At 39.7% G+C, this 236,239-nt stretch overlaps 8 protein-coding genes and 1 long non-coding RNA gene across 19 annotated transcripts; 2 read left to right on the forward strand and 7 right to left on the reverse strand.

Annotated features, from left to right (window-relative positions):
- Nucleotides 1–2,119: 2,119 nt before the first annotated feature.
- Nucleotides 2,120–3,657, reverse strand: ND-13B (NADH dehydrogenase (ubiquinone) subunit ND-13B). The gene is made up of 3 exons (XM_043421462.1): nt 3,495–3,657; nt 3,138–3,299; nt 2,120–2,410 (listed from the first exon to the last, which is right to left on the reverse strand). The coding sequence occupies exons 1-3, from the start codon at nt 3,513–3,515 to the stop codon at nt 2,237–2,239; spliced, it is 357 nt and encodes a 118-aa protein (XP_043277397.1). The 5' UTR covers nt 3,516–3,657; the 3' UTR covers nt 2,120–2,236.
- A 974-nt stretch (nt 3,658–4,631) lies between these two features.
- LOC122412136 (40S ribosomal protein S5) lies at nt 4,632–7,053 on the reverse strand. Its single transcript, XM_043421461.1, has 3 exons — nt 6,927–7,053; nt 6,038–6,407; nt 4,632–4,961 (listed from the first exon to the last, which is right to left on the reverse strand). The coding sequence occupies exons 2-3, from the start codon at nt 6,398–6,400 to the stop codon at nt 4,677–4,679; spliced, it is 648 nt and encodes a 215-aa protein (XP_043277396.1). The 5' UTR covers nt 6,401–6,407; nt 6,927–7,053; the 3' UTR covers nt 4,632–4,676.
- Nucleotides 7,054–48,542: 41,489 nt separating this feature from the next.
- Nucleotides 48,543–182,217, forward strand: sbb (scribbler). Of its 8 annotated transcripts, XM_043422264.1 has the most exons (6): nt 48,543–48,831; nt 49,900–50,655; nt 130,125–132,908; nt 163,756–163,879; nt 172,635–175,967; nt 178,575–182,217. In XM_043422264.1, exons 3-6 carry the CDS (start codon nt 130,893–130,895, stop codon nt 178,643–178,645), a joined length of 5,544 nt encoding a protein of 1,847 aa, XP_043278199.1. In that variant the 5' UTR covers nt 48,543–48,831; nt 49,900–50,655; nt 130,125–130,892; the 3' UTR covers nt 178,646–182,217. The 8 variants fall into 8 exon arrangements, with proteins under 8 accessions (XP_043278199.1, XP_043278205.1, XP_043278198.1 ...); XM_043422270.1 differs by lacking the exons at nt 48,543–48,831; nt 49,900–50,655 and adding an exon at nt 50,821–50,892; XM_043422263.1 differs by lacking the exons at nt 48,543–48,831; nt 49,900–50,655 and adding an exon at nt 89,815–90,863.
- Nucleotides 49,637–62,155, reverse strand: LOC122412600 (uncharacterized). Its single transcript, XR_006261396.1, has 3 exons — nt 61,746–62,155; nt 50,460–50,590; nt 49,637–49,986 (listed from the first exon to the last, which is right to left on the reverse strand). It is a non-coding gene; the product is annotated as an uncharacterized lncRNA (long non-coding RNA).
- Nucleotides 182,218–182,645: 428 nt separating the features above from the next.
- On the forward strand, nt 182,646–187,320 carry LOC122412597 (focadhesin). The gene is made up of 8 exons (XM_043422272.1): nt 182,646–182,843; nt 182,932–182,994; nt 183,089–183,243; nt 183,430–183,624; nt 183,709–184,157; nt 184,330–186,508; nt 186,676–186,997; nt 187,159–187,320. The coding sequence occupies exons 1-8, from the start codon at nt 182,790–182,792 to the stop codon at nt 187,309–187,311; spliced, it is 3,570 nt and encodes a 1,189-aa protein (XP_043278207.1). The 5' UTR covers nt 182,646–182,789; the 3' UTR covers nt 187,312–187,320.
- A 48-nt stretch (nt 187,321–187,368) lies between these two features.
- LOC122412599 (protein C1orf43 homolog) lies at nt 187,369–189,568 on the reverse strand. Its single transcript, XM_043422275.1, has 4 exons — nt 189,320–189,568; nt 189,064–189,220; nt 188,339–188,558; nt 187,369–188,166 (listed from the first exon to the last, which is right to left on the reverse strand). The coding sequence occupies exons 1-4, from the start codon at nt 189,476–189,478 to the stop codon at nt 187,974–187,976; spliced, it is 729 nt and encodes a 242-aa protein (XP_043278210.1). The 5' UTR covers nt 189,479–189,568; the 3' UTR covers nt 187,369–187,973.
- Nucleotides 189,569–189,969: 401 nt separating this feature from the next.
- nab (NGFI-A-binding protein homolog) lies at nt 189,970–216,974 on the reverse strand. 2 transcript variants are annotated; one of them, XM_043422273.1, is made up of 11 exons: nt 215,858–216,941; nt 196,949–197,050; nt 196,366–196,503; nt 194,815–195,152; nt 194,013–194,222; nt 192,602–192,852; nt 192,348–192,453; nt 191,388–191,458; nt 190,947–191,058; nt 190,807–190,863; nt 189,970–190,552 (listed from the first exon to the last, which is right to left on the reverse strand). In XM_043422273.1, exons 1-11 carry the CDS (start codon nt 216,177–216,179, stop codon nt 190,445–190,447), a joined length of 1,815 nt encoding a protein of 604 aa, XP_043278208.1. In that variant the 5' UTR covers nt 216,180–216,941; the 3' UTR covers nt 189,970–190,444. The 2 variants fall into 2 exon arrangements, with proteins under 2 accessions (XP_043278208.1, XP_043278209.1); XM_043422274.1 differs by lacking the exons at nt 189,970–190,552; nt 190,807–190,863 and having other exon boundaries at nt 191,007–191,053; nt 215,858–216,974.
- Nucleotides 216,975–219,860: 2,886 nt separating this feature from the next.
- Nucleotides 219,861–227,676, reverse strand: Girdin (protein girdin). 2 transcript variants are annotated; one of them, XM_043421139.1, is made up of 19 exons: nt 226,951–227,676; nt 226,769–226,857; nt 225,800–226,223; nt 225,519–225,697; nt 225,322–225,403; nt 224,972–225,150; nt 224,769–224,895; nt 224,498–224,624; nt 224,070–224,404; nt 223,665–223,946; nt 223,472–223,578; nt 223,147–223,338; nt 222,887–223,046; nt 222,616–222,798; nt 222,195–222,482; nt 221,726–222,072; nt 221,395–221,548; nt 221,059–221,283; nt 219,861–220,806 (listed from the first exon to the last, which is right to left on the reverse strand). In XM_043421139.1, exons 1-19 carry the CDS (start codon nt 226,999–227,001, stop codon nt 220,525–220,527), a joined length of 3,813 nt encoding a protein of 1,270 aa, XP_043277074.1. In that variant the 5' UTR covers nt 227,002–227,676; the 3' UTR covers nt 219,861–220,524. The 2 variants fall into 2 exon arrangements, with proteins under 2 accessions (XP_043277074.1, XP_043277073.1); XM_043421138.1 differs by having other exon boundaries at nt 219,861–220,809; nt 226,951–227,675.
- A 1,962-nt stretch (nt 227,677–229,638) lies between these two features.
- On the reverse strand, nt 229,639–234,802 carry Iru (E3 ubiquitin-protein ligase Iruka). Of its 2 annotated transcripts, none has more exons than XM_043421142.1 (8): nt 234,416–234,802; nt 233,403–233,561; nt 232,622–232,773; nt 232,418–232,516; nt 232,009–232,169; nt 231,826–231,941; nt 231,483–231,580; nt 229,639–231,300 (listed from the first exon to the last, which is right to left on the reverse strand). In XM_043421142.1, exons 1-8 carry the CDS (start codon nt 234,497–234,499, stop codon nt 231,234–231,236), a joined length of 936 nt encoding a protein of 311 aa, XP_043277077.1. In that variant the 5' UTR covers nt 234,500–234,802; the 3' UTR covers nt 229,639–231,233. The 2 variants fall into 2 exon arrangements, with proteins under 2 accessions (XP_043277077.1, XP_043277076.1); XM_043421141.1 differs by having other exon boundaries at nt 232,418–232,540; nt 234,416–234,800.
- Nucleotides 234,803–236,239: the final 1,437 nt, after the last annotated feature.

Here is a 236,239-nt window from a genome sequence, read left to right on the forward strand (position 1 = left end):
TTTTTTAAATCCAGAAACTCATTGTCGTGACTATTGTCACCGCTTCGTCGTTTTTCACATCTCCGCGTGATAATTCTTCTCTCATTCGTTTCTTACCTTTTCTTCGCGTAACTTTTATTTTCATTTTTTTTCCTTGTAATTTCTCCTCTTCCTCTTCTCTTTCGGTCTTCGCAGGGTGAACTCATCAACACGCCACGAGAATAACGACAAGAACGGAACGGATCGAGAGTTGATTGCACTCGTAGCTTCCGTTGTTTCGGCTACTCGGATGGAGCGGCCGAGAGAGATCACTTGACCGCGCTTCGTCGGTCGCACCTGTACAATCTCCTAACTGCCCTCCTCCCCTCCCTCTTCGCGCATCTCGACGGAGCCCAAGCGCATGAATAATTTTTTTTATCAACATTCTCCATGATAACCTTCGCGTTATTTACGATAATTTTTCAAACTCTCGTCAGTAATTTTCAATAAATAATCGGATTCAAAATTAAGAACGGGTTTTTTCCAATTTTCGAATGCTTTATTATCGCAACTGCGAAATAAAATTCGTCCTCTGAGGTAGCTGCTAAAAAAACGGTATAAAAAGAATATCTATAAAATCACAAAAACTCCAATAGTCTTTTTAAAAGCGTTTCGTTTTTTTATTCGATATTTTTTTGGCTCTGCTGTGAGTGAAAATCCGAATAAAAGTTCGGGAGGCAAAAAAAGGTTAATTTGTCCCCAATTAAATTTCCGGTGAAAACCTCCCACGTCGGTGTTGCAAATTGTGACAGATGGGGAAGGTAATTTCTGGATGAGTTCGATGCAATGCTTGGCGATTCGACGGTGGCTCAGCCACCCAAGCTACAAAAAGATATTTACAAGAAAGCAATAAAACGTACGACGAGCAAAAAACCAAATAGTTGCATCATTTTGTCGGGAAGAACGCAAATAATAATAACAATTAAATTGAGCAAAGATGGAGACAAAATGGGGTAGGAAAAAATAATGGAAAAAAGATCCCGAGCCAGATGCTTTTTAAATAGATCTTCTCCTTTCTCCCGATCATTGTGTGTACACGCGCGTAATAATGCAATCAGGATTGGCAATAAGGACGAGACGTTTGCCCAAGAAAATCTCCCGCTGTCTGAAATCCTTTGCGTTCGAAACGAATGAAACTCTTTTATAGATACACTCCTTGGAAATGTACTAATGCTCTTTCCTCCCTCCCCTCCTCCCCTCTACTCGTCTCATCCTTGATTCTTTGCAGTGCCCGCACTGCGGTGGAGAATAACATTGTTATTACAACTGACCCACCAGAACGAATCAGAGATAACTCAATCTCGCACACTTTCCATCCAGATGAGCTGCACGATCGTTTCTCTTTACATTCTCGATCCCCCTGTCTGATTACTAATTATCTTTGTCACTCAAGGAACGACATCATTTTTTCGTCCCAAATAATAAGATTTTCCATTTATTATGATTATTCTTTTTTTTCGTTGTTTGACGTTCTATTGTTGATAACTATCGATCATAAGTTTTTCTAGAAAATCACTTGATACTGTCAGTGCTGTCACTAATCATTTATCTTTTGTGATTCAAATATAACGAGAACATTTCAACAATTTGTTTAAAGAAGTTAGCTCCGGAGATTTTGAACTGCAGTTTTCGAGTAAGTAATCAACAGTAATAATTCTTATAACGAAGGTCCTGACTTGTGTCTCACCTTCAGAAGAAGAATCGTTTATTTCATTCTATATTTTCACCTTTGAAACTGATGTTTCCTTCTTCGATAAATAATCTGCGATGAAATGAGTTTTATAGAAAAAAATGTTGTTCCGAATGAACGTAAAATGACGTGAAAGTATCGATGTCTCGATCGTGTCGCTATATTAGCGTTAAACTTTCCAAAGTGTACGCGCAGGATTGAGGAACTGGTTGGGACGAAAAGCGTGAAGAAATTAACAACAAAAAAAAACAAATATTGCAAGCGAATCTCGTTCTCCGAGGCTTTCACAGAACTCTTCGAGTCAAACTCGTCATTATAATGATGTCCTTATTCGTAATGTTGGTTCGTAGAAATAGCGTCAAGGAGAAAAAATACTGGAAAGACGATATGGTACTATTGAGAAAGAAACAATTTTCCTATCTTGCTGCTTTTATGAGATCGTCGATTGACATTCATTCATATGGATTTTTATATTATAATTTTTTTGTGTCTCATTTATATACATGTGTCTACGAGACCTAAAAATTTTTATTTGTGGGGCGGCCAAGACCACTGATGAGGCGGCGCTGTCTCTTGCAATGGCTCCCAAGGCTTCCATACTGCCATATTTCGGACCAGAATCAGTTCATTCTCCGCTTGAACTATCAGCTCTTCGATCTGCCCGCACGCTATTTTTCTCTCCACTTCAGCAATGTTAGGAGTCTGAGGCAAATTCATAGATTTCAAACTCATAAATAATCTATTTTACTTGTTACTCTGCGTTCCAGCCTTTGAGAGCTGTTAAAATTATATTTATTATCGTTATGCATTAAATAGTTTTTCATTCTTTTGCACGTTGGTTTTCATACATAAAAAGTTATCGTAACACTTGGCTAAAAATTGGTTATTTTGAATATTTTAATTGGGAATTTAAAAAAATATCCAGGTGAACTCTGATTTAAATTGAGGAACTCGTGAGTAAAAAAAAAAAGTTGCTCTTTATTAGTAGTATGACATTTTGAAATGTGTATCAATTCCGATGACGAATAATCCTGGTACTTATTTTCAATGGAAGATGTCAAATATTATTATAAGTCAAATTTGAAATTCCCTTGGCAACAAATTCTTTTGCCTTCTTTTTAAAAAAGACAGTTTGGGTGCATTTTTATGAAGTTTCTGAGTAATCAAACCATGATAGATAATTTGTGACAGCCGACGGCATAGTAACTGCCCACCATAATATCCTTAAAGATGAATGCATGAATTTTGATTGCACACAGGTTTCTAAGTAGGTTCATTTTTTTATTCTTGATCTCATTCTTTGTGAGCTTTTTGAAAAACTCATTTTGGACACTATTAAAGGAGTATCAATTTTACTTATAAATAAATTTCTTTTGTCTCATTAATTTGAAACTTGAAATGTTAACGAAAAAAGCCTTCAGCTGCTTACCGTCTTTATAATGCTCTCCCGTTCTTTGATAAGTTTTTCAGTGTGAATTTTGTATGCGTAATCGTTAGGTAGTTTTTGAAGGGTTCGCAAAATTTTGTCGTAAAGAATTCCAAGATTGTAATGCGGATTCTTCGCTACGGCTAATCCCGTTAATCCAGTTGTCTAAAACACCGAAAAAATACGAAAAGTTGATGTCTCTTGAGTTGCTCCGGACAATATTTTCGTAAATGTCAAAAATGGATGTATTCGAGGTTATGTTTGATTGAGCAGAAAATTTTGTATTTTCATTACATAACCATTAGAAACGAGAGACCTCCGTAGATTTCATAAGACTTAGTCAAGGACTAGAATTCATACCTTTTTTAAAACGCCTGCCATTCTTGTTCTGTGGATCAAAAAGATCCTGCGAACTAAGCACGTAAAAATACGATCCTTTTCAATAAATAACTTGCGGAAAACTTGTATCGTCCAATAATGTGTTCTTCACTCCGTATTTTTGTTTTTATTGGCCAATGATAATTGGATAAACTTTTTACCACGGGAAATTATCGCGGATGGCGCCACCAGTTGAGCAACCATAGCGTCCCTAGCGTTAAACGCTAGAATTTATCTTTAAAATTACCGTTAAACAATAAAGTCCAAATTTCATCTCAACATTTGCAGTTTCTCTAGCCGAACGTTTTTCTTGGCGTAACTTCAAAAGACGATTAAGCTCATTAAATAATTGAAAATTTTCTAAGTAAAAAAAAAATATTCACCAAGATTGTAGGGAAACGAGAACGATAACTCATTATCTATTGTAAGTGATAAAAATATGTACAATGTTTCTATATAATAAGAATAACTGTACAATCTCGAACTTTTCTCATTCCCGTTCGATTGAAACTTTTAATTAAAAAAAATTGTGTTTTTGCTTAGAAAACGTTGAAAAAAATTCATTTTCAAAGATCTGATGATTCAAGATTTCCAAAATTAGAGCATTCACTTGCAGATAGCAAACGTTTTTTCAATCTTTAAGACAATCCTTAATGATGGTTCAGAGCGTCTTCTACCCTTGTGTTGTTATTATCGATGGTGATAACTGCGGAAGCCATACGTAAAAATATCGCTTGATATTATTAATACAACGTTTAGTCGAATTTCGAAAAGCATATGTTGCGAGTTGTCGCTAGTTGTTCAATGAATATTCATCATCGATACACAAAATCGTTTGTCTTTTTGTGAAGTAGGTCCACAAAAACCGATATATTTCAGCAATGATTCGCAATCCAGGACATCAAAGTTTCGTAACAATAAATGTGCGCGAAGTGATGGTGTTAATAAATATTTAGTGCATCAAAATATTTTTTCAAAATAAGTGATTATCTGGTTCTTCTTGGCATCGAAGGTGAAAAACTGTGAGTGAGTGTTAAAAATCGTTAAAATCACGCGCGGGAACTGTTTTTTAAGGTAGTGAAATTGATAAAAGAAAACCACATGTACGTCATAAAAGTATAATGTTTTTGTTGTTTTGTTTATTAATGCGAAGACGAGAAATGTTTATCGGTTGGATTTAGCGACACGCTCAAGTTCATCCTTCTTTTTGATCGCGTAAGAGTTCGATGAACCTTTGGCGGCATTGATGAGCTCGTCCGCAACACACTCGGCGATTGTTTTGATATTGCGGAAGGCGGCTTCGCGCGCACCCGTGCACAATAACCAAATTGCTTGGTTTACACGACGGAGCGGCGACACGTCGACCGCTTGACGACGAACGGTACCAGCACGTCCGATACGCGTCGAATCTTCACGGGGACCAGAGTTAATGATCGCTGTCACCAAAATCTGAGGTAAGAAAAAAATTTTTTACAATTATTCCCCGCCTCTAAATATTGATGAATATTGATGACACAATCACATGGAAAAAACTGGTCAAAATATGTGAAAATCAGTCAGTAAATCTTTATGAATAACAAAGCAGGTTCTGACATTTTTTTCATAAGTCAAAATGAATGAGAAATTCGATTTCCGCAGGAAATAGGAAATCGCAAAGCCAGAGAAATTCATCAGAAAACTTCAGCGCTCCCGTTTCATATTTCAACTACCCACCATTCAATAATGAAAAAAGATTCCGAAACATAGGAAACGACAGTCCTATTACATTTGAATGCGACTCGCTTTTCTTTCTTTGGTAAAGATTCAAATCTTTTAGAGTATTGAGTTACGGATATCAGCTGAACTCAATTGAAAATGGGATAACATGAATTACAAAAAAAGATATAGTCAAAAAGAGTAGGAGATTGACGAATGAAAAATAGCAGAATTTTACTTCATCACATATTATCTGGATTAAGAACGAATTCGTTGAAAAACATGACAAAGTAATTAACAAAACATGGACATTGCCTAAAAATCTGAATCTCAGAAACCATTAAGTATTTGTCACATTAAGAATTTGGTTGCTGCAGAAGCACATATCTGTAAAATATTGTATTTGCGTGAAAAGTTTGGAAGAGTCTTTAACTATATTTTGAATGACACTGAAGTTTGCAAAGTTGGAGTCCAACGAAATGGTCTGACAAAACTCTTTAACGATTCCAGTAATTCTTCAATTCTGTTACATGCCTAATTTACACTTCGTTGTTTTTCAGTTTACATCAGTGATTCGTGAAATAAAAAATTGGTGAATTACAAATGCTGTTCTCATTAATTTCATTGGACTCCATGTTGCGAACTTCAACGTCGTTATTTTGATTGATTAAAAGAGAAGTGTATATTCGTCTTTCAGGTACTTGGGGATTGAAACGAGATAAAACTTTTTTTCCCAATCAATAGTGTGATGAGCAAAATAATGAGAAATACTTGCACATTCAAAATTTAGTGACTATTAAAAATTGTGAAGTAATGAAAGGTGCGATTACCTGTAGAGGATTTTCGCCAGTAAGCAAATGAATGATTTCAAAAGCGTGTTTGACGATCCTGACAGCCATGAGTTTTTTGCCATTGTTACGTCCGTGCATCATGAGCGAATTGGTAAGACGCTCAACAATGGGACATTGGGCTTTACGGAAACGTTTAGCAGCGGAACGTCCGGCTGAATGAGGCAAATACTTGGCATTTTTCTCTTTGACAGCGATGTAATCCTGGAGGGACATGTCCCCGACTTGCACATCCTCGCAGTTCCAACGTCCGAACAATTTAATCTCCGGTAGCTCGGCAGACAGCGCGGCTGGCGCTGTGTCCATGTTGCTCATCACCACATCGTCAAATGTTTCTTCCGCCATGATTTACCTGTGCATGGAAGAAAAAAAGAAAAAGTTGCAATCTTAAAAGAATCGTTTTATTTATCAAACCCGTCAATTTTAAATTGTCGATAACTTCGATTCAGAAATCAATTGAATATTTCAATAATTGATCAGAGGTCCATCGTTAGTGGGAAATCACAAAGAGCAAAAATTGTGGTTAGTTTCCGTTTCAATCACTTCGAAATCACGAATTGTAATTAAAGATACGAATTATTAGCCGGTCTTCACTTCACTCAAAACTGCTTTTTAACCCGTGCTTCGGTTTAGAAAATGAGCAAAACTGGTTAATGGAGCATTATAAAATGAAATAACAACGAAAAAACATGTGGCCATGCGGGGAACACACATGTGTATTGCCAGAGTAACAACTCGAATAGCACGAACTAACCCGGAAATATCCTAAAATTGAGTCACTTTCGAATCGTTTTTATTAAACCAACACCTTAAAACACTAACCGACGCTCGAACGATGCTTTTTTGCAATCGAACGATCTTTATTTCTTACCCTATAACGTAAGCTCACGTCTTCGTCGGAACAAGCGTGAACAGGAAAAGGCCATGACAGTCCGACCAATCCGTCCTGTGATGACCGGAATTTCGAAATTTCCGAGTCAAATCAGCCACTATTTTAACGATATTTACCGCATCAAAACTTATTCGAATAAAGCGGCCTTTTTTTACGACTGGTAAAAAAATATGTTTCATCGAGATGTCGCATAGCTAATGTTTCTTTACTTTCAAATAGTTCAGTTGTTTTCTTGAACCGAGTCTTTGAAAATAATTTGGCGACGAGACGATTGGTCATTTCGGTTCGATTCTTCCTGCATCTGGTCCCGAACAATTTTTCACTTAAATGTTCAATTTTTTTTACTCACGATTATTGGAGATAACAATGGAAAAAGTCAAATTAACTTGTGACATAAAAATTTTTAACAAAAATACAATTCGTGAAATTCGGCAATGAAGGAAGCGATGATACCGACGGGAACTCTCCAAAAGTCGTAGACTCTAGAAATATTTCTGTAGATGGAGCAATGAGCGTGGAAAACTTGGCAAAAATATGGAACTCATTCGGAAAATAAAGAATAAAACGACTCTCAGTTCGGTCGAATGGAGACAGTAATAGGAGTGAAATGCAAATAGATTTTGATGGATATTTACAGTTTATGTGTAACGGGAAAAAACGTAATTTTTTTCGCCATCTTTCTTATCCGCGCTCGTCACTTCGCAGCTCGAAAAGTAACCCGGTAGTAAAATAAATTTGACGATATAACACAAACACGCGAGTGGGTCAAAATCGTAAAAGTTGTGTCCATGTAGAAAAAACAAGGAGTCAGGCGAGCGAGAAAGGGGGGAGGAAGTTGGAGGAGAGGAAGAAAATACGAGAAAAGGAAGGAAATAGCGTCAGTTCAGTACTATAGTATATCGTTCGCTGATTTTATCGTTCTCGTCGGAAACAGTTAATTTCTTAAACGCCCTCGTTAAATCGACCTTAAAAGCCACTATGACCATTATTTCACATCACCGCTAGTGAGTAAATCATTGAACCTCGAATTTTCTGAATTTCTAGAAATTACGAGAAAGAAAAATACGAAAATCCTCGATCGCGGATTCAGCAAAAACCGACCGGATTTCTCGTTGGTTGGGAAATTTTACAACGAGCTGTCGTTATGTTGCGCCCATAAATAGACTCAATTAACGCGATTTAGTTGCCCTCCGAACGTCGACGAGATTGACGAGCTAAAATTTCTGCTCGTTGAATCGTTCGTTTTTTATTTTACTCAATTGGAACTTCAAATTCATTGTACAAATATTTTCTACACCGGTTCGATATCTCTGATAATAAAAAAAAAAAACTAGTAAAGTCGTTTGAGTGATGTAAAATAACAAAACGAAAAGGAGGAATGAGAGAAAAAACATTCTCATCGATTTGACGTCTCGAAATATATTTCAGAATTTTGTATGGAAGTTTTGCTCAATTCTGTACGTTGTATAACATCATAAAATGGATATACACGGACATACACTTCTATTTCGTACTCTCTCAATTCCGTATAAAGCTAGGATATTTCAACCATTCGCAACCACAATTGCACAAGCCAACTCGTCGAGCATTAAATCAACGTGAAAATGTCCCATTTCCAATAAATATTCTCTGTACAGACATATGCGTATACACATATACATTTATAGGAACGACGAAACCGCGCTCTGGTTCGATTTTACGACGAAGGTAATCTGTTTCGACCCCAAAAGTGCCGCTATTTTATCAACAATTGACGTTCCGGTGAATTTCTTCGTTTTTCGTCGCAGCTTTCATTTTTTTATTTAAAAAAAAGAAATAGAGACATATGCAATTTTTTTTTCAGATTTACTAGGACCATTTATGCGCATTCGTTCAATTCACACTAACAAAAATTCTATTAGAGAGAAACGTCGATCATTGTTTCTATTCATAGATGATAAAACTATTGAATAAAATAGATTATTTAAAATCTCAATCAAACTTCCATGTGGTTGTAAAATTAATGTACATTATACAGTAAAACTCTGAAATGCGTCGACGAAAAAAATATTAACATCCCACGATTATGCGTTATTCCGATAATTTACCAAAAGCCACTGGAATTTTAAGGTATAACTGGTTTATATAAAGCTCGACCAAAAATTATATCTCATTGGAATTTCCGTACTTCGTGATTCAATAAAAATCTGAAAAAATTCAACAACATTTGGAAAGCTATGAACAACAATTATCAATAATAATATTGCCCAAAAGTAAATAAAAAATTGTTTAAACAATTAATTATTCAATAATTTTGCGGTGACCTATTGTTTTTTTTTTACGAATCAAATGTGTGTATTTTTCCGAATGCTCATGAATTTTTTCAGAATTTTCGTGGATTTTTGAAATTTCTTGAAAAAAATGTTGAAAAAATTTTTTTTTTCATTTGAATTTTGGATATGTTTTAGAAGACATATTTACCATCAGTTTTGAAAAGTCTCAAGATTACTGGATCAAAAATGTACAAATAAAGCCACTTGAAAAATTTAAAAAAGGGAATTTCAAAAATCCACGAAAATTCTGAAAAAAAATCATGAGCATTCAGAAAAATGCGCACATTCGATTCGTAAAAAAAAAAACAAGGGTTTACTGTAAAATTGTTAAAAAATTATTTACTCAAACAATTTATTAATAACTTTTGGGCAATATTATTATTGATAATTGTACTTCATAACTTTCCAAATGTTGCTGAATTTTTTCAGATCTTTATTGCATCACGAAGTACGGAAATTCCGATCACGTACAATTTATCGGCTGGGCTATCCATCCAGTAATACCTTAATTTCCTCCCGATATTTATTGCTTATCTTCTCACATTCGAATTCGCTTCCGACTGGTTATTAGAATTTACGAAACAATAACGTTTTGTGAAAAAAGGTATTCTGTATATTTATACTTATAAATATGACACGCGCATAAGCATTCGTCCCCCTTTCGCTTTGGCGTGGATTCGTAGAATAATCCATGTCATATTCGGTGGGTTTCTCGTCGACAGTTTGGAGAAGCTCGAAAGGGTGATCGGAGGGATTGAAGCGAGTTGAATAGACGCTTGGGCCAACGGAGAGCCATAAGGGGCTGGGGAGAGCGAGGAGACAGGCATTAGATGCTCCGTATATATAAATGGTTATATCCATGTGGGTAGGAAAGGGTGGTTTTGGTGGTTCTGCGAAGGGGATGAGCGAGGATAGAAGTAGAGGGACGAGGACGGAGAGCGTTGAATTTACGACCCTTTCGAATGGCCGAGCCATCTCGGATCTCCACTTTATTACTTGGAGCGAGATCGAAAGTGTGTGCGACCTTTCATCGACTTTTCCCTCCGCCCTCGTCGTCCCTGGGACTTGAACTTTTTGTTTCTTGAGCTGTTTTATGACGTTTAGGTTTTCGAGGTAAAATTCGTTGGATCAGATCGAATGAAAAAACAGTAGCAAAGTGTTTTGGCAAACGTTGGACGTTGCGCTTTACGATTTTCATTATCCAAGTCATTGATTCGCTTTGACTGTTTCGCGCCTCGAAATATTGGAAAAGGTGAAAAAATGCGCGAATATCCCGGCGAGAATGGAAGCCGTCAATGATTCTCTCGCGATGCTCCTCGTTATTGGCAATGGTCCACAAATTAACGAGGATCCCATCAATTTTACAGAGAGCCACGCACGAATTCCCAAGAGCGCGAGAATCACGATGCAGAAATTCACGTCCCGGCTAATTGCGTAATTATAGTCAACGATTTTACAATTCTTGTGTTTCTCGATTGTTTGCAATTAACGATCCCTCGAGATTGTCAAGCGTGGACGCGAACGAGCGAAGCTCAAACTCATTTTACAGCTCGACTCTGCCAGAAAAACATCATGAAAACGACCAGACGACCGTTTTTTCTTTTATTTTTTATTCGATTTTTATTACATCCTCGTAAAGGCAGCGTGACACCGAGGTCATTAGCGAGAGGACACGAAAAAAAGAAGCCACGCACGAAAGAATGGCTCGACGACCACGCGACAATGACACGATAAACTTGAGTGCTTGATTTTCTTGCCTCGTTGTTTCTCTTCATTTCTTTATTCTCATATTCCCGAACGCCATTTTTCCACATTTTCATTCTCTTTCCTATTTTCCTCATTATTAATCCATTACCAATTACATTCAGAGCTACAATTTTTACCTTCAATTTTCTTGATCCAAACAACTTTGAATAATCGTAATTTCCAAAGAACTTTCAATGAGGGCATATCCAATCTGATCGAAAATAACAATTACCACCAAAACAGACAACTATGTATTTCCGCATTTGTTGATAAACAACACTCAACAGAGCAGCAGCAGCAGCAGCAGCCAAAATTATTATGATTAACAACCATTTTCGTAGATGCAACGATGCTGAAATAATTTAAACTAATTCCAGACGTTCAAGTCTACGCATCGTCGGACTCTCGATTTCTGTTAAATCCTGCATCAGTTGCACCACGTCACGCATATTCTCGATGATTACTCGTGCTCCGCTGCATAAAGTAATTACGTGTACACTCGATAATTACCATCGGTGCGAGAATGAGTTGTATAATGGGCAAAACATATTCTCGAATATATGTGAATAGCGTCAAAGCTGTTCATCGCACGTGGTTCAATATCGTTCTGGCATTGGCAGTCCCAGGCCGTATAATTTGTGTTACCGTAACAACGATTACAATTGAAAATAAAAAGGCTTCGCATGAAATGAATGGAGTTAACTATAACAGGATTTTCCCGTCGCTCTGTCCCGATCGTCCCGATGAATCAATTGAATTGTACACGCCGTCGTCATTGACGTTGAAAAAATACATGCGCTGTCTCTCGAGAGGCTCGAGAGTCAAGAGGCGAGTGAAAAAGTTGACGAGTGGCGACCTCGCGTGGCCCTCTTAAAACTCACGAGTTCCCACCACGAAAAAGACAAAAGACAAAAGAACGTTGAAACATTTTGATTCAATATTGATCACCGTATTTTCGAGCTCGAGCTCTGCCATTCTCGTGACATTAATCTATCGCGTTTTCCCATATAAAAGTTATCGAGAAGATTGAAAGGTTCAATCGCGTAAAAGGAATGCGCCATTTTGTATTTTCTCGTTTCCTCAAGTTGTCATTTTTTTATCCCCGCGTGTCTTTATTCATTTATTTATTATTATTATGCCATACATATATATTGTTTCGTATAACGATTGAACGAAATTCCCCAGTACAGTCCGTTCGGGTCTTAAGCACGCTGGTGTCCCTCGCTCGAGACCGCAATCGACAACCCCAAGCCACAGTGTTTCTCTCTCTCTCTCTCTCTCTCTCTCTCTCTCTCTCTCTCTCTCTCTCTCTCTCCTCCTCGCCGCCGTGGCTCTCGTACATGTTCTCAGCTGCGTCGCTCGCTCTCCGTGAGGTAAAACTAGGACCGTCCTTCTTCAACACTGAGAATCCGTAGCTCGGAGCCTGGCTCTCTTTTCGTCTCACTCGCCGTCCGCGTTGGCTTTCTCACTCAGGCTTGTGTACGCTGCTCGGGAGAATTCCCCTCGTTCACATCGTCGTTGTCGTGGTTTCTCTCACTCCTGGCAGCACACTATATACGCAGTACCACTTCCCATTCTGCTGGCATGAACCCTGGTACACACACCGCTCTCCGTCTTCGTTCCACTCGAACCGTTGTGCACTTCTCTCTCTCTCTCTTGGTCTCTCACTCATCTCCGCGATACTACCGGCGCGCAGTTCGTTCTCTCTCCGCCAGAGTCAGAGCCAGAGTTGTCCTTCTTCGTCGCGTTTGCGCGTATATAACTTTGGCCTCTACCCTCCTTTGCTTCTCTCTCTCTCTCTCTCTCTCTCGCTTCGTCTCTCTTTGGCCAGAACAGCGCTCGAGCGCAGCAGCAGCAATCCGTTGATGGGGTGCTTGCCGGTGCTGCCTCTCGCGGAATAGTACATTCTCTGGCTGCCTCACGAGGAACGGTTAGAGGGAACACTGTCGGGGCAAGTTACACTATATTCTGTGGCTTGTAGACTCATATCGTATTATTGTCATGTTTCCCCGACACAGTGGAAGCCGAGGGAGAGAAGAGAGAGATCGAGTTCGGTAGGAATGGATATAGAATGAATAGAGAAAGGAGGAGCGTTGGAGAAATGGCTGCTGCTGTTGCTGCTGCTGTTCTGCTCCCTATATACGTACTATGTTGTGTATTCAGATCCATGTGTATCTGTATATGTCTATACGAGTCGGTTCTATGGCACCGAATTTGTTTTGTTCCAACTGTATACCGATTCTCTTTTCTTTCTGTTTGAAATTCTCTCGTGATGTCTTATACATATACATGTTTATTGTGTATACGTATTGGGCATAACTGAATGTAACAGTAAGCATCGCTTCGTTCACAATGCGACATTTCCGTTGAAATGAAAAATCCTGGATAAAATGTTGGGTGTATCCGAGCGTGTATGCTTGACGTTGTGCAATAAAAAAAAAGCATTTCTCAGACTTACGTACGTATTCTTCGGGTCTATAAAGCTACATGCTTCAGTCACACCGAAGCCAGCGATTATTAAAAGGAAAATAAGAGCAAACTCTCAACTTCCTCATGACGGGGCTGTTGTTTCTTTTTCTCGTTTTATTTCGAGGGTATTTATAATACCTAGGCTCTCAAAGGATTCCTCGGTAGTCGGGGAATTGGGATTTACGAAGAAAGTGCCTGCGTGTTGTAAGTAATCCGAAAAAGAGGGGTCGATAAAGGGAGGCTATTTTTCAGACGACAAACGTGAAGTTCGCATCTTATCAACCTATTAATGACTTAAAAACTCACTTTGAGATTGAAATGAAAGGTAACAGGATGAGAAAGATTGAGAAGTAATCTTCATGTTGAAGGGCCCTCCGTGGCCCTTCGTCGGAGGCTAATTTATGCGCATTTTGATGGGATTATTCTGCTTGAAAATGTGTATCCCCACTATTAATGCGGTCTGAGTAATCGGACCAAGTAATTACCATCGAAGGCACTCGAAATTCGTGATTTGTCACTTGATACACAAATATATATCGCCTATTCACTGCGTCGTGGATTAGCTAAGGTAATAGACGTCGCGAGCACGTAAACACCCGGAGACACAGAGTCCGACGTGGAGTAATCTCACTTGGTTATCCTGTTAGGCTAAACCAGAGAGTTAACTGCAGCAGCAACATGCGGCAAAGGACCGAATCGCCAACGGCGATAATTTTACTCAGGAAATCGCGTCGATCTAAACACACGTAGCCCAGTGTGTTGTGCCTAATTGGCTAATTACGTCGACGTTCCGACGTCGGGCTCTCGTCTCTCTCTCTCTTCCCCTCAACGCTCCTCTTTGCTCTCGCTCCCCCCACTCTCTCCCGCTCTGGGCTCGTCATGGGGGGTTAATTACGGGAAGGGAAGAATCATAGGCAAGCGAGCGACGATCCTCCAGACTATTATCGTTCAACTACCTCGTTCCTAGTCGATAAAATTTTGTTTAGGACTTTTATCCCATTACTGGCAAGAACGCTACCACAGGGCAATGTCAAAATCAATTTTGCACGTTGTAGCAAGCATTGCTTTGGTACTCTGATAAGGGAAAAAGTACTCTTTTTCACGGACATTTCGTCATCGACATTTCTGCTGCTTGTTAAGCCAGTTCGCGCTCTGGAAAATATAGTCGGGCAGTCTGGATTGTTCGCTAAATCAGTGATATTTATCGCCTAATTCGTTGGAAAGTTTGAGCCTCGTATGTGTGACCAGCCCTCACATTCATATCAGCAGGGGTGAATTTCTATGTCTCTCTTTTTTCCTCTGATCTTATATAGTTTTCCAAACTAGGCTCTCAAAGTAAGAACCCCTCGGCGAGCAAGCAGGGCAGCAGCCCTAAAATGTTCTCGACACGAACAAGCTACGAGGGACTTTTACCCTCTCGCGCGCGCACACACACACACACACACACATACACACACGCGCACGCACATCCGCATGGGCAGGGTGGCAAAACTTATTTCCATTAGCTCGGCAGGGAGCACGACGAAGGGGCGCGAACTCTGTTTCTCGTCTGACAGTTACTTCGCCTCGTAATTTTCAAGATACTTACAAATCCGTGAAAATCATGGAGTCACTTGCTAAACCGCGAAAAGCGGTTGAGAGTGGAACCGAAAATACGGTAGATCGATTAATTGAAACGTATCTTTGAAAATATAGTTTGTATCACAAAGAGAACAGAGTCGTCGAATATTTAAAAATTTTTATTCTGACTTTGAAGACGAGCTTCCATAAATGTATACTCTGAAATCCAGGTACGGTTTCATTAGGATCAACACTTTCCTAGAAGAGTACATGTTAAAATGGTTTTAGGAGGGTTAGCACCAGGCCAAGTCGACTGGAGCACTGAATTTGATCCTCCAACAGCTATTGGCAAACCTGCAGGGAATTGACTTCAAGAAGTATGCGTTGTTCGAGGGAAGAAAAAGAGGCAGAAGTCTGTCAACGACTGTTTATTTCGAATTCTCCTAGAGGGGACAACCACTGTATCGGTTATTTCTTTGCACATGGCGCATTAAGAAAGAGGAGAATTGAATGAAGTTCGCGGTAGAGTAGAAGAGACAGCATTCTCGTTTGGCTGAGCCGCACTACCTGAAGACTGGACGAGAATCCTTCCCTTTGTGCTTGACTGCCTCTATACTTGTCTTGTTCTCTCGCGCAGCTTATTTCACGTTTTCTCTCTTGTTTCTTATTTTTCTTTATGCACACCAAGGCGAACAACGTCGTTCTCTCACTTTCCGTCCTTCTTCTCCTTCTTATTTCCTCTCCTCCCTTTTTCCTTTCCTGTCCACGCTGCTCCCCGCCGTCACTTTTGTTTCTATCTTTTTCCCTCGTTTATTCCTCCTTCTCTCTCGCTCTCTCCCCCTCTTTATCTTGGTCGTTTTCTTGCCCGTGTTTATCCTCCTCGATCTTACGTTTGTGTGCGCGCGTGTGTGGAGTCATCTTGAACATTGCCATTCTTTCTGTCCTTCTTCCACTTGTTTTCCCGCTGGGTAATTCCGCCTCGGTTGCCTCGTCGGACACGTCCACACCGGGCCACCCAGCCAGGCTTCGTTTCACTCGAGAACACCGCCAAGAGTTAGGAGCAAAAGACCGAGAGAGAAAAAAGATAACGGTGTACGTGGAAGGGAGGAGGAGCGAGAGGACTTAACCCGTGTGGCTGAGAGCTGAGCATTGAGCAAATGAGCCGGAAGAAACGGCTGAGCTTGTAATACACGTAATATGTACGCTTGTATGTGTGCCTGTATACTTCAAGATCGAAATGCTGTCGCCTATGACCCCTTGACGGTCCGCCACACGACGAGGGACAAAAAAACTCTCGCATATCTCTTCTCGCTGTTTTCTCCGTCACGTCCCGTGATCCGAAACATCGGAAGAATCCTCGAGCAAAAAGTTACCGTATCGTATGGCCCATCAACATTGAAGAGTGACGTTTGGAGCACTGGCGCCATTTGCCTTGTATCAACGCCCGAAAAATACTTATCCATTAACCTGCCGCGTGTGACGGTCAAATTCGTTGAAGCGGTTGTCCATTTCGCTGGTTCAGTGCAGAGACCTTGTGCCGGGATCGAGTTGGAACGTTAGTCTTAACTACGTGACAATCAGTTATAGAAGTTGATACCGACCCAAACACGGTCGCGCAGGTAGCTCTCTTGAAGGTTCCTCCATAGGGAAGGTTATTTTGCTTAACAACAGCAAAATTAGTTGCAATGCCACGCAGCGAGTTTGACGCCGACAAATCGGAGCTCTTAGTCCTTCTGGTTCGAGATAAAAAGTCGTGGCATTACGCGGATCAAAGGGATCCCCAAGATTTCTGGGTAAGCTTCACGTCCGCTGGCGTGTTGACGTGGGAATTGTAGAAGAGTTAATCGTTTAAAACCGAATAAAGAGCCGTCGAGTCGTTCCCACTGCGCTTACCTCAAGTCACAGATCTCGTCGGGTATTACAGCTATTGGTATAAGGTGAAGATTCCGAGAGTGTGTATACGGTGCGTCATGCACACGGATCCATACCTTTTCTTCCCTTCTCCGACGCAGCAAATTGAGCCCGGGCCATGAATCATCGTGGCAAGTGTTTCTCGAGACGTCCACAAGAGCCAGAGAATGGGTAATCGTCTCGCGTGGGCTCACTTGTACTCTCCTTCTTCGTCTTTCCCCGACCTGTGTCCCTTGGCATCTAACTCGTTGTCAGCTTTTTTTCTCTATTGCATGACGCCATCCACTGCCCTGTATAGGCGCGTATAGGCGTCTTCAAAAGCCCTGTCCAAACTTATTGAAAGCATAGAGATAGACAATGGAATTCTGGGACGAAAGGTCCTCGGGTATTTTTCTTCTTAACTCTCCGTTCAAAAGATATCCGGTGAACTGCAGTGGGCGGAGCTCTCTCCCCCCCCCACTCCTGTTCGGGCTCTTTTCTTTACTGATTCGCTGTAGATTTATTGATTAATATCTCCTCAACGGTGCATCGGAGCGGAAAATTTATAAAGAGATTTCTTTTCAGAATTTCGCGATCCTATCATCGCTCCCTCCCCCCAATGGTTCAGTCCAAGTTTTGCGACTCTCTGTATAAATTGCTTGGCGACAAGCCACACTGCTTTAAACGCTGGTACTCTCTTAACGACGCGTCTCCTTTCTCGGCTAATTCGATCATACATATATACTCGAGAGAAACAGACATAGACCGTCACGGGCCCGACGAGCTCATTCCCTAGGAACTTGTCACTTCCTATCCAAGTTCGGCCAGCAGCAGGTGGACAGTAGAATGGGACTATCATGGGACAATCCTGCCCTCGGATGGAGAACACTTCTGTAAAAAGCCTCTCGAAACGAAAGATGAATTTGTCAATTAATGAACTTACTTGGAAAGTTCAAGACACGCGATACAAAGTTGCTACAGTAATGACACTTGATGAAAATATTCAAAGATAATGTAATTCTCGAAAAAGTGTTAGTAAAAATTGGATTTTCGACGGAACGGCTAACGTAGTAACGTCGATTTGCCCCCCAGCTCTGGACAAATTAATTGCAAGAAAAGGTATCCCTTTTCAAAGGACTCTCCTCTTCTCGGGGTTCTCTTTCCCTCTCGTACTTCCTGCTCTCTCGTTAGAGGCGGAGAAGAGATCCTTTGAAGTGCTGCACGGGCTCCCCGGACCGTTAATTAAGAGGGCATTTCACATGAGTATGTGAGCTATAGGGGTTGAAGAGCGAGAAGCAAGGCGAAATAGAGAGAGAGAGAGAGAGCACTGTGAGGAATGAGTGAGGAGGATGAAACGGAATCTGATGGTGTCAGGCCACGACGTATTTACTCACTGACTTTACTTATCGGTCTTCCGTTTATTTCCATAGGGTTTTAATCCCTCTGCTGGGAAATTCATTGAGCGTGAAATAAAAATGAAGTTAGTAATAACAAGGCTTGTTTCAATTTCTTTTGGGAGGAACAAAAAACTTCAAATTCCTGTAGCGTGATATTACGGCACAGATTCTCCGTGAGTTTAGGGAGAACGGTGAACGAAAAGAAAAGGAAATAAATAAGGTGCACTATTTTTTTATTGGAACTTGAAAACTAAAATGTTTCAGCTGACCCTCGAAGGGCAACGTCTCAATCGCGCCTGCTGGTAAATGTTATCGTTATTTTCCCATAGCAAATTTTCCATTCCTCGTACCTACTTAATTCCTTGTACAAAACTGCTAGATTCTCCTATACATCGGTTCTGCTAGCCACAGACATCTCGCTCACGTAATTTAATATTGTTTCAAACTCATAAAGACTAGCTTACTCTTCAGCCTCTTCGCCTGTTATGGAACTTTTCTCGCGTCTCCTTCCATTGTACACGACGACTGCAATAACAATAACACTACATGTACAACGAGTACTAATATATCGTTCTATGTACACTATCTAGCCGGTGTCCCAAAAGTAAATTTTCAATACTTGCAGGCCAAGTAGATCGGCGGATTTTCAAGAGGCAAGTTCTTTCTCATTTCTTTTTCTGAGCTACATTTGGTGAGACATCAATCGATCACTGACAGCTGATCCGGCTTGCCCCTCGGGAAAAGCCCGGAGTAGGGGAGCTCGGCCCCCTGAGCGCTACCGTTCCGCACATTCGCTACTCCCACTCTGCCTTTTCGACCCTCCGAATGGCTCCTCGCATTGATTAATTTGTATTTCATCAACGGTGCGCGCGGAAGACAAAAATATCAAAGTTATATTTGCTTCAGAATTTTGGGATCTTCCCGGAAATTTGAAGCGACTCTTGTCGCACCACGTACATATAATGCCATGGAATACTCGCTATAACCATAGAGATTACTCGCACGACGGGAGATTGCTTCGAGGAACAATACTTTGACGCTGAAACACACGCCCGAAGAAACGCAGGAAGCCAATCTCTCGAAAGCGATCGATGTATACATATATCTGGCATGCGGTTTATTAAGTCGTAACTCTCGTTTTGTTCAACCCGACCTCTCGAAGAGCTCGTTCGCGCGTCTTCAGGCAGTTTCTCTGTATATATATATATAGTATAGTCCACCCAACTTTTGCACACTCATATACGTATACATGAGTGTGTCGACGTCGGAGTTCAAACTGTGTGTACGAGGGGACAACTTTGTCAGTTTGGACTTTCTTAAGATCGAAGCTGTCGATAGAAAATCGCAAAAAATAGCAAAGTCGCTGTGAAAATGAGTTGAGACTGATACATTTTTTCCCCTCGAACCGTAGTCCAGGTTTCACAAATGCTCTTACAATAAATGCCCATTTCAGAAGCATCAACAGTCAAATACATTATAGCCCGTTATCGATATCTTTCAATTAATTCGCATCACAGGTGTTCTCCAGTACAATTGTTTTGTACAACAAGAAAAAAAAATGGTCGCAACAACTAAATGTCTTTAGCTGATTTTTTTGGTGCTTGATCTAACATCCGCTTGCGATAAATAAGGAATGGTTCATTTATCCGAATCACTAAATTTTTGTTTATGTTAATCAACTAAACGAGTCCAAATCTTTTGTTCGAATAAGAACTCGAAATATTTGTTTATTTCTACTTAATTCACATACACTTTTATGATATATATTGATTTGAATATCAAGTACTGAAGTATCTAAATTGTTTTGTTGAGAATAATAAATATTTTGTAAATCGAAAAGGTCAGTTGCTTATAACCCAAAATTTGTTGAAATGTATTATTATATTAGCCAACATGATTTGTGGAAAGTAACAAATAATTTTGATAGTCGGATTATTTCTTCGTGTAGCTTAACTACCTCGAACGAAAGTTCAGTATATTTTATATATTAATTAAATGGATTTGCTTATTTTTTAATTAACCAACTAAATTTTTGCCCGATCAAATAGTTGATTTTCTGTATTTCAATTGTTGGTAGAAAAAACGTTTTATTCTATTTTTTTTCCTAGTTTTCGGAGAAAAAAAATCGGACGGATGAATTGATGAATGAAGTGATAAGTATAATTAACAAAATTAAAGATTTTACAAAAATAAAAATATTTTTCAAAATTTTTTGTGTATTGGGATATTTATTTGTTCCGATTCTTGTTGTGCAAAACTATTTTGAATTATTATCCAATCAGTTTCGTCGAATATGAGCTTCTTCGCCATCCAAAATCATTATTTGGAGGGAGTGAATAATAAAGCTGTCTTAGCTTTTTTTTACAATATCTACGCTGTTTTTTATGACTTATTGAACAAATTTTTTTGAACATTGAACTGGATCTTTTGCGAGGATTGGATTGTCAAAATTTTGTAGGTTTGACTTCATTGAACTTCATTCTTTTGAATTATATAAGATCGATTTTTATGACGTTTTTCTAATGAGTTGCTTAATCGAAGAAATAATTGTGAGAACTAAGTTTGGTTGGTATATTTTCTTGAATATTACCACGAATTTTTACATGGACCAGTTGATTTAAGAGAGATTTTCATGGGCCTGCATTATTACTGAGCTTTGGTTTTTCGCGAAGGATTTTATGCAAGGATTTTTATTTAAATGAGACGACAGTCAAGGGAGTGTCTCGTTTTTTTTCATCGCACCGGTATGTTTGGAAGCATTTTAATCAATGCGATCACAAACTTCCAACATCCGATCTAAATCCCGAACGAATAATAATAGAAACATTCTACTTCGATTCTGCAGATATTTGCATTCGTGTAGTTGTTTTGAATGCTCAAAAGTTGAAAAATATTTGAGCACGTTTGATCCAGAAATCACGTATATTTGTCCGTCTCGCCTCGGCGATCTTCTCGACTCTCTTTCAATCTCACAAACTATCACGACTACATTTCAAAATATATCTCCCATCATTTTTCACACTCGCGATCTTTATAACTTATTTTTTTTTTCAACTTTACACTTATCATTGCAACAATAAATCCACATTTTAATATACTTGTCATTCTGAGCGGAGTAGGAAAAAAATGATTCGGAAAAATCAATCAAGAAAAATAAACAATGTGTGCGAAAAAAATCACAATTTTTTGATGCAGCATAAAAATAAAATAATAATATCTTTAATATGCGTTAGGTTACAAGGTTTCTAGTGGTCATGATCGAAGAGAAAGAAAAATTCGTGAACAAATAAATTTCTCTTTTGCTGAGAACCATTTCTTACCAAAAACATTATTTTAATAAGAGAATTTGAAACTACTTTTCCTAAAATAGTCAAACACGGACTTTATTCACGTACATTAAACTAAAAAATATGCTCGGAAAACAAACATATTGTCTCGCATCTCAAAAATATAAAATCTCGAGTTAAAAAGAGCTGGAAAAAAGTTTTTATTTCGACGCTGTGACGTTTTCTTAAAAGGCTCGAACCCATTGAATTCGAAACCGATGTGAGATTCTCTGAATTATAAAAATCACAAAAATTTGATAGATGTGCACCAAGAAAAGCGAGGGAAGAAGAATTTTATGATGTTCGAATTAAAAAATGGCTGACACGAATATAACTGGATATTTGTTCCAATTCCGAGTCTTTTAATCGTGAGATAACATTTTTTTCCATAAACATATAAATAAAGAGCCTCGCTACTTTCTCTCGTCCGAGATGCGCCGATAAAATATTCAACTTTATTATCGGATACTTGCGTTCACTCAATAATGATTTTCGCTTCGTTAGCTCGGCTGAAATAATTAAAACGCTTCCCTGGCCTGTCTCCCTCGACGTCTTTGTAATTGCTTCGAAAACTCTTCCTTCGCCAAAGTCTGACGTTCGTGTCCTTTGGTAGCGAGCAGAGGGCTACTCTTCTCTCTCACTTCTTCCTCGTAATTCGAGCATTCACGAAACCGCAGTAGTTCGGAATATATATGTATACATAAGTATACACTTGTGTGTGTGTGTGTGTGTGTGTGTGTGTGTGTGTGTGTGTGTGTGTGTGTGTGTGTGTGTGTGTGTGTGTGTGCGCGTGTGTGTGTGTGTGTGTGTGTGTGTGTGTGTGTGTGTGTGTGTGTGTGTGTGTGTGTGTGTGTGTGCGTGTGTGCACGAGTTCTTCTCCTTTTGAGGACGCAAGACGGCGATTTTCGTGACAACTTTTGACCGCGTTGCGTCGGAACTAGTTCCAAACTTTAAACTTTTCCTCGTTTCTTGCTACTCCTAAGAAAAGCAAAAAAATCGTTTTTGAATACTTTGAAGAAAACTAGGAAATCATGGACTCGAGAATCCGGTGAACTCAAATGTAGTTTTGAGTGCTCCGATTCCAATAAAAAATGAAATATATTTTTTTTACAAAATTACAGCACAAAAGAGTTCGCGGCTTTGCCATTGAATCGCGGATCGCTCGCGTAGCGAATTATCTTTGATCGAATTAATGTCGATTCAATTAGTAATCGCCGCTCAGGCAAAAGCAGACACACAACGAAATTCTGTTTCAAGTCGAATTTATTAACTTTCCGAGAAGTTGAAACGTACATAAGGCTTAATTGTTGGAGCGTACAACATGAAATTTCGTTCCGGCATATAGTGCAGGATAAACTCGGTACACGTTGAGCATTTAACCCTAGAATCGAATTGAAGGCGAGTCGATTCGTCGAGGGGTTTGTCGGCGAAGCGATTTGGGGCTTTTGTTCGGTTCTGGCACTTTCTATGGGGATTTCGTGCCCCGATTCTGTCGCCCTGATTCTCTGTCACTCTCTCATTCTCTCAATCTAGCTTTCTCCCCGTGTCAACGCGGTGACAAACAGAACTTTCCTGCGCATAAAACCGCCGGAGACAAACCAAAAACTGGAGTCTTCCGATCCACGATTAGGACGACAATACTCTTGCTACGATCGCTAGCACGCTCTGCTCGTATAATTGAATCTGTAATAGAATCAGCATTGTAATAGCGAAGAGTCTGGCACGCTTTGGTACAAGCATAAACCGAGAGTCCGAGAGGGTCGAGGACAGCCCATAATGATAATAATAATCGTAGTAATAATGTAACAGATAATGGGACATAACTGCACGCCCCATGCATCGGGAGCTGTTGGAGAAATCGTCATTTTCGGTTTTGTGGCCACCCTTCGTTCGGAAATCACAGAATTTTATACGCATATCATTTCTGTTTCAAGAGTTATTATTTTTAGATGAACCGCGGGGAGAATATAAACGCGAGAAGAAATCAATGTCTCGGTTTCAGAGCCAGATACAGGTATAATTGGACCTGTTTCTCCTTTTCTCATCTCCGCGAAATGGAATATGATATTTGGAGAGAAAAAAAAAAATGATCCAGCAGTCTAAATTTTCTGGTAAAAAAATGTTTCAGACATTTTTTATCAACCACTTTTCATACTTTGAGCGTGATCCTTATACTTGGGTCATTGTCCCGTGGCATCTCTCCCCAAGGGCGCGGCATCCGCGACCAACCCCCTCTTAAAATTCTTTGTCTATCTCGGTGCTGTGAGAAAGAGAAGGACAACGAAAGAAGCTTATAGCTCGGAAGGAAGGAGCAGCAGAGGGAAGACGTTCTCTTTTACGACGTATTTTGGCAGGTTTAGCGAAAGTGAGAGGAAACAAGAGAGTGGAAAGATGGAAAAAAAGGAAAAGGAGGAAAGAAACAATGTCGGGAAGAGGGAGGGAACGAGAGGAAAGTGACAGAGACAGTATAAAGCAGAGAGATATAAAGACAGAGAGTTCGGGAGTTGGAACGTACAGTCAAGAGAGGTTGGCCCTCGGCTGCGCTTAGGGTGTTTCCTAGCAACCCTCCAAACTGCTAGAGGGGTCGCTACGAGCATATATATACAGCTGGAGTTACGGAGGAGACTCCGTGTGCGAAGACACCGAGGCTAAAAAGGCCTCCCCTCTTCTTTTTTCGTCCTCCGCGTACAGGATGTCTCAAAAATCCAGAGCCACTTTGGACAGAAAGTTATTGCGTTACTTTTATATTACTGGATATTTCTTGATTAGTAGCGGCAAATTTGGTACGCCATTGAGGAAAAATGCGCGAGAGAGGGAGTGCTTTGTTTCTAAATTTGTTGTCGGCGTCACTATCATAAATCGACATCCCATAAATTCTGCATCGGACGACGGATCACGTTATTCGTACACTTTGCAATTAAGGCCTGAGCACGCGTTTTGAAAGAGCCTGTATGAGAGCGTGTACAAAGGGCAAAAGCCCCTCTTCGTTTTCCTTATCGTCCCAGAGAGGGCGACTCCGTGAGGGCGCGCACTCTCGTCTCTCCCACATTCGCTGACACCGTGCAAGAGACTATCATCACCATCGCGGAAAAGAAGAAAAAAGAAAACAGAGCGCGTACGGGAAAGCTGATGCTTTGTGACTCTTTTTAATTCAACCTTTCTTTGCTGCAACTCCTCCCTCGCTCTCTTTTGAGCGGGGAAAAGAGTTGAGATACAAACTGCGTAATAGGCAGACAAGAATGAGAGAAAATAAATGAGAGAGTATCTATATAAAAAGAAATAAGAAAGAAGACAGGATCCTTTGACTGGGGCGAGAACGAACGGGCTTAGCAGACAACGCGTCATTTATTATTCATGTGATTTTGAGACACCGAGGCAACTTTCTTTCACGTCATGTCGCAGCTCAACATGTATTTACAAGGTTTAAGTTTTCATTCGCCGTGACGAACTGTGGTTAGTAACACGACCATATAGAAAAGCTTCGTTTCCATGCTGAATGTCCGCTGAAATATTTATCGTGTTAGGGGTGCGAATCGACGGAGGAGGCAAAAATATGCGGGAAAATGTTGGAAAATGGCCGTATTCCGACACGCCAGGGTGAAACATCCCTGTTGGAGCTTGGAGCTTGGAATCCTCGTCCGAGTAACAGCTTTATTGAATTTCTGACCAGGCTAGAACGCCCCGATGCTTTTAGTGCCAGGAAATCTCTCCTCTCTTCCGTTCTTCGTATACACTTCCTACAAAAAGACAAATTACATCCGATCGACAAGTTTGTAAAACGTAACTTGAGTTTTGAAGAATCCTTCGTCGTCTCACCTGCCTACAAATTTTATTCGCTTTTGTACACTGCTTCATCTTCTGGAAAAGAGACAAATGCATGGAGCCGTAGCCCCATTAACTGTCGTCAACTAGAGTGGACAATGCCCACAGAAATGTCCTTTGTGTCCGTCATGAAAATGACACGCGAAGATGAAAGGAGATAAACACAAGTTCTGTTTTCACTGCGCCATTGCTGTACCGAGTTATAGCAATGTAGGTAAACCCACACACGTACACGAGAACGTCTGATGTTGAGCAACAGCTCTGTTCTCCATGAGGTGGCAACCCACCCTTCTGACAGGGACTTTACTCACTTTACTCATCCCCCATGCGGATCCATCGCCGAAGCCACTGCTAACTCCAACAGTCCTTCTGTCTCACCCTCTCATCTATCTTTATCCTTCTCTCTTGCTCTCTTCGCCTTCAGGAAACTGGCAAGTTTGCCAGCCCTTCTCTTCGTCTCTGCTGTTATATCCTCTTCCCATACTCTGCCTTCATTCTGTACTCCTCGCGTACAGATCGCCTCAAAAGTTGTGTTTTCAGTTTACACGGTAGAAAATCGAGGGAAAGCGCCAAGTCGTTCTCATTCCCGATTTATCTTTGTTGAATGTATCAGCAACGGAGTGCTTCCACTTTGGATAAGTCGAAGGGCCACCGTTCCACACTTGCCACGCCCATTTGTCGCACTAAACTCGCGCTTCTGTTAAATCGTTCGCGCTTTAACAGCCACACTCAAAGGGACGAATAATAAAGAAGACTTCTCCTAAAGGTTTGCTCAATCAATTAATCCGCCTATCGGCGAAAGCAGCTTTTGAAACTTCTTGTATCATATAACGCTTGGAATGGCATCCAGAGATGAGACTCGCTCCGATGTATAATAACGCACGGATATAGTCCTCCGGCCAACCTTCCACACGCTAATCGCAATAATTAAGTCTAAGCTACAGGACTTTGGGTATTCCTAGCAGCATCATTGCTGTTCTATCCCTCCCCTTTATATATATATATGCATGTATTTGTCTATCTCGTTTTCTCTCTGCAGTATGGAAATGAGGCATCTCTCTTTATTTCCAGGTCTGAAATATCGTCTCTCCCTCAATTTGCCATCTGTTTTCGATTTTACCATCTCACTTTCGTCACGTACACACACACACACACACACACAATCGTGCACATTCAATCACTTCTCTTCAATACATTCGCTCGAATACACATTTGGCTGGGGGCAAATATTGAGAGAGATTTCGATTCTCTCTCGATCCCGTTTTACCGGTCCTCGTCACTCTCATTCGACACCCATCAGAAACACCGATTGGCTATATTGGTGGAGCGAAGCGCGTGATTTACATCGAAATCTACTGCTCACCATTACGACCGGTTTACCGGTCGAGCGCAATACGGGGAGAGAGAACGAATGCTGAAGGAAGAAAAAGATGGAGGATTTTATCGATTTGTAACCTGAACATTTTTCTCAATGTCCCAATCGCTTTTTCTAATCAGTTTCTTTTCAATCGCGTGCCCAAACGTCACTTTGACAGCTGAATTTTATTTTTATTTTCTATATATACACCCAGACACGTGTCTACCGTATATACTTTTGCCGTAATAAAATAATGCACAGCTATATACGCTACGAGTGATACGAGCGTGGTGAAATCGTTTAGCGTGATTAACTTAATTAGCGGGGAAATTACACACCGACTGTTTCTACACGCCAGAAAAACGACCGGTTCCGAATCTCTCTATATATCTAGCGTTATGCTGTATCACTAATTTGCCACTCTGATACGTCCCTTTATCGCTCCGACAGTTGAGAAAAAATAAAAAATATCCTCAAATAGTCTCAATCGTTGATTCGAAGCTATTGATTTTTTTCTCATTCTCCTCATACACTGAGCATTGTTTCAACAACTTGTATTCTCGACAACGAGTATCGATTTCAAACGAAATTTTCACGATGGTTTTTAATATTAAATGAATAATTTGGAGATTGCACATTTTGGGTAATTGATTTTGAAAAATCTTGAAATTCGCTTGAGGCTGATTGAAACAATAATGGATAATTGTTGGCGAGTTGAAGTAACTCGAGTTACTAAACTTTCAATGAAAAAATATAATTTATTTTCACGCCGGACATATTTCGCCATTAACGACTCGGAGACATCATATCGAAGATGTCTCTACATCGCAGTGGAAAAATACTTGCTTGGTATAAAAAAGACTGCTGGATCGAAAAGGAAGAAATGGATGAAAGAGGGAGAGAGACAGGAAGAAGGGAGGAAAAGACATCATCCCCCTTGCTTTATGGGATCTCTAGAGTGTGCTCTCCCGACGTGTTTCGTTTTCACGAAACAAGTTTTTGCGCTCGATGTACTACGAGATTCAAAGTGGAAAAGAAACAGAAAATAAAGGAAAAGAGGGAGAAAGAAAACGAGATTCCTCTCTTTTGCAATAGCTTTGTAGGGTGGTATATAATGAGGGAGGGAAAAACGAGTGCTGGGTCGACAAGAGTCGTAAGAAGTAAAAAAAAACGCTGAGAAATATACATGAAGACAAAGAAAGAAGAGAAGAAAGAGGGGGATGAAAAGGGTGTGGATCTTATTCGAGAATCTCGTCACGTTTCGACGCCACTGGAGGCTGTTCTCGAGGCATGTGGTTGCGTCGACCTCTTCCCCCTCTCCCGATCTCTTTTCCATTTTCTTTCTCTCTCATTTCCACCCTTTATATTTCTAAATGTATCCTCTTTTTTCACCAAAGCTTTTAACCCTCGTATTCTTCATATCGAGGGTGACCACCCTTGTTATAAATACTAATTGCTCTACACAAGGGCCCCGAAATGTGTTTAACGTCACTTCAGCACGTGTTACCGTTCTCCTTTTTCCTAATTTTCGACATTACGATCTTCATCCCCTCTTACATTTATCATTGTAATATTTTTCAGCTTTCTTTCATTTTCTCCTTGCCTTCCAGCCTTCGCCTCCGCTTCATATAAATCTTCATTAGCACCATTGTCTCGAATCAAATGAATGGCCGATTATGATCGAAATTGAAAAACGAACGTGGAAATATTTTTTGTTCATTAATTTTACCAATTCTTAGGATTTGAAAAACCCATTCCAGTTGCCAGAGACTTCAATTTCCTTTGACATTGAATCTTAGAATGAGCATGTATATTAACTTTAGCCCCTCTCTACAGAATTTCTATTACAATTACAGAGTTGAAATAACTGTAACTTGTCAAACACAATAGTCTTGTGTGAATCTCTGAACCGAGAACGAATTGTCCCAGGAAATTCTATTCGGTACACAGTTTCGATTGAGTTGGATGTGCACACATTTAGAGTGTTTCGGTTGATGGTGTTTCTGGGCTGAAACTCGATCAATGTTTGGGATTAAATCTGGTTATTCGATCCGCATGGAAACGTTGTACATGGATATAAAAGCTAGTAAATTAATGATTATGGATGGAAAAGAAGCAGTGAAACAATTTATTGAATCTGAGAGCATGAGAATCTGCTGGTCTCTATACTTGCATGTGGTTGGTATTTTGGCCTTGTGACTTCCACCCTACCGAAAGTTATGCTCCGAAATTCCCTTGAGTCTTCGATTTATTTATCTCGAATATCCAACAAACTCTCTTCCAAGTCCGGGCTCGACCCGCATCGAAAAAGGCACAAACTTTGAGTGCTTACAATTAGGGTCTATCTCCACTGCCAGTCCGCTTTCGCTCCGGTAAAATCTCGTCGCGTCCACATACTACCGTGCTCGGTTCTGATCGGTCTGTTCGTGGCCCGGCCATATTTTGTGCATTTCTAATATTAAGCAGGGTTTCAGGTAGTTTTGTACGAATAGGTCCTCTACGCAGATAGAAAGTGGCGCTGTAATCGTGGCAACAATGGCATTCTCCAGCATTACTACAGCGTCGAGCGTCAAAATGTCAGTCTTTCCCGAAATCTTATTTATTCGTCACGAAAGAAGTTGAAAAGTGTTCAAATGGCAATTAAATCGAACATTTTAGAAAAAGCTTCCATATTGTTTTGTATTATTGCGCCTATATTAGTTCGCCGCACCGTACACTGTTGCCACGTCGTCACAGCTGGTCATTCCCCCAGTTCGGCGTCGTGTAAAATTAACACAGCTCATTAGTCGATATATCCGAAATTAGATGGTCAAAAATTCCCATTTTTTTTACATTTATTCCCACAATAGTACCGAATATACGACTGGTTTTATTTTTAAGTCGTAAGAGCCGTTTAGCGTCGGTAATAAAAAATGTAAACAAAGTGTGCTATCCGGTGACGTGTTCGGTATAGGCATCGCGTAAGAAATGAGCCATTTTTAATCGTGAATAAATGGTGAACCGATTTTTAATTTTGACAGTCGATCCATGAAGGCTCTATTATTACACCATATTTAAATTTCAGCCGGTTCTTAAGATTTCAACAAAAGTACAGAACTGCCTTAAACACGCATATCTGTGAATTGGGGTATTTCAAGGTACGTTAGCTTGGAGCGACTTATTACACGAACAACTGAGAAGCATGTGTTCCAAAGCGTTTGATACTTCTTGATTTTGACATACTCGATATTCTCGATTATCCTCCAACTTATAATTGTACTTCTTATATTCAATAACTCACTTTTTCAGTGTGGAAAATGAGCAATCATTTTCGACAGAGGGAATGGAAGCCTCAGTTTAAAGTATTCTTTCGTGTGGAGTTTATTTTATTCGTTTACACAGGGTGAGCGTAAAGCTTTGACCTGGAATTGTTTTCGGTGTTAGATTTCCCAAAAGTACTTTGGTACTATATCTTTGGGTTCCCAATGTTACCGGGATTTCTTCCAACTTCAAAATTTTTCATTATCGAAATGTTTAACCACTCAAGATTAAACAAAAACGAGATATCATAATAACATTGATAAAATTCGCATTTTGCAAAAATTTAAATTATAATTGACGAGTTAAAAAAAAACAATGCTTCAGTAATCTACGGGACAAAAAAAAACTACGGCGTCCAATGTATAAGCATAGGAAAATCTCTCCCACTCTGATTTATCCCTACCTTGCTTCTGAACAACCTTCACTGCTTGAGCCAGCAGTTGTTCGGATAATGCTGTTCAAAGATTTTCATTAGAAAATTTAAAGTTTATCCATACCGATAATATTTTTACCTGAAAGTCCGGAATAAAAATGTGTTTTCATCCTCAGAGTTTAATTACGTTTCTAAAGTATATTCAATTAACAAAATGTTGACACACGATGAAATTTACTTCTCAATGGACTAAATCTTCAACAAAACGTACGATTTATTGGATGATTTTAATAATGCTTCAAATGAATTTCGTAGCGATGATTACCTCCGTCAAAATTTAGCATCCTTTCACCGTCCATGATTTCCGCACGTGTTGTAAACTTTGATGCAAGTTGTGCAAAAAAAATATTGCGAATTTATCTACTTTCGTCAAAAATCAATGATTTTTTGGTTTTTTATTATGCTTGCATGTATTAATTATTGTGTTTTGTCCCATACATTTGTTACAACGAAACGAAGCTGGAGCGAACGAGTGTCCGCATTATTGGCTCTCCGAGATCAGGTTCCGTAACACGCGCGCGAATGTCAAGCAAAAATGAACCGCGAGCGGACCGACAGTAGGCTCCAGCCCTGACAAACTTACTTTCCACAGTATGAATAATCGGCTCCCTGTGAAAGGATTACCACTCAAAGAAAGTATAAATTTCAGAATTAAAAAATTTCAGACAAACCGTGTTTTTTTTTTGCCTCATATTGTAACAGAGGTTTCGAGTTTGAGAACGTTATATGAAAGAAGAAAATGCCATGCACTCGTGCTCGAACACTCGAGAACGTCACACATTTTTCTTTCAGTTTCTTCTTCTTCATTCTCTGAGTAGTTTTTAGCAGACAAGCCAAGAGAGAGTCTTTCGACGTGATGTCCTCAGTCTCGTCGCCCAAGTCGTTTATAACGACGTAGTAAATTCCTTCCGCATTCGGGTGGTCTCAACGCATTTTCTTCCCCAAATAACTCTCTTGCTCTCCCCCTATTTCTCCCTCCCTCCTTCTCTTCCCTGCTTATCACTCCACCCTTCTCTTTTTCTCGACTTTCATTCTAACCAATTCGACCTTTTCCTCATTAGTCTCATCTCTTTTTTGACTCTTTAAGAAAAAAAGATCTTGACGACATTGAACTCTGACCTGCTCATGATTGATATCCCCCATAAGCAGTAAACTGCGACAATAAAAAATCAAATCCACACGAGGAGCGTATTGAAGAATCGATACTTGTGTCGAAATCAATGAATTAAAAAAATATATTTTTGTAAACTAAAAGATATCGAATGAAATTTCGAAGATAAAGATTTTTTTTTCTCTCTGTCGAGTTGATAGAGAAAAGATGAGAGAAAATATACAAGTATGTGTGTATAGCCACCTGAACGAAGTGTTTTTCGTGTAACGATCGACGAGATTAGAGTTACGACCCTTATCGGTTTTTCTTTTGGCCCAAAGCTCCCGAGAGGAGACTTCCTCTAGAAGGTCTGCTCTTTCTTTCTCCGGATACTCCCTCGAGTTTACTCTCTATTTTTCTCTTCCTCTCTTTTTCCCTCATTCCTCATCTCTTGTTTCTCACACCCACCAATTTTGCCTCTATCTCATCCCTTCATCCCCGCAGATCCGAGAGAGACTACGGTCTTTTTCAATTTCTCTTATATCCTCATCCACGATTTCCCCGCCCCTCGGAACCATCAGTTTTCCTTAAACCGAAGAATTACTCGGAGCTTTGCCGGATCTTTTGATTACGATGAGACGGCGGAAAATCTTGCCGGAAATTTTCTCATCGACAGAAAAATATATCACGCATTCTCCTTCATTCTCGATATTAACCCTATTTTATGTTCATCTCGAGTTCATCCTGCGAGAAAAAAACTTATGAAAATTTAAAGCGTTTGAGATCGTTTTCTTCAAAAGTCATCCGCCACTCTTCTTCCCCACCGAGAATGCTTCTAACCCTCCAATTCCATATTCAAAAAATTTTCGCAGGAATGCCCGCATCGTTTACGAAATATTTCATTTAATCTCGGATAAGCCAATGAAATAAAGCAGTCACTGAAAAAATATCCCAATGAGGAATGATGGGCTAAAAAGAAATTGAAATAAAGAGAGTCCCAGACCGCATACGAACATTCATGTCAACAGACAGACAGAGAGCGAAGAGAGAGAGAGAGAGAGAGAGAAGCAAAATGCGATACTGAGCGATAAAGGCGGCAGTACTGTCGCTGTAATTGGCTACATTGTACCTATGAATTGATACGTCATTAATATTGATTGCCAGCGGCCCGGGTTCGACATCGACGAACGTGCACGACCCCCTGGAGCGGCCAACGGATGAGAACGGGGAAGGGGGAGGGGAGCCAGATGATACCATGTGGGACGATGAAACAATCTTCTCTTGATGTGTGTACGACCATCGGAGAAATGAAATACCTAAACTACGTACAAAGTCCAACAGAAGGGCGTAGCTCAGGCGGTTTTGTATTTTTAGTGATTCGAGTACTCTTCGTACGGCAGAGGCAAAAATAAAAAATCACTAAATTTCTGTGAGGGGAAATGAACGTAAACTCTCGTAACTTTATTTTTTCATCAAACTCGATCGATTCTGTTGGACCAACAATAGGGTATTTTACGCCATGTAAAAAAATATATAAAAATGCATGACTATGATAGATTTCGTAAAAAGTAAACGAGAAACGTCAATATTTATTCATAAAAATGCAATGTAAATTTTATAATTCAATTTTAAAAATCGTCTTTTTTCAACTGTTTTTCAAATGTCGAAAACGCCATCCGCCATATTGGATTCCAACGTGACGTCACTCCGATAGTAAACAATCTAGATTCTTATCGTGCGCTCTGTGTTATTTTGAAATTTTACAAGTTATTATGCACGTTTGTGGACTTTTATCATTAATTTGATTAAAATCGCATTATGGAAAATGGTTTTGTGAAAGCAGATAGTACAAATCTACCAATGATAAATATGTTGATGGTGGCGATGAATCCACAATTTTTGTAAAAACATGGCGGCTAGCGTTTCCGCGCGAAAATTGAAAATCATAAATAAAAAATAGTTTTCAAGACAGTTTTCGGTCTTATAAAATTGAAATAAAAATTCTACTGGTTTATTACGATCACAGGATTATTTTAAAACAGTTTTCAAAAAAAGGTGTAATACCCTATTGGTAAATCCAATCATTTTTTTCTTGAATAGTAGACGATTGTGAATGGTAATCTGAAACATGAAAATTTCGTGTAAACGAATCAACTAAATCTATTCCAATAACGAAAAATTCCAATTTACGAATTAGCTCGATTGCAGAACATTTTGTTTGGGTTTTATCAAAATGAAAGTCTGAAAATGGAGATTCCAAATTTAGAAATATAGGACAAAAAAATTGTAGCTCTTGGACAATTGTCATTTGAAAAGAAAGGATCGCGTTATGAGCGATATGAAAGGTTGTCAAGAAAGTTTGAAAAAGTGCTGCTCGGGCCTTTATAATTCGCTCATTTCGTTGGAAACTCCGCTACATTTTATAATATAATTTGGATGTGAGAGCTGGTGACACGCAGTGAGTAGCGTATAAAAGGTGAACGGCACACAAAAGCGAATGGCCGTTCGATATTGAACTTTAGTACGTGTATATAAACATAATCGTTGGACTTTCCATGAGGGGTGAAAGAGCTTTATAAACATAACGTTTCTTCTACAGCGAGACAAGAACGATTTCGCGGTCGATCGGCTTCCTGCCAAACGAGCCTTACTTCCGGACCAACAACGTTGCACTTATATTTATGTATATAAGAAACACTTTTAAGTACATATTTAGCCTAGTAGTTTAACGGCATCGTGGTAGAGAGAAAAAACGACTTCTCCTTCTCTCTCTTTCCTCTTGGATCGTCAAAGGAAATGCGAGTCGGGTTTACGCGAGCCCCCGATCACGCAAAGTCGCATGCAGAATGCGATATGAACTCCATAACTTTCTCATACCACTGGTATTTCTGTTACCTTTAGGACTCGCGTTTTGGCTGACGAAAAAATCATCTTGGATACAAGGATGTTAAAAAAAGTATTTTATATTCGAATCTCACTAATTTTGTCTCCGCTTTTATTTATTCTTTTCCGTCGCTTTCGTCTACGCGTGCATTGGAATATTTACGAAAGAAAAGATGATTCTTGCGTATATGAGAAAATAAGGATCGAATAATATATAAAAACACGAGGAAGTGAAACCGGTTTATCGCGTGTTGCACCGCTCCCCGAGACTCTCCCTGCTGTCCATCGAAAATACATGGAGTGTTACGCCCGCGCGTATTGCTCGCGGAGGACTGTAATTATAACGATAATTATTGCTATTCATCGCGCGCGCGCGCGCGCGAACGGAGCTGAGAAAAGAGAAACAGAAAGACACATGAGATCCCGAGCCTTCAGATTCATTGTTTGCTCTTTCGTTTGCCTCCAGCCATGGCACATTATAAATAAATATACATACACTAATTTATGTTCAGATCTATGTCTATATATTTACATCTCCAATAAATACACGCACGTGCCATTTCTGTATGGATATTTTGATGCATCTGTGTATATACACGTATACACACAGTTCCGAGGGATGCTGCCTAGAATGGAGTGAAAACACAGAGGCGGTAAAATCCTTTGTAGAAGGGGATGACACGAGAGGGTGAGTTGGAAGTGAGCAAGAAACTCGACGCGATCGCATGGTGGCGGTTGAGTTGGCGGAGGGCGGAGCCAAGTGCCGGTCGATATGAAACACCCCTCAATGAAACTACCCCTGTTTTCTATCGGTATATGTTTATATAGTGCTTCTTTGTTGATTCAAATATAATCATTACGAGGATGAAATATCGTTGCTTTTGTACTAACCGAGTTCGAATTCACGACTCGATGCTTCTTCTTCACATATTTTTATTCCTTTTGGACGCAAATATAAAGTACGAATTTTATTTTATTCAGAGAAATTAAGGTAGTTCATGCACGATATGATTTTATTAAGAAAGTCTTGAAATTTACAGAGCTTAAACGAGTAGTCGACTGACACGCATATTAAACTTTAAAGGGTTCCTCTTAATTTAGATAAACGTGTTTAAATATGTGAAGAAAAATACACGCAGGGATGTAAGGACGATATGCGTAAAAAATCGTTTACCACATAACGAATGAACGAGCTTCTTACGAAGTTTGTGAAAAATGTACACAGTAACAATGAAGGTCTGGGAAAAAATTCGAACGAAATTGGTAACGAGCACTGGTATAACCTCACATTTGCTTATCATTCGGCATTTCCTTTCTTCTTGGCTTGGCCCATTTCTGTCATAACGTTCTGTCTTTTTATTAATACTTTTTTCTTGATTCATTTCTCGTTGTGTCTTCCTTTTGCGCTCTCTAAAGCGATTTTTTACAGAAAAACTAAAGTATTTTAGCCAAGGACGAATGAAATTTCGGGTTCAGTGAGTGATGGATTCCCTGTTCAATTAACGGCTTGTAATTTCATTGGCCAAAAGATAAGTTGAACAAATTTATTTACAATTTTGAATTAATAACTCTGACATTTATTCAGAGTGATAATATCTTCAATTAGGAAGTAAAAATCGAGTCAATTTAGACACCCACAATAAAATACGATCCTACGGGCATGATCTATCTTCAAAGAAGAGAAAGAATTTTTTTGTTTCGGAATATTGAGGAAAGCGAGATTTGGAGTAGCAGCATTTTCTTTCGCACACTTTAAAACACGAGCTCCGCGTTCAATTTTTGGGGAAAGAGGCGCAAAAATGTTTATCGGCAAAGATCGGAGTTGTTTTTCGTGCATCGATTCACTCGTACGACGAACAACATCGCGCTCATTCCGGCGAACATTAATTATCAACTGGAAAAAAAAAATTCCATTTCGTTCGATTTGTTTTTTACCTTTTTCGAATAAAAAGAATGGTACGAAGGAGAAAAAGTGAACCGTGTTCTGTGCAATACGAGCAAACGTAATGAAAGAGAACCACGGAGTGTATCTTGTTACCGTTTGCTCTTTCTCGTCGTCGAGCCGACAACGCGTATATCCGCAAATACACATCGAAATCCGAGTTATTTAATTAAAAACGTATTTCTCTATAGTTTTTTGGCTTCTTTTTCACTGTCGGTAAAACGCGGTTATTTTTTTCAATTTTTTTCTTTTTTTCAGTATGCATCGCTCCAACGAAATATTTCTCCACTTTCCCGGTTCGAATTCGTGTTCGATATTCCTAAAAATCACGCACGCACCGGTCGTTTTGTGGAAAAATTCTACGGGCTGACCGCGTATGAATTCGTTTTCCTCAATTTATCCCGTTTCACGTAACATTCATATTCCGTGAAAATATTTTTTTTTTTCTTCCAATCTCTCGAACACGTTTTTATTTATTGCTTTGGAAATATACGTGACGAAAAAAAGATCGAACAATGCCGATGACTCGGAAATTAGCGCACAAATTCGTTGTTATTTTTGTGTTAAGGGACTCAATTTTATTGGCATTCGGGGCAGAATATTGGAGAAGGTGAAAAAACGTATTGACAGCGAGAAAATTGAAAAAGCTCGAAAAAATCGAAGCAATGATTTATCAAAGCTTTGTTGCAGCGACCGGCGAGGGAATTGAAGCGTCGTTGCTTTTTTTGACCCTTTTTTTGAAAATAATCCAAATCGTATATATTACTGAATAGAAATTTAACGTACGTATTGACATCTAGACTGCGAAAAAAAATATCAATTTTTATTATCAGCTTTGAAAATATGAACACCGTACCAGAATTGATCTATTCGTTTTACTACCTCAGTTTAATAACTGGTGCATTGAACGAGTGTATTTGATTTTCCAAACAAATTTCATTGTTCATTCACGTTGTTGTTTTATTCGCCGCATCAATTTTTATACACGTAATTTTTCAGTTCAATTTCTCGATTACTACTTCTATTTTATTCCACTAATATATGAAAATTCGTAAATTAAAAATGCCAGTCCGAAGATGACGGCCATGAATAAAAATAAAGGGATCGTTCGAAGGGCATAAAAACGTCACGATTTGAAAGAAACGAAAAATGTTCAGTACGCTGTTGACTATTGATGGAAAAAAATATTTCACTGGGTTCGAGCATATTTTTTTATTTCTTCCTTCACCGAAACACATTTTTCACGAATAAATAGAATCATATTTTACTCGATTATTGGGCCGTGCATGAGAATTTGGTTTATTTGTCAGATCGCGACCGGTACACGAGGGAGCGTTGGCGGAAAAAAGTATGAGTGACGAGAGACAGACAGGAAAAGTGACAGTCGTGAACGAAGCTTTTCGCTCTGCTTCGCTCCTCTTTCTCTGCTTTTCTCTCTCACGCTCTTGCTACGTAACACCAACAGAACAGAAATGTTCGATACATATACGACCGAGCATAGTCGGTAATGCTGTATAACCACAGCATCTCGTTTCATTCGTTTTCTCTCTTTCTCTCTTCCACTTTTACATCGTGCCGTCTTCGTATGCCGGATCCAGTCTATCCGAAACTCCATCCATGGGCTTTTTCGCGCCAGTTTCCACAATTTTCCTTCAAATTTCATAATTTTAAATACAATTTATAATCGTCGCTATTTCTTAGATCTTTTTCAACGATGATACAACGATACTTCATCGACCACTTTCGAACAAAGTTTTTTCGTTCCAAAGTAATAATTTTTTGATTCTTCGCTGTTGATCTACGTCATTTTGAACCTGTGCCAAAAATCATTATTAACCACGTCCTTCGGGGCCTCGTCAAGAGGCCCTCAAAACTGCCAGTCTTTACTGTTTTTCACGCACTTGGGAAAAGGGAGTTTTTTATTCGGGATACCCCATGGAGCGAGTTCACTGTAGTACATCACGAACGTAGGCAGCGGAACGATCGTCCCTTTAGGAAATACAGTAAAACAAGAAGCATCGAGAACTAGCCCGAGAGCGAGAGAGAGGGAGATTTGAGAGTGGAAATTTCGATTTTCCGCTGCAGAGGCGATTCGCTCTTGCTAGGAACGAGTGCGTCATATATTTGTGTGTAAATACAGCACTCCGAAACGTGACAATTAGTAATTGCAATAGGAGCTATGGAACAGGGAATGCAGTCAACAAACACAAAGTCGATTTGAAAATATGCTCTAATAAAATAACTGTAGTAACGAGACTCAATAATAGCGGTAGTAAAATTGTTTACTGTAATCACTTGATTTTATTTTCATTGGTAGTCGATTTCAATTTTGAATAAAAAATAGCTCCATTTTTTTAATCCTCAATAGAAAAAGATCCTTCATATTTCGTTGAATTCCGCCGGAAAATGAATATTCGAAAATTCTATAAGAAAATACCATTCGAAATTTGTTCTAATCGATTGTAATTCGAAATTGTGAAAAAACTTGAAGTTTGAAAGAAATCCAGATGAACATAACGGAGCCGACGAAAGCATATTGGCATAATTGGAGAGAATTTTGGAAGGACGCGTATTGTATGTACGCTATGCACGGATTGTTTGGCACGTATAAGCGTGATTTATCCACACGTACATATATCGAGTAAATAGTGTACACAAACGCAAATGTTCAAACGTTGGTAAGCGAGTGTGTTTGCGTTCGTATATGTGTGAGCAGTTGTGGGAGTCGAGTGCTTGGTAGCGTGTCAAAGGCGCTGTTGTAGCCACAGGGATTTAAACGATAGAGCCACGATAAAATGCGGACCACGGTAAAGCCTCACCTCTTCTCTTTTTCCTCTCTCGTCTCTCTGTGAGCGCGCCGGCGCTGAGAATGAGAGACTCTATCGCTGCCAATCTGCTAACTTCTGATCTTCTTCCACCTCTTCTCTCTCTGACTCGCACACATACGTGCACACACACGCGAAAACTGACCCACACAGAGGCACACACATACACACGCACACACTCTTACTCTTTTTTATACTTCAGGATTTAACTTCACTTCTTCTCATTCCTCCGAGGTAATGTTTCAAGCGTTTCAGCACAGTCTTCGTGTTCCTCCTCTTCGTTTTTTCCTCTTTATCCTCTCCTTCGCCTTTTTCGTCTTCCCTCTCTGATTCCTCAAGTTCATCGAGAAACTCGTTCTCGACGGTTTTCTCCTCGTCGTCCCTCTGTATACCTCGAGCACATTAAAGTCTTGTGGTTTGCGTAAACCAGCTGTAAGGGCTGTTCTACATGAACTCGAATGATTTTTGGTGCACAGCATTTTTCAACGCACCGCAAAGTACTTTTATTTCACCGCGCCCCGACTCCTCATATTCGCGTCTCGTTTTTTATCGTTCGCTCCATATCCCTGCGAAAATCGATTCAGCTCAGTTTCGAAAGGTCGTTCAGCCTCTCATTTTTCATCGTGCAATAATATCATCAAGATTGTCTTGTTATTTGGCATGCAGACATCGATTAAAATGCGCTATTTTTAATCGTCAAAAGCGGTTTCGCCCAATAAGGAAAAGAGCCTCGTCGACTTGGGCTCAAAAATTGTGTTACGAGTTGTAAAACTCGTGCAAATTATCTACGAGCATAATTTACCTGTAAATTTGCATCACCAGGTAATATCGCATGTTTCAGTGTAGCCTACCAATCATCACGAAGTTTGTCCTAAAAGGCTATTATATTTACGTGCCGAGGTAAGAGTCGAACAAGCCAGAAAGAGAGAGCGAGAGAGGAGGGGGGAGAAAAAGAAGGGAAGAAGAAAGGAGAAATGGAGGGAAAAAGAGAAAGAAGCAAAGAACGATAGAGATAAAGAAAAAAATGGAGAAAAGGAGAGGGAAAATTCGATGCAGACTCGTTCAGAGTGCAACGACTGATGCATCAGAGCCAATACACTCGCTCTTACGTCCATGTGAACACGAAAATCGCGTGCATTCTGCAACCCGCCAAGAGCACCAGTGTGGAATTCACCTCAACGAACCGCTCACGATACATCGCCCAGTTTGAATTCATAAGGGCGTATTTACTTGCCTCTCGACTCGTTAAATAATGTACCATGAGTTCCTTTGACTTTCAACCTATACTATATATTACACATATGGGTATATGTCGATGTGTAATCGTATATGTAGACGCTTGGAAACAAAAACAGCACGGTGTTCCAGAATGAAACACATTCAGATATTTCCGTCTCTCTCGTTCTTTGTGAACCGCCCACGAACTCTCGACTTTGTATACATATACAGATGGAAGATTCCACATTTAGTTTTTCTACTTTTATGTTGTGCTTTTTTTACGGCTCGAAAAAAATGTGGGAATTTTTGCCCCCACTCGCACCAATTAACACCTGGATTTACTTATTTTCTAATTATCCGCTGTACCCCGCGGTTAATTATTTTTTTTCGCGAAAAAATCACGAGAACCGCGACTCTCGAAACCTCGAACATTTCTAATTTATCTGGTATATGGACACCGGCAGTTTAATTACGAAAATGAATTTTCTGTGCTTTTGCTATTCAACAGTATTTTGAGACTGGAAACTTGAGCATGAATTTACACTTTGACGATCTGTCCTCGTTAATATCAACTCAATTCGGCCAATTAACTTGCAATTAACGAACAATGCAATTTAATATTCATGAATTTAGTTCAAAATCCACTTTATTTTTTCATTCATCATTAATGTTTCGTTGGAAAAGGCTTTGAAACAAATTATTGATTGCATAAAATTTCGACCTCAGATTAATTAGGGTCGATTATATTCGAGCAGCGTAAAAAAATACTTCCAAAAAAACCAATATTACAAAGCGCAATATTTTTTTCTCTGTTGTTTCATAACGAAAATACGCGCAGTGGGACAAAGGGCATATGCACAGGCAAGATGAAACGTCGACTGTTGAGTTACGCTCCCATCCCTCTCAGTCTTTGATACAGCGGGGAGAATCGAGAGTTTGCACCACCCACGCATTGGTGTGTGTTCAATGCAAGAGCAAATCGAGCATTTCACGCTTATTTGAGAAAATGATCGCGCGGCGATGCGTGAACGAAGCGTATCGAGATATGATAAGGGGATGCTGATAGAACGAGTGAAAATGGTCGGGATATATGTCCATATGTTTATGTTCGGATATTGAATGTGTGTTTTTCGAGAAGAAAAGTTTGTTGAAATTCTACTTATTCATACGTTAATAGGCGCAGCTTTGGACTTTTTATTCCAAACATTCGCGTTGTGCCTTCTCTTTTTGCTGTCGCTATTTTTTGGGGGTTTACCACACCGACCCTAAGATGTTAAGGAACAGGAGATTACGTTGTACGCAAAAAATGTAGCGTACACGAGGAAAGGCTCATCGAGGCCGGAGCAGTTAATTGTGGCTTCTGTTTGAGATTCCGACTGGGGAAATGCGAGAGTGCGGTAGAAAAAAAGATGGAAAAACATTTTTAGGGAGAGAGGGAGAGCGAGATGGGAGATAAATACACCGAAAGCCAGAACCGCCGCGCGTAAAAAGGGGTTGTAATTCTGTGCGAAGGGCGCACAAGAGAGCGAGACGGAGTGCGACTGTGCGGAATAAAAGGAGAAAAAAGGACGGAGAATTACATACAGGGGTGCATGAATTCTGCTACTTCAACCTCGTACATTATGCTTTTCGGTCGTCGAGATTTTCTCTCTCGCATTCCCATTCTCTCGCTCCCTTTTTCCTTCATAAAGCCTCCCTCCTCTATCTTTTATTTCTGTTTTTTCCTTTTTCGATATCTTTTTTTGCACTTTGTCCCCGCATGCATTTTTCTGTTTCTTTTCCTTTTCGGTGGTTCGTATACTTATTTGTATACGTATACATATATTTGTCTCTCCTCTTTCGTGTACATATTTTCGACTTTCTTCCTGTTTTCGACCCCTTCTCTCGTATACTTTCTATCTCTTGCTGTTTTTGCTCCTTTTTTTCGTCTTCTCCTTTCAGATGTTTTTTTCTCTTCCCCACAGTCTCCCTCCCTCTCTCTCTCTCTCTCTCGCTCTTTCTTTGTCTCTCTCACTCCTCCTATTCGTGCGTGCACAGAATCGACCATCGTTGGCATTGCCAACCACCCCATATATACGTTCGAGCATTGTTCCTCACACTTAATCGCCGATCTGTATCGCCTTAAGCCCTGATCCCCAACTTTTCTCTCCATCTATACATTGTTGTCCGCGGGGAGAGGAGGGAAAAGTATTTTATTTATGCCTACGCATTGTGAACGAAACACACAGTTGGCTGTATTTCTCATTTTCCTTCCCTCCCATTCCCCCCTGTCGCAGCCCCTCTTCTTTTTCTTTTCGTATCATTATTCTCTCAGTTAATGATGATCGAATTCGACGAATCGAGAAGATCCAAAATGAGAGTGCGAAATCGTTCTAGATAGCGTTTTTATATACCGAGCGAATATTATGAAAGATTATTCGTCGTTTTGACTTTTTTAATTGAACGCATTTTCGAGTCCATTGAAAAAGTTTTTTACATAATTGAAAATACGATTTGATATCTGATATTTCTTCAAATTTTAAATTGACGTTGTTTCGTTGAAATCGTTTCGTTGGCGAGGGAAACACGAAGGTGTTTTCGTTTACAGTTTTTGGGCAGCTGCCGCTGCTGGATATTTTTTGTCAAATGGTCACCCAACTTTTCGAACATTCGGAAAAAGGTTAATTTCGATTTGATAAAACGAAATTCCACTGTTTCGTATTTCCGTCGAGAATTCGATTTAGAATTGTTAGACTCCGGCGAGCAGAATGTTTTGCCGACTCTTTTGTACAGTTTGACTCTTTCCCAAAGTGTCTTCCGCAGTGAGAAAAACTTTTCAAATATATCCCTTGAAATACGATGCACTGGACAGTGGAAAGCGCTCGTTGCAGCTGGTGCAAACAATTCTGAGCACCGTACGCTGCTCAGGCTTTGCGGTGCCAAGGAAGAAGATGGAACTAGAGATAAAGAAGAAAAAAAATCGAACCGAAAAAGCCGAAACAAAGGAAAAAAAAGTGTGCGGAATTTCGTGAAAAATGAAAATATTTTAAAAAATACAGTCAGAAGAGAAATAATATTGTGCGTGAGAAATTTAGGAGTAAGACGAATAAAAACGTCAGGAGTCATTGAAAAGAATATTTTTTATTGAAAAATAACATCCTCAAGTGAGTTGGCTCGTGGTTGAAAAAATGAGGGTCGAAAAAAATGCGAAACAATGGGGAAACACGTTAGAGACAACTTTAAAATCTTTTGAATGTGTTCGGAAAGGTTTCCAGCTGTACTCCTTGAATCCTCAACGGATAGCTTGTGAAAGTGAGACACGTACATAGACCCACCGTAAACTCTCATCCATCTTGTCGAGGCAACTTTTCGTTCCGAGGGTAAAGGAAGTGGAAGAGTCCACGTGCTAAACTTCCGCTTACAAGCAGGATCCACGCGATCAAAGTTCTAAACTACCCTCGAATTAATTATTAAATCGCCCGGCGATAAATCTGGGCCACGATTCGACTCGATTAAACTGATACTTTGAATATTGCTTGTACAATATTCAAATTGTACAATTTTCAAATTGAAATTGGCAAAATGGATTGAAGATAAAACAACAGCAAATGAGCGAATTAAGCGCATTATCGTGGCTCGATTACGAGCACGTAAAACAATTGAAACGGTACACCGTTGACCAGATAGCCACAAGGCGACTCGCTCCTTTCTTTTTCTCTTTTCCTCGCAGCTTTTGTTTCTCCCTTCGTGTGGTAGAAAAGGGAAAAAATTGTGGAGGGACATCAACGCGGGCTCGCACAGCCCCCGGGTGTTTCTCTCTCCCTTCTCGACTGCTGGAGAGTCTCACAAAAGAAGCTCGGACAAGAAGAGTGATTAAGAAAGTAGTTAAATTGCGCGTCTAAATAACGGATGGTACGTGAGTGGAGCGAAAATAATCTGCGGCTTGGACGAATGGAAAAATTGCGAAGTAAAAAAACGAGAGTTTTATAGTCTCTGTATGTGTGAGTAAATAAGGAAAGAGCACTCGGCTGCTGGGCGGTAAAGAAGGAGAGAGCGAGAGAGAGAGAGAGAGAGAAAAGTGAAAAAGCTACGAGGGGGAGCTCGCGTACGCGCGTGTGAAACGAGAGCGAGAGAGAAGGAAACAGACAAAATTACTGGCAGCGAGAGCAATGGGGGGATTGGGAATGGGAGCGAGAGGAAATCTGTGGAGTGAGAGAAATGAATGGCTCGGTGTGAGGGACGGATATTTATACAGTCGAATAGCAGCAGCGAGGGAGAAAGCGAGATGGAGTCAATTTCGAGGGAGAAGGAAAAACGAAAGAGCGAGAGAGAAGGCAAGTAATATAGAAAAAGATGGAGAGCCATAGCATGGGAATAGAAACGAATGAAGATAAGTATAGAGAAGAAAGAAGGAGCGACGGAGACCGAGATAAAGGACGAGTATTGAATAGAGAAGTGACGGAGGCGCGAGATTCCTCGTTCGTCATGGACCGCTCGTTGGTCACATGCCCAACTATACGTCAAACCGTTATTTATACATATGCGAGCCCATCATTTTCTTCTCCACCATTTTTATGCCATGCTTAACCTGACGCTAGTCTCAAATGTACCCGTTTAAAAACACTTCTCGTTTCATTTTTTAATACGCACAAATTCGTAAGATATCTCGTCATTTCGAGGTTACCATAGATGGCTGAATGTACTCGAGAAAATCGAGTGGAAATACGAGAAGAATGTGACTTTTTATCCTTCCTTTCCCCAACTCCTGCGTGGTGGCGCAGCTTGTATATTAAATTCCATTTGCATTAGCAAAACTTATTCGCAAATTCTTGTCATGAGAGATCCTCGATAAAATGAAGAGAAAAATAATTAATAAAGAATCTCGAGAATTTATCAAACGTCGTTTCAATAAAACGTAAACACCGTTGCACGGGCCTTTTCAAAGATAATCATTTTATTTTCAAGCCATATCTCATATTGAAATGTCATTCTTCGCCCGGCATCCTTTCTTTCCAACCTTCGCGCAATCGTCGCTAATACTGTATTTCCACAAATTCTCAATGGAACTGCTACCAGAATAACGGTCGTTACTCACACGGAGAAAACGGATTCGTTTTGTACAGTGAGGAATATATTATTTTTCAAGAATTTTTCAAATATTTAGACACCGATTACAAACAGCATAGTAATTTTTGAATTTTACCATTTTTCGTCCCTTGAATTCTACTAAACAGCTTTATGTGGGTAGCAAAAAGTGGTGCACGTAGGAACTATATTTCGTTTCGTTTTCGAGTCTTATTCATCGTGTTAGATACTAGCACTTACTGACAAGTGGAAATGTATTGTGTATCACAAATTTTGACTGTCAGCATAGTAAATTTCATTATAAATACACGAATACACACCGAATACGTGTGACATTTTACCATAAATATAGTTTTTTTCAAGGTTGCCCAAGCACACTTAACAATATATAAACATTTGAAGTGACTGAAAACATTTTTCACTATGCTTATAGAGAAAAAGGCTCTCGAGTCTTTTGAATAAAAGCTATGGGCACTGGTATTTTTACTATGGTGGATAGAACAATTCTTATAACTGCTCTTCGAATTAATACTGCAATCTAGTACGTAATATACTGTCCCCGAGATACTATATTCCTAGTACTTTCCTCTAGAATTTTCAGCCTCGTTTTCTCCGTGCGTTTATCGCGTCTCATATCCACTCGGAAAGTCCCATACGCAGTAACCCGTGCGCCCGTTTTTTCTCTCTTTCTCACTTACTCAATCTATCCATCTCCCGCGTTGCTATGTATTTAGGTCTGTAGATGTATATCTATATCCGCATACATAGAGAAAATAAAAGTATGTGAAAATGAATGAGGCTGCTGTATTGACGACGCGGCGACGAGGTCGCCGGGAGTCAATCGATTATCGATCCTCGCGATCTCGACACACGTTACGAATCACCAATACTCACATTCACATATACGTGTGTAAAAGTATAGACGAATCGTTCTTTGACTCGGTATATGTACGATGTCGTCAATAAAATGATTAGGCGGTCTTACACAAGGGCTCCCATATAAATCGATCATGTTTGTCCCTCGTCGTGTTATATTTATGTTCCTATTATTCCAATCACTATTTATATAGCCATGTGCACTCAATGCACGAATAAAAGAGTTCTTTGATAAATCAGCGTGGCGATCGAGCGTGTGAAAATAAGACGGGAGAGATATACATGCTGTAAAGAGATTTAGTCATATGTTTTCATCGAGACTCTTCTCTTCCTGTGTTGTTTCTGCCTTCCTTCTTTTTCGTTAACCCTTTGAGGTATAGTTCATGCACGAAACGATTTTATTAAGAAAGTCTTGAAGAAATTTGCACAGAGTTTAAAAACGAGTAGTCATGCAACTGACACAGATATGAAATTTTCAAGAGTTCAAACGTTTTTAAATGTGAAGAAAAATACACAGGGGTGTAGGGACTATGTGAAAAAAAATCGTTTATCTTTCCGCAGATAACGAATGAACGCTTCTTACGAAGTTTGTGAAAAATGTACACAGTGAGAATGAAGTATATAACGAAGGTCTGGGAAAAAATTGGAGACGATTGTTTTACTAGTAATGAAGATATATTACGTTAAAGATTCAACGAAAATTGGTAACGAGCACTCGTATAACCTCGCATTTGCTTATTTTGGCATTTTCTTTCTTCTTGGCCGGAGTGATGGATTCCCTGTTCAATTAATGGCTTGTAATTTCATTGGCTAAAAGATAAGTTGAAAAGATTTATTTACAATTTTGAATTAATAACTCTGACATTAATTCAGAGTGATGATATCTTTAATTAGGAAGTAAAAATCGAGCCAATTTAAACACCCACAAAATACGATCCTACGGGCATGTTTAGAAATCGATGCTCTTACATTTTTGGAATTATTGATCAAAAGAAACGATGGGAGAGAGGAAACGTAGGAGAAGGAAAGACATTTTTCATGGTGCGCGCGGTGAACCTTTTTTTCATTGGACACGAATAAATTAACATGTACGTACGTGTACAGTTCGATGTTACACGCCGAAAAGAAAGGCGAAAGAAAAATAACGAAACAAGTTATCGTGCCACGTTCACCGAGTCTCGGCTACTGCTCTTTCGTTGGCCCATTAATTCTTGATTACCCGAGACGCCTACGCTTACATTAATTAATTACGCGTATGAGACATGTAACGTACGAGCATCGAGACTCCCTTTTTTATTTTCTTTCGTTGCTCTCTTTCTCCTTCTTTTTCCATCTCTCTTCTCCGCCGTTCTTGCCACGAACACCGCAACTTTTCATTAGAGATTCGATTCGTTCGATATTTCTTTTTTTCACACGTCACTAGATACGATCTCTGAATTTATAAGAATACGATGCGACAAGAGACACTTTTCCTCCCTCGAAACGCTTCAATTTTATTCGTTCTCCGTACACTTGGTCTTGCAGATTCAATTTTTTACTCTGCAATTCCGATAATCAAAATATTGAAAAATATGCTTCGTAATAAAATAAAAATTGAATCAGATGTACCTTGCTTCGTAAAGCGATTCTTTTTATACCGCGTGCCATCAATGTTTCGTCGAATAATCGAGCTCATTTTATTTCTCGTCTTCATTTTTGATAGAACTTTGTTGTTTATATTTCGAAAAAAATGATAAAAATACTGAGAAGCCGTCTCGAATGTATCAACGTTGCCGCAAATTCTTCATTTTAGTGTTTTTATTTCGATCGTGTTTTTTTGTTGTTGGAAAGGTGATGAAGCGAGAATGAATTTGACGACGAGAAAAATGACGAACCTCGCGGGTTCGAGGTGGTGAGGTGACGTCCCTGGAACCGAGGATAGCCGAGTTAGGTCGAAAATGGTCGATGTCTGGGGACGAGGAGGAGGCGCGGAGGAGTCGGAGGATCGTCGGGAAGAGATGGCTGAGGGAATGAAGAGGAAAGGAGAGAGGGAAATCTCTCGCGGTCCATGTGTTGTGGCTGCTGGTGTGTTCCTGCGAGTGCTTTGTGACGCGGGCGCGGGTGTTGCAGTGAAAGGCCGTCGTTTTTTTTCTTCATTCCTCTCTCTCTCTCTCTCTGTCTCGCGTGCGGAGCTCGTAAGCCTTTTACGCGATTATATCTCGGTCCATTCTCGGATGATCGGGAGGAGGGACGAGAGAGGAAGAAGATTTGGGTGCATCAAACGAAAACGAATGATCGTGAAAGAAAACGTGCTCGTTTAACGTCCGAACGGTTCAGTTGTTTTCCTCTTGTTGTTATGGTTATCGCTGCCGTTGCCCGTTCTCGAGCGTTTGCGGTGAGAATGATGCTGCCAAAAGCAGAAGAAATAAGATAGAAAGAGAGAAGTTTAAAGAATCGTTATTGATAAAATAATAATGGATAAAAATGGAGAATCAGGCTGAGGAAAGATAGTAATCTCTCTCGGCTGGTCGTTTCTCTCCTGTTTCAAGATCGTGGCGCAAGCTCCGAAGCAGCGGGAGATTCGGGTGTGACCTGGGCGTCGCGACGCCCGGCATCCTCGTCGTCGTCGGCATCCTAAGCTGAACGAGGAGAGACGATCTTTCCCCGACGCGGAACGTCGTACCGGAATTTCTCTTTTCATCTTTCCCTCGCTCTCTCTCCCTCTTTCACTCTCTTTAATCTCATTTATATCGCCCCTTCGTGTTTGGCTTCGTTTGGATTCGATCGTATTGAGCCAGGCCTGCACACATGTTCACTTTATTTACTCCCCCTATACGATCGATCATGTATACATAAATGCCTCGACAAACACTCCGATTTAACATGTGTATGTACACGAACACCTTCTGTTTCACTCCTGTGTGGCTGCTTTTCGTGTGTGTCTTTCATTTCATTTTTCTCTATTACACTTTTATTTAATATTTTCTTCGACGCTGCTGGGAATAAAGGAAAAACATTCCCGTTGTGTCGCTAATTTATTGAATTATTTATATTTTTTTTTTCAATGTGTACCATTTTTTCGTCATTATTCAAAAGGCATTAATCGAAATACTTTTACTCATTCACGAGCGAGAAATGAAAATATGAAATAAACAGTTCGTCACGTAAATAGAATGCGAAATGAAATTCGAATACGGAAATTGATTAAAAACATAAAATTGTAAAAATGCTTATTTATTTGTCGGAAATTCGACCAAATTATTGAGAATCGTGGACTCGAGTAGCATTCGAAGCCCTTTTCTCTCTCTCGCTTACTTTCGTTCTTGGATCAGTTAGTAGAATCGAGTACGAATCGTAAAACATCCCGTTTTCTCTGAAATACCGATGACATAATTATTCCAATTAATCAAATTCCACGATCGTCGCGTCAGCTACAAAGCCCTCTGTGATTCTTTTTTTGTAGAAATGAAAGTGTTGGTGACTCGGGCATATGCAGGAGCGAGGAGTGATATCAAAGAACGCCCTCTGTGAGAGGTTTTTCCTCTTCCCCCTGCAACAGAAGGAATCTGTGGGTGTTTCGAGCGTATAAAAAAAAATGTGATCAACAAAGAAAGTAATGTTACAAACGAGATGTTTGATGAAATCGTGGGGGAAAAAATTTGTTGTGCTCCGTTTTGATGGATAAATGAATGACAAGAATAACAACAATTTTATTGACGACGATAACAGTGATAGGATGGGATGATTCGAAAATTATAATTTTTTTAATTCCTCGCGACAAGTGTGTGTGTGTGTGTGTGTGCGTGTGTGTGTGGTTAAAAAAAAAGAAAAATAATTTTAATAAACACGAGTGCAAGAGCAAGGGTGGATGGGAGGATAAAAAGGCTCGAAGGCGCGGGAGAGGCTGGAAAACTCGAGTGGACGCGTCCACAGTGCGTGCATGGATCACGAAAAAGCATCGCGTCTCGGTAAAAGCTGGATTAAACGGAAAAAGATTAAAAAAGCAACTTTCGACTCCGAGACCTGTTTCTCACTCTCCCACTAATTTCCGTCTTTTTTTTTTTACTCTCGGCGTTCCTCGTGTCCTTTTTATCAACGTTGGACACGTCCATCGAACAGCTGAGGATAAACGGGCGTCCCAATAATTCGTGCGGCTGAAAAATTGAAGAGAAAACAAAATCAAATCGACTCTCCATCAACGCAAACGAGAAACACAATGGTACGCGATGCTTTTATTTCGTAATTTTCTCACGTATTTGTGTCATTACTCTGTTTTAATTATTGAAAAAAAATCAATCGACTTTTCAATGATTTCATTGAATTTCTATAATTAGATTCGACCAAAGTGCTAAAAAAATGCGCGAATTCCGAATCTCGAATTCGCGAAAGGGTTCGAATACGAAAATAAGTGAACTTTCGACACGACTCCCATTTAAAAATTTACTTAGCGAAAGAGGTAAGTAGGTAAAAGAATTCGTGCAGAATTTGTTGGACGATGATTTTTCGCTTGACATTCCACGAGGCTTTGTGCGTAATCTCGTTTAAAAAATGGGCTTCGTGAGGGCGTTTTTTTTTAGAATGAAATTATTATCTCTCGAGTGTATCGTGCACTTTTGTTTCCCTTTCTCTCTATACTTTTTAATACTCGTGTATTCGTATTAGTAGAAAACACGAGGGACATGCGCGCTCTGCGGCGATGTTGCTCCGCAACAGAGCCAGAGCTTTGTTCCGTGTCGTGCGGAGTGCGCGGGCGCCAGCAGGGTTTTACTTTTTATCTATGTTTTTGAAGAAACATGTGTCTAAATATGTATATTTATGCATCTCATACAATGTGGAACAGAAAAAATGGTTTTTATATCTTTATATCGATATATGCGATGTAAAAGGGCAAATATATGTACACATTATATTCAGGAGATCCGCTGAGACACGAATGCGACGAACACGAGGGCATAGAATTTTTTTAAAGAGCTTTTCACTCGTCGAGGCTCAAACTAGCCGTCTTTCCCCCCTGTCTTATGTATGGACCACTGCTGCGTATATAAATACATACTTTCATCCTTTTCGTGCGCGCACAGTCTGTTGAGAGACTGCTCTCAGAGCGAGGGCGAGAAAGAGAGAAAGAAAAAATGCTCACTCTTTGAATTCTGACTCCCTGGGGCGGCGGTTAAGCTCAAAGTGAATATACATCACTCTCCCGAATGAGCAGAATAAGTACATAGATACAGACACAGATATATATGCGTATTACGCCCTATGAAAACATATTTTTGAAAAACTTATTCGATTCGCACCGTGCTATTCTTTCTCCTTATTTGCTTTGACTCGCTTATTTTTTATTTCATCTCCGGTATTTTCGGGTTTTTCAATATTTCCGCACTCGTGTCTTTAATTTCCGATGATAGCAGCTGGATGTTAGAATATTAATGGTATTTCGTTCGGTGGAAAAGTACTTTTTCGATTTTTCCTGCTCGTCGAACTCTTTCGCAACAACTGAGCTTTTTGCGATAACAAACCTGAGACACAGATATTTATTAAAAATGCCTCGAATTAATGATAAAATTCACAAATAAATTGTAAGAAAAAACAAACCACTTTTTATTGGACGAGCTCGTCGATGAATTTTTGAGTGAAATAAAACATTTATTTTACCGAGTGCGATTCATTGAGTCGTGCACTAAATCGGTGAACTCAGAGAAAGAGAGAGAGTCGTAATAATATATGAGAACTCGCATGCACGCGGTAATTTGAGTCGCAACGTACAAACATAGTGTACGTGAGAGCTGTTATTTCATTTTATTTTTCGTTCGTTTTTTTCTCTCTCGAGATTTTTTACTCCTTTATCTTAGCCGCGTGGCCCGGATGGAAGCTCGGAAATATATAACTTGATTCCCCGTACACGCCCTCACGAAATATCACACCCGGAAAGCTGCGTGTATAACTGCGGTGTACAGGCGTGCAAACACATGGCAAGTTAAACTCAAACGTATATAAAGTGTCTTGTAATTGCGATCTCGTGGCTTCGAGGCGCTGCACCAATATTCCACGCTCCGAAATCGCAAACGCACTGCGATGGTCAATTCTCTACCAGTTTTTATTTGAGCGAAAACGTACCGAAACCGCGGGCTCGTGAATTTCTCATCATTGGCTGCAAATAATTATGGGAGTTTATTCACTTTTTAAAAATTTTAAAAATTAACTATTATTTTTGGGACTGAAGTTTGCAGCGTTGGAGTCCAACGAAACGATATAAAAAACTCTCCAATAATTCCAGTAATCCTCCAATCCGGTTCGGGAAATAAAAAATTGCTAAATTACAAATGTTATTTTCGTTGCACACTCCAACGTTGCAAACTTCAGCCTCGTTATTGTTTTAAGTCGATGAGCTGTTTGAGTTTTTAAAAAAATTTCCAAGTAAAAATACGATTTGATCAAATTTATTTCGACGAGAACCCTTTAAAATCGCAAATTATTCAATTACGACTACTTTTGATACGATAACGCGAATGCGGCGTCTCTATACCAATAAGCGAAACACACCGATAACACGTGGATTCATACATCGGGTGTACATTCACATTTACACATATAATCCAACGCGAATGCATACATCATTTCGTGCATAATGAAATGATGCATTTCGTGCTCTCGCGGCTGCAGATTTTACGTTTTTTATCTCCCCCTCTCTCCCTCGCCTTCTTTTATTTATTCGTATCTTTTCGTTCCTATTCGCTTTTTCTCCTTTTTAATTCATCGGGTTCGTACATGCGGATTCGTTGGTTTCCACTGTGATTTACAGGCTGTGTTCAACTCTCACGTATTTCTCGAGCTTCCACGTTTTTTTACCTCGTTTTTTTTCTTTTTCACCTCTAGCGCTCTTTTCCTCGTACATTTTTCTCTTGCACGTCCTCTGCTTCACCGACTCCCTCTGCTCCTGCCCCACTCGTTTCGTTCGACTCTCTCTCTCTCCCCCCCCCCCTCTCCTCCTCCTCTCTCTCTCTCTCTCTCTTCTTTTTCCTTCGTTTTCTTCCTCCCTCCCGACCTCTCTTTTTCCTGCCTAGAGCCCTCCAACCCTTTCGCAACTCTCGCGTGTTCCTCAACACCGAGTACCAGTGTCAGGTCACACGTACTAGGGCTTCTAGAAAATCGTTCTCGCATACGTAGATAATTCATATCCACAGAGAATTCTGTCTCAAACCTTCGACCCTCCGTACTTCGATGATCGACCGCCAATATCCATTTGCAGCGTTCACTCTCAATCATGTAGATACTTTCATTAGGAATTTCCAGTACGATTTTTTTGAATCCAATTTTGCGGGGGATAAATTAACGATGCAACGGATGACTTTGTTCGGATGACTGATATTTTTAAATTGCGGTAAATATTTAGCTCGATTGCTTATGAATATTTTTGAGGTAATCTGGTGAATTATTGGCTCAAAATTCAATCATAAAAATTTACTTTTAGTGTTCGTTAATTCGTTTGTCTCGTTACGAAAATAATTAGTTGGCAAACTGAATATTTCAACAGTTCAATGAATAAGCGAGATCCGTTTCGGTCGAAAAATTTCCTCGTCGTGCTTTTCATTTTCTTGAGTTTATAAACTCCTATTCCAAGTCAAAAGAATTGTCATTTCGCGTTACGGAATTTCTCGAGTTCCAGCGATTGGGAAGAACAAAAATTGTAATTCTTTCGCACGAATACAGAAAATTCAGATTTTTAAACAAACGTTGATTGTAAACTCATTGACACAAGCAAATTCGTCGATTACACATGGAATTCCCGATGTACAGTGTACGTTAATTGGATATCGAATTCTCCTTTCTCCCTCTCTATCTTTCACTCGCTCATTCTCTCGCGATTGTTCTGTCTTATTTCCTCCTTCTTCGCTCCGCTCTCTGATTCATTCGCCGGCTCGTTGATAAGTTGACACGAGAATCGAAGACAAAACGTTTCACGTTCGAGTGCAAGTAGACATCGTCCTGGTAATCGAACTTAAATATATACATATGTGTGTAGTACGAGTACGTATAGATTTGAACAATGTCTGCTTGTTTTCCAGGCCTTCAATCTCCATTTTACGCAACTACCTTGAGCTCGGTTTCATTTACCACACGTCTGTAAACTTGATGCCAATTTCGTTTACTGTTTTCGACTCCGCCCATGTATTTTCACTCCAAAAATAAAGATACAGACTAATAATACTGCTGTAGAAATTATTTTTGTGTCATTTAGGTGTTCGTAAAGGAAAAACAAACATTTCAAAGTCAAATTTATTCACAAACATTGTCGAAACACGATCGACCGATCAGGATGCGGATTATGCAGCATCCAAAAACTAGGAATACGTAAAAAAAAAGTTTTTCGTACCAACAATTGAAATTTAAAAAATCAACCATTTGATCAGGCAGAAATTCGGTTGGTTAGTTAAGAAATAAACAAACATCAAATATACTTAACTTTCTTTCGAGGTCGACATTTCTATAGACAATTGATTTGATTCGTCATCGATGAGATTTAGATAGATGAGAAGAAAAAATCCGACTATCAAAATGATTTGCTATTTTTCACAAATCATGCTGGCTAATATAAATAATACATTTCAACAAATTTTGGGTTATAAGCAACTCCCCAGTATGATTCGATTTACAAAATATTTATCATTATCAACAAAACCGTTTAGATACTTCAGTACTTGATATTCAAATGAATATATCACAAAAGTGTATCTGAATTAAGTATAAATAAACAAATGTTTCGAGTCCTTCGAACAAAAGATATTTCGTTTCACTCGTGTTTAGTTAATTCACATGAACAAAAATTTCGGATAAATGAACTTATTTGTCGCAAGTGGATGTTAGATCAAGCACCACAAATATCAACTAGACATGTACATGTTGCAGCAATTTTTTTTCTCAGTGCATTTCATATCCAACTATTTAAACAGATTTTCATAGTAAAAGATTAAGTTCGATTGAAGCTTCGTCTCGAGGATGTATACATGCGAATCAGGCGATTTCTATTCTATGGTAATTGATGGGTGTTCGCGTCTTCGTCTATGTTTACTGTACATTTATATGATCGAACAAAGGGTCGTTCGGCATTTGCCTGAAGAAGATTATGGTAAAGAATATTATTCCAAGATGAACGGTTTTTCAGTTGAAACTCCGTCGTCGAACAGTCGAGAAAGAGGTCAATAAAACCATTATTGTTGAAAAAATAAAAACTCTGTACTTCTCGCAACAGATCCCATTATAAGTCAATTTTTTTAAATCGAATGAACCTCCATTTTTTCTGTAAATAGCACACTTTTTTCCTTCCTTCGTTGCAATCGATACCTATACACTTTACGCTCATTTCTCTTTTCCGATGCCTCCCTCTCCCTTTCACCCCCTATATCTCTCTCGAAACGGGAGTCAATGTTTCTCCTGTCTATAGAATGCACTCTCGTAAATTGTTGGAGACTCGACAGCAAAACGTTTTTCTTTCGAACGAGACAACGAGTAACTATGTGTGTAACAACTTCAGAGTGACAAAGTCTCGCTTAGTTTCAACATTTTTTTCTCCTTATCCTTTTCGTTGACTTTTCTCTTTTTATATGTGTTTCCTACCAAGAGCTTTTCAGTTATTTCCTCGTTTAGTGGACTCGTCAGTTTACGAGTACAATTTTTTTTTACTCGTTGTTATTACCCTGATTATTAATCGATCCTTTCCAAGTACATTCCCCTATTATTATTGCACGCTTTGACATATATATTATTGGGAGTCGGTGTGTACGCTGGCACATGTATCTGACATCCAATCAACCTTTCGCTAATTGAGAGAAACCATTTCGAGGTTTCTCTAACGTTGATTGTCGGCTCTGAGTGTCTGCAACGTCTCTCTCACTCTCTCTCTCTCTCTCTCTCTCTCTCTCTCTCTCCGGACAAAACACGACTCCGAGCACGTAAACTTCGGTCTTTACCTCAGATTTTTCCAAGTGGCAAATCTCCCTTGAAACTTTATACGAGGCTCTAAGATTTTCGAAACTTTTAGAAAGGGCTCAGTTCTCCTGCGTCGCGTGTCGATCCTACTCGGATCGATGCGCACTCACGAATCTACAATGTGGAAATGCAATCATATCAAGCCCGATATCATCGGAATACCTTTTTTCTATTCAATCATGCACGTCGTTTCAAATGAACCGATGGCAGTGAATTCCTTCGGTTATTCAATTGAGAATAATGAGTCAAGTTTTCTATCAAGGAAGCCGACGTTCAAACTATTAATTATGTAAACCGAAGCGAAAAAAAGTGATTGATGATTGAATGATTGGGTCACGAAGCGAATCCATGCGGCGCTCATCGACGCGTGCGCGCGCCTGCGTGTGTATCAAGCGAATAAACATAAGTAATGTACAACGCTTTTGTCTCTGATACGGTCTACTTCCTCTCAAACTCGACACTCCGCTCCTCTTTCTGTTTTCTAGTAATGGCCACTGTACACGCCGTTTTTTCAACGTTTACAATATAAATAGATTTATGTATGCGAACGCGTATATTTTACAAACGATTACCGCGATTTACGCTTCAGTACCTGCTGCTGATGCACGTGCTCTTTCGTGGGAGTACTGCTCATTATGTATTTTCGTACAGGGAGTCCACAATCTTAATACCAAATTGTGCTCGTAAGCTTAGCTTAAAATCGACAACGATTTGGAATAAAAACTTCCCACCGTTTGCGCAGTGTCGAGAAATAAACAAAACCATTTTTAACTTTGCTCGTATGTTTAATTCGAGAGTAATTCAAATTTTACGAGATCGAAATACAGTTGATTGTAGAATGAAAAAAATTGTGAATCTTTAATAAAAAAAAAACTCGAAATTAAATTCTTACGTCATTTCCGGAGAAAAGTCGATTCAGAGAAGGCGTTATCGACTTTGGATTTTAGTTATTGAATTTCTACTGCTTTTACTTTCGATATTTTTCGATAACCAACGAAAAATGCAACGCGAGATAGAAAAGCTGTTGGGATGAGTTTTCGGGACACCCTGTGAGGGTTCACAAGTTACAATGGGGAGCAGAGCTCAAGTACGAGAATGTGGGGGGGTTACGCACGCCGGAAGTAATCGTGATAACGATCGTATTATCATTAGCTTATCTTTATCTTTATTTTTCTCTCTTTTATAGGCTCACCCTCTTTCTCTCGATTTTCAACCTCGTGTATAGTCGACGAACACATACTATAGTGTCTATCAAACGAGTGACAGAAAAAGAAAAAGCTGACAGAGTACGATATTGGTGTGTAGCACGAGTGCCTGTTTTTCTTCGATACTGCTGTCTCTCATCGTGTGTTTCCGTCTGTGTGTTCGTATAGGGAGTCTGGCGGTTGAGCTCGTTTGATTAACTTCGAGGAACGAGATCGATGCGGGCGTAGATTCTCTATAGGAGAAACACTCTGATGGAGCTCAGTCTTTGAGGCAGTGATTCTCAAACTATTTTCCACGATTTACATCAAAGAAAAAACCATCCGAAATTTCGTCTATCAATCTTGATGGCTTAGAAATGAATTTATCGCAACTAAACGCGAATGTCATCGAGAATTCGTTATTCTACTGCACATTTTCGAGCGTCGGAAACTGCACCAATTCAATGTTCACATCAATTTGTACTGCAGTTAAAAATGTACGTTTCATTAATTATCCATTCGGAATAATCAAACAGAATTTAAAGTGAAATGAATTGCACAAATTATTTATGAATGGAAATGATACGTATTGATTCTGATTCTCGTTCTATTGGCATATTTATTGACACTTTCTTCTCGTATAAATACCGTCGCGTCCGCGGTCTACCCTGAACAATTTATCGCATATTATCATATGAAAAAAGCATTCGACGAATTCCCAAACGTCCACAACTTAGTAATAGTAATAGTGCAACCGCAAAAGAGGACACACGCCCGCAAACGCGAAGAAGATACGATATCATACTCAATAATAATCATAGTAATAACATTGGCACTCGCGATGAATATTCATGAATAAATCGCATCACCGAACGAGACTGATTATAATAAAAATACCTAATTGATAATGGCTGTGGGGTGAGTAAGCGTATGTACCGATGTGCACGGGTTCGTGCAACTGGCGCGTGTTTCTAGATGTATTGGGAACTTTGATAAAAGCCACTTTCTACGGCTATTTTTCTTATTAGTTTTCCCCTTTTAGCGAAGCTATAAATTTTTATCATTTAATGCCTTTTTTGTGTTCGAGCTGAAGAAACGCGCGTGGATCAATATATATTTTCCATTTGCATATTCGTACGTATAGGAGCTAATTGAATTTCAATGAAAGTCATTTGCATGAAAAAAGGGTTCATTCAAAACTGGAACATCGCCGTGACACTATTACGGCCAATTAACGTTTCGATGAATATCGCCACTTATGTTGGACTGTTCAAAATTCGCTATGGGAGTCGAATGCGTGGGCGTCATAGTGTATTCCATAATATAGGCTTTTATAGTGAGCGTTTCATTTGAATATACAAATATTGACTTCCATGTTTTTTGGGCTCGAGATGTGAAGTTGAAAAAAATATGCCAAAGTCACTTAAGACTAAAACCTGAAACACAGCGTAAAATTCTGTAAAGAAACTAAAGACAAGTACATCGCTGTGCGCTGTGGGCAGCCGCTCATAAAATCTTGGAAATCAACGGTTTCAATTCAGAAAGAGAAAAATTTAAAAAAGGAGAAAAATTGGACGGAAAAATTAAAACCACCAAATATACAAAGACAACATTACAAAAACAAGTTGCGACCAAAAGAATTGGACAAAAATTTCAAGAAAAATTACAAACGAGCACGCTCAAGAATACAATTATGCTCTGCGCGGACAAAACTATGTTCACAAAATTCGATAAACCACGTTAATGAAACTCCGATCAAAATAACTCGGAGTCTCTCATTAAACCAACATGCGAAATGATAAATTCCAATTACCACAATTAGAAACGTGACTCGGCAACAGTATCGCAGGTTTTGAGCTCCAAAAAATCGGGAAACTTTTCACGTAACGTGTCATCAATTTTCTTGTTTCAATTTACGAGCTATGCATATATACGCGTGTTTATAATTATGTAGATTATATGCGCGATCGCCCACGCTTTTATCTGTTCTCGCCGAAGCTCTGAGCTGTGTGTAAAATAGTGAAAACACGTAGAACTCTTTCCCCCCTCTCTCTTTCTCCACATTTTTCTCGCTTGCCCGTTCTCTTTCTCTCCCTCTCGCACTTTGAATATAGTCAACCGACACGTATGTAGAATTTTGCAGTCGACAGTGCCGCAACTCGCATAAACGTATATAACGTCGCACATTACGCTACCTCGATATATCACGAGCCCCGCGATACATAAAACATGACTCTCCTGTGTACATTCAAGCCCTTATCGCATATGCAAACAAATCGAAGAATATTTATTTAATTCATTTATTTCTATAAATATAGAAACGTATAATCACATGAATATGCGACTAATGAGTGCATAGAATCTGCTGTACACTCCTCGTACAAGGTACATAATATCGCGGTTAAAACCGACAAAACACATTCGCCAATGCAGCAATAAAACCCTGCATTGGCTATATGTATATTTAGGTGCGCTCGATTGATAGCGCCCTTTTCACGAAATTTCCGTTTCTTTTTCTCTCTTTCCGTCTTTCGTTATTTTCGCTTTCACGCCGATCGTTTGAGCCGATTCTCATTTTTTAGACGCATTTGAGAAAATCCAATTGCTCGTTGAACGAAAATGATGGTTTGAATTTTTCACTTTTCTTTCAACGGGGACAAATCCAGCTTGTTCAGGACAAAGAAGCGCGGATGGATCGAAGTTTTATCAGTTATCCAATTATTCGTTACGGTATTGACAAATAATTTGAGCATTCCTATATAAAAATACATGTTCCGATGAAAAGACATGAAATTTATTTCGATCGATGAAATTCGAGTCTCCGCGTCCGAGGGCATCGCACGGCCAGAATCGTCAAACAGTTGATGAGTAAAAATCGACCTGAAAAACTGATTCCATCAGTCATCATAGCAGCAACCGATCGTTATTCAATTTATTCGTTTCTATTTAAACATAATGAATTGCAATGTTTATAAAAACAGTATAATAATAACGATAACAATAACACGCGAACTTTTGTCGTACGCAGAAATAACATCATTGATTTATTGTACCGCTATCAAAATTATAGGAAATAAACATAAAACGGCGATATAAATGCACGCGACGACAAGCCTCGTGACGTAATGATACGTATACCCATGCAAGTTATGTACTTATTATTATGTATACCAGTTCGACCGTCACGCTGCTTCAGCGGATATTGATTAATTTACCGCGATACGTGCATTATTACATCAACATTGATCTATCATAAATTCATCTATATAAGTTATTATTATTCGCTCTCGTTCTATATTTCTTTCGTACACCGAAATATTTATAGACACATGTGTATTGGGGTGATTGTGAAAAAAAATATTGTTTTTCTTCAAAATTGCAAGTATGATTGTGTCAAAGCACAATGAAAAAGTAATTCTCTCAAAATTCGGGCCAACATTTTTGGAGGTGGGGCCAAACGACGTTAAAATTTCTTTTTTCATCTTAGTGAAAAATGGCGATAAAAAAAGATTGATTGTTCGGTGTTGCAACGAGAAAAGTTGGCACTCAATCAAGAGTTGATTCTCTCAAAATGTGAGCCTGGAGGAAAAACGTATCATGAGAACACTATTTTCTCAAAATTTCAATCGCACCTGACAAATTTTTTCGATATTTGTAGAATAAAAAATATACAAATTCCAATATATGAAAAATAAAAAATAATTTTAAAAAATCGAAGAAATCGATCTACCGTAACAAGTGAATTCTGCTTTTACGTCATTTTTCACGAGCCCCGCGTATAAAACTTTTCATTAATTGAGCACCAGAAATCCCAGTGAAAATTGATGCACTTATGACTGCAGTTAATATAATATCAATCGATATATATTTATGCACACGAGCACTGAGGCTAAAAGCATTATGGACAGGAAACTTCGAAGAGAGAGAGAGAGACACAGAGAGAGGCAAAGAACGTGCAAACATATAATGATAACCCGCCAAGCGATAAGTAACGTTTACGAAAGATAGAGAAAGATGAGAGAGCGAGAGAGAGACTAGTTCTCGTCACCGTTAAATTATTACGGGCATATCGCTATTCATGTCATGGATTGTAACGCTGGGAATATGGGCTATGTATTCACCGGTATTACTTTGAGCTTACCTCCTTATGGTCTTATCGTGGTTATAGCATATTCCAGGCGCTTTATACACATGGAGATATGAGTGTGCGACGTATATAGAGAGAAAATATGGATGTAAAGTAAAAACCGTTTTGCCACATAGCTATTGGCCACAAGAAATCCATATTCAGACGCAGCCACGTCCACACGCGCGTGTACATATGCGCGAACCTCTGTTTATTTGTAAATTTATAAAACGGAAATTTATCATTGATCGCGAAATATAATCGACTACTACAACGGTCAAACATATATCGATTATCACAATTTCTCTTTATTGGTTATTATAGAGGCTGATTCATTATTCGATCAAATCCGTGATATATGAATTGGGAGGTCGAGTGAACTCGTACAAGAGACGACGAGGCACTTGTACGAGCTTGGCTCGTCGCTGCGACGATTTTTCGTCGAGCGTTCACAAGTTTTAGCGCTGCCGTGTCGTTTTTCCCGCTTTACAAGTGTCCGAGAAAATGGAAGGCAAAGGAAATATTGTAGGGAAGCAGTGGAGACGCGAAAGGTTAGGAAATAAGCCATAAATTCGTTGCACCTCTGTGGAATTTCATTAGGATAAAAATCCGAGGATTATCACGAGAAATTCAACGAAGCGAACGCCCTTTTCGCCGACATTTCAGCGCAATGAGAAAAATGGTGAAGCTGCTGACGAACCGCATTACCACGACGCGGAAACATTTAACAAAACGGAGTGAATTTCCTCGTTCAGTTTTTCCAATGATATTCCCTTAGCTTTTTGCATCGCAAACCTCCGACATTAATTTTCGTTAAATTTTTACGATTTTCCACCAACGCTCAGAGTTAAGAACTTTTTATCGTCGTACATATTCTCTGCCAAGAGGGAGAGAGAGAGAGAGATGCCGGGGTAAAGAAGAAAAAATAAATAAAAAACGAAACACCGACGCTCGAAGAAAAAAAGGAATATTTTCGCGAGCAAAGAGAACCGATCTTTAAACTTTCTTACGTTATTTACTGACTCTCCTACCTGTATATATCTGCATGATACGCGCGCGTATATGAACTAATATTACGTATAGTTGCAGAGCCACTGGTACGTAGGATGCCAAACGAGAAGGTAGACATTAACTATTTCTTGTCGCAGGATAGTTATATTGTCGTTAAAAGCGTAGTTAGTTATTATGAATTACCGTATACACGAGGAAAGTGAGTTAGTGAATGGTATGATGCAGTTAAGTCTATAAAATTAATAGATACGTATATACGTATCAGGATACACGTAGATTTATTTTCGTGCTCAGATATATATATATATACGTGGACATAATGAATACACGAGTTGGTAAACTTGAAGTCACGAGGACACCGGCGCTTGGATCGCATCCAAAATGATTTTTTCAATCGAATGGATTGCCAGAACGCTCCGTTTCCATGCGGGAATGTCGCGCGGAAAAAGCGTTCAAGCATATTTTTTCGCGGACAAAAGTCCCGGCTAAAAATCAGATGAATGTGTACGCGATAAATCGCTTCGACGATAGAGATTCGATCGATTTTGCCATTTTTTTCCTCGTGGATCGCGTTTTTCATTAAATGGATATTAATTCCGATCGTTAAGGGACACGATCCAGGGCGAGGGCTTCCGGATATTCCAAATGCTTTTATCTCCATCGTTACATACACGAATGACTATTAGTTTCAGAGATTGTATTCAAAGTATAATTGGGAAGAGAAGCTGCAGGGATGGAGGCAAAATCGATTCGACATTCGCGCGTGTAATGCACCGCATGTTCGAATCGAAAAATACATGGAAATTTCAATCGTACATTTTGCTTTCCGCCCATCGCTTCGAATCTTTTTTAATAGCTTCGTTAAATTTGGTTGAAATCTTTTGTTTCTTCTGTTATTGAATGCACATATACATATATATTTATGCTCGCGGGTTTTTCACGTTTGCGTGAGTTTACGAGTCAGGCCGATCGTTCTCAAGCCACAGACATTAATTTGATTTAATTGTCCGTGAGGAAGGCGATTCCGACGACGACGTTTCTCCTTCTCTCTCTCTCGCCACCATTCATTCTATTATTTCATTCGTGCGCGTCTCTCTTTCTCAATTCTCGTTGCTGGTATGTGTATTTGCATTTATTTGTATTATACACGTCGACGCGAAATCAGCGACATCGATCGAAGACAATGGGGAGAAGTGGGACTCTCGGGAATATCGCGTGCCTATTCACGATTCGCTTTTGAACAGCCCCCTTCCGCCCCTCTCGCTGCCTCTTTGAATGAAGAGCCAAAGGAAAGGACCCCACGATTTCCAATCGTCATCGATCAAGTCCGGGAGCGTTTGATCTCTCATCGTTCAGCTGAAAACGATCGCGTAATTCGCTCAGAAAATCGATCCCTGTTTTTCTCTTACCATAGTCGGGAAAATCATGTTTTAGAGCTGTCCAAACACTCGTTTTTCTACTTTGTTTATGCAAACGCCTCAGGCGACTGCGCGAATACAAATATAAATCAATAAATTCATTTATGCATACCTAGACGCACATCCTAGAAAACTTGTTGAATTTCGCTTGTAAAAGCGCACGTTTTCTACGTCAGGCCTCGAGCTATACCTTCGTACACTTTATCCTTGCTTTTCTGTGTATTGCCGTTCCCAGCACCGCATATACCAGTCTCAAATTATATCGGTGAATTTATCGTCAACGATATTTCAAGCTCGCTTCTCTCTCTCTCTCTCTCTTTCTCTCCGTCGCTCTGCTCTCTCCGTTTCAACATGTGTCTACACACGCGAGAACGCACCAGTGCTCAAATGCTCTCGCATGTGATTTTGCACAACTCCAAAAGCGCATGTACACTTCTTTAACGGAGATCCAGAAAGCCTTTATCAGTGTCGCACCGTTTTAATCCATCGAGAGCCAAACGAGCTATGTGGTTTTATAAATAGGCGAGGACAAACGAGACCATTATTGTCATGGAAACTAGATACAAGATTATCCGATTATTTTGCGAATTCCTCTCTTTTATTATTCGTCAACGCGCGATTGTTACGATTTTACGTTAGCGAGAAGCAGTTTCTAATGAAGTTAAATTTGCTAGTATTTTTTCAAGGATCCGTCGGTAATTAACTATTAGAATTCTAAAGATTTCGAAAGAACGATCACGGGGATTCTTATAAAAAAAAACAAAAGGGAAAAAGAGATATTTTTGTACGCCGCACTAATATATAAACATTGATTCAAAGGAGTTTCCCTCGCTGCTTGCTGGTCTAAAAAGACGAAGAGAAAAGAAGAGTCGTTGCAAATGGAAGGAATGCCTCGGGGCAAAAGAACTCAGGACTCTGTGAGCGAGCTTCCAAACGGAAAGCAAGAAGAAAGAAAATCTGTATTTCTCTGCACGTCTATACTGCGATATTTAATGTGCGCAGGATCTTTCGACTCGCAACGACAGAATTGAAGTTAAAACAAGAACGAAAATGAAACAGCTAGTGTATCCAGAGGACCAAAGTCAGGGTCAATCGAAATAAGTTATAAATGAGAGTCTTCATTTCTCGTTTCATTCCGTGTGGATTTACAATAAATGACGAGGAAGACCGTTAGCGGATCATCGATTTAAACTTCCGGTTAAGTTCACCGTGAAATTTCGCTTTCCCGAGGTGAAAATGCATCAATAGTGCGGTGGCTAGTAAACAAAAGGTACGAAGGTCCGTCACTATTGGTGCTAAATCGTCGGGATCAAGTCCTTTTGTTTGGGAGGAGGTTCGATACAGCAAATACCAGAAGAGATGTATATACACTTTGGTCGTCGCGACTCCGAGTGCTTGGCTACCGGCTGCCCCCAGGCGCCCTCTATCTCGCCTCTCAGACAGCGAGAGAGAGAGAGAGAGAGAGAGCGAGAGAGAGCGAGCGAGTGGCCATAGTCCAAGATTACGGCCTGCGGGACTCTCTCCGTTTCTTTTCATCTCTCGTTGCTCCTTTCATTGGCGCAAGAGACAGAGACTCGGAGAGAGTAAGAGCGAGAGAAAAGGAGACTCTTGGAACAAGCAAAAGCGAGGGCGAGCAGAGGGCTGGAAAGAGAAGGAGAGATTCCCGGGGATCCGTGGCAATATTTTCCCAGGCCAGGAATGCCATGGCTTTACCAGGGGCAACGCGTCAGAGCAGCCACGGAGCTGCACAAAATGGCGGACCGGGGAAGCCGAAACGATCGACCGCGTGTGCGTTGGGATGAGCGAGAAACCTCCTTCTCTCTTGCACCTTCACTCGATGCAGTTCTGCCTCTTTCTCTTTCTCCATCTCAACCAGAGTCCACCGTCTCTCTATACACGCGTTCTTTCTTCCTCACTCTCTTCGTACATTCTGTCTCTTTTTCTCTGCCTCGGATCTTCTTTCTCTTCCCCCCCCCCCCTCTTGCTCTCTCCTTTTTAAATCCCCTCTCTCTCTCTCTCTCTCACTCGTTCATTTCGCCGGGATAGCATCTCTGTTCGCAGGGAATCTCTATCTCACTTCCGCTTTCGTTGATCGGGGCTTTCTTCCCTTTCTCGCAATTTGCCGTCCCCGTCTGTTGAATGTGCCGCTGGTTATGTGCACCGGGGAACAGAGCGCAAGCGCCTTCGCACACCCGCGCAAGTTCACTCATACTTCAGCATTATCCAAAGCGTAAATACATAGACCAAATTTGCACACACGTGTACGCGGACATAAAATGTATACAGATATATATTTTTACGAACTGGAGAGCAGAATTCATTTGCTTCGTATCTCTGAAAACTCAGGCTCTCTCTTTCTCCTTCTCCGTGTGTAACTATCCTCTCTTTTTGCACTTGTCTTTACCGTATTTTTTGTCTTGATCCATCCATCTCTTTGCCTCCTCTCCGCACTCTCGAACTCGTCTTCATCTTTCTCTCTCTCTCTCTCCCTTCCTCTTTCTCGTTCTCTTACATTCTGATGATTCAGTTGCCGACTACAAATCTCATACAAAACGGCATCAAACGCGCATCTTGTGTACAGTCACCGGTGGAATCACTGATGGAAACTTTAGCGAGGTTCATATCGGAACTTTAAGACACGTCGTAATTCTCGAGATTACGTGTTTCTCACCGTGATATTCTTCTCCCTCTCTCGCTCCGTTCTCGAGGCACAAATGCGACGGAGGTATGCGCGATGGATTTGAATGCAGGAATCTCGTAATGCACAGCCCCGCGTACATTCAATAATTGGGCGCCATCAAGTTCTCGAGCTTGCTGGCAACTCCATGAAACTTTGTATACCTTGGTTGGATAACTAAAGCAGAGATGGAGAGAGGGATACGGCTCGGTTTCTCATTCCCTCGTGAATCGGAATTTCTCTCATTGAGGCTGAGCATTCGGCTGCCATTATCTTGCCTGTAATTGTTGATATATCCACTCGAAACTCGACTCCAAGTCATAACGCCAAAACTCATCAGAGCTGTACGAAGCATTCTGTTGAAATTTCCACCCTACCCGGACTGTCACCTTTTCTCAACAACTCGGCGAATCGGGGAACATTGAGAGGCGATTGAAGGATGGCGAAGTTGATAAAAGCGTCGACGTGACTCTACGGCTAAACCATAAAACGAGGATTAATCAAGAATTACGATAGAAACGTAACATAAACGAAGCAGAAAACAGTGCGAATAACAACAAAAAATAGGGAGAAGATGAAGAAAAAAGAGGGTAGAAACTGAAGAGCGAAAGAGCATGAGAAAAAAGAGAAAATATGGGCAGGGACGAAAGAGACGAAGGACGAAGGAGACGAAATGACAGAGAAAACAACGGAAAGAGCGAGTGGCCAGAAAAACAAAGAGAACGAGGGAGAGAAGATGAACGAGATGGACAGGGCGAAGCGAATGGACCGACGAGGAGGGAAGCAGAAAGGGAGGGGGAATAGAGGACTGACGCCGTTGACGTTCATCCTCGACATCGATGGGCCATGCACGCCATCCTCATTTACAAACACATGAACCCGCATATATATTGTACTCGGATGCTTCTGCTTTATCCTCGCATACACATGGGTCTGAATACATGGACCCATACGTAGCTATTTATATGCTCGAGCCACGAGACCTCAAGTACGTGCTTGGTACGTTTTGAATGTGTAAATTTGTGTGCCGGAGTGTATCCACCCTCGACATCGGCCATTCTCTCTCCCAGATTCAACCCAACGATCCAAATTCAACATCCATTGATCCTCACGCTCAACGTACATTGTCGTCAGGGCACTAATTTGATTGAACGAACGCGTGTGCGTTTCGACATCGAACAATCACTCGGAAAATGCAGCCTCGCCCGCGCCTCCGCTGCATCCAATACAGTACGAAACTCGAAATTCTATCAAACTATAACGATATTAATTCTCTCACTCATTCTCATTTCCGTAATTGCCCGTTTTCTTTTTTTTCTATTCTTTCCATGTCGAGCAACGATATTGTTTTTGTTACAATTTTATTTAATCTCATATCCGCTTCGAGCGGTGGCCGGCGCCTACTGAATTCATAAAGTCGCACGCATTTTTCTGCGATTTTCCATCGGCGTTGTTCAATTTGTAATTATATATTATTTCTTCTGCAATCCCAATTACTGCGAGCACAATATTATTGAAATTATTTTTGACACGAGTCGACGGAGTAACTTAATAAAAAATTGGTTATTCAATGATGCAAAGAAGTCTCGCTGTGAAACTTCATTAAGCAATTACACGATGATTTTAACAGTACCCAAAGTTCGCACAGAGTTATGAATGAAATACAATTACGATTTATACAATTATCTCGTTATTTCATCCACGAGAGCTCTCCGTCGTGGAATAAAGAGTATATGGAAAATATATATTTTGCTCACCATTTCGTCGTGTTACACGTGCGTGTAAAAATAGTCAGACTGCTTATATTCGAGTTGGTAGCCGAAGGGGACTCGTGTACTTATCGAATTAGACTTTATACACCGACGCGGACGTGGATTTACGCGGAGTGCATCCTCTTTCGTATATTTGAGCTTTCGTTACGAGCGAGCTTAAGAATTCTCTTTCGCTCGAACAGTAACACTGTTTCAACTAATTTTCTCGTTGTTGTTTTTCCTCATTTTCGCCCTCTTTCTCTCTCTCTCTCTCTCTCTCTCTCTCGCGCGCGCTCTCTCTGTTTTATTCACCATCCCACCTATTCTATATTTCACATTTACGACTTTTGAAAGACTCTCAACAGAGTGTATAAATGTGAAAAAATATATAGACACGTAAGTTTTTGCCGGAAACCTCGAGCGGGTTTTCAACTTTTATTTCGCTATTTCCGCAAAAGTACGTGAGAGCAAGAGACACACCAGTGACTCGCAAAGAGAAAAGTATAAATACACGAAACGCTGTAAATTCTTAGAGAGTTTTATGTACTCCGTAAATATATACATATATATCTGTATATATTTTCACGTTATGTACATAAGTATAGGATGCATTTTATTGGACGAGTCGCGTTCTTCGCTAACCCAGATCAATTAACACTTTCTACTAATTCCAGTTGTTCACGTTTAAGTGTGTTTGCATTCGTAGAGATGCGGAAAAACTTGTGAGTCATGTATTCGTATGAAACACATGCTATCGACTGCTCCGCAATTAGCTGAATTATCTTCGCAAAGAGAAAATAAACCAAGTTTAATGCATTAGAATTATAGACATAATGTCGATTGTTACTTCGTATTATCATTTTGGAATGCATTCGTATATATTTATTTCGATCGAAAACGTTCTTCAAGTTGAAATCATTTTTCATATTATTAAATGCGATAAAAGATAACAGTGAAAACGTGAATTGTCGTTAAAAACGATTCTTCTTCGTGTCTCTTCCGTTGAAAAAGAACCGAGGATTTGAGTCACAAACTGCATGAAAATAACATTTTTCATGAATTCCACACGATAAAAAAAGTTATGGTAGCGTCATGTTTGAAGTGGTTGCTTCCGCGAAGATAAAATGTTTCTCCCTTCGCTCACTGACGAGTCTGTAAGGTAGAAACTTTTGAAATAAATTCAGGGCTAGGCAGAAGTCGCGGGCACGGTTATTTTCAAAGTGATTCTGTTTGGAGGAAAAATGATTTTTCTTCCCACTGAAAAGTCTATTTTGTGAAGAATTTATACAAGTACTGTATACGATAAGGATCTACGATTGCGCGTACACGCGCGGAGAGTGACGACAAATGAAATTGCGGTTTACCAGCATCGATCGTGAACGATTCCGAGAGGAAAACGTAGTGATATTTCCATTGGAGGATTGCACGACTCGGCGAAGCGTAGAAAGAGAATAAAAGAGAAAATAAAGCAAGAGGTACTCTCAAATAAATTTCTCTCTTTCTCTCTATTGAAAGAGACCATTGACAATAACTCGTAGTACTACTGTAATATATTAAAGTAGTTTGTACGACGGACTAACTTCTGTAGAGTCGCGACTTCTCTCGCGCTATACAGACCGCTCTACGTAACGTCACGGTTAATTAACACTTTCTACTTCTACCGAGCATCGTGCTGCTCTCCTGTACACGTTCGACTCTTAATAGCGTTACAAACGCTTACAACTTTTTTTCTCTTCTCTTTCCTTCTTTTTCACTTCGCTTTATCACCCCGAGAGCTACCGTAACACTTTACACAAACGTTGTCGTATATTCTTTATGAAACGGGCGCAAAGTTATTCCAACAACAGATCCAAAAATCCCGTAGTCTACTTTGACAGTCTTCATTCCCGAAATTACATCTTCGTTCCACTTGGTTTATTTTTCTGTCAAAACGAAAAAGAACCTTAACGAGTCTTCCGCTTGCAAAAGTAAAGGATAATGTTGAGGATTCGAAAACATTCCTTTTGTCTACTTGATGATAAGTTTCTATTTGAGTTTTTGATAAACAAAAATCGAGATTTCGCTCTCTTTCATTTCTATGAGCATGAAAATAGGTTAAGGAAGTTGAGGCATTAGAATGAAAGTGATGTCACCGCTTTTAAACCGATTGCATCTTATAAAGTGAAGTGTAAAAAAAAATCAGTTAAATTTTCAGACAGTTTAGAAGCATCGTTGCTGAGAAAAATCAATAACAATTTGGGCCAAATAACATGTAATCTTATGGAAGTCAAGACACATTCAGTGATATCTCCGTTAAAAATGATGCTAAAAATATGAAATTTTTTGGGCAACATGAGCAAGGCTTGCCGAATAATGTCAATTTTTTCAGATTTATTAGGAGATTTGCTGAGATTATATTAATAATAATCTGCTTTCCGTGCAGTTTTTTGAGGCTAGGATCGTCACTGTTCGTGTTTTTGACTGAGCTTTCACCAGTTTTTCGTCTTTATTTCCCCAACTTTTCTTTAAAGTGTATGCAACATTGCCAAACTGTAAACTGGCCTAACTTTTGAAAGGTACAGGTGATCACTTTTGGGTAAAAAAAATGACTGTACAGCCTCAACTTGCTTAAAAAAAATAATAAAAAAAACTTTTTTAAGTACGAAAATCAGTAAGAGACATTGGAAAAAAGAATGAACGAAATGAGCAAAGAAGAGAGAACATTCTGTGTGGAAATCGATTACGTTTTTCGTATTCCCATCAAACAATCGATATTCCTTCTTTCGGAAAGATCGTAAGTTTTCGACTCGCATTGATATTAAATTCCTCCGGTCGATCAATAGCGTTCAATCATCAATTAAGCCTTTGTTCGCTCGAATTCGTAACATCGACTAGAAAATGTTTTCTTCTTTACAATAATTTCCATAAATAAAATTATACCCCCCCCCCCCCCCCCAAATGAATAAACAAGTAAAAGTCCAATGCAATCGGATGAGGACCAAGCAATGAGATGTAGATAAACAGTGCGACCGGGAAGTGAAAAAATTCCAGCAGTCTTCGAGGAATATTCACCTGCCTATCAGAGATCTCTCAAAGAGATTCCTTGAGTTTTATACCCTATATATGGCTTTCTATGTATACGCTTTGAGCTCTTTGCTCGTGCTCTATGCTTCTCGAACGTTCTTTTTGCCTTCGATCCATACAAGCTCTTCGTTCGTCAATGTACAGCTCTTTCTTCCCCTCCGAACCTTCAGTTAAGCCCCCAAAAAGTACGTTCTTTTCCCTTTCTCTCTCTCTCTCTCTCTTTCTCTTACTTCGATTCTCATTCGAGCAGTTGGCTCTTACCTGCTCTGGCTACGCTGCCTTTCCTAACCAAGGCGTCTTCTCGCAATGGACTTTGTCTTTTCATACACAGACTCATACATTCTCACTCTCGCAACGGTGTGTACACTCGTGACGCGTTTTTTTACGATCCGTAAAGTTCTTCGGACGCCCTTAATATTACAGCTATTCTAGACTCGCATTGGACGTGCCGTGACGATTCTGTATGGAACCACGCACCCTCGAATTTTTCGTGAGCGTCTTCTCGCACACTCTTCTTCTAAGTACTTCGTTTATACTTTTCTAATTTTCTGTTTTTTTTTTTTTTTTTTTCGAAAGAATTTAACGAGAATTACGATGCTAGAAAAAAGTTTTCAGAGCCGGAGTAATCTTGATCGAGTTTATAAAAATGTGCTCGATCTTTTATTCTCTTCTTTCCGCAGTGAGAAGAAATCGATTTAATTCTCATCCGACTCGGTTCCGTCCGTAAAACATTGCATGCCAAAACAAATGGTTTGAACGCCTTATTTTACGAATATAATCAGGTTGATACGTTTAAACTGTATTTTATATATTCATAGCATTATTGTGTGTAAGACATAACGGAATATTTCTTCTGAATCGTGTATGTCCGGTGACGAAACTCATTATTTCCGAAAGCTCGAGTTATTCGTTTATTATAAAAGGTTTGTCACGTTCGTAAAGAGCGTTAAAGTGAGTAAGAGATTTAACGTTTGTGTGATTTTTTTCTTCTGTTCTCGACACGTTTACTTCGTTTTATTTTTCTCGTTCTCTTCCTCACTCCCTCGCTCTCGTCGGTCTTACTCCATCTTTTGGTCCATCACCGTCTGCCTCGGCGATGAAAGGATCGGGTTACGTGACAAAGAGTTTTTAGCAGGAGCAGTCGAGGAAAAAAGGGCTCGAACAGCCTCTTTGCAGCTTGAAGGACCTGCAGCCTCCAGATTTTCTTCTCGGCCATCTTTTATCGCCGTTTCTCCTTCGCACGCGCAGTCACTCTCTTCGTCTTGTCTCCAGGCCTGACCACCGGGAAACCCGAGTCGTCACTTGGCCTTGCGGCCACTTTGGCTCTTCGGCTCTCTCGTCATCTCGCGTTTCTACAAGCGTTATCCAACGCCCCCTCCGTCTTCTCTTCTTCTACCTCATGCCCTAGCGGCACTCGATTGGGTCGTGGCAAACCGTCGAGTGCGATAATTGTCGCACGAAAATTCTTCGTTTTCAGTAGTTTCTTCAAAACTCTTTTTTTCTCTTCATAATTTATTTATTCTCGTTTAATAAAAATGATCACTTCCCACTATAATTAATCAACTCGATTTGCGATGTCCGCATTGAACACTCATTGAAATATCAACGCTCCCAAAAAAGCAAGAGAAAAAAGGGAACATTAGCAGATAAATAAAATTGAAAGGCGATATCGATCCTCGTTGATACAAATCGAAATAAACTTCAGCGTCTTTCCAATCGGCACGAACAGGGATCACTGCGAGACTAAAAAATTTCATGCAGTACAAGTTCCCTCGCGTGAGTCCAATAGAAGAGTATAATTCATCGTGATATTCGCGTAACAATATAGAGAATAAAAAAAGTAAATCATACACAGTGGATACATTGGAATAAAATATTATTCCGAGTCGACAGATAGATATTAAAATCGATATTGATATCCCAGGACAGCGGCGACGTATCCGAACGATACTCGATGTCACGTCACATCCATTTTTATTACCAGCAACTTTATAATCTGCTCAATCTTTCCCCCATTCCGTTCGCTTTCCTAACAAATTTTCAACTGATCCCCATCTCAATGTACTCGAACACGATAAACACGCATTTGGAAACACGCCAAAAAAACGCAAACGACTAAAAAGTTATCCAATTACGTGAATTTCGATGCGTCTCCGACAATATTTAATTTTTTCGAATTCACATCTCGGAAGAATTAAAACTTTTAGATCCGAGTTTGCAACATCGTGCTTTGGAAATGACACATCAATAAAATCCTTTCTCGCATGTGCGTGCGCGCGAGCGTTTTTTTCGAGCCGATGAAAAGTAGTGTGTCACGCCAGAAGCGTGTTTCCGGATCGATTCGGTAGACTTATCCCATGTTCGTCTCGCAGAGTGTATATGAGAATATTATATCCATACATTTGTACGGGCACATATAGCTATTCCGAAGCAGCAATACTCGCGTTTCGTGACGGCTAACCTGGCTCAATTACCGTGTTTACCGGCCAGGCTTACACGGTAATACCGGCCCGTTATACTTTCGATCGTTCGACCTCGAGTCCCAAGACGATGAAAGTAAAATGAATATATCTATAGACACGCGCGTCGCGGGAGATTGCAGCAAACATAATAGTCGTGGTCGTACTTTTATTTCAGTCCACGAATGTTCTGTAATTTTGGAAAAAAATCAAATTGTGCGCTCAATTGTTTTGTATAGTTGCACTTTTAATCATTCGCTGCTCGAAACGTCCTTTGGATCGTTGCAACAATGAGACGTGAATGGGAAAACTTTGTTTTTTCTTGTGTTTAACTGCATTCCAATGAGGCTAATGTTTTTCGAGAAATTTATTACGTGGTTACGTGAGAAAATTCTTCGAATGTTTTGTCATCTGCAACCTGTAATCGGGGAACTCTGTGAGCATGAAACTTCATTTTTACATAATTAATAAATCTGAGATTGAATGTTTCGTTGGTATCGTTGTCGTACAGACGGGTGAGGAAATGTCAGATTTGGAAGGTTATTCATGAAACGGATTAAGTGCGGATAGTGAATCTGATGTTGGGATGATCATTTCCATATTCATGATTCATCGCACGTGCAGATCGTGAAGTAGATATCTTCAAATTCTTAGAGAGTTTTCATTATGCACGCAGAGGAAAAATCGAGGGTAGAGAGAGAGAGAGAGAGCAGAATAGATCTTCATGAAACTGTTCATTTAAGATTTATGTAACTCGGTAGGTCGATCGAAGGGACCAGTGGAACGGTGACTTAATTTTTCATTCCCTGAGCTCAGATTTTATTCAAGTTTTTAAATATTGCGACCGGCAGTCTCCCAACTGACAACTTCTGTGTTTCGATATTCCGGCTATTGATTCGATAATTATTCAATTTCATATGAGAGCTCGACCGATCATTAAATTTTGACGTCTCTCGTATCAAAGTTGACGAAAATAAAAATAAAAAATAAACCTCAAGCGTATCGAGCCTGTTGAACGAACAAAGCTGACATTTATTTTCTATCGAATGGAACTACCAACGCTGCGAATTAATCGGTGGAGTGATGAATTTTTGAAATCGTTTTTATAACCCTTTATTGAACAAACGTTTGAGCAATAAATTTTGGAGTCCGCATTAATTTGAATGCTGCTGGCAATTCGTCGGCACGAGTGTTTAAAGCATCGTAAAAAAACAGTTACACTGTTTTATCGTCGGAATCTCACACCGTTTCATTCAATGTTTCTAATAAATGCGGTTATTCATACAGACATAAAATCAAAAGTTACGTCCATCAAAGTTCACTTCACACTTAAAACAAGTTTGAAAAATTCATCAAAGTTCCCATAAATCGAAGGAAGTGAAATCTATCGGATCCATTACAATTATTTTTCGAATATTGCACAAAAATTCTTCCAACAAACAGAAACGGAGGACGTAGAGGTAAAAGATTCTAAGACACGAGTCATCTCTTTATTCGCCCTCAATAATAATCATTCTTCAAAACCTGATTTTTGACGATTAAGATTAATTGTTTAATCCGTCTAGGGAAAATTGGGGTGATTCCGACCGCCCAAGGGAAATTGATTAATAACGATTTCCGATGTAAATTTTAACTCATAGATAAAAAAATTGCTAGATATTTAGCAAAAAACAACACTCCGTAAATTCGAATTTACTCCGAACCTCAGGGGTAATTCCGGACGGCCCTTGGGGTAAATCTAGATTGCGCTAGAAATTGCTCCACATATCACAAACAAATTCTCGACTCGCACTTTCGCTTGTGCAACTTTGAGAGCCCACATTTCACACTCGATTCACATAATCCCGTCTTCGGATGGTGCTAGATCTTCATATCTTTCAAAACAAAAATAACTTTTTATTTTCACATCGTCCACTGCTTTATTTATGCACTCAATATCATAAGTTAGTCTTTTCTTTCATATTTATTTACGAGGTACCTGAAATTTGAAAAAAAAATCAATTGATATGAGGTAGGAGCAGAACGTCCGGAATCCCCTCAAAAACTGCGAAATTTCACGAGTTAATTAATAGTCAAAAACAGTGGGAAAAGCCAAAGTTTGAACTGCGTTTATGATATTCGTACAGAACTAGGATATTAAATTTCTTTTCTCAATATGACATTGAAACCGTTTATCCTGTAGTTTCATCAATTCATTTTATAGGCTAGAATTACATAAAAATGTAAGAATTTTTACAATCGGTCCGACCTCGACGAAAATATATAAATTCACGCCTCGTACAATATGAGTTTGTTAAACATCGATAGGACTATCGCATGAGTCCAAGTGCGTGAACGTGGGGGTTTCGATAAATACGAAGATATTCCGGTGTCCATATATTTACTCCGCGTCCGGAATCACCTCACTCTCCCCTAATCCCCGCGTAGTTACTTCAACTTTAATTCTTCACTCATTTTCATTCGACTTTTTCGAGTTTACTTTTGGCAGCAGTGGAAAAAGAGTCACGCAAGGTTCACCATATAGCGGAGTCCACGGCGCGGTTATATCGATTGGAGATTCGGTCCGTTTCGTAGCAAAGGCCGAACCGGCGAGATCTTAATTTATGCAGAATCGGGTCGCGCCTCGATTTATTTGTTTTATACATATACGAACGTACACACTGAGGTGGACTCTGTAATTGGCCACTGACAGCTGGTTGAATCGAATATGTGGCTGAAATCTCGCAACTCCTCGTACATGTTCATTATATGTAGGGGAGACCGGGGCAAAACAGGACATTTCAAAAATTGCAAAAACCGTTTTTTTTCTCATTTTGGCAATTCCGTATATTCTTTAAAAAAAAAAAAAAAAGATAAAAAGGACTACGTTTAAAATTGAAAGAAAAAAACAAAAACGATAATAAGAAAGCCAAAAAAGAAATTTTGAAAAAAATTCGATCTCGACTGCTTTTAATGAAACAGTTAAGCATTAAATGGAAATCGCAGTGAAACAAAAATGTTCACCAATTCTTAACTACCAAATTGTGTGCCAAGAATTGTTTTCTCCTTTTTTTTTTTTTTGAAAATTGTATACAAATTCCAATACGCTCCTTAGTGTTTGGAGTAAGGAATAGAAGCTTCTTGAACTTTATAAAATTACGATTTAGGTACCCCGTTTTGCCCCGGTCTCCCCTATAACTATATATACATTATTCATGGCACGGCAACGACTGCGTCGTTTGCCTGATCTCGGTTTCGAGGCAATGGGACCATAGCTTCTCTGATGCTATGATTTCATCAGTAATTTTCATTCCAAATATACGTATATGTCGCAATATACAAACAAAAAATGTTTATCTTCTAAACTGGAATGTGGAATGTGTGAAACGAGGAAATGGAATTTGAGTTTTTTGGGTAACTCAATTGACGTTTGATTGGTCGATGACAAAATCAGTGATCGATCAATTGCTCATATTAATTATAGCGGGCAATTTCATTTCGTTATGATGAAAAAGCTTTCAATCGTAAAATAATATCGGTTTTCGGTCACATATCCTGTTTGCATGGCATTATCAGATAATCAATTTGAAAGATAAATGATGATTTTTAAGAAGTTCTGGTGATCAGAATTTTTTTAAAAGTCGACGAATGTTGGTCCCTGTCGATCATAATCGCACAATGAATGTTAATTGCGTTTAATTAACACGGTGCTTCATAAAGTGCCCAAAGTTACTTTTTTATTGGATATTAAAAAAAGGAATGTGTTGTCGAACAGTTTAGGATAAAACCGCCTACGTCTTGGAAGAATCGTTGACCGTTTTCACGGCTACAAAACATTCAAAGAAACACGAGGTGACGAGATGATCATTGAGATGAAGATACAGCGCTCGGTCTCGACGAAAATAGAAAATCGACTCCCGCTAAGTTTTGAGAGCGACGGAGACGGAGTTATCGTGTACACCAAAAGACGCGGTCGTGAGCTCGCGTCCAAAAAGCAATGTTTCAGAGATGAAAAAGACGCGGGGGAAACAAAAAGCGACAAAAAACATCGCAATCTTCTCTCCTTTGGAGAGAGCTAAGAGGAAAAACTCGAAACGGACCGAGGTCGTCGTAAAAAAGAGGATAAATAGATAAAGAAATAAATGAAACTCCGTGAAGAGTGTCTTCAGGGAAATTACTAATGAGGAGGATTCTGACGGTTACTGCACGAAAGCAAAAGTATAGCTCGCGGATATTAATATTTTTTTTTGCTTTCTTTATTTGTGATGCCACTCACTCATTATTTCAAAGTCAAAAATTTCGACTCGGGGAATTTTGATATAATAATCACACGGATTTATAGATCTTGAGAATTTTCACGCCTCGCTTAGGAATTTTGTTTGACAAATTTAGAGCCAAGAATTTCATGATGTTCATTGATGAAATGAAAAAGAAAAGTTCAATTATTTATCCATTTCTCGTTAAAGTTGATACGAAAATATCGATCACAGCAATAATTGAGCTGCCATTTATGAAAATAATGATTATTTATTCAAACGAAAGAATATTGAGACAAGTCAGACAACTGAAATTTGTGATCGCATCGGAAACGAAATTAAGCAGAAAGACGAGATTTTCGCGTCTGTCCGATCAATCACCAAGTCTCTCGGATGGTCAACAAAACTGGGGGCGTGAAAAGTAACTTTGTTCATCGTACAAAAGAAAAGATATACAAGCGGGGGATCGGTGTGCGTTTTTCCCTCTCATTCTTTCATTTTACGTGGTATTTCGTGCCCTCTCTTTCTGTCCAACTCTTCAAAGTTTCTAATCTACTCACACCACTCAGTTCTTTGTCGAAGACACACGTCGCGGCAACACAACACGCACCATGGTATCATTTTCTCGCATTTTGTTATTGTGATTCTCACCACACGATTCTGGCTCTTTATTCCTCAGAAAATACGTGTCGTATCAACATTTTCGGATAATCAAAAAACAACGAATCATTAAATGAATAAATTTATCGAAAATTTTCATTTCCCTCGTTGTAATTAAACTTCTTATAAATTTTTCTCTCCCGAGTAATGAACAGGGGATCATCGTAGATGCACTATTCGAAAAAAAACCACAAACTCCTCTGATAATGAACCATGAAGAAAAGTGTAAATACTCGTTACAAGCTTAAAAAAAAAGGTAAAAAGGCTACGGACGAGATCGCGCGAGTGTCCGTTATTTAAAAAAGTAGGTCACGTAGTTGAACAGTCAAGAGAGTGAATAAAGAGAGAGAGAGAGAGAGAGGAGAGACGAGGCCCGTGTTTTCTCCCTCTCTCGCATTTCACAAACAGTATTTTACACCGAATTATTCTGAATTAATTAAAAAGGACGCTTGAAAAACAAAAACATGAGAAAGAAAACGACACGACAGCTTGAAGAAAAGAAGACAAGAAATTATTCATGGGGAAGAGGGGAATCGCGTGAAATGTTGAGAAAACGAATCACCCGTCATTGACAAAACGAACCAAATTTTAAATGTGAATGAATCGTTACATTTGCATCGTCGAACACGATGTTACTCCCGCCACGATAAATTATCGAAGGCAAGCAACAATGCTTACCGCAGCAGCATATCTAGAATAAATTTATTTCTAATGTTCCATTAAAAGTCTGTATGTTTCGTCTTCATCAATAATTTTTCCATACTTTTTTGCACCGTTTTTTTTTTAACTGGCTCTCGTTTCTCTTATTTTGATCTGTAGAAAAAAGGCAATACCTACACTCGCATCGTGCTTCATATGCTATATACGTATGTATTTGGTATTGAAGTATCAAGTGAGCGTCTCGTGAAATGGACAAAGAGCCATTACGCGAACGGTGAGCATGCCGAGCACTCCACTGTGAGAGGAACAATATGGTGAAGCAATTTTGCGGACTGTCGACAGCGAGTGCAACGGCTAGCTCGTGCCAAACCTCTCTTTTTTTCTTCTTTCATCTTTATTTCTTTATCTTCCATTTTCTCTTTCTTTCTTCGCAATGAAACACGTACACCTCTTGCTGGGTGCGTCTTCATGCTGCTTTTCAGACTTTTGGATTCATTTTCGATACCTCTAAACAAGGATTAGTGGGAGGAAAACGAAATATTTATTATTTCGTATTCTTCCTCGTTTCTTACACACTTTTTCGTAATTGTCGTAAATCAATGAGACAATCATTTTCATTTGGTATTTAATTTATTCCTAGAAAATTTACTAGACGAATTGGTAATAGGAGAGAGTGTATTTCGAAACCCTCACATTCATGCACTCGGACTCATGCGATAATTCTATCGATGTTTAACAAACTCATATTGTACGAGGCATAAATTTATATATTTTCGTCGAGGTCGGACGGATTGTAAAAATTCTTACATTTTTATGTAATTTTAGCCTATAAAATGAATTGATTAAACTACAGGATAAACGGTTTCAATGTTATATTGAGAAAGGAAATTTAATATCCTAGTTCTGTACGAATATCATAAACGCAGTTCAAACTTTGGCTTTTCCCACTGTTTTTGACTATTAATTAACTCGTGAAATTTCGCAGTTTTTGAGGGGATTCCGGACGTTCTGCTCCTATATTGAGTGCATAAATATAAAGCAGCGTGGACGATGTGAAAACAAAAAGTTATTTTTGTTTTGAAAAATATGAAGATCCACCATCCGAAGACTGGATTATATGAATCGAGTGTGAAATGTGGGCTCTCAAAGTTGCACAAGCGAAAGTACGAGTCGAGAATTTGTTTGCGATATGTGTAGCAATTTCTAGTGCAATCTAGATTTACCCCAAGGGCCGTCCGGAATTACCCCGGAGGTTCGAGGTAAATCCGATTTTACGGAGTGTTGTTTTTTGCTAAATATCTAGCAATTTTTTTATCTATAAGTTAAAATTTACATCGGAAATCGCAAACAGGATATCAAAGAGTACCAAAGATATAGAAAATTTATTTTTTAATTTCTTCATATGGTTCGTTAATTTCCCCTTTCAATTTCCCCTACCTTGCGACAAAAGTAAAAAAAAATCAAAATCGATTTCAACGTAGCAGCTACTAATGTAAGAAGAAAAAGTTTTATTACGAAATAACCGATGCTAGATTTTTTTCAATCATTTTGCAATGTAGTTGAAAAAAAAAACAACCATTTAAATTGATTCGTTTGTTCTTCGAGTACCTACTCACTAAAAAGAGTTCGAAAACAGTTTATTTTACATCGAATCACGTTTAAAAGCTTCCTTGCATTTTCCATGACCTAAAATAAAGTCTTAACTTTGATAATAATCCGCTAACTTCACTTTTGAAAATTTTTTTAATATCATTTAGAACGTGTGCCTTGTAAGAAGATGAAAAGAATCCAGCCTTCTTTGAATCGTCGAAATAATGAGGTTTAAATTCAACGCGAGAGAAAAAAATTGCTTATGTGAAAATATAAAAAGCGTGACTCCATCGATGCCCTTACAGATGGATGAATATGAATGAATATATTGATGTTAAAACTCCTACCTTTGACTATATCGGGTGCTACTTCTCGATGCACAAACCTATATATTTTTTATGTACTTGAAGAGAGGGGGATTTTCATCTCGCGGGGTTGGCAGGGAGAGAGTTTTGTACGAAGGCACGCGTGATTTATTTCTGACCGATTCCCGTATAACCCGCGCCTCTATTCTCCCCTCGTACTTCTATGGAGCGTTCATCCATTATCGACGAGAGATTTGCGATATCCCCGGTGGTGAAGAATCTCGGGTATATATCTACCTACACACGGTGTACACGCTTTATTATAGTGGACTTGTATGCGCCCGTTAACGTCTCTAGTATATACACACACGATACATTCTCGTACATCGGATTTTTCATTCCAAACGTTAAAAAACTGTTACAAAAACCATTTTTATGAAAGAACCCAACAAACCACAAAATCGTTCGAATTCCTTGTGTCTAAGGGCTTTTTTTTGGAAAACCACTAAATATTTTCATTTTTCACAAAACTTTTTGTAATGGAATCAATCAAATTGTGTCATTAATCGCGTTCAACTTTGATTCGATGTCTCATCAATGGAAATTATCACAAGAACAAGTACACTGAAGTATACATTTTATTCTCGATTTGTATAAATGAAAAACTGAAACCATTGCAATTGAAGTGCCTGGAATTCTCACGAATGTGCAATAGAACGAAAAGTTTTATCATTCCAACAAGATATTATTTGATTAATGAAAAAACAGTCTGTTTTGAGAATACAAAATGTTGGTTAGTATCAGAAAATATTTAGTTGTGCATACATTCAACGATGGATGGTTGATTTCTTCAACAAAAATTAGTCTCTCGCACTGCCCAAAAAAATTGATCATTTCGTCATTCCATGGAATCGTAGAGTGCGATAATGAAAAATCTGAAAACCTGTTGATTCGATCTGAAATCACTCGTATACACACGTGAATATGAAATTGGTACTGTGCAGCTTTGGCCAGATGAGAATTATCGTTGAGCGATAACCTTCGTAAAGCGATGTATATACGAATATATATACATACGGGAGGGTAAAGATAAAACGTACGAGTGAAAGCTTCTCGGGTCAATTGGATTCTCTTCGCAACCTCACAATTTGTCACGCTTCTTCTCGCTCCTCGGTCCCTGCCCCTCGGTCATTGTTGTCTCGTCCATATGCACATACTGATAAATAACATTTATGCAAATATGTACGTTCGTGGAAAAATTTCACCGTTTGATGCACCGTTGTTATAACGAATCTATTATTATAAGATTTAGTGAATGAAAGTTTTTCGATCCAACTCTGTGTCGTTCCATTTTCACTGTGCAATTGACGACGCGTTTGTTTAGTTGATCTGCTGCGGTGTTTTTGTCGCCCAAACTTATCTTCAAATTTCATTTATCTACGTTGTGATGTTCGAGCTCCGGTAATTCGAATACACTTCAATGTTAGCAAATTATTTTCTCAGTTTCGGTCCTTATCAAACCGTTTTTTTCCCCACTCGAAACTTGACTCCTCCATCTCTGAACTTGCACACCCCAACTTACTTTCGCTGGGCCTTGAAATGTTCAGTCGGCAATTATAACGCGGCTGAAAAACTCTCGTGTTAGAGTGCCAATTTGCCTTTTTACGAGTCTTTCCTCCTGGAACGAGAGACTTCGGTACAAGCTGAAAAAGTACTTGATCGTAGTTCGAAGTGATCTCCAGAATGAGCAACAGCCCTCCGCCTTCAATATTTCTTTCGTTTCAATGCACTTTGGCCATTTGCACGATCTTTTTTTGAAAAAAGCCTGAAAACGTGTCTCAAAACAACTTTAAAAATCAAAAGATCGAAAAATTCAACGAAAATAATAAATTTATAACGGAGATTCGCTAATTTTCATCGACCCCGTACTTCCATGCATCCAAAAGACCGATACTATCAATATTCCTTCTCCTTTCCCTCTTTTTTCCTACCACAGCATGAGCGAAAATTCAAAAGCCTCTTTCGCTCGTCCATACCTCGCGGTTGCGAATTCCAAGAGCGAAAGAATACTTTTACATATTATTATACAGTAGTAGAAACGAGAGAAGAAAAATATTATTCGAGCGTTCCTCAAGCTGCTGTACCACCGTTACATCTGTATTTTTTCACGCACGTTTATATACGAATGAATGTATAAAACTCATATCCCATGCGAGCACATATAACTATACATTTGCAAAGGGGGAATAGCTACGACGCAACAGCCAACAGCAGGAGATGCTTGCAAGCGGTGAAACCGAGACCCAACATTTCTCATGGTTCACTAGCTCATTATCTTTTCCAGTTATCCGTGCTAACCTCTTTTTGTCTCAGCCGTTTTCCCCATTCTACGGCCAATTTTATCGTCTCATATCAACTTGTATGTTTATTGTAAAAGTGCACTAAATAACACAAGTGCAGAGGGAGCGAAACTGGGACGGGATAACGGGTCAAAATTTGGAGGAGCGAAAGTCATTTTCCCTTGTTTTTGTTTTTCATGAAAAAATAGAGCAAAAGGCATCGACGGGTACTTTGATTTGAGGCTGCATTCAGAATACTGGTGAACGTAGCACGAAAAAGTTGCGATTCTCGTGACTGGAAAGCCTTAAAAAAAAAAAAAAAAAAAAAAAAAAAAAAAAAAAGACAGAAGAATGAAACTATTCCGGGCATAAAGCGGATGAGAATGGGACGAATTTCTGTATATTTCTTCGTTGCTTTAAAAGTATGAGCCATCGCCGAAAAGGCGCTACTACCGAGGAAAAAGAGATCGAAACATAAAAAGTATCGGAGCAGCTTTTATACGAGCATGGGAACGGAGAATATTAGAGTTTGAAGGATAATCGCGTTCAACCTACTCCATTTATCGCAGCCTACTCTACACTTCCCGACCCATCACTGTGTCTCGAGCTTATCTCCACAGTTTCCTACATATATATATTCGCCTATTGTACGAGCCTGCTGAAACGTCTGTTTGGCTTTTCGCGTGTACATATAGAGAGACCTGTGGTACGTACACGCGTGCCACAGTAAACTTCGCGTCTGTGTGCACAGCGCGCATGGATAATGCGAGGAATCGTGCATACAGATATAGAAAATAATTTGTACGTGTGTAAGCTATACCGCAAATGATAATCGCTTTCCTCGTGATTGCCTTGCTCAGCGACAATAGCAGACTGTGTATATACACCGCGTATATTTACTCGGAGTTGCGTACGTACATAGAGACGAAGCGAGGCGGATATAAGTAGACGTTTCTATGTATTTATCGATGCTTGTATTCGCGTTCGTGTGTCTCTCTCGCGTAGAAAGAACTTTGTCATTATAAAGTTGGATGCAAATCGGTATGCAGCAATTATTCATCGAACGTGGAATGAGCACATGCTCGTTCCACGAAATTCCCCTCGACCAATTCATAAAATCTTGACCAATCCATTCGGTAAGTGCGCTGCGACGACGAATGCGGTGTACGGATACCGCACGTGCATCCTCAATTGAAACAATTACTGGGAAAATGTGTTTTTTGCACGGTAAGGAAATTCTGGAGACGTCGGAATCAAATTTTCTGATGAAACAACGGAGTTGTCAACTCGTTGGAGTTTCCTCGAGATAATGGAACTATGCATTTCGAAGAAAGGTAGTAGATGGGTGAATATTCGCTATCCAAGATCACGCGATGATACTTTTGGTAGGCAAAAATGAATACGTACTGGATAGATTTGCAAAATTTCGACGCTAGTTACCGTGTAGCTTAGCGGCAAATTAATTATTGAATGTCGACTTTTCTCTGACACTTATCACTCCGGCATATGAAAGCCGTACACGCATGAAAAGTTATTGAATTTTTTCGTTAGTTATATCCAAGATTTCGCAAAAAAAAATCGATCGTTGTATTTCGTGGATATTCAAGAATGCATGAGTATTTTAGTTTTTAAACCTTTCCATTGAAAATCGGCTGAAATATGAAAAAATATCTGATGAGAAATCATTCGGATTACACGACAAATGGATCAGTAACGTTTGACAATACGTCGTTCGTTAGCTTTGCCACGTTTGTTTGTAAATTTTTACAAAACGACGATTTTTATTCCGGTGAACTTTTTGATCGTTCATTTTTTCATTTTCCTCCACTGCAATACTACTTTGGACAGTAAACTCACTTCATAAGCTATAAAATTTGTAAACAAAAGTGACAGCGTGACAGCGTTACCAATTATATTTCTAAAATAATAAAATTATTGCTTTCAAGCAAGTTTCGTCTTTTGAAATTTTCGAAAAATGTAGTTGCTGCAAAAATCACGTAGCCGTCACCCATCAACCTCCGACAAACAAAAAATATAAATACATTTTTATAGAACGTGCAAGTGATTTTCGTCGGGCGGGGAGTACGCGAAAAAACTTTCATCGTAATGAGCATTTTCATGGGGGCTTTTTCCAGTGATTTTTCAATCCCCGGTACGTCGGTCGACACGCGAATTCATTTTTTTTAAGGGGCTCCTGCTTCAAACAGGAAAAAAAATCGATTGCTTTCGGGAACGTTTTTGGATAGACTTTTCGGTATAGTTTCAAGGATATTTCGAGAATACGAAAACATTGTTTTAATGTGAAAAATACTCGTGTGTATATATGGATCGTGCGTATGCAGTCTGATTGTCGAAATTTGTCAGCTGTGTGCAATGTGGAGATCGTAATTATTCTCGGTAACGAAAATTCTAATTTTTTTTCCATTTTCATATATTTTTCTTCCATATGAACCTATAAAGACCCGAAAAAATTGCGAAATACTATATTTATAGAACGTTGAAAAAATATAGAATTTTGCAATTTATTCGGGTTTTACAGGTTGCAGTACCCTTGAAACTATACCGAAAAGTTCGCTATGGTGAGTTATTTCCGTCTATCCTAAAAGCATTCCCAAAAACAGTCGATTTTTGTCTTTCTAAAGCAAGACCCCCCCCTTAAAGGATCTCCTAGAGAATTGAAAAAAAAGAAAAAATCTCGTCTAGATATTTGGATCGATCGAATGAATTTTCAAGCGTGATGGGAGCGCGTTTTTGACATTGTTCGAATTCCGCTTTAATAAAATTGACGTGTGAAACCGCGAGGGCACGGCGAGCAAGTCACGGGCATAACTTGATAAATATATTAAAAGAAATACGTATACGTACGTAGGCGAATACACTTGGTGTGATAAATAAGTATAAGACGTACGGTAAAACGTTGCGTGAACACAATCGTGACAAAGTGCCTTCGTTATTATGACATCAGAGTGAGAAACTTTTCTGCAACGTTTACCGGGCGCTCCGAGCGTCCAGTGTCAGGCATAGCGCCATTTTTTATTTCTTTTTTAACGAGGACACGGTAAATGGAATGCAAAAGTATATCGTTAGCAATTATTTCTCGGCGATTCGCAATCTTCGAGCGATAAATTCACAGTGCGGAAGAGCTAGATGGAGCTTTTAAAAAAACGTAACTCGACTCGATCGGAGGTCGTGCGATCGTCGTCATTGATAAAAATCAGAAGTGTCAGGCCGTTTTTTCTTCTAGATTTTCATGTTACTCGTCAACAATTTTTTTCCAGCTTATCGCAATAAAGCTTGACATTAATTCATCGAAATAATGTATACGGGACTTTGGTTGTTCGAAAAAATCCTGTTTTTTGCTGCCTCACATAGGAAGCCTATTGTGACGATGAAACGGTTTGAGATACAGGGCTACCGTTTTGCACAGATGTTAATCTATACAAGCGTTTCATTCTCTGATAATTTTATCAGAATTTGAAAAGAAATACGAATCTGACGACGTTTTGAAATTTTCATAAAAATGGTGTCGACGCTCTAACTTTCGAAAATTTAGAGATTTATTAATAATTTTTTTTTTTTTTTATAAATAGACTATCATAATAGGAAGGTTGGTATTGAATTTGGGGAATATCGGTTGAGCGGTTTAAATTTTATGACATTTTGAATTTTACGAAAATATGAGCTTTTTAAAAAATCGTCTAACCGCTTTAATTTTTGGAAATTTTCTAACATATCGTGTATAAAAGTCTGTACTTTCTCTATACTGTCCAGCAAAGTTGTCGGAATTATTTATTTTCAGTGTAAATAGAAAAACGATGAAAATTGAAAGTTGCAAACTGTTTTTTTTTGATGGCTCGTCATTCAGTTTTTTTTTAATGGATTCAAACAAAGAGATAAATTAAAGTTCGTAAAAGAAGGTAGAGAAAATACATTATTTCCTTGTATAAAAAAAAAATGCTGGAAATTGAAATTTCCTCAAGATGGTCAAGATGCGCGATGCTCAAAGCTTCCTCCAGGAAGCAATTTGCAAATTTCAATTTCCAGCATTTTTTTTCACCCAAACAGTATTTTATTCCAGTAAACCTAACGTCGTTGCTAATCAATAAAGCGAATGGAGGAGACGAAAAAAGCGATGGGGATGAAAACATTATGGCAGGATTACAAGAATGTGTTTTGGCTCCCTTCTTTTTTGACGAGCGCTACGAAACTTTCTTTACAAAGTGGCTGTATCGGTGCGTATCTGTCTCGTCATATTTCCGTGATCTAATTTTCCTACGGGGTTTTACGTCCAGGGGAGGGAGCATTACACACGGGTTTTAAAGGGTGGGAAAAGCCAAAGTAGAGAGTCCAGCTCTGGCATGGAACTGGAAAAAAGAAAATAGTAAAGAGGAAGGAAAAATGTAAAAAAAAAGGAAGAAAAGCGTAACCGGGAGTTCGTATGCTGCGCACGCTCTCTCTCTCTCTCTCCCTCCCGGAAGGGGTGGATCGCCAGTTGTGCGGGCAATGTGCAAGGCGAGAAAAGTAGAAAACGTATGATAGAGTGTAAGAGAGGAAAGCTTTTGGAGAGCGAGAGAAAAAGTGAGAAGGAAAACACAAGAAAATTTCGGCTCCTCTCCCTCCCTCTTCGTCCCCCTCGCGAGCTCTCTTCTTTTCTCACTTCGTTCCCGATGCATCCGCGTATGAGTGTGAGAAAAGGAAGGAGGCTACGATACGAGGGAGTAGAAGAAGAGAGAGAGAGAGAGACGATGCATTATGTATAGACGTGGAAAATGAATGAGAGACAGAGGGAAAGAAAAAAGATGGAAAAAGCAATGTACACACACAGGGAGAGAAAGAACGAAGAGAAAGAGAAGGAAAAAAGTGGGGAGAGAAGAGTATTAGAGAAACAGTGATGAAAAAAGCAGAGAAAAAGGACAGAAAAACAGCACTGAAAGAAACGAAGAAGCAGAGAAGGAAGAGAACAAAGATAGACGAGAAAGGATGAAGACAGAGATGAAAGCTACACAATAAAGCCAATAGACGAGACAAAGATGCAACGTGTCAGACCAAGTATCGCTGGTATTTCTCTCTCCCTCATTCGCTCCGTTTTTCCATCTCCCTGTCTCCTTCTCATCGCGTGTCTGTGTTGTGTGTTCACATCGACGAGTACAGCGACTACCAGCAAGCAGAGTGAAGAGCAGGTAGAATCCTGGGGTAGCCGAGTTCGTGCTGCACATGCACTTCTATATCTGTAGACGTTTGTACTTATAGCTGCGAAAGAAAGAGAGAGAGAGCGGGAGAGGGAGAAAGGATATAGCTCGTCGTCACTGGCGTAGAATGCCGTGGACGCGTAAACGCCGAGGATTTAACTTGCACGTCTGAATTCGCGTTCTCTTTTTCACTAATTTGCCTCAAACGAGACGGCTCTGATTCCAAGCCGAAATCGTGACTGGAGCCACGTCAAAACATTGAGTCGAAGACATTGCGCGATCTCCACGCGCAAAGAGGAGAAGAGTTCCGGTCGAAAGTTTGCGCCAGTGAGATGAAAAAGGTCGAGAAACGGATGAGAGGGGCGGGGGGAGAGAAAAAACGTCTGGAATCGAAAGAACAAACGCATAATGGAAACACGAAATTTGTGTCTGGATTGGAGGTGTTTGTTGACGGATTAGAGGCCACGAGACGTCGACGTATCTTTGAGTAAGCGAAATTTCCTCGTTGGAGTTTGCCGAGCCATTGATTTTCACGCCACTGGCTCCTCACGGTTCTGTATACACGAGAGCAGAGAGAAAGAGCGAGAGAGAAGAGACGAAGCGGGCAGCGCCGGGCGTTGGAGCGCCGTCGAGGAAGGGGAGCAGCGGCGGCAGCGAGCGGCGGGGAGAGGGAAAATGCGAGAGGAATGGAGTACATACTATGGAGCTGCTTCAGTAAACGCCAAGCGGTCGGCCTGTTGGGCGGCTTGGCGACGACAACGTTTTTGCGACGCGACGTTTTCGTGTGTAAAAAAAAAACGTCCACCCTCTTCTCCCCTCCTCCCCCGTACAAGAGAAACGAATAATGTGAATGCCGAGTGTGCGTGCGTACTGCTGCCTGCTTTTTTTATTTGATTTATCGGCGACACGGAGCTCTGCATTATCGACGGGAGTGAGTGCGAATTAATTTACGCGAGCAACTACCTCGGAACTCTTCGACCCCCTCCTGCCCCCCGCTCGGCTCCGGTCTTTTCCTTTTTTTGTCGTGCCTCGTCTGTGGTGCGTGGTCAATCGTTGGCGCGGTCAGCCCATGGATATATAGATCGCTTTTAACTCCTCTTCGCTTTGTGATACTACTTTGCTTCGATAGGAATGAATATCTATTCGTTTTCTTCACTTTTATTCTCCTGTATCTCTTTTCGAATTTGTTTCGTTTATTGTCAACGCTCGCGAAGAGTGCGAAGAGGCGTATCGATGCGAACGACCAGTGGAAATTAAAAAGGAGATCATTCCTCGGTGTTTTAAACATATTTTTATCTATCGATGAATAAAAAAGTTATTACATATACATGTACGAGTGCACATAAATACGTAATAACGTGGTGAGTGATGCCAAGCGTGTCTCTTGGCCACTATTCCTCGCGAGAGTGCGCCCGTGGATCTTACCTGTGTCTTGTGTCAGTTTTACGTACGTGCGTGCGTTCAGTGCATCTGTGAATATACGCGCGCGCGCGCGCGCACGCACACACACACATATAACAGTGTGTATTGTTTCGTAAAGTGCGATTGATTACGACGCCACGAGAGTCACTCACACCCCGCTGAGATAACAGGATTAAAATAATCATAATAATCACAATAACGAGAATAAGGGAGAACAAAAAAAGTTATACCAATAAAGAAATTACGACTCGGGCGCAGCTCCGGGCAGATGCTATATTTTACTCCGATATGCTAATATGGAGGATTCGCCGGCGTGATTCATTTTCATGAAGAATGATCGACACTCGCGTCAAGGTGATTTATGGCTATTGATTTTCGTATTCATTTTATTCCCTTTTTTATTTCTATGGGTTTTATTGTCCGCTTATTTTTAGAGCTTCTCGTTATTGGTCAGAAACGTCAATGTGTGTCGAATTATATTAATGCTGATTGATTTAAAAGTGATGGAATTTTATGTTTTTTATGTTGGCGGTGGTCCATGTTTTCGTTGGGGAATTACGAGTTTTTTTTTCTCGATATACCGGTGCTCCTCTCTCTTTCAGCGTATTTTTTTACAGGTTTGCTGTTTCAGTAGTAAGCGCCCAAAATATTCCGAGATTCGCATAAAACGGGTTGACCAAACGAAAAAAAAAATAAATAAAAAAATAAATAAAAAAACAAGATAACTGATACACAACAGCCTGAAAGATGGAAGATTGTTTAGAATATTCGAGGAAACGATTGCAGGAAATGGATTTTGACGAAGATGAAAAAAATCATGAAAAACAAAAATACTGCGCGAGTCGATCAACGGACTGAAATTTTTTACGGTTTATATCTTCCCTCGTATTTTTTCCCTCCTCTTTTTTTCCCCGGTGGCAATATATCTCCCTCGCTCATTTTCTTTTATTCTTGATGCGTTTGGTGGCTCCGCCGCCGATGAGATGGCAGAGGTACAACCTCCCTCCTCCCTTGCTCTCTCTCTCTCTCTCTCTCTCGCTCTCGCTCTCCCGTTTCTATCTCTCCGTCTTTTCGACTCCGAGCGAAGACGCGCAGCGAGCACGTTTCCGTGAGCCGTTTCTTCGTCCTTGTCTCTTTCGTTCATTCGTTCATTCGTTCTTTTCTTCTTTATTCTCTTTCCTCTCGAGTCTCGATATCCGGAGGCGAGCAACGGCCAGCATGCCTGGGACGAAGCAAAAGCGACACGAGATACGACGAGAGAGGAGAAGCCGAGAGCGAGAGCCTCGAGGAATCGTTGCGCATATGCGCTCGCGCACGCGCACGCGCTCACTCTCCTTCATCCATACACGCGTACACATGCGGTCACAAATATGCATATGTGTGTTGAAGAAGTACACATCGGAGAATATTTATACACACAGATACGACCAAAGTGCGATGCTCACTCGCCTCTTTCTTATCCACGGTCCCCCCCCACGCTTTCTTCGCATCGCCGTATAAATGGACACGCACGCACACACCGACATTCTTACCCGCGAGAATATACACGCATTTAAATGTATATTCGCGTCAGTGTGCACGTATATCGAAGTATGAATAAACGAGAACGAAAAACCACAGCGGATTACAAACCACACGCGGACAAAGGATATGTAACACGCTCCTTTTGGCTTCCCTCGAAAGAGAGCGAGAAAGACGGAGCACATATTCGCCAGCTCGCTCGCACAAACTCGCACGCAGGGACACGTGTGTAACTTCACCGGACTTTTTAGAGGGCTTTTTATTTTTCACCGATATATTGTACAGCTTTCGGTTCGGGTACACTCGAGTCGTAATTTTTGCTTTGAAGCGGTTTAGGGCTTTAAGAGGGTTTTTTGTTGATGATTCGTGGGAAAATTCATGCTTTTACTTTGGTTTTTATCGCTTTGACAATTATGGTAATCGAAGTTTTGATAACTCTGATTTTCGTTGGTGTACGTCGATGAATTGTGCGAGAAAGTAAAATGCTTTTGAGGAAGTATCTATTTAACGGAATTCTTTAGCGAACACAAGAGGTATTTACGATTTATTCGTCTCTTTGGGTGTCTTTAACCGGTATAAAGTCTTACATTCGCCTGCTCTGCGAACCTTATCCACCTTCTCACCCTTCTCGGGCGCGCTGCTCGTTCGGGCTTCTTCGATGCTTGGCAAAGTACCAGAAACACGAGAGACCTACCGAATAAGCGATTCTCGTTTTCGCTCGCTCGCTCGCCCCCCCACCTCTCCCTCCCTCCCCCGGCAATTATCTTTGCCTCGGATACACGTGCAAAACTCTCGGCGCGTGTCCCACCGGACGTTCGTATACTTTATTCGTGACTTATTTTTCACGAGGGTCTCATGAAATTTGGAGAATTCAACGAATTCTTACGGTTCAAGTATATATTACGTCGAGTTTTCGGCGTCGGCGATTCGGGAAAAGGAAACCATCAATTCCACGATCTTTTCGCCTTACCTGCAGTCATATTCATTGGAATATTTTCATACGCAGAAGTAAACTGAACTGTTTATATTTATTCCTCATTCGTCGACACTCCGTTCGTATCATCGTTGATCAAAAACAAAATAAAAAATTCTAACGAAAAAACCATTCGCTCACTCAATTATGTTTACGATAAAAATCTTCGTGTATCTCTCCTCCTTTTCGCGTTTTTTATAACGGATTTTTAGACTCGTCGATTACTATCTTCTTTAGTTTCTTTGGTCATGCGAGAGACGAGACCGCAGGCTTTGGAAAGTACGACCTCGTAATGGTGGTGGTATGGCCTCGGAGGCCTCAAGAGAAATGGACTCTGCTCGCTCAGGGTCTTTATCGTAGTGGTACGACGACCTTCCTTGACGAAAAAGCCTCCGAGGATAGTGCTCAAATCCACCATTATCATATTTGTTTGTACTAATAACGCGTATTGCGATAAATCTGTAACTCGATTTCTTTGTCAATCTTAACGACGCTGAAGTTTGCAACGTTGGAGTTCAACGAAATGAACGAAAAAAATATTTATAATTCATTATTTTTTTATTTCACGAATTATTGATGCGGCTTGAAAAATGACGAATTGGAAATTCGGCAGGGAATAAAATTGGAGGTTTACTGGAATTATTTGAGAGTTTTGTTTAGACCATTTCGTTGGAGTCCAACGTTGGAAAGTTCAGCGTCATCAATCTTAATTGTAAAAAAAATCATTCATTTTGAAAGAAAATGCGTCACGATCATGAAATTTGCAGCGTTGGAGTCCAACGAAATGATGTAAAAAAGCTCTCCAATAATTCCAATAATTCTCCAATTTCGTTCCCTGTCGAATTTGCAATTCGTTGTTTATCAATCTACACCGATGCTTCGTGAAGTAAAATTTTGGTCAATTGCAAATGTTATTTTCGTTGGACTCCAATGTTGCAGACTTCAACGTCGTTCACGATCTACGAAAATTGGAGATGAAACCGAATGGTTTATCAATCATCACAAATATTTATTTTTCATCGAGAATAAAGTATTTTTTCAAGATCCAGAATCGATGTCTTTTTCACGAAGACGCCTGAATTTTGGAATTCATCGTTGTATGAGAATGAAGGAAACGTAAATAGATGATGTCGTGAAACAAAGTTTTGCCATGCACACCTGTTAACTGTCATGTAAATCGAGGTGACAAAAATGTCTGTATAAATTTATGGATGTCGGTATTATGAAGAAGAGAAGACGGTAATAGGATCAATCGCGTTATCAACATCTGCGACATCACTGCTAACGTATTGTGGTCGACAGTAAGCTTACGTCAGCGGATTCTACACATGAAAAATTTACCTCCGATATTCTCTCTCATTTTTTCATTCGTTTCATTTTTTTATCCTCACTTTTTCCTCTTTTCACAAGTTTCTTTGCTGAACGCACAGAATCTCTGAGAGCTATTTACCAAAAGTGGAGTGTGAAGCTCTCGACGTTTCGGTGTGAGAGAGTTCGTGCGCGGTGGCGTCTCTGTGTGCCGATACAGCGGCAGCAGCGCCTGCTAAAGTTTCGTCAGAATCTTTAACTGCGTGTGGCGTCGTGGGTGCTTCGTACGCGTTTGTGCAAAGTTGCAATACGAAACGCCACGAGGATGGGTTTTTCGAAGTCCTCGGAGTTTCTTTTTCTCTCGTTTTGATACCTCCGTCGCCCTGCTTGGATGGAAATTTTAATTTTACGTCGAACCCTCTAAAAACCTCGGAGAAAAAAGTCGTCGTTCCACGCGATGTTGGAGACGAAACATTTGTAGTTGACCAATTTTTTATTTCACGAATCATTGTGATGTGGAGTGAAAAACTATACAAATTGCAACTTAGGCAGGTTACAGAATTGGAGAATCATTGGAATTATTGCTGAGTTTTTATAAATCACTTTCGTTGGACTAAGCGACGTTGCAAACTTCAGCGTCATGACGTTCCACACTTTTTATTGTTCAAAACTGTTGAATTCGCTCGCGTCTTCTTACCGAATCGTCGTTCTTTACATAGTGAGCGACGAACGAATACTTTTGTCGCTCGCACTGTACGAATAATTTTTTTGTTCGAAAAAATATTTATTAAAGTTCTCACCCAGAAAGTAAAAGAAACATAAGCCTGCTGTGATCGAAGCAACATTTTCGCCTCGAGCTCTCTCAATTAATCGTCATCCTTCAATATCTGCAGCTTCACCAAAATTTGTGCCAATTTTTTGGGAACGGGGATTGTTATTTTTCAAAGACAATGTAAGTGCACTCATAAGTACAATATAAATGCAACGAATTTAGTTATTCACTAATGTTTTATTTCACGAAATCATTGGCGTGTAGATTGAAAAACACTACAAATTGCGAATTCGGTGAGAAACAAAATTGTAGAATTACCGAAATTGTTGGAGAATTTTTTCGCATCATTCCGTTGGACTCCAACGTCGTAAACTTCAACATCGTAAATAAGTTACGTTTGAGTAAACTCGTCGATATAATGACGCTGAAGTTTCCAACGTTGGAGTCCAACGAAATGGTCTAAACAAAACTCTCAAATAATTCCAGTAAATCTCCAATTTTCTTCCCTGCCGAATTTCCAACTCGTCATTTTTCAAGCCGCATTAATAATTCGTGAAATAAAAAAATAATGAATTATACATATTTTTTTCGTTCATTTCGTTGAATTCCAACGTTGCCAAACTTCAGCGTCGTTCGATATAGCAACGGGCCTGCACGACAGAGGCAAGTCAAATTTTCCGATCGTTCATCTCACTATTATCGTCATAACTAAGCGTCGACATGTATATTGAACGTAATGATGGTATATATAATGATTTGTCGAGAAGAGCAGATGGAATATGTACGAAAGAGAGCGAACGCGTTACCGGTATGTGCCTGGCCCCTATTTTCTCACCCCTCTTTAATTCCACTTGGCTCAAGTTCTTCACCCTTACGATCCCTCCCCTCGTACTAATGTGCCATACATTTTTTTCTTCCTCCCTTTCAAGAGTTCAACTTTTTCCTATACAAATAAATATGTGTGCAGATATGAATGGATCCGGGGAGTCGATAATTCATCGTTCTGGTACAGCGCCCCCTATCGCATCCTACGATCAAAAAACTATTTTTTTTAACGTAACCTCGGAATTTAATTTTCGTACATTTCGTTATGAAATGGTCGCCTCTTTGTGCGATGGTTTTTTCGTTTTTGTATACGAAAGGTCGATTCGCCATTTTGGTTTGCGCTTTGCTATGTTTTTCATCAAGACTTTGAGCTTTTACGCTTTGTTTTCGCGGAATACATGGCCGGTTGACACTATCGTTGATGCATATTTTAATGGGATCGTGTTTTGACTTGAGGAAATTGGGGAGGCTCGAAAAACATGTTTTTGCCTTCGAATATCGTAATAGAAGTTTTTTTTTCATCGTTGCGTCAACTGGCGATATTTTGAGAGATTTTCGGGTCGTATTTTTCCATCGAGTGACACGTCTGAAATAGATAGGTTTACACTTCAAATAAGAAAAAATGTAAGGTGAACTATTATTCCGAGCGTGCCGATATGACGCGAGGAAAAAGTTTGATATCGCCTCGCGATCAAACAAGATTGACGAGCAGTCAAACGTGTAATTAGTATTCTATGAATAAATTGACGTTCGATAAAAGAGGGATTTTTCTGATTAATTCAAAGCGCGGAATACTAATTCTTTATGACGCTGAAGTTTGCCACGTTGCAGTCCAACGAAATGATATAGAAAAAATCTCTCCACTAATTCCAATAATTCTCCAATGTGCTATTCGTAGTTTTTCAGTCTACACCAATGACTCGTGAAATCGAAAATTGGTGAATTACAAATGCCATAAAACTTCAGCGTCGTAATTCTTTTTCCCGCTGGTTTCTTCAAAACGTTTCACAATCACTCTTTAATTGACGTACAAAATTCCTGCGATCGAACTACCATTTGAGTAATACATCGTTCGACTGTTCAGAAAAAAACGTTTCCCCAAATCAATAAATCAGATTGAATTCTATTTTTCATTCAATAGAATTTCAATAAATTTTCCTTTTTTTAAACTATTTCTTGAACAGTCAATTATTGGGAATTTCGTGTACATTTGAGCGTTCGAGAAAAGCAATTCGAGCTTGAGTCGTTCAATTACGTCACCGAAGAATCGTACTGCCTGAAACGCTGTTTCGAAATATCCGAATATTTGAGTTTCGAAACGTGAAAATTCTGATTCAATTCGAACTTTGTCTACTCGCTTTCAAAATAATAAGTTCTCTCGTCGCACCCCCTCTCTTATTCTTTTGCATTCCGTTATTTCATGCGTTCGAGTAATCGCCCTTTTCACGAATAGTCCAGGTGCAATGCTCCGAAACTTTTGGCTCGCATATGCTGTACATAATTGTCGTTTCGGAACGTTCGAGAGTCCACAAAGCAGCGAGCGCACGTTCGGTGAAATTCGGGCCAATGCCGATTCCATTGTCATTCACAACACAACCCAACTTGTATGTCATCGAAGCTCTTTTACGATCTGACGTAAATCGTTTCCTTGTTAATGAAAATTTATACGAAAATATGAACATTCGAATACAATACGCAGTTCGCCTAAATATTATTAATCCAAACAACAAGTAAAACCGATCAAAAATCTTCAGTTAATTCATTTACGACGCTGAAGTTTCCAACGTTGGAGTCCAACGAAATGAACGAAAAAAACGTTTTTAATTCGCCAATTTTTTATTTCACGAATCGTTGGTGCAGCTTGAAAAACTACGAAATGCAAATTTGGCAGGGAACAAAATAGGAGAATTACTGGAATTATTGGAGAGTTTTTTCGATCGTTTCGTTGGACTCCAACGTTGGAAACTTCAGCGTCATAATTCATTTGACGTTCGTTCGCCCAGAATCGACAAATATTTTCTCCAAAATTCTCTTCCTCCGCGTGCTTATCTACGTAAATCCAATCGGCTTGAAAAAAAAAATCCGTGTTTACAAAACATGCGATTTTGACTGTAAATTCGAGCGTCCGCGACACGCCAGCAAGCGGTGAGTCAAAGTCTAAAACTCGGTTGTGCAAAGAAAAAACTTTGAGCAGAGATGAAGCGTAAGAAGCGAGAGGCGAGTTTGAGGGATCGCTTCTTAATCGATAACGAGGAGGGAAGCACCGCTCGAGAAACGCGTCGTTCGTCCCGCTGTACAAATTCTCGACTCCCCGGTTGACTCGTCGTTGAGGAAGAGTGGCGTGAATTGTTTCACCAGAGATTATTCGATCTCCGATCTCGTGTTTTATATTCATGAAGACGAAATTATACGTTGGTATATGTTCGAGGGTGATTGGCGAAGAGGCGCGGGGACAGCGTGTTATAGGAATGAGCGCTGAGGAAAGACGGAGAGAGAATAAGAGAGGCCGATTCGTCGTTGCTGCATGCACTTAATGTCTGAATCACGTGCCGTCCGACTATTCTTGCTACGTGTCACTCGGCTGTGGCCGGAAGCAGCTTCACGCAACGAGCAAATACGAGAGACGGGAGAGAGAGAGAGAGAGAGAGAGAGAGAGAGAGAGAGAGAGAGAGAGAGAGAGAGAGAGAACATCGACGACGACGACGACGACGACGACGACGGCGGCCTCGTGTGGTGGCAGAATGCATGAGAAATATCCTCAGTTTCGTTTCGTACTATACATTTATATATAAGCATACATTCACACATACTTTTCCGATTCAACGCGTTCCTGTGTCCATTTACATACATTTTTACGCATACAAGTCCATACATATGCGTTACAAACGCGTATTAACACTGAATTTAACATACAGAATCGTGTAGAGGTATATATAATGCGTTTATATATCCGCTTAAGGTCAGACAATTAGTCGTCAACTCGAGCGAGACTCGAAGCATTTGCTTTGTAGAGGCGACTCGTCTCTCTTTTCGTCGCGTAATCGAAAAATGTGTGTGACTGCGCGCGCGCGCGTATCCGTTTGTGTTGGTTCGTGAATTGACTCGGCGGTCTCTGTCTCTTTCTCTGTACCCTTCGTATACGCGCGTTTATCTCAGAGTTCGAGCGTTATCGCGATAAGCTCACAAAATACTCAAATTGAATAATATTTCGTTTACACAAGAGAAACGTCTGACGAATAAGAAAAAAAGAGAGAGAAATGATGACACAAATAAAAAAAACAATGTTTACTCGCGTGAGAAGAAGACTTTGTTCGGATTTCCAACTAATTGCACCTTCCTTCTCACGTCAGGCCAATTACCTTGGTTTTTGTTGCAGATATTGTATAAATAAAGATTAAAGGAGAAAAATAATCGTGCGCTTTGATGCGCGTTACCACTGAATAAATGCCATTACGAGATGGCGGAAAAATATTTACGTTTGCTTTGATTATCGTGTGTGGGCTTTCGGGATTTTCAGGAGACGTCGATTACTCATTTTCTTTAAATAGAAATAACGATTAAAAAGGAAATAATTTATTTTGTTATTTTTCATTTCATGGCATATTCGCTCGTGCAACAAGCCCGCTATTGGCTCGGTGAACGAACAAATTAAATCCGCTCCTGTTCAATTAGCCGGGCTCTTGGATTGAGGAAATTGTATGGTCATTGAAAATTTCAATGAATTCTAGTCGAGCACTGTGCACCTCGATTATTTTCCACTCCAACGAGCTGATTTAGTACTTTATCAAAAGTTGTACGAAAGTATATCTGAAAAAGCGTATTAATGCAATAAATTTATAACTGTCGAAGCATTTAGAATCTATTTAAAATAATGGATGTGATTAAAAACGAATTTTTCGCTTTTTCCGTAATTTAATATTAAACTGTGATCCTTCGCTTCGTCGAGTTGAGGACGTCAATTTTTCTTAATTATTACGAATGGAAGGGGGAATGAAAAGAGAAGCAAATCGAATTTTCAAGTCGTATATAGAAGCCGCCATCGTTGAGCAAAGCCTGTTGAAATAATTCATGATAATTGACCATGCTTTAAAGTGATTGACAATAAATATTCGAAGTAATAACTTTAATAGGAAATGAATGAGGAATTTTCAGATTCGTTACTTCAGAATGTGGTTTATGTACAATCCCTACGATTCTACGCCACTGCGCGCGCGGTTCTGTGGAAAATATACACAGGCAGTCTGAAACCCCGGAGTCTCGATAGCCGGGAGGCGAGGGAAGCGCGGTGGGGGAAGGAGAGAGCGATGCTTCAGTAAGCGCCAAGCGCTCAAACCGGCGACGCGTATTTTTTTCCCGTTTCGTTCCTTTCCATCGTGTGCGGAGAAGGTTCGAATAACTGAAAAAAAAAAGCAAAAAGAAAAAGAAAAGAAACATCATCGGTTTCGTAACAACATTTCGCCGATTCGATTTATCAAATGAAATTGTGTAAAAAAGGGAGAAAAAAAGCATTGACAAAACGAAATTCATGGGCGCGTACAGTTTTCTCGGGAGCAAAAGCTTTTTGCTCCGTTTCCATTGACCTGACGAGCATAAGGATTAATCAGAGTTATTCGGCTCGTTACTGTGCTTCTTTCCACTCGTTGTTATCTTTTAATTACGAAAAAAGGATAAAAATGAAAATTGTGTTTGTGTACCTACGTTTACATGTGATACAGTGCCTTGGAGTGAGTTTCTATGTTTAAAACACGCAACACACGAACCTACACACGCCAGGAAGAGTTTCGTGTGTATGTTTCACTTTTTTTGTTGCTTTCTCGACCTGGTAAAGTCCCTCGTGCAGCTGGAAGCCCGGCTTTAGTGTGAGAGCGTGTTTCCGTCGAGGAACGCTCGTGCAACGTTGTGCTCGTGTCTCATATACATATGAAATATCTACACGTACGTGTGTTTGGTGCTGTGCGTATGTGAGTTGCATGGGAGAACGAAACCCCATCTTTTCTCAATTCAGCGTTAGCGTCCTCTCCTCGTGCCCCTCTCCCTCCCTCTGCCACATTTTCCTAAATAAACTCAAGAAATGTGAATTCCAGAATAATACAGAGAAATACTGAACAACAAATGTTGCCGTAATTCATAACAGTCTCCGTGCGGATTCCTGTCGTCGGAGTCAAAATGCTTGCGCGAGTTACGCGTCTCCCTCGTGCTGGTGACGCGAAATTCTAAAAATCAAATGAGATAAATTTACGAAAAATCGAAAGGGAGCACAAATCGCGACAGTCAATATTTTTTTTTCACATGCTCGTTGTCTTTGCCCTCCCGAGTTCTCCGAGTCTCTCAACGAGCGCTCGCTACCCTTCCCCCCTCCCCTCCGCTCCGCTCTACTCCCTCTTTCCTCCGCCATCGTCGCCACCGTCTCGAGCCGTGAAATTGGATTACCGCGTGGGACAAAGGATACGGTGTGTGCCCCGCTGCTGCTTACCAATACTATATTTCCCTATATACATTTATATACACACATGTATACTTCTCTTCATAGCTGCTGCACACGTGTGTAAGTTTATACGAGTCAGTAGACGCGATATAAAGCTTGTAATATGGAAAAGAGGGGACGAGATAAACTGAGGTATTTCAACTATTTGGCATTAAGTGCGCGGATGCGAATGGACGCATTAGCGCTGACATTCGCAAGGAGAAAAACCATTCTAGGGCTCAGATAGATCTTAGTTTGTGGAGATTTATATGTGGAATATGACACTTGAGTGATGCTCATAGGTTCTTCCAAATATTACGACAAACGAGGCATAAATTGTAGCTTTTCTATGCATTCCCCATCCTCTTTCGCTGCTTTTTCGTTCATTGCAAACACTCGCAGAATATCGTGTTGATGATATTTTTTCTGATCCGCAGCTGGACGAGAGATTTTAACGATATTTCATATCATTCGTTGGATTTAAAAAATAACGACACGATTAGGGGGCAAACATTTTTTGAGGTTTAAATTTTGGTTTTTACTAATAAATTCGTACGTTGGTGAAATAGTAAATTTTGGAAACTTTTACGAATTCATTGTCATTTTCATTCACTCTCGTGTGCATATGGGCAGAACGTTGATTGAATATGACGCTGAAGTTTCCAACGTTGGAGTCCAACGAAATGGTCTAAAAAAACTCTCAAATAATTCCAGTAAATCTCCAATTTTGTTCCCTGCTGAATTTCCAATTCGTCATATTTCAAGCCGCATCAATAATTCGTGAAATAAAAAAATAATGAATTATTAATCTTTTTTTCGTTCATTTCGTTGAACTCCAACGTTGCAAACTTCAGCGTCGTTGATTGAATTATTTTTAATGATAATTCCATGCAGACTCATGCATTGTTAATATCGACTTGGAACAGTTTTATACCGGAGGGTTGCAGTTTATTAGAGCCCAAAAATTCATTTACAAATTGCATTTCTGTGTGCTGTCAAGTAATCGGCAAATAACGAACTAAAATTATGTCTGGGAGCCGGTCGAAAAATCTCTAGGGAAAAAAGTCTGAAATTTTGTTCGTACACCTTATTGTTCTGTTCTCGAGTTCTGAATAACTCGAGTAAATTGACGAATAACCAATAAGTTTTTTATCAGTTGGCGTGGTTTTTGTACGTTGAGTTCTCGAGAACTGCTCTCCGCTCCCGGTGTTCTCTCGGATCGATGCTTCCGCGCTCCTGCGCCTATCGCCAGACCACGCACACCAACTCGACACACACAATCTGTGATTTTTCTATTGCCGTGTGCGTTTACCCTTTAACGCTCTCGCACACATACTTATCGGCATTGTCCACAGAAGGGCTCCGCGCATACACGTTTTTTCCTTTTCCTTTTGGCGATTCGGCGCGCGCGTGTGTGTGTGTGAGACGATAAACCTTGTTGGTATCGAGTCCGAACGTTATTAACCGCGTAACGACCCCGGTAAGCGTATCGGTGCGTTAGTCGAATCGAGTGATTTATTTCCTACAAATACGAAGCTTGCTCTCTCGCTCCCTCCTTCTTTCCTTTCCCCTTTTCTTTTGGAATAGCGTTTTATCCTTTTTTCCGTATTTACACATTTTTTTCCTGCCATTTTGTTCTGTCATTCTTTTATCTCTTTCTTCGACATTTATTCTCGTTTTCTTTTCATTTTATTCTCGCTTTCTTGTTCTTTTCAAATCCTTTTCTTGCTTCGCCTCTTAATGACCCCTAGACCCTAAGCTCCGTTGAATACTGAATGGAAACACGAGTATTCGATTTGAGGGGGAGACCTGAATGCGTTTCCGGTAAACGCTTCCTAATACGTATTTCTTACACGGCGAGAGAACAAAATTTCAAGAATTATTATGACACCACAGTTCTGTGTCGCCCATTTTTAAGGTGTTTACCAAAAACACTGTAATTTTCGTGTCAATTCCGAATCTAGTGTTTTTTGCCCTGACAAAAATGTAAATTCTTTTCCTACGCAGTTCAACGAGGAAACATTGTAAAATTTTTTTCTTCACTCGATGATGAACTGTGAAGTAGGCGATTATTAATGCAATTTTTAGTTGTAATTTTCAATACGATTCAAACGTCGAATCGCCGATCTGCCAAAGTGTTTGGAAATTCACTATGCTACGCAGCAAAATTCAATAGCCCTTGTACGAATATCCACGTTACACATTGCAAAGGCTCAAGAGGGTTCATTAGCTTCCTTTGTATTCGAAGCACCGTATTTTCGTCGAATTCTCGCTTGACAGAAAATTATTATGCGTGTGTTCGTAAGAATTGATAAATATTACGATACAGAGACCTGCTCCTATGGCACCATAGTCATTTTTACCGGAACTTTCTCTCCGTGTATTAAAGCTTGCATTTTGGGAGAAATTTCGAAGAAGTGAGTTTCGGTTGTTTTCCCCAAATTCGACTGCGGTCGATGAAATCGTTGCGCAGTGTATTTTTGTACAATTGAGAATCCCAATATTCAAAGCTCTCTGAACAGGCTGGATATTCTAAAGATAGAGAATTTTAAAAACACGAATTTTTATGGCGCTGAAGTTTCCAACGTTGGAGTCCAACGAAATGGTCTACAAAAACTCAAATAATTCCAGTAAATCTCCAATTTTCTTCCCTGCCGAATTTCCAATTCGTCATATTTCAAGCCGCATCAATAATTCGTGAAATAAAAAAATAATGAATTATTAATCTTTTTTTCGTTCATTTCGTTGAACTCCAACGTTGCGAACTTCAGCGTCGTGAATTTTTAACGTTTTCCCATAGCTTTGTACCGAAAAAAGTATCTCGTTGACTGTTTGTGGATAAAAAAATGTAATTATTCTTTTTATTCCCTCGCCGCATCCTTATGCCTGGAGAATCACGACTCAGGAAATAGTATTATAAAAAAAAACGTTCGATTTCAAGACAAATTATAAAATTTATGATGAATCGGCGACGATAAAGATGACTCATGATTTGAAGAAATTTTTTCTCGTCTACGTATTCAGTATTTCGAAACGGCACGAGCTCGTTTATGATATTTGCGACTCGAATTATCGTTCAGAACGGAGTTTACGTCCAAAATGAAATTGGAAGGAATTTTCGTCATTATTTTTGTACGAAAGCACTTTAATTGCGCATTCAATTATCTGGCTGTTGGATCATCTTTTTCATAAGCTTACCGGGAGGACGAAAGCAAAGACGAGTTGTGAATGAGAAATGAGAGATAACGAATGGGGAATGGCTTAAGACGAAATTAATTTGTTTAATTTTCAACTCTCAGGGAAAAGTTTATGTTGGAAAAGTCGAAGCAATTTCCAACAACAAAGTTCCATACAGAAACGTCGAGGTATTACGAATCCGACGCGATGTTGATATGAAATGGAGTGCCCAACAGCTCGCTGATAACGCTCTCACTCTCGTCCCCTATCTATTTTTGTGGCCAACTTTTTATCGTGTAATTCTACTATACAATTTTCTCCTTTCATCTATCAATTCAATACACGTGCACTTTTTTATCGCGTGCTGCCGTCACTTCCCTTTTTATTCATTATTTATACCAACGAAAAAGAAATGAAATATATCGGGATTTAAAAAAAATTTGAAAACACTCGCTTCTACAACAAGCTTTTATCTTCCTAAGGCCATATCAATGACTGGTGTCATTTCCACCAACAGCGTATATTCGGTCGAAAACATATTTGCCATTCATGATCGAGTTTCATTCATTTCAATGAATTTAGTTGGAAAACTCGTGAGTTTTTTCATGAATGTAACGACGCTGAAGTTGCAACGCCGGAGTCCAACGAAATGAACGAAAAGTCAAAATTTTTAATTCACCCATTTTTTTTATTTCACGAGGTATCGGTGTGTGCAGGTTGAAAAACTACGAATTGTAAATTGGAATTATTGGAGGGTTTTTTACACCATTTCGTTGGACTCAAACGTTGCAAACTTCAGCGTTATTGAATGTGAATTTGTAATATTTTTTTTTCCTGAAATTGAGAATTTATTGAAAGCAAAATAAAAATTCGAAAACGATGAACGAACGAAAATCGTGCATTGTTGAAACGCTACATCAACGAGTTGAATAAATGCTGGATTTCCTATGAATACAATATCAAGATACTAATCCATAAGTGGGAAATTTCAGCTCTATATTTTCACTGCGTGGATAATAAATACCCGTGACTTGACGCGTACATTTATCAATCTCGATTACCGAATCTGAGCGTGTTTAATTGGTCCATAAAATTACGATTAAATACACTTTTATATACAGCTATACGAAGCGAGCTGTCACACAACCATGTGTATGAATCTGTCCGGGCATTTTACGAAATGATAAATCAACGACCAATAAAATACGATGCTGAGGTTTCCAACGTTGGAGTCCAACGAAATGATCTAAAAAACTGTCCAATAATTCCAGTAATTCTCCAATTTATTTCCAGTCGAATTTGTACTTTGTATTTTTTCAATCTACACAATTATGATTCGTGAAAAAAAAAACTGATGGATAAATCATTTTATTTTAATTCATTTCGTTGGACTCCAACGTTGCAAACTTCAGCGTCGTCAATAAAATGACAACGACGAAAAATTGCTTTGGAAGTTTAATAATATCAATAACGTTAGCGGTCGAAGTGTGCCGAGGCTGTTTATCTCGGGCACGTTTACCAATGATTATGGCATTCTTGTGAAATTCATTTTTCAATTATCTAACCCGTTTTATGCATCCGTTAATGTGCTTCGACGTGAAAGTCGATCGATCAACGTTGAGTCATTTATTCTAGTGAAATCGATCATTTTGTTCAAAGACTATTTCATATAAGGACGATTCCTCCGGTAAATCGATTTCCGAAACGTTTGAAATTTCGCGTCTAATGAATTTTTTTAATCGTTGAATATTTTTGTTATTTTTATTTTCCGGAGTTGGACCAGAATAGTCAGGCACAAAATCCATTGATATTAATCATAACTAAAACATACATTTTTTTTCAATTATTTCTGCAGTATATGTATCGGGATTACATGGCGAAAAATCGTCATTGCGAATCCGCACTAATACATCGTAAATCACTGAACGTGGCGCGAGTTATTCGCGCGTTTCAATATTTCCCGGAAACGGGAGATTTTCCTCTCGACTTTTACCTCTGCAAGAGATAAGAGTAGAAAAATAGTAATATTTGTGTATACAAAATTGGCTCTTTTTGTGTGCGATTAAAAATACTGCCGAATGGAATATTTGTGTAAAAGAGACGTGAAAAATTGTACGAGCGTGAAATATATAAAATACGTTTGAAGGAAAAAACGCTTTTCGTATCGATTCACACTTTTTCGTTCATTTTTTTGAAACTTTTTCATCCAATTTCTGAAAACCAGCCCGAGACTTCTGTTCGACATTTTTTTTCTCTTTTAAAATCAGAGATACGAAGCATTCGCGACACAAAGATTCGAATAACGAGTCAGTCGTGTTGGACCGTTAATAATTGTGTTTGTGAGCCTTTTGTTTCGTGCCACTTGCGTTATACCATTAACTGTTGGCTGTCACGAGACCGTCGCGTTGTCACGATCCGAAAAATGATAATATCGATAACAACAATTATTATTACGAAGATTGACAGGAAAATCATCTTCATTAAGGCTGGAGAACATTTTTTTTTCATTTTAATGATGAATAATATAGGTAAAGTGGAGTTTAGATGTTACGTAACATTTGAATTTGAAGAGGCACTGCCACGAAAATGACTAATTTTATCCCTTGACAAAAAAAAACGAAATTATGTGAATATTTGTCAAGTTTTTAATGATCAAGCTCACTGTTGCACGAACCATTACAAAAATTCTGAATACGAAAAAAATTTCGTATAATTACGATGCTTGAGTTACAAAATCATCGAAACGATCTTAAAAACTCGAAAATTTTGTTCCCTGTCGAATTTTCAAACTTTACACCAACGATTCGTAAAATAAACAAATTGGTGAATTACAAATATTTTTTTCGTTATTTTCGTTGGACTCCAACGTCGCAAACTTCAACGTCGTTTTTATGAATTTTCATAACGGAAATATGAAATTATATACGGAAAATTATGAAGTTATATTCTTACTCAACGAATTCGAAGCTAGCTTCGGATCCTCGTCCCGGTTTAATTTTGTCGTCACTCTCTTTCTCTCTCATCCTTCGCGGTTGAACTCTTAAGAACGATATTGTAACTATCTCTGTTTTTTCGGTCGTGGTTTTCGAGAACAATGATCTTTTGTTGCTCCTCTCTTTTTTGCCCTTTTAATTCGAACGTGCACTGCGATTTGCACCCTTGGGGGTTGTGTCGAGATGAAAAATGTGAAACGGTAAAAGTCATAACGCGTGTAAACAATTGCTCGTTACGTTATAACTGAAATTGAATCAGTTTAAAAAACGAATAGAATTCATTCCTGAAAACGAATTACTATTCGATTGAAAGCGGAAAAACGTTTTTTTCATCCCGCCTTTACTTTCAGTTAATTGGAAACGAATTAATTGAATCAACTGAATTTGTTAAGCTTCGAGCGATGACAAAAAAAAGTTTTCCATTCAATTCCGTGTTTCGATTACTTTTGTTTTTTTAATTTACCATTATTCTCAAGTGTCCTTCTAAAACGAGCTCGCTGTTCCGAACGTGATATCGCAACAATTGTACGAACGAGTGGAATAAAAACAAGCGGATAAGAAAAATAATGGTCAGTACGTTGGAGACGATGCGATACGTCAATCTCCGGGTTACGCTCTCTCTCAATTTTCAATGATCGTCATTCTCAGTGATGAGTGTTAACAATAATTGCTCGGTTGTCATGACCGCGGGACGACTCGTGGAACTCGGAGGATATCGAAGAGAAGACGAGAAGAGAGCAGCCACACACGAGGGTTATCGCTGTTATTAGCCTCTGCTTTATTCCCTCTTTTCTCGTTTCTCAGTTTTTTTTTTAATTCGCCTCTCGCTCTTTTTTCTTCTCTCCTTTTTATTCCGGCTGCTCTCGGACATGCAACCAAAGGGGGGTGAGTGCATTAGAGTCCGATCCATCTTGAGCGTAACGATAGCTCCGCGTGATTACATCTCAGCACGTGCGTGAGCCTCTCTTTCTTGCGTACACTCACCGGCAAAATTCTTTGGCATTAAGCCCAATCGAACTGCGAAAACAATGACAGGCATTCTTTCCATTGTTGTATCCTCTCGCCCCCATCCATCGCTAACTCTATTTTCTACTCTTCATTTCCCATCCATTTTTCATTCCACTATTTTTCCAAGCTTCGTGAAATGGTCACGATTATAAACATTTCTATCCTTTTTTCGTGACGAGAAAAAAAATCAATTTTCTTTATCGATCGACTTCGTCGTCACTTTTATCTTCTTTTCCATTTTCTTCATTTTTTTCTTTTTTTTTCCTCACTCTCGTGTGCGAACAAAGAAACACAAATTCCCAGAGTATCAGCCCCGAGCTTTGTGTTCAACGATAACAATCGAGATTTCAGCATGCGTTGACGTATCATCTCGCTGTCGCAAGAGAAGCAGAGAATGAGGGAGAGGGAGATACGATCTTTTATCGCAAAAGTACTCTCGAATATATAAGGATCGTGCGCAGCTTCTACAACGCCACGACGCAGCCAATTCCAAAACTTCCCAAGCGCAGTTTAAAGCAGGCGCGTACGGAAATTATTCATTTTCGCATTATTTAACAAAATGAAATGATTATTTTTTATAATTTTATTGTTTCCCGGAGGGCACAGTCCATTCTCCGTGGAAACGTGAGAAACGTGCCAAATGGAACAAAAGATTAAACGCTGTCAAAATTCATTCACCGCAGACTTCCGTTTCGACGACGTTTAAAACGTCATTCGATTCAAACAGTTTCTCTCTTTCACGTAATTTTCGTCTCGACTGCGATCGTTGTTGATCGGACGAACACCGTATTTGATTATTTTAACCATTATTTTTTTCCCAAATTTCAATTCGTTTCAATGTTTTCGCAGTCAACATAGCACCGGACAAATTGCACATTCAGACACAAGAGAGCGCGCGCACATCGGCAGTAGCGCTGCTCTCTCTCCAAGCTCATCCACGGTCCCATAGAAACTTGCGTCCCCGCTGCTCGCTGTACGTCTGAAAGAGAAATAATCTCTTCGCTTTCTGCTCCCTCTTTTCCTACCGCACGCCGTTATTCCGCTCAATCTTCTCATCTCCCCTTGCTCGTCGTTTTTTTTCGCAGTGGTTATGTCATTAAGTAGTGGAAAAAATGGAGGCTCGGAGCCCTGACGATTACTCAAATCGGCGATGAAACAGTGAGGAACCAAGGCAAAGACGACAGCGAAGCGACGAGTGCACAAGTGCGCGAGCACCTCGTTATCCTTGTAATGAATCGCGAGTGAAACTGCTCTGGAAAGAATTAATCACCTTTGAGGCATTGCAGTAGCATTGTCTGCGCGCTTCGTCCATTTGTACTTGCTCTTAATGCATTTTCTCACCAATGATTAATTCTCCAACGACCGCAACACTTCTGTTTCCTTAAATTTCAGTATTTCATGAACCTTTTTCCACCACCTTCGTTCTCTCGTCAATATTCATTTTGCAAAATTGACAATGCGTGCTCGCGCCTGGCTCTGTAAGTCAATCGATTGTACACTCGGGCTTATCAGTCGTCGACGTTATCAATGAATATTACATACGTTTTTAACGTTGGTTTTGCTTATCGCTGAGCAATTATTATACCGCTGGGATGCGCCGGGTACAACATCGGAATGCTCACACCTCTGCCAAGGAGTTGTACACTTTTTGTTTCGGTAATTGGACAATTCCTCCTGTCAATTTTGCCGAAGGGTGGCAAATTGGAAAGAGTTTAAACTACGTGGAATAATGATGACGACGATGGTGATTGCAAAACTGGAATACTACGGAAGAAAAAAAAAATAGTTCGAATAGGGTGTTACACCTTGTTTTGAAAACTGTTTTAAAATAATCCTGAGATCGTAATAAATCAGTAGAATTTTTATTTCAATTTTATAAGACCGAAAAGTGTCTTAAAAGCTATTTTTCATTTGTGATTTTCAATTTTCGCACGGAAACGCCAGCCGCCATGTTCTTTTGGTTTGTGACGTCACTCCGTTAATAAACAATACGAATGATGAGTTATAATGGTATATCATTGGTGTCTCGTGTCCGAATGCAATAATACAAGTGTAAAAATGCCACAAAAATTGTGGATTCATCGGCAGCATCAAACGTATTTATCATTGGTATAGATTTGTACTTTCTGCTTTCACAAAACCGTCAAAAAATGAACGATAAAAGTCCACAAACGTGCATAATAACTTGTAAAACTTCAAAATAACACAGAGCGCACGATAAAAGAATCTAAATTGTTTACTATCGGAGTGACGTCACGTTGGAATCCAATATGGCGGATGGCGTTTTAGACATTTGAAAAACAGATGAAAAAAGACGATTTTTTAAATTGAATTATAAAATTTACATTGCATTTTTGTAAATAAATATTGACGTTTACTCGTCTACTTTTTACGAAATCTATCATAATCATGCATTTTTATGTATTTTTTTACATGGTGCAAAATACATGGTGTAAATAATTGAATACCCCGAATAGAAATGAAATTTATACGAATTTGGCGATATGCGAGATATTTTGTGACAATTGCCGGAAGCAACGGGAATAACAATAATCTCGAGAGAATTTTAAGTAGCAAATCTCGTTTCAAAACTGATTGAAATGTTTTGTTAAAAAAGTTTGGTGCCGTCTGCCGGATAGGCGGTATGCAACACTGGACATTTTTTCGAAGAGCAGCCTCGAAAAATTGACCTTGACGATTGTATTTCGTCTGCCTACCTGGAAAGGTGTTTCTTTCTCATTTTTTTTCTTTCCTGTTCCTCTGTTCATTCTTCCGTGCCTTCTTACCCGAGGACTCCAGGTAAATTTTACCTCGTCGCGAGAGAGTTTGTGTGTGTGTGTACGAGAGAGAGAGAGAGAGAGAGAGAGAGAGAGAGAGAGAGAGAGGGAAAGTAAAAAAGCAACGAGAAAAGAATCACGGAAAGGAAGAATCACGAAACAGCAGTTTTCGTGGAGTTGAATAACGAAAAAAAAGTCGGTCTGAAAAAATGTCGAATTAATTACACTATTGAGCCATATTTCACCGTTAAAATTCACGCGCATACTTCGCTTTCTCGAAGGTGTAAAAAATAACCAAGAGCTCTTTTATCGTCTTCCATTCTTTATATATTAAATCGCTAATATAACATCGAATCATCATTAAAACAAACGTGCCGAATAATCAGCTACCGAGTAACATTTTATCTCCTCGCTTTCTCAAATTCGTTCCAACAATATCGATTGTAACCCCATTTTATTGGAATTCATCGATTTAATTGTTTCAACATGAAATTCCACCAACGCGAATAACGACTACCTCCATATTTTTCATACTTTGTTGACGATTTTTACGTTAAAACAACACAAACCGTTATTATATTCAAATAAACTTTATCGTCGATCGATCCATTCTTATTCACATTTTGTTATCATTCCGAGTATCAGTAGCGTTACATTATCATTGTTACTGTATAAAACATAATCGTCGATTGCCGAGCTGAATCGCGCATACGTGGAGAGATATAGCGACGTAACAACACTCAGCGATACAGTGATACATAGTTGCACTATGTTTTCTTCTCTCCGGTGTAGTAGTCTCGTAGAGCGGCACGCAGTGCTCTCTCGGTACACCGACGGTAGGCGTTTCCAGCGTCATTATAAATCAGAGTTAAACACGCTAATTATATCGGGCCTCGGGTATATACACTCGTGCGCCTGAGGTGCGGCGGAGGAGAAACAGCGGTTCTCATCCATTTCCCACTTGAATTATGGCAATCGAAATAATCGACGCTCCCGTGTCACATGCGAGAGCAAAGATTATAGTTTCGCGTGAATAGCGATTTTATTATCGATGAGCGATCGCGATTAAGCGGCGAGAATCCAATGGTTTCGCTTTCCAAATTCATCGCCTTCAATCGGGCTGATTAAACGATTATTAAAATGATATTCGTAGCAAGAAACGATGTCCAGTCGAATGGGAATGAAAGATCGGTGAATCATTGGCTGTAAAATGAGCAGCATGAATATATTTAAGGAACTGAGAAAAAGTTATACGTTTGTAATATCAATAAAATTTGATGTTAATTCCGGTCGGCTTCAGGTTGACTATCGTCAAGCTTTTTCCAACGATTCTCGAATGATTCAACGTGCTTCTTTTTTTTTCTAGGTATTTATAGAATCGAGACGAGTCGATGAAAAACTACGGTTTTTCCGGCAGCCTCGCCGAAAGAAATGTATTTCGAATGCGCTGGTCATTAAAAAGTCGTAAAGTTTATTCTTATTTTACGATCACAAAGATTCTTCTGTATGAGGAAGCGCAATATATAATGGAGCGTAAAACGCTGATAATTAATATTCCACCGGTGAACTCGATCGAAAAGGCTTCGTCAAGCATCACCGTAATATTTTATATTTTGCGCGTTTCTTCCCCCTCGTTCTCTCTCTCTCTCTCTTCTCTCCCTTTCATCCTCGTCATATCGGCAAATCTCTCGATTCGTTCTTCAATGTGTTTTTTTCTGCTTCTCGTTTCTCCTCTTTCTCCTTCCCATCGTTGTCTTCCATTCTCTCGTGATCTCGGGATCCCAAGGGCTTCTTGAATTATTCAACTCTACTGTCTCGGGAGAAAAGAGGTCTGCGAGAATTTCCGCAATCAATGTTTTTTTCTCGTTTTTGTGCCCTTCTCGGCTGAGCACCACTGAACCTTGTCTCTTTGACTCCCTCTCGCTTTCCCTCTCCTTCCATCTACAGCTCCAGGCGATTTATCCTCTCATTTTGCCTCGGTTCGCGTTTCTTTCCATGTGTTCTCCGCCGTACCCGTTTCTATGCGAAGAAGAAACGAGAAATATCTCCTGCTTCTTTGACGGAGTGCTGGTCCACGGAATGAAAGATTGAGAAAGAGAGAGAGAGAGAGGAAATAATATGTATTAGAGCCCTGCTCTCTGTTTCGTGGCTTCTCCGTTCACAAGTGAGACTTGACTATCGGGTTTATTAGGGTATTAGGAGAAGTAATCTTTCCCATTCTTCGTGTGTATGTTTACAGAAAAACACGAAGGATTACTAAAACGTATCCAGACATTTCGGTGAATATTGATAGAGGATCTTCCAAAAATCGTATTCCACCTGCGAAAACAGTTGGATCACAAAATTCCGGAGGAAAATTTATTGAAAAGTTTTTCCCCACACGCGATGCACCGTTGAGACGACGACGCTGAAGTTTGCAACGTTGGAGTCCAACAAAATGAAGGAAAAAAAACGTTTGTAATTCACCAATTTGTTTATTTCACGAAGTATCGATGCAGGTTGGAAAACTACAAATTATAAATTCGACAGGGAACGAAATTGGAGAATTACTAGAATTATTGGAGAGCTTTTTTTATCATTTCGTTGGACTCCAACGTTACAAACTTCAGCGTCATTTGAGACGAGGTAATGAGTACAATTCAATGACGCAGCCAATCCGGCGTGGCACGATGTACCGAAGTGGGCTGCGAGCCTCGTCAGCGGAACCTCTCCTCAGAATTTCATGATCTTTTTCGGTCCTTCGATTCTCTGACTCAACTTTTGAATACCTCGGTACACGCGGCTGGGACTGGAGGTAAACGCTCGAAGGGTTTTTCGCCAAGGTGCTGCGCGGAGAAGAACGCCTGTTCAAAACTCTCGCCCGATCGACCGAGTGACGAGAGCTCCATCCCTACGACGCGAAATAACGAGCTCGCGAACTTGCGACGAACCGAGCGAGATAACGATAGTGAATTATGCACTCGCTCTCATGCCGCGTACGCTCGACGCTCACATTTCATTTTTTTCTCTTCCTTTTTTCCTCTTTCCCATGCTCTACGCGCGTGTTAATACTCGCTAAGGCGCATCGAATTTAAATATCGTGTGTTCGATTATAAATAATCGCTCGAATGACAGGCGTGCTACGCTTTTTTTCAATCGTTACAGTTCGATGGTTCGAGAAGTCGAAATATATTCATTTTTTTTCAGTCTCGTGAATCGAATCGCGTGCTCTCACTGACATTAGAATTCGATGAAAGTTGAAACCACACTTTTTCATGTACACACAGAATTCTTATCATTCGGTATCAATCGTTTTGGTCAGACTCGAAGCTGCTTCAATGGCTCAATCGTTGCAGCAGCGTGGTTTTTTTCCCTCATTTTTCAACTACTGAGAGAGAGAGAAGCAATTCGATTGCTAAACATCAGTTGTTGGGAAGCGCACTGCCTTTTATTCTCGAACAACGTGGCTAAAGGATCAGCGCGCGTGCGCGCGCACACACGTACAGGCGAATAAAGATCTGTAGAAATATTCGTGAATGATGAAAGAGCCTCGAAGAAGGAAGCGAGACGAAAAAGATGTGAGAAAGACAATGTGTGAAAGGTTCTCGTTCATTTTCCTCCTCGCTGCTTCGTATTTCTTCTCGCTCTTCCTTTTTGTGCTTTTAGCTTGCGCCTTCGTTTCGCCCTTTCGCTCTCCCATTCCAGTTTTTTCGCTTATTATTCCTCCGTTTTCCTCCCGCCCCGGTTCGCTCCGTTTCTCTCTTTCTTGTCGGATTCCCTCGGCGGTTTTGTGAGCTCGAAAAGCGCGAAAAACTTGCAGCAAAGATTCTCTCTTTCGTCATGAGAAACTTGTTCTTTGCATACGAGCGAGCCCTCAGCCGCAACAGGATTCTAGCTCGACCCCATTTTTCTTTGTCGTCTTATTTTTGTTCGGCTGCACTGTTTTCAAATATATTCACGATCTCGAAGTCACCGCGGAAAACGCGTCACCTTTTCGAGGCTTTTTTGCCAAAAAAGGGAAAAAGAACCGTTCCGCATGCGGGAAGAGATTTAATCTCGTCAGTAAAATTTCGCGATTCATATTCAAAATCCTTCGTTTCAACAATAATGAACATGATCCTGCAGTAAAACTCCCGTTTCGGAGCTCCTGCGCCATTAAAAACAAGTTTCCCATCAACGACTAATTCCGATAAAGAAATAGAGACTCCGCGTATATTTTAATTAATTCTCCCGCGAAATTTCCGATGAGCACAGCGCTGGATAAAAATACAAGATACCCTGAGCAAAGTGTAGCGAAAAGCATTGCGCGAGAGAGAAAGAAAATTGAAATGCATTAGCCGTGACTTGATACTCGGACGTTGTTCTTCGACGTCTCGAAGGATCCGTCGTCTTTTACGATTCCCTGGAGAGTCTTACAAGCTCCGTGGCAAGAAGCCCCTCTCCCAGTTACGCACACTTATATAAGTACGCGGAGCCATATATTTTGAGAGGTGACGCTAAGTTGTTCCCTCGTCATTTTCTCTCTTATTTTCAGACTGAACGAATGAACCGTGGCGAATAAGAAAAAAACTAAAGGAGATATAAAAAAGGGAGAGAAAATGAGATGCCGACGAATGAGGGACACGGCCGTGCAGCGAGCGAGCGAGCGAGAGAAAATATATACGAAAAGAGAAAGAACGAGTGCACTATGTTTATATGGATTCATAGGGTCTGCGGAGCATCAAGAGATCGTAGCGGAGTTAGTACGCGCGGAGAGTGCGAGAGAGAAAAAATAAAACGAACCGAAGAGTATTCCATCCACGATGGAACGCGTGCTGGGCGCTTATGCACCGCACGTCTCTCTACTCCGCCGCACACTGACGTGCGTATAAATATGTATGGTCCCACGAGCCCCGAAGCGATTATTCGTATATAAAGGGACGGTACCGTACCCCGGCACGTACGAGTGAACGCGCGAGAGCTCGCCACTACGATATCCTATATCTTATTCCACATTATATACGTACACACTCGTATCTCTCTCTCTCCCCCTCTTTTTTACCTCCTCTGTACAGCTCCGCAAGATTCAACGATCCACGTACATACTCGAGTCCATATAAGCCTATAGAGATCAACGAAAAAGCACACATATTCAGCGATAAATTCGATTTATATGTTGAGAAAAACACACGCATGGGCACACTATGTTTTCGATGAAAATTGGGTGTTTGGAAAAGAAAATATATATTTACGAGAAACATTTGTAAAATTCTATAAATCAGTATAGCCGTTAAAATCCGAATGGAATCGCATAAAATTTTATCAGCGAACGTATATAGCTCTGCCGGATTTATATTCATTTATGTTTTTATTCACCATTCGAAGAGAGACATTTGGCTAGTATTACTGAGAATTTCAGTACGGTGATACTCTCGACCATTTTAACAGGGTATTTCGCAATTTTGTCAATTTTTTCTTGCTTCTGCCTTGGCAAGATTGAATTTCAATACGTTTTCGGAGTTGAGAAATTGATGATACGTAAATATTCGTCTTGCTCGATTAGTTTTATTACGGAGCTCCGTCCAATTAATCTTTTGACAGGGTTTCTTTGAATTCACGTACACGAAACGTTTTATTCGTTGTTATTCAATGGGCACAATGGCTCATCAAAAGGTCGTCATTCGTCAGAATTTGTGTTACAAGAATGAATGAAAAAAAATATGATGAAGGATGAAAAAGTCTTTTTAAGTTTTTTTTCTTGCTGTTTTTTTTTCTTTTTTTCTTTTTTTTTCTAGAGTCACAAAGATATTCTGAAGGGATTCGTAAGAGGCTCAGAAAAAGAACCTCGAAATCCGATCGAGCGAGAAGCAGCAGCTTCAGCATGTATTTTGTGATGTGGTTCCGAACACTCGGGCTCTTTCTTTCTCCTTTCCTTTTTTATCTCTTTCTCTATTCCTTCTTCCTCTCTCACACTTTCTTGAACGACAGAGACTCTCACGGTTCTCTCGACGGGTTCGAATCCAAGCCGAAAATAATTCGCACACCCGGTTTCTCGTCTCCAATCTTCTTTCGTGCCTGTGTGTTTTTCGCTTGGCCACCATTTCTCGCTTACCGGCTGACATTATACCTCAGTCACGAACGCAGTTAACAGCTTCGAGGCTTCTAACGATTCCTCGTACTTTCAAATTAATCCGTAATTTCCGCATTGTGCCATCAGTAATAATGTCCTCATCGTTTACATTCAATATTCATCGATATCAATCGCAACGAATGACAAAACGATATTAATATTTTATTGATTATTTGAAAAAATAGTTGATAAAAGCTCAAAGGTTGCAATTATAAAAACAATTTATAGCTACATCAGTCAAACGAAGCAGGAGCTTGTTAAGAAATATCGAGTTCGCGAGACCGGGGCAAGTTGACTAAACAATAATAACTAAACTACCGAATGTAAACATACGCCCGCGGTTGATACAATTGTTCATTGTGTAACCTCTTTCTCATTCATGTCTCTCAACGCGTCGGAGCGGAGGAGTTTCGGTACAGAAGTCTAAATATTAAGAAATTGATCAAATTTGATGATAAATGTTCGTCAACAGCAAGTGCGAAAACACAAATTTTTTCAAAATTTTCTTCTACTGTCAACTTGAGTGATTAATTACTCGATATAACTGTGTAGATGAAAAATCTTTAAAAATTTGTATTGTCAAATTTGGCACTAAAGAATATGTTGACCAAATTTTGTAAAATTCTGAACTTTTTGAAATTTTTTATGTTTTTTTTTGCTAACGCTCAATTATTTGATAACCATGTGGTAAAAACATTTGAAAAAAATTGTATTTCTATACTTGATGCCAAAGAATATTATCACCAAATTTTATAAAATTCTGATTATTTTCATTTCGTGATCGACCCTCCTTAAAAACAATGAAGAATTTTCATAAATCCAGGTACAAAACCAAATTTTCACGTCCATAGTATCCATCTCCTGGTGTCTCGATTTTTTTTTCCAATTATTACAATAATTCTCTACACATGGAAGTTCGTATATTGAACTATTATCGTGCGCAGTATTTTTTCTCAATTATCGCATAATTTGCTGGTAGAACGTTTTGTTGCTAAAAAACAGTGTGGAGTAAGTGAGCCAACATTGATACGGGGGTGTTGGTTGACACATTTGTCGACGTACATGAGCGCCCTGAATGCGACGAAAACTATCTCTTATGAAACACTCACTTATGACAACATTTTATATTAATTTGTCGAATCATCAAATAACCTGCCTCGAGCCGCTTGATACAAAACGCGTTCTTCAAAAAAGCGATTAAATAACTCATTTCGTTTTAAATGGAAAAATTAAAATTTTCATCTGAAATAGAGGAAAGTTGCTTCTATTCGAAACATCCATTTAGTTTTTGCCTCTCAAGTTCCTTAGGCACAAAAAATGATAAAACTCATCGAGAGTTTGTCCGAAAAGAAGGGAGAAGAACGTCGATGGGTATAAAATGGAAAGAGGAGGAGCAGTAGGCACGCGGTCGTTTGGAGCAAACTTATACACGTTCGTCTCCGGTTTAGAGGGGAGAATCGAGAGAAGAAGTTGAGCTCCTCTCAGTTCTCGCCTTCGGAGCACATAACCCGCGCGTAAAGTTGTGTATCTGTATTGTCCATAAAGACATTACGTATGTAAGGCAATATGGGGCAAAACGGACACAGTGTCCATTTTGCCCCATAAAGTTGAATTCGGTGGCAAAATGGACTTTCCCGAAACTGAAATTTCATAAAATGCATAAAATTTTTTTTTCCGTTCCAAATCATGCTCTGACCATGAATCATGGTAAATTGTTTAATTCCACGGTAACATCCCCAAAAAATTCAAGTTTCTGAGCAAAATAGATCCCAAACTACTTTCTCACTGTCCAATCGCTTTTTTGACTTATTTTTAAAAACCACAATAGTAATCAAAGTACGAATAAGGAAAAAAGGTTTTTTATTCATTTTTTACAAAAATCGCACTCGCAGCTGACATCTTCGTCTTCAACACTTGTATACACAAGGTGTGTGCACAAGGTGTCTTGGTGAGCTTTTTTTTCAGTCTGCTAAACTGCTACATTTCGAAAAATGTCGATCTTTCGATTTTTATGCCTTTTGGAGGCTGTTTCCGTTGTGCCCCGGAAATGTTTTTTTAAGAAATTCCGGAAACTAGGGCCATGAATCAAAGGTGGGACTCCGATATAGTGCGAATACGAAATATACCCCAGCACGATGGACCCAAAGCTGATTTTTTGCATTCCTCAAAAACATGACAGAAATGGGATATAAGATTTGACTAATTTCTTTCCATTTACATCCAAGGAACCTGAGTGGTCCCATTTCTTTTCTCATATTACCGAGTTGACATTTTATTCGGGAACAGTCGCTTACAACGGCTGTATTTCGAAAAATGTCGGTTTTTCGATTTTTATGCCTCTACGGGGCCGTGTCCGTTTTGCCCCGAAATTTTGTTTTTTTTTACGAAATTCGGGAAACAAGGACTGGGCATCAATTTTGGGGCTCAAAAATAGTCGAAAGACCATATGCTCATCAATGAAACTTGCTTAAATCCTTAAGTGTCCATTTTGCCCCATATTACCCTATACAAAAAGTGAGAAGTGAATAACAGGTAGAAGGGATTGCGGTTTAAGGTATGGCGGATTGAGAATAGAGAGAATTGAGCCCTTTTGATTTTTCGTTCTCTCATTTATGTAGCCGCGTATAGGTGTGTACGTCGAAATAATACTCATCGCATCGTTCCCTCCCCCGAGAGCCATCAGGCCACGACTACTTAAGTGGTCGACGAGTGCTTCCGGCAGACCGTACACACGTTAGGCTCTCTCGTTACCGTTTCCTCCTTTGCTCATTGCGCTCCTTCCCCTCTCCCCATTTTCTCCCCACGCTGCTCCTTCTCCCCGTCCCCTGCACTGTTCTTTGGTAGCAGCCACGTTGATGCGGTGTCGGGCACGAGCTCTCTCATTTTCTCTCTCCAGCTCGCGCTTCTTCTTCTTCTTCTTCTTCTCTTTTGCTCTCTTCTCGTCTCTCAAAGTCGTCGGGATAACTCGGTGAAGAGCGAGAGGAGAGAAAAGGGAGACGGAATATCGGCTGCCCACACACAAGCTCGTACACGCTTCTCTGTATTTCCCTCGTACGCCTCATTGGCACATTCTCAGCTACGATTAACTGCGCTATTTATTCCAATATATTCGCTACGTTTCAATCTTTACTTCTCACTCAATATTTTACGGCTTTATCGCCGTTGCCGTTGGCGTGAATTCTTCGTATTATATTGTTACACGTCGAAAGTAAAAGCATTGTGCGAAATAACTCGAGCACAACGTATGTAAACGATGATTCTCACACTCCGGATGAGATCTCTCTCGCTCTCTTTTCTCTTTCTCCATCACTGTAATTTGCTCTACACTCCGGCTCTCTTTCACCATTTTCTATACACCCGCGTGGCGTGTACAACAGCCGCAAATATAAATGGGTTCCTGTTCTTTCGAAATGTGGATGAATATTGCTATTTTTACAGCTCTCCTTTACCTTTTTATTTGCTGTACGTGTAATTCGCCTACTTTCGGTATGCACGTAAGCTGTTTTCGTGTACATGCATTTATATATTTTTATGTACCACCATACCTTCTATTATTACAAATGGAGAACTCCGCATTGAGAACTCTGCGGTTTAGCTCGTGCACATATAAACCCTCGAGTATATAATAGACCGTGCGAGATTAACCTGCGGATTTTGCTCTCCGGTTCAACAAAGCCCCCGGCCCTTTCTCGCTCAACGGCTTATATCTCTCGTATTATTTAATCCGCCTTCACCTTTTTTTCCTACCCTATACTGCAGAACAAAAGATATATTTCAATATATTCATTCGCTTATTTTATTTTATTCGGTGCACATTTTTATTCTCATTGGCTCTTTGTATACGGAATCATTTGGTTATGGTTGCTTCTCTTTCCGATTAAAATGTTGAAGTTTTCGAGAAAAATAATTCATTATTAATTTACCTATTAATTATAGTGGCGCATTTTAATTTATAACGGACTTGTAATCAACTCCGCTTATCACGCAAATGATCGTAAACGCTGGCAATTGAGCAATGAATAATTTAATTGGAAGCGTCTTCTTCCCTCTCGTTTTTCTCGCTTGCGACCTCTTTCTCTTTTCCTTCTGTCGAGTTATATTTGCAAATTACGCAATGAAATGCATATACCCGTTGCCTGACGAACGAAACGTCGAATGAAACAGTTACGTTGTGACTCGTGACATTTTCAGCGAATGTTTCGACGAGGACCAAAGGTTGACGAGCTTACGTATTAAACAGGAATATTTCTAAAGTTAGACTTTCATCCTTTTTTTTATCTTTTTTATTTTTCTCATTCAAAGACAGTAGATTCTTTCCTCCTCGTCGAAATTGAAATTGGATTATTCGTTATGGTGCCCTCTGTTTGCACGGGATTTATGCAAATCCCTTTTCATACTCTTTTCTGAGTGCAATGATCCAGAAACATTGAAGAGAGCAAGAAAGACTGAGAAAGCCATTATATACGTGGTACGAAACCGCGGAAGTTGCTCGATGCTTTCTCAGCAATCTGTATACACTCGCAGTAATCACGAGAGAAAAGCCCCCTCTCCTTACTGCCAACATTATTGTTGTGAGCACTTGAAAGCAACGGTTGCAAACGCCCAACCGCTCGTTCAAACGCCAACGAGCGGGTGGCTCGGGAAGGGGACACTGAAAATTCTATACGTCGAGTCAAGACACTCCAAATTAGAGTTTCGTCGAGCTGACGAGAGCACATGTAATTCTAACTCTTCAAGTGCATTTGCCGAGACGTAAATAATTCATTTGATTATAAACTTTTCAATTGTTGATAATCTGGAATCTTATGACCTGGAAAAATTGGTCAAAAGCTGAATTTTTAAACATTTTTATCTGCAATATCAAACTTTATATTCCAATTTCGGATAAATGTTTAGCAATAACGATGTTTCCTAATAAAAAAAAAATCATCATCGCGTTCAATATTTCTCCCCTATTTTTATAAACATTCTGGAATATGATCATCTGAAAAATTCGGTAAAAGCTGAACCTTCCGAATATTATTTCAAACGATTCGGAGCTATTTATTTTTATTCGAAACGAATGTCCAGCTACGATAATACTTTTCGATATAAAATCGTCAGCTCGATAGATTACCTCATAACAACAATGTTTTGTTTGGAAGGAACATGATTTATTCATTTTTCCTGGTGATTTGAATGATTTTACGAGAGAGACTTCTTCCAGCAATAATTGACGACGTTAGTATACGGTATTAATGATTCGTGTATAACCGTAGAATAAATGAATAATTTAGCATACCTATATGAAACGGAAGTGAATATCGATGCTGAGTATTAAGAGGTACTACATCGTTACAATGCTCGTTTCCAGTTGGGAATGAACACCGAGATGTGTGCACGATTGAGAGGATCGAGAGAGTGTGTTCTGCGCGCGCGTGTGTGTGTGTGTGTGTGTGTGTCGACGGCTGGTATACACAGATCGTTGCATCCTGATATATCATTCATGCACGTACATATATTTATATACGAAAGGAGCGATTGTCTCTATCACGAAGGGAAATCCCGGTCTCGTAGAACACGCCGCCGAGTTTATGTTGCACCTGAACTGTTCGAATGAACGAATAAATTTGTTGGTATGCATTGAAAAAGAGTTTTATCGAGTCGCAAAATTGCTTTTCAAACATTCTTTCAAGTCGTTCGATTTTCGATGAGAAGCTTTTTCTCGAGAACTCGATTTTGATTTTTGCGGATAATTTTTATTCCGACGGATGATCACGGAAGAATTTATTTATTTTCTGGCTTCATCGGATATTTCTCACTACGTTAAAACGTATCGTTGGATCAGCACTAATTTTGTTTGCCACCGTTCGGTTAATCGAGAATTCGCTTCTGTTCCCAGTGCATGGAACGCAAAGGGTACGAAAGAGGGAAAAATATGAGAATTCATTTCGAGATACCTGCTCATTTTGATCCCTTTCAACATATTTATTTTCATTTTCCAAAAGTTTAAATTGTTTGCGTATATGTGCATGAGCTCGGTTAGAAAGGAAAGGGGCTTTCGTCATGCCGCGCTTATTTCCACCAATCGTTCAATTATTCAACGACCTCCGGATGGAATCCCGCAGTCCTATAAATATATATTCGTACATTATCCACATCCAAAGCTGTACTTCGTGCACATTCGCGCGTGTCGTTTCTGTACAGGGGTGAAGATGGTCTTCCACACTCGAGGGCAGCTTTAATAGAATATTAATTCGACGCGTGTAATTTGAATTGAGCTCCCTCCTCGTTCTTTCTCCCTTCCCTCTTTCATTTCGCTCTTTTCCCAATAGTCCACGTTTATCACATATCGACTAATTTTCGTTAACGAGGCGCAAACGCTCATATACTCGCACAACTATTGCGAGGCGCTTGTTTACCGTTCCGAATAGGAGCGAGCACGTAACGTGTCCATTTACGTTATATCTTAACCATGAGAGAAATTGATTCGTCTTGTGTTCACCGAGCCCAGCACAATTCCGGTTCGATTTGCTCTGCTCTCGTACGCGGACACGCACGTGGGAAAATATAAAAGAAAAAGGAATCTCCGCACCGCTGACCCCTCTACATGTACCGATGCTTAAAACGGAGTTACAGAACATAAATAATACCGGTCGCTGCTCTAAAGTGGTCCAGATTCCAATAACAAACTTACTCCTCGTGTATACTCCACCACAGTGAATAAATTTTCTCTACAGACACACAATCACTCCTGTATATAAGAGGAATCTCAGGAAAAGCATTTCTCGGGGCAGTTATTTAACCAGAAAATTTTTACGATAATTCATAATCGCGTAAAACTTGTCCTCTCTTTTTTATTTTCTCGTCTCTATACGAAAGAACGGCAACGAATGATAATTGACTGCGAGAAACTTGGCGATTGGCACGAAAGTGTCGCTCGCCCTTCCTCGATTTTCTTCGCATACATTTTTTTCGCAACATTAAACAGCAGCAATAAAAGATGCGATTTTCGATAAAATTCTTTTGACGCTCCTCGTAAAACGCGCTATGTTTACGAGCGAATATGTTATTTTGGCAACTTTCCTACGGGTTTGCGATAATAATTTAGGATATTCGTGTTTGAATTCGGTTGCTCCGCCGAGTGCCTCGAAATAACGTCAAAAAGAGCAGAAATTCATGTTCCGACGTGCATAACGTTCGCCTCCCTGGAGGCTCAAACGTCGCGTGACGTTTCCAATGTATGTCGAGGCATCCTTTCATACACATACGCATATAACTGTGTGTATGATGTTCGTATCCTCGCTTGTGCGAGCGGGGAAATAACGCGGGAGAAACATCTGCCACACATTGACTTTTAGGCCACCGCGCATATATTCCAATATTTCGTTATTGCAACTCCGCAGGTGAACGTACGACGGATGTAAACGAATATATTATTGGATAGTAATGGAGCCGCGTGCGTAGGGCTACAGCGGAGTAAAAGAGAACTTTTGTAACGTGGAAATTTTCGCCTGCACGAGACATTTGCTTGTCAGGAAAAAAGGCGAGTGAAAAAGAGGAAAATAGAAAAAAAACGAAGAGCGAGAGAGTTTGAACGATAACACGGACTGCGGAAAGAGACAAGTTTGTTCTGCTGTATGCATGGCCCAGCTTGCGGGCATATGGCGTATATGGAAAGACTCGAGGTTTTTATTACCAGAAAACACTACGTTGGTGTGCGGGGAGATGGAACAGGCAAAAAAAGTATGCGCACACATGTGGGGGGGAGTAGAAAAAGAGAGGAGGAGCGAGTGTGCGAGAGAAAAATCATGTCACCCCTCTGAAGAGCTCTTGAAGCCCCCTCCTGGCTCTCGCCCTTTCCCACTGATCCTTTGCCGCGTTTTCATCACGTGCCAGCCCTCTAAATAAATACCATATACATTTTCGTTCCTAGCCAAGTTCTCCGTTTGCCCCTTATTTCAGACCTCGTTCTCGCTCCCACTAAAATCTCGTTTCTTCTTCGCTCCATTCTCGTATCTCTTTATAAACGTTTGGCACTAGCGAGAAGTGATTTAAATCACTTTTCAACTGCGTGGTTATGCCATCTCGTTTCAGCCACCGGAAGAGGGATCCCAGCCTCTCTTTTATTCAGCTTCTTCATTCGCTTTTGCATCTCCAGAGGGCTCTCTCAGTGCTCTGCACTCCTCTTTGCCTCTTTCGTATCTGGTTCTGTGAAATTTTCTTTCGAGTCCCTCGTGTCTTCTTCTTGGGTACAATATCGAGTGAATAAGAACGTGTGCTGCGCGCACTTACACGTTCGGCAAGGCAGAAACAAACCGAGCTATACTTGCTGAAAGGAATTCCTCTTCTCTATCTGGAATTCACCACGATACGAAACAGTTATCGCACGAAAATTCAGAATTATTTACCAAAGTTTTTTTGAAGACTTGCTTTAACCGCGCCTACCTACGACAAAAATTGAAGCTATTATTCAAACTCCCATCCAGGTATTCGCATAAAGACGTTTTTCTTTAACTGATTTTCTACCGTTGTTATAGCATTTTCGTACATTTTCCACAGGCATTTTATGCACACATTAAAATATACCATTATATTGCTATAAAACCAGGGCATCATCACTTTTGTATTACTCGCACTTTGCGAGCAGGCTCTCTTATACCCTCCAACTCAGTCTCGTCTATACGTGTAATATAAACTGCATATATATATATATATATACGCACGCAGCTAATGCGACAGCGTAAACGCCATAAATGGAGCCTTGCAATCGACGAAGCAATGTAGAAAGAGAGAGAGAGAAAGGATATCGTCGGTGTGTGCTTATTATACTCGAGAGACTCTCATTTGCGCGTATAGAGGTTGCAAATTGGCATCTGCTGTTCTCCTTGCTTGTATTACGCTGTATGAGAATAGCTTCAAACGTATATACATATAGAGATAATAATTATATACACACGTACAGATGGATCTCCGTGTATCGATGTATACGTATATTTCTTAGTTTATGGTTACGAATACGTCAAAATAGCCTTACAATGTTAATATGTACGAACTTGGAAAGGAATATAAAACTCATCGGAATAGATAAATTCAGTTATACCAAAAAATTCCGAATTCCAGGGTATCCAATCTCGTGTTCATAATGGATAAACATTCGAAAGTAATGAAATCAACGAATAACCACACCTTTTTTATATCTCGGGATTCATTTTTTAAAATAATGCTACACTCATACTTTTGACTTTGTATGAAAAGACGAAAATTAGTGTTTTTGTACTTTTTATTTCATGAGACAAGTTGTCAGTGCTGGTAAATTTTATTGAGCAAAAAAGATCACTCTCACGTCACCCTGAATTATGGAGCTTGTTCGCATTTGTCAATGCTACAGTCAAGCGAGATACAAAGAGAGAAAGAGAGAGAGAGAGAGAGAGATGGAGGAAAGAGAAAAAAGGCTGCAGTTGTAAATTGCAATCGACACTCTCGACGTCGTTCTCTATAGCTCGTGTGAACGCCGAGCCAGCAATTCTCAACGCTCATTCAACATTTTATTTTGTTTATGAGCTTCAAATGCCACATCACTCTTTGTATATATATATATATATATATATATATATATTCATACATATATAAATATAGAGATATATTCGTAAGAGCACAAGTTGACAATGAACGCCAGGCACGTTTCACACTTTATAGCCAGTACACGGCGGTGGCAAGCAGCATTATTCCGTTTCAAAGAGTAAAGCAAAAGTGCTTTATCTGTATCGAGTGTTTGCCAAGTGACAATGCTATCGGAGGAATCTTGGGCCGTATCTTTATCGTCGTGTGCTTCATAACCGTAGACCCTGACGTGGATGAAAGAAAAATAAAAAAATAATACCGAGAACACGGAGAAAGAGAGAGAGAGAGAGAGAGAGAGAGAGAGAGAGAGAGAGAGAGAGAGAGAGAGAGAGAGAGAGAGAAAGCAGTTTCTTGTACCAATATATTTTTCAACATCGATTTTTTCATCCAAATGTTTTTGTTTCGTTTCGCTCCTACCAATCGAGTTGTTGAGCTTTGTATCATCCAGGATGTGTAACATCATTCTTACGAGATCGTGTGTCAGATTTTGATGTACGAAGAGAATTTTCTAACACATTCGTACGATTCTGCAAACCTTTTGCGTTGGAAGAAAAAACGACTTTTCGCATTGAATCGCAAATGTGATTTAGTTTATTCAATTGAATCATAAAAATTCCTTGCAGATGACTCAACCAGATGCCCGAAGCGAAACGATTCGGTTCGAACAACTGGTAATATTTATTTGTTCACGTATAATTTTCACTCGCTCTCGTAAACGCTTGTTCAAATTTCTATATTTATTTCTACATCTCATTCCCTCAACATAAATCTGTTCAGCTACTGCGAAGCTTCGCGTCGCTTCGAAGCTGGTCAAAACAATAACTCCTCTTGACATTCTCAACCGCTTTTCTTTTATCTTGAAAATATTTGATCGCTCGTATCGAGTGAAATGTTTAGGCTGAGAGCAACGAAATTCGTGTCGATTGACGAAATCTGTTTCTCACTCGGCGCTGTGCAAACGAATGAATTAATTATTGGAACCAAACCAAAAGAACGAGAGTAGTTTCATTCGAGTACATTGTTCAGAGTATTCTTAACATTCCCACGAACAGTGAACACGGAAACGTATATACGAAACGAAGACTGTATATGTGCACAGAATTAAGTAATTCGAAGATTGTAGCCTACCTCGGCTGAAAAAATGACACCACGACTGTGAATAACAATCGGATGAATAGCAGTCGTTGGGTTTATCGCATGCAGCGTATCGTTTTCCGTTTGGATTTGTTGAATTGGAACTGTGCTAAGTGGATGCAGTCTAAAACGTAAAGAAAATACGTGTTGGCTTCGCAATGTAGCAGCGAAATCGTGTACTGCTCTTCGGCGTGTACCGAGTAACAGTAAAACACACGATATGGCTTCATCAGCGTGAAAGATCTCCCGAGATTTTGCACATATTCGTGTACATATAAGTGTTCATACATGCGCGTAGCTACTGCGAGAGGAGCGCGTGTTATGCGAAATTATAAAAGGCTTTAGTGACGACCTGTTTTATATAGGATATAGAAACGTAAATTTGTTCTCTCTCACTCGTGACTCGAGTTGGCAAACGCCGCGCGGGTGTATTAACAAAGAATAAGCAGCGCAGTATGCATTTTCCCTTCGCGTGAAGTGTGCTCTATGCCTCGTATCGTTCTTCAGTCCGTTATCCAATTTGCCCTGGCACAAAAACAGCGCTTGTTTTTCTTCAACTTTCCAAGTTCCTCGTGTCTCGTTACCTCTCCGGCTTTTCTTGTGCCAACGGCGAATAAAAAAAGAGGCGAGAGCATATATTGCGAAGTGGAAGGGACGTCACGCTCGAACGGACCTTCACGCATCGAAGAACGATTGGAAATGAGATGGCGCTGCCGTTTGCATCCTTATAAAATAAGAGGCATTTTTTTGGCCCCGGCTCGAAGGGGATTCGTGAAAGAAACACATCAAGCATTGTTCGGAAATCTGGTCGTTTTAGTCCTGCGCTGTATTGCCTCGTGTGCGTACCTTCTCTTTAACCAGAGTCACAGAAACGTGGGGGATCGTTAATCGATTACGAAAGTAACGAGTGTGCCGAGAGAGGTCTTATTCCTTCACGGTAGACAGACACTCGCGCGCGTATACAAATAAATACCAAGAGTAATCCTGCTGCAGACACAAAGAACGATGAACTTATAGTGTGGAGCAGCGGAGAATAAGAGCGAAGAGGAGCGAGACGGAGACGGATAAATGTTCTTCCTCGTCTCTCGTCTCCTTTACTCAGTACGATTACTACGGGAACAACGTCGTCGGCTAGGACGTCGACGCTTTGGAAGCTCGCCAAAATGCCGCCGGTAAAATTAATCGCTCTCTGACACGAATTCCTCTCCAAGTGGGAATACCAATTTGTAAGCTAGGTCGATAGTACCCTCGGAGGCACAGGTGCATCACGAGGAAGAAAAAGATAAACTATCCCGAGTTGTTAAGGCGCGACTGGAGCAAGCGAAGTGCGGAGAGAAAAAGCGATATATGAATGTGAATATATCATTGGGACAAGAGGGAGTTACTGGCGAAACGTCAACATGAGACATACCTCTTTTCCCGACCTCTCCATTTCTGATGTCGTTTGGGCGACACGCGTGGAAAAACGTTATGTCGACGATTAAACGAAAGCCAATTACGAGTCTAATGAAGCGGCTAAAATCCCGATTATTGTCCTCGCCTTTTCATGTACACTATATTTGTATATCGCAATTCTTCGAACATATCGCGTGACTCCGTACTTTTTTTTTTTTTTTTTTTTTCTCGGTATAACCGGAAATGAAGATTTCCGCCTTCGCTTCTTCTTTCTCGAACTGGCTTTTTGATGTCTGTCCAAATTGAATGAGCTCGGCTTGGATACGCTACGGATAAACTTTTGGCACACGTATAGATAATCCATTATTGCGTTAACCCAGTTTAATCTACATCCGATTGAAACTTGTCGATTTATATAACGCGCCATATGTATCCGTGTCAATGTATTTCTCCTCGTTCGATCCACGCAAACCTGATTGTGAGCTAATTTTATCGCTGTAGAATAACAAAGTACGAGGCTTAATCGAACAATGAAAGATCTAATTGAATGTTTCTTCTTGTTGATTTGAATTTTCAGATCGTTCGATCGTCGAAAAGTGTCGATGAGGAGAGTCGAGGAAATGCGTTGGTTTTACTCTACGTTGGATTTCCAGGACGCCTGAGGGATTGAATTAACCGTTATTGGGAAACAAGGCGAAACACACACGAATACGCACACGCTACAAGTTGGATTTTGGTTTTGAAAGTTGGTGATTATGGTTGTAGTTGTTCTAGTTATGGAGAGTGCTTGAATGGCGATGCCATTAAGTGTGCAGTGGCTGTGATTGAGCACAGTGATGATAGGATACAAGTGACGTGTGGATTAAGTGGTGGGAAGCTCAAAGTTGAGTATACACGTAGGATCGAAACGGCGAGTGAGAGGTGAAAGTTACGGGCAAGAGTTCGCGAACAAGAAGAGGAAGAGGAAGCGAGGGAAGAGAGTTTGTGTGTGTGTGCGTGCGTGTGTGTGTGTGCGTGCGTGTGTGTGAGAGAGAGAGAGAGGGCAAGAGATAGGAAGAAAGGAAAAGAGTAGCAAAGGCAGAAAAAAGGTTGACGAAAAGGCAGAGAAAGAAGAATAAAAAGACACGAATACGGGGAGTAATAAAGAAGGGTCGTCGGATAATTGAAATAGTCGAAGAGTGATGTGTTCGATGGACGTGACGCGTCTTGAGGGCGGTGGTCGTCGTCGGAGCAAAGCAATAATCGTCGAAAGTGTTACAACGGCGATTCGGGACTCGATATCGGGGAGAAAAGGCATCGAGTCGGTGGCCAGGCTGGCGGGTGCCGGGGAAACGGTTTCAAGGGCATGGCGACCACGCCAATAGGCGGTCGCCTCCCTAACATTAACCGCAAAGGAAACTCGCCGTGCGCGGCTCCATTGGCAACATTAACATCGGAAAGGTGTGAATCGAAGGAAAGTGAATTTTCAAGCTCATCGATAACATCCATTGGCAACAATAATCAACAAAAATTGAAAGTTAAAAACTCGGATGAAACAAAAGATCAGCAGCAGCGGAACAATAACGATCAACGACAAGTTGATAAATCGTCAACGGCATTACGTGAGCCGAAAGCAGGCACGGTGGCTGCTAACGCCGTGGAAACGGACACGGCCGCGACGAATGCGACCAACAACTTCGAATACGACGACAACGAGTGGGACATTGGCATTGGCGATCTTATAATCGATCTTGATGCTGATATCGAGAAGACGAGGGACGAGAAATTGAGCTCGGGAAACGGGATGGCTTCAACGCCTGCCTCGGCAGCAGCCACATCTAATACGGCCGGACAACAGAACTCGTCGTCGTCTTCCTCATCGTCATCATCATCGACATCGAACTCTCCATCCTCCTCGTCCCTATCCGGGGGATCCGCGTCGTCGAATCAAGCAACCGCGAACGGTCCGATTAGCGGTAACGGTAACAGCAACGTTCTCAACAACGGCCAGTCATCATCGTCGTCGTCGTCGTCGTTGTCTTCCACCTCCTCAAATTCTTGTTCACAAAACGTAGGTACGAATAACATTGGTGGTGCAAACAGTTCGGGAGTTACGGGTGTCGCTGCGAACGGTGTTAACGGCGTTGCCCCCGTTGGCAACAACGCGAACAATCAAAACGGTAACGTTCTCACCGTAAACGTAGCCAATTCCAATAATAACAATCCTAACGCTAACAACCCTGGCACATTGACCGGTAACAACGGTACGAACATTGGTAACGGCCAGTCATCGAGTTTGCCAGTTGGCGTCGGTGGTGTTGGTGTTTCCGGTAGTAACAGCGCGAGCGCGAGCGCTAACGGTAGTAACGGATCGGCCAGCGGCGGCATTTTAACCGGAACCGGCAAACAACAATCCAGTTCGGTTAACGCGTCCCATACCAACGCCGGTAATCCCGGCAAGATGGCAGTTGAACACTCGGCTACGGTGGACAAAGGCCTTAAAATGAAGATCAAACGCACGAAACCGGGCACGAAAACGAGCGAGGCGAAACACGAAATTGTCAAGTCTAACGAGCTCAACGGTAACGGTTCCAATCAGGACGGCAGCAATGCTAATTCGTCCTCATCCACTGCCTCCAATTCATCGCTATCGACCTCATCCAACTCGTCCAATTTGTCCTCGTCATCCTCGTCCTCCTCCTCCTCCTCCTCCTCATCATCCTCCTCCGGCTCGGCCAACGCGGCGGCCTCGTCGGCCAATCCCTCGAGCAATTTGTCCACTCAGAACGCCAACTCCGAGGTCCCAACGAGCGGTAACAGCACTGCGAGCAATTCGAACAACAAATCGAAACCTCATTCACCGGCTTCCGCCGGCTCCGGTACCCCGGCTTCCTCCAACGCCAGCTCCAAGCGCGGCTCCAGCGGACACAGACGCGACAAAGCCCGCGACAAACACGAGAAGCAACAACCCCAAAGCAGCAATCACAGCGGGCAAACGAGTAAACCCGAAATGAACGGGACTGCCAGACCGGTTACCCAAAGTCAAAACTCCACCGGTGCTGCCACACAGTCCCAAGGGCCAACCCCCGCCGCTACTGCCCCCCAACAGCCTCAAGGTCAACCCCCGAGCTCCAGAACCGGTTTTAACGTCTCGCAAACCGGTGGGGCTGGACCACCCGCGACCAGCGCCGCTGCTCCTTGCCCACCTCCCAGTCCGGCTTCCGCTACCGCTGCCGGTTCCGCCGCTAAACCGGAACAGACCAAGGTCGCCGCTGTACCTGGACCAAGCTTGAACACTACCAGCGACGAGGCCATGGATACCGCAGCGTGCAGCCCTCCACCCGCCAAGAAACTCAAAACTTCCAATTCCTCCGAAACTAAGGTGAGTCACCGTTTCCCCAGCACACACCGCGTACCTTGCGACCCAACCCGCCGCCTCGTTTGCTCCATTTCTTCATCGAATTTACCTCAATATCATTTTCAAACGCGACGATATTATTATTTTATTTCTCATCTCCTTCAATCGCATTCCAACTATGTTTGTAACAACGAGAAGCTCTCGAAAAATTTCATCGCACTTGAGAAAAAGGCCGCGCGCCGACGATGGGACAAAGGGCCGAAAAAAGCCCGGCCACTGTTGCATTTTCCCTTCAAATTGTCGTTTTACTTTGTTGTAGAAAAAAAGCCTCTATCGCGCGCCTTTTTCCTCCCTTCGCTTATATATTCTACTTTGCTCGGCTTGTGGCGCTCGAGCGTAAATAAAGCTGATTGCCTGAAATCAGATTGTCGGAAGTAGAAACCCAAGAGCGCGCTACGCTTTCAGAGTTCAAAAGGATCTCCGCTAGAGGGCTTAGGAGATCTTCCGCTCACACTCTTCACCCCTTTATCTTATTCTCTGCTCTTGTACATGTATATATAGGTAACTGGTTTGAATTTCTGATTCCGTCGTATGTACGTAATCTCTTTCGCATCGTTTCTCATTCGCATTTACATAATTTACGCCATTTCGCATCACGCTCTGTAAACTCGGATGAAAATGCAATAATCTTAACTTTTTCCACGTTTCAGTATGAGCTACGATCGTTAAAAAATTCATTTCATCATTTCGAGTGTTTTATTGTAACTCAGAAAAAGTCCGGGATTAATGGGATTTTCATGAACAAACTTTATGGACGTTACGAAACTGGGATTTTGTCGAGACAAAAGCACAAATATATTTCCGTTTATAAATGTTGAACGTCGCGCGTTGCACGCTCCACATGAAAAGACATCATTTTTTTTTTTTTTTTTTTTTTTTTTTTTTTTTTTTAATGCTTCTGGCGACTTTTCGTTCGCGTACTCGTTCGGAAAGATTTGTCGCGCAATCTCCGAGGATTGGTAACGAAACACTTTTCTCAGCGACCCTCGACGAGGCTTGTTCGAGGATTCGCCTTGGCACAGATGTATAACGAGAGAAACGAGAATACAAGCACACTCGTGCTCGAGACCAATCACTATCACGATCAGCCGAGACGCATTTGTATGCGAATCGTACTAAAGACGACAAGGCCGAATGTCGCGGAAAACGATTTCTGTTTTTATCCTTATCTTCCGAATAAACAGCACAAAAAGTTGAGTAGTTTGGAAAACCCGTTGATATTCTCGTCGAGCAACGAATTCACTCTTTGCGAATATCTGAAAATAAAATGAGCTCGCTTTTTCACATTTTCATATCGCTCCCTCAATTTCGTGTTCAGTAAATTTCCGATGACTCTTATCGCTGACATATTGGAAAGGATTGAGAGGAAATTGGACGGGTATAGTGCTCGAAATAAAACTTGAAAAGTTGTCGGCGGTGTTTGTCTTCTTCCAAGATCGATATTCATTTTTAGTTTTATGAAAGTAGCTCGCCGTCGTTTCTTCTGCCAAGAAATCCTCGTGAGAATTACTGCGAGATAGGAAGTGAGAAAACGAGACGGAGACGAAATAAAAAGAGGGGCAAAGAGTATGAAAAAAGGAGCATAAAGGTTTGTCCCCTCGCTTGGCAAACACAGCTTCGAATGGGGTGGGCTATACACTTTGGATGAACTAGGGGTTGGTAGAAGAGGGTCGTTCGAATGACAAGGCGACAGCACTCATCGACGATTCAGCGACCGAGCGAGAGGAGACTCGGAGACAGAAAAAGCGAGGGCCAGGAAGAGGGAGGGAGAGAAAAAAGGATGGATAGAGGGAGAGATAATCCGAGACGGATAAAAGAGATCAGCCGCGAACAACGTTCGCCAGATTGCCGGTTGGTGGTCTTTGGCCTTAATGCATATAAATAGCGAGCTACATGGTCAGCAGTAAAGTTCTGTTACATTGAAACACGCGCGCCAGTTGATTATACGATTGAACATATACTTTTTATCGCTATAACTATTAATTACATGGGGATAACGCAGGGGCTTCGATAATAACGAAACATCGGAATATGTAAAAACACTGCGTATAAAGTTTGAAAAGTTTTACAACTGCGAGGAATCTGTAAACGGTCATGAAAGGCGTGTAAAAATAATAGTAACTTCGATAATGAACCGTTTGAATGTTCGATGAAAATTCAATAGATCGCCCGCAGCAGCAACAAATCGTATCGTCGTTCTGGTTCGAAACAAAGTTCAGTTGCTTTTTACGATTGTTCAAACCGCGTGCCAAATTTCGCTCGTGCGTTTGCTCTCTCGAGTTAAATATACAATCTATTTTGGCAAATGCACTACAAATTTTTACTTTTCCTCAGCTATATTCTTGTCGGCGTGGAAAATTTTACGTGGAAACAAATCGAAAAGAAAAGATGGATTTGAGGTGGTAAACGCATCAGCTTTCACCGTTCGAAGCACTCTTTTTCGTTGTTTTCCTTTTTCGTATGTATGAGGAAGCCGCGATTATATTATGTTTCGCGTAATTTTTTCTTCGTTTTTACATTCCCGAGTATATGCTCATTTTAAGTATCGTTTTTATTGCAACAGCGGCCATTTATGATAGGAACATTGTCGAGTCACGCAACACGAGAAGCCGCACATTTGTAGCTTCGTTTTAAAATTCGCTTCCAAACCACACGGTATTTGTCATAAAAAGTTCGCAACGACGACACGTAAAATGGTCTCTGTCGTATTAAAATAAAAAATAATCACTATAAAAGGTATGAAAAAAACGTTGGAGGAAAAAACATTCCTCGTCATAAGCCGCGTCCTCGAGTCCCTGTTTTCCACTCTTGTCTTTATACTCCGTGCGCCAACATTTTTTCTTCTTCCACATCAATTTTTCGCACCCTAACCCCGCGACCGAGGGAGAAATCGAGCCCGGCGAGGGTTCCTAGCCTTCGCTTCCCCAGGGCTTGATTCCTATCCTCGTACCCCAGGAAATGAGACGCGCGGAGAAAATGCTTCGTGAATATATACACCCTCGTACGACGCAGCCACAGTCGCCTGCTCGTATCTACATTAAAGACAAAAGAAATTTAATAAGTCAACGGGGGGCCTCGATCGGCATAAAAGAAACGAGAAAACTTTCCCCAAAGAAATATAGTTGAAACGAATATTTAATTAGTTGCTCAATGTATTTGCTGCGTTGGTACGAAAAATCTATTCCGATTAAATGGTAATATAAGATACTGAGGGAAAATGACGCTGAAGTTTGCAACGTTGGAGTCCAACGAAACGATAAAAAAAACTCTCCAATAATTCTAATTATTCTCCAATTTCCTTCCCTGTCGAATTTGCAATTTGTAGTTTTTCAAATTGGTGAATTACAAATGTTTTTTTTTCCTTCATTTCGTTGAACTCCAACGTTGCAAACTTCAGCGTCGTGAGGGAAAGCGGTGATGAGAGAAGTAAAAAAGCATTGGTCTCGAAAAAATATTGTTTATCGACTTGTCGATGCAATGTAGAAAGCCTCAAACTCCCAACGTCGATCATATCTCAAATCTACCACATTTCATTTCCTTTTTATTTCGTTGATATATTTAATCCTCCAAGTGTCGAACACCGTTCTCAAAGATCGCGAAGATTGTGTGAAAATAAATATTTCAAATGTTATAAGATCGATAAAAAGTGTCTGCGGAGAACTTGATGAAAAAAATAATCGGGAGAATCGCATGGAAATGAAGTTTCTAATTGAAATAAGATTGATAGACTTAGCTTGAGCTTGAGATTATTAGTGGCCTGTTAACTCGAGGCATTGTCCCTACAAATACACGGCAGTGACACTCCTCGAAATGATATACATCAGTGGAGCTATACGTATTTGTTATGTAGATAACCAGTCGCGGGGCTGGTATAAAACGACGGTAACGCGGGGAGTAATGTATCGTTGGTACGAGAATGAAGGCCCTGAAGCACGTAACAATGTTGGTGAAATTGAGCCAGAGTTAGCGTCCTTTTGTTACTCAGAGAAATATGTAGATGAACGTGGAAATGGTATTATCGCGCGGGCGGGGTGTGTACCACAGGCATTTCACGAGCAGTCCCTCTGTTCACATTCCCCCAATTCTCTCCCACTCCCTGTCTCTTCAACTTGCACGTTGGTAAAGTTACGGAAGTGAAATTGGGGTTTTCGTGCGAGGAGGGAGAAATATGGAGGAGGAGGAGGCGGAAAACTGGCTTTGGGAGGTAAAATCGTTTCGGCTTTCCCTCTTTTGCCTCTGCGGTTCTATTCGTCGTTGCACGGGTGCACGTATCTGTCTGTGTGTGTGTGTATTTTCCGGTGCTGGTTTTGCCGGTGAACCGGTACTACTCGCTCCCGAAGTCCCGGTTGAAAGAGGAAGATGAGGATAAAAGGATGGAAAATGAGGGTGGAAACGCCGGGTCTCACGAGCGCCAGCGCCGACCCACTGAAATCAATACTCTGTGGTCTCCGCCCCCGCGAATACATGCTCGAATACATGAACAAACACGTAGAGGGCGCCTCCGGACTTGCCAAGAACCAACGACGAGAGAATGCATGAGGGGGGAGTCGGAGGTATGACAAGGGTGGTTTCGCTCTTCCCCTTCCTTGGGTACGTATTATCTGCAGTAAAAGGCACTTTCCTTCCTCCCTTCGTCATCTCAAATCCCTCGAGTTACGCCCTTTCCTGCGTTTGCTCTCGATTTGTATACATTCGTGTACGTCTCCGCGTATGTGCAAAGCTGTGTTTGTGCTTTACGTGACGCTTCACCTCTTCTTTCAACTCTCAACCCTCGATCCCCTGCTGCTTCCTCGTCTCTCTTCCTCTCGTTCAGCCCCCTCGGTCTTCTCAGCAGCTTCCCTCGATTGCCATGACACTTTTTCGCCTCCAACTAAGTTCCTTCTTACTTATTATTCGCTGCTCTTTCTCTTTTTATTTCTTTTACCTCTTTCGTTCTTCTTCTTTTCAGTATTTCGATAAAATTGCTTGCTCTTTGTTTTTCTCCGGCGTTTGTCCTTGCCTGCTCGTTGTCAATATTCTTTCCATTCCAACTTGCTTCATTTTCTCCATCCTTTTTTCCAGCCACACAACCCTTGTCTTTTATACCTCTTTTTCTTATCCTCTTTTCTCGTTGTCGCGTCGTGAAATTGCGACACTCGCGTAAAAAACCCTCTCTAAATGAAATACTTTCCGTTCCGTAGCAAAAACCGACGCGGAAACAAGAACATTTTTGCTTTAATCTCGTTTCTTTTTTCCTTTCTCTTCCCTACTATCCCCGTAGAATTTATTCTCACACACTTTCTCTTCTCCAATCTCCTTTCTCATGTCGCTGTCGCAGTCGTCATCCTCGTCTCTGCTATTTATTTTCATTCGCTGCGAATTGTTCGAACCCCTCGGGACTCGTCCATATTATGATTTTTCGGTTTACTTCCATATTTCGATGGTTTACATCACGACTTTTCAAATGTCTGCTTCATTTCAATTTCAAATGGAATATATTAAATCGCCACAGTTTTATAACGCGGGAGGAAATTACACGCGCTTCATAGTCGTTTAATTTGATTCGCTATGACGCGTGGAACGAAAAAGAAGGAACGCCGTTTCCGTAATTTAATTAAAATTCCGGTAACTCGATTCGTTTTTTGTTCCGACTTTGCAACGCGCGCGCGCGTCAAATAACATATTATTTAAAGTATAAAAGGACGTTTCGAGAGGTCGTATATTTACGTTCAACCTGCTTCGCGCTAATAAGAACCGGAAGTAATTCTCTTTTATGTCAAACTTCTCGCAGTTGTCGACGAGACCTTTGCCGGGGCAGGAAGTTGGTTCGGGCGAGGGGTTGTTTTTTTCCCTCTTTTTTGTGAGGGGTTGGTCTGAGATGGCGAATAAAAAAAATAGCCAGGAAATGGGCAGAGTTGAATAACAGCTTCGCGTTTGTGCCGTCATCGACCCTCTCATCCGTTTACTGCGTTTCACACCCCTTTCGCTAGCTCGCGGAGACAAGGCTCCCGAGCAAACGACGACACTTTCCGGTGATTGCGGTAATTGAGCGTCTCTTCTAATTAAAGCGACATGACCATCTCCGATTAACTCTTATTCCCGTTGTGTGCTCCGAAACTCTGTAATTTTTTAATACATCTCGAAACTTGACTGAAAGCTCTTTTATATGTTGAGGATTTGAGCGGTTAGGGAGGAGCTGGAAAATCGGGAAATGCGTCGGAGAAAGGGAAATGTTTGCCTCGGAATTAGCCGAAAGTCAATGCCGCTCGGTCTCTCATATCGAATGAAAGATACTCAATGAGGGAATGAGAGCAATTTTTAATTGTCTGAGAACCACGAAAAATGTCTGGGGCGAACAAAAATTCCTCCTTTCTCCGAGGACTTTACGTTATTTCTCTGTTCTTTGTGACCAATCGGTGGAATAAAAGATTCCGAGGTCTGAATTGAAGAATTCTACAAAAAGCCTGCTGCAAAGGAGCATCGACACGGGCCCATTTTCATTTAAATGCTCGGTGTAGCCTCTTCCGCTCAGTCTCGTTTGTGCGCTTATTCATATCTTGCTTCTTTTCTCCTCGGCTATTCAATGCACGTTACCGGAAGGTTCTCCTCTTGGGGATATTTTTTTCTACATTTCGTCCTCTGCTTCACAGTCCCGTTCGCGTTTTTTCTGTCGCTTCACAGCACTTTTCCCTCCCGTTCATATTATTATCGACTTTTATTCTCGTTGCGGATTTGTCGCAGATGTTGCTGGGAATTGAGTACAAAAAAATAAAAATCTGCGGGTTGAGAGACTCGGTGACGCGTGCCCGCGCGAGCTTTTGGCAATCGATCGAGACTTTTGAGGGTTTCCAGCCCCTTTTTCGTTGTAGCCAAGAGATCTTTTTTTCCCCCTTCTCTTCCTCTTTTAACCACGTTGAAATCGAGAGCCTCGCGTGAGTTTATCTCTCGCCGGTCAAGCCCCGCGCACGAATATCTGTATCTCGCATTTATGAAGTGCCTTAAGGCGCGTACAGGAAGTCACCCGGCGATGTTGGCCCTCGAGGACGATTTATCGAGAGCCACCGCCTACTATTCGCGAGCTAGCTCGTACTTATGGCACGAAACTCGGCTTCGGTCAGTGTTCAAACCATTCGCCACACACTCCTTTATTTACAGGGTGTCCGCGACGCCTCCATTATATTCAAATACACGCGATAAATTCAAGAAAAAGTTCACCGCTCTATCAGTGGGAGCGATAAATATTGATAATCTTAACAGAGCCATTAAACACATTTCCTCCTTTCGATCGTAAAATGCGAAAGAAAAAAACCATCTCGCGACTATCGTTGTACCCGATACGCATTGTCGCCAACGCGCGGTTGTCGCTCGCAAAAAAAGTGGCAAAAAACCGGTAGCTCGCGATCTTTCGTCCACGGTGTACAAAGAAAATCTAATTAGCGAGGAACTTCTCGTGACTAAGATGATTATCGTTGTAACGACGATCGACACGCGCTGACAACATTGCTCTCGCTAATAATTGAACTATTTTACCGGGCGTTTTGTATAGTTTCCACTCTCCCATTAGGCGCGATGGAATTTTATTTTCCCGTTGTTTTTATTTATTTAAAAGCACTATGACCAACGCAACAACTCCATCTTGCGTGTTTTAAGCTTGATTCCCCTTGGTGGCTTTCGATCTCCCTGAGAGCAGGCTCCATCCGTCGATTTCTCGCATGAGCAATCGTATTGTCTCGCAGTGTCGACAGCTCAACACCGCGTTCACGTATCTTTGTACATAATCGTATATATAACCTTTATCCACCGTTTATGCATGTATTCTTTCATCCTTGCACGTATACTGAGAATACAGAGAACTCGCACGGTGCGTTGAATATACGCCGGAGAACAGCTCTAGACCGCCTTTTATCCGAGCCGACAAGTGCCTTTGGCGCAGGTAATTAGCGTGGCGGTTAGAGCGATTAACGAGCGAACGTGCTCATTCACCCTGATGGTGAACGAGCGCGAGGGAACCAACAGCAGCGCAAACGTGTATGTATATAGAAAGAAACATATAAATGGATACATCTACGTGCTCATATATTTATACATAGAAATGAGAATATATACAGCTCTGTGTGCTTCTATGTACGAGAAGAAGAAGATACGAAGCAGTAGTTTGCCTTCTGTTCCTTGCGACCATGCTTCTCGCTTCGGCAACTTGAACCCCGAAGAACCCTCTCTTCCTCGTTGACATTAGTTTTTTTTTTCCTTTTATTCACTTTTTCTTTAAAACATTATTTGCTTCTTCCAACGACAAAGTCGCAGGCACATTTATCGATGACGCTGAAGTTTCCAACGTTGGAGTCCAACGAAATGGTCTTAAAAAACTCTCAAATAATTCCAGTAAATCTCCAATTTTCTTCCCTGCTGAATTTCCAATTCGTCATATTTCAAGCCGCATCGATAATTCGTGAAATAAAAAAATAATGAATGATTAATCTTTTTTTCGTTCATTTCGTTGAACTCCAACGTTGCAAACTTCAGCGTCGTATTTATCGCTTGGATCAACGTACGAGGATCCGAGCGTATGAATGATTTACAGCTCATTTTTCTAAACGATATTTTCACATAGATTTTAAGAATCTTTTTGCTTTTTTTTCTGAGATTTGCTGTCAACGCCGATCCAAAAGGGTGCCATTTTCAACACACCGTTGTACAAAAAAATACCACGAGAAAAGTTGAAGAAATGTTTTCCCAGTACTTCTGAGTTTGTAAAAAATGTGTACAAGGTTTTATTTTAATCCGCATTCATTCAATTTTCATTTATAAAATAAAGAAAAAACACCCTTGAATTCCAACGATTAACCACTGATCATAGCCCTCGAGGAAACCGAGTAATGTTTGGGGGAAATTTATAGAATGTTCGAAATTCCGATCGGGCAAACTTGGAACGCTGCTGCTGCTGCTCAAAATACCACTCGTTTTTTTTTCGAATTTTATTGTTATTCTGAAAAGTAGAAACAGTATATTGCATTTGACTCACCGCGTCGGGCATCAGCTCGGTCCAATTAGTTGAGAAAATTCGTGAAATTCCCGGAGTATCGTTATGCTTTCAATAACATTGCAATTTTTTTTTGTTCCTTCTTCTCTCGTTTCATTCGACCGTCATACACGCGTGTACAATAAATTCAAATGAAAAATACGTGGGCGTGATTAGAGGAAAAGTGAAACGCGCGTTGCGAGTAACGTGCACTATCACGAATTCCCCCGGGGGGTTGAAAATAATTCATTGGAAACGTAACGAGAGAGGAAATAACGAGCGATCCCTCGTATTTTCATCCCTTCTCGATTGCTATCGCGAGGGGGAAATTGATAATATCAATAATTCCTTGGTTGGCGAGATTTTCTCCCCATTTTCTTGTGCACAAAAAAAATGTACATATTTCCATTTGTGCGTGAGTTTGCACAATTCACCAGAGCGGAGAACGGCGGAAAAAACCATTTTTTGTGTTGAACAAGGGGTTGAAGCGAAGAAGGGGTTGCGGAAAGTCTATTTTACCTCCCTAGGGGATGAAATCCGGTCTCTCTTGAGCCGGATAGTACAATACGAAGTTTTCCACATAGAGCACATACTTGTGCTGCAAAAAATGCAACTTTTTTCCTCCCTCGATCGATTTCAACTTCTCCCCTCCTCTTCTCTCACCCTTTCATGCTCTCACTCTTGTTTTCTTTTCCTCTCTTTCTCTCTACAATAGAAAAAAAAAAACAAATTCTCCCCTAGCTGCCCCTGCTCGAAAGAACACACAACTCGATCAAATTTTCAAATCAATTCTTCGAGCTTCCGTGACTCAATGACGTGGGAGAAAAAAACTAATGACAAAGCCCATCGCCAGTTACGTAACTAACTCTCGTTGATTGAATATACGGTACGCGTTCCAATATCGATTTTCCTTCCTCCCCTTTATAATGAATTAATGGAAGTATCTCTGCAATACCTTTGCTTATAACTCTGACTTTAAACGAGAATACACTTTTATCTTACGTAAAAAGTGTCGAAATTCCACTTATTGGCATGTTACGATATCACCGAAGAGCAATAAATCTTTGATTCAACAGAATCTTTGTTAGATCAAGAATCATGAGATCAAGAACCACAATGAAACTATATAAACACTCGATTTTTTGGCTCAAATGAATATTTTTACTACGACGAAAACGTAGTTAACTCAATAAAATATTTATTCAACCAGCAAATTAAATGAGACTGAACAGAAGTTTCATTGAATCAGCGAATTCCGTTTCTCAGTCAATGAATGAAATTTTTCTTATGGGATTGCAAATGTTTTAGGAGCGAACTTTTATTCGAGTCAACCGGTCGATGAAACGCTCGTAAACGGAGAGCTGGGGAAAAAAATCGACGAGGATTTTTTCTTCACAATTCCAGGATTGCGTGAACCTTAGAATTTCCATTCTTGACTTTATGAACGTCCTGTACGTGGGAGAGGCCGTTGATATATTTATACCTTAGTGCTCTCTACGAAAAAGAGCTCGCTACTTCGTTTCCCCTCGAAGAGAATTACCTACGCCTGTTTTTCTAGTCAGAGGAGGCTTAGCACAAATACTTTCTGCCAACTTTCTCTCTCTCTCTCTCTCTCTCCATTTCTGTTTTTCCCCTACTCGTTCCACACCGAGTTCCAGCACGTGCTCTACCGTGCTTTTCTCCCCTTTGCGTACTTTATCGATGTTCGTTAATTCCCGGAGTGTCATTTGTCGCTGGCAGACCTTTGCGACGAGATTTTAGTCCAATGGGGACGGGGAAAATGCGGAGGAGGGTGACAGAGAACGCGATAAAGGAGAGAAAGAGATGGAGAGAAAAGTGGTAATCGGTGCGGAAGTTCAATGGACGTAATTACTTTTCATTGACCCAACGGACATTAATTGGCCGGTCTCGTGTGCCTTCCGCGCAGTTTTCGTGTCAATTGTACCAGATGAAATCTCCAGATTCCACGTCTGCTTATTTCCCTCTCAAATCGAACCAGTGAAATTCTTTATGTCGTCAGATTTTTCGACAATGAATATTGCTTCGTGTCACCACTTGGAATTATTGTGAATTTCAATCTTTCAATTTGCAAAAAAAACTTTGTTCACGTTATTTTTAAGACGCGAAAAAAAACTCTTTTGAAAATATAATTTCCTTCCCTTTCCTATATTTTTCCTATTACATTTCTTTCTAGTATTCCGAAGGGTGGGGATAAAATGTCAGGATGACTAAAATTTTGAACAGCTAAAATCTCGGGTTTATAAACTTCGAATGAACATCGAAAATAGAATATAACAATCGCCGATGGAACGACGACTAAAATATCGTTTTTCCGAAAATTCGACTATCACTCTTTCGATTCGTAAATTACTACAGTCAGCAATACTGTGAATATTCACAATTTCGAAAATATTATAACGAAAGACTAAACATTACTGAGGTTGAAATACTGAAACACCAAAAAGTCGAAGGATCAAAATATAGCGAAACGTTAGAAAGTCGACCGATCAAATTAAATTTTGATTTTCATCTTTTCGGGTCATCGCTATTCTGCATATCTAAGTTATTATACTAAGACGTCTCGTTCTCGATGATCACAAAGTTTAGAGCATAAAAATTTGACATTCGCGCCTCTTCCATCTTCCATTAGTTTAGAGTTTAATTAAAAAAAAATTTCGTTCGATTACGGGATTCGCGCGCCTTCGGCGAGCTCGTTTGACCGCATTATTTTATAGGATCGAAAAATTTGCTTTCGATTTTTTTGCTACTCTCTATTCTCGTCTGTCTATAAAACAACTACTCTCCATTTTTAATTCGAAAATGTGAACTTTTGACACTCGTATGCTCTGATAAAATTCCATTCGAAATGAAAACTATCGAAATATATATTTTCGAGTAAATACGAATTCAAAGAAGGAATATATTCGCTCGAACACGTAATCCGCTAAACAGTCGATCGGAAAGAAGAATTTAGAATTACTTATTTTTCTTCAATCTGATATTACAACTTTAAAAATTTCAAAATATATCGACCGTTTTACAATTTGATTATTTGACATATTGAACCCTACCCCGCATTACCATCTTGGACATACATATGCATACAAACGTGCGGCAAAAGCATACACTAGTTCCCCCCCCCCCCCCCCGCCCTCCGTCCTCTCTCTCTCTCCGAGCAGTGTCTGTCGTTCTCCACTATTTGAATAATTTATCCGACCATCCAATTAGACTCCCGGACCTGAGGAGCCTCGTTCTCATCCTTGCACTCTCGTCGTTTTATCTCGGTTTCTCTCTCGCTCTCTCCCTCCCCCTTCTGCAGCCTCTTCTTTCTTCCATTCCCATTGCACTGCGTAGCTAATTTCGACTTTGTCGCTCCCTCCGTCTACCGCATAATTTTCTCGCTCTAAACTAGATTCACGGACTATATTTTGATGAAATATATGTGAACATATACATATATACATAAAGATAATTGACACTGGGTAAACTAGTCAACGAGTACGAGAATTAATCTCTCCCTTCTCTGTTATAACACACCGAGTGTTTGTCAGACCTTGGCTAGGATGCCAGCACGTAATGAGACAAACATGCGATAGTAATTAACAGAATTCGTACAGCGCCCGTTGACACTCATTTTTCATTTTTCCCACCATAGAGTAACAAATGACTTTACCTTTGATGCGATTTTTTTTTGGATTTGAACGCTTCTCAGAACAATTTCATATTGTGAAAAATTGTGTATTATATATTAATAAAATACTTATCCTCCGATTAATGTCATAAATTTTAGTGCTGCACATAACTCGGATGGTAACTTTTTTGATTAACTAGAACTTTCTCAAGTTCCGGATGCTTCCCGTAGGAATGAATTTCTCACGTTCTATTTGAATGTTTTTTTCCTCTGCAGCATAACTACGGATTTGTATTTTTTTTAAATGATGTTTTTTCATGATTTGTGAAAGCTTTTCTCAATTTTTTTGTTGAAATTATTTACAGTTGGTTTCGTAATTTTTTTTTTACATACCATTATGTTTTGAATTTTTTCATTCGTCATGCGATTTACTCGTCACTTTCGCATTGATTTGACAACGTTTTGTTCCTTTGAATCATGCGTTTTTCATACATTACCAAGATTTAGCAGATTCATTTTTTTTATTCGTTACGTTCGAAATGGTTTTTTTATAACCTTTAGTAATGAATTGCTCATTATTTGAAGCAAGTTTCGAGAGAATAGATTGAACAACTTCTTATAAATCATCGTGCATTCGTGTGTTTGAACTACATGAGTGTCACACAGGGCTTCACTGAGACTACTCTCCAGGTGACGTACAACATAAATGTACTTTTTTTTTTTCATTTTTATTCATCATTCTTTCCCCGCAATTACAAAAAATTCAATAACGCGTATGTCTTGAGTGAAAAAAATGTGATTCTCCAATGAAATGGTGTCGAATGAAAGAGAGAACGTGGTTGCATATTTTTCAGCGTTGCAATGCTCTCTCTAGCCCCGTAGAAAGGAGCACATCCGTGGAACGAATTATCGACCACGAGTTCTAATCTCTTCTTGCCAACTGGAACCGTTTAGTTCCAGTACTTTAGTGATAACTCCATAAAATCCTCACGAGTCGAGAAAACCGATCGAGTGTACGAAGCGTTCGTTCGTGTGTAATTTTTTTCACTCGAAATCCTTGGCTCCCAGCATGAAGAGGCGAGCGCGAAACTCGCGATGAGTAAAACAAGCGCTGAACTCGATATTGGAAAATTGGAAAAGCATACGCAACGACGGCCCTGCTGGAAGTTCGCTTCTTTCAGATTCCGCAAAAAAAGATACGCAGACTCAATAAAATGTCTGAACCTGCTGCTCGGTTTCGGTGTAGTTGACGGTTTTATTCGATGCACATGCTATTCGAAATCGTTGGGGGGCTTGCGAGCCCCCCTCTCAGCTCGTATTTCTACGATTTATATTAAATTTCATAATCTCAAAGCCCAGGAGTTTCGTAAACGACCGTAAAAAGGATTGCTGCAATATTTTTTGCTCATCACGAACGACGAACTCGGCTAACGTTGGAAAATATTAAAAATCCGTTTTTCGTCTCTTTGACCACTTGAAAACTTTTTTCTCTTCCACCGAATTTATATGCGCGTATATATCTAACGATAATAATCAAACCGGTTCCGTATTCGATTATTTATTTTCTATTTATTTCGATTGAACCGTCATTATACAACCGTGATTAATTTCCGGCAATCATGACGCGTAATGATTCAAGGCTCAGTCGAAATTACGTAAACACATTGATCGGTCTTTCGCGAGGATATTTCGATTCGCAAACAACTCGACAGAGTAAACGGACTAAGGAGAAAAGTTCGAAAGAAAAAAAATATAATACACGATCGTATAAAGACTCGCGCGTATCGATCATCGATATCGATATATTTATTTCGAAATGTTTATTGACATTTACACGTACGCTCAGCCTCAAGCCCGTACAATCCCGCTGCACAAGCGCGCAAAGCCGTGCGCGCGCGAGAGAGTCTCGCTTTAATTGCACGTGACCAAAGGCGCAACGACGAACGAAACTCGACAGAAACGTGATTGCCTCTGGCGCGTTGCTACGAAACGCTATTACGATAATTTTCTCTCGCGTTGTAAAACATGATTTTATCTCTCACTCGTATACTTTGAACATTTTGTTTGTTTTTTTTTTTCATCTTTTTTTTTTAATTCTTCCTAATACCCAGCAAAGCTTTAAAAGTTGAGATCGCAAAGTGCTAAATCGCGTTGCGATACATCGAAATGTTTTGTTGCATTTAGCATAATGAATACAACTGCTCGAAAGTGGAACTGCTCTCATTTTTTGTTGCGTTACTTTCACACGAAGCGGAATGACTCGAATTGGAACGATGCTAATTATTATTTCGCGATACACACACAATCCAACTCATTTCCCGATTCGTTTACTCGGTTTTATTGTTGTGTTAATCCGCGTGCACCGCGGCACGAAAGATTCTTTTTCCCGGGAACAATCGATTTTGTGTCCTAATATCAGCACTTGCCGGCAAAGGTTGCAGCGATAATAAACACAAAAAGTCAATATCAATAACGAGGATAATAATAAGAATAGTAACAACAAGCTGGCAATATAATGATCTACATTCACGCGAATGTCATTCTAAAACAGACGCATGCACGAACCGGCCGCATTTAATAACGCCAGATCATTTTCACGGATTAGGCTCGCTATCGTCATATATATAATTACTTCACGCTTACGGATAATCGGGCCTCTCCTCATCCGAACTCTAAATATCACGATAATACTTATGAAAACATAATATGAAAGCGAACACTCAGAGACGCGCCAACGATAATGTCAACTCTCTTATCTCTCGGGTACTTGGCAAATTCTTTATTTAACGCATTCGAGTCTGTGTTGCGTCACCCTCGCGCTCACTGCGACGGGAGGAAGAGAAAATGAAAAAATATTGACGACAAAACAATGTGTCAAACTCGGTATATCGATACAACGTTTGTCCAATTGTTGTCCCCGCAGAGGGAAACAATCGAGAGATAAATCAGCTGTTTTATCAATAGTAGATAAGCCCGCCTCGCGAGTGTATTTATCGAGTTTGTGGACTTGAATTTTTCTATGATTTTTTCGTCTCCGTTCCTTGTTTCACGCGAGTAGTCGGTTACGCGATTGAACGACGTTCTTTGCGATCAATCTGTGCTGTGTAAGAAATATGTGCTTTGCTGTAATTAATTAAAAATAATGTTTAATCGTCGTCGATGGAAGGAAGTGACGCCGCTGTCCTCCTAACTCGGATCTCTTCGTCAATAAAGCGATTCCCATTCGAAATAGAGGATTATAAATATTCCGAACGTTTCGAAATTCGCTGGAGCTCGCGGTTTTGTTCGCGCGAGCTCTTTGCAATTAGGGAGTGTAAAAAAAGCCCCATTAGCACGAAGCGCCGTTGAAATCCGGAGACGTACGGATGTACGCCGCGTACGAAGTTGAACGGCCGCGAGATACGTGTAACGCAATATATACACATAAAATATCCAACTAACATACGAAGAGGCTTCGTCGTGATGAAATGGGCTAATTCATGCTTCAGATCTGCGCACACGCGCGCGCATACCAACGTGCTTGAACAAACCCTTTAATTCGTCTCGATTAATTGAGGCCGACTTGTAATTTCTTCATCCGGCCAAAGTGACTCATCTTTCTCCCATGTCTTTCACCAATCATTTTTCCCTCCGGATCAAATGAAACTTCAAAACTAAAAAAACTTCAACAGATACTGAAATACTCGAACAAAAAGTACCAGCACAAAAAGATCACGTAGCAAGTCTCAATTGTGCTCAATACCATCTCCTTCTCCTTCCCTTCTTTTCTTCCATCTCTACATTCGATCTTTTTTTTGCGCGTGGGTGATGCGTGTTTGTTTGGACGACTGGAAAAATATTATCTCACTTTCGGGCTTACGAAACTAAGCCAAACCTTCTGGAACGCGACGAAAAGAAACCGGCGAGAGAGAGAGAGAAAGGGTGAGAGATATATTGAAACATGCACATTAACAGACGCGTATATAAATTTATTTAAATACTCATGCATGTGGAGATTGTGTGTCTGTGTGTGTGTACATGAGAAGTGTATATCGGAGCTATATAATACACACGTCGGCTCTACGGTCTGCTGACAGATGGCGCAGACCGGTGAATCAATATTCTCCGGGTACTATGTACACATAAAGCTCTTGTGTATATACATATATATATATAGATTTATCCATACATGTATGAATGCAGTGCACGTCTCTCGGTATTACTCGTATACAACCTATATTATGTATAAAGCTTCGCTACGTGTATACTACGTGTACGTAATATCGAATCACCGACGATGCACTTCGTATTGCAATGGGGCTTACCTGAAAACGAGCAAGCGAGATAGAGAGGGAAGGAAGGAAAGAGGATGCAGTGGAAAAGAGGAAAAGGGAAGGGGAGGGAGAAAGGGGGGGGGGATGAGATGAAAACACGGTGGCGAGTGAGGGAAGAAGTGAGAGAGGACGACTGGGTGAGAGCGAGAAGGATGGTGGTGGGTTAAGGGACGTCGTTGTGTCAGCTATCTCGCCACTAACTCACGAGGCAATTTTTTGTTCACAAAAGTCTGTGTGTGTGTGTGTGTGTACGTATGCTCGACAGAATTTTTCATATTTCCATACAGCACCAATTTTCAAACGAGATTCTCTTTTGAAAGCCTCCGAAGCATCCTTGAAATCGGAACGAAAATTATTTCCATTGTATCCCTTTATTTCCCTTTTATTTTATTTCCATGCTTCGGTCGCGATATATCGCTTTTTCGTTGGCTCTCGCGAAGCGAGTAGTTTTTTGGCCGGTGAACGAAAATTTCCTCCGCGAAGATTCGTCGATTCGATATAACTCGGAAATTTTATGATCCTCGCGCGAAATATATCGCAGCGTAAAAAAAAAATAAGAACCGAAACAGCAGGCAGAAATAAAGGTAATGGGAAAATGAAAAACTATAAATTTGCACTAATTGAAAAGACAGAGGACAGCGAATGATATAACGAGCAAATGAACCTACCACTGCGCTATCCACTCATTCGAACCTTAATGTCGTGTGTATAAGCGTACACGATTCCAGATATCTCCCTATGTAACGTAATGCCCACATACGTATGTGTATATTATAGTTTGATGGGTTTATGCAAAGCTTCGCGACATGAATTGCTCTCGAGCTATTTCTACCCTCGATCCGCCTCTCCTCGCTCGTATAGCGTTGCCCTGTCACTTACATTCTCATGCCAGACACACAGATGTCACATGCATCTTGTACGTACACTCGAACAATGTATATCATATACGCATACACGAAAATGAACTCGCGCATACAGACATAAATGTACGTGTGACAGCATACAATATTGGATATCGAGGATGAATTGAGTTTATACCGAATATCGAATCACGCTCCTCTCTCGTATACCTGCAAACGACGAATTGACGTTGCTCCCTTCTCTATCCCTGCACGGCTCTTTCTCCAGCGTACGATATTTATAGACGTCGTTGATACTGATTTGTCGAGGCATGAAATGTCCAGCAGTTTCGTCTCGGTTGCGCTCAATGCTCCATCACACGAACAAAACATTTACCTTTTTTATGCTTCCCATAAAAAAACAAACACTCGCGCACATGCACATTTGACCATTTCGATTTTCCCCGCGACAGTTCTCGTTTCCGAGAGATATATTTCATTTTTTCGTGTTTTCATTATTCTAAGGCTTTTCGATCGTGCTGCGAAATTAGATCGCTGCTTTACTGACTCCATTGCGCGGTTAAAAATATAAATTATTATTAACATTTTTAAATATCAATATTCTCAGCTCATTCCGAGGATGAACTTTCTTCAATGAATGTATCTGTGTATGTGTGTGCGCGCGCGCGCGTCAGCGTCGCGTATTCGCATACACATTCGTTCGTTGCTCACAGCCAGTGACGCGAGGAAAACATTAAATCGATCGAGGGTACGAACATGTCGAGTCTGTAATCACGACGTTTATATTTAAACATAATAGACACACACGTGGTTTATAAACGATCTCACGAGTCTCGTTTCACGCCTGCGTATACTTGACGACTAACACAATTCAGAAAATGTTGCTGGTAATTAAATTTTATATGGTCACTCGCCACATACAGCAGATTTTTCATCGCTCATATGAACACACACACACACACACACACACACACACTTTCTACATATATATAAAATGAATGTTCATAGGTATAAACGTGCCTGTATTTATGTTTGTTATTCGTCTATTAATTTTATCCATTCCGTCCTATAAAACTTACAATGTATATTTCATATAAATTTAAACTCATTTACGAGACAAAATGAGCGCTTGCTAGAAATTTTACTTCGAGCAGCTTCGAGTAGCTCTCGAATCCCCCCATAATCTCAAATTTGTTACGACAAGTACTTTTTATCTATGCATCGTTATAAACTCCCTTACAACACTCGAACGGAACTCTATTCCGCGATATGAATAGTGGATGAACTGGCGAGGTACAAGCAGATATTTATGCCCGTAATGTGTAACGATGCACGCAGAAACGGAGCGATATTTTTTCGCGCATTGTTTTTCTTGTTTCATGTTTTTTTATTCAGTTTGGAAGGAAATTATTTTCGGGCTTTTTTCACTCCGAAATATATGTTTTTTTCTTCAAATTTATTTTGCGCTCGTTATTTTACTCGCGGATATTCGTTTTCTTTTTTATTTTGTTTTTGTTTTGCCGATGATATCAAACTTTGACTTGAATGATTATGAGCAAAGTTTTATCGCTCGGAAATTTGAGTACAACTAAAGTTGGATATTCGATGGTCGGCCATCATGGTGGTCGCTTATAAATCTCCTCATAACCCCCAGCCACCGGAGAAACTTTATCGGATTCTCCGCAACAGTTATGGCGCACACAACCCTCCGGCACCATAAAATCTATAAATCGATACACGTATTCCCGCTAAATTGAAATGAAAGGAAAAGGATACCGAGGGAAAAGGACGAAACACCAAATTGCCAGCCATTTGCCCCGTTCGCATGCGTGCTCGAATGGAGCGCGAGACACATTCGTCGAACAAATATACCGGGCAACCGAACCAAAAGCTCTCGCTCGATTCGCTTTTTCGAGTACGAAAATTACTGCGTGCTTTTTTTAGTTCACTCACTCGTGGGGGGAAATTGCCATTCTGACGAATCGTTCCGGATGAGCATCACTTTGAGATCGTTGCCTTATTTATGAAAGAAAAAATTCAATAAGTCCGAAAAAGTGTGCGGTTGAAACCGCTTGTCACGAAAAGCCAAAGATCCGAGGAGGAAAAATCCCCGCCTTTAGCCCCATTCCACAAGAAGCGGAATTCGTTAACTTTTTTTCTTTTTTTTCTTTTTTCAATTTGCAACCAGGTCACCCAGTAGACATTTTTGTCGCGTGTCCATCAATCCTTTCCGATCGCGTTGGGAACGCCTCGATAGCAATGTAAATCGTTTCGATGCTGCGTACTCACGTGTAATTGGAGAAAATGCACGTGTGTCCGTGTGGCTGTCGCGCGGTTTTTTTGCCCTCACCGATACGCGTGTGCTCGAAACGAACGCAGGCAGAGTCAAGTGTCCTCCGCGGTTCTCGCTCATACATAATGCTCAATATCAAATGGGCGCATGTGCTCAACGTTTCCTCGGAATGGCATCGAGGAAAGTGACCTTTTCCGGCCCCTTTACCTCTTTATTTTTCTGCCATTTTCCTCTCTAAAATAAATAACTCGCGCCATATTTCTCTTCCTTCATATTCATATGCATAGTTTAATATATAAAATATACGTCTGTGCGCATATTCGCACATGTATAAAATCGTGCGTTTGCCTGTGTTATTCCGCACTCGCTCCGCCAGTTATGCCCAGCGAGTGTTCCACGACGCGCGACGAAATAATAATCGCGTCCGACGCCAATTAAAACGCGGACGCATCCAAAGTGCATACGAGTATGAGGCACCCCTTTCCATGCCTCGCTGTCTCTGTGCTCGCGTGTATTTTTGTGTTGTTCGTATGTACGTGCGCTTGCAACTTTGAACGAGCCAGAATTCTAACCATTTATTCGACTCCGCGCTATACGAATTTATCTACCCCTCGTATTTGGCCAACTTTCGTACTGCGAACCTCCGAGGTATATTTGTTTCATGGAGGAGATTTCAAAAAATCTGACTCAATACGCGGCCATGCGAAGCTCTCATTACGCCCGCGGAAAAACGCTTTTCCGTTTTTTTAAATCGCCTTTGTTGAAAATTCTCTCTCTCTCTCTCTTTTTTATTTTATTTCTCCTTTTCATTTTCCACTGATTCGAACGAAGCGTCGCTATGAATTTTGTCAGGCTTCTCATCAATTGAAGTATTCTCGGCTCGAGGCTATTTGCATCTATGGAAATTTTTCTAGGAAAGAATAATTCATAATTGTACTGAAAATTTTAATTTTCTAAAGACGAGAACCGCAAATATTTTCATTATGATGCATTCAAAAGGCTTAGAACTGTTTTGACGAAGCGCACGAAAGTTCAAGCCGCATTAAAAATATTCAAGCACTCGAAATAAAATGGAGAAGTTGATGGTAAAAAAATGAAATCTTCGTGCTCCATTTCAACGCGATGCATCTTGTACAAAAGCTAATCGAGCGATCGCAGGAAATTCTCGACACACAAAACAAAATGCTGCCGAGTGGTTCGATGTTATCTCGCTTACACTTGATATTTTGCTCTGTTTATTTCTTTCCAATGTTTTTCATCTTTTTTCTTCTCTCTCTCCCTCTTTCTTCGTCGGTCCACACATCATTGGATCACGATGCAGCTGCATCGTCGAGATGTTGAAAAAAAAGTGCATCGAGTTCTTGTCGCCTCGTTGGATGCTCGCACGAACGAAATCTCTCGGACAAGAAGAGCCTGCGAGAGCATCGGAAAAGAGTTCTTGATCGATTCGCGGTACAGACTCCCATCCGTTTATTTGCTTCTCATCACGAACGGGCTTTCTTTTTCTCTTTCTCTTCTTTTGTTTCTTCGTTTATATTCCCATTTTTATTTGTTTTATTTTTCATTCGAGGCGACATTCGTTAGCGCGACGATCTTGTTCGCGATGTACAGATATTTACCTTCGATATATATGGAGCGTTGAGAGAATCCAGTGGCGTGTGTGCGCCATATACGTATCAGGATCTCCGTACTCGTTGCAATAAGCCGATGACATTCTCCTGTTTCGTATTATTGAAGCGCTGGCTTTATTGGATTTTAGTGAAAGAAAGCAACCGGGGCTGATCGCGAGGGAGAGAGTGAGAAAAAAATTACGAATAGAAGGAAAAATGTTGGGGAAACTGAACAGGCCAAACAGGCTGTTTGAAAAAAACGAGATATTGAAACGCTATCGGGAAAAAACAATGACAGCAATTGTATTAACTTATTTTGTTCTCCCGAGCTTTTATCAATTCCAATTAATTTTAATTGATAACAAATTTAATGCAATAAAAACGAGATTCTGGCAGGCGAAATATTGAACAATTTGAGTTTCCCACGCTTTCCAAGCGCGTATTGCATTGAGCAATTATCGCGATAACTGATTAATCAATCAATTGAAATTGTGATTCATTATATTCGGTTACGAATTCCCGAAAAACCTTGATCCTCAAAACACGATCGAATTGATCGATAAATAAATTCCTGCAAAATCCTTCGGAGGGAATAAAACGATAATGATCTCGTGCTCCGTCGAGTACAAGATTTATACGAAGGTCTCTTTTTTTCTCTCTCTCTCGGTGTTCCGGCTGCAGCAACAGCAGAGCTGCAGGGCAAAAGTAAATGCCTGAGGTCGATCTTTATCGACGGCAAAGTTGCGATCTCGCTCTTCCTTTCCTTCGCTATTTCTCCCGAGTCGTTAAACCCAGAATATTTTTGTGTGCGTTACGCGAAAAAACATTCCGAAGGGCGAGATAACGTCCTCAAATACAAATAATTCAATATCAACCGTGAATACGTTCAATGCTCGATTTGTTCGAGTGAAAAATGGCGAGGAAGATACAGAGAGAGAGAGAGAGAGAGAAAATAACAACGCTAAATTTCCCGAGATTTCATCTCCTTCCATTTCGTCAGAATGTAATCGCTCCGATATATATCTCGAGAGCAAGCCACCCGGAAAAGAGAAGAAATAGAAAAAAATGTCAGCTTTTATGCAAATATGATCGTACCTTCGAGTCTTTCTTTTCTCCCTTTTTCTAATTCTCTTTCGACTCGAATTCCCATAACTACAAAAACAAGATTCTGTATACGTATGGCATTTCGCAAGCTCGGTAAATGGGCTCTGCTATACGTAAGCTCTCAATAATAAAATGAAACGAGGCCATCGAGCCTTTTCCCTCGCGTAAGTGTCTCCGGTCTCCGTATATATACGCGTGTAAATGTAAATATAAAAGGGAGCTTAACCGCGAAACGTCGTTCCATACTCTGCTCAAACTCACGGGAGAAATGGATTTAGATATCCTGAGGGTGATTCGGGAACTCCAGAACGCTAAATATATGTATATCTTAACTTTTAGATGGAGTTTATTAGAGTGGTAGGGCGGAGGGTCTCCCGTCGCCCCTTTATCCCAGTACTTCATCACATCCGGTGTACAGAAACGTGATTTCATACCGAAGCGATAGAGCCACGTTATCATTGATTATAACGTTCGCGCAAACGCGCTAAAATTAATATTTTTGGCTCCATAAAAAAGAAAAACGACGAAAAAAAAACATTGGGAAAACTGATTGAGTGGAATGAACTTTATGCAACTTCGCAATAAGCTTCGAAAAAGATTCGATAACTCGTAGATCCTCCGATGAGTTGAGAAGGGATGACAGGGTGTCTAACGACCTGAAAAGTCATGAAAATTCTTAAATGTCATGAAATTACACTCGGACCTGAAAAAATCATTAAATGTCATGAAAAATTACCAAACAACCTGATTTTTTTAAGATCTCTGCAACGCTCATTGTCATTGTCGATTTTTTGGTTTTCTTCAACATGATTTCAAAATTCGCGGGGAGGCAACAATGTCTGGTTCGTCAATACTCATCATCGATATAAAAACGAATATCGAATGAATAGTTTGTAAGAAAAAAAAGATTCTTTATTTCAAAATAAAATATCATTTCTTTGTTATTTTTATTGAATTTTTTTTATAATTAAAAGATGAATAAAAAGTATCAGAACCATAAGAAAAGTCATGAAAAATTCCTGTTCCTTGACTTAAAAAGCCTTAAAAGTCATGAAATTTCTGTTCTGGTCAAAATTAGACACCCTCGATGAGAAATTATTGTTCGATGAAAAAAATATTCGAGCGTCAACTCTCGATGGAGGTTGATAATGATCATTAAGGTCCTATACCGACGTTCCCGAGGTGGTTACGCCCTTGAAGCTCTCGCACTTCGAGATCCGCACGAACAACACACCGGCATAGAAATCCTCACGGGAAAGCACATTAACACACGTGCACGAACGCGAGAAGAAGGCAGAGGGAATTCGCGGCACTGGCACCTGCATTTTATTGCTTCCATTAAAGTTGATTGCTGTAATGCGCGCACCCTCTTTCTCTCTTCCTCACTCGAAATACCGAGGGTAACAAAGACGACTTTTTGTTTTTCTTTTCTCCGTCGTCGTTTTTTTTTTGTTTTTTTTTTTTTCATTCTTTTGCTTCTCATCTGTAATTGCTCAGCAGTTAACGGATCGACCGACATGGCCGCGATTCCTCTAATTCCCTTCCGACGTTTCTTCTTTCCGTTCTCGAGTACTATTACGACGAGGAGACAATGTGAGAGAAGAAAGAGAAACGAAGATCGAAATATACAGAGAAGATAATTATTCCGACGTCGCGGAGAAGAACTGTCTCTTAATCATTAATCCGTCTCTCGATCAATTGCTTCAACCTATTACGCGTCAGTACGAGCTACGAACGGTCTTTTACATTTTTAGCTTCGTTTAACCATCGCCATTATAAGCATTTCTAACCAAGTCCAGTTTTTGTAATAACGGACAATTAAATTCAATGCCGACTCGAGATTTTCTCGCGTCTTTTCTTATTTTCGTTGACAATTATTTTCATTCACGCTGTTTCTGTGCTTCTCCAATATTTGTACACTGCAATCTTGATGATCGCTCCAACGATGATAATCACAGCAGCTTATTGCAAATGAATTTATTCATATTTGAGGATGGGATAAGAGAAGAACGTCAGAGAAGATGAAGTGCACGAGAGAATCGAAGTCAGTAGGCTAAGACGCCTCTCGGCTCGCTGTAAATTATTCATGCGATCAATCCTCCGTCTCAAGTGGCTCGGCGGCTCGAGCTACCGTCAGTTCAACCTGCCTCACGAGTTATCCCCGCAAGTATATACTTAATAATGATAGTGTGATAACCGCGGCTATCAGTTACACACTATATGCTCGGACCGTGCATGCTTACTAACACACATCAAAGAGTCTTCATAGATACCCTCGAGTTTATGAAACAGGTAATCGCCCGATGAAGGAGGGGGGAGAGGAGCAGAAGAGGAAAAGAAAAACAAAAATATATGATTTCGCGTAACTCGAACATATTTTTTATTTTCAAGCTCGTTTTCGCTTTTTTTTGCTCCTGCTCTCGCGTTACGATTGAGCTGGTTGTACAAACGATTTGTCGGTCAAGATCGAGCGCGATAACTGGCTCTGATTATGTAACGGTATTTTTATTCCGAGCTCCATCGATTCGTTTGATTTCAACATGCAGTTTTGACTTGGCTCGATAATAACCAGGAAAGAATATCCAACGCTCTCGCGAATATCGCAGTTGTGATTGCTCGAGATTGTACTTTTTCTCAAAGGAACGCGAGTGAATTGAGCGGAATTTAAGGGGGGAGGGAGTGACGAGATAATTCGTTGAAACGAAATAGAATGTTGTCGTGACAAATTCCATGGCAGATTATTTCTCGGTTCATGGGTTCGAGCTCGGAATTCATGTCAGGAATATCGCGGAGAGTCAGCGAAGCTGCCGATCGTCTATATACACGATGCTCACGTGAGCACTATCGCTCGAGCGCGCACCAAAGGGGCGTAAACGCTCTGTCGTTTGAGCGGAAATACTCCTCGGTTTACGACCTTCTCCCCCGACGCTTCGAATAGATGCGATGTCATGTGATTTTCCAAGTGTCCCTGCCGCCATTTTACCCGATGATGGATTAACCACGAACGAGCCAACAGCTGCTACATCGATTCCTCGTAATCCTCATCCCCTTCTCTCACATATTTCTCTTTCCCTATTAGCTCCGAGCTCCTCCGTTCTCCCGGTCGCCGCATTGAATCGATTACTTTTTTAAAAAGCCACCATCATTTTATGGTATTTCATCTTTCGAAATGAACAACAACAAAAACCACGGTAATTAAGCACTTTTGCGATCGAGTGGCTGACAAGCGTTAATACAATCTTCGCTCGATTCGAAAGTTCGCTGATGTTGACGAATCATTTTCGAATTATCGAAATTAACGAATATTTTTGCACTGTACTTTCGTTAAGTACGACGGTAAATTCATGCGACGAAAAAACGTTCCGAACATTAATCCCTTTCATTAAAGTCTACATACATTTTCTATGTTTATCCGCGTTTGAAAGCCAAGTATCCACTCAGAATAATAAAGACGACGATATTACGAGCGGTTTTGAAGAAACATTTCCGCGTAACGAGGCAAAGTGAAAGGATGCTTTTTTTTTAATTCTTTTTCGTTTTTCTCTCTCTCTCTCTCTCTTTTTTTTATATTGAAAGAGTGATTATTTACGTTCCCTGGTAAAATACGACGGATTTTCCACGAGCTTTCATATCTTTCCGACCTTTCGCTCAGTCCCGAGGAACAGGAAGAGAAGGCACTAAACCAAGAGGGAAAAAAAAGTTTACCCGGAGGGAAGAGACGGTGATGCAAATTCAATAAGCATTTTTGAAGGAACTACTCCGAGGTCCCGAAGAGCCAAGAAAAATGTTTATTCCATCGCTATCTCTCGGGATCTCTTCAACTCTCTTTCTCTTGCTTCTTTTGCCAGCGCGTGTTGTGTGCGATTTGAAAGCGCGAGGAAAGCTCGATAAGAGCGATTTTATCCGTCTCTTCTATCCTCTCATCCTTGCGCGCTTCTTTCTCCACCCCGTCAAGCAACGTCTCGAGTCTCTCGTCTCCCTTTTCAAATATACATATTGTTATTGTTATTAATATTATTATTAAAGGATGAAAATGGCGTAACTTGCAAGATTGAACACCAAGTCATTTAAATTACGCCCCTACTTCTCACTCCTCCTTTTTTACATATATCTGCGTGTATGACGTCAGAATTCGTGATAGCATGCCTCGTCGTCGTTGAAGCATCAGGGAATGCAAAGCGAGTTCCTCGTCGCTGTTCAAAGTCTCTCGCTCACAGCACTTTCAAAGTTTGCAGGAGTGCGCGAGAGAGACCAAGATCTTTCACTCAAAGTTTCGTTCGTGTATGTAACTCTGCCCTCGTCGCTATATGCCAAGTGAGTTTGGTCGGAGTAAGGCGGAGCAAGGAATAAAGGCGAAGAGAGAGAAAGAGGCAGAAGCAACTTCGCTGATGATATGTACCGTTTATGTGTCATATTTATAAAGTAAAATTTAAATTAGTTTTCTGCAACGTCTCACTTGTTTTGTGAAATTAATAAAATTCGGTATATTCGTGTCTTGCAAATGGGAGCAGAAGTAAAAAATAGTTTTGTTTGCGGTAAATTATTATAAATGAGGCCATTTCTGAAATGTCGCGAGATCCAATGGAAATTTCGCATTCTATTATTTTTTCAATTCTCCATTTTTTTCCATTTCGCTTTGGTTTCGTTTTTCCCCGTTCCCATATGATCGTAGCTCCCGCTTGTCGCATTAGATCGCCGGATGACGATCTTTGGCCTTCTCGCACTCTTCCACTTCACGTTCTCGTCGCCAATGACTCTCTCGTCTTCTCTGTCTCATGACGTGCGCTCTCTGCAAAAAATACATCATGTTTTCTCTCTCTCTCTCTTTCTTTTTCCTCTTTTTCCTTCACCTCAGCTTTTATACTCCTTCGATACACAAGGCTCTTATACAGGGTGTCGTTGAAAATCAACCGCGCTCGTTAAAGTTCATGAGCTACCGAAAAAGCAAAAATTTCGTCGAAATTTTCCATTGAAATTACGAGTTTATCGAATTTCGTTTCAGAATCGTAAAAAAAAATCTTCAGGATCTGTTATAGTTTGAATCATTCAGAAATTGATTACAGCTCGATTCAGCGTGATAATTGTGAAGTTTCTTCAAAAATATATGCGTGGTTCCTCTGACCGATCAATCACCTGAAGTGGAAAATCGATGAAGCATGCGTGACAATATTATGCGCGATAAAATTTTTCTCGTAAATTACGTTCTTTGTTGCGTCGTAGAAGCTTCATCGATTTTCCACCGGGACACGAAAGCCCTTGACAAACTTTCTCCCCCACATTTCTCACTTTTTCTATGTTCCATGTATTTTGGGATCGAACGTATGTTTTTTTTTGCTTTTTACTATCGCTCGTAACCCCCTGAACTTCGTGAGTGTAATGAGAATTTTATCACCTTCGTGCGCTCGGTAATTGAAATATAAGCTGAAAGCTTGAAATAGAAGACCGTAAAATTTATTGACGTTTCATTATGTTTTTGTGCTCATTGAATTCAGCTGATTGAAGATAATATCATCAATAATAATTCACAATTTATTCATTTAAGCTTGAAGGTAACAACATCGAATATCACGATCGAACTCTTGATCTTCCATTGGACTTTGTTCAATAATTTTGGATTTTGATCGCCAAATACAGTAAACTTCCGATTTCCCCTTCACATGATTTCGTTATTATTTCTATGAATTACAATTCAATTCGTACTCTGATGATAATCGAGACTCCAATAATTTCCTCATAATTCGAGTCGCTGGGAGTGTTTCTTACGCCATTTTTTCCTGAATGGGAAATGTTTATCCATATATTCAAAAGCTGATCCACTGACTAAGCTCAAATAGCACCTCTTCCATATCTCTTCGCTGGAATTGGATCCGTCCTCGAGGCCAGAGCGACATTCCACTCTCCGACTCGCTCGCTCTTTCGCGCAGTGGTCTCAAATTCACAATAAAATATGAGCATCAGCTGCAAGAGCTGCGAAAAAGGTTGAAAAAACAAAGAAAAATAATGAAGATCGAAAAGACGAAGATGTTGGGAACGATTTATAAATTTTCGCGCATGCCAATCCACTGTATCGAAAAGAATTTTTTTTTTACCAAACCACTGACAAAGTCGACATATTTCTTCGCAGTTGACAACTTGAGAAAATATTTCTGGCATAAAGCTCAAAATCCAGAACTTTTCCCATCAACGCGCAACTTGTTTTCTCTTTCATATTATATATATGTTTCAGTTTTGCACTTGTTATTCTTTTTCAATCGCAACACCACGATTAATTTGCTTCCTCATACACAAACGTGCATGTTTCCCCGACAGAATTACCGAGAATATGGCTAATAGATCCTCAATCACGTCGTTTATCTCGCACAATTAATCCTGGAAATTGAGATAGCCGATGAGGCCGATCGAGCAGCGCGATATCATCAAGAACGCGCGGAGCGATGTATACACATATTATGAGTAAACCTCCCGGATAAACGACGCGAAGAATTCTCCTGTGTAAATTCACGTTCCGAATATCCGGTTAAATATTCCCTCATCCTCAGAATTAATGTACTCGAATCTGGTGACAGCAATTTATATTACTGATACACGTGCATTATTTACGTACAAAATTTTTAGTTATACATTTAACCGAGTTTATAAAGCCTCGTGAAAAAACGACAGTTCTCATGTCCGTATTGGAACTGGAAGATTTTTTCATTTCGTCTACGACGCTGAAGTTTGCAACGTTGGAGTTCAACGAAATGAACGAAAAAAAGATTAATCATTAATTATTTTTTTATTTCACGAATTATCGATGCGGCTTGAAATATGACGAATTGGCAATTCGGCAGGGAAGAAAATTGGAGATTTACTGGAATTATTTGAGAGTTTTTTTAGACCATTTCGTTGGACTCCAACGTTGGAAACTTCAGCGCCATATTTCGTCTAATTCACGAGATTTCGCTATTGCAATCGAGAGATTTAATTCGCGCGGTGTGGAAGGAATACTTGAAGGCTGGAAACGAACAAAGATGCACGCAGAGTCCAAGGAAATTTTGATATTGGCGGAAAAAAGATAATTTGAGGCGCGTGCAATCGATGTAATTGCAAGGATGCATATTTTAGCATCGTCGTTGTCATTTTATCCGGTGCTTTTCGCAGTCTTCCTCGCTTAACCGAGTCTCGCGATTAAGCTCATAAATAAGAGGCGTTAAACGCGTCGGAGGGTAATAAACGCTCTCGAGATCCGACCAATTTGTAATGTCCACGGAACAGAGGCCATGATTTTCAACTTTTAAATAACGTTAAATGTGAAAAAATGAGCAAAAATTCATTTCATTATGATAAACGGTACATTATGAATTTTTCTAATTTATACAATTCATCGCCGAGAATTGCGGAAGCGAAAAATCACGAGGAGCTCACTTTCATTATCGTGTCGTGGAGAAAGAAAAGAGCACCGTTTTTCCAACTCGATGCTTCCGGTCGTTTAATATTCCTCGTTTATCATATCTCGTGTTTCGAGCAAATCAATTGGCGGAAAATGAAAGCGTTCAACTTTTATCGACTTGCGACTACAAAATCATCTTACTCAAGACCTTTCTCTGTCGGTCATCGATTCGTGTGCATTTAACTGCGCTTTTTATACTCTACGTTTCTTTCACTTCGTACTTTGGTACGAATGTTTCTTCTTCTTCGTTTCCGTTCTTCTACGACGACGAACGGCCATTCCGAGATGGAGGCCAATTCAGCTAAAGCGCTGCGGTTCCCTCGGGATTCTCAGGATAAAAAAGAAACCGTGAACCCCTACGACTTGCTGCAAATTTGAGCTTTACAATAAAGTTTTTAGGGCCACGTACGCGACCCGCTTGACAACGTCGAAAAATACTTCGAGCCCCAAATAAATGGGGGAAAAAAAAAACTATTTTCCTCTGCCTTCATTTTCCATTGTTTTTGTTGGAAAAAAATACACTCATTTTCAAAGCTTTTCTAATGAGATTTCCATTTGTTTCGTGTGTTGCAGGACATGTCGGACGTTTGCGTCGGGACGAGTGTAGGAACGATCACGGAACCGGAGTGTTTGGGGCCCTGCGAGCCTGGCACATCGGTGACCCTCGAGGGTATCGTTTGGCACGAAACGGAAGGAGGTGAGGACCTATTACGGACTGATTATTGTACTAAAAAAAGAACATAACGAAGCTCTATCATACGAAATGATCTTTTGTCTCCGCGTTATAATGCCTGCGGTAATTACGAAGACACGTGAACCGCGTGTCGTCTCTGCTCGTCAGCAACAAAAGAATTTCCATCTCTGACGAATTTGCGCTCAAATTTGAAAAGCTCCTTTGAAAAAGACAACCGAGTTATTAGAATTGGCTGAAAAGACGGCTGATATGAAATAAACGGGAGCATTTAAACTCGATGCATAAAGAACGCGAAGATATAATTAACTGAAAGCTGCTCCGCTGTATCATTAACATTTGAAAGATTTATTTCCCAATAAAACATCTTTAAAATCCTCCCGAGTCTCGTATCAAAGGATTCATAAAGAAAAAGCCCACAATAGACGAGCACGAGAAGAGAAGCGGAGAAAAAGAGGGCATAAAGAATTGAAAGGAAAACTGGTATTGAATTCAACGCTTTCTGCGAAAGATTGCAAAATTTATTCCCGTTCGTAGCCTCTCTGACGTACGAATTCGCAAGGACCCTTATCCCGTCGAAACATCCTTCAGTGATGACGAGGAACGAATAGACGAATGGTATAAGAGGTGAAAGGGAGAGGGAACGGGAATAACTTCGGTTCTATACACTTTTCCCGATCGATATATACGTATATATGAAAATGTATAGATTCGAGGAGGGCGATTGGCGAGGAGAAGAGTAGAAATCCCGATGGAGTGGAAAAGTCGATCGTGACGGTATTTCTTTTCGTATCAGGGCGTAGCCCGGGAGGAATAAAAATACGAAAAAAATCCAGCAAAGAGCAAAAAGAAGATCGACGTCGTATGAATATTACACATGCACTTTCTTATAAATGTTGAATTTATCATTATCATTACTGTTATATTTTTATAGACGTTTGAATTTGTAATGACGGTGGCATAGAAAAATAGACGTCAGAAAAACGGTAATAGTCGTAATAACGATTTTTATCAACGCGTGAATAATAACAATAATAAATGGATAAAAATAAAATTGGAGGGAAGTTGAAAGATGAAGTTTTTGCTTTCAACTCAACAAATCCAAATGAAAGAAACTTCTGCCTCGTTTTACACGCTTTTTTTTCTACGTCTCCCGCGAAATAGCTCTTTCCGTAATTCTCCATCTACTCCCAGCTCGTTTTCGCATACATTTGAATGAGAAATTAATTTTCTCCTGTCGAGAGCAATCCGAGATAGGGAATCTCGAGAGCTTCGCTTCTTTTCCACTTCTCCATCATCTCTCGGATCTCTCTCGTGAATCTTTAAGTTGCGAAATGTATTCGTAAATATGAAAAAATCATTGGGAGGGACCGAGACATTGAATCGAGAATAAAATCGTTCATTTTTCGAGTCATTTTCCGGTGAAAATGCATCTACAATTGTTTCTATATTTCATTGGCCTTTCCATCATTTTTACTCGTTCCCTCTTCATTGCTTTGAATATAAAAAATAATGTCTCGACTCCCAAGAAATACGGTCAATAAAAATGAGATGGAAAATAAGGGGAAAAATCGTCTATTAGTGAAAGCAGGTATTTTCAGTGGTAGTTTTCCATTAAGGAGACACGGTGTCATAAAAATAAAAGAGCGGAAAAAACGGTAAGAGAGAAAATACATGGTTCTCGTGGGGGTGAGTGAAAAGAGGTGGACGGTGAGGGGGGAACACGTGAAATCCCGAGGACAGGTTATTTTCATCGAGTCCTTTCGAGAAAAGAGCAGTGGCAAGAAAAGTGCTTCTTCTGGAGCGGAAATACTGCTTAATCTCGAGCCCGGCGTTTTACCACGCGACGCGATCTTATTTGACTCGCCCTCTCTTTCTCTTTAACTTTCGTCCTTTTTTTTCCATCTTTTTTCTTTTCTCTGCGATTAAAACGAAGAGTGGTTTCGTTCTCCCTTGGGAGACACTCCCTTACTCGGCACTCTGGTCCTCCAAGCGGATTATCCTGCTCGTACCTATACTCACGAATCCACCCTTTTTTGCAGCCCCGGCTCTTCATTTTTTTCTCTTAATTTATTTTCTCCTCCCTTCGATCTTCACTTATTCCCCGATTTTCTACAGCCTCCTCTCCTCAATTTTCTTTTTCTATTTTGATTTTTCCAACTCTCCCCACCGATCGCTTTATCTCCATTTTTTCATACTGACAAACTTGATGGTTTTACCATTTTATTCTTATCTTTATCTCGAATTTTTCATCTCTTCAGTTTTCACATTTCGCTCGATTTTTTTCTTCCAAAGTTTGCCGAATCCCTCCAAGCTTCGCTCGGTCCTTGATTCTTTTTTGTTTAAATCCTCTCCATATTTATCTATTTTTCTTCTCGACCTTTCGTCCCCTGTTTAAACACCCCTGCTTCGTGCTCTTCTTCCCTTCAATTCCGATTTGCATTTCATCACTTTCTCTCAAACCAAAAAGCTACAGTCCAATTTCCTGTACGTTTTTTTCGATAGTTATTTTGTTCCTCTAAATAATGATTCGGGTACAAAACATCGCTAACGTACCCCACGAAAGCGATGCTCGAGGAACTGGAAGGAATTGAATATACTCTCCATTTTGTGCGACTCGTGTCGATAAATATATATTTACGCGTATAAAGATACGAACGCACGCATACATCGGTATATTTATATCTTTTTATTTATATAAAATAAGCACGTATATATAGGGGCCACGGTTGGAGCATTTACGACCCCTTAAAAATTTACGATCGCCACTATCTAGATCCGGTATTCCTCTCCGTGTAGTGCATCCCGCGAGAAACGTGTTCGACAAGGTCATTATCATCATCGTCATTATCGATATTCCGCTATGCTTTATTTATCGTAAAAACGGATGAAAAAGAGCTGAAAATAATAATAAACACAAAAGATAATGGAAAGCTCGATGGTTTGATGAGAAAGTGTATTTTTCGTCGAATAAAAAACGTCTTCGATAATAGATTCATCCACGCCCGATCTCCCGGGGATTCAGGCCCGAAATACTCGGAAAGAAAAGCAACCCACGGGGTGAAAACGTGCTCGAGAGTATGAGAGGATTTTATCTCTGAAACCAAGTATAATTGGAGCTTTGTTTGAACAGTTTTGATAAATTAGGTCGTTCTATGGTATCCCCGAGCCACGAGCTCCAACCTATCATGGCGATTGTGTTGACCGAATGTGGTACGGCTCTGTGTGTACTTATTTTCAACGCCCCCGGGTGTGGCTGTTACCGGACTCGATAAAACAGTTGCTATTTTTCTCGAATGCTCTATCAAAGAATCATTGTCTTCGGTATGAATGAATTTATCATTAATCTAAGCGTCTTTCTCCGTTGTCGACGTGCCCCCGATAAACCTCGAATATCTCATAACTCCACAGGACCAAGAAGCGACCCTGCACAGCGAGAAAAAATGCGCTTTCATCCGAAGCTTGGAGTGCGGCGCGATGACGTGTGCGGAGAGCGATCTTGTTTGCTAGAACGTGATTTAATCCCTCAAAGGGTTTTGAGAGGTTATTTGGGGTGTAACACAGATAGCGAGTAAGAGGCTCGAACGTCAAGCAACGACGGGGGAGTTGCTTTAGCTTCCGAATCACCCCGTGGAAATTCACGAGCGCACACATCCGTCGGTAGATGGGGAAGGGATTTGAGTGAGAAAGGAACAGAGGCTCGCACGCAAACGCACATGATTGTGTGATACCACGGAGCAGCTCCAATATCCATGAAAATCCCAATTCCGAGGAGACAAACGTTATACGTAGACACAAAATCGATAGATGGAGGGCATAAAGGCGTAATTTAGCTCCAGTTATTGGGTATAAACTGCCAGCAACTCCATCTTGCTTGCCAACAAGAAATGCGTGACGTTATACATCCCTGTGTACTTCTCACACGCAGGCTCTATACTTGTATAAATATTGAGACAGCAGCACCGCCACCGCATCGTATATGAAAAAAGCTCAGGGACGATTATGGACGCGTTACCAATTTAGCTTTCCTTCAACCCACTCTCCATTGTATCTCGCTCTCGTCGCCGATGTCAATGCACCGGGAGCATTAGGGATGAATCCCAGTTGGATTTTGAGGCTGAAAGAGGAGTTTCCGGATCAGTGAGACGCTCGGAAACGATATGCTTTCGAGAAGCTATCGAAAATACTCATTCCCCTCTCACCGTATAGAATAAATACGATAATGTATAGACGCATATACGCGATGCTTTTATACGCCGAAAGAGCAAAGTATACACATCGCGAACTCCAAACGTAAACTCGTGTCACACGTGGCTTGTTATCGATTTCTCCTTTTACCACACATTCCCGACTCTCATCTTCCAACAAACCATCCTGTCCCATGTTCCACCTTCTTCGGGGATTGATATTGGCAAGATGGCTTTAGCGGCATCGGGCGACACGCGCTCGTTTCGCATACATCGAAAAGAGCCTCATCTCCCTCTTCCACACGTATTCCTTTCCGAAATAGGATTCCACCGTTTCTCGCACAATTCAATCTCCCGCGTATCAGCACGTTTTTTTCCTATACTTTTCAACTCCTCTGCATGAAAACTTGCAGTTGAAGCAACCCTCAAAATGCGATTCACAAATCTCTGTTTGGAAACTTACAATCCGTTTATATATGTTCTGTTGTAAAAATAACTAATAGTTTTATCAATATTTCGATTACAGGAATTTCCGTAATAACCCGCCTCGATCCTACACGAATTTCCATTTATTTATTCAATGAAACGAATCACTATAGAATTTGTTCAATTAAATACCCAAGCGCTCGACCAAAATTTCATAATCCGAGTATCGATTTTCCCCAACTTATCGGCCGCCTGCGCGTACCAACCTTAATAAGGATTATTTCCTATACAAAGGTACGAAGGTTTTATTTATTACTACAGATAATGAATATCGCGTTAGTGTTGTGCAGCAGCAAGTTTCTTGACGCATTTGACGGAGCTGGGCTTAGCGATCGTATTATACACATGTATATTCGTGCATCCATTGTGTATTAAATTATAGAGAGCCTCGGATGTATATCGTGAAGTTTAGAGCCTAGTTCGTAATTACAGCGTTGACAGGACGTTAATTAAAATACATATGGGTGGAAAATGGGGAGACGGAGGGCAATAATATAATCGTTCTCACGGGAGGTGACCACACCTTGGGTACACAAACGGAGTCAGGGTTGTTGACGCGTCTCGCACCACCCCCTTTATCGCGTCGCTCTCCGTACACGTAATCCAGTTTGCATTGTTCTAGTTTCTATTTTGATTAATACAATAGCGATGTACGAGTAGGGCGAAGTTTAATCGATTTTTCTCCACCTCCTTTTCCTTTCCGCATATTCTCTCGGCGAACTTGCGCCCTGAGAGGCTGAGAATTTTGCGGAGAATTGTACGAAGAACCAAGCACAGAAAAAAAACGTACGGACGAGAACGAGCGAGGGGAGAATCGCGAGGGGTGAGATGAAGAAGAAGGCACAATGAATTCTGTTTAGTTCCCTCCGTCTCTTAGTCTCTTTATTGCCGCGGCAAAACCCTCGGAACTCCCTCTCGTAAATACATACATACGTACAATGCTTTAATAGCACAGCATTCACGTTCCTTCCACCTTTCAACCTTTATCTCACTCTTTCCGTGGACTCACTTTGCTTCAAATGCTCTCGTACCCTGCCTTTTCCCCATCCTCGTTCTCGTGCTCTTGAAAAATGGTTAAATCCTGCTCGTCCTGCAAGATTTATTTATCAAATTCATCACGTTAATATTACATCTGTTTACACGTTTCATTTATTCAACTGATTTCTCACATTTAGTCACCGCGACTTGTTTTTTCTTCCACTCCTAGTCCATTTTTCCATCTCCGTTCGCTTTTGTTTTTCCCCTTATTTTTTTTTTTTTTTTCATCTTTTTTCATTCCTCCTTAATGTGAGAGCGATCTTTCGTTAGCCGATGACACGTGTGGAATTTTTTCCTGTGTGTGTTTTTTTTTCTTAAACCTTCCATCAACTCGGAGCGCCCTGATTGCTCTCGAGTCTGCTGTTTCTGCCTCTCAGTTAGGAGAGAAGAGGAGAGAAAATATCTACGTCATCGTCTGGCTTCGAGCCAGGCTACTTTCGAGAGTGAATCTCCCTCCGAGCACCGAGCGCACAACGTACATGCATATATATATATATATATATATATATATATATATTGAGCGCGCTGACTAACGGAAAGCGATAACCCTCGTGATTTAACACGCGAAGTGGCACGAGTTACGCCCTTTTATTTAATATGAATATCGTGTTGGAGAACTCGAGGGAATGAGAGAGAAAAGCAACCTTCTGTATTCTTGGCTGTTCCGCGTGTCTCTCTGCGCTACGCCTCGATGCTCCATAGCCCTTACGTGTACTGTACTCAAGAGTACTCTCCTCGAAGCACCCCCGGAGTGTCCCCGAACGTCGTATACCTCTCCAAGTGCAACCGGGGCAAACCACTCTCTTCATATTTACTTCTCTCTCTCTCTCTCTTTCTCATCCATTCCCTTTGTATAAATTCACGTCTTCCTTCTCCCATAGCCTCTTATCCTTGGAAACTCCAAACGAAACCTCGCAACAACATGCTTCAAGTTCTCCGTCTCGTGGAATTTCAATAATGGCTTCAATTATTTGAAACTGTAGTGTAGAAGCCAAATATACAATTATAATTAGCCAAACACACCCTAATGAGAAAAATGAAAGCTCCGGAAATGCCTGAAACCACGGAAATTAATGTTCGATTGTCATTGGATATCCGAACGTGTGTAATACTCCGGTGAGAATTTCAAACTTGACACAGCTTTTCACATCACTTCACATGCCTGTTCCGAACGGCAGGCTAAATCACGCGATCGATATCCGAATATCGTGCTCTCTCATCTAGAGAATCGATCATGGACCGGATCCCCCGACTCTTCTCCCGTTGCCATTTTCTCGGTTAAGAGAATCTCAAGAGCGCGTGTTACTACGATCTTTATCCGAAAAGCTTCAATATCCTAGTCGCACATTGGAAGCCTCGCACAATGTATATTATTATCACACATATGTGCTACATACGGATATGTACGGATCCGTAAAATTGGCGAATCTCAGCTCGCCTACGAGCTCCAGCAAACGAGGAGGGTGCACAGAAAGAAGCACGACTACCGGAATATCTACTCTCAGCTATCTCGTTTCTATTGTGAGATTCCCTGTTACATTCCAGGCGAACATTTCGCCTCTGGTTTCTCCCCTATTCCTTTGTATCTCTGCTCCATTTTTTCGTTTTTCCACCATTCGGTAGAATTATCGAGGCAGCCGGATGGTGCTGTTATCAAACGACGGCCCATAAAGCAGGATGCGTTACGGAATAACATATATGAACGAAGGCCGAAAAATGAATTGATTCGTAACTCGCGGTCTCTTGCGATTCTATTGTTTTTAACATTCGTTTTCAATTGGTCCTCGACACGAGTGAAAAAAGGATCATTCGTACGAGGCGTTGGTACAATCCTCCGGGTACGATATCGAACGATGTTGATAGAACTTAACGAGAAACCGTAGAATAATAATAACGGCGATAACGGGCCGGAGATTGAGTCCAAAAGTGGCCCGGAATGGGCAGAGCGAAAATCCACGTCTACGTGAAGTTGTAACCGCATTCGTATTAACGCAATTTCAACAGTCAACGCACGGGTGAAATGGGAAATGGACTCTGGTTCGTATGACTGTATATATAAATAATATTGTATTTGATGATCGTCTGTGGCGGAACTATCCAAATCGAGCTTAATGCCAGTTTGAGAGAGGAGAGAACGAGCGAAGCATATGGTATTTATATGTACACACAAACACGCTCACGCAGTTGGATCAGAAATACACTCGAAATGTCGAATGAATGATTCATGGATATCCTCATTGGATGTCGAGCGAAATGCCTCGCTCGCGAATTAAGTGCAACCACAGAATAATATGGAAATCAAAGGTGTACCTGTTTTAACGTTCTCGTCTATCCATTCGCCTCTCGCTCACCGCAAAAGCCTCCGTCCCATTGTGTGTGTGTGTGTGTGTGTGTATATATGTATGTATAGAAAGAGAGACAGAAGAGAAAAGAGAGAAATATGTATAGTACCACACGGAAATCGATATCTCTCGTCTGGCTCTCGGGGTCGTGCACGCAGCCACCCACTCATCCACGTAATACTCACACATACACGTCGGAGATATATTCCCTCGCTAATATCACGAGCAACGCGAAGAAAAAGTAAAAGCGCGCTACAACGTAATAAACAATTCTCCGATGTATATTCTCGCCTTTTCTCTATATCTCGAGCATCAAATCGCGCACTTATCTAATTGTCATAAATTTAAAAGCAGTATAACCACACTAAAATACACCGCTAAATTGGTGGTTGGAATGAGTCTCGTAAGAGAGTATGAATTATGCAATTGCGCACTCAGAAATCCCGTTAAAAGCTATACTACTCCCTCTGAAGTGAGTTATTTGCGAGGAGTTGTCAGGTCGTTCGGCAAAATCATTCATCGATTATGAACGCATTCGTTGACGACTAGTTGTATACCTTGAAATAAGATATTATCAAGCGTTCTTAATTTATAGTGAGGAATGAAAAAAATGAAAAACAATTGAAAAACAAAAAAATAATTTTTGGGAGAGACGATTAGCTAGGAAATTTACGGACAATTACTATTTGAGACGTACTAATTTTGTTGCAGGTGTATTGGTGGTGAACGTAACGTGGCGGGGTAAGACGTACGTTGGTACGCTGTTGGACTGTACGAGACACGATTGGGCGCCCCCGCGTTTTTGTGATTCGCCGACGAGTGATTTGGACGCGAGGACGCCAAAAGGACGAGGGAAACGTGGTCGCGCAGCAGCGAATTCGACTCCGGGCAACGACCTGAGTAATTTTACGGAGACGCGAAGTTCGGTGCACAGTAAGCTGAGAAACGGTGGTGCCAAGGGTCGCCGTGGTGCGCAAGGTTCACCAGCGGCGAGTCCGAGTCCAGCGGCGTTTGTGCCACCGAGACCGGATCCAGCGGCCAAGAGGAAGTCCCGAGGTCCCGAGGAGGAAGAAAAGACTAAAAGAAGAGCTCCCCCGCCGACGCCACCGAGTGGCTCACCTCCGGCGAGCCCTATTCTTCTGGAATGCCCAGAACCGAATTGTAGTAAAAAGTACAAACACATAAACGGTCTCAAGTATCATCAGAGTCATGCCCATGGTTCGGCGGACGATGAAGATACGAAAGAGGGTATAACGAGTACGTCGGAGAACGACGAGAGTAACATTGAAGCGCCGAGTCCGGCGACGCCGGTGAAATCGCCAGCTGAAAAGACCGAAGGTACTCCGGTCCGAGCGACGAGTCCTTCGGCCAGTTCGTTACCACCGGAAACGCCACCACCGCCGCCCCGAGTGCCATCCCCATCCGCGGAACCGCCTATTCCAAACATTTCGGATAAAACGAATATCGTTAAACCGGGTGTATTGAGATTCGGCCAGGATGATTTACCCGCCCCACCGGTCGTCGTTGCAGCCTCACCGGTCGTTAATAATCCACCGATTACGACCCCAGTTCCTGTCCAGGCTCAACAACAATCGCAACAGCCACAACTACAGCAGCAGCAACAGCAGCAGCAGCAGCAACAACAACAACAACAACAACAACAACAGCAACAACAGCCACCTCCCTCGAGAACGGTTCAACAACAAGTTCCGTCAACGAATCCACCCCCGCAAAGCCCCAGTCCGCATACGAGTCAGTCACCAAGGCCAGTTCCCTCGCCTCATCCTTGCACGAGCATTCCACAACCTTTGAACATACCTCAGCCTCCACAACCTACGCAAGCTGCCGTAACTGCTGCTACTCATCAAAATCAACAAAGTCCTCTTCTTCAAGTGCCCCAGCAACAGCAAGTCCCACAACAACAGCAGCAGCAGCAGCAACAACAACCTCCGACCCAACCACAATCTCAACCGCAGGCCCAAACCCAACCTCAACCTCTTACGGTACAGCCACCGCAGCAGCAACCTCTCCAATCTATTATCCCACAATTACCCTCGCCGCAGCAACAATTACCACCGGCGCATCAACTGCCACCGCTGCAGCATCCGATGCCAACATCTCTCGGTCAACCGGCACCTGCTCACGTAGTTCATCAATCGGTTTTGCCGCCTCAACAACAAGCCTCGCAACAGCCTCAAAGTTTACAAGCTTTAAATCAACATCCGGGTCTACAGGGTCTAGCAACGCAAATATCGCAACCGGCGGGTCTCCAAAACTCGTCACCGGCGGTAGTTCACCCGGTGCCAGGTTTACAGTCACACTTGTCGCCCTATCCGAGCGTCGGTCTTCACCCGAAAATGCCACAGTTCAAAGTGAAACCGACCGCGGCTCTAATGCCCGAGCAGGATAAGAGCAAAGATCCCCGAACGCCCAAATCGAGTTTCAAGAAGAAATCTCGTAAATCGCCCGGTGGAAGTCCTCATCCCTCGCCGCTCGAGCCACCGATCGTCGATTCAGCCAGGGAGGATGTACAGAGTCCTGCTTATTCGGACATATCGGACGACGCTGCACCGGTACTCGAAGCGGAACAAGCCGACAAGGTCAAGCAAAGTCAGGAGAAGGACGTAAAACCTGGTCCGCAAACGCATCTCCCTGCTCATTTCAGTATGTATCCGTATTACGGACAACCTCCTTATCTCGTTCCGAACGTTCAAGATAAACAATCGGTCGATCAAAAGCCCAGCGACCTTACCCCCAAGCAAGAGATAAAACCGTTGAACATACCGCAAATGCCTTCGATAACGAGCCTGCAGAATGTTGAGAAGGAGAAGAAGGAATTGAGCCAACCCCCGAGTAACTATTACCAGTGCGGTTACGGCACTTATATACCGGGCTATCACGCGTATCAGCAGCAAGTCGTTGAACAACGGCAGCAACAACAACAACAGCAGCAACAGCAGCAGCAGCAACAACAGCAGCAGCAGCAGCAGCAGCAGCAACAGCAGCAGCAACAGCAACAGCAGGTGCAAAATCAATCGATGGATCAAGATCCTCACGAGCAAAAGGCGAAAATAAAACAAGAGCCTCAGTCCCAACAAACAATCATGAAGGACAAGCAACACGAGAATCATCAAATTCTCAAAGAGAGCATAGAGATGAAGAGTCAAATGTCACCTTACCACGTATATCACGGCTCTCAGAGTCAGCGAGGTCCACCGCCCCCTCCCAATCCGGTCCAAGACGATCGAAGGTATTATCTCTATCCGGGTGAGCAAAGGCGCAAAGAGGAACCTCAGAAGCAACCGCAGCAAGCTAAACCGCCACCCCCGAGTCCGAAACATCAGCCGAAACAAGAGAAACCGCAGGATCTTGGTAAGAACGACGAGTCCAAGAACAACAAGCAAGAGGGCGTCAAACCGACCATGGAGACTCAAGGGCCTCCTCCACCCCCGACCTCTCAATATGCCTACATACATCCGGGCTACATGCCGCCCCAGCATTACGGCGGTTTATCCTTCGATCCGAGTCATCCGGTTTATCGCGGCTTGAGCCCCATGCTCGTACCTGGTCCCTATTCCGGCAATCCTTATTTACATCAATTGCCGAGGTATCACGCCCCCGAAGATCTGAGCAGGCCCCCCGGCAAAGCTCTCGATCTTCTCCAGCATCATGCCAACCAATATTACTCGGCCCATAAAATTCACGAGCTTCAAGAACGCGCCCTCAAATCACCGACACCTAAAACTTCTTCCTCCTCGGCCAGCCCCTCCGCCGCTGGTCCGACACCGGCCAGACCACCGAGCGGACCACCCAGTTCCGTCGCCGGACCTGGGCCACCTTCCTCGGGACAACAACCCGGTGGGAAACAACAACCTGGCGTCAATCAGCAGGGACAACAGGGCCCTGTCGACGGCGGCGTCGGTAACCTCGGCAAAGACAGCAGATCTCCGCCGCCCCAGAGGCACGTTCATACCCATCATCATACCCACGTCGGGCTTGGTTATCCACTGTTGACGGGACAGTATCCCGCCCCTTACGGAGGTAAGCCCCTCGTCCGACCCTGACAGTAAGGCTACCGGCGATCCGCGGCTCCAACTCGGTGAATCAGGCATTATTCAAAAACCGTGTTTAATTAACGGACACACACGGACCAAATGGGTAACCAATGAAAATCATTGAGATTATATGAAATCCGAAATAAATCAAGTTATTTAATGTAACGTTCGATCGTCGAAGCTTCGATAAACTACGATGCCTCAAACAATGAGCATACAAACAATGGGAATTCATAGATTAATTAAACGGAATTAAAGAAATAAATGATATTAAAGTTTGCGCTCTCCAAACGTCTAGGAGAAGTGGCTGCCTGTGCGCGTTCTGTGACAATACATAAACACGTGACGAAACACTCGTAGAGTGGCTGTTATCGAATGCATTGAGCGTGAAACTCTGTCGTCGATTACGAAAGAGCTTGAATGATCCTGACGTGCGGTTTTGTCAACGGGACGAATGAGTGTGAACTCTGATCTCTCTTTTAGTTATTTTTTTATTTCATTGTAGTTCGCTTTATTTCGAACACATTGGACAACTCGTTCGTTCGTTGCATCGCGCGGATTACCGGACTTTAGCGAAACACGAAAACGCCGATCTGTCATTTACAATTGTGAACGAGAACAACTCCCCTAGAGCACACACGAGAGAGGCCAATGGAAACTTTCTTCGTCTTCTCCTCTCCTGCATGTTCATTCCACGAAGATTTTTTCAATGACTCGTTGAAGCATGTAGAACACAAAAGGAACAGTTGATTCGTCGTCAATCTCCATATCATCTCACTAATTCTAGTCGAATCGTGATAATCGAGTCGCGACAGAGATCGATCGAGAAAGCTGACGAATCGCCTCTCTTCGTTCCCCTGTCTTCCGCCTTCCTTCGACACGACACTCCCGAGCAAAAAAACTATGTTTTCTGGCCTAAGAGTTCGTAGAAACTAATAGGAAACAGAGCGGTATCGTTTTTATCAGTTTTTTTCTTTCGTTAACTCGGCTGTTAACGAAAAACTTGGTGAAAGGAAAAAGAAAAAGGAAAACAAAACAAAGATATATTTTTTATCGTGACGAGGCTTTGCCGAAATGAGGGCTTTTTCTGAAATTCAACGAATTGCTCTCCAACTTGCACATTATATATATATATATATAGACATCATTTTATCTTCGTGTAAATAGTTTTTTCATGATTCCCAATCGAGAGTCGGATTGATGGATGCCAACGCTCCTGCACGCTCCTGCTCTCGTTTGTGGATATTTGCAAAAGAAAAGAGAAATAAATCGGCAGAACGAAAAAAAACTCCGACGAACCTTTGCTCTCGATGAAAAAGAGAATAATAATCGAGAGAAGAACACTGAGAAAAGATCGGATTGAGTTGAACGCTCTGACGAGAATTGCTCGCACAGCGTGCGTAGGATAGTTTAGAACTTTAGGCTAGTTCAGACTGTGATAATTATTTATCGTGCTTCTCTATCTCCGAACTTATATGAATAAAAAAGAAAATTAAAAATCAATAAAACAAATGAGACATCGGAGTGATGAACTAACGAGACCAGGTCGAACGCACACACTAGCTCGAAGGGGCGGAACGAGGTTTTGCAAGAAATCTTTTTTGCTCGTGTCAGAACGATATTGCAAACGTTTTATTTCGAGTACGTGATTGAAATTACGATTTATCGTGTAATCAGGACACAGCGGGTTCTCACTTGCGAAACTCTTGTAATCTTCGCGGCTGAATTCGATGAAGAAAAAACAGGAAAAATCGAACCGAGAAAGAAGAAGAAAAATCAAAAGGAACTAACACAATTCGAAGAATAAAATGTTGTCCGATTCCTCATTTGTGGGTCCGATCCGTGTCATCTTGGAAAAGCATTACGAGAGTTTTGACGCCAAAAGATCGAACGACCGACCAAGTGTATCTTATCGTAGAACAAAAATCACTGCCAGGTGTACCCCATGATCTGGGGAACCCCCACTCCCTTGCTCTTTTTCCCCAACTACGATTCTCGATTGGAGCAAACAAAGAGAAAGAGACGAAGCAAAAAAAAAATGCTTCTCTCCATTAGATGTTACACATATCCCTTTCGGATCTCTTTTAATCGATGTGATGACTGTAAACGATGTGTGTAGATCTCGTTTTTCGTAAAACTTATTCGATTATCAATGTGGTCGTAGGATGAATTTTCTTACCGGCGATTTTCCTTCCAAAATGTCGTGAAATAATCGAGAGGATCCGACACCGTTCTTTGTCCTCGCAATTTCATTTATTCTTGTTTTCGTCACGGCGCACGTATCTCAGTTTTTATATATATATATCGTTTCGTCTGAGACGTGTACGGGTAAGGAGCGTGGGTTGCGCGGGCTGGAGAATGGCTTCGTAGTTTTTTTATTGGAAGAAATGGAGCTGGCGAGATCGCCGATCGCGATCCCTTTGATTTCATGTGACTCAGAATTTATTAACTGCGTTCACGTTCATCAACGTCATCAAATCATTTGACGCGACTTGACGCGTTCCTTTCAATACCTTTCTATACCTTAAATCTAACTCATAATAACTCATTGCAACCATCGGTTTGGTAAAATTAAACTCGGTCTCTGTTGCAGCGGCAGTGCTGGCGAGTCAGCAGGCCGCCGCGGTAGCTGCCTCGGTGATATCGCCTTTTCCGCCCAAGTGACCCACGGCCCCTGTCGCTCCCGTACCCGTCGCCGGAAACTCCGCACAAACCCATCACAATCATCCGGCAACGAACGTTGGAAGCGCTGCTGCCCACTTGCACGGCAATACCGGCGGCAGACAGCCTTAGGAGGAGCGAGAAGACGCCTCGAAAAGCAAAAAAATTCCATGTTTTCAATCGCGTTTGAGGGCGAGCGGAGGGTGGCGTGGCGTGGGTTCGTCTCGTGTCTTTACGAAGCGCCCTCGTCTGTTAAAATTTGAAAATAATCTCAAATTCGAGTGAATTTTGCATTGCTCTACTGCGAAGACTGAACACGATCCGCGAGGCTAAAATTGTGGAGAAGATAATCGAATGTAAACGGGGAATGAAAATAAAAAGTAATTCTCATGCGTTGCTCATTGCGAGATTCCCGATAAAAATAATCGAACTCGAGTGCAAAGAAAGAATGAACGAAAACACAAAAAGTTTTTTTTTTTTTTTTTTTTAGTACGCGAAAACTTCCACGTGCTTGTATCGTCGTTTTTTCGCTTCTTCCAGTAGTGTCTTTCTTACAATGGAATATAACGTTCTCCATCGCGACAGGAAACACAGTATATTTCGGAATTGCGCGAAGCGATCGGCGGACCTCTCAGATCTCTATCGATTCCAAACGATTTTTAAACACAAAAAAAACGTAACTGAAACGCGATGGCGAGAAAAAATAGAAGAAATCATGGAAAATATTGATTGAAGAAAAGGCTATTCGTCGATTTACAACAAAAATTGTATGAATACTCCTGTGTATCGACTTCGTAGACGTAAATGAAAGAAAGGGAAAAAAATGAATCGACGTTTTATCGGCCTCGTCTGTAATAAAAGTATAAAAAAAAAAAAAGAGGAGATAGCCAGATAAAAAACGTCGGAATCCTCTGTGTAAATAATGTAATTAATGACGAGATAAGTTGTAGTTTTATGAACTGCAACATTGTATGGTATATATATACATATTGTATGTAAATGTATACATTTAATTGTAGTTGAATTTTAAGAATTGTAATACGAATAACAGTAGACGATAATATGTCGCGCGTTGTGCACACTTTTATCTTGACCCTCCCCCCTCAAGCCTCCCAAAGCGCGACCATTATTTCCCAGAGATCTCTCGAGGAGAGGGGAGGGAAGAATGGAGGAAGGTAAAAGTGAATGTGAAAAAAACGCATATTGGTGGAGGAGGACAAGAATTTATCAAGTTAGTGATTTCTGAAAATTCGATTGTTTTGTAATGACCGGAAACAAAGACGACGATTCTGGAAGAATATTTAAAAAATATTTACAAAAACGTATGTGTCCTCGACCACTGATAACGGAACAAGAGTAAAAGAAAAACAAAAAAAATAAACAAAAAAAGATTCATTGTGAATCTCGCTAGACTGAAACTCACGATAAAAACACGTGCGACTAATGTTCATTGAACAAATCTCATCCGCACTTCTGAATTGAATCTCGGATTTAATTCGCCCCTCGATATAGAGCAGAGACGATTTACGAGGGAATAAAAGCCCAGAATGCGGAAGAACAAACAATGCGAAATCGGCGTGATCGTGAGGCGACACAAAGTGAAATTTTTGTCCTAAGTGTAAAGAGAGCGAAAGAGAGTCGCGGTCATTTCGCGAATCGAGAAACGAGTGAATGTGCCAGTATAATGTAAACGAATGAGCGAACAATGAGAAAAGTTACATTTACAGATAAACAGACAAGTGAGAATGAAAATATAAAAATGGAGAATGATGCACGTATGAGAATAAATCCACTGTCCGAATCAATGTATTTTATTGTAAAGAATAATTTGGAGACTTCGATTTTTGTAGAGAAACAAATAATAATAACAATAATAATAACAATAACAATTAATTAATTAATAATAATGATAAATAGTAAAGATAATGCGTAAATTTGCTGAATCTATCTTGTAGAGAAATAAATTGAATAAATAAATAACAAGTAAACAATTTAATTATGTAACGATAATTATTGGTAACGACATATAAAGTATATATATATATACACATACATATATATATATATCTATATGAAAGGAAAGAAGATGAAAAAAGAAAACAAAAAAGGATATTTCGTAAGGCGGAAATCACGATTCTAAATAATTAAGAGGCGTTAAGTAATTGTAAATTGAAAGCTAGAATGCTATTTGTTTACAAAAAAAAAAAATTCAAACGATGCGAGAGACGAGCAAAGGATTATGAATAATGATGAATCAATAAATGAATAAATAAAATACATAACTTTTAGTTAGTATCGTGCGATCTTAGTGAGAAAGCGAGGGAGAGAGAGAGAGAGAGAGAGAGGGAGAGCGAAAGCATGTGTGAAAGATACGAACGAGAACAAAAAATGTATTTCAACGATGAAAGAATAACAAAAAAAAACGAAATGTACTACTTATAAATATACGGAGTATAAGTAAGAACATAATATTAATTCGATAAACTCCATTGTTTACTTCTATTTCTGTCTTCATTTTTTATCTTCGTCATTGCCATTGGTGAAATGTGAAGGAATACGTGTATAAACGAATATTCAATTATTTTTTTATTTTTTTTGTAGACTTTAAAACTTGGTGGAGTTTTGATGTCGCAAATAATCATTGGACTGTTGTTGAAAATCGCACTTTGATGCAAATGCCAAATCAAAGCGTAACGTTTTCTCCCTTATTTTTCTATTATCGTTCTCCTTTTCGTTGTGAAAAATAAAGTGGACACAAAATAGATTCCAATTACGACTGAACGCTTCTTTAGTTTTGACAAGTCATTTGTGCAGGGAAGATTGATTTGCGAGGGGAAAAAAATTAAAATTTATTCTGGTGCTGTACTGTGATTTTTGTAGGCAAAAAAAAATAGTAAAAAACATTGATAGAGGCGTCGAGAAATCGAAGGAAAGTTTGTAGCCTGTATTTGCTTGAAAATTCAATTATGTTGTTCTGTTATTTTAGAAAGAACGCGCGAATCGTTTCAATGAAATATTACATTATTCAAAAAGTAACGAAAGAATTAAAGAAAAAAAATGATGGATGCAAAAATTTAAATATTGGTATTAGCAATTCATTTTCTGACGTTTGAAAAACTTAGTTTTTTCCTTCTCTCTCTCTCTCTCTTCAGTTGTGTATTCAAATTTTGCTATAACGTTGCACAATTTATCCCAAGTTTATTAAGAGAAAAAATGCAATGAAAACATATTCACAGGAATAACGAAACCAAGTGGACTGAGATAAAATATATATAATTAAGTAAGGAGCTTTTCATTTCTCCTTTTCTTTTCATTTCGTAGGATGCAAAAAATACTGAATCTATTAAAGCTTTCATATATATGAAACGTAAACATAAAAAAGAATAACAGGCAACAGCAAATACAAAAATGCAGACATATTGTCGTTAAATTGTAAGATATTGTGTTCAGGCTCCAGAATGTATTCTGATACCCTTTCCCAGATTATTATACATATATACATATATCTGTATATACATAAAATTGCATTATGCTCCAAAATGTCCATACAAAAATAAAAATATTAAAAAATCTCATTTTGTAATTGCCCCAGTGGATTTTTGTTGCGAATATAATACAATTAGTCTCGTAATTGAAATTTCCTAAATTCGGTTATAAAACAACTTCACGAGGTGATGGAAATTTAAAAAACTTGCTCAACTCACTTATTTTTCTACGGGAAATCAATATATCACAGGAATCCACGATGCACACAGTTCTGGGTAATGTATTAAAGGTTAGTGAAATTTATTCGAATTGAATGATTAGTATAACTGGACAAATTGAATGATTCTCGAACCGGAAATAAACACTCGCCCAGAGAAACGTGTTAGACCAGAATGCAATGCCTTTTCAATGGCCGCTGTCGATCACGTGATTATTAATTCGCTCAAAATTTTACCCGCGACAAGTGGCGCTGCTGTCCAATATCAAAACCAAATTTCGAATTGAGGTTAAGTTGCCCATGGTTCGAAATCAATGAGTGCAGAGATTAAAATAAATCAAAAATTTTGGATAATTTTGAAAAAAAAATCTGTTCAACACAATTCGGTTCGAGTTTTTTTTAAAGAATGATTTTTTCATTCTTAATCAAAAGTGTGTAGAAAATATGGACGTTATTGAATACAAATTGGCTTCAAACAATCCAACCCTCATATCGCACGTATGCTTCTGTACATTTTCTATTGACTATTCCTGCTTTACGACTCTTTCTATTGTACAATAAGCAAGATTGTTATTCTGTCTGTTAGGCAATATGGAAATTGTTGGATGCAGTAAAAGAGAAAGTGGAAAACGGCGAAAGCGAATCGAAGGTATCGATCAATTGATATATGCCTATAAAAAAATGCTAATGAATTTATACAAGTTTCGTACTCTTATCGTTTATTCATTTGTTTTTTCCCAAAGATTACCGAGTTGAAATTTCTTTTGAGCCAATGTGAAAGTAACAACGGAATAATAAGTATCACAGCATGTCAGGCTTTAGTAACACTAGCGGAAAGCAGAATTCTTCCTACGGCAACCATTCTGTCAAATTTAACAGTCTGCCTAGGAAAAGCAAAGTTCGTAAATCACATTTTGTAAAAATATTCTTACACAATTATTATCAAAAATCCAAGATGGATGTTTTTCTCCATTTCCATGTATGTTTCCAGTATTCAATTGCATTGCTCTATAGAAAATCGGGTCAAACATTGAGTATATCGTTTGCCTATCTTTGTTAAAAAAATAAAACTCTGTTTTTGCAGACATTGTGGTATGGTTGCTTCAGCAATATGCAATCTCTTGACTCTAGATTTAAAAACACTTGAACCAGAGGGTGAGTGTCCTTTCACTCTGAAAACACTGCAACATCCATTGATAACAGTTTTAGTACAGAAAAAAGAAGCATGGAAAGACTTGCTGATGGATGTGCAGGCGATGCTGAATCATTGCGAAGCAAAGTATAACTTTAGTCTTGAAATATTATAAACTCAATTGAGGAATTTGAGAACCGCTGAAAATTTATAAATTTCATTTTATTGCAGATTTTTGGAGCGCTATGTGACACTTCTACGTCCACTATTTCTTTATATCCTGTGCGATCCTAAGCTTTCACTTTCAGAGAGTTGTAGACAACAAGCTTGGCATTTGTTAGTACTGGCAAATGGGACAATTGAACTACAAATTGAAATTTTGCAGTGGCTCCAAACTGCCAGCTTGGAACGTTGTCTGGATACGAATTACCGGATTCTCGAGCTTGCGGAAATCACCAACACTTACAGTAACAAATCGTTTAGTTCTGCACTCGTTTTTTCTATAACGTCAATGGCTCTAGAACTGCTACGAAAAAATGGAGATCCTCGCTCTAATCTGGATATGGTTTCAAATATTCTTGACCGCAGCGATTATAATTCTGGCAATGTTCTGATGTGTTTGGTAGCCGAAATGATTACCATCTGTCCCAGTATTTATCTATTGGATATCGTAACTATTGGTACGTCACATTAAACCGTTCACTTCTATAACGAGTGAAAATATTATCAAGCAAAATATTTCCATATTCGGAATATCAGAGTATTCATCGGTTTGTTTCAGGAAATGCTAATTTTTTTTTTTATCGATATAATAATTCACAAAGCGTCAAATTGATTGAAAAATGTTTTCAGCCGCTAAAATCCTAGATAAGACGCGTTGCAATCGAACAGTTGCTCACGTCCTAATATCATCGATTCTCCAATGGATGGCATATCCTACGGTATTGTGTTCAGAGGCTCTGGACCTTGCACGGAATTTGATTAAAAAAATTGTCAGAGGTGAACCAAAAAATTATACACCCAGCGAATCTGAATCGGATAACAAGTTTAAAGGCTTGTACAAAGTTGATGCAAATCTCCAATTTTACATGGAATTGTGTTGCACCGTGGAGTCTTTGAATCGAGAGACGATTTTGCCATGGCTAGAAAAACTATCGAAATCGCCAAATTACATCTTGCCCAGTTACAAACTAATAATTGCTGGAGTATTTTTAGAGAGCAACAACCAGGAAATCATAAAAAAAACGTGTAGGCTCCTTGTGGAATTGTCAAAAAACGGAGGTCAAATTTTGCCCACGATTCTTTACAAACTGTCGAATACTCGAGATTGTGAACAGACGAAAACATTGTTATTCGCGCTGCCAAGATTAACAAGATCGAAGGAAAATGTGCCGATCGTAATGAGTACTTTGAAGACATTATCTGCAGCTGGAAAACCTTTAAATTATGTTGCGATCGAACTGTACGTTCAAGCGTTGACAGTGGAGCCGCGATGCCATAGACATCTTCAAACAGCGCTCGTGCAATTAAGCAACACCGATACTTCCTGGCAATCGGACGTAACATGCGCAAGAGCAATGAAATACATTTGTGAAAATCATTCCGAGCACGGAGCAGAATTAGTGCCACTTTTGTCACAAATATTAAATCGATGTTCCTCGAAAAGCGGGAGTGCTGCAAGCGCTTTATCTCTCAATGGCATTTCCGCTCTTTGCGTCGCTGGAGTTATAGAAATTTGTTCTACGTGGCGGGTTCTCGCGCCAAAAATGAACGAAGAAAGTCGTGTGATTGTTGTACAAGCAATCTGCGAACTTTTCGGTGACATACCACTAACCCCAAGTCAAGAGGGCACCGAGTATGGAAAATTGATGACCGAAGTTCTCACGAAACTTTGGGACTATGCTTTAAACTCGAAGAAGCTTGAAATCGTTGAATCGGCTTTTAAAGCTTTGCAATCATACAAATTGTCCAATATGCCTTTGTGCGTACTTCCGGTTGATTTTATAAATCGTGTGGAAAAGCCGGAAACGATAAACAGTCGAAAAAATGAGGAGGAAGAAGATGGTGATAAAACGGAGAATCTCTTTCCTTATATTCCGGCCCATTATTGGATACTTCTTCTGGAAAATATCAATCGTTCTTCACTTCCAGCTGCAAGTAATTTTTTTCAACATTTTATTGGCGAGGAATTGCACAGTTTTCGAACTGGAATTTATCGATGGCCTCATGGTGAACCCGGCAATTTCAAGTATCTTTCGGAAAAAAGCCCTCTGCGAGCCATCGGTGAATACATCAGAACTTACAAGTCCACGCACAGCGAGAATAAAAAAACTGTCACGATCGAATGCATGAGAATATTTTCCCATAAATACTTGAAGGCCCTCCCTCCAATCGAATTTTCGCATTTCAAACCGGCCATTGAAATATCTTCAAAAACACGAGAGTACGGACTTTCTTTGGCTTGTCATCAAGCCCCTATTTCACCATCGGCCAAGGAATACGTGGAAAAACATATGACTGCTTTTACGAAAAAATGTGGGACTTCGAGTCCTGAAGAGTTCAAAGAGTGCTTGAATATTTATAAGAAACTGGACGATGTTTGTCGAGCGGTCGGCTCGAACGTTCTCGGCCCGTTTTTGGATACGACACTTAACAATGTTCTCGAAAAAGCTTGTCGCAACAATGAATACGCGATCGCTATGTTCGACGAAATAATGGATTATTTTGCAAAAACTCTCAAAGATGAATTAATTCACAATGACAACAGATCGTTGATCACGAGTAATTTGGAAAAGATGATGGACCGCATTGACGTAGATTCGAGAATGTTTAAATCTTACACAAACGCGGCTTTGCAATTGACAACGGAACATTTAGAGAGAATGACTTTGCCAAGCGTTTGGCTCCAAATTACTCCTGATAAATTACGAAAAGCTATTATCATTCGAGCTGAACTTGTTCTGAAGAGAAATGACGTCACTCCATTGAGCTGGATGAACGAAATTATCCGAGCTTCGTCTTCAACACGGGAGTAAGTTAAAATTTATAAATTCAATTGAACAAATTTTCTCACAAAGAAATAATTATCAAGTAAATTTTTATTCCTTGGAGGACATTTGACTTTCTCGGGTTGAGAACCCGAGTCTTTCCCGATTTCGTGAAAATATTGCTAGAAAAGGTTTCTTTTTCCTTCAACAGCGTTCACTCATGTCTTCTTGAACAATTACAAAGAATTTTGCCAGAGATAAGATTGGAAAAATCGAATGCAGCCTGGACTTTGAATCTGATGCGTCGAATAGGATCCATACTTATCGAAAGCCAGGAAAAAGAGGAAAATCTCGATGCAGCTATATTTTTGTGTGAAATTTTATTCATCAGTGTCGTTTGTTTATCAGCGACGGACTGTATACTATTAAATGATCGTAGTCTCGTGACGTCACACCTGACAAGAGCGAAATTATTCCCCCAGGCTGTAGCCAGCATAGTTCAAACGGCGTATTGGAAAGACATAATTCCGCAAGTGAGTTCAATTTCACGTCAAATACATTATATTCGCTTCCTCATTATACATACACTAATTGTTTTTTTTTTTACACAATCGACAATTTTTCGTTTCTAATTATCAGTCATTTCTGGATTATTAATTTGGTTTTTTCTTCTCTCTCTTTTTTTTTTTAACAGACCATGGAATGGCTGAATCACATGAGAACCACTTCAATACCCAGAATGTACAAAATCGTATTTCACAATGCTCTGGTATCACTGAAAAATGAAGTTTACTTCGATGTTGCATGGACGAAATATTTATCTATCAGAGCTCCAATAAACGCGTAATATTTGAAATATATTACTTCAATTTCACAGATAATAAATGTGCTACAGAAATTTGCATTGTTGGAATGCACGAGAGATTCGCACAACTTCTTTATTTTCATGCAATTTGTATTTCGGGCTCGACAATCTCAATCGTTGTCGGGATAATGGAAAAAAACGAATGGAAACAAAGAAATGTTCTCACATTACAATAATGCAAATTTACACATTATCGAGAAATTTGTGATTCACTCTTACGATAGACAAATCGTTTCGAAACTTATGCGTAAGACAATTGACGGCGTGTTGTTTTCGTTTTTTATTCCTTCAATGTTTTTTTCAAATTCTCACTAATAAGACTTTTTTTATCAGACGAGAAAAAAATCGGCTTTTTTCGGGCGTTCCACATCTTTTTTGATGTGTCTTAATAAAATTTTTAGTAGTAATTTATTTACTATGATTGGTTTCAACGAATTTTTCAGAAAGAGTCGGTTTTACGATTGTCGGCTTTCCATTTCCGACGACCGATATTTTATTCATTTTCTGTATTCTCTTTCCTTTTTATGGATCAAAATCGATTCGCTCGATCAGCCGGTCTCACATTGAGTGAATAGGTGAAACGAGACTCCCAGGAATAAATTTTTCACTCGTCACATGTGTTGTATGTGACGGTACTCATAATGCTACACTGATGTTTCATTATTGTCAAGAGACATCACTGTAAGTGTGTTCGGACGTGAACCACTCAATATTTGTTCCTGCGACGGTCTCATCCGTGGTTCCAATATGTTTCTTTTCGTCTCTATGTTCTTTTTTATCGGTGTTCTACTCGGACTCGATTTCCTGCTGCTTGGATAAGATTTGAGCAAGCGAGCACTGAAAAATTGAACAAGATTCCCAATCACTTGACTGTCTAAATTTCTAGATAAGTTTTCAAGAAATGTGGCATAAAATTCCTATCAACGTCTTTGGGTAATTCGAGAATTCAAATATTTCAATTCTTCTGAAATTCAAAATCAAGGATTTCTTGTGTTTGTATAAAACTCACGCGTCAATCAGTTTGAGATGCAAGCGAGAATAAACTTGATATTCTTCATCGCTAAATTCCGTTGGATCATGTCTGGCATGTTCGTATAAATCACAAAATTGGTGAATCATTCTCTGGCCACTGCCATTCAAAGGAGCGGCTAGACTGGTGAGCAAGTAAGCTCGAAGATTCTCAGATGGATGCCTCTTCAGACAATTGTCATATTTAGTTATTTCAGCTTCTGGAATATTATATTTTATGAATAAAAAATACATTCGAAACCTGATATTTTTTCTAATCGTTTTATGAGCTACTAACAATTGGTAGAGAACATATTTGTTCCTTTTGTTTCTGATAATAATACATTTAACAGTAATAAAAAGTGATAATGATAGCACTGTTGAGAAAAAAATAAAAAATATTTTATTTTTCTATTTGTGTACAAAATGTGGGAATTTAATTTGATTGCTGGAGAAGTACATGAAATTTGAAAAATGTTAAGAACAAGCTTTAAAAAGAAAATGCATTTTTCAAGTCTGAACTTAGTAGATTCAAGAATTGTGGTGCATTCCAAGGATATAAACTTTGATATTGTTCAAAAAGATTTGAGTTAAAATAAAGGCTCTAATATTGAAAGAAAAAAAGAATGAAGAATTACAATGTTTTCGAATAATATTTACTCTTCGAAGGGAATTTTGATTTTGAAAAAATTTGGTACTAAGGAAATGAAAATTGATAGTACATACCTAAGGTTTTAACATCATCAACAGCTTTGAGCCTGTAATAATGTGGTGGGACTTGGCTGCCAGGTGCTAAAATATATCTATGATCACTTATGAGTTGTGGTTCGTACTGAATTCTCGGAATGACTTCTATTCTCCTCTCAATTTCTTTTTTCAGCGACTAAATGTACACAAACATTTGTATCGAGTGTCAATAAATATCTTTTTTTTTACTCCTTCTCTCGAACCCGAGTTAACCTAATATGACGAATTTTCTTACCTTCTTAGCGTCATGTCCAATCGGAATATGCGGGCCTCGTCTTGATCTCAGTGCAAATCTCATGATTTGTCTTTTTGCAAATATGAATAGCAACAAAATTGTCAATACACCAGCAGCTATAAATATAACTATTGTCACACCGGATAATTCCTCCGTCATATTTCTACCGCAGTCCACGAAATACTGACAACTGTACACAATGTAGCTGATTTTTCTCAACTCACTATAGACTATAGATCATTATATATATATATATATATTATTCTTGTTCACGCGAGCAGCCATCCAACTTTTTTACCGACTGCACGTCAAACAAGAAAATTCAATAATATTATATCATTATTGAATCCTGTTATCAAACTACGTTCACAAGATTATTGAACTATTTTTAAGTAAAATATTGAATGAATGAAACAGTTCTGACCTCTCTGGATTAGAAACATTTTCAGAGAATAACAGAATGAACTTCTGCTCGGTTGGTAAAAAATGATTTGAGGATAAATTTTTGAAATAAAATTTTATTTTTGTTTAGAAAATTCCATCAAAAATGATTCAACATTTTTATTCATATATGCATACATCGTTTTTGTCGAATTTTGAATCAGGGAACCATTTGTAAACGAGAACAAAATACAAAAAAAAATGTGTAGTCATTTGAAACGATTGTATTTCAGATATACATAATAGAAAACATGTTTTTATCTTCTCTTATATTTACATATTGCTTTACCATTCGAATGGTCGATTCTCAGTTCGCCAAGAGATCTGTTACTAGTAATATAACGAACAAAAAGCGGAAAAACTGGCGCACGCAAAAAAAAACGTTCCTTCTGTTTAATGAGAGGCAACACACATAAATTATAAGTTACATTATGGCAATTATTTATTGTTTTGTGTTTTATCCAATTCTATTATCGATTCACTGGCCGGAATAAAGTATATGTACAATTGAGACAACTAATGCTATCAGGAGGACCATACTCAAAATGACCACGAGCAACGAAATAAATATCATCATTTTGGGAAGATGAAAACTCCCGAATCCTAAGTGCATTCGCAATTATTCATTTTCATTCGTTTTTTTCTTATTTCTGTAGTCGCTCCCGAAAATTTTATTATTTAATATCACAGTGCTGATTTCTCGTCCTCTGGCTCTTTCTTTATCGGATGATTGCACTCCATCAATGCGGGATTTGCCACTGCTATTATATTGTCACCTCTTGACGCAATCACCTGAGAAAAATGATCAAAAAAACACTCGAATTAAACAACTTTCCTTTTCCGGGCGAAAAAAAACCGAATTGGTGAATTCGAAGGGTTTCTTCTGGCTAGGAGTTTGAAAACGTGCATTTTCGCAATGTTTGCTAGAAAAATTTACTTTTCGCTATTTTTTTATCATGTGGAACATCCTCAAAGCTTTTTGTCTCATCTCCGAAAAATTTTTTCCCCCTTTTTTGAACCCAGTGACAATGCAGTAGAAAAAATACCTTCAAATTGAAATCTCCTTCCTTATCAGTGTTATCAGCTTCTACTTCATTGAGGTCCTGAAAAACAATCGATAAAAATCCAATTCAATTAAGGAATCGACAATATTCTGATCATAAATGTGTGAGTGGAAAACCCTTACGTGCGTTGATGAAGATTCTTCGTTAGAGAAGGAAAATTGGCTGTCGGAATCGCTTATTTCTTCGATGCTCGTACCGAAAATACCGTTATTACTCTTCTTCCGCCAGACTGGACTGAAAAAATGTCAATATAGACAAATCAATAAGCAAAAAAAAGACACGATCTTTCAAATTTAAATCCAGGGATTTTGTCTATTGTTATTTAATGACATTGAATTTTTATTTCATCAATTCTTCCGTCGAATACTCGATTCATCCGCATTTCGGAATCCACCGCCCGAAGGACACTGGTACGAAAATTTTGATTCTTTCGTTTTTCACAGCTGTGAGAGCCGTTTTACAAAATAGCATTTTCGGGCCTCGATGAATCATCAATAATCAATAATTGAACTCGACAGAATTATGACATTTTCCTTGAAAATGTGGAAACAAAAAATATTCACCTGGAGGAACTGTGCCGTCTCGAATTCAAATTATTCCCATCGGATCCAGAGCAACGTAAATCCAACTCCGCCTAGAACACTCAACTGCTAAAGACGGGTATGACGACCGAATGAAGCGAAGATTTGGCTAGATTTGCCAAGCAACAGAGAGACAGAGAAAGAGAGAGAGAGAGAGAGAGAAAGAAATGGTAGAAGCACCGTAGGCAAATCCAAAACAAAGTAACTTAACGGAAGAAAGAAATGAAAATCAGAGAGTCAACAGAGAGTGGGACAAGTAAACCAAGCGATTTTCGCATTTGCGAAACGCGCACACACGCACACACGCACACACACACACACACACACACACACACACACACACACACGATTTCCACGAACTGTAAGTAAGATACGTAAAGTTCGAGGAATTCATGCCAACGATTACTTAATCTAAAAAAATATTTTCTCAATAAAAATACTATTAGTACGATTTACAAAATCTTGGCCGCAGAAAAGTACGTGCTGGATAAAAACATCTTCTCGTGCGAAATCATTTCCACGTCGGGAGATTGTATAAACGACAGAAAAGTTCTCATCAACGTAAACATGGAAAAGACTTTGAGCCCATCAGTCCCACGCCAAATTCAACGACAACGTGAAAAATTATTGAACACAATGGAAAAACGCAAAATAAAACACGCGAGAGTTGAATATGGAATACTTGACCTTATCAATTCCGTCACAGCCCTAAGTTGCCTCATTTTTCCATTCGATCCTTCGCTTTACCGCGGTCCCGTGTTCTTGCCACGAGCAAAGTGGGTTATAAAAGCCGCGACAATTATTCGTTAGTAAGCGCGTTTTGAGTCATGCTAGTTGCGACGTTTTCGCTCCGTTGCTCGTTCCAGTTTTGAAATTATCAGCTTTTTACTCTTTTCAAATGGAAAATGAAAAATATCATTTCTTCGAAGATTCCGCGCTAACCTGGGACGTGTCCTCGTCCTCGCCATCCGCAGGCTCGAGGTGACGGCGCTTCGAGCGCTCGCTCTCCGAATCGTCACCGTTTTCCCTTGATCTGGTCATCATCATACTGCGAAGAAAAAAAAAATATATGATTTTGTTTCTATTTCGCTTTACGAAATTTTTCAGTTTGACGATTTTTTTCAACTTCCAAAATTTCATATTCAAACTAAATTTTTTATGAATTCATCATGGACCATGAGAAAAATGATTCTTACTACTGGCTTTTGGAGTAATGATATCCAGAATCCCGTACGACACGACGAGCGAGTGGAAACAGTTCATCCCTGCGGGTCAGCAGAGCTGGAACGAATCTACATATTTGTGCAGCAGCTTCGTTGACCGACACCTCGTGCAGAGTGAGTGGTTTTTCGGGTTTTCTCTTGCAATCGAATCGCCCATAGATTGCAGCATATTTTCTAATTTCTTCCATTCTCCTCGGATCGCTTTCCGGAATAGCCATGACCATCTGTCGATGAACATTGGATTAAATACTACGACCAAGTGTTCGAAAACAAGACATAATAATAATGGGGAGAAAGAAAAACTAGATGAAAACAAAAGAGCATGATGAGAAGCCGCAGAGAAATTGATTGAGGGAAAAAATTCATTAATATGCCAACGAAAAATAATGAGGATGGTGCACAAAATACAATATTAGACATAAAAACATAATTAAACGGAAAAATAAAATAATTCAAGTGCAAAACGTCGAATGAAACGAAAAAAACAACGAATATGTAATTAGGGAAAAATGAAGATTGACGAAGAGACTTTGACCATGTCGTACACGTATACGTACTCGTGGAGGATCGTGTTCATCACAAACATGAGAAAAAGTGTACGAGAAAGAAGAATAAGGATAATAAAAATATTTAGAAAGGGAGAGAGAGAGAGAGAGATCGAGCGAGAAAAAGGGAAGGAATGATCATGAGCCAGGTCTGGACAACAAAAGTGGACAAGTTACTTGTATCTTTCATTAGTATGGCGATCCAGCAAAACATAATAATGCTTCGTTCAGGGGATCGAGAGAGAGAGAGAAAGAGAAAGAGAGAGAGATGAATATAGAGATGAAAACATATTGCGAGGATGGCCGGGCCCAGAAGGAGGAAGGCAGAAAACATATCGAGAAGGATTCTCGAGTTCAGGACGAAGGGGATAAGAAAAGCGTGCGATGTGCGTGACTTACGCACACCACCGGCCCCCTGCCAGTTATGACTTTTGCCTTGAATGTTTTTTCCACCCCAAGCCAAAGCCAGAAAAATCGAAATAAAAAGGGAATCTTGAATACACTTGTCGATTGAAAATTATCAACAAGAAAATTACATTTCTTGCGTCTTCGTCATCTTTACATTTGCAAGTAAACATTTTTTCCTTAAAAATTTCAATGCAAATGATAAACTGCAGGTATTTTCTTATTCCATATTTTTCTTAGATCCTCAGTTTGTTTTCAGGTTTTTTTCTCAGTTTGAGAATTGACTGCAGCCCCATTTTTCCAAAATTTTATTCATTTCTATTGAAAAAAAAAAAAAAAAAAAAAAAAAAATCCTTAGTGCGGAAATATTCGTATTTAGTGCTGATATTTTATCCTTCCCAAGGTTTCTATATACTTCTCATTGCTATTTGTACCTCGAGATTTTTACAGATCTTTTTTTTGACGTTATGAGGCTTCGGATCGAGAGGACGAATCGTTGATGCGAGACGCTCTGCAGCTTCGGCCAGCCTCTGAACTTGAGACGCAAGGAGTGACGGCGTTGGTTGGGTCGGACTCGCCGGTGCTCCACCGCCACTCGGACTCGGCGTTGTCCCACTACCGCAGGATGATTCGCACGTTCCCACCTAAAATGTCAAACGAAGATCGATAAAACACTCCACCTGGGTTATTTACGTACCCTGATTCATTTGATTTCTTTTCATGATAAATTCTTCAAATTGATAAAATAAAAAGTCAATGAAGAATGAAAATCTTCTCTTCTTGTTAAGGAGTTTCGGTACAGGCGATACAATGTTGCCATGCTAAACCATGCTAAATACATAAAAAATTTCAAAAAGTTCAGAATTTTATAAAATTTGGTCAACATATTCTTTAGTGCCAAATTTGGCAATACAATTTTTTTAAGATTTTTCTTCTACACAGTTATCGAGTAATTGATCACTAAAGTTCACGTGTATAAGCATAGCGTTTCCATATATATAGGTATACATTCCGGGCATAAGAAATCTGCTTTAATGCGTAATTACTCGATAACTATGTAGAAAAAAATTTTGAAAAAATTTGTGTTCTCGCACTTGATGGTGAAAAACATTGTCACCAAATTTGATCAATTTCTTAATATTTAGACTTCTGTACAGAAACTCCTTAAGTTCTAGCAAATTTGATGGGTCCAAGTTGAAGAAATCGAAAAATTGCCAACTATAAAGCCCATCGAACCTGTAAAATGCCAGGACTGTGAGAAGCTGTGTACGAAAGAGGGGCGTTAGGACTAGGACTGTGTCGATAAGTCGTAGTTGCGACAGGAGCCGCGACATTGGCCACAGGAACGACCGGACTCGCGCTTCTTCTCGGCAAAGGTGTCAGAGCTACTTGACTCGTTGTAAAACCGCCTGGCGTGACCGTGCTTTGTGAATTTCCACCGAACAAAGTGGTCGTCGAAGTCGACAGGTTCGTCGTTGGTTGTTGGGATCTCGGACTCGCGCAAGAGAAACCCGAAACTCCGCTCGTTGAATTCTTATTCGCATTTGTAGGCACTACTGGTGTTTGGAAAAGCGCTGTAACGAAAGAAACCAGAAAAATTGTAATTCGAGTTAATTAAATTGCGACTGAAAGTTACAGACGTTGTGAAAATAATGCAAGTACAGAAATTTTTCATTCCAATTGTTGTTGGTAAAAAACTGCAAATGTAATGAGAGAAATGCGAAAGAACGGCGGAGCTCGAAACGAATGAGCTCGATGAGCTTGAGATGAATTGTTAAGGAAGTTGGGGCATTAGAATGAAAATGATGTCATCGCTTTTAAACTGACTGCATCTTATAAAGTAGAGTGTAAAAAAAATCAGTTAAATTTTCAGACAATTTAGGAGCCTCGTTGCTGAGAAAAGTCACTAACAATTTGGGCCAAATAACATGTAATCTTATGGAAGTCAAAACACATTCAGTGATATCTCCGTTAAAAATGATGCTAAAAGTATGAAATATTTTGGGCAACATGAACAAGGCTTGCTGAATGATGTCAATTTTTTTTAGATTTATTAGGACATTCGCTGAGATTATATTAATAATCTGCAGTTTTAGAGGCTAGGACCGTCACCATTCGTGTTTTCGACTGAGCTTTCACCAGTTTTTCGTCTTTTTTTTCCCAACTTTTCTTTAAAGTGTATGCAACATTGCCAAACTGTAAACTGGCCTAACTTTTGAAAGGTACGCAGGTCATAACTTTTGGGTAAAAAAAATGACTGTACAGCCTCAACTTCCTTAAGGAAAAAATGTCCAAACAGAAATAGTGAGGACGTGGAAATAATCAGAGATTAATGTACAAACTTTTGCGAGAAAAAATAATAAAAAATAGAAAAGAAAAAACAATTATGACAACGAGGTAAAGAATCAAGGGATGAATATATCATAAGAAAAATTTTGAAAAATATGACATAATTTGGATTAATAATGGTTAAAAAAATTAGCGAACAGTAGAGAATGGAAGATTCGTAAGATTCGAATAAAATGAGAAGAAACCGAAAAGAATGGTGAGAAGCTGAAAAACAGAATGAGGGAAGAAAAAAAATCGGAGAAGATGAATAAAAATTCATTGCAGGCCGTCAGCCTCGTATCGTACGAGACTTTTATTATACAATTACGAACTTGGCTGATTTGGAATCGATGCCGGATGAATTAAGGAGATTTGTTTATGAGGAATGAATATAGCGAGAGAGAATTTAAGAGAAAATAATGGTGAGATGAGATGAAAAAATATTAAAAAATACGTTACAAGGATTCGTGATCCATTCTTGAAGCGCCTTCTGCAATCTCCTCACGTGCAATGGTTTGCTCGCCATACCAACGAGCGCCATTATTTCCAGAAATTCCTCCTCCCCGGCGTCGCAGAGTTGCTGCACGTCGTCACCACCTCGCAAAACAAAACACACGCACGCACACACACACGTATATACGATATTTCAAGATGACACAAAACCACCGTTCAAGAGTTCCGTGCATTTTTCGTCTTCGTTATTTATTATCGGCTATGAAACACGAGACAAACTTGTAAATACGAATATCTCGAGAACGAATCGATAAATTAAAATTAAAAAACTATGAAATTTTTGACCACCATCTTCTTTGAATACATGAACATTGGTAATTTAAAATTTGGGTTCGGAGGGAGAAAAACGAATTCTTACGAAAAAATGGACGGGGAATTTCGACCTGCATAAGCGTCGAAACTTCGTGACATTCGATTTTCAGATATTCGTTTATCTTCCCTTGATTCTCTTTTTTCGTGGATGAAAAATAACTTGTATTCGACATTTGACCGATTGTGTAGATTGAAAAAAGTGAAAATCAAGGCTTACCCATTTCCAGAAGAGTGTCGTAGTAACCGAGAAGCGAAGCTCGTTGCATAACTCTGTACAATTGGAGCTCGGCCTCGTTCTGAGGAACGGAGGTCTGGACCACTGTGCAAGGAGATGAAAAAAGAAATGGATAAAAATGGATACATGAATTAAGAAAATAAAATGAGAAGGAATGAAGTTAATTTGTAAGGTAATTGATGAAATAAAATGAAGAAAAACGTTGTAGCAGACGACTGCATATACATATATACGCGTTGGCATACACATATATCGTCGTTTTTCGTTCTTTCTCTCGTTATATAGAATCGCAAGGGTGTCCTGACTAGTTTCTTGCAAATTTCGAGGAACTGGGATAAAAAGTGGCGAGGCGCTGAACGCTCGAGAGAGCTTCAACTGTTGAGAGTCTTTTGCTCTGCGTGCACACACGTAGAACGTATAAATTAATACCGGTGAGACGCGTGAGCGGCAGTAAGGAGAATGAAAGACTAAGAGGGAGAAAGAGGTAAGAGATTTTGAAAAAAAAAACGTTCCGGAGAGAGGTAAAAGAGCGTAGGCACAACGGTGAGCCACAGACAGAAACGGAGAAAGAGAGGGGTAGGAAAGGAGCTTCTGAAAAAACTGGCCGACGGTCTTATTACCAGTGGCCGGGGCCGGTCTCACGCTTATGTACCCTTTCTCTCTCTCTGCCCCCCCCCCACCCCTCTTTCTTTCTCTCTTGCTACTTTTTAGCCACGGCTATCGTCTCTCGTCATACGGCGCATAGCGCTGGCGGGGTAGGGTGACTTGCGTCGCGAGATTTTTATGTATGCCACCACCGCGTTTGTTCGTGAAGGAAAGAAAACGAAGGCGATGGGAAGGAGAGAAAGAGGGGAGATGAGAACCGAAACGTCCCAAGCAGATCAGGGCGACACGAAATAATGCTGGATTCGATGCGCATCGATCGCACAATTTTATAAGAATTCGAAAATTCCGAAATAACGAATACTCCCTACGAGGACTCGAATGTATTAAACGAATATGCAGAGCGATTTAAAATTTTATTGATTCTGTCACAATTCGGAATTCGTGGGAATTTCATTGAAAATTCGAATGCGCGGGAATATCAAATGTAACGCGTCTGGAAATTTGAGACAATTATTTGAGAAATGCGAGCAGCATTGAAAATTCATTCCGAAATCCAATTAAGGTATGTCATGCCCGTAGGATCATATTTTATGGATGGCTAAATTGCTCGATTTTTACTTCCTAATCAAAGATATTATCACTCTAAATTAATGTCAGAGTTATTAACTCGAAATTGTAAATAAATATTTCCAATTTATTTTTTGACGAATGAAATTACAAAGCATTTATTAAACGGGGATCCCTCACTGACTGAACCCGAAATTTTATTCGTTCCTGGCCAAAATACTGTAGTTTGCTGTGTAAAAAATCGCTTTAGAGAGCGCAAAGGGAAATGGATCGAGAAAAAAGTGTTAATAAAAAGACAGAAGGCTACGACAGGGATGGCCCAAGCCAAGAAGAAACAAAACGCCGAAATAGGCAAACGCGAGGTTATTCGAGTGCTCATTACCAATTTCGTTCAATTTTTAACGTAATATATCTTTCGTGACACGTCTAAATAACTTGTTCGAAGTAGCTTGTCGAAAATAACTTAAAAAAAATAAATTTATTCAAAAATAACTTCTACATAAATAACTTCCGCAACAATAACTTTTGCAATAACATCGTTCGTAATAATAACTTGAATATAACAACTTTTCTGAATTATTAGAATACTATAAGATATTCTGAACTATTATAATACTATGGCTATTCACACTTGTGTGCGCGTGTGCGTGTGTAATGTGTCAATGTGTTGTATACGACAGATATTATAATCGTGCGCGTTGATAATGTAATTATCATATCTTTATTACTAGTAAAACAATCGTCTCGAATTTTTTCCCGACCTTAATTTTATGCTTCATTTTTATTGTGTACGTTTTTCATAAACTTCGTAAGAAGCGTTCACTCGTTATATGGAAAGATAAACGATTTTTTACGCATAGTCCCGGTGCTCCTTTGTATTTTTCTTCATATTTAAACACGTTTACCTATAAATAACCAATAAGACGAACCCTTTAAAATTTGATATGCGTGTCAGTCGACTAGCCATTTAAACTCTGTGTAAATTTCAAGACTTTCTTAAGAAAATCGTTTCGTGCATGAACTACCTTAATCGCAGCATCAGACAAAATTCCCAGTTTTTTATTTCCATTCCCTAATATCGATTCGCGACGTAAAAAAGTTTTTTAGTAATCGTTGCAACCTTCGAGATAGAGGATCAAATCGACTCGTCAAAATTTATGGATGCGGTGAGAGAGTCGAAAGCTTTTGTGATTTTCATAAGTATTCGAGCTATGCAGTTCGGCAGGTCTGTCGAAAATATGCTCCGCCAATTCTTATACATGTATAAATACACACGCATGCGGATACACATATATAAAGATATACGTGCCCGGGCAGGCTCTTCCTGCCCAGAGCTCCTCCCCCCAATTGTGGATTCTTTATTTTCCTATTCCGGTGCGGATTTACCACGCGTACCTGAAGCTTCCTTCGCAATGTAGCCTGTCATTTGCATAACGACTTTTTTTCGCGAAACTCGCGGCCTTTTTTTCAAATCATACGGCGGGAGAAACGTGCACTCGTAAAATTTTTCTTATACTTTCATTTCGTACTTGGGCGATGCAGAAAATAAAGAAAAAAAACAAAACAAAACAAAACAAAACAAAACATCGGCAACGATGATAAAATTGAATGATAAAGTAACTCACGAATGTCGTCTCAATACTTTTGGTGAATTAATTAATGTAAAATAGATTTTCCCAGCATGCGCAGAGTTTGAAACAGTACGATAGAAATCAGTAGAGGAAGAAGAAAAAAAACTTGATCCCTCGTGCTCTGTGGGACCCTTAGCGTCATCATTTTCTCTACGAATGTGTACCCTTCTGCTTCGGGTATGATATGACCCGCCTCGAGAGTCCAGTCTGACCGGTAACCGAGCCTCGTGACCTTTTTTTCTTCGACAAACCCTCTGCTGCTGTTTTGTGGGTACGCAGGCCCGGGGCCTTGATACTTTGGGTCTTTGAGACCGGGAGGACATAGCCGAGGGTGCTCCAGGTGCATGAAACACGCGTCTCGGATCACTTTTCTTCTCCTCGCGGAGGTATTTCGTTAATTGAATAAATTCAATGCGATTCATTCGTTTTGAGAATATTTTTTGAATCGTTTTCCTCGATAATAGCGAACTTGATGGGCAGAAAAGATTTTTTTTACCACATTTCGTTCCGCTGAATTCCGTTGAATCGTAACATCGTTACTGCTGCGAAATGTTTTATGCAGTCAAACTATTTTGTTGGTTTGTTTTTGAAAAATGACCACTTTTTATTCAGGCGTAAAGCAAGCACTGTAATTACTTCGTCGAGCATCATTCTCAATAAACCGTCGTGAGCAGCCCCGATGAGGGAATTTCGTTCAAATCTATTTCACACAGCAGCATAGGAGGTTCGAGTAAGCGATTTTATTTTTTATTCAAAACGACGAAAATCTCGACGAAAATATAATCGAATGGACAATTATAATTGCTTGGTCAAAACCCACGAGAAAACGAAGGATCGTGGTCTGTCGAGCAACGAAAAGCGCGGTATCGCCATAAAGCACGCAGAGTGCTGCCCCCTTCCGGGGCTAGTACATTGTGAAAGAGGCAAAGCAAAGTAGACGCGGAGAGGCGTAAGAAGAATTAAGAAGACTGAGACGAAGGAGGAAGAAAAAGAAGGAGGGGCTCCGAACTCTCTCCTTCGCTTCTATAATACACAAAAACGGGTCTAGCTTCTTAGCCCAGCGTCCACGGTGGGTTCGCGCTCTTCTGGCACCGAGCAACTATACAGTACGTTCGTATATACATACATATAGAGGTCTATAATACTATAGAAAAGCATCGAAGCAGTGGCGGCGACGGCGGTTAGTATTTCGCTTTTTGCCGGCATTGTAATCAAGGAAGGGTTAGGTGAGTTTTTGCCAACGGGTGCCCTCGCTATCCCTCTCTCTCTCTCTCTCTCTCTCTCTCTTTCTTTTCATTCTCGCTCTGGACGTTCAGGACAAAACACAAAACACACCGTGCATCAGGCAGATGGACCGAGTCGCGCGCGTCCAACAAACTCATGAACCACCACCCATCCGCGTTGATTGATCAAAGTCTATAAAATGCATATTCACCGATATGAAATTTACGACCTTTTCAAACCTAATCAGCGGTTAATTTTCGCTGTGAAATTTTTGTACCAAAACGCCCTCTGACGAACAACATTTGTAGCATACGTCGCTTTTTTCATCACCGTGACAAGTCTAGCAAGGCGAAACTCCCTGCTCAATTTTTACTGTATCTTTTTTCTATTTCAAGTGCTTTTTTATTTCGTACTTTTTTTCGTACGTCCGATGCAATCTCTTTAGGTATGAGCAATATTCAACGTCAAACTTTTGTTTTATTCAACCAACTTTCCTTTCCTAAATAACCACTCTTCGGTGCTCTGATTCCGTGCGCAAGTTTCGAAGGTACATTTTCCTCCTCCTTTCGCCCTTCTCGTTCGCTCTTTTGCGATGTTCCTCTTTTTAGCAACTTTTTTTCTCCTCTTCTTTGACATTTGTGCATCACTTAAGGAAGATATTACGTTACTTGTGATTCAAAAAGGCAACTGAACTTTTTTGCTCTCTTTGTGATCAAAAAAACGATTAAAATTTATTCTCGCAATTATTAAAATTATGTGTAATTTATTTGTTAAGATTGATCAATTTTGAATATTATGGTAGCGGTTAAAATACTTTCGTAGTAAAATCGTCCAGCAAAATGTGACAACAGCCATCTTCTATTTACACGCGTATGCATATCTATATTTTAAACCAGCTGGCTCATGGGGTTGTCGAAACTTCCGCTGTTTATGCCGTTATTACTCGTTAACCTCAAAAAGTGTTTTTTTCTTTTTCCATTCCCAAGTTATTTTCAACGTTAACAAGGGTTTTTTAAGACATCATTGGTCTCTAAAATCATTCCACTTCCTTATTTTCGTTTTTGGCTCTTCAAAGTTGGGAGGATGCTATTACATTAAATTCAAATCATCACACAGGGAGTGTACCTGTCATAAGAGCCTTTGTATATAACCCTTCAAAAAATGTGATTTTTGTTCATTGATTTCTCGATAACTAGACGGTAGATCCTCTAATAATTCCGGGAATGGATGCATGGTGTATATTTCTAGCATATTTCAAAATGTCAAGTCTTAAAGTTGAAATTTTCAATTTCCATTAGATTAGCGCTAACTTCCTTAATGCTGGAATCATTTCTACTGGGACATAGCTCAGACGATCGAACTTTTTCCATCTTCAATGGATGCACCGCTGAGAGAGGTAATAACTGTTACAATAATACCTTTCCCATCGAACCTTGAAAACTGTCGTTGGAAGCGCGCCATTTTCTACGGCATCAAGGAAAATCGTAATGCGGATCTTCGCAGCATCCATCGTGGACTGTGCTAACTTCGAAATGATGAGTTTATTATTTTCGGAACATTAACAACGAAAAAATACACATTCTCGAACAATTTCTGTTGGACTTTTGTTTAAAGAAAAGAAAAGGAACGATTTTATTGATAAATTGTAAGCAAATACACTTTATTTTATATTGAAATAAACATCTGGACTCGCTCGTTGCCAGGACTCGAATGAAAGAAAAATAAAGCACACACGACATGCATCTATACAAAACATATTCAATTTTTTATAATAAATAAAGGCGCTCCTCTCGTTGCTAAGTTCTTTTTTATTTATTTATTTATTTTATATTGTGAGTGTGATCAACTCATTCAGCTAAAAATTTCGATGGTCAAAGGATGACGATTAAAATTTGACGAGAGTGATCGATTGTCAAGCATTACGACGTCATTACTCTGTCGTCTACCGAAAATCCCAGTTTTATCGACAATCTGTAGGTTTTTTAAATTTTATGAAATCACTCGAGAGCTGATAAGAAAAACACAGGACGATCGATCATGTCTTTGGAGTCAAAAAAGAGCCCAAAATTATTTTACTCATAGCTGTTCTGATTTACGTTTACCGGTGTTGAATATTCGTCTTATCGATTTCAAGAAGTATAATTACCAGTACATAAGTATTTCATAGTACAGTAATTCGTGAAAACTGAAGAAATGTAAACAAAACACACTTGGCGGCGACGTTGCGATTGTAATATCCTGTATTGGTGTTTGAAGTAAAGCTAGGTTATGACCGCTGACGGCATCATCTGTTAGTTGTGACGTTGCCACATTTTTTAAGGTGGTTCCTCCACGAGATAGTTAAATTAGGAAATTATTTAAATTTGGCATACGTATTATTTAACATATGAATAACACCTCTATAAAATTGTAACAAGTTTTACCATCCCGAACCCGAGATATATGTAATTGAAGTTGACTCAATTAACACGTAACATATGGACCATGCATAGGCAAACAGCACATTATTAATTCTACCGTTATTAATTCTACTTGTGAAAAAAAATTAAGGTGATTGACCATCGAGTTTGACAGATATAGTCTCGAGAAGTACGAAGGTTTAGGCTGCAAACGATATATTTTGCAAGCGAACAAGCGAATGTCGTCTGTATAGGCAACCTTTTCTGTGTGTTGAAGCGTAGCCCGGATAGTTCCGTCAAAAAATTTACTCGCGATGTCAGATCAAAAATACTTTTAGAATAAATTTTACGAAAGCAAATGATATTTGTACTATATCTTCTGGCACCGAGTACTTATATAGGGTCTTTACAAAGTTAATGATTACGATCCGAACGAATTATCAACCCTTTTAATATGCAGACGGTACATAACTTTTGGTTGGGGCTGTCGCAGGGGATCGACCTTAATATCACTTCGTCGTTCTCACAATTTTCAACCGGAAATCAAAACTTTTTTGTAAGATTATTTCGTTAAAAACCTGGCGAGGTACAATTTTTCCATTTTTTTACCAAATTCTGAATGACCCATTTATTCTAAATAGATTTTCCAATGAATAATCTTGGATTTTGGGCGAAAAAAACTATGTTCATGGCACTTCCGGTCGATCTTTTTCCATAAGCGACGTGTATTCGGTGCCTCAAAATGCTCGACTTCGCAATTTAATTACAAAATAACTAGATGGTCAATCTAGCCCAAATTTTGCGAATCGTCGCGTAAAATATTCATCTACACCATATCAAAATTTCAGGTCAGAATCTTGGATTTGACCTGGTGATCAATTTAAAAAACCTCAGACCATTTTTGCCGTCGTCCTGCGTAGGCTGACAGAGCTTTGTTTTAATCGGTCAAACTGTGTCAAAGAATTTTTATTTCCTAAATTCCAAGTGAGGTTAGTCGACTCTTGAATCTCCATTTATTATTGAGCAATGAATATATGACCTTGAAGTTTGCAACGTTGGAGTTCAACGAAATGAACGAAGAAAAAATTTATAATTAATTATTTTTTTATTTCACGAATTATTGATGTGGCTTGAAAAATGACAAATTGGAAATTCGGCAGGGAACAAATATTGGAGATTTACTGGAATTATTTGAGAGTTTTTTTAGATCATTTCGTTGGACTCCAGCGTTGGAAACTTCAGCGTCATATGAATATTCTTTTGTCTCTGGGCACTTTCATGTTTAGGATTACTCGCCGAATACTTCGATCAATCTGTCATTATGTTTGAACTACCGAATCCTGCGATTCAGTGAATCTTGAAATACTCGCGCGCAGCGATCGAGTCGCTAACAAATACCAAACTACTGATTTTACTACTTTCTAATATTAAGGATGTACAGGCGCGAGGGCTGTTTCTAGAAAGCACTCTAATTTTTTTATCTTGCAATCCAAAATTTCTTTTTTTATGCCTGAGGAAATTTCAAGACCCCTTATCGATTGTTTGGTTGAAATATTAACAGTCGAAAAGTCGAATGTTCAACTAAAAATTTAATATATTTCTAAATTAAATGTCGAAGATTAAAACCATTATTTATATGAATTGAATCGCGCGGAATCTAATGGTATGTTAAAAAGGGGGCTCAGCGGCCATCTCAATTAGACATATTGAGTTGAAGACGACAAATGATTGCAGAAAATTATAAATGTTCTTTTCAGTCTCCTAAAATAACAATTGAAACAATTGAATTGATTACTTTTAAAATGTATGTCTTTAATAATTAAATAATCAAAGTATTTCAGAAAATACTGCAAAAGCTGATGTATTTTTTATTTTTTTCTTTCGATCGCGCCCTCTCCAAATTCTGTAACTTAACGCGTTGAAAAGATATGGATTATTTATTTTCTAATTTCATCAAAAAATGTTGCATTTATTCGTACACATTTTTGATGTTTATTTGTTTTTAATTTTTTAGTTTTTATAGTAGAAATATTCTGAAATTAATGAAGTTTGGCTTTGCAGTGAATTTCACAATCGGAAGATAACTAAAAATCGAAAAAAAAATCTGTACAAATAATTAAGGTTTTCGGTCGAGCCATTTTAAGGTGAGAACGATTTGAAATCGTTGTAACGTCATAGAATCGGCATATTCGCGTATAGTAGAGAGCGCTAGGCCTCGCACTGGTTGTTTCTTTGGCGTCGAGACGCTACCGCGTCTCTTGATATTGTTGTTTAGCCCTTTTTTCAGTCAAATCCATCGAATGACTGTTTTAATAGTAATAATCATAACAATAATTATTTTTCATAACGAAATTAAATAAAGTTGGTTAATAACGTGCATTATCGTCGCGAACTTTGCGAACCTCGTTACTCTGACATTGAAATAAATTGTACGTTGGGGATGCGAAAAAAAAGTTGGTAGAAATTGTAATCTGGCATTTTAGAAAATGACGGTTGAGGCATTTTGGGTGGCGAAGATGCCTCTGCGCGTTCGGTGTACCGGTGCGAGGGGGTCGGTACTTTTCAGTCATAGGTTGAAACGAAGAGAGCTTAAATTTCGTGGGGTACGGCCCATCGGTTCTGACGTCAGACTCAGCTACGAAAATTCGGGGCTTACCCCTCGAGCGAGTCTGTCCCACATATTTTTCAACCCTCAAATGCGAGAGCCCTGAATGGTTCGGAGGGGTCGCGAAAAAATGGCTGCCTGGATCGCAGCCGGCGAAGGTTTCAGAGCGACCATTTAAAAAAATGTCTCCGCAACCTTTTCCAACAACGACTTCGCAGTTTTTAAACAACTAAAAAAGTGAAGACAATCGAATGTAACGGTTAATCGTCGTCACTCTGCAACGGTTCCGCATTCTCTTTTTTCTTGTTTCGACGATTCGCCTCTCAATCTATGTACAAAAATATGATTTTTTTTCTTTAAAATTCGTGCGCAGCTGCATAATTTTGAATGCGATAAGTTTCTTCATAAAAAAACGTTACGGGCCGCAAGGGAAAAATTCCGAGAAAATTGGATGTTTCGGAAAATATTTTTAGCCTTCGAGTAAAAAAAAATACATACAAAAAATGAGATAAGAAGGTTGTTAAACCAACAAAACCGTTGTTGGATCATCAAATTTTTGCAAATAGCATGAAATTTACCAACCCAACAAAGATCCCCGTTACTCATTTTTCTACGGTGCTGAATATCGCTCACTATACGACGAAAACATCGTTGAATAAACCGAAGCTCTATTGAATCGAAGAATTTCGATTTGTTCGACACGATCCAACGGAAATCAGCCAGCTACGTTGCTCCTTTAAGGGAGATCTTGCGTTACTTGTGATTCAAAAAAGCAACTGAACTTTTTTGCTCTCTTTATGATCAAAAAAACGATTAAAATTTATTCTCGCAATTATTCAAATTTTGTGTAACTTATTTGTTAAGATTGATAAATTTTGAATATTATGATAGCGGTTAAAATACTTTCGTAGTAAAATCATCAAGCAAAGTGTGACAACAGCCATCTTCTATTTACATGCGTATGCATATCTATATTTTAAACCAGCTGGCTCATGGGATTGTCGAAACTTCCGCTGTTTACGCCGTTATTACTCGTTAACCTCAAAAAGTGTTTTTTCTTTTTCCATTCCCAAGTTATTTTCAACGTTAACAAGGGTTTTTTAAGACATCATTGGTCTCTAAAAACATTCTACTTTCTTATTTTCGTTTTTGGCTCTTCAAAGTTGGGAGAGGATCCTATTACATTAAATTCAAATCATCACACAGGAAGGAGTAGTGTACCTGTCATAAGAGCCTATGTATAACCCTTCAAAAAAATGCTGCAAATAAAAATTTGCAAATTGCTTCCTCAAGATGGTTAAGATGCACGATGCTCTTTCAATTTTCAAACAGTTTGCAACTTTCAATTTTCATCGTTTTTCTATTTACATTGAAATTGAATAATTCAGACAACTCTGCTGGAAAGTATAGAGGAAGTACACACATAATCTTACAAAATTTCCAAAAATTGAAACGGTTAGACGTATTTTTGAAAAACTCATATTTTTGTAAAATTCAAAATGTCATTAAATTTAAACCGCTCAACTGATATTCCCTAAATTCAATACCAACCTTTCTATTATATGATAGTCTATTTATAAAAAAAAAAATTATTAATAAATCTTAAAATTTTCGAAAGTTAGAGCGGTCGACACCCTTTTCATGAAAATTTCAAAACGTCGTCAGATTCGTCATTTTTTTACAAATTCTGACAAAATTGTCAGAGAATGAAGAGCTTGTAACATTATATGCAAAACGGTAGCCCTCTATCTCAAACCGTTTCCGAGTTATAAGCGTTTGAATTTTGCAGTGTCATAACATACACGCACACACATCCGGACATTTTTTCTAGATATGATTTTTCGATGTTTTGGAACATTTTGAGCACATTGACATTGAAAACTGGACAAAAAAATTTTCATCGTCACACAGCTTCCTCGACGAGGAAGCAAAATGTGATTTTTGTTCATTGATTTCTCGATAACTAGCCGGTAGATCCTCCAATAATTCTGGGAATAGACGCATATTTCTAGCATATTTCAAAATGTCAAGTCTTAAAGTTGGAATTTTCGATTTCCATAAGATTCGCGTTAACTTCCTTAAGTCTCAAGACTCAAGGTTCGAGACCCCTTAAAACATTCCATCAATAAATGAATGTATGGATAACGAATATTGTGAGCCGTTCGAAAACGCAGATTTCGACATCTTTGTCTTCGAGACTCGCCTTTGGGATTACGCAACATTGAAAAATCCATAAACGCATTACAATTTCCAAAGAAAACCTACGAACACCGAATACGTGAATCCTGGCAGGCAGTTGAATGAAAAATGTGTAAGTATACAGCGCCATAATATCAAGAGAATGAGATACGAAGCAAAAAAGGAGTCCCACGACGTCAACTCAACGAGTTCCCATGCACACACGCCCGAGATTCGCGAATGAATTATAATCGCGCTAACGAAATTCCCGCGCGAGTTCGTGCATTTTCGAAAGGGCTATGAAGAGCGACATTTTTTTAGGATGTTTTTTGTTTCTGAACGATAATCCGAGAGGAAGATGCGAGGAAGCGCCCTCGCGCCTATACCTGTCCGTCGTCGAAGTACACGCGAGTCGAAGCGCACATGGCTCGTTTCCCCCACCACTACGCTCTTCAGGCGCAGGTTTCCCCCTCCGGTGCTCGCGAACGCGAGCCCCCGGCCCCGCTCGTCGCGCTCTTCTGCCCCTTTTTTACCCCTTTCGCTGCGGCGCATATGCATATGCACCTATAATCCCCTCGTACACGAGAATTAAACGCCACTCTGCTATTATACACGTATAAATATGTGTTCGTCTCTGTGGGCCGTACATGCGAGCGTATAATGGTACAGAGAGAAGCTCAAACAGGACCAAAAAAATCGGAGGAATCGGGGAAAAAAACAAAAGGGTATAATACCCCACGAGCGAGGATCCGGGCGCCTCTTTTCTCAGGACTAGCTCGTTTTTTCGCTGCTTTTTTTATCCCTCAACTTCAACCCTGTTTCCACTCTCTCCTTCGCGCAATGACGTTCCTCACTCTCCCTTTCTCCCTCTCGTTACGTAACATTTTTTTTCTCTCCGCTTCAACCCTGGCTCCCACCCTTCTGGCTCCTTTCGGAGCTCTCGGCCGAGCCACCGAAGGACCTGACTCAGGGACCGGGCACGATATGAGAAGCCTTTTCTTCCCTCATCACTTTTTCCTTTTCACCAGTTTCATCGCTCTTATTAGGCGAGAAGAGAAATAAATTGGCCTCCTTGATTCTCGCTTCTGAGCCTATTTCTCGTATTTTCGTCGCAATTACGTTCCTTTCCAACATTTCGTTTTTAAGAATTCATCCTCTTTTTGGGGCTTCTCGCCGCCGCGATTCTCAACTACTTCGCGGGCTCGAACATTTTCTTTGGGATTTTGTGCGTCTATTTTTTTCTTAATTCAACGCTTTTCTATTATTTTCCGAGATTTTTCAATAATTTATCCGCTGCCAGAAGATTTCACTCTTCATTGGCAATGAATATTTGCTGGAAAAGTGGAATTTACGGGAAAATATTAATTTCTCGATCCCATAAGCTCTGTAATTGATCGAGAGTTGCGTTTCGTACGTCACGCAAACCGCAGACAAAAAACGAATAGAAAAAAAAAACGGACACCCTGGAAGTGCGAACCCTCCGGTGACGAAAGATGCTGCGTGATAGTGCGACAAAAAAGTCCCGAAAGTGGCGAAAAAAACTTTAATGTATTCAATGGGAACGCGTTCGAGTTACGCGTGGATTCGTGCATGGGAAAGTAGTTGATGAATTTTTCCCTGGAGCTTAAACGCACATGCGTTCGCATTATCGATTTCGCGACGAGAGAATCATTTCTCTGAGTGGATTTTCGACAGCAGACCTTTTTTTTCGTGTCTCTTTTTTTTCGATTCCACGACGATACACTGGCGGGAAAATCCTTTCCAAACTTTCTAGTCGTTCGAGCGATCTCTCTGCTTTCCTCAACACGAAACAAGCTTTTTTGTTGTCGGCTCGCGTTTGCAGCGATGTTCCTTTTTTCTGCACTAAAATGCAAATTTCTCGGAGTGCTTCGCATTTCTTAGCGGTATAAAAATTTTCGTTGCAACTCTCGCGTCACAATTTTATTCAATGGAATCGTTATTTTTCCACAAATACCAATTGTTTATTCACTTCTCTCGCAGCAATCGATTTCCTCGAATATCGTTCGCTTGCGATCCACGAGGGGGGCGTTGACAAGACGAAAACAGGATTCGCGAGAATTCTCAGACGATAAAAATAGTGCAGAAATGAAAGAGAGCAAAGAATACGTTTATAGTATATAATAAATTCGATTCCCAAGTTCAAAAACACGAATCGTAAAAAAAGTGTTGATTACGATGTTTCAAAACTTTGACTATTTTCGAGCGTAAATATTTTTCAGCTTTGCCCACCGTCGTGAACGATCCTTCAACTCTTTTCGTCTCGATCAATTTGTTTTTCATCGACGTGTTTTGAATCGAAGATCGATTAAATGAAACTCTGACCAGAATGACAACGAATTGCATCCAGTTTTCAAGCATTTCGAGTCAGCAGGGAGCGCAATTTTTTGGGCTATTTGCTCCGCTGGGAGGTTTTAACGACCGAAGCATGAAAATAAAATTGACGATTATTGCGCGAGCATTATCGTGAGAATTTGAAGTCTTTACGTGTTTTCGTGCTTTTATGCGTGGAGATTTTTTCCCTTCAATTTATCGTGTGACACGAAGTCACGAAAAAAGGGTTGAAAAACGGTTAATTACGACAAAGTCGTCACAACAATCGCAAAGACGTGACGATCGACCTTGCGTGAAAACGCTTCTGACGAGAGCGGAGAGGGGGAAATCCGAGCGTATTTTTCGATTAGTTTCGCCGTTTTTATCATCCTTCGGATATACGATTGGATCTCGTTTGAGGGGATAAAAAACTCGAAGAATATATTTTCGATGTGAAAAAAGTGTTTTGGCGTTGTAAAAATGTTGATTATAAATGCGTGATGATAATTGGAATACGAAGCGAAAAAATGGGGAGGGACTGACGAATTTATTATCTTCCGGAAGCCGAGTGCGGTGACCCAGGATCTAAAAATGTTTTTAAATCTCGATCGTAAGGCAGGATTACATTCGGAGGCAGAAAAGTGAAGAAACGAAGGAGAGCAAACATCGAGATGGATGTAAATCAACGAAAGATTTGTTTGGCCTCGAATCGAGATGGAGCGGGCAATTGAAAAGTGCAGCTGCGCCTCGTGTCACGGGTGAAAGAACGTCTTGTTTTCTGCTTCTCCGTTCAAGAACAATATCAGCGATGTGCGTAGAGGTCAAACGGTCTGATCAAACGAGAGAGTTTTTGAAATTGCGCAATAGACGGGGAGAAACTGACGAGAAGAGTGCGAGTCTCTCCGTTGTGAAAAACGAGTAGAGTTCGCTCGGATTTTCTTCGCGGTTAAAACAAACGGAACTCTCGAACTTGTTTTCTGCGAAAATTCTCGACGGTGAAATATTGAGACGTCAAAAAAGCGGTGGATCGAAAAGTGCATAAATAAACTGTAGTCTAAGATCCGTGATCTTAGAGTCCGAGCAATTTATCGTTTTCCGCAACGAAAAGAAAATACAAAACATCATCGGCAAAAACTGCGGAGGAAAAAAGGAATACAAAAAATCGTTTCTCCGGTTTCTTCCGCAGGATCTTAAGGAGTATGAGCGAAAAGACGCTCGACGCTGATGCTCGGAGCAAAACCGCGAGTTATTTTTTTGTTACTCCCTCGCTCGCTCTTCTTTCCTTCTCTCTCCTCCCCCCGCCCCTCACTTCAGCCTCCTTTCCTACGTCCTCTTTTCTCATTCTCTAGCACTTTTTCTACACTCCACGGGCACGAGATGTTTGTCTCGTGCAAGAACGAGGCAAAAACGTATATCCTCGCAATAGAGGTATAGTCGTTCCTTGTTTTTTCCTCCTTTTCGACTCAACATATACTTTATACATTTATACACACACACACACACACATACATATTTACAGCCTCGTGCAAAAGTATCAAGCACTCATGGCTCTTTGATCCACACCTGAATGTAGATATCGCGATGTTTAAAAATTGTAATTTAATTTTCATTTTTCAAGTTTTCGAATAACTTGTGGCATTAACCTTTCGATAATCGCACTGTGGGACTTTCTGACACTTTTTTTCAACGTATAGGGAACTACCTTGAAAAATGGGAGAATAATCTAAATTTTTTTTCTACTTGACAAACAATTAATATACTTTGGAATAGAGGTCAAAGAATTAAACAAAACAAACAATTTTTCTGGAAAAATAATTATTTTCTTCTGTACCGCTGGGTAGTGCGAGACTTTCTCGCTGCGCGACTAAAATCGGTTGGTGAGTATGCACGGTTCGGGTCAACTCGGCCGCTGTCCAGTAGTGTTCGGCAGCGTTCGGTGCGGTTGGAGGGGAGCGTGACACAGGAATTGGCTGAGAGAATCTCTCATCACGCGACTAACGAACATGGCGAGGTGGCACGACTGTCGAAGGGTTAATTTCGTTAATTTTGCTCCCGGTAAGTATATTCGTACACTTTTTGTGATTTTTCATCTCGATAATCCGCGTGCCGAGATCGTGAAATTTAGAGCTTGAAAATAAGAGAAAAAAGTGAAACAACAACTCAGGAAAATAAAAATTGAGGAATAAGAATTTAGAGAATTTTTTTCGCTGTCTCGGCTTTTTTTCATTAAAGCCTCTTAACCCCGGGTTACACCATCACCATGAGACGACTCGCCTCATTTATTTATAGTCGTCTGACTCTCAGAATAAACCTGATGCGAAAAAAAATTACATTTCTTTTCCAAAAATCAAATCAATGCAAGGCCACCTAACCGAAAAAACCGTTACTGACATTCAACAGCTCAGCACCCAGTTTCCTAGGATGAAAAAAATCTCGGCCTACCGGGCGTAAAAAAACACAAAATATTTGAAACAAACATAGCTAGAATGGCCCCACTCGAAAAGGCGTTCGTTTTTTTGACTTTTCGCGTAGATCATACAGTCGCGGGGTGCATTATACTTTTGCGCTAGGCTGTATACGGCCGTAAGGTTTGATGTATATAGGAGAGCACCGACGGCGGGTGTTCGCGAAAAACCAAGCACTTTTTGCGAGTCGTTACGCTTTTTGCAGTCTCCGTAAAAGAGAGAGAGAGAGGGAGGAAACTGTAGAGGTCGCGAGAGGCATATGACAAGAAGAGAGCGCCTGAGTCATCTCCGTCCGCGAGTTACAATACACACAGGCATATACGTATATAGATATATCTCCGTACGAGCGTTTTTTTGAAAGCTGCCACAGTAAAAAACGAGACATCGCTTTACGTAGTCGATGAAAAAAAATTGATCGACTTTTGGCCCGTAGAAAAATTACGTTCGTAGCTTCGCTGTCATCGGCGAGAAAAACCCTTTCCGATTAAAATAGTTATAGGGCGCAAGAGGCATTGGGCGAAGGGTGGGGATCGATACTTTGAATTATTGAGTGCCTGTCCGCGTGAAAAATCACTGAAAAATATGCTAAATCTTGAGGGACCGATGGGATTTGAATTTTCGAAATTTTGAGAAGCTCTCTTTTCCACTAAGAGTCATAAAGAGCTCGAAAAACGCCGAGGAAAACGAGGGAAATAGATTTTTTAATGATTCAAGTTTTTTCGATGAAAAGTAATCGGTGAAATACGCAGCGATGAAAATACCGATGAATTGAGAAAACAAATTTGAAAGAATATCGAAAAGCCCTTTTGTAAAAAGTCATTTGAAAAATACGAAATCAGAGATCCGGGGAGTGAAGCACTGCGCGAATTCATCGTCTACGCATTGCATGAGAATAAACCTTTCAATGTATACATGTGTATGTGTATAGATGTATAAAATGTGGAGAAAAACGCAGTGTTCTCTCTCAGTCAGCCGGTAAAAGTCTTTGTGTGTTTCTTAAGCCGAAATATTTATGGAGCAAGTTTTTCGTCTCACGTTCCGTACGGAATCTGTATACACATATATAGCGAAGAATATGCGTATAGGATAAACAGCCGAGAGGAAAAAGAGACCGAGAAAAGATGCAAGGAATGAGAAAGAAATATTGGAGTTGTGGTCGAGGGAATATTGAAAGAAAAAACCTTTTTCTTGAACAATTATCGTCGACGAGCGCTTCCTTTTCAATAGTTCGTTCGTACAATCATGATTTTTATTAATTTGGATAAATTAATTTAGTTGAATATCGTGATTTGATTTTCAATCAAAGTTTTACGTTTCTCATTAATTTTGGTACTTTTAGATCGTTCCGTAATATTTCCTTCGGGCCAGCGAAGCGAGGATCGCGAAATTGTATTCAACTGTGTGCAACGTTCTATTAGCATAACTCCGCTGGGCGCGTATAACTCCCAAACTAATTGTTCGTCGGTTGTAACTCGTGCGCGTATGCGCCACGACGATTTCTTCGCCTCGGGATAATGAACGTTATCGAGCTGTTGCGGATTTATTATTTTCGATTGAAAAAAGCAGCCCCTGATCCGGCCTGCACTCGCGAGAATTTCTTGGGAACGTTTTTTTCAAAGGCCTCCACTGATTTCTCAGCTTTTTTGTACAGTTGTGCATAACGGGCTCAATCAGTCTACAAAATAAATTCAGAGTCGAATGCTTTTTACGAAAGCGGAAAATCCGTTTCAACGATAATAAATTGAGTTGTGTTACAAGCATCCAATTCCTAAGCTTCTTTTCGAACTGCACGTTTCTTTTTAACACGATGGAAAGTGCAAATATAGGCAATTACATTTGCAACTTAACTCTAAGAAATCCTTGATAACGTTCATTCGAGCCATTGTGGAAGGAACGTGTGAATAATATCATCGAAAAAAGTGTCAAGTTCGATAATTCGGTTACCGAAAAAAAAAACACGAATTGTCTCCGCACTCGATAACAAGATGCCCAGTGTCACGTTAAAGAAAACTACAAAGTCAACGAGAGAGAGAGAGAGGAGAAAAAAAATTATTTAGTTGGCACCAATGTTGATTTCGTGTTGTTTTAAGGTAACTCCTGTACTGCATGCTAGTCAAATGAGTGCTAAATTTTCAAAACGCTTTTAGACCAAGTTCAACGTACCGATTAAACTTATTTTTAGTAGATATGTATTCAAGTATATTTTAGATTAACGTGAAAAAATATTAAAAATGATAGTTTTACAAAACTATCAACTGATAGATGCAAATTTCCATGATGACACATTTTCACAGTTATTTTTCAAAGAATCATCTGTATTTTTTAACCGATTTTATTCCACCAAGTCTCATTTTGTTCCTCAGCTGATCCTCTATAAATTCACCACGTAGGTTTTCCTTTAAACTCATTCCTTCAGAAATTATGAATGAAAAAGTTTTTTCGCTCAATGAACAATTAGCTGCAACAGTGAAACGATCAAGTTAAAAAAACAATTACATGGTGGATTCATAGAGGACCGGTTGACGAACGAAATGAGACTTGTTGCAATAAAATCGATGAAAAAACGCAGATAATTCTTTGAAAAATACCAGTGAAAATGTGTCAGCGTGGAAATTTTCATTTATCAGTTGATGCTTTTGCAAAACTAGCGTTTTTCATATTTTTACATCTTAATAAGATATGCTGTAATACAAATCCACTAACAATACATTTAGCCGGTACGTTAAACTTGGTCTAAAAGCGTTTTGAAAATTTAGCACTCATTTGACTAGCAAGCAGTACACAAGAGTTACCTTAAATACGTTTCGAATAATACGATAGAAAACAAAAAAACCAGAAATAACGGTAAAAGTTGGAAAAAAGAGAAAAATTGATGAATTACTCACGTGTACCGTTGACGTTTCGGCTGAGGATTCTTGGAAGACCGCTCGCAGTGGTCTGATGTTGTTGAGTGACAGACGGAGTAGTAACAACAGCGGCCAAGGAGGTTTGGTTCATCGAAACGGAAGTAATGTGTCCAAGGCTCGCGACATTTAGAGTAGAGGATAAAGAAGATGTCGCGATAGGCGTTATCGTAGTTCCAACAGTGGTTTGCTGTGATGACTGTTGACAGCTGGCCGAGCTTTGTACGGGAGATGGTGTCGCAACGCCACGCGGCGTTTCGGCCACACCAACGATCCCTTGTAAGCCGGTAATTCGACTTTCCATTCCCTCCGATATTATTCTTTATCACCACCACCAACACTTTCACCCTCACACAGAAAAGCAAAGAACTTACTGTCCTACTCCCGTTCGAGTAGACCTCCGAAACCCTGAATCCCATTCAATCAAACACATTCGCGAAACTTTGTCTTTCTGTGCCCAAAATTAAAAAAAAAAAAAAAAAAACTGACAATAAAAACACTGGAAATAAGACTCAAACAATAGCAAGACTTGTGAGAAATGTGGGGAAATAGAAAAAAGGCGGGAAAGTTGCAATGCTCGAAAGATAGAAAAACACTCGGATGCGTAGGACAGAAAAATGAAGATCGAATAGTCAGGCACGTGCTTCGGGAGGACTGTAGAAACGACGAGAGAATCGTAGAAAACTCGTTGCTAAAAACTCAAGTTGGAGATTGAATTGAAAACTGTTGAAATAAATCAAAACTGATAATTCGATGGGATGATATTGTGAAACGTTGATATTCCCGTAATAATCGTCATGCAAAAATATTTGACACTCGCGTTAATTAGAGGTTTCAACGGCTCCTGTGAACTTTCGTAACAACCGTGAGCGCCCTCTAACGCGAATGGATTTTTGACGCGCAAATCCCTTGTATATTTTAGTAACAAGGGGCTGATGAAAGTTTTTGGGCCAGTTCACTCGAGTTGTTCTCGCGTTTGCGGGGTTTTATGTAAAATTTCGTATCGTCGGAAAGACACGAGGCACAGCAGAGAGAACAAGAGTTCGTCAGCGAGGGAGCAGCGATCCGGTACGATAGCGTGCTACACATTGTTTGTCGGCTCGTTTCAGGCTCCACGAGAGTCTCTGTTGGCCGTTTGCTCCCCACCGCTCGGACAATCGGCGGAGCTTGGACGCGCCTCCGCTATCGCAACCCTGTCCTGTACAAAAACACACACTCACACGCATACACACACACATTCAAATCTCAACTTTTTTCGCGCCGCTATTTCGCCCGGTGCACGACGGGCATTATGCGCACGGTGACGCTAAAGAACGTCAAACCAAAAAGAGACAGAGAATTTTGCCGGAAAAAATTGGAGGGGCAGGGTGAGAGGTTCGTCGAAAGAGCTCTCCCTCTTTCTTTTTCTCTCTCGTTCTCTCCGAACGTACGCTCCACCCTAGATCCTGCATCTATATATAAGCGCTACTGTAATAAAAAGAAAAAACCTTACCCCTGCCCCTCTCCTTGCTTCACGACATATAACAGGGTCTACATGAGTCTGTACAGGGGCGGCTCGCGAGAGAGAAAGAATTAGAAAGCGCAGTACTTCTTTAGGGCTGATACCAAGAACCGAGAGATGACGGGAGGAGAGCAATAAAAAAGGGGGGGGGGAGGTGAAAAAATACTGTTGCCTCCCTTCTTTTTCCGGTGCCCCACCCCCTTTTCTACCATTTCTGTACTTTTTGCGTCTATACGTACGTTCTCGCACCGTTGAATTCTTGATTTTTTTTTTTTTTTGCAATATTGATACGTTTTTTTTTTCAGAGTTACCTACGTATGCAAGATGATTTTCAAGGTAAAATGTTCATCTGCGATTTTCGATAGAAGATTAACGGTGGATGCGAATTCGTTGAAAATTATAAATAATGACACTGTGGGGAAAGTAATTTTTTTATTCTGCAATGAAAATATAAAAATGAAAAAAATCGTTTGATGCAATATAATATGCGAATTTAGATGTGAAACGAAGGTAGAGCTAATATTTTTTTCAGTCTTTCATTTTGGTGAAAAAACTGAATTCGAATCATCATCTCCTTTCCTTTCTACGAAAACGGATCTTCTGCAAGTTTAGTTTTTTTCTGGTCGCAACGCCGCGCACATTTTTGGCGACTTTTATACCACGATTTTCTTTCTTCGTTTTCACAGTTTTTTCGTTGGAAAGTTTCTCTTCCTCCGGGAAAAAGGAGAAAGAGACGAGCTTTCCGCGAGCTTTTATCAATCTTATTTTTGCCATCGCGCCTAACCCCACTTTCTCGCGTGAGTTCTTACATATCCCGCCGGCTACATAACCTCTCTTTCTTTCACTTTTTCTCGGTCTCTTTCCCGCGCGTTCTTTCCTTTCCGCGAAAGGACGGAACTCGAGAGAAAGAGAGACGAGAAAAAAGAGACGGATCTTTATTTTTCGCTGGAGAAAAATACCCCGAGACGTCGAGAAATTCTGCCAGAACGAGAACCGTTAATGCTATATACGTCAGAGTCCGATGTTTTTTGTCTTATAGGGGACGGGGGTGAGTTACGCGGTACCGCAACGTTCGGGGAAAGGGTTGTTCGAAAGAAAATCGAAAGAAACAAACTAAAAGATTCTTCCACCCCCTCCCTCGCCCATCCCTTTTTTAATATTCTCGGAAGAAACCAACAAGGAATCTTGCATTACGAACTCATTAAGGCCAGTGCTATCATTTGAATTTCAACCCTGTGGAATGTTAATGTTTTGTATACGGAACGCTTGACGAATCGAAATTTTGAATTCGAATTTCTTGGTTCAATAAAAGTCAGTTACGGAATGGAATTCGTTGTCAAGTCGAATCTGCCGATCGAAATTCCTCATGAAAATTCACTCACTGCGAAAAAAAACCCCGTAATTATTAATGAGAGCTAAAAATATGGAAATTGTACAAAAATGGATAACGCGTATCTGGTACTTTTAAGATAAAAAAATTAATCAATCCTCTCCGTCGTAACGTGTTTTGATAAAAAAGAAAAGTCACAAGAAATCAACAATCGAAACCGTTGCCTGAATAGTTGAGCCAAAAAAAGTCGTTATCCGTGGCTAAGGTGCATTCGCACGATCGAAAGCTTTTCTTCGTCCATTAGGCGGAACCGGCAAGAAAAAAGGCAGAAACAAAAAAAACTTCAAAATCAAAGTCGTCTTCGTTCCGAAGGGGAGGTTTTTGCGCTAGGCAGACTAAACACTGTATTCCATAGGAAGAATTCCTAGGAGATACAGATTAAGAGAGAAAGAGAGAGAGAGAGAGTCGAGTATGCAAATTTTTTCGTTCAAAGCCTGAGAACTTTTGATGGGGTGAGCGACAGACGTGAGCTGTGGGCAGTTTTTTGACCACGAGAGCGGGCCCGTGAGAATGATGATAAAAAACTTCGGAAACCCTTTCCCTCTCCTCTCTCCCTTCGCCTGTTGCCTCAACGCCCTTATCGCCCTCTCTTTCTCTCTCTGATCCCCATAAGAGCGTCACGAGGCTGCAAGAAGATCGTCGGGCGAATGCCATATACACACAGGTAACGTGTCCTCGTTTAATATGCCGGTGAGGGTCCGCGAACCAAAAAAACACCCGCTCATTTTGCGACGAGCCAAACTTTGTAGATACCTCTTCCACCTTGATTCGACAATTAAATATTCCAAAAGGATGTCAATACATGTTAAGGACGCAAAAAATAAAACATGTAAATACATATACATACTTTTTATCAGCGAACTCGGTTTCCTAAGAAACTGCTTTTGTATAGGCGAAACTAGTTCAGTCTGATATTTATTTTCTCCTACTACGAATAATTTCACTTAGCCTGCACGAAATATCTCGACAAAACTAGTTCGGCGTAACTATTCTGGTAGGCCAAACTAGATTGACCCATCGAACCCGCAGTCCAGAATCAGAATTCAATTCTTATCATCCCAATGAAAACATTCGAATAATTTAACAAACATATATGACTGGGCAAGAAAATTTGTATTTTGCGATAATACATAATGAAAAGAATAATCTTAACTACAAAATGCGATTCTTTAGTACAAATAATACTTGGCTATGTTACTGTTAGATTGAAGCGCAATATCCATATACCTAAATATATATATATATATCTGTATATGTATACATTTGTTTATTTATAATACATATCTTCGGACATCGTCGTGGGCATAAATAAAAATCAGTTCCAAAAAGTCTGTCAATTATTGTAAAAAAGGTAAACTCTATATATATCACAATGTATAAAAAAGCTGCTATTTCTCGTAGGCAGAATTGCAAGATTACGCTATCAAGATGATTGAGATAAATGACTCCGATGGTAATGCATCGACATTTGAATTAGTAACATAAGGGTTTATAACTGTAAGAATCCCGCACGATCAAAGAGAGGACTTTCGATCGAAATTGCGAAATAACGAAATACTCTAGGGATAAGTTAGCGACGAAGGATCGCGGTAAAAATATTCGTGGATTCACATGATTATTCAAAGGGCGCGTTATTAGAAAGACACAGAATGTGATTTTCTCGATTTACCAAGGCGCTAATCGGGGGGCAGTGATCGCAATCAGTCGATTTCTATCGGTATTTATTTACGCCGATATGATTGAGTTTTTGGAAAAAATTCATACGCACCCGTACTCGTACCAAACGGGATTCCGCGTTTTTGGCTCTTTTACCGTTTGAGGCTCTGCTGGAATTTCATCGTTTCGAGTCTCTTCTTTTACTCCCGTGCTCATATTCTTCGATTCGTTTATAACCGCTGATACTTTGTTGTATATTAAAAATGGACGGGGCTCGCAAGGAGGAATTTCCAATCGCGGTGACTGCTCCTGCTGACTCGAAAGACCGTCTATACTCTCTAGACGTCCGTGCGATAAAGGCGTTGACGAAGGCAATTTGTGATCCTGCTGAATTTGAAAATATTATCGTTTTGTAAGCTCACGTCGAAGATTTATGCACTGTTCTAATTCATACGGTCATTAGATCGGATTCGTTTGTTTATCTCCAATAGGAAATTAAAGTGTCGAACAAATATTATAGTGTCCAAACGTTCGAAAAGATTTATTATTATTTTCAATTGGAAAAACAGTTTCTAATTTTTCAAACTAGAAAACCGCTTTAGATTTGCGCGTCATATAAATCGTTGGTTGACTCACTGTAAGAGAAGGCGCCGGAGACCCCAAATCGTCGGTGTAATAAACTGTTCTTCGAGTTCCCGGATGACCCAATGAAAGTGCATCGCCTTCCAACACGACAGGATCCACTAAGCCTGTTACACGATGATCGTCGATACTTGCGTCCGAATCATTTGAACCCGATTCCGTTTCATAAATTTTTCCGCTTTCCAATTGCTTCGAATCATCGGCCCAAGAACGTCGATTCTATAATTACCGAAATAATAAATATTCATACGTTTTCCGGGCGACGTGAATCAGAATTGGACAAGTTTTGTTTAAAGCTCTTCACCGAGAAACGGATTGCTTTTTATTTACCTTCAAAAGCTCGGAACCAGCTTTCCGGATTCGCGATACAAAATTTGCTCCGAATCTTCTGTTCTTCGTCGAGCAACTTTCCAGTTTTCTGTAATGCTCCATTATTTTTTCCTCGAGTTTTTCCTTCTGTCTATACAAGTGATTGACCTTGTCCCTGTAAAATTGATGTTCGAAATTTTCTTGCAAATGATTTTTTTTTATTAAATTTGATCACGATTGGTTTTATTCTTATTTTACAGCTATTTTCCAATGAATTTTAATCCTCAATTAACGCAATTTCGTTCAAATATTTATCAATCAAAAGATAGAACTCATGGAATTGTGAACGTACGTGTACAATTTTTCTTCCATATGATAATGTTCTTTATCCTCCAATGAGTGAGTCAATAATTCGTGATACTGACTAAAAAGCAAACTGATGTGATCCATCAATGACCGTCTATTGCTGTCTAGCCCAGAATTCATTTGCATCAACATTTCGCAGCGTTCATTCAATTTGCTTATTTGGAGCTCCATTGTCGCGCATTTATCATCCCTCGTGCTCATTTCGCCCTGCATCTCCGTTTCTTTTAGGCTCAATCGATTCATTTCGATTTTATTTTTGCGGTAATCCTCCTGGAGATTTCGATACTCGATCTTCAGTTTCTCCATAGCGGTGTAAAGATTTCGGAAATCCTCCTGTGTTCAAATCAAAAGACATAGTTCAATTATAATTGCTTTTCAATTTTGGGCATCATAATTCAGTAGGATTCATTCTAGAAATCGTCGTTATCAAGTTTTTTTGATTACTTGGCTCTTACTTTTAATTTCGAGTGCTCTCCTCTTAAATTATTGAGGCTCTTAACGTGAGTGACGGCGATTTCGTGATCAGCGATCAATGCTTTGTTCTTCGCTTCCAAACGTTCGCAGGATTCGTTGAGCGCTCTGTTCATATTTTTTACATCTCGAAGTTGTCCTTTGAGGGTTTCGCGCTCGAGAAGGAGATTTTCATACTCGTTGTTCAGCTGCTCGTGCAAAGATTGTAGGGTAACTTGATCGTTAACGAGTTGAGAGTGAGCTCTTTGCTGAGCAATACGATCTTTCAAAAGCTACGAGAAATAAATGAAACCATAGAAGCCTCGATTATTATACAACCGTTGATAGGAACTTGTGATGATTGGTAAAAAAAAAAAAAAACAGAAATAAGCTGAGCCATTATTTGTTTCTCTGATTATTATTCACCTCTTCCTTTTCTGCTACTAGCTGCGAATTCGCCAGTTGCAAAGCTGTGTGTTGGGTCGTAAGGGATGTACTTTGCGACTGTAGCGTCGTTACTGAAACTTGAAGTTGAGCTTTTTCCGATTTCAGCTGCTCTGCTCTTGCTTGACTCGTGTTTGATCGTTTTGAAAGGTTTTCTATTTCTCTCTGAGATTAAGAAAATTTTCGTTATTATGATTTCGGTATTACATCTTCGTCGCATAATCAAATATCGCAAAATAAATCAAACAATTACCCTTTGAGTTTCGATGATTTCTTGTAAATTCATGTTAACCGATGCATCGTAAGCAGAAGCAACGACTTTCACATCCGGCATTTTTTCGTTACAATTGCAAGTGGTCTCTGTGACGATCGATGATTTAATGTACTCGACAACCTCAGGAATTTGAGAAATTCTACGGAAAATTGAAAAATGATGATAGATTCACAAAATTGAAAAGCTTTTTAATTCCGTACGAATTAAAGGATTAAAGGAAAGACATTTGGAGCTTTCACCTCTTTAAAATATTGTCAGATGGAAGAGTGAGCAGCATTTCGGCATTAAGTCCAAATTTTTCAAGTACAGTGTACAATCGTTGACTGTTTAGTTTTTCTGCAACAAGATTGGATTGCAGAGTCTCGAGAGTTTCGCGATCGATTGCTGCTCGGGAGTCTAATTCTTTACTTGATCTTTCGATCTCTTGAAGCCTGGAAAAGTATATAAATGAAATTACATTTTTATTTTTTGGTCCAGCGTTATATTTCGTAATTTCGAATATTCAATGATTCCGTCATTTTGAAAAGTAATAAGTAATTGCTTTTACAATAATTGTGTATTTACCTAGTTATTTGCTCGATGTATACGTCTCTTTCGTTCTCGAGTTGAGAGACTCGTCTCTCCAACACTTCGACATTATTGGTTGATGTATCAAGCGCCACGTCTTTTTCCTAAAGAAGAAAATGGAAATAAGAATGTTCCGTTTAGTGCAGTAAAAAAATATCATTTTTGAGGGTCAAATTTTCAGGTATATTACCTCGATTGTTTCGCGATATTTGTAAATATCGCGTAACGCGCTCTCTTTATCTTTTTCCAACATCGCAATTTTCATTTCGAGCTCGGAACATTTAGATTCAGTTTTCTCGGCACTGTTTTCCACATTTTTTAGTCCTTCGAGTTTTTGATTTGCTATTTCGAGTGAACGATCAAGGTCGTCGGCTCGTCTTTGAACGCTTTCGAGAAGTGACTGAATTCTTTGTTTTTCTTTAATAACGCCATCATAATTGTTTTCTAACTGCAATATTTTGTTGTGTTGGATCTGTAAAAACGTATTGGAAAATGTTCGCTGTAGAAAAGTAACGAAATAATCTCACAACTTATCTTTTTTTTTCGTAATATCAACAATCATATTTTTGATGAATATTTAAAAATCATTGCTAACTTGATATTCTTGCTGTTGACGTTCGAAAGAAGCTCGTTGATTTTTTAGAGTATCCTGCAATTTTTTATTCTCCTCCAAAGCTTGCCTGCAGACGAGTTCCAAGTCCGAGTTTTGTTGACAAAGACGTTCGTTTCCATCATTAAGAGATTCTATTTTCAGTGAAAGTTTCTTTTTCTCTTTTTCCAGTTCAAGAACTCGTGACGATGTCTCGTGAAATGAGTTTTCCTTTAGAGTATCGATTAACGTATTTAATCGACGATTCTCTAACTCGAGCTTCAGTGCTCGGGTTTGTGCGTTGTTTGTCAGCTGCTCCGATAACCTGTTGTCGGATGTGTCTGAAAAATGAAGAATTATATTTCATGTTGACGCCTGAAGGACTTACAATTCGGCAATTTAATTATGCTAAAATGAAATTGGCAGAAATTTACCTGGTTCTTCAGTTTCGCTAATCGAGCCAGCTAAAGCTGCTTCTTCAGCTGCTGCTTTTTTCAATCTGTGCAGTTGAGAATTTTCTTCAAAAAGTTCTTGGTATTTTTCTTTCTCCGCGGTACGTTCCTGAATTTTGTCAATTTTTTAAAAATAATACATGTGCTTCTATCTCGTTTTACTGAATATCAGGTGACCTTACAGCGTTTTTATTTGTTCAAACAAACAAATTAATACTGAATTTCACTGCAGAACATTTTTTGTTCAACTCACCAAAGCCATTTCGTTTACAAGCTGTTTGTACTCAATTATTTGAGCCTCGAGCTCTAAAACTTTGTCAGCACGTCGTCTCGATGAGTTCAATTGTTCCTCCAACATTTCTCGATTTTCCATCAATACTCTAAAAAACCGTTTGATTGAAAAATCGAATTTTGGACGAAGAAAATTTGTTCTCAATAACTCTTGAGGGATTTTACCTATTATCTTCACGAAGCTCTTCGATACGAGTTTTGTAAAATTCTATGTCCGTTAGTTTTTCACGATATCGAGCCACTTCCATTTCCAAACGGTCAGCACGCTCGGCTCTTTCATTCACAGCGTCCAATTCGTCTCTGTAGGATTTTGCGGTACGCGCTTCATGCATTAATTCTTGATTCTGAATAAATTTGAAAAATAATTGATAATTGAACAATGGTGATAGTTAGAAAAATGATTAAATTAACATTTATTATTCGAGAAATCACTTTGTTACTTGAACAATGTAAATATTGTATAATTGCAAATTTCTCATTAGAAAGGTTTATCTTATATCTGAAAGATTCTTTACTTCTTGTTTGAGTTTAGCGAGTGACGCTTTATTGTGTTCGAGTTCCTCTTTGCATTCGAGAAGTGCTTCAGTTTTTTCTTCTCTGTAAGATTAGGAAAATAAATAAATAAGTCAATTACGGGCGAAGAATGAACATTTTTCCAGAACAATGAAAAAAGAAAATGATTCAGGTATCAGCATTTATTTTCTGTACTTACAATTCTTGACGCTGTTTTCTGACTTTAGATTTCCAGTCAGCCAATTCAACAGCGAAATGATGATTTTCTTCTCGTTCCAATTTTGCTTGAGTACTTTGAGCCTTCTTTACACCCTCTTCGCTCTCAGGATCAACCGGACAATCGTTAGTTCCAGACATATTGTTAATTACAGCACATTTCTGAGGAAAAGAAAAAATCAACGATTCACACTCACTTGCGAATATTTCAGAAAAAAGGTTCAAGTTTTTTTCATTAAGAGCAAAATAACATTTAAAAAATACCTCTCGATAGAGATCACGTTCTTGTAGCAACTGTTTGATTTGTTTGAATAGGCCTGCCAAATTAGCGTTCTCCATGGAGTCCTGAGTAATAACAATATCAGGTTGATCCGTAACTTGTTTAATACAGTCGACAATCGCCAATTGAGTGTCCAAATTAAGGGTTTTGATTTTTGTAATAAATTGCTTCTTATTTGGACACTGAACAGCGCAGCCCAGCAACAAAAGTAATAATAATCGAGCATCTTGAACGTGCGATTCAGGCTCTTTGCCCAAATTTTCTGTGTCCGGTTGTTTGATTATCAAGTGGCCTAATTCTTCTTCGTAAAATTGTTTGATGTTGCCCACAATCGTTTTCAAATTTTTGGCTCGTAAGGTATGATTTCCACCTGTGGGTACTACACCGTCGTACAAAGGCTCTGGATCACTGAAATCATGTGAACATTGCACATATAAATATTCTGACATTATGTTATTTTGAAAAGTATTTTGCGTAAAATTGTTTGATTAAAAATATTCAATGTTCATGAAATTATGAATATTATTACTATTTCACGACTTTCATGAAAGAATCGTTCGTCACATCATGACATACGTGAATGATTTTGATATTATAGTATTAGAATAGCACAATTAATTTTGTACAAAAAATGAACTAGAAATTTTTAATTATTTCTGAAAAGCTTTTGCAAAAAATTATATATATGAATGATAAAAAACGTTATAAAAATATGATTTCCTGGGAATTGGATAAAATATAAGTGCAATGGTAATGCACTTATATTTTGCACATTATTGTGTTATTGATGTAATGGATACAGTTATATATTTTTCATCACTGTGAGTATGCGACTGACAGTTTGAAGAATTGTAATAATTCAGCACTGTTTTGACTGTACTGATTGGCAAAACAAAATGAAATATTCTTCATTTAAGAAATGGTAAACCTTTTGAAAAACGGTTTTAACTCACATTTGTAGAAAAACACTGTGCAACAGAACACCATCGACCAAATCGTTGTAATTCGTTAACGAGTCTGGGTCTTCCAAGCAGCTGACGAACTGTAAAAAAAAACGAATGAAAGAATGAAAATTCTCGGAACATATCATACTTCATTCTATGACCTAAATTACTCCTTGGTTGCTGAAACTCACCCATGTGACAAGAGGGCCTGCCAAAAATTCGTCTATTTGGGAGGACGCCATTTTCCTGATTTTTCCAACGAACTCGGTATAAACCTGACAGTTTTTTCTAAATTAAATTATCGTTGGCACCTCGTAAACGCACCATTTTGTCAATTATTTGGAGAAATAAACACTGCACGCTGGGAATTGAAAGAAAAACTTCTCAAAAAACAATGTTTACGAAGATTTATCTGAACGTTCCTGACAAATTAAAACATCCGGCGATAGTTTAGCATGAATTCGGTGCGTCACTTTTTTTTTCCTTCCATCGTTATTCTTTTGGCCTTCTCCTTTTTAAACATCGAGCACCGAAAAAACAGCACTGTTTTCACGGTGAATATCCGGTATCCATAGTTTTTTAGAATGATCATCTGTTTAGCACCGAACGAAAATGCTTGTTTTTTGTTTCAAAGCATTGTTTACAGATTTGAAGTGCATAGAAAACGTTGGATTATATCTTGTTTATTGGAGCGTTAGCTTTTCTACCTCGTTCTCGTTTTATTTCTCCGGTAAAAATAACGTTTCTAACTAGTACACGATAATACCAGTGTTTTGCTTTGATCGTATATGGATCAAATGTGTCAAACTTTTATTGTACGAACGATGTAGAAAAGATTTGTGATCGGCGATTTGTGTTGTCGCGTGCGCTACTGTACAGCGCTGTACCAAAGTATACCAACGGCTGTACGTACAGTGTGCACTGGTGCACACTCTCAACGTTTTTTTTCTGGAATTATGAGAAATTTTGAGAAAGGATACTACATGCCGCTTCTTGTTTCAAGAGCACAAGAGACTCGTTAGTTTCAAGAACTACCGGTTGGGGGCATATACGGCATTATATCGATATCTTGACTGTCGATAGATCTCGAACAAAAAAGAAAGCCGCGGAATTTCAACTTTTGATATTATAAAATTTCGCTTTCAGAGTTCACGCCCGGACGTCAAGATGGAAATTCAGAAAAATAAAACCAAGTTTTTTAACTCCCAACTGCCCGAAGGGTAAAAGACGGGAGTTATATGTTTCACTGCGACCAGCTGATAGGGGGGATTTCTTTGAAGCAACTTTTTCTCTGGAACGGTACACTCGTCTTGACCAATTTTTGCTCGTGTTTTTTACCCATGACGAACAGTGTTCTTAGACATATGGCCGTTTTCTCCGACGTAAACTCGGTTCAAATTTTTTTCCTATAGTTTCGAGATAGGATAAATCGAGTTTAAACTCAGATTAACGTTGAAGAAAACGGGCATAAGGCCTCTGGCACACCGCGCGTGATTAGTGATGAGCGATAGCCAATGAGAGCACTACTTTACCACCCATCGTCCGGAAAAGCAGAGTTCTCATTGGCTATATCGCTCATCGCTAATCGCGCGTAGTGTGTCAAAGAAGGCCCAGAGAGGGTTTTTATGAAATAAAAAAAAATACTTGAAACAAAATAAATACATTTTTTTATTCATTTTTCATTTTTTATTAGTAAAAAAAATGAATGTTGGAACAAAACAACATAGAAAAAAAGATGTGTTTTCAGAAAATGATTTATTTTTCAACTCTTTTAAAGAAGTAAATTTAAAAAAAAATGTTTTAAAAGAACATTGAAAAAAAACTCCCGACTAAAAAATTATATACCGTATTGAAAATAAAATGAAGTCGAGAAAAAAGATATGTGTTTCCAGAAAGTGATTTATCTTTAAACTCTTTTGCTTAAGGAAATAGCAGTAAACTTTAAATAGATTGAAATAAAATAGATGAAATATAATTAAGGCAGATAAGAAACCATTTAATTGTTAAGTGCAACTTCCTCGAGATTCGATTCCTACAGTTAATATTGATACATGGTAAGTCGTTTATATACAAAAATGAAAATTTTAATATAATTGTCGAAGTTGAATGATTGTACAAAGAATCAAAGTGATAATAAAGAAAATGTAATCTCACAGAAAACTAAAATATATTGTAAACATAATAGAATTTAGTTTTCATCGGAAGATGTCTCTAGTTCTTATTCAATGATTTGATCAGATTTGATTAGAAATTTGATTCTAACATTCACTTTTTTCTCGACTTCATTTTATTTTCAATACGCTATATGTTTTTTCAGTCGGAAGTTTTTTTAAATGTTTTTTAAAAACATTTTGTTTAAAGTTTATTTCTATTTTCTTAAGCAAAGTAGTTTGAAGATAAATCATTTTCTGGAAACACATATTTTTTACAATGTTGTCTTTTTCTAACATTCATTTTTTTCTCCACTTCATTTTATTTTCCATACGTTATATGATTTTTCAGTCGGGACTTTTTTTTAAATGTTTTTTTAAACATTTTGTTTTTATGTTTGGCTACCAAAGAATATATGTGAAGCATATTCTCCGGAATATCCCATTTTTTTATTTCAGAAAGAAAAATATGACTCATTTATCAATATTTTATATCATGAACAACTATGAAGCTGGATTATGATTACCCAACAATTGTAGAAAATAAATACAGTTACAACACGCAAACATCCCCCCTCCCCTCCCCCAACTATTATAATTTAATGAAATCTTTTCCTTCGAAAAAGAAAAGCTCTTATTCCTTCGATTTTTACTTTACGTGCAGTTTTTATTTTCTGTAAAAATGCAACCTAAAAAAAAATACTAATTTCAATTAATTTTTTGAGACAGTTCAGATTACAGTTTTATTCAGTATATTTGGTCGATCGAAATTATGTCAATAACTCTAGACACACAATTAATTTTACTCGTTCGAATTCATAAATTATATTTTTTCAATTTTCAAGCTTCGAAATAGTCGATTTTTCAACATGATTTACATGTTCCTACGAATTCTATTGTAATTAGGAACTTTCGATGATGATTAGCGAAAAAATAAATTTTCCAACCATTCAAATTTGTGTATTCAATTTTTCGAAGTTGATAGTGGTTTTCCAATTTTCATTTATTGTAATTAAAGACATTGCGAAAGATAGGCTTCGAGAAGAATTGATTTCGTTTAATTCATTCGTTTGCAATGGAAAGTTGGGACTCTGCGTCTAATTCTTCGTAGATCAGGAAAATGGTGTATTATATAATTTTTACAACCTATAATTATAGCTTAAATGTCTGGGTAAGCATTTTTTGCTCATTTATTCGAAGATTTCTTGTTTCTATCTAATTATCCTACAATTATATATATTTATATGATTTGCAGGCAAAAAACTCGAGGCGAGGGTCGATTGAAAAGCTGCTCGATCTCGGTCAACATTACAAAGAGAATTTTCTGTTTAGCATTTGTTGAAAAAATGATTTTTTTTTTAATCCATTGTATATGAAAATAACTTCGTTTGCTAATTTTCGTTTTATTCGATTTTCTTCGCTCCAGTAGAAGACAAATTGTTATCAATGCTTTTTATTCAACGTAGCCTCTCGTTACAGCACGTTTCAACAAGATTATACACAATTTTTTTTTTCATTCGTGGTGTGCTAGTGTTTCAAGGATCATTTATAATGCAGGAATATTCTTCACGAGTTTTTTTCAGTGAATCGTATTGAAAAAAAATTATCTACATTTCCATGTGGTCTGCAGCGATTTGTTTATTTCTATAAATTCAAGAATTTTCCATTTTTCGTTTTAATTTGCATTGATTTTCGGGCCATAAGCGAATTTTATTAGAATAGAGTAACAATCTATTTTCTCAAAGATTCAATAGAATGTGAATGAAAATCTGTTGCAATAAATTGACGAAATAAATAATAATGGAAGATTCACATTTCGGAATTGAAAGAATTTATTCAATCTTGAAATAATCCCAATCGTTCGAGAAAGAATTAGCTTAATAAAAGTTATAATCAATCATTTTGGTCTAATTAGTGATTAATTGTTGGTTGAAAGAGTATACCGAATTATTTTTCTTGTTTATAGTTCTTCCATTATTTTACATCAATGTATTTCGATGTGAAGTAACAATCAAATAAATCATTTTGCTTTTGCTCACTCAGTTTCATATTTCTACCGGCTAAAAGAACTCAACTTCACGGTAGTTTTCAAAAGAAAAATAGTGGGGAAAAACGAAAAAGGAGAAAATGCGAATGGAAAGTTAGGGTTTTACAGACGTGTGCGAAACGCGTTACCAGCCTACAGTACGGGAGCGACACTGTACATATAATAATATTAATTAAATTCTTTCTCTCATTCTTCGTATTTTCTCTTTCGAGTCCATTATTGGACATTTTTCCCTTACTTTTTTTTATATCCTCTTTGTGTTTCAGTATTTTTCAAACTACTCGTCAGACGTCGACGACGACGGCGCTGATGGGGTTCTTCCATTACTCGTTTGATTCGCTGCCCTGGTATCCAGAAAAAAAATAATTATTGTTAGCTATAGGTACTGGAAGTTTCGTTGTTTACATAAAATTAAGAATTTGCCATGTTCCTAAAAACTAACGAGAACAATGATATTGTTTCCATTCGAATTCGTTTCGTATCCAATAATTTCATTTAGATCATTCGAAAAATCTGTAAATTTTACCTGAAAAGGGCCGCTAGACTTGGACCTACAGTGTCGCGATTTGCGTCAGCTGAACTTTGATCCCCTAAACTTTGTCTACAAATGGGACAAGTTCCGTGCTGGAAAATAAAATGGAATGTGAAGGTGCAATGAAAGCTGAAATTGCAGGTTTGTTTTGTATGCAAATAATATCAAATTACTTTGATGGAAAAATACCAATAACACTGAAATTAAAAAATATTTGTCGGCCTTACTTCCGGACCGATTTTCGAAAATCCCACCTTCACCGTTACAAATCCCATACTTTGTATTCAATTATTCACATTGGAAAAAGGAGATTCAATGAAAGGTGTGAAAAACTCACGAGTTCAAGCCATGGTTCAATGCAGGGCGTGTGATAAATATGTTTACACGGTAGTTGTCTAACGAGCTCAGCAAGAATGAAATCCTCCCAGCAGATCGAGCACTGGAGCTTGATATCTGTAAAGCTATTAATAAACGAAAGAACGAAAGAAGATTCGATCGAAATAAATATTACTCCACTGACCAATTTGGTTTTGTGATACGGTAGCAATTGGAATTTCATCGATTTCTTTACGAGGCAGAGGGGGTGGTCCACTACCATCCATTTGGTTGAGCAATTGTGTTACAATCGTGTCCAATCCATCTCGACCCCAGACGTAGTCGCCAGGATTTCCCAAAAACAGACTATTCATCGTTTCTAATGTTAATACATTAATCGGTCGAGATATGACTTTTTTTCGAGTCCACTATGAAATTCATGGATGAATAAAAAACGATGGTTCAAACATTTTTTTGTCCTGGAACTGTTGATTTTTGGAAATACAATTTTCATTGGCGATCATACGAAGAAATATCCATCGAATCCTTTTATCTTTGTTCTGTATTTTTTGTGTGTTCCTAATTGATAAATATGTAATTCTATAGATACGCACAATGGTTGAACTGGTCCACCTTGCGCAGTTGGAAGATGAAGTCCAAAGCCGGAAAGATTTCGAACAAAATTTTCCACCAAATCCTCAACTAGCACATGTCTGGTTGGTCGATGAAGTTGCATCCTGTGAAACATCGGAGCTTTGCAATTTGTTAAAAATATTTTTTTTCTGATGATTCTATGAAGACGGTTTCTATGTCATTACGTTGTGCGATTTCTGCGATCCAGATTGTCCTGCTGTCCCTGGACTCCTCTTGTTCCCTGTGAGGCGTCACTACCGTTTGATGATAATTCTGCTATTTGTCGAAGTGGTCCCATTACATCGAGAAGCATTCCAACTGTCGGTGTTTGTACCAGCTGATAAAAATAAGCGAATCGATAAGCATTCTTTAGAAAAAAAATATCAAAATGAAGTATTTATCGTCGATTTTTGGATGTTGCACAAATTTATGGTATCTCAAGAAGAGATTCCTTTTCTTTTTTCTTGCTTGAATTTGTACGTCACCTTTTTCAGTTGGTCAACTCAAAATTTTTGAAAAGTATGTTTAATGAAAACAGCCATAACTTCCATAATTTTTAGGTGCAATTTTGTTATTCACGATTACAAAAAAAAGCGTAATTAAAATTTCATCACTGCAGGAAAAAGAAAAACTGATTTTCTAATCCAACGATTGGATCACGTATTTTGAATGCAGTTTTGCAGAATTTAATGTTACTACAGTTTGCATAGCCAAAATTCAACCAAATTTCTTTTATTTTTTCACAATATTCCAATTATCAATTTTTTTTTTCTTAAAGTATCCATTAAAAATTAGATGCTCCATGGAGAGCTTGAATTCGGAAGTTATTGATCATAAAAGGCAAATAGAAAAGTATTCGCTCATCAACAAACGTAAACTTAAATGGTATTCAGAATTTTAGTGTTATCAAGTCCACGCGATTATGGAAATCATTGTGGACTTCGTTATCTTCTTATTTTATCTTACGTCGATGTGGAGATCACTCAAATCGTCTCCACTGATCTCTATGCTAGAGCTATGAAGATATGGCCTTGAATCTGAGTTGGAATCATCTTCCATATCTTCGCTTCCTCCTCCTCCCAATTGCTCTATGAAACCGGATGTGCAATACGGACATGTGTAATCCTGGTGGCCATAAAAGGTCGTTAGTTTATTTCCTCCAAAATAATTAATCAATCGTGAAAAAATCTTATTCAATAAGCTTTAATAATGCTTCATAGAAAAATTCTAGAAGTATATAAAATAACATATACTTAGGGATTAGAAGATATTAAAATAAACGTCAAAGTTTTTCGAAATAATTTTGAAAACATGAGAACTAACAATTATTGATAAAAAGTTAGTATGAAAACGGTTATTTTTTTTTTCTAAATCGTAGATTTCTAGAATAAAAGCGCGATTGTTCTTATCGACCTTATGACGCAATGGAAAAAAGTATGTGTTTTCACATGTGCGATGTGAACACGCACACTAGAATTTGATTGAACGAATGCAAAACAAATCGGTCAATTCAACGTCATCAACCAAGATCACGAATTTCCGGGTTGTGCGACGAACAAAACATTGATAAATTTTGTAGTGTAGAACGATCGAGAATGTTGAATAAAAAACACAGTATGAATCGAGATATGTCCCGAGGTCCCGGAAAAAGACAAAGTAAACTGAAATTCAGTCAGACAAAAGTCACAAGACGATTGTGAATGTAAAGAGTAAAATTGGACGAACGATTAGATATTTCAATGCGGAGTCTCGAGTAACGAGATTCATCAGGAAAAACAGCATACTTTACTATTATTCGAGAGAAATGGATAGGTGTACACATTAACAAGTAGATCGTATGCGTGGGAGAAAGATGGAGTATATTTGACGAGATGGTCGTGTGATTCACGCATGGTACGAAGTGACAGTTTATGGGAATGGTTTCGAAAATAACGAAAAAAATCACAAGTTTTGACGTATTGTACGAGGGGGCTACTTACAGGTAGCAAAATTTCAATTTCAACACTGCATTTGTGACAAAAAAATCGGGACATTGGATTCCCCTCGACAACTGCTTCAGCCATGTTTTCCGTGAAATTTTCTTTTCTTTTTTCTTCTTTTTGAGGTATTTACGAAGAGATACTGGACCCACACGAACGCGAGAACAAACCCAAGATCTAACACCGACCCGAGAGAGGATTCCTGACGTCCTATAATTTCGAACCTCTCTCGCTCTCCCCCTCTCTTCCTCTTGCTTTCTCGCACACACTCGTTTTTCCCCACTTCCGAAAACTCGAGATTTTGCACTACTGTCGAGGCATTATTCTCATTGACCACGACGCATCAACGCGATACGTATATACGAAAATGCATGAACACATTGTGTTTCGCGTATATAAAAAAACACGACAGACGGGGCTTGCTATCTTCATGTCTAGAACAAACGTATCACGCCATCTATTTGTAGTTCCCGAAATGATAAAGATTGGCGGGGAATTTGAATGGTGAAAACTAATGCTTTTCAGAATTCATGCTCGCAACGCTGCAATCGTGAATGCCGTTGCATAATAATGGCAAATAAAAGATGTTAATCTTTATCGCCTATCCGTTTACCGTGTGGTCATATCACAATACTAAGAAAAAAAGTAAGAAAACAATTGAGTCAGGTACAAGTGATAAGGCCCCAAGGAAACGGCAAACGGGAGAAAAACAGTAAATAAACGAAAAGAAAATTGATCATTTGCCGTTTCCTTGGGGCCTTATCACTTGTACCTGATCGTTTGTTTTTAATGTTTATCAGCTTCATTGGACCAGTTAGTTCTGCCTACAGATTACATGCAATATCTTTTAGAGAACATGATATTTCATGCCGAATCGAAGATTGCTTGAAGTTTGCATCTTTTTTCCTCATATTTTTTTCTTGCACATTGAAAAAAAAAACTTGGTCGATTTCTTTCAAATTTTCATCTCAATTAAATTTTCATTTTCGAATGTTTTCGTTAAAAAAATGTTTTAACTATGAAATGAATTACTCGATTTCGTTTTTTTTTTGCAATTTTAAGAATAAAATCTTTTTTTCTACGATGATTTTCTTTGAATTAAAAAAATGAAAGATATTATATATATTTACATATTTTATGTCTAGTGTGATCGGGATAAATTACTTTTTTCCGTCCGTTTTTATACTTTAATGAAATTTTTTCCATTTTTAGTATCCTTTCTTCACATTTTTTCATGAAAAGTCGTTATTTTTTTTATAGAATTTTGATCCTAGTGTAATCGTTACCGAATCATTTTTCTTCTATGTGTTTTGATGATTATATTGATTTTTTTTCGGCTCTACGTAAATAATCGTATACGAAAAGGAAAGACATACTAGTCTTTTTAATAAATGGAGAATCGATCTGAAAAATTTAGTACATAAGAATTCAAACCTTTGGCGCGTCACCTTCTAGGTTAGAAATCTACAATGTTTTATATTCATAATCAGAATTGTGTGGTATCAACCTCGAGCTGGGACTTAATTGTTGTGTCGAGGATCGTTCACGTTGAGTTTTTCAAAAAACGAAGTTATAACAGGTCTTCATGGATTAGTAACAAGTTTTTTATTTAAAATCTTCGGGATATTAAAAAATAATACGGATGAGATCCCTAAAATATATATTTTTTAAACCAGGATTTGTGCTGTGGCGTCTCATGCCATCCAAATACGCGCGCCATTCACGGTCATGCGACCGCTGGCACATCAAGAGACGCGGTAGCGACTCGACACCAAGTATTAAAAGAAAAAGCAGCGTGTAAACAAAAAGTCAGTGCAAGCCCTG

Source organism: Venturia canescens, chromosome 6, assembly GCF_019457755.1.
Source record: "Venturia canescens isolate UGA chromosome 6, ASM1945775v1, whole genome shotgun sequence".
NCBI lineage: Eukaryota > Metazoa > Arthropoda > Insecta > Hymenoptera > Ichneumonidae > Venturia > Venturia canescens.

Excerpts from the sequence above, each read along its gene's own strand:
- ND-13B (XM_043421462.1), bottom strand. The coding sequence starts at position 3,515 with ATGGCAGGCGTTTTAAAAAAG. Across the intron at positions 3,300-3,494 it reads TGGCAGGCGTTTTAAAAAAG|ACAACTGGATTAACGGGATT; the intron begins GTATGAATTCTA and ends TCGGTGTTTTAG. Across the intron at positions 2,411-3,137 it reads GGGAGAGCATTATAAAGACG|ACTCCTAACATTGCTGAAGT; the intron begins GTAAGCAGCTGA and ends AATTTGCCTCAG.
- LOC122412136 (XM_043421461.1), bottom strand. The coding sequence starts at position 6,400 with ATGGCGGAAGAAACATTTGACGATGTGGTGATGAGCAACATGGACACA. Across the intron at positions 4,962-6,037 it reads CTGGCGAAAATCCTCTACAG|ATTTTGGTGACAGCGATCAT; the intron begins GTAATCGCACCT and ends TTCTTACCTCAG.
- sbb (XM_043422264.1), top strand. The coding sequence starts at position 130,893 with ATGGCGACCACGCCAATAGGCGGTCGCCTCCCTAACATTAACCGCAAA. Across the intron at positions 132,909-163,755 it reads CCAATTCCTCCGAAACTAAG|GACATGTCGGACGTTTGCGT; the intron begins GTGAGTCACCGT and ends CGTGTGTTGCAG. Across the intron at positions 163,880-172,634 it reads TTGGCACGAAACGGAAGGAG|CAGGTGTATTGGTGGTGAAC; the intron begins GTGAGGACCTAT and ends CTAATTTTGTTG.
- LOC122412597 (XM_043422272.1), top strand. The coding sequence starts at position 182,790 with ATGGACGTTATTGAATACAAATTGGCTTCAAACAATCCAACCCTCATA. Across the intron at positions 184,158-184,329 it reads ATTGGATATCGTAACTATTG|CCGCTAAAATCCTAGATAAG; the intron begins GTACGTCACATT and ends AAATGTTTTCAG. Across the intron at positions 186,509-186,675 it reads GCTTCGTCTTCAACACGGGA|CGTTCACTCATGTCTTCTTG; the intron begins GTAAGTTAAAAT and ends TTCCTTCAACAG.
- LOC122412599 (XM_043422275.1), bottom strand. The coding sequence starts at position 189,478 with ATGACGGAGGAATTATCCGGTGTGACAATAGTTATATTTATAGCTGCT. Across the intron at positions 189,221-189,319 it reads TTGGACATGACGCTAAGAAG|TCGCTGAAAAAAGAAATTGA; the intron begins GTAAGAAAATTC and ends GTGTACATTTAG. Across the intron at positions 188,559-189,063 it reads TGATGATGTTAAAACCTTAG|AAGCTGAAATAACTAAATAT; the intron begins GTATGTACTATC and ends ATAATATTCCAG.
- nab (XM_043422273.1), bottom strand. The coding sequence starts at position 216,179 with ATGGAAAGTCGAATTACCGGCTTACAAGGGATCGTTGGTGTGGCCGAA. Across the intron at positions 196,504-196,948 it reads CGACACTCTTCTGGAAATGG|GTGGTGACGACGTGCAGCAA; the intron begins GTAAGCCTTGAT and ends TTGTTTTGCGAG. Across the intron at positions 191,059-191,387 it reads AGACGGCACAGTTCCTCCAG|TCCAGTCTGGCGGAAGAAGA; the intron begins GTGAATATTTTT and ends ACATTTTTTCAG.
- Girdin (XM_043421138.1), bottom strand. The coding sequence starts at position 227,001 with ATGGCGTCCTCCCAAATAGACGAATTTTTGGCAGGCCCTCTTGTCACA. Across the intron at positions 223,579-223,664 it reads AATATCGCGAAACAATCGAG|GAAAAAGACGTGGCGCTTGA; the intron begins GTAATATACCTG and ends TTTCTTCTTTAG. Across the intron at positions 221,284-221,394 it reads CTGGTTCCGAGCTTTTGAAG|AATCGACGTTCTTGGGCCGA; the intron begins GTAAATAAAAAG and ends CGGTAATTATAG.
- Iru (XM_043421141.1), bottom strand. The coding sequence starts at position 234,499 with ATGGCTGAAGCAGTTGTCGAGGGGAATCCAATGTCCCGATTTTTTTGT. Across the intron at positions 233,562-234,415 it reads AAATTGAAATTTTGCTACCT|GATTACACATGTCCGTATTG; the intron begins GTAAGTAGCCCC and ends TATGGCCACCAG. Across the intron at positions 232,541-232,621 it reads GATCGCAGAAATCGCACAAC|GATGCAACTTCATCGACCAA; the intron begins GTAATGACATAG and ends GATGTTTCACAG.